Here is a 243,793-nt window from a genome sequence, read left to right as displayed (position 1 = left end):
TGATGATGTGATATGAATTTGGCCTTTTTGATTTGATTTCCCTTACAGTCTCAAAATGTTTTACCTTTAATTCCTTTTCTCTGGCTGATCATATTGCTCCATGATGATCACTTATTCTCTCCTTGTTTCATTTTGCAGCCATTTGGGAACACAGTGGCAACGTGCCATGAAGTTTGGGATTATTCCACTTTATTCCACTTACTCAACTGTTCCACTTCATTCTTTTGTCTCCTAAAGATTTATTAGAAAGTTTTATCTTATGTAGGGTCCAGTCCTTCTGCTAGATGTAGATGGAAGCTCTTAACACTCAAAGCGATCTGTCTGTCAGAGGAGTTGCCAATGACCTCTTTACAATGGTGTTGACCTGTTAATCTAGAGTTGTCACTCAGAATGCAGAGTTTATTGTGTTTCTGGTAAGAGATTCCCAAAAAGCAAAAGGTTTGACAAAAACAGCTAGAATTACCAAAACAAACAACTTTTAGGCTACCGTTAGAAATGACAGTATTTTATAAAACTAAACAATAAATTATGGCATTTATCAATTGCCTTTTATTTATTTATTTATTTATTTTCTGATGATGGACCTGATTCAGAAAACCATTAAGAAATTTTTATATTGCTATTTACATTAGTCTTCAGGGAAAATGAGTTTCACATCCTGCAGACAAATCAAGCCTCCAGATGATCATGCTATATTTTACAAAATTGTGCTCCTGGCTGGAAAATTCTGGATCCATAAACTTGTGAGAAGGCCATTTACAGTCAGCTGTGGGCAGCATGGCAACATCTGAGGATATTATCAGCAATGCGCAGTTCAGCTAGAAGTCTCCTGCCAGTTTGCATCCCTATCTGCTAACTATGGTCGGCAAATCAGGCCTTATATATGTATATATGACACTCTGCTTAGTTTGCATATGCACTTGAGTATTAATGAAATGCTTGCAATTGTATATAAAATGTTGGTTATGTTGCAGACTGAACATTTGCTCCTTTTTTTTTTTTTTTTTTTTTTTTTCCCCTCAGATAGTCAATTAAAATATACTGAACAGTTAGTTTTCATGCAAAGCTCATTCATTTGGAAGAAACTTAAAATTATAGGCCTGGCTAATAATTTCATATAAAATATTTTTCATTGTGTTTTGGACTAGATTAACACCATGAACTTCCAGAGAGTGCTCCACCTCTTAAGAAACTATCAGTATATTTCAGAATTATTAATTATTTCAGAATTAATCAGATTACAGTTAATCCTCAGAAATGAAAAGTGTAAGAAGGAGCAGGAGTGATGGGGCACCTTGTTTCCCGCTCTGAAACCGGCTTGCATCTGAAGGATGGGGAAAGAAGGAAAGACCTTTGACACGGTATAAATCATGAAAAGCAGCAGCACTTTCCACCTTTCAAATGCCATCTAACTCTCCGTGTCTGGTATGTACATTTGGGACCTGGAGAGAACCTCCACTCTCTGGTATAGGAGGAGGATGGTAAGCAGCAATATAACAGGAGGATCAATTCTTATTTATGAGGGTTCTTGTTTTTCTGCATTCATATGTGACTTATTCTGTGTCCAAGAATAGAGCTTTTTAGCATATATTTAGTTATATGTAGTTACATATATATAGATTGACATATTCACTTTACAATAACACGGTTATAGCCTTGCTGCAGTAGCAACTGTGCCTAGCTCTGTTTTTGTAACACTAATTCACTGAGGCAATACTTTTATGTGGTCTGCTCAGGTCTTCAAGTCAAATGCAATAACAGTATTATATCAGAGTTGAGTGGAATAATTCATTTAACCTATTCATGCATTTGTAAAGCTATTAGAATAATTCCGAATCAAGAGTACTTCCCAGAGGAATACTGTGGTCTTAGATTGGTATTTACTTTGAGATCTCTTCCTGAAAGGAGTTAAATAAACCTTAGCTGGGTATTAAGCATATCAGTCTTGGTTTGTTCATCTCTGCTATTTAAGGTAATTTAAGAAAAAGGGCCATAATCCATTTAAGGAATGAATTTCTTTCAAAAGATTTTTGGATTAAAACACTTCTCAGTTTTGACTGACACTAGTTAGTGGCCCTGGTGTTGTTCATATTACATTAAGAACGTAAGAACAGCTGCTCCAGGTCAGACCAAAGGCTTGTCATGTCCAGTATCCTGTCATGAGAGTGTCACCAGGGACACAGAAAAAAAGAACTTCAGGACAGAATAAGCATAAAAAACTCCTGGATGACAAATGCACTCCGACTTCACTGTAGCAAGTATTCAGTCTAATGTATACATCTCAACTGTATCTTTATTATGCTATGTGCCTCCTCTGAATGGTGTGATATAACAGCCTGTGCCATCCCTGCTGTTTTCTTTCCTGATGACCTCACTAGTGCATTAGCTAAAGTGCATGTATCTTAACATAATTGTTTTTCCTCTCTGTGGAAATAACTGCAGAATCACGAAGGGTCAGGCCTTGTCAACTGTAACTGATCAACAAACTCAGAGGAAGAAGGCTCAGAGGAGACCAGCACAGGCGACGTGCTCCTGAAGTCCATGGAAGAACATAGAGAGAGACCACAGCTGTTGCAAAGCAAGCTGAATTTAACCCAACACAGAGCAGACCCTTGCTTTAGATCGACAGCTCTATCAGCTGAACAGATCAACTGGCTGTGTAAATGGCCTTCACTGACTTAATCAAAAAGGTGCAAATGCCCTCCTGAGCCAGCCAGGCCAGCATGGGGGAAGTGTACACATGCCTCAGCCCAACTTGAGAGTGCAAGAACTGAGCAAGCAACAAAATGAACGTTGAAGAGAATGTCTAGCTTGAGCTGGATGGCCAGCACCATGATAGTGAGCATGTAAAGACAGGTTATGGGAATTATGCTCATATTCTGATTCAACTGTATACTGCAATTGCTAAATGAGCCTTCTGTTGTGATTTCAGTATATTGCAATAACACTCTGCTTAATCAAAATTCTTTTTAGCATCAAGTGTCTTAAAATAAACAAATTTCATATTAAAACATGAAAACCATCAATGTATGGAATGTTTAAAAGAACACAGCAGGCAGCTCAGCACTGCACAGCCATTCATTCACTCCTGCCACAAGTGGGATGGGCAAGAGAATAAAAAAAGGTAAAAGCACAAGAACTTTTTGGCTGAGGTATGGACAGTTTAATGAGAAAGCAAAATAAAAATAAGAATAATAAAAAAGTGATGCATAACACAGTTGCTCACCACCCGCCAAATTCTGCCCAGCCATTTCCTGAGCAATGGCAACCCTCCCAGTCAACTCCCCCCAATTTTATGGTTCAGCATGATGCCACATAGCGAGGGACATTCCTCTGGCCAGCCTGGGCCAGCTGTCCTGTCTGTGACCCCTCCCAGACCCTTGTGCACGCCCAGCCTCCTTGCTGGCAGGTCAGCACCCGGAGCTGAAAAGTCAGAACTAAAATGTCAATATGTTTTCAACATCATTTCCATCCTAAATCAAAAACACAGAACCATTGTTCTGAGAATACTGGACTCTGACATCAACCTAGTCCAGTAAGTCAGAGTCAAAACTAATTTTGATGTTCTTCATAGAATCACAGAATATCCTGAGTTGGAAGAGACCCAAAAGGACCATCAAGTCCCACTCCTGACTCCACACAGGACCACCCAAAAACCAAACCATCTGTCTGAAAGTGTCATCCGAATGCTTCTTAAACTCCACCAGGCTCAGTGCCATGACCATTGCTGTGGGGAGCCCGTTTCAGTGCCCGACCACCAGTGAAGAACTTCTTCCTAATATTCAGTCTGAATTTCCAATCTGAATTTTACTAATATCTAACCCAATTTTGTTTTGAAACTTCTTCTAATTAAATTCAGGCACATGCTTTGAAAGAGTATAAACCCCATGAAGGAAGAGCAATTCTTTATGGATAAAGATAGCAAGGATGGCATAATGTTAGTTACGAGGAAATGCGGTTTGAATGTCAAAATAAAAGTATTCATGATTAGATCTGCAGACTTATGGAATAACTTCTGAATAGAAGGTGAAGATTCAACACCTGGCATTTGAAACTCCACTGGCAAAATCACTAGGGACTACACCAGAGGAAGCTAGTCCATGTTCGTTTTCTACAATGTGTAATTTATTTAAAATCTACTGTATCTGCATATACTGCTTCTTTCTAACTCTAATAAGAGTCTGGTTTTCTTGTCTGGTTTTCAGGTTGGAAAATCAGGGTACAGATCTAACTAGAGTAGGATAAAGAGAACTGAAAAAAAAATGCAGTTTTTGTTCAGATGAGCATAAAGATACAGCATTGTTCGGATGAGCATAAAGATGGAGGTCCCAAAGGAACAGAGCAAGTGTTGTTAAGGACTGTTCTAGTCAGTTCGAGACAAAGCAAATGCGAGAAAGGAGCAGGGGAAAGAAACATGGGGAAGAAGTTCAGTAAAAGAAGTTCATGCAAGATGCAGTTATAGCCTGGGGATCACAGAAGTGTTAAGGCAAGTAAAATTACAAAAATATGAAGAGAGAGGAAGGCTACTGACTCATATCTTCAGTCTCCCTAAATATTCAACATGTATTTTTGGGATAGGGAAACATGTAGATTTTCACATACAGTTCCTGTGAATGAAGAGTCTGATGTTACTACATATGATGGACTAAATATAGAAAGCTGTTTATTTATGCCACTCTTATTTACTGCACAAACAATAGAATAGAGAAAAGAAAATGTTGGTCATTTTGGCAGACCAAAAGGCTAAAAGGATTCTTAAAAGCCACTGCTCCTCTCTTTGGCATGAATAATCAAGTATTTATGAGCCTCTTAATTTATTTGATTCAACTCTATTCATAGAGACAGTGCAATAGTTAGAAGTGTAGGCAGAGAAATAGGTAACAGTGAGCAAGATCTGTTACCTTTATGCGGCTTGTGGAATCCATTTACATCCAGCTCTAACATCTACACCAAAAAAAGGGTGAAAATTTGCAAATTGTTCTGTTGAGAATTACAGGAATGAAAAAAAAAAATCCAAGTCTGATTATTAGTGAGCTTGTAGAGTCACTCCAGTTGGTCCAATTTATCAAAGAGATGTTTCAGTCAGAGGGAAACATAAGCATCAACTAGAAGAGAAGATACAAGATGATAACAGAGTGCTTTGTCTAGCAGACAAAGGCTAGGTGAAATCAAAAGGGGTGAAAGCTGTAGCTCAGCAAATTCGATCCAGCTGTGTAACAACTAGCTTTATAGTATCACCAGGTTACAGCTGTCCAGGGAGATCAGATTGTCTATCCCTCAAACTTTTTTAACCCCAATACTAGACATAATTTTAAGAGAGAGACTCTTGAGGAATCACATAGGTCACATACACTGAATTTATAGGGACAATATTTACCGTGTGATCATGTGATATTGATGACCAGATGTATAACTGCGATAGTCCATTCCAGTGTTTAAAATTCTGAGTCTTACAGAAATTTATTTTATTTATTTATTTATTTTTCCAAGGGATTTTATGTGCTTAACAAACACTAATTAATTTATCCCCTCAACACCAGTGAAAACTAAGTAATTGTTACTACATCTACCATTCAGACACCTAAATGTGGTCAAATGATTTGTCAAACATTGCGCAACCAGCAAATACCAACCTTATAAAGGCTGGTTGTAAAGCACAGGTTACTTTCTCTAACTATGATAACCGCGTTATGTCCTGGACAGTACAACTTCCACCGTTTAATTTCCCAGTGTGTTATAACTAAGTCTTTACAAATTAAGGGAGGCCCCGCTCACCAGGCTGCCATAAGCCCCGGCTTGCATCGCTTCATGCCCTGTAGGCTCAGTTCCCTGCCACCACCAGCACAGCTCTCCCGGCATCCTAGTCTCGTGTCAGGCCAAACAAGTGTTTTCGCTGAGTTTGGCATTTTCTTTCTCCCCTGGTGCTTGCCTGGGGAGTAATCTCTCCCGCTTGTTTGCAGCATCCTATTAAATTGGCCCACAGAGAGACCCATGAAAATGGATTGAAAGCGCTAAGGCATGCCTTTCACAGTGTGCTCTGTGCAGCAGCACGCTTGCTGGGTTGAGGAGCTTGGTCCTCATACAGCTCCTATGAGGAGTGTTTTGGGCACTCCTGGAGAATGAAGGCAGTGCAGCAGTATTTCGCAGTTCTAGTTTCTTAATGGGATGGCTTCTACTGAAGCCATGACACCATTGGGCAAGTCTTCCTGTTCACTGCTCAACAGCAGCTGAGGAGAGCTCACAAAGAGGAAATGTAGGCTTTGACTTCAGAATCTACTATATCATAATGCTGTATTTGTGGGTAACAGCCTGCTGAGCTATCACAATCCGTCACCCACTGCTATCCCATTCCCCAGGGACCTATGGAAAAGTCATAGCTAGAGACCTGAAGCAGATGCCCGTAGGAAAACAACAAACTGAAATGACTCTAAACCCCTAGAAGAGAGACTGATACAGACAGACAGAGAGAGAGAGAGAAAAAAAAAAGACAGACAAACAGACAGACAGACAGAGAGAAAACTGTTCTTCCTCCTTTGTAAAATATACTTAAATTACTGAGTACTAAACATGGCATTTCATAACTTTTGTCTCTGCTCATACTTCAGGCAGAATACTAGAGTCCAGTGGTGATTCTTTGCATTCTGTCTACAGGAGAAAGTCTCTCCTAGGACTGAGGCCATGAAGTCAATGCCTTGCTACTGTAGGCAACCATGACATACAATCACCTTTATATACCTGCTTCACTTTATGGCTTGAATAACCATGGGCTAGTTCATCACTGCTAGACTGTTATGACTTCTGTGCCTGCTTGAATCACCTCCTGCTTGCATATAATGTCAAGTAAAATTGCTAATATAAGACTGAATATAATGCATTATTTCATTCCTACTCACATCCAGCTTTATACATTTTCCCTTGTTTACAACCAACTATATTTTCCGTATATTCTCCTGCATGCTTCTTGACTAACCAAGATCTATTTTTATACCTGCAGTACACAATAAATCAGAGAATTTTCTTCTTATACGGTGGTGTGGAAATTGCAAGCTTCTGAAATCCATTAAAATACATACTTTTTTTTTCCCTGTTACCTGCAAATAACAAACATTTACGTTAGGGAATCTGGCCAGTGTTCCAAGATTTAACACCATTTAGATGCATATTGCAGATATATTGTTAGGTTGCTTACTCACTCTGGGTGAAATCCAGATCTCTCTGAACTCCAGGAGGAATTTTGCCTCTATCTTTGTAAGCAGACCAAATAAAAAACTCCAACTGTAAAAAGGTCTAGGCCCATACACATGACTGAGAAGTTATTGGCAAGCAAGCCTGAATACTTTCAAACAATTGTTATGCATATGCAGTGCAAACAATAGCATATTGTGTATGTGGAAACTTTGTGCAAATCTGAGACCTTTACTGATTCTGCATCTTTTGATGTTAAACTGCCACTTCTTTTAAATGCATGCTACCAAATTACAGCCACCTCTTATAAATCAGTAACAAAGGCGAAGAGAAGCTAGAGAATATCAGCGTAATACAAGTGCAACTATAGCTGTCAAATGTAACCTGACTTGTTTTTTAAATAAGAAACACAGATAAATACAGGAGATGAGGAAAAGGGGAAAGGACAGTAGAAGTATCTTGGGAAACAATGCAACAAAGCATCTGTTTTTTTTTCAGTTCTCTGAAGGGTTGACATGCAGGGTACTATTCTTTTCCAACCTTTTTTCTTTTCAAATGCTTCCAAATAGTTTTAATATATTCCATCTCTGCTTAGAGAAAATAATGAGCCAACGAGTAGATGATACTTTGAAGGGATTAACTGACTGCTGTGGAACAAACTAGATCAACTGCAAACTAAACCAAAAACTTACTGAACTTATTATTTATAGGCCCTTTCCGACAGAAAAGCAATATAGTCAAAATTAAGTATTCTTTCTTTGAAAATTGTAGTTATTTTGATAAACAGTGCTGTCAAAGCAACAAACGTGAACGCCACAAACTCTAGATCATTCACTTTCATGTATGGTTTACAAGGTTTCTTGTGAGAATACTTCATAGTTAAAGTATGTCTTCCCTTGGGGATCACACAAGCATTTAATTTTTGTTTTGGCATTGGGCCCATTGTGTTTATGAGGTTCTTTGGAGAAGTGGAATTGATGACCACAAAGGAAAAATTGAGAGTTACTTATTTCAAACCACGATTATAACCTTTCAAGATTTTCAGGAGAAAAAAAAAAAAATAATAATAAAAAAACACTCTTTCTTCCATATATGTATGTATAAAAAGGGAACTTTATTACTAAAAGGCTTTGTAGTTTCATATTTAGCCTACCACTACAAACAGTCATATCAGGCTATATACCACAGGGTTATTTACTGTACCATAATGATATCCTTTGCTGTTTTGCTCAGGTTGTTTTGTACATCAAACAACCATGTAGTACATTATATACAACCCACAATATTTTTGTTGGCAAGCATAAGTATGCAGGTAAAACTTTAAGTCAATTGAATATTATTTGATTTCTCAAATAACCTTTCCAATTATCAATGACAATTTATAATAGATTTTATTAATCATGACTTCTTTTCCATCTCATATTTAAATTTACATACAGGTACAAGAATTCCTCAAGTTCTAATATGTATGCGGCACAGCACGATCTTACAGGTACAAGCCATGCACAAGAAACCCAGCTGTGGCAGGTCTGCACGATACTGGCAGGACTGTGCTAAGTGTGTTTTTGCAGCTTGTCTCATAAGTGACTTGCAATCCTCTTCTTATGATTTGTATGGATTCTGGCCTCAATCAGTGATGCTTTCTAATGATTATACATTCATTTTCCTTTACTGTAATTCATGGAAGTTAGGTGTGGTAGGCCTAATCCCACTGAATTTGGTCCGGTAAAACTTAACTGCTCTGAAGGTTAATGAGAAAAGAGTATGCTCAACATATGGCAGTCTCACTCAGTGCTTTCCAGGAGCAGGAAGTTTAACTGTGCACTGCTGTATAGCAGTTGCAATGCTACTTACGCACTGTGTTTTAATAAACAACATCTATTCTGCTGTTTATTAGGCCATGTAGCCAAATGCAGAGTTTAACCTCAAGGATTTGTTGAATGGGAAGATACAGTAATAACTTGCATACTGATTTTCTTCTGATACAATTCTGTTAGAAGTCATATTCTAATGTATGTAAAAAGAATGGCACACTGGTCAAGCATGGCTAACGAAAGAAACCCCTATATGATTGTTGACTGCAGAAGTCCAGTATTGCATTCTGGATCTATTTGTCAGTTATTTTCCTTTTCCTTTTTTCTTTTTGCTCTGAAGTGAGGTTTAACAGTTATACAAAACTAATTGTCATTCCTATTTCTTTGCTCAGAGAAGATGCAGCAATGTTTGCACAGCAGATAACATCAATTGTCACTCAAAATGAAAACCTTTTTACTGTGGTAAGTGATAGCAAGTTTGTTGATTTCATCATCAGCCTTTAAAGCAACATGATTTTCCTCTCTGTTCCTTCCATATGCCTGTCAACAAAGGATTTCAGAAATATTGAACAATTACAGTTTGTTTTCTTTTGTTTATACAAAAATGATGAATGCTCTAAGACAAAGAATGCACAGTGGATTTTATAAGATACTGATAATCCCTTCTCATTAAAAAATCTGCTTGTTAATACCTTTCATGATCATTTTTCTACCCTTTTATGATTTATTAGTTAGTACTCAGTTCTTGACTTTGGCATTTCCCCTTTACAATTATAAGATAGTCTTACATTTCAGAACTGTTCTTTAGTCATCTGTTAGCTGGATTCCAGTATCTTCTCTGATTTCTTCACTTTGAAATGGAAGTTTGATATAATTAGTTCTGAGAACACCTTTCCAATGTCAAATACAAGATGTATGTCTTTGAGGTGCATATGGCAAAGGTCCAAAATGAAGGACAGTAAAAGCAAATGATTGCCAAAAAGATGTGAAATTAATTTCTTAACTCTACAAGTCTTCTGTAACTTCAATTTCAAAAAGTAATATTTTCATGAACAATTTACATTAAGCAGTGCAAAGTCTGTGCAAAAGCTAAGTTGAGATGGAACATTTAAAAAAAATCATAATGAAACAAAGGATTATGAGTGCCAAAAGAAGTACTCTCTCCCTTTCTGAGTCAACTGTGTGGCCTCATATATTCTGACATTATGATCTAGGAAAATAAAATTCTCGTAGTTAATTTCTCCACTACTGGTGCAATGCTTTGAGAAGCTGTGGAATGACTGATGATAAGGAGAATAATATTCACTTAGAACTGGCACAAAGCAGACAATGTCATTCAAACTTTTGCAGTGTTTTCATAAATTCATTCTGTACTACATCTGCAGTAGTTTCACTGACGATGAGACTACAGTCGAAGTCTTGCGAAGCAGCCTTAAAAAATTTAAACCGTATTTTTTTTCTGCATCTGGCCACTGTCAGACTGGCATTTGTCAAGCTGATGACTGTTTTGTTGGCATAGATCATGCGGGGCAGCTAATCCTGCTATGTTCTTGTTTGTCTGAGTCTAACCTGTTGGAATTCAAGAGTCAGCCAAACTCAGTACGCTGTAGGCAAAGGAAAAAGCTGCCTAAGGAATATACAATAGAAATGTTATGCTAGTGGGCATAACTGATTCAAGAATAAAGAAAATGCTCTCCTCATTCCATCTCTCCTGCCCCTCTCCACTAAGTTGTAGCTTAGTTGTCTTTTAAATGTCTCTGATAACTCCCCCTCTTGCTATTACATGTAGGAAACGGCACAAACACTGGACTGCAAATGCCAGGTACCTGGTCCTGAATGTGCCATCTTATTTATTTGCCCTATTTAAAAAGTACTCAGGGTTCACTCTTCAAGCTCTACTCTGTAAGCTGTGTTGAAATGCATTTTTTAAATGAAAGGGTGGATTTTATCTTAGTTACCTGATTCTAAGAATTGGCCTGTCATGAAGAACTCTCTTGTAATACACAGAAAATAGCTGAATACTGCAGTTGTCATTCACATTGCCTGAAGTAAATGTGTGGCTGAACACAGGCTTTATACAGCCTGAAGTGTCTGTGTACATGTGGTTTTGCCACTGAACCTTTGAGATTTTTCTCACCTGGCTAAGACCCAGTTGCATAGCTGCACACAGACTTCTCCAGAAGTTGCTTGCTATATATATTATTTCCTTGCTTATATATTTTCATAATAATATATGTCAGTTCTGTTTCTATTTGTTCTCTTAACCAGATAAGGTTTTCTCCACTACACAAAGAACCTTGTTCCATTGCTACAGTACACACACACACACACACACACACACAGAATTTCTAGGTTGGAAGAGACCTCAAGATCATCGAGTCCAACCTCTAACCAGTGGAACTGTTTTATCTACAAAGCAAACAAGCACCGGTGAGAAGCTACAGCTAGTATCTACTTAGGTAACCTTCCTGCCAGGCTGACAGCCCTCTTGAAGACCACCACCTGCATTGACCATGAGCCATCTGTGACACATAACAACACAGAGTCAGGTCTACTGCCTCTGTTAAGAAAGCAGCTCTCCTGCACATGGCCACACACAAAGCTTGCATTAGCAAAGCAGCTCTTCCATTTCCTAAATGGAAGGACTAACTCATGCCATTTAGCCAGCTGTGCACGCTGTCTTTAAACTATAAAATCCTAGCTATGGCATGCACTACATAACAGGGCAAACGTCTCCAGAGCTGAGAGCAGAGTTGTAGCATAATCTGTAATAACCTACTTTGCAGCACTTTTTTTTTTTTTTACTTTTTTTTTTTTTTTCCTGTTGATTCATTTTCACTAATGTGAGTAATGTTAGTTGACAGGTGGTGCTATGTGAGGAGTGGTGTCAAAGCCTAAGACTTTGCTATGCAATGGAAGATATGCACAAGAAAGAACCAGGTTTTGCTACAGATAGGAGCTTTTTGATTTGACGGTTTGTGATTCATATGTGAAAGGAGCAACAAGAATAATCATTGCAGTTTCGCAAACTTAAATTGGATCCTGAACGTTGATTAAATTCTAAAAACTGTTAAAGGGTATCTTGGGATATATATTTTTTACTCTTGTAATGTATGTTATTAATAATCAAAATTAATAATCATGTTTACTGCATAGGGCTCAAAGGCAGTCAGGTACAGGGTTTCCAAATGATGACAGTAGTCCACCCCTGCTGTGAACTTCTAATACTTGTTTTTCTTCACTTATCTGAACATAGACAGAAAAAGAGACAGCTAGCTGTCCCTCCCATGCAACAAGCAACAAACAAAAGACAGCATGCCCTTAAGCAAGGTACCACTGATCAATTTATTACTGCAAGAAGAACCACATATACTGAAAACACCTATTTCTTGTCATATATTATTTTGAATTCAATATTTCAGTTTTACCTGCAGGTGTTTGTCTCGTTTTTCTGGTTGTCTTTGTTGTTGTTGTTTGGTTTGATTTGTTCTTAAACCTCCTTCTGTCTGTTTTGAAAAGGCTGCTTAAAAGCAGGGTTCCTAAGCAAACACTGGTGTTCTAGGCTACAACAGCTGCAGTTACTCAGTGTACAGAAAGTGTCCGCTAACTTCCATCATGTGGATTCTGGAAAAATGAAGCCTTGGCATGGGTGTTTGAACAGCAAGTATCACAAAATACCACATAAAAATATCACAAGGTCAAAAAGGGTTATTATTTACCTTAGCTGGTTTCAGTCCTGCCATGTCATCACAGGAGATGCACAGATGCTGAAATGAGAGCCTGCTCTTGTAACACAATCTGCATAATGACTATAGTGTTCAATATACAGCTTTTTGCAGGAGTGGACAGGAATCTCGGGGATAACTATATTCATACCGTCTGCTGAGTCCGTTTGCTTTTCTTGTCTCATACTTTAGCTTTACATAATCTACACAGTCTTTCTTGCACGTTGGTTTAAGTACTTGATTCTACGGCGGTAATACCACAATTGAAGTTTTTGTAAGGTACTGGCTATGTAATAATTTGTGATTGTGCAATAACTTCCAAAAGTCTTTTTAAAAGATCTCTTGGTTATTATCTTTAATTTGGAGAGTGTGGAAGAGCTTGAGTGAATGGCAAAAAGGGAAGCTATGCATTTTTTTCTAGACCCATGGATTATCTTGCTTTGGCATTATCGCTGGGATATTTCAGTTATTGTTATTGACTTGAGACTAATGATGAATCACTGTAATGGGCTGTAATTTTTTGTAAAGCCCAAAAATGTACAGAAGATCTCAACTGATAAGAAACAAATGCCATCATGTGGACTTTTAAAATGACAGTGTTCAAAATATTTTAACTTCATATAGACATGAATTTAGAGTTCTTAAAAGTATGTCAGCAACCAAGTTCCTTGCAATTATATATGCAGCAAACATGAAAAAAGGATTTGTACAGACAAACACAAACTTGAATGGTAACACATTGTAACTAAGTTATTAGCTATGTATACGGAGGGAACATTAGATTTGAACTTCAAAGTAGATTTTTCTATCATCTCTATTTTTCTAGCGTCCCTGCTTCCATTCATATTTTTGAAAATGTCTTCCCTCAAAATTCTTCTTATTCCATACTTAAAAAAAAAAAAATCATAAAATGCCAATATGACACCAGGAAACATTCTGCTTTTTTCCCAAAGTTTCCCTCAGTATATTGAACTTTTAAAGTGTTCAGATTAACATTCAAATTGATGTATGCTGAATAGGTCCTTCCTAATTTGTGAGCTGTAGCTCACAAAAAAAGACTGTTTGGGCAGACATGCAGATTTTAACTGACAACTTAGAATGGAAGGAAGGCTGGTAACTGTGGATAGTTTCTTTAAAAGCAATAATAATTTTTTAAGAACCATCTGCTAAAAGAAATACATATGGTTTCTGGATGAGATAACAAGCTTGAAAATGCCTCTGGACCATATCCCCCCCCAAAGTTGCCTATAATTTATTGTTGTATTTTGTGTTAGGTGGTTGGTTTTTGTTTGTTTGTTTTTAATAGACAAAGATCTTCATGTTACCCCTCTGAAAAACATCATGTTACCCCATCCGAAAACATTAAGTCATAAACCGTCACTACATCACAGTAAAGCAACATGTATGTTATCTCTGGTTGATAGAATGGAAAAAGCATATTAATGAAGTGAGTGTGTTGCTAGACAATTTAAGAAAATCAGGAATCTTCATTTAATCACAGAAGAAAATACTGACACACACAAGTAAATACTGAGTCAGGTTTATCTGCAGTCATTTCATTCTGTTCTCTTCCACTAGATGATTTATTCCTCTCAAAAAATGGATGAATAAATAAATAAATAAATAAATAAATAAATAAATAAATAAATAAATAAATAATAATAATAAACTGTACACAATACACACACTGTCTGTTATAGGTAAATAAATCTGAGAAGGAACAAATACTTTTAAGTCAGAGAGATCACATAACCAAAAACCTCATATCTGACTTAAGTATATTTGTCCACAGCAATCATATGATTAATACAGTTCTCTGCAAAGAATTAGTGATTCTCTTTAACAGTATCATTTATGCCTTTGAAACCTAGTCCTCTCATATGGAAATTAGTCTGAGATTTTGTTCTATATTACTTTTTGACAGCTTACAGTATCAGGAATTACAGTAAAAGATGAGAGAATTTATAACGATTAACCATTCTCTTCAGTTATTAATTTGTAAAACTTGAAGCTGAGATTGCTTCAGGGAATGATTTATGGGATCAGAAGGCAATTAAAAATATAAGGAAGCCTGATGTTTTCAGTTCCTGAAAAACACATATCACAGATAAACAGTAACAACAAAAAATATATAGTTTTGTTTAGTCCTTTTAATACAAAACATCAAGATGATCATTAAATACAGACAAACCATAGAGCTATATATTTTGTGTTCCGCAAACTTTTATCAAATTATACTGAAACAGAAATACACAATTTAAAATTACATCTGTACAAAATATAGACAAAAATTTGAAATGAAACTACACTCTTTGTTGATTTGTAGTATGCATCCATTTCTTCAAAAAGTTTTTTTCCTTTTTGTCTATTTTTTTTAACATAAGCAAACAATGTAGGATTTACTTGTTTACCTTAAAGTCAGTGGAATGAAATTCAGAGAAAGTAGGACTGGGCTCTATTACTTTTACTTCTGAAGCTCTACTTAAATTTATAAAAAATAAATCTATGGGGGAAATGTAGATATATCTACACTATTTTCTGTTTCACAGGTGCTGAAGTATCTCTGAATGGCTCTTGTGCAATAAGCAAAACAAATTACTTTAACAATACTACTTACATGAGTAATGAAGATGAGCTTCGCCTCCGGAGTCATTTGTATCTGTTTAAGACAGAAAGTATTGCTGAATAATGATAGAAATACTATGTTGTGTGTGTTTTTTTTTTCTTTCCTTTTCCTTTTTTTTTTTTCTCCTTTTTTTTTTTTTTTTTTCTCCTTTTTTTTTTTTTTCTTTTTTTTCAAGGAAATCAGTAGAGAAAGAAAATCTACAGATTTATCGCTTCTCCTTGAGACAATGCCTTAAGCTGTGCTTGGTTTAATTATTTTGAGGTACGTGATCAATCAGCGTAGTGGCTGCTGCACTGTATATCCAATACACTGAAAGCCTAAGCAACTATCAAGAAAGTACATGCTGTAAAGTGTATGTTAAATACTGATTAACACTGTAAAGCTAGAGATCTGGAAGCAACTACAGAAGCTTGTCAGAGGCAGCTGCAGACTCTGTGTGTATGCACTAGTTTTTCTAAATACTGCATTCAAAATAGTTCGATGTCAAATCACTTGTCAACAGTCTTTATGTTTCTATGAAATGAAGGCTAAGGCGGAGTCTATTGGCATACATAGGCAGTTCATAACTATGGAGATATCAGTAATCGTTTGATCATGTAATCTCAAAAATGAAGAGTGGACTAGAAGTTGGCATGCTTTTGAGCTCTGGGTGTTTGATGTGTCCCTATGAATCGGTTATGATGTAACAAAAAGGTCACTTTCTGTTCATTAAAGTATTATCTTTCTGTATGCAGAATTAATTTATTTCTTATTCTGATCCAAAGGATTTACGTGTTTGTATTGTCCCTAAACTAACAAGATACAGCCACCTACAGCTTGCTTGCTAAGTAAAGCAGGAAAAAAGAGATATCTTCCTGCTAAAGTCTTTTTTTTTTTTTCAAGTTATTGATAGGTTTTCACACCTTTGTAGGTGTTAAACAAAAACCCAAGTAGTACAGTCCTGGAGGGTATTTTGTATACTGGAATAAGCTCCGGCTCTGCTATTAAAAGGAGCTTTAAGTCAAACAAACCAATCCCTCACTCCTTCACTGTGACATTTCTCACAAGCCACAGACAAAGAGAAGAAAATCATTAACCTTTAACGAATGTAGCTGAGAATATATTTTTCTGAAAAAAGTTTGTGTTTTTTTTTTTTTTTTTTCCTGCAATGGAAGTGATTTCTGCATGTCTGCCTGTACCAGAGAAATAAGGCCAAGGAAATACTGTGTTTGCTCGTCGCTGTTTGGAGAGCTCAGCTCACAGACATGTAGAAGGGCTGGTTTGGGTTTTAATGGAAAAGTGAGCAAGAAGTTGGTGGGTTTCTGTCTGCTGAACCCAGGTCACTCAGCTGGTACACGTACTTGTGGATATACTTTATATATATATGTATGTTTATACGAGGACTTGTGTTGAAAACGAAGCTGGAGGAAACCAGAGCGAGGCAAAACCTACACAAATCGTTAGGCCTTTGGTAACAGAGATGTGAAAACTGCTGGTACCCTCGGCCGAAGGAATAAAGCTAAATACATAAATGTGCAACGAGGGACCCCAGTATTTCCTCCCAACTTTACCGTGTGCTCTTTCGCCCCGGCTACTTCTTGAGGGGGGAGCGAAGAAAAAAAAAAAAAAAAAAAAAAGTTAAAAACAGATGAAGGAAAACCAAAAAAAAAAAAAGAGGCGGGAGGGAGAGGAGGGGAGGGGAGGGGAGGGGAGGGGAGGACGCGCAGCCGGCCCCCCGCCCCGCCGTGAGGCGCCGCCGCCCGCCGCTGGGGGGCGTCAGGGCGCTTCCGAACGGCGCCGCGCTACGCCGCCGTCACCGCGGCAACGCCGGAGGCCACGCCCCCCGCCAGGAGACCACGCCCCCTCCGCGCCGCGAGGCCCCGCCCCCTGGCGAGGCCCCGCCCCCGGGAGCCGCTCACCTGCGGAGCCCCCGCGGGCGCGGAAAGGGGGGGGGAAGGGAAGGAGGCGGGGGGGGGGCGCGGAGTTTGGGGACGGGGTCTGGGGGTTTTGGGGGTGCTTCGGCGCCGAAATGGTTACCCGGGATTGCGCAGGAGCCGCCCCGGCGTGCCCGTAATTCAATTAGTCAGGTTTCGGGAGGGTGGGGCCGGGCGGCTTGGGTTTCTTTTATTTATTTATTTATTTTATTTTTTTTATTTTTTTTTTATTTTTTGGCACGGAGGAGGGAGGAGAAGCCTGCGACGCCTCCTCTCCCCCCCCCCCCCCCCTTCCTCCTCCTCCTCCTCCTGCTCTCCCGCTCCTCCTCCTTCTCCTCTCTCTCCCGTGCGGCAAGCCAATCGGGTCGAGGTGTAAAAAAAAAAAAAAAAAAAAAAAAATTAAAAAAAAAAAAAAAAAAAGATCGGTCCGTAAGCAAACAGCAGGCTGCTCGGTGAGTGGCTGCGGCGGCGGGTGCCCCCCTTCCCCGGCACGCCGCATGCAGAAGCCCCACATGATCGCGCCGCGAGCTGCCCGCCTGCGCCTCCTCCTCCTCCTCCTCCTCCTCCTCCTCCTCCTCTTCCTCGCCTTCATCCCCGGCGCCCGCCGCCACATCCCGCCTCGGACCCACGCGTGTGCATGTATGTACGTGTGCGGGTGCGGGTGTGTGTGTGTGTGTGTGCTCTGAGCGTGTGCTGCCTGCGTGCGCACCTCCGCGCCCCCCGCGCCCTGCGGCTGCCTCCGGCTCCGGCTCCGGCTCCGTCTCGCAGCGGCAGCGCCGGGTGCCCGCTCCCGCAGGCGGCTGGTGCCGGATCGGCACGCAGCGAAGGGACCGGTCATTGCACGAAGGGGGCGTGACTGTTTAAAGGTTTTTTTTTTTTTTTTTTTTTCTCTTCCCTCTCCTTTCCTCCCATAAAGCATTTTTTTTTTTTTTTCGCAAAACTGACTTTTGCCCCTCCAATCCTCGTCGCTCTTTACGATCCCTCCCTGCCTGCCGCTGCATTCAAGTTTATTTATTTGCCTGCTGGCGTGGTACGTCTTTCCTTGCTGCTCCTGCTGCTGCTTCAGAGGGAAAAGGGGAGCAGCTGTCGGGCAGGACCGAGAAAAACCGGGGTGGTGTTGTGTTGTTTTTTTTTATTTAATTTTTTTTTTTTTTTTTCCCGATCTCCTTATGTAGTCATCTGAGGGGTGGATTCTTTTCCTCCCACCCCCTCCCTGCTCGTTCAAACTGTTTTGTCCTTCCGCAGAAGTTGATGCTCCCGGGACTGGACCCTGCTTTATCACAGAGGCGCTCCGGGAGGCTGAAGCAGGAGATTTCCGCACCTCGCCGCACCGCTCCGTCCCTCCCCCGGGCTGGGGAGGCCAACCAGGACCGGCATCACCAGAGGAGTTTGCAGGCTTGATTTTCCACTTCTCCGAGGTTTTGCTTTTCTCCACGCCCTCCCATAAAACAATTTTTATTTCCATCTCCTTGGTTTCCACGCCGCAATATTTCTTGGATTGGCCGTTCTTTTTTTTTTTTTTTTTTTTTCTGTTCCCCTCCTTTTTTTTTTTTCCTTTTTTTTTTTTTTTTTTTTTTTTTTCCTTTTGCCTTTGCTGTTGTTCAGTCCTTGGTGCATCCACCGCCCAGGAACAGGAAGGACGAGAAAACCACTCCACAAAGTCTCCTTCAAGACACTCTGCGCTGCAGAACAGGCTCCCCAACTCCATCAGCGCAGCAAACAAACTCCTCAGGGCTCTTGCTGCCCCTCCACCACCACCACCACCACAAATCCTTTTATTTTATTTTATTTTATTAATTTATTTTTTTTAATTTTATTATTATTTTTTTTTTAATTTCCTCGTTGCTTTTTCATTCGCGGAGGGCCGGGAAGAAAGACACAAACTTTCCGCTCCGAGCTCCTCCGGCGCCCCTCGCCCCTCTCCCAGCCGGCGGCCTTTAATCCGCCGCCGGGACCCCTCGCGGGCTCCCCCAGCGAGCGGAGCCCGGCGCCCCCCGCCCGCTCTCCCCTCCCCGCGCCCCCCTCTCCCCGTCCCCTCGCTCCGCGGCCGCCCCCGAGCCGCGGGGCCGCTCGCAGGGGGCGGTGGGGCGCGGCGCCGGGGGCCCGGTGTATGTCGTGCCCCGGCCTCCCGGTGAATGAGCACCGCCCGCCGCCTGCCGCCGCCGCCCGCCTCGGCCCCCACCTCCCCCTGCCGGGGTGAGGCTGCCTGAGGGTCCCCGCGGGTCGCGCATCCCCGCCGGCTGCCGAGCGGAGCCCATCGCTTCTCCCTCCTCCCTCCCACCCACCAGCCTCCCCCATCTCTGCCCCCTTCGTTTTATTTTTTATTACTACACTTCCCACCCTCCCCCTTTTTTTTTTTTTCTTTCACCATCCTCCCCACGTTCCCCTGCCTTCCACCCCCCTTCCCCTAATTTTTTTTTCCGCCGGGCGCGATGCCGCACGTGGAGATGCTGCTGCTGGCGGCCGCGGCGCTGTGGGTGTGCGTGCGCGGGCAGGAGCCCGGCGCCAAGGCGGTGGCCGACCGCTACGCCGTCTACTGGAACAGCACCAACCCCAGGTACGCGGGGCGGCCGCGGGGGGACTCGGAAAAGACGCGCACGGGGGTCGGGGGGCGCCGGGCGGGGAGAGTGGTGAGCGCTGGCGGCGGCTGCTGCAGCCCGGAGCCTGCGGGAGATGCCCTGTCTGCGGGATGGGGCGGAAAACTTTTTAAAAAATCAGATATTTTGGGGAGGAAGGGGTGAGGTGAGGGGGAAGCTGGTGCCCCGCCGGGGGTCTCTCTCCCTTATCGGTCCGGAGCATCGCGGCTCCCCGCTGCCGCCCGTCGGGGGTCCAGGGCTGGCCGTGAGGAGGCGAGGTAGGTACCGGGCCGGGGCCGTCGGGGGCAGGAGTGCCTGGACGGCGTCCCCGCTCTTGACAGCCGCGTCTGCAAGGCGGCAGAGCGAGCGAGCTCTGGGAAGGGAAGCTCCCGTGATTTTCCTGGAGTTTCCCCCTCATGTTAAGAATCGGGAAATTTCAGCGCTGCTCCAAATGGTATCCGTGTGTTTGGGGGAAAAGTCACCCGGGTATTACTTTTTTTTTTTTTTTTTTTCCTTGTTAAAGTACGTGTGAGCAGACTTTTCTTTCTCTCTTTCTTTCTTTTCCTTCTTTTCTTTCTTTCTTTCTTTCTTTCTGTCTGTCTGTCTGTCTGTCTAAGTACATTTGGGGCTATTTTATCTTAGGTTATCTCTTTTTTTTATGCTTCCGATACTGCTGTTTGGTTTCAGATTAGCACATTGATTTTTGTCACAGGTCATGTTTTTTAATAGGTCTGTGTTGCCTGCAGAAAACTCCCCTACTCGGTATTCTGGAGTGGCTTCAGAATAGGTGATGCAGAAGTTACGGGCAGAATTTCCAAGTGCGGAGAGGTAGCTGCTCTGTCCCGCACTTGAATGCTTGGTTCCTGCTAACAATGCCTCATGCCTCAGCGTTACGTGGCTGGCACAAAAAGCTTAGGACAAAAAAGTATTTATCCAAAGTAGCAGTCATGCCTGGGAATGATGAGTATCTATAATTTTAAGTGCCCGTCTCTACATTTTCCTCTCTTGACATGCGTTGCTTGAAAAAAATTGCTCATTGTAAATGAGATAAAAAGTTGTATCGTACACCACAAGTCTGAAAAAAATTGCCTCTCTCTCAAAAACAGCTTTTTTTTTTTTTTTTTTTTCTGCTGTTGTTAGGCAAAATGAAATGTTACTCTTGGAAAAAAAATATATTCACAAATCCCACTGGGCAGAAGAGGGATTGTTGAAAGAAATAGGTTTGCCTAAATGATCTACACATGTTGCTGGTGTAGCAGTTAAACATAAAATACTTCAAAAATAACCTCACATTTGGGATTTTTAACTTCTGCAGTCTTATGTGTAATGAGCTCACACAACAACTGCACATGGGTAGAGGTAGTTGAAGATGCGATCAGCGCTTATCTAGTCAGTGGGCATTATGCACTGAGTGGATTTGTGAGAATTTTAATGAGTTTAATGGTATTTTACTGTTGTTAATGAAATCTTCCCTTAGTCCAACATTAAAAATCAGCAGACTGCAGAGAAAACTTAGTTCTGTTATTCTTCCAAACACCAGAGGAATACTTAATTGCAAGATACTTCCAAACCTTCCCCTTGAAAACAAATGTTTGTTTCTCTCTTAAACTATTCACTGCCCCCTCTCACAAAGAAAGTATCTATGTGGACGTGTGGTGTTTGTCCGTGAGTTAAAACTGTGAGGAAGAGCAGTGTAAAGCTATATTTCTCCTTTGTTTTATTCTCTGTGCATTTCAAGTTGCATGATCGTTACAGAGAAACAGGCAAACACCTCATTGGTTAGACTGGGGAGACCCAAAGAAAAGAAAACACTTCTGGTTTGAAGTCATTTTGTCAGGATGGAAGGTGAAGGCAAAATTCTCTTTGGTTACCAATATTTTCAGGTCAGTTAGAAGTGCTATAGGAATAACTCCACAGTGATTTATCTGCTTCTAGAGAGAGATTCAGGAGATGGACAGTCAGGTTTTTATACCCACAGAAGTGGGAATGCTTACTGTGAGATAACGATTTGAAATTAGAAGGCAAAATATGCTGCCATTCTTCAGCCACCAGTGCGGCCGCAGTTCTTTAGCTTACTTTCTTGTACTTATTCAAAAAAATTAACAAACCAGTGTAGAACTAATTAGCTCAGTTTGGAAATTAAATCTTCATCATTTTGATAGTGATTAAAGGCAAGATAAAGTAAGGTTTCCTGAAGACCCCATCTGAAGAATTTAATAACAATTCAATTTATCTCGGAAACCACGATGCTTAGTTTTGTAGTATTAAACTCCAGCAAATGAAATATACAGAAAGATCTCATCCTTATTAAAAGATACAATAGTAAGTTGATGAGTGGCCCAATTTGATAAGTGCTCCTTGTGTGAACAATATTTTGGTAACTAAAAAGACTCTGTGAGTCTATTAACAAGTTTATATTACATTTCTTGAATGGTTGCCAAAGTTCTGCTAGAATAATTAAAAAGTGTTCTAGAATCATTATTGTTACTATGTACAAGTAACAGAAAGTTGAATATTGTTACAGAGCGTAAGTCTTTTCTTAGAAATATTTTAAGCATTCCCATTCCTTTTTTTTCTGTTTCATATTTAATTATCAGCATACATGAAGTACTGTAACTGGTGTAGTCCAGAATCACAGAATCACAGAGTTGAAGGGGTTGGAAGGAACCTCGAAAGATCATTGGATCCAACCCCCCTGCCAAACCAGGTTCTAGATGGGATTATGTTAAAGTTTAAGTTTCAGACTTTTGAAGTATAATAAAATAAGGTTGTTTCATCTATTTTTATTTGTGTGTGTGTGTGTGTGGATTGAAAGTTATTCATGGAATATGCCTGCAAATGTGTCTAATATTTTTGTTATTCATGGGCTTAGAATTAAGTGCCTGTAAATTCTGATTACCCCTTTAATGTCTTTCAGTACTGTCTGCATATGTTTTCTTATAGAAGAGAGGAAAATGATCTTGTCACAGAATATTCCTCTGAATCCAATGGTTAAAATACTTTTGGAAGTTTCTTTGGTAATAGAGCATATACATTTAATCCTTATAGCTGGTGTCCTTGTAATGAAAATCCAGCCAAAATGTCATGTAACTGAGCCAAATATTGAAGCGGTCGACTTGCTTAGCACTTGCTACTGCTTTTAATTTTGTCAGGGTTCAACATGAACTATTTGTAGTAATTATTATTACATTTTTCTGCTTACAGGACTGTGCTTCAACGTTGTGGTTGGTATTTAGGTATTTTCCTGTAAGTTATTTCAGTGGCAGGTTTTGTAGCTTCATAAATTGTTACTGGTTTCAAGGTAGTTAAAAAGACTTACCATTCAAGTCTAGTTTCTGGTCACATATAGGCCAAACCTTGTAGTCTCAGGAAAGTGAGTATTTTTTATTAGGAGTCTTACTGGATTTGGTTATCTCTTACAGAAGAAAATTGTGTATAAAATTACATTCACAGGAGAATCATAAAGATGTAGGATGATGACATATTTTCTTTTTGTGTGTGTTTAGGTGGATAATAAAATCAAGAAATCAGCTGTTAATTAGAGAATTTAATAGATCAAAATCATGTCATGTTCAACTGATTAGTTCCCAGTATTAACCTGGGTACCATATTTTGATTAGCAGTGCTAGAGTTCTTGTTAAGTGAGATACTTGGGTATCAGAGAACAGGAAAATGAGTGGATGCTTCTGCAAATTCTGTGAATAGACCAGAATCTTGCTACCCGGATGCTTAAAATGTGGAGCATTTTGCAACTGAGTGTTCAAGCACTGATTCAGAAAAGCATCTGGCCCCACTGAACTGCATACTGCAATACTTAAGTTCTGTTGCAGCTGGTGGGTGAATAGATGTGTACTTAAGTGCTTCCCCGAACCCACCCAACACACAGACCCAGCGCTGAGAAGCTCTGGCCATGGATGCCCGTGCACGCCTGGCAGTTCTTGGGAATATGCTGGCTGGCTGGCTGGCTGGACAAACAGATGGACAAGCATCCTCCATATGCTGATATGCATTTGAAGATTTCACCATAGCATATTGATGTTATATGCTGAGGTCATTCGACTTTTTTTTTTTTCCTTCTTTCTTTTCCACCTTGAAATAGTTCTGCTTAAATACAGAGATTAGGGAAACTGTGCAGTTGGAATAGGAAGGAGGCAATTGTGTTTGGTAAGAACAACTAAGAAGTTGGGGATGAAAAGGGACAAAATCAAAACAATTGCTTTGGTTTTGGTATTCCATGTCATTTTATATCAAGAGAGGCATAATACCCCGTAAGTAAGTGGGCTGTACAAACAGTATGGCTTATGTTTTGAGAGCATTTTATCCAGCAGCTTGCTCCAAGAGCTGAAAGAATCTCTGACTGATTTCTTGTAATTAAAAGATCAGTAGCAGAGTCTTTGATTCTTTAACACCTACTTTCTTTGCTCTTAGTAGTTTTGCCAACACCTTATGTCTCCAAAAGAATATTGGTGTTTATTTTAAAAGTGCATTTTTGAGGTAGTTTGAAACATTCTGTGGAAGAAATGACACAAAGAATGGTAGTTTCATTGGCTTCCACCTTTGTGTGAAAGGCACCTTATTCAGTGGTAAATGATTTTCACGAAATACTCCTTATTAAATCTTTTGCAAATGCACATAGTGAGGACACCTCACTGCATTCGTTCTGCCAGCCCTGTTTCCTTACGGGGAGGGACAGATAAAGATGAGCCATCCTCTCCCTCCCCTCTTGCTGTGATCCCAGCAATCTACCAGCTTCATGCTGGGGTGAGAAAATGAATGCAATTAGTCCTTCCGGAGTCACGGTCTTTGCAGTATTAAGGTGAGAGGTATATAGTATGTATATGCATGAATATGTGTGGCTTTCAGTGGTTGTATATGTGCATATGTATGTGTGCAAGTATATATGTATGTATGCATTGAAATTAGAAGGAGGTGTGGTGTAGAGTAAATCATGATTGTTGTATGGGAAGAAAATCTCACAATTTTTTAATCAGCGAACTTAAACATTGAGAAAATGAATAGTTTGTTACAAACTCATTCCCAGCTCTCGTCTTCCAGCACAGATCTTTTTGGCTTAAAATAATAGTAGTAGTAAAATAAAAAATATATATTTATTTAAAAGAAGTGGGATCTGTGTTGTGGTTCTTGGCAGTCTTCCCATTGTGCTCTTCATTTGCATGCTGGCAGCCCCCAGGCCAGTAGGTAGGCAGGTGGGTGGATGCCCAAGCACACAGGCACACAGATGTAAAATGAAACGGAGAAGATTACAGGCATGTGCTTTGAGAACTCTCAGGGCTTATTAGAGTACCTTGTTACTGCTTCTTCCTGAAACAGCCAGTGTCACTGAGCAGTGTACTGCATGTAGAAATATTAGGCTTCAACAAAGCGCGTAAAGAAGGCTGGTCATTTTGATCTCCTTAGAGAAAATGCTAACAAAGACACAACCATTCCTAGGGAAAGCATGAGTAGTCAGTAGTTCTTCCATAGCTGTGAGATGCACCTGTCTTGCTCTTCTGGCTCACTGTTAGTTTTTCAGATTTTTTTTTAAGGCAAAGAGAAGTATTTTGGAACTGCATTCTTCTTCTTCAGCTATCCTGTTTTGAATTTATTTATTTATTTATATTTAATATGTCTTTATTCTCACAATTAATCTAATCTTCCAGTATTTCTGAATGGTGTAATTCACTGTTGATAATAAAGGGTCCTGTTTTGTTTAAGTTTTCTTTGCACTGCTGCTTAAAAAGTAGTCAGTCAGCAGCACGCCAATATAACGAAGTGGAAACATTTGGTTTAAAATAAACAGACACGTTATTGAAACTGCTTTCTGGTGATATTACAGTTATTGTGAGTAAACCCTACTGTAATGCACTTCAGCATTGCTGGATGGAAGAATAGAATCCTTCATCCATTGGAAGTCTTCCTTCCATTTTTGCATTCTCTCTATTCATTGTAGTTTCTACAAGCTAGATTATAGTTGAGCTCATTTAAAATGGTGGGTATTATTTTGAAGTATGCGAACATGGACAGATATCTGAAATCCTTTTCTAAGAAACTGAGCATAGGTTGTGACATTACAAAACCACAAATTCCTATTCCCACACATTTTTAAAAATTGTTTGTGTTAAAATCAAGTATTTGAAAATTAAAATAATAATAAAAATGATGCTAGCCTGTGAAGACTGAGATTTTATCTTGCTTCTATAGAGCACCATGATTTCAAATAACAGAAAAGTAAACCCCCTATATGTTTTTCATCTGGGGAAATGTCCATCATATTTTACTGTTGACAGGTTGATGAAAATCCATCGTTAGATCCTAGTTTTATGAAAAAATGAGTTTGTTTATTTTTGACTGCTGCAAAATGTAGAGAAAGAGTTTGATGCCCATTTTCTGTTATCTGGTATGATAGGAGTTTTATGCCCATTTTTCTGTTTAAATGCATGACCAGTAAAAATGCTGTCAAAAGAGAAATCAACTAACAAGAAGATACACAAGAGCCCTGTTAATTAGCAAGATCTGCTTGAATTGCTAACAGCAACTTCTTATAGTTAATTCTTCAGGTTTGGCGATTTTTACTGGAAAAGTCTTAAAGATTATGTTTCCTATTCTGTCACTTGCAGTATAATCTGGTAGACACCTTTACCTATCCAGGCTGGTATATAGTGTGGAAAAAAAGGGATTGTAGACTGACAAAACCTATAAGTATAGTATTAGTTATGTTTTCCTTCTTGTATTTTACTTTCCGTCATTAAATCAGTGTATTAATCTGATAAAGAACTGTTCAATAGTAATACCTGCAATTAAAAAAAATACACTTTCCTCATTGACTAACTTTCAATTTATTTATTTTATATCGGACTCTTTTTTTTTTGAAAGACCCCATTTTATTTTTCTTATGTGAGTAATAAAGTGGTGCTGGAGTGCAGAGAAGGAGTAATTTGCTTGTGAATCATCTGATGAAGTGAAAATCTGTAGATAAGTTTGCTTTGATCACTGTATGCTGAAATATCTTTTTGTACCATTTTCACTGATAAAATTCAGCCTCATAACAGTTAAGAAAGGTGTATTTTGATTATGTATTTTTTGTATTTTGATTATGTATTTTGTGATAATGTATTTTGTATCATTATTAGTATTTACAGAGTAGCATGGTTGTTGTTTGTTAGTTAAAATAACATTTTTTCCTCCCCTAATTTTTTTTTTGTTTTGTTTTGGTTTTTGCTTGCGGGTGGATGCTGGACAGTGGCAGGCATATGCATATTATGTGGTTTGCTCATCTGCTCATCAGTGTGGCCTTTCCCTTGTGTGTAGCAGTGAAGCTACCTTTTTGTTAACTTAAAAGTAGTATTTTTTGTGTTAATATTATGATTCAGAAGATTTTTTTTCCATTCTCTCTACACACATTCCGTAATCCCATTATCTAATCACATGGAATTGCTAAGAAATATATTTTATTTTTTATTGCAGTATTTGTACCCAACACAGGGTTTTTAATTTTGATTTTTTCTTTACATCTGTTTGAATTTTGTAAATAAATTTGAGTACCTTTTGTACGGTCTATGCCTTTGAAGTAGGAGCTAAATACATTCTAATTTTTTTCATCAAAACTAAACAAATAAATCGTCATCTGTGGCTAAGGCTTTGCTGTTTTTGTAGTGCTATGTAAATCAAGTGTTGAATTTTTTCTTTTTTCCTTTTTTTTTTTTTATGAGGAGGCAGAAAAAAAGTATTTCCCCTACTTGTAGATTTGATGATGATCTTTGTAGTACAGCTATCAGTTTGCTATGCTGGTTAATCAGTGTTAGGTAAGGACTGCTAACAGTTTTAATAATGTTGTCTTCAATGGAATTGTTAAAAGTTGCTTCAAAGAAATTTGCTAATTGATGTTGCTAATAAGAAGGAAAAAGAGCTTTTTTTTTTTTTTTTTTTTTTTTTTTTTGTGTGTGTGTGCGTGTTTTTCCCGCTTTAGTTGATGTCTAATCAAATTTTAAAAATACTTGTGTATTCATACAGGCAGGGCATTTGGTAAGCAGAAGTTAACAAAGTAGGATCTATCAATCCTGTTCTCTTTCCTATTGTTTCCAGAAAAGAAGGAAATAAAGAGGGACTCTGGAATTTGAAAGTATTGACCTTCTGACATGCACACACAGCATGGTCATTGCACTGGCACATAAAGTGCCTTAAGCCACCATAATGGCAAACTGCATTTTTGAAGTTACTGATATGAGAGCCAGCTGGATGGGGGATGGAGAGCCAACATTGACTCTACAGCTATTTGCAAGTTTCCACTTTAGAGCCAGACAGCTTCACTTTTATATTCCCAAACTTACCACTTAGGAATAATGTTGCTTTGTTCGGTTTAGCCAGGGATTTGTGACTGCTACATAGACTTAGTACCGTTTGGTCCAGAATTGTGTGGTCATTCTTCATAGAGATCTGCTTCACAGAGTAATTTCATTCATCTGGTGATGGGGGAGGGATGAGAAACAGTGAGGGGACATTCAGATATAGCATTCTTCAAGGAAAATGCACATCCACATTAGCTAGTCCCTTTCTTAAAGCTTTTTAAAGATGAAGGCAGAGATTTGGATCAAGTATTTAAAAGCCAATTCAGACCCCTGTCTTCAGAATACATGTGATCTCCTGGATAGGCTCTCCATGCGTGATCTGGAAAAGACCTCATACTTTACTTACTGCAACTGCTCTTCTCTCCCCTGCTCCCCCCCCCCCCTTTTTTTTTTTTGTATTTGTTTACAGTTATTGCTCCGGTACACTTATACATCTTTTTATAGTTCTCTTGGGGCTTAGTTTATTAAAAATTAGTGATCCATCACTAAGCGGGGTACAGTACAAATACTGGTGCTCCCAAAAGGGAGGTTTTGTGCCAAAACAGAAGAAATAATAGGGATACAAAAGCTGCCAAAAAGCGTGTCTCCCAATTGCTAATTAATCAGGCGAAAAAGCACCTCAGCAACTACAATTGAATGTGGGACAGTTTGTTGTAAATATTTAATAAAGATGTGTTAAGGGGACATAATATCTTCTTGTTTGTATCTACGTATATTAAAAAAAAAAAAAAGGCAAATAAAAATGTCATCTATGTGCCAGAGCTGTTGGGGATTTCTTTTGTGTTGATGGCATTGTCACTGGTAGAGCTCTTTCAGAAAACCTCTTGCTGCTTTTGAGCAAAAAAATTATAATTTTGTCTATTCATTTTTCCTGTCTGTTTTTAAGTTGGTGGTTGATGATAGTATCTATAACCAATAAGTGAAGCTTCAGAAAAGATACATTAAAAAAAAAAAAACACATCTTAAGCAATCTGGGTTACAAGGTATGGGGAAAAAATTGCTGTGAATATCTGGTATCCAAATCTGCCAATCACTTTTGGCACAGCTCCCATCATGGTTGCTGTGCCCATAATTAAATGCCTGTCATTAGTGTATTTTTCCATAACATTTACAATGGAAAAGGCAAGGGGTCCTTCCAGAGCTATGGCTGTCAGGGGAACAATAAAAACTAATTACACACTCTGCTGTCACCATTGTCAGCTCTGCTTTTGGGGGTAAAGAACATGGAAAGTGTGTGCCTAATAATTATATATATAAAATTATATATATACAATACCCAATTGGGGAAACTCAGTCATAGTGAAGTGACATTTACTTGGAAGTTTATTATTCCTGTATTCAAAAGACCTTAATTCTAGGGTTGCATTTTTCCCTTCACTCATGGCTAAGTTGCACGCACTTTTCCCTTTACATTCAGTCACTTTTGCCTTTCTCTATTCCTTTCTCTCTTGCACACTTTCTGGTGAACTGAACTTTCCAATAAAATTGCTCGGATCAAAGCTGGTATTTGCCTGCATTTATTAAGTGGGTGCAAATCATCTTATCCTTTGTATTCTTTTACTTGTGTCCTGGATAGTAAACTCGATAATAAATGCTGAAAGAAAGCATCTAGTGCTTTCAGATAAGTTTCCTTGTTCACCTTTTTTTCTGTTTTCAGTCCACGGCCTGCAGGTCATCCTCAGTGAAATCAGGAGGTTAAGATTTTGGAGTGCTGCAGCAGTGGCTCTGGTGAAGTATGTGCCAGTTCTGTTTGTCAGTGCACAGATATTTCCCAATGTAAGCATGAGGGCATAACCGGAGAGTGAATTATCTGTAGAATGCTGTACTTAAAGACATTGAAGGAGTAAAGTCATGCTGTCGCACTAATATTTACTGATGTTTTTCTTCTGTAGCCTGTAAAATGAATAATTTAAGCTTTTTTTTTTTTTTTTTTTTTTTTTTTAGCCCACAGATTTTAAAAAGAATAGATCCTCGGAGCTAGGATTTTGAATATATTTAGGTACCTAGAGTTGCAGAGAAGAGCTGTGTGGGATTTTTGAGACTGCTTGGTGCCTAGCTGCCTTAGATTTTATTTCTGCCTTCTTATACCTTTAGGTACTTAAATGCCCATCAGAAAATGATCCCTAAAGCTGCTTAAGGAAAACAGTGTAAATATATAATAAATATATATATGTGTGTGTGTATATATATTAAATAGGTGAAGTCTGTAGGATCTGATGTGTATAAGGAGGAATCATAGTCTATTTGCATTATATTATAATGGATACTAAGGATCTAAAGTTGGTCCTGTGGTCACAATGGTGTGGTACTGCTTGTGAGCGGGACTTTCAGACATTAGGCTTGCCTTCTTCCACAAGGCCTCACAAACCACACAAGGCAAACCTGCTGAGACCAAGCCACATATGTGGATATTTGTCTCAATAGATCAGAATAATATCTAGATGGAAGCCTCTTAAACTTTTTGCAGGGTTGAGACCCGCAGCTTTGGGGAGCTGAGGAGATAGAGATGAACCCAATAGATGAACAGTCATCATGCCGCCAGCGGCGTCAGCAGTGTGGGCTGGCTAGCCATAGGTGGTGAGCAGACAGTGAGGCACTGCTGTGCTGGGCACCTTACGTAGTCAGGGACAATTTGGGATGTGCTAAAGAATGATTAAGATCAAAACTAAAATAAGTAGTGCAAAATTAGGATACAGGTTATGTGTTTTCTGAAGCACTATGTGATACATGTTTCTTTCTTGGATAAGATATTTGTTAAAGACTAGATGGATTTTGTGAGTGTCCAAATATGATAGAGTTCATTCCTTAATGAAATAATTGAAACGCTGTATTCAGGAAATAATTCTCTATTTTCTACAAAATAGAACAATAATCTTCTACAAAATAAAAGTTACTGTTTTGCCAGAGGATCTTACTTCCCCTTTTTAATACAATAACAATGTATTTTGTTACCTGTTTACCAAGACGCAGACAGCTTTTTGTAGTGTTGTGTTGTTGGTTTTTTGTTGTTGTTGTTGTGGTGGTTTGTTGTTGTTGTTGTGTTTTGTTTTGTTTTGTTTTCCTATTGTATTTGGAGGCTGCTGGAAGAAAAGGAAAGCAATTTTTCTTGAAGCAATTTCATTTAAAGCAATATCAAATACTATGTTTTTCTTGATTTCCAGTGGACTTGCTGATGTCTAGTGGCTATGAGATACAACGTAATGAGACGAGGAAGCATCTTTCAGGAAATGTGACACATTTAATTTGAAAAGACATGCATTAATCAAATACACCTCCTTTTCTTAAAAATGACTCTCATTTAAAAAAAAAAATCAAGTCCTAATTCTTAAACTGAATCCATCATACATATATATGAAATTTCATCACGTTTTATAATTTCTGTTATAGGACAGTGGACCCAATTTAATGTTACTTGTAAGTGTTTGTAATGAGTTGTCTTTACGGTCCTAGAAATCTTTGAAAATTTTCTGTAAGGTTGATTTAAAAAAAAAAATCTTTTTGAAATAGTGTGAAAGTTTACTAAATATGTTAATTTCACAATCCTTTTTGAGGAACCTAAGTGTTAAACAGTCCCCAGACAAACTACATTTACAAAAAATACTAGGAACACTTCCTGCAGAGAACATGATCATTTTCTAACATGCTTAATAGCATAATTCTCATTTAAAAACATGAAATATAAATCTGTCTTTTAACACTCGGCACAAAAGTTGGATGCAGATATGTTATTTTCTTCACTAGCAGAAGTTCCGTACATTTGTTGAGGGTTTTGAGAGTATAGAGATTCATTAAAATAAAAATAAAATATAAAGAGTGTTGTTATTTGCAGTATCTTTAATCAAGGTGGTATGAAATTTCTCATTAAGGTTAAGATTCACATTATCATAACAAGTGACAACGTAGGTGAAGGGGGAAAATTAATTAGAGAGGTAGATCATACTTGTTTCTCATTATACCCTGGCTATTCACTGCATTCAAATTCTAAGCAAACCTTTACTCTATATCTCAATCATATAAAACTTACTTGCCAGGAACACATTATGAAGAGAATCTCCATATTCACTGTTTCTAGTACAAAGCATGATAGTTTGCTTTAAAAAAAAAAACAAAAAACAAAAAAAAAAAAAAACTTTTTTTTTGTGATTTACAGCATAGCTTTAATATTACTTTTTCAGACCCTGTCTCTGACTGAACTATATTTTATAGCTTACTGTAAAAAGAAATCTCCGTTTTCCATTTTTCATATTAGCTGTCTTGATTTAGTGCTGGTATAATGGCCTTCTTCAGAACAAAGTATTTGGAACAGTTTCATGGGTATTTGGGTAGGTGTAGAGTTTGGATCTAATATGTTATTACTGATGAAACCAGTTTTGCCTTCGTAACTTCTCTGAGTAAATCTGACCATTTCAGTGTCCAATTAGGAATTGTTTGTTTGTCTTGTTATGTCTGAAAGAGGAAATACTACATCTAGTTTGTGTGTTTTGTTTTGTTTTATTATTTTTTTATAAAACTATGTGAATGCCTACAAGACCTGATTTTTAGAAGATAATATTATGTAGGTTTAACCCAATCATTTTATGTTGTTTTCTTTCACATTGGAAAAGCTCTACTGTTAAGACAATATGTCTTCTGTTTTTTAGACTGTAACCAAAATGTTACACACAAAATAATTCATATTAGTGTCATAGTCCCCAGAGTGCAGTGAGGTACCTGGGTGAAAAAATTCTGTTGCTTTCAGTTAAATGTGCTAGAGATCAGTGCTGTTTCCTGTGATTGCTGCTGGGGATAGTTGTGGTCTGAGAAATATTTCTACCTTAGAGAAGAAAAAGAAATTTTAAAAATATTTATTTATTTTAAAGATAAATTCAATATTTGAGAGCATATCTTTCCTTCAATACTACTACTACTATGGATATTGGTCCATATCACTTCAAGAATACTGCTATTTAAATAATATATCAGAAGCAATAATAATGTTTACACAAATATGACCTGTCAGTTGAGAAAATACCTCAGCAATACAGAATATTCTGATTAGTGATAAAGCAGGGTTACTTACTACCTTTTTCTGCAGTTTTCCATAGTATGTGCTTGGAAATAGGCTGTAAGTAGTATTCTGTAGTATTTATTTAGTCTGTTAACATATTGTGACCAGATGCTGTGGTATATTTGCGTGGAGTTTCCATTGAGTTTACTGAATCATTGGGGATGTCATAATTTTTATTTCTGAGGTCTAGGCAGCAATAAAAGAGAACAAAGTAAGTATCAAAGTAAAGTTAAGTGGATAGTATGTTCCTTGTTCTTTTTCATTCCTCTCTAAATTTTAAAAACATTATTAGTAATGTTAAACAATTTTAAAAAATGAAATGTAGTTAAATCTCTATCTAGAGATGTTTCATTTATTTACATTTACCACTTCTGCAATGTCCATTTTAGTTTTTACTTCCTTAGTAAGTTACTCAATGTTTTTTTCCTCTTCAGAACTTTTGTTCCATCTTAGCTACCATTTCAGGCATAGTTTCATTTATTTTGTATATATTAGAGTTTGTTTATCAATGTATTGGTTAAAATTCTCACCCCTCAAATAAGGTTAGGAGAATATAGTATGTAGGGTGGTTAAGAGAAGTTTGCTGCAGACTGATTTTGGTATAAAGGGAGCATGTACTCATTTCCCTAGGACAGGGAAGCCTGTATTCTTTTGAACTCTATTTTGGAAACAAGCATTTTGAAGTTGCTCAGGAGTCTAACCTCTGCTGCAGATGTGTTTGCATCTTCCCTTAATTGTATTGGTTCTTTCTACCTACTTGTTCATAGTTATAAGCGTTCCTGCATTCTCTTAAAATGAAAAGGTGGATTGGAACGCAGTTGGGAACCCCATCTGTTGTTACCAAATGCCAAAAATCAAACAAATGCCATGACAATAATGCAACATTATCAAATAAAGAAACTCGAACAATCAAACCTCCATGCATTGAAAAAAGGAAGATGGGAGGTAGAAAGGTGCATCTGTTCTGCTGTTGCATGACCCCAAGGGCTGACATAAAGTGCTTTTCAGAAGCCACTGAAGCTGAAGGTGTAATTTTTCCTGTTGAAGTAGTGGATTGTCAGACTGACTCAAAACTTTGCGTGGAGTCTAACGTGAGAAAGTATGTTCAGGCGAGACTGCAGCCGTTCTAAAGGAAAAATCATATGGCTGCCTTTCAGCTTGAACAGGTAAATGGTGATTGTCAATCTGTTCTTCACTCTTAGAAACATCTTGTGTGTGTGTGCTTGTGTATTTAATGTGGATGATGCTGGGGGAAGAAGCAGAAGAAGGGGTGAGATTGTACTAATGACAACTTGTTTTCCACCAGGACATTTGTTTTTGTTGTTTTCGCTGCAGTTCTGCAAGCTTCTGGAAGAAGGTGAATATATTGACAGAAGAGACATTAAGAGGCGAGCCCTCACTCCCCTCCAAATAAAGAAATCCTGAGATTGTATTTAGAAACACTTGTTTAGAAACATTTAATTGTACTTCCACTATGTGTTAAGTTACCCCTTTTCTGGGCTGGTAATTACATCTTGCTTGTGACTTAGGTCCTATATGAAAAATGTCAATTCTTGTCCTTTTTTTCTCTTTCTTGGTAAGCGGAGAGTATGTTTTTTACCTGTTGTCTTTAAACATCAGCAAGTTGCATCCATCTGCGCAAAAAGGTGCATTGCTACAGTGTGTGTGGTCATGCTGTGACCTAGGTGTTGCAAAGAGAACAGGATCTTTCGATAGTTCATGAGTGTCCTTGCATACTTAGTTTGCTTGGGTTACCTTAAGTAGATTTGCATATAGCTGTCTGACATGTAATTTTCAAACTTTGCTAATCAGCTTTAAAAGAAAAATGACTTTCCTAATTATTAATGGCTAATTATTCTTCAAACCTAGGTTGTGGTATTGTTCAGTGTGCTCTATACCTCTTCTGTCCCCTTTCCTGTTTTTGTTTTTTGTTTTTGTTTTATTTTCTGTTTTGTTACAACAATTATTTCCATGAAAAAGTGGTTTTGATTGTCATCTGCTCACCTCCTTAATTTTTGCTTGTTAGAATAGATTGGGTAATGCCTTAGGGTTCCTGACTAGTGAGCTTTGCTTGGAAGGACCTGTAAAACAGTGGCTCCAAACTGCAGCAAATATTGACTGGGTCTCTGAGCTGAGCCTTGCTCTGAACACTTGAAAGACTGCTATTGTTCCTCCTCAGTCAGCACTCCATAGCCAAGGCTAAAGTATGCATGTGTTAGGAGAAGAAAGGCAGTGGGGGAAATTAAACAGTGAACACAACTGAACTCTTAACTGCTCCTTGCAGAGGAGAGGGAAACCTCCAACAAAAAAGGGGCAAGAACTTGCTACGGGTTGCAGAAAACTTTGCTGAAGAGGAGTGACTCACAGCATCAACCCTTTGTCTGTAAGGGGTGCTAGATGCACATAGCTGATAGCTTTGGCGTTATTTAGGTAGGATGTGGGAAAGTCTGTGGGAAGGAGTACCAGTGTTTTCCTTATGGGGATGGTTCTTGGTAAAGACTCTGCAATAGTTTATGAACAGTTACGTGATGAAGGTGGAGTCTTGGGCAGGTCTCTCTTCCCTGCTGTTCTAGGCTCTGATCAGAGCAGTGATGGGTGAAGTTTTTTGGAGAGTTTAACAGCTGCTATTGTTTTCCGTCTAGCTATTGTCTTGAGTGTGCAGAAGAAAGGCAAGATGCAGAGCATGCAGTTTAATCAGGCAACCACTGTCTATTCATTCATTTGGGAGCATAGTTTGGCAGTAAAGCATACACTGAGAATTGCTGTACTTCCCTTGGAAGTCCATCCTTGTTGGAGAAGCTTCTGCACTGGGTGGATGATGGACCCCTGGTGAAAGGCTGGGGAGCTGTCTGATCGTATTCTCCTCTCACCTTTCTGTTTTGCTTAGGAGTACTGTTTCATACATTTCTTTCACATTTTCATTTGCCTGGATATTTCACTTCGGTATAACATGAGTAGTTTTGTTGACTAGCTTGGTAATACAGCCTACTACATTGCATTCACCTGAACTGAATCTCTCTGACTTGCTGTGATGAAAGTGAAATTCATCTCACCAGGCTTCCTAGTTCCACCCTCCCCCCACTTTCCTGCCCAAGAAAAACCTTCAAAGCAATATATTATTAACATTGTACCTGCTGCCAGCCTTAAATATATATATATATATATATATATATATATATATATATATATGTATATGTTTCCTGCTGATTCATTTTTGCTTCTAGATAGGTGTTTCTTGAATGTGATGAAAGAGATATCTCACATATTTCACAATGGTCAGCTGTCCTCATCCCTGTCTGTTTTGTATCAGTTACTTCTCCATTCCCTCCTGTCCTTCAGTCTAGATGATGTAAGGAAACTTGAAAGGACCCATGACCTCCTTTTCTTCCTACTCACAAGACAAAGCTTTGCCCTCTGTGTTTAAGATTAGGAAAATGACAGTATATCTACATGTATCTCATTATTGTAGAGCATATTGTGATATTTTGAATATGAAAGGAGCTGTATAAAAGCAAATTCTGTTTACTCACCTCGGATGGGAATAGGATTGTCTTGTTGTAGCTCTAGCCCTTTATCTAGGTAGGAGAAGTGCTTGACACTGTGTTTAAGAATGAGATTGCACTGTGCTTTGCTTGTACCCTCCAGCAGCACTACAGCAGGAAGAAAACCCATCTTCAAGGATGAAGTCAGAGAAGTTAAAACATAGATGGGAATTGCTCAAAATATTAATATGCTAAGAAGATGCTAAGATGATAAGAAACTTCAAGTACAGTGCCTTACAGCTGGCAAAAGCATTGTTTTCTGAGCTTATAGAGAGCAGTACTATATCAAATCCAGAAAAATAGGCTTTTGAAAAGTAAGTAGGTAACATATAAATTGCTGTGGAGGAATGTGATTCAGTTTTATTTTAATTAACTAAGGTTGTCATTTCACTAGAGATCAGCCTATTTGGTATGCAGAATACACAGGAATATAAAATATATTAGATTTAGGTAGGAATTTCTTTCCCATATATTTTTTTTTTTCAATGTAAGAAGAATACTCCATGTAAATATTGTGTGTTGATTACCAGATCCTATTCAAATTCCTTTATGTATTCTGAAGATAGAAGTGTGTAGTTGAGGCATGGTAATTCTTATACAGAAGGAGGTTCGTGACTCTTTTTTTCTGCAGTAAATGTATTTTCCTTTGAACTGGTAGTTTACATATTGCTAGTTGTCTAATTTTACCCATTACAAAATATATTTCACTGAAAGCCACTGCATTATAGACAACAACCTGCAAAAATAAAAAATCATTAGAAATATTTTTGTGTGTGGCTCAAATGCAAAAGGATTTCCAATGAAGCCAGGATAAGGAAAGAAGTAACCAGGCTCTTGTATAGTCCAGTTTTCTTTTTTTTTTTTTTTTTATGACCTTCTCATTTCTGTGTATGCTTTTTTTCTGCCTTCCTCACCTAACACAGCAATTCTAATAATATGATTGATATTTTACAAACAGGAAAATTCAGAGTTACAGCTTCTGCAACAATTGGAACACTCCTATATGGCATAAACCTAAGATTTTTATGTTAATCGTAACTCATGTGTATATGTGATAACTTAAAATCCCTGCGCTTTGGGGTTATTGTTCAGATTGGAAAACAACATATGGTCACACAAATTATGTCATTGTTATACTTTATCCCTCCTCTACTTAAAGTCTACTTAAGGAGTTGTTTCTTTGTATATACCAAATTAACTGTTCTGAATGACATTCATTTGTGAATTGACTGGCCTTTATTAGAAAGAATGGCCAATCAAAATTGTAATGCATTTGTATGCTTTTTCTTCAGTCCCATACTAAAGAACCAGAAATTTTATTCCTTTCCTAATGTAGCTGATACTCTAGCTGTAACCATGAGGTTTTTAGAAAGCTTATCAGTCATGGTAGAAATACGGCCTTTTATATTTTGTCTCTGTTGATAATGCTATGTTTGCAAGACAGCTCAATAATGTAGCTTTATTTTGTACAGTAACATGCCAATCAGCTGTTTTCCTGTTTTAGCAGAAGCCAGTTCGGAAAACAGGTAGTTGGTGGTACTTACCACTGTGCTCTAAATCACATCTGTTTCTTCAAACTTTTCTGACTCTCTTGTTGGGTGAATGTTTATCAGAATTTCAGACTAGTATGATTACTACCATATTATTGCAATACACTCTCCTCCGTACCCAAGTGTCTTAGAAGTTCTACATTTATCTTTCCTGTTTTATTAATAACAGAATCTTACGATGAGCAGATATTGTCACCAAATCAAATGGGCTTATTCCAGTCATGTGATTTATTTATTTGTTTAAAATCTATTTCTAGCACTCTTTTCTTAAAAGATCATAAAGAATTAAAACAATATAAAGGCTGTGAGGAGTTGGATTTCTCCAAGAATAGTTTTATTTTTCAGTAGGAGTCCACAAAGAACAAAATAAAAGCATTCAAAGACCTGCTAGGCATGTCTCCATGAAGACTGAAGTAATGTATGCAGAGGCAGGCACCAACATAGAGTTACGTTGCCTAGTGCACTGCTAACCATTTACTTTGAAAGAGACCTGCTTGAGAACAAAGGGAAGAAAACCCCTCATCATGTGTGCAGGTACTGATTTTCAGCTCAGGTTCACTGTAATCAGTTCCCTGGTTTGATTGGTACAGCCCATTTTCTGTGGCAGTGTGGCCTTTTGACGAATTAACTCAAATCACAAAACATGGTAAAGAGCTGTTCCAGAGCCCAGGGTTTACGCCCAGCCAGTCTGATGCTTTAGTTGAATTAATCAGGGACATACCCAACCTTTTACGAACACTGTTCACGTGGGTTTGCTTTTGTGTTTTGAATTCAGAAAGGAGTTGAATTTTAAGTTATTTTATGTTTGCCTGTTAACCAGATTCTGCACTGACTTACTTTATTTTTTTATTTTTTTTCCATTTGTAGCTTAAGAGAAACATAAAAGCAGAGGTTTAGCAGAACTAAATCAACTTGGCTTGATTAGTCAGGAGCGTATGCAAAAACAATGGTACAGTAATTGGAAAACATAATTTCATTTTTTTGACAACCTGATATTGGTTTTTATTGCTATATTTTAATTATAAAGAGAGAGTAGGTTAGGACATGAAATTCAGGACGATATACATGTATATGGACTTACCATGGTATGCTTAAATTATTCGTGGAAAGGTTACTGAAACTGCAGCTTTTACATACACTGAAGACATACATATGTATCCTGTATGTGGATTTTATATTTCTATTAAAAAAAAAGAGTTGTGATTTAAAGCAATGAAATAAAAGCAGTTTTTACAAGAGTATTCTGTCTATACCACTTTTCTCCTATTTTTCCATATTTTATCACTTGTGTGTATGCCTCACTTCCTCATTGCTCATCTAACATATCTATTTAAATATTATAACTGATATTTTACAGTCGGGAAAATTCAGGATGCCTTCTTAATGGATTAAAATTTGCATCTTTATAATATCAAGTCCACATGCATGCATTAATGTTATCTTTATCATAGTTATGTCAGTGGATACTATTACTGTACTGAACAGGACATAACAAAGTATGAACCCAGCTTTGAAGATCTATTATAGTCTATAGTCTCTTATCTGAGCTAAAAGTTCAGAGCAACATAGTTTTCTGTCGTTTTTGTAAACAGAATATGAAAATACTCATTAAATCTGTGTGGATGTTACATGAGTCCAAATCATGCTTAAAAAGCAAACTCTCAGAGTAGAATAATCACTGGTTTGACACAAGGATCCGTCCTAAAAGCAGTAATAATTCTGTCTTGTTGAGTATCAAAATTGGCACGTCTGATGGTAAACTGCAAGTTTCAGCAGATAAAATTCATGATATCCAGTCTAGCATTCTGCCTTAACGGAGAATAAGAAAAATTATACAGACTCAATTGTTTATATTTGTGCATGAGAGTTGCTGCTATTGGTCACATTTTCTGGGGAAAAAAATAATAAAAAAAAAATAAAGTCCTGAAATTCTAGACTAATATTTGGAAAAATACTTTGAACATGTCATGTAAGTGCCTGTCTGCTCAGGCACTTTTCTGAAGTACAGAGACATTGTAGTGTTTTAGAAAAGTGTGAGATGGTGGAGGGCTGGTAAGAATTAAGGTATTGTGATGTTTGTGCTTTAAATAGCTTTAAAAACTTATAGCAGGTTCTGTCACAAATTGTCAGGAAACAGAGGTGTTCTGATTTTTCAACCTGGTCTTTTAGTTGAACAGTCAACTTCTGGCATATTGAAAAAAAAAAAATTAAAAATACATAATTATTTAAGAAACGGGTTTTGTAAATGCAGTTCCTGAAAATGCAAAACAAGTGATTCACAGTATTAAAAAAAAAAATGGCTTTTGAATTTATTAATGCAGAATTTTTAAATTGTTGCCTCTATAATGTTTTGAAAACCAATTGAAAAGTTTGTAAGTTTTTGCAGTTTCTGAAGGTACACAAATTGCACATTCAACTTCAGTTTTGAGTGTGTTTTTCTACAAAGATTCAGCAATTGACCAGCTTATATGCTTCATTTTTCACAGCCTCCTTTTTCACATAGGTGTTCAATAATGCCTTTTCAACAGCTTGTCTAAATAATTGCCAAAATGAGAGAAAGCTTTCACTTACTTGGTGAATTATAAAACACACACACACAAATCCCTGCACTTTGGAAGGGTTAAAGCTTTTCATGAAGGTTAATAGAAAATAAAGAAGTGTAGCAATGTAGTGTTTGTATGAAGAATTTGAGCAAAGGTGTCTATTTATCTCTAATGGAGGACAACGAAGGATTTAAGAAGTCATCTCATTTATTGTCTCCAACACAAAAACCTTCCCTCTGCATCTTTCAACTTGCTTCACCACTTCTGAAGAAGCAATGGGCAAACTGCTGAATTTTTATTAATCAGCTTAACCTAATGAGATGAAAAGACCTTTTCAGAATTACAGGGGGAGAGACATGCGTTTACAGAGAAAACTGGTTTTGAATGCTTTCACATTTCAGCATTTTCTTCATACCAGTTGGGATCAAGCAGACCTCTGTTCTGTCTCTGGTTCCCTCAGCTGCTGTCCTCCTTTTGCCTTCCCACTTAATTTTAGACATTCTGTAAATGAATGTTCATGAGGTGTGCCCACCCTGCCCCAGCCCTTCAGAGAGAAGTAAAAGGAAGAGATGAGATGGGGCTGGGATGGAGACACCTTTGGGAACCGAGGCAAGAAAGACTAGGCTGTTAAAACATGACTCTTCAGATGGGGGCCCTGTTTGGATAACTTGCCTCTTCTAAATTCTTCTTTTCCCTTCCCTCCCCCCAGCTCCTTCTCCTTTTCTCTCCCTTGTCAAGCCCACTTCATAAACGGTAGCAGCTGGAGATCTTTTTAGTGGCATTCAGGGATTACTGCCCTTCAGGATTTTAATAAGCCCCACTGCCTGAAATGCCTGTGAGGTTGCTCTCTGAGACAATTACCATTCAGGGCTGGGATTGAGGGCCCTTCATGGCCCAGATGGCCAAGGGGCTGCACACGGGCAGATAGCATTCCCCCAACAACAGATCACTGAAGCAAAGAGAGTTGCTTTTTTTTTTTCCCCCTTGTCTTTGGTTAGGATGAGGAGTGGGGAGAGGGAGAAAAGGAAGGGAATAAGGGTGTTCTGCCACTTTGCAGCTAATCAAAGCTAAGTTTGCTCATCCTCCTATACATAACTGGATTTAAACTGTGACCTCTTAAGAACAGCAATTTGAGGTTACATATCCCTCTCTGCTGTAAGGCAGCTGCACTTCGTAATTTAAAAACACAATACCCCTGATTATGAGGAGTATTTCTTAGCAGCCCCCACAGGAAGAAATAACCTGTAAAGGGCTAGAACGAGGCCTCTTACTTTAGTACTGGGAGCAGAGGACTAAAATTGCAGTCAGAACTGATTGGTAGCTGTGAATGCCTGGGAAATCTGGAAAATACAGCTGATTAATGCTGGGAAAACGTTTAGCCAGGAGGAATTGTGCATTTAGGTCTGCTTTTACCTGCAGTACAGCATGGTTTCTAAATGAAGCATATGGAAATAAAGTGATGGACTTCAGAAAAGACTTCTTCCATAGATGACGTTTTAGACACTGAAATAAAAAGTGTTGGGTTTAGGGGATAAAGTTTGGAGTTGTTTCTGAAGGAAGCACTCCTTAGTGACTTAAGCACTTGCAGAGCTCATTTCACTGGAGCCACAGCTTTTTGGTCTTGCAGTCCTGTACAAAGAGTGGGAAATGTGGCTTATTAGCCGAACAGCTGTTCTCTGTCTGGATGGACAGACATTAATTTTTTAATCCTTGGACCCCCTGATGGCAGAAAAACCCATTTGTGCCTCTTCAGATTAAAGTTAATATTTGTGATACAGAGCTCAGTTGCTGTCCATTTGCTTTTGACTTCAGCAATGAATAGTTCATTCTTTTAAATCATATTTAATAAGAAAATAAAATGCATCATGTCATAAAAGAGAGAAATTGCCTTAAATAAAAAGCATACATCTGGACTGTCTTATGGCTGAATAGTTCGGATGAATGGGACTAATTCTCTCGTTATTGATCGCAAGGTTTCTTCTCCCATAGCCTGCAAGCTATAGCAAGTTAATTTGTGGAATGGCTAAAAGTCCAAAGTTAGGAGAAAAAAAATTACTTGATTGCTCTCACAGAAAAAAAATAATAATGAGTTAATGGTAGAATTTTGCATGCTGATGTAACGCAAATGTAAACAGCTCTGCTTCTGAAATGGTAGATTTCAAAGAATTACACCAAAGGAAAACAAGATGATAATTTCTTACTCTTGAAGGTCTGAAGATGGCTAGGGCATGAAAGTAGGTCCTCCTACTTGTTTAAACATTACTGAGCTGTTTCTCTTTACTCTGAATAGTCGGACTTGTCATGTCTGTAGTTAGTTTTCTAAAGTACCTGACATATAATATTCCCATTATGAAACGGAATGGTCAGCTTTATTTCTCCTTGGCAGTCCCATCAGAGTATTCTCCCCCTTCCTCTCCCCTCTCCCCTCCCCGCACATAGATGTTACTAGGGTAACAAAATTATGAACAATAAAACTTTCATAAATCATAAAACTTTAGTATGGATGCAGATTGCTACCATGTTAACAACTCTGATATCAATGGCCAGGTGAGCCAAACAGGGCAAACCTTGCAGCACCTTCAAAGTGTATCAGGTATTGAAACAAACTCATTGAAATGATTGGAATAATGATTGAAGTTGTAAGGTGAGGGAAATTTGCCCAGTTTTAAGGAACAATATTATATTATGTATTATCTTTTGAGTCCTCAAATTCAGTTTCTACAAGATACAGCACCATAAAGGAGAAAAAAATATTTAACATTGAAGCTTGTGTTTCCTGTTCAATTTGGGCTGATAAGACTGAAAAACTTCAGCTGCTGATTACTTTGTATATATAAACAGTGCTTCAGACAGTCAGTTGTTTGGTATGACACTTTTAAGGACATCCAGCATACATACTGCTACATTTCAGCTGTGGGGTGCATTATGTGTAGTTTCATGCTGAAATATGGCTTTTAATTTGATAATAGATATATGCAAAATGATGTAATAGAAAAGTGACATAATAGAAATTGTGCTTTTCAGGTGCACCAGTGACAATCAGTGACTCACTGATTGTCCCAGAACTGGGTGAATTTAAGACTGGATTAGCAGTGTCACAACAAATCAGACTAAAACTTTGGATAGGATATACAAAAAATATTCAGAGTACATGTAACGGTGTTTGTATTGGTAAATGTAACATTAAAATTGCATGATGAGCTCTTGGTTTTGCTTATCATGTTGTATCATTTCAAGGTATGTCTGGTTTCTGATTAGTGTGACATGTCAGGAATGGTGCATTTTCAGAACCATTTCTGGTCTGTAAGTTAGTGCTATGTTCATTTCTTCATCTGTGAGCATTCCTACAGTGTCCAAATATTGATCAAAACCAATCTTTATTTATTTATTTATTTGTATGGGAAATACCTGTGTCGTACCTCAGACCCTGTTTGACATCTAAAATCTTTCTCGATGTTCAGTGTTTTGCCATTTTTTTAGCCTTTTTTTTTTCCCCCCAATGCTAATATAGGACAACTACCATTAGGAAACAAATTTCTCCTTTATTGTCTTTTATCAGGATTCTTTGTTGATAGCAAAGAATGCTAGAGATATATACAAAGACAGGACTTGAAAAACAGATGACATATTTGAAGACCTGTTTGTAACATATACAAACATATAAAGCTGGAATATTCTTACTCCTTTCCTCCATCTTCTAGCATGACGTGTCTGATTTTAGTCTTTTCACATTTTTTCATTCTAGTGTCAGCAGGCAGTGTATGTGCGCTAATTTACCTGACAGTGTCTAGTGCTGCCAGGTCTAGAAGCCTGATGGAGTCACGGAACAGCATTATAGTGCTTGTCATTCTAAATGTCATGGGCATTTAGCTAAGGGTTCCTGTAGCCTGGATGGATTCTCCCTAGTTTTTGTTTTAAAAGAGGTACAACCCTTAATTAAGATTTATGCATTTTGTCCTGGTTAGTAATATATGCCATAAAATAATTATTGGATCCAGATATCATAAAGGCAGATAAACAAACGAACAAACAAACAACAACAACAAAACAGTTTTCCTTGCATTTAAAAATAATGCTGACTATCCCTCCATGTGTTTTGTACTTTTGAATAGTTGCAGAAGTCACTGTGAAAATAATTCTGACATGATTACATCAGCTAGATAAAATAAAGACAGATAGAAGGTGTTTGATAGGCCATTACTGTAATCTGTATTTATAAATTTAAACAGCAGTTTTGAATCTCTTAGTGGAAGTAGGTAATGTTTTTGTTTGTTTGTTTTTAACATATATTTCCTTGAACTGTTCACTCACATTTTGTAGGTGATAAAATACTGCAGAATTTTACTTTGGAATTTCTAAAATTCTCACCTTCTACCCAAGGTCTTTAAAGTCTGTGTTTTTATGCTTCTGTTAGTGTAGAAGGGTGTTGCTATCTAAATGTCTGTGTGAGCACCTCCAGACCATGCTGTTCAAAGTGCTATACCACAACATAATCTGGTACACAGCAAATGACTGATACTTTCAGGACCACATGACCTTTAGTGAAACAAGATGATAGTGTTAATCTCAGTGTGTGAGAAAATTAAGGCAATTCTGAAAATTTAGTAAAATTCAGAAGTTAAAGCAACGGTCTTTTGCAAAGTGTTGTATGGATATAGTGCTCCATTTGTAGGTTGAGGTAGATTTGTTAGATTAGCAATGTTTCTCCCATTTTATGAATTAAATCCATTTCCTCATGGGAAAAAATAAAAAAGTAATGACCTGTATGAAGCTAGAGGGGGGAAATTTTTCAAAGAATTCATTAAAGTTCTCTGATAATTTGTCTGGGCCCTGAATGAACATTGGGCATGGTTTTATGCACTGGTGAAGAAAAGGCTCTTAATTGGTGTTTATTCACTCCAAGTGTCCCAAACAGTAAACAGGAATAAAAGTGTTCAGAAGTGTCTGCACGTCATTTCCTCACAACTTGCCATGACTCCCTGGTGCTTCTGGTTTTGTCGGATTATTAGTCTGTGAAGGAAGAGATAAAGCATTTCCTTGTATTGAATTTGAGCACGCTCTGTGCTTTGGGCTGAATGAAATATTAAAGGCTGTTTGCGATCTCACAGATGAGTAGGGCATGCAAACTTTCGCACGCACATGGAAGGGGGGGGGTGGATTGAGGCTGAGGCATCCATAGCTTCTTGAATTTTGGAGATTTGTTCATGGTTGCTAGTAGTGTTTCCCTCCTATATACAAAGACACTCCAGCCACATGGCTTTGAATGACAATTTTTAATGTTTTTTGTTAGCATCTCTGGACCAAATATATTTGTTAATCTTCCATTGACTGTGGCAACTTAAACTGTTTCATAGACACAGTAAACATCACTAATTATAATGAACTCTTTCAATCTAGCATTCCTGAAACTCTGAAGCCTGCAAGACACGCTCCCGTTAATGAGAGGGTGTGGCTGTAGCACTCTCATTTTCATCAATAGTACATCATAATTGCAGTTGGAAAAAAGGGCAATAAATGGCGGAATCCACTTGGGAAAACAAAATAGTTTGGGATACTAGGGGAGGTGGTTAAAATTTGAAGGGTCAAGAGTTTCATCCATCTTTAATTCTCTCTTCTTTTTTTAATTTTTTTCTAAATTTTCTTTCCTTTTAAATAAGTATACTTTGCTTACATAATAGCATACTGTCATTGCATACACAGAGATGGTCTGAGAAGGATTTCCATAGTGTTGACTAATGTTCTTAATAGTGTATAGTACTACGCAAATGGTAATTGTCCTATGGAGAGATGCTGTCTGTGGCAATCCTTCTTGATTAAAATTACCTTACACTTTGGCTCACTGCTGAGACTTTTCATTGCATGGATGGCTGGTTTTACAAGTTTGGCCTTATCTGTCAGTCTGACTGTGTGGAACTGAACTGAAATGTATCTATATTACTTAATGAGAAACTTTGTTTTAAATGTAGGGAAGTCTCTCACTATGAGGCTGTCAGCTATCTAAACCCTAAAATCCATGGTAATTACTGTGTCTCTAAAATGCCCCTCATTATGGCACATAAAATGCTTGGCTGCAAAGAACTGCTGTGTGAGGACTGTTTGCTGTGTACCAGTCAGCATAAAATAAAACTCTTGGGTAAAAAATAAATAAATAGGCATTATACTTGGTTTCATTTGCACATTTTTTTGATGAAGGAGATTTCCAAGTTGTCTGACTGTGGTGCAGCAACAATTTCATGCATGCAGTCTCTGCCACAGAGGAACTCAGTGGCGCTCTTGCAGTCTGGTGCTCCCTTGCAGTCTGTTATAAATAAATGTTCTGGCTCTCAGAGAAAACGATGCACAAGGAGTTAAGCAAGGCTATTCACAGTCGATCAATACTGGAAAAAAATATGCTGTAAGAACCTAGTAACCTTCCAAAGAAGTTGCTTTGAAATATTCATACAACAATAAAGGTGCAAATTCTCTTCGTTATTTGAAGGCAACTTAGCAAAGATGCATCTAACAGGAGGAAATATGAAAACACTTTTCCTCAATTACCAATGGTTAGCTCAAAGCAAGTAATGAAATTGTTTCAGAAAATAACTGCATGATTATTTATTGACTTTGGCCGCATTGATTTGCTAAATCATATGGATGCTATTAAGGTTTGCTGTTTTAAGCAACAACACCCAGTGCCCCCCTTCACCCTTTTCTTTCAATTGACATGGTCAAATCCCAATACAGCTTTGAAACCTCAGTTTGAAAGATTGTGTATTTCAGTTATACATGTACTGGTTTCTTATTTCTTAATTCTGTCCCCTTAGCCATCCCCACACTTTGTATTTTGGAGTACTTCTGTGTAGCGTGACCCCCATCTCAGACGTGAAACTATGAACTGTATTATTGTATGCGTGCTTTTTGTTCAAAACTCATTTAACTGGAGTGTGGACTATGTTTTTCAAGTGGAAACATTCCATGTATTCAGTATTACAATGTCAAATTACTAGTGGATTTTCAAAGCAAACAAAAAATGTAATTTAAAGCCATCTCTCTCAACTGCAGGTTATTTTAAAGGTCCCCTGGTTGTTTTAAAATAGCATGTGTTAGAGCTGTCCCACATCTTATTACTGTGAAGACTGATGACAGAAATGCTGAATCACACAAATTATATTATAGAGAAAGTGGAGCATACTTAAGCTAATCCAAATATTTCAGATTTGTTCCATTTCATTTAGTCTGAGCAAGGGCCAGGTTTGAGCTTTACCTATGCATTTTGGAGGAGGTATCAAGTCCTTGATCTTCACCTGCTTGTGAGGTTGTTCTGAGTTGCATCTAGGAAAATAGTGAAGCTCTATGGAACAGAAGCTAGAAAATCACATATCAGTGTCTAAGCGGCAGCACAAATGTACTGAATGGCATAGTAGAGGAAAATGCACTTTCTGTAGTTAATAGTACAAAATTGATTTTTCTGAGTGCTGTCCCTTAAATAGGCAAGTGTCTCTTCCATGCTTAGGTAGCCTAAGGTTGTTTCATAGTCGTTTATAACTTCAGCATTGCATTCCCTACCTGAAAACCCATCTTTACCCTTTCCTTTAAAAGAGTTAGAGGTGAGAGTCTGTGCACCCAAGATACCAACAGACTTTGAAACTTGCATCTTTTTGCATGTGTGGCTTGCAATGTTTCCTTTTTCCAGTTAAGTAACTCTTTTTAACCCTCTCCAGTGCTATGCCGACAGCAGCATTTTGGCGTGCCCTCTCTACCATCCAAACAGGGGAGTTGTCGGTACATTAAAAAGCCGAGCCTTCCCTGTGAGTGCACTGCATCTGCCAGCCATGTATCACTGCTAAAAGAAACATGGCACACAGGTGTTTAAATTATTTACACTCATAATCGGCCTTTATGTTACATTGCTGAGCCAGGCCTCTGTTATTCTAGTGCATAATTGATGGTGCTCAGTAGTGGAAAAGTTAGAAAAGCGGAAGTAATGCGATGCGAAAGTCGAGCGAGGCAGCCCCAGCTGGTGCAGCCGGCCCGGGCTGTGCTGTGCCGCCCAGGAGCAGGCAGGGGAGCAGGTCGAGACCCAGCAGTTGGGGGGAAAGGGTCCTCCAGCCCAGCCACAGGGCTAACAAGCACTGGAAGACTTGTGTAGTTTGCCACAGAACACTTTCACAAACCTTTCAGAAGAGTTAGGTGTTGGTATTCCCGGAAAAAGGGTGGATGGTGCAAATTCTGCATGGTTTTGGATGGCTAGTATCAGTGAGTGGCAAAAGGTTGTAGTGCCCTAGCAGTAATTCTGGTACAGAGAGTTTCTTAACCAGTGATAGGTAGTTTGGGATACGGAGCTCCAGGAATTCTCACCATTTCACCATACACAGGCATCTCCCCAGAAAAAAATAACTCGAAGTCTGACATTTTTTGAACTGAACTTTTGTAATATTCTGACCATCTTGGATGGGAATTAGTATGATACAGAATACAACCAATTATTTAAAAATATAACAATAATTCCAGAAGCTTCTGATAATATATAAAGCAATTTAATATCTCATTTCTGATATAAATATTGACATTTACTCTAAAGAAATTAATGTGACTTACGCATATGAGCTCATTACAAAAATTCAGTGCTGTCCTTCCCTCCCATTGCTGTTGGTGTTTTTCTGTTTGTTTGTTTGCTGGTGTTTTGTTTTGGTTTTTAAGCCAGCAGTTTTGTTTTTCTCTTTCCACATACTATATATATGTCTTGTACAGTAATGCACTGCACACCATGATATGACAGAGTAGGAGTGATTGCCTCTCCAATAGTAAAAGAAATAATATTTTCATTAAACAATAATGATTGTTGTTTTGGGCTTTGGTGTGTATCTAATAAAGTCTGTAAAAGTTTAGTACTAAATTATTTTGGAGCAGCAGCAATTCCTTTGTTGCTAGTTCTTCTAGATGAATGTCCTAATCACCAAAATATCCAGCATTTTGTGGTTGTTACTATCAGGATAAAGAGTGGAAATGTTTCTTTTTTTCTTTTCCTTTCCTATCTTTTCTTTTCTTTTCTTTTCTTTTCTTTTCTTTTCTTTTCTTTTCTTTTCTTTTCTTTTCTTTTCTTTTCTTTTCTTTTCTTTTCTTTTCTTTTCTTTTCTTTTCTTTTCTTTTCTTTTCTTTTCTTTTCTTTTCTTTTCTTTTCTTTTCTTTTCTTTTCTTTTCTTTTCTTTTCTTTTCTTTTCTTTTCTTTTCTTTTCTTTTCTTTTCTTTTCTTTTCTTTTCTTTTCTTTTCTTTTCTTTTCTTTTCTTTTCTTTTCTTTTCTTTTCTTTTCTTTTCTTTTCTTTTCTTTTCTTTTCTTTTCTTTTCTTTTCTTTTCTTTTCTTTTCTCTTCTCTTCTCTTCTCTTCTCTTCTTTTCTCTTCTTTTCTCTTCTTTTCTCTTCTTTTCTTTTCCTCTCCTCTCCTCTCCTCTCCTCTCCTCTCCTCTCCTCTCCTCTCCTCTCCTCTCCTCTCCTCTCCTCTCCTCTCCTCTCCTCTCCTCTCCTCTCCTCTCCTCTCCTCTCCTCTCCTCTCCTCTCCTCTCCTCTCCTCTCCTCTCCTCTCCTCTCCTCTCCTCTCCTCTCCTCTCCTCTCCTCTCCTCTCCTCTCCTCTCCTCTCCTCTCCTCTCCTCTCCTCTCCTCTCCTCTTCCTTTTTTTCTTTTTTTTTCTTTTTCCTTTTTTTTTTTTTCTTTCCTATTTCACTACAGAAACCAGGGAGAAGGTCAGAATAATAAACTAAAGGTTGCTCAGGAAGTTATTTTGATTTGTATTATTGGTCTCTAGATGCATTGGAATTTTTGGAGCATTATTTGTCTTTGAGGCAAACCAGTGTTCAGACGTGATGTACTTGCAAGTAGACCTCTTGTGTAACTGGCAATGAGTAGTGCTAATGAGCAAGACTTTCTCCACTCATGAAAACAAGGGCCGCAGCTTGTATAAACACTGCTGGTGTAACTGCAAAAGACATATTGTAACATGGGATATGTTGGGATATGTGGGGTACATGGCTGGAGTAACAAAACACTCGTGAACCACATTTTTATTTCAACAGAAATATATTCATGTCTGGAGACCATGACACAAATGTGGTGTTTTAATGCACTTGAACAAATAATGGGTTTTCATACTAAGTAACACACTTTTTTTTTTTTTTTTTTTTTTTTTTTTTTTTTTGTGTGTGTGTGTGCATGTTGTAAATGACCACACAGTGTTTAACTAAACCTCTGCTTATATTACCTTCATACACAGAGGTAGTGCTAATGCTGGCATTTGCATGCTAAACACTCCCTCTGTGACAATTCTTCAGGTGATAAAGTGGCTAATAACTTTTATTATTATTTCTAAGCTGAGAAAATGAATGTTTCATCCCCATTCATTGTTAAGAATGGTGCAGAGATCCCAAATCATTTCATCCCTATTCTTTAATAACCTTGTCTTATTAATATTTCCTATATTAGTTCTTCTAAAAAAAGCCAAACAAACAAACAAACAGTGAGAAACAAAAAATAAAGAAAGGAAATCTTATGAAGATTATTAGGACAATAAAAATGACAAAAAAGTACAAAATGATATTTCATATAAAAAAGGCAGCCTTATAACGTTTAATGAAGCAACACAAATCCTTACAGCTTCTTTGATGATAGCGCTATAAAATACCCTAATAAGCTATAAAGAAAGGATCCTATGTGCTGCTGAAAATAATGACTGTAGCAAAGTCCTGTGCCACAACATTAAAGAAGAAAAAACAGAGAGAAAACTAATTAGAGACTGACGAAGAAAATCCTCAAGCAACCTTTTTGCTTGATGCTGTGTTAAACAAGACCTGTAAGACTATGATAGTAAGAAGCACATTTTTTCAATTAGAAAACATTTCGAACAACTTGATTTTGTCAAATTTGCACATTTTAAACTTTTCTTGATGTCTCCTGTGATCCTGTGTTGGAGAATGAGAAAATCAGTTCTCAGAAAGATGCACACAGTATGTATGCTTATAGCTATCTGTATAGATAGGTGGTTGTGTGTTTCTATACATGTAATTGCTACAAAAACTCACATTTTTGTGGACACTCCCTGTACCCTAAGTACACGAATATTGGCGCCTAAATTAGACTCCACTCTTCCTTTGGCACTGGAAGAAAAGGAGGAAGAAAAACGTTTGTAGAATGAATCAGGATCTATTCTTCTTTGCTTTCTGTCTTTTAATTTGTTACTCAAAACATGTGAAATGCAACATGTTACTCAAAAGCATGTGAAATAAAAAGAACAGCAGTTCTACAGGTGAGTGAATGAGTGAAGGATTTAGCATTGACAATAATTCATATCCCAGCTGCAGAGGTGCAACAACAGTGGAAAGCAATGTGTGATAAGGCAGGCTGAATTTTAAAGGTAGTGTCAGGGAAGTTCTCATGTGCAGCATTTTGAAAATACAGATGTGTAGCCTGCTTTGATAACTTAAGGTGCAGTTACCGTCTGTTGTGTATTATACACGTTAGTGATTCAGCAATTTTGTGATTAAAGAAGTTAGGTATTCCATTAGATATTCTTAAAATAGGCCACACCAATCTATGAAACATCTTCAGCTATGGGCTACTAGTATGTATGGTTTTCTAAGCACATTGTTTATTTACATTACAGGACTTCAGCACTCCAAGGTTATTGTTTTTGAATTGCCTTCTATTTCTTGGACATTTTTAATAAGATATTCAAGAGTTGTAAATACGTAAGGATTTGAAATAAAAGAGTCTCCTTTCTAATTCTCAAGAGCTGGGAGTAGAGCTCTGTTTTCTCAAGTTTGTCTGGCTGTGTTTCTCATTACATTGTAAGGAGATGGCTCTGATCCTTCAATACTTCATTGTAACCGTTAATAAGCATCACATTACAGTGAATCTGTCTTGCAGAATTACATTTCTTATTGATCCAAAATTAAGCTGTTAATCATGTTTACTACTTGGTAAATAGTAGCCAATATTTACATGTGTGTTAATACTTGGGAATGTGGTGAAATCTGCAGCTTTTGGCATGGCTGGAGATGTGTGCTGTAGAGTGTCTGGTGATGGTCCAGCTGAGGAGATGGTGGTAGATGGCTAATGAGGTTTCCGTCAAGTGTATGGCAGTCAAATCACAGATCACAGGAACATTCAGGCCAGAAGGGACCTCAGGACTCTAGCGCAACACTTGCTTGCAGCAGGGTTAGCTCTGAGCTCAGACCAGGTTGAGACCTTTGTCTAGTCAGGGCTTAAAGCCCTCCAAGGATGGAGAGGGACTCCAAAGCCTCTCTGCCCAACCCCTGCCACTGACAGGCTGTCATTGTGGGTAAAATCATCTCCTTGTGTCCTGTCAGAACCTCTCCTGTTCCAATTCATCACCATCATCCCAGCTCCTTCTATGCACCTCATTAAAGACAAACTCCCCCCTGCTCTCAGGATGGTTGCTGGGCACCCCCAAACCTGTCTCAGCTCCCAGGGTGCAAGTCCTACTCCCTCAGCCTCTCTTTGCAAGCCCTGTGCTTCAGTCATGATGTGGCCTCCATCTCAACTCACTCCAGTCTATCTGGAGTGATAACACACAAGAAAATTACACATAATGTACAAAACAGTGCACAAAATACAAGGCCTTGTGGCTCTGTAGCCAGAGAGGCCTGCACAGGGTGCTGAAGCCACCCGTCTGCTGCTCTGAATGAGGAGGGTCTGAGGGTGTCCTCTAAAATGGTGTCTCCATCTCCTGACGGCCGTTTTGATGGCTCAGCTCACTCAAGCATCAAATCTTTCCGTGAGCACAGGGCTCACCCTCTGCACGCTATCACTGCAGGGAGTGCACTGCTGGCACTTGAGACAGGAGTTAACCCAGTATTGCCTGTCTCCCAGTTGGTCAAGTCAGCTCACGGTGCAGGAGGTGAAGGCCCCTAAGTAATGCTCTACTCTCTATTCACTAGTTGTGCAACGCACAATTATTTATTTTAATTCTTCAGGTTGCCCCAGGTCTCTTTTATGAATTTTTCACATAAGACCTCCCATACTCTTCTGTGAAATCTTTTATTGGCTGTAAATGTCAAAACATCTAGATATCAAAAGTTGTTCCGTTTATGTAGGTTTTGTTGTTGTTGTTGTTGTTTATTTGTTTTGATTTTTGGTGTGCTTCACAGGTCACAATAATTAAATCTAAGACATATTTTTAGGGGCAGGCTGAATTACAAAAACTTCCAGTTGCCCTCTTGGCTACTTTTAAAATTATACTAGATATCTCAGGAACTTGAATCTAAGACATACATTTGGATAGTTACTGTCTTTTGCATATAGTTTTCTGGTCTCTTCGTCCTTGTATGTTTTTTTATTTTGGGGTCCAACAACATCATTCTGTGCTTAAGTTTCTGTGAGAGAGAGGTGTCTTAAGAGGAAGGACATATTTAATAAAGTGAATAGACTGTTTCTAGGGAATTGCATATCTGGACGGTCTGTGTAGCTCCATGGCACTTACCTGAATTCTTGCTGGCCTTATTTATGACTTGTGCTGCTGGAGAGGAATATAAACAGCTGGAGAGAAAAATATGCAGGGAATACTATCCTGCAGATAAAGGGAGGTGGTGTATTTCTGTATTTAGCTTATCTTTTTTCCACTGGAGAGGGAAGAATTAGTGCATCCTTCAGGGACATAAAAGATTTTTCTGCCAGAGTAATTTATAGCATGGACTAAGTATTTTTTGTAGCTGCCAAGTATTCTTTTTTATGTTTTTGGAAGTAATAAGGCAGGATTACAAACTATAAATTATTATAGTGGTAGCTGCTCACAAGCTTGCCCACCCATTCAAGCTGCATAGTACTTTATGGAAAGTTATGTTTAATTTCACTTAATGAGTACTTAGGACTGTCCTCTCAAATGCTTTGATGGGCTGTTAAATTTACAAATGTTTGATAGCTATAAATTACCAATAAAGATCAGTAGAAAGAGTATGTTGTTGTATATTTTACATGATAAACTTAGTGACACAGTCTATTTTTATTTTTTTTCTTAAACTTGATGCCCACGTATGGTGGGACAGAATATGCCCACGATCTGTGATGTTTCTTACTTGTAAGTTAAGGGTTAACTACTTTTTGGTGTTTTAATTTTTTTTCTGTTTCTTTTTGTAATGAGGAAAAGGAGAAAGGTATATGAATGTTTATTTACCCATGGACAACAAAGACATATGTGCTAATTTTTGTAATTAATAACGTAGCATAATCATACAATTAGATAGGAATATCTTTTCACCCACAAAATGAGGTCCAGTAATACTTTTAAATTCTTAACTACTACTGAATGTTCCTCTAAAAATAGCATATACTAACCAAACCTAATTAGGGGCTTAGTCCAGAAAAATATCTCTGTAATCAAGTGGTCATATTTCTTTGACTTCACTGACACTTTTCAAAGTGAAAAAGGATTGTTTTTACTAGTCTAGAGATTTTAGATTTAGACACCAGAATCATTTGCTTTGTGTTTATAATTGAAGGGAAAATGTAATTTGTACCTGTTTGGAACAGATTTATTTCTCTCTTTTGTCTGTGAAAGGGACAACTTGGGCAGCAGATGAAACAATTCCATTTCTTTTATTCTCATTAATTTCCAAATTTGTATAAAATAGCGGTCGACCTCTAAAATGAATTGTTCTTACAGTCTTGGGTTTCAGTTGAGTTTTAGATAAAGAAATCTGGCTGCTTTGCTTACTTTTTATCTTGGACATGTCATACTGTCCTCCCTTCATCCCCTAAAAATAATCTTCTGTTGCACTTGTTTTAATAAATGTAAAAGTTGTGGGTAATAGATTACTATTGAAAATGGTACTGATTGATAACTGTGTGTGACCAGCTCACTTAAGGGGTAATAAATGTGCTTTTCTAGCAGTAATTCAATATAATTTTTCAATACTTATTTTGGTTATTATTTTTCTATAAACGTAAATCTAAAAACCTCTGGAAGCTCTGTAGGTTTATGTGATGGAGATTTTGTGGAGAGGGAAGATAGTTGTGGTTAAGTGCTTTTGGGGATAGCCCAATGCACCTGTGAGGACCTTTTAAAATTATTGCTAACCGTCCCTTTTGTACAATAGTAGGAATTTGTGGGAATACGTTATATGTTACAAAGCGTGAGAGCAGAAGAGCTACTAAAATAAATTGGTTTTGATTGGCTGAATATTTTAATTGTGGTGCTTGCATCAGGATAAAAGTTAAATTTACAGTCCTAGCTATACCTCCTGTGAAGACAATAAAAGTTACAGACAGAATGTAAACTACTGTGAGATAAATGTTTCACTGAACACAGATTATGTGTGGTCTTGCACAGCAATTAGGTTATTAATGTGTGCTAGCTATCTTTACGTGTATTCAAAATCATAATTAAATGTTTTAAAGCCATTTTATATTATAAACTAAACAAGAGCATAGGCTCCCTTATTATTTTTTGGGGGGAGAAAATCATGTTTCCTGTCTTGAGGAGATACTAAGAAAAACAAATTAAAAAAAAAAGACTCACTAAAAATATGCTGATTTGAAAGGTAATCCATATGTGCTTCTTCCTCCTTCACTTCAACTAGATTTTTTCAGTGCTGTTTACAATTTAAGAAACTGTTCTGGAAAGACGATAGGAAATTTTTCAGAGCAGTTGTGTGGCTGTTTTTTCACTTTATGTGGGAAATGCAGCAAAATGCTGGAGTCTTCTCTTTAAGTACTGTTTTTAATTAGGTGATAGGTAATAGGGAAACCTTCTTGTATCCAATGTTCTTTTTTCAAAAAGTGACATAAAGGTATATTTAGAAGTTTTTTAGAATTTAGAATTAGAATTTAGAATTAAATTTAGAAATCTCAAGATGAGATTTGCTTCTTTTCTTCTGATTGCTTGGGCATTTGACAGGGAGCAGGACCATGTGGCATGTCCTGTGAAACCTGTCTTTCCCTGGGAACTGTATAGGACCCTTAATATGTACCATACGAAAACTCAGAAATATTTATTGGTAGGTTCACATATGAGGATTGCTAACAAGCTAGTAAGGCTGTTAGACAGTGAGCATCTCCAGATGTTCTGATGATTAGCTTGCTGAGTAAACTAATGCAAGTCACTTGAACTTCATTCTGTCAGGAACCCCATCAGTAAAAATAGACAATATAGGTAGGGCTTTATACCCTTCTTGAGAGCTGGTACTAAATAATGATTTTAAAATCCTGTATTTGTGTTCTGTTATCAGCAAAAGTAGGAGAGAGATGGTAAGGAGATAGTAAGCCAGACACCCGTTAAGGCTAGTCTAAGCCTGGTAGGATACTCCGAAGATCAGTAATTCTTAGTAGGCTATTAAAATAAACAAGGTGGAGCATAGCTGAATGTTCTGAAATCTGCATACCAGATATTTGGTCCTTCACTTAGTTAAATAAAGCATTAAAAAACAAAACAAAACAAAACCTTTTTTGGCCTTTGATTTTGGAGGGAGAGAACCTGAGAAAAAGGCTAACTTCATTTTTTACTTCTTAAAGATGTCTTTTTTCTGTAGCTCTACTCTTTTATTTTTGATACCTATACTTTACAATGATCAGTCATTTCTAAAAGGGGGTAATTGGACATTAATTATGATATCATAAATGTTGTTAATGCACAGCTTTAATTTATAGATCTTGACTGGTAGGTTTTACTTGAAAAAAAATGATTTTCTGTCTCACGGCATTTAAGTATTTCACTTTTAAAAAATCTGAAGGCCTCTCCATAGTTTTAGTTTCTGGTCCTAGCTAATTCAACAACAGCAAGCTGCTGCTGTCAGTAGGATAGATCCATCCAAGGAAAAGCCACACCTGTATTGATTGCACCTTATGAAAGACAGAATTTAAATGTTGGGTGTTGTAAGTCACAAATGCAGTGTTTAAAGTCCAAGAATTGTGGTTATTGAGGTATTTTTTAGTGCCTTCTTTAGAAGTATGAGAGGAGATAGCAGTTTACCACACTTGCAGTTTGGCAAAGATCTAATCTTTCTGAATTCATTGCTTGTGAGTTATTATTTCTAATCACACGCTTGATTGATTCCAGCTAAATGACTCTGACTGAAAACGCAGGGAGTTAAATCTAAAACTGTAAGTATGTATTTTAACTGAAAATAGGGATCATCATGGAATGTGTTCTCAATCAGCACTTGACATTCATATGAATACACAGCTTAAAAAAAAAAGAAAAAAAGGTAAGCACCGCTCTATCCTTGGCGATAGAAGAAGATAGATAGAAGAAGAGTGTGAAAAACTGTGATTGAGCTCTAAGAATGAAAATGGAAACCCTGGAGGTTACATGGAAACAATAAACCTGAGCCCCTTGATGGCAATACGCTAAGTACGGTTAATATGTACTAACTGTACTACAAGAGTTAAAAATGAAGTGACCCTTTGGAATCCTTGCTGGGACTACCAAGTCATTCCAAAGCTTTATAGAGATACCTACATATATAAATGAGCTAACAAAAGAAATGCATTTTAGAATGAAATGGGACCATATGCAAATGCTACCAGTGTTTGGAAGATACACACTTCAGTCTTGCCAAATTGTTTCTGAGACAAAAAGATCTTAGACAGATGAGCCGTCTCATTTTTCACAATGAGAGAAACTCCTGAGGAGGAGTTTTTCAGTTGGTTGTACACTGAAAGGTGTTAGAGATCATGATACTGGAATAGTCAAGATGTAAATTATTTTCAGGGAAAGCATGAAGAAGGTTTTGTTTGTTTGTCTTGTTTTGTTTTGTTTTTAAAGGAAAAGTGATGCTTTTTGCAGATTCTCTTTTTACAGGTATTGCTGCTTTTTGTTTTTATCTCTCCTTCAGACCTTTGACTTTGAAGTTCCAGTTTTGTCACATCATGCTGATGGACAGTGAGGTTTTAAAGATACTGATGAAGCTACTTCTAAATTCTGTAGTTTGTTGTTCTATTATTTTATAATATGATAAGGAACAAAATCTTTTTGCCACTGCAAACCTGTGAGAGTATTTAAGATGACAGAAGGAAATTGTCTTTTACAAAACATTTGAACATACTTGAAATTCATAACCACCATTAAGAACAGAATTGGCAAAGTGAATCATTTACAAGGCCTGACAATAAAAAAGGTTGTTTGTTTTATTTTTAAGGGAAAAAATTGGCAGCAAGTGCGGATAATAAATAATGTGATATTTTGCAATTTTTATGTCCAACTCATGATCTCACTGAAGTCAGTGAAAAAAAATTGCTGTTGCTTTAAGTTAATTCAGGATGATGATCTTTCTGTAAACAAAACCTGATTTAATATCTAATAATTCCAGGCATGCTTTCTTGTCTTTCATTTTATTTTATTTTGTTTTGAAAGGCAAGTCACAGATGCTCCATTTTTGCATTGTCAATTACTGTTCCCGTGAATTTTAAAAATTAAAAATTGAGCTGAATTATAAAGAGACAACAGGTCTTTCAACCTGGTCAGAATATTTGGTTTTCATACCCTTAGAGGATGCTTACAGAATATTCAACTATAATGAAATTGTTTTACATCTGCAGATGAGAGTAAGATTTGCATTTGCTGGATGTCATAAATGAGAGTAAAATATGGATCATGTTAGTGCAAACAGTAGATGGTCCCGTATGCTGCCAAGAATATTTTGGTGAAGTTTGTCAGATAGTGACCACAGACAGGTGCTTGAGTGGTTGCAGGTTCCCCTGGGATCAGAAGGTTAGACAAACTGCCCCTAGGATTTAAACAGGGCAGTTGTTTCTTGTCAGTTTAATTATCCTTATGTGTTGTGAGGCAGTCACTCAAGTGGTCTGGAAATATTAGGAAACTGGAGGCTTTCACAGCTTTGAGGGCAAAGTTCTGATCGGGTTTGTTTGGTATTCATTCTCTTTGTGATAGTCTTAATGCAAGTGATGGGCTGTTACAACCACAAGGCATGCTTAGTGCCAGTACAAGATTTAATCGAGACACTATCATTCAGCGGGAAATGCCTTTCAGTCCAATTTTATTTATATGAATTTACTCTGCAACTCAGTAATCTCTGCTTGGGGTCATTACTTTGATTTTAACTTAGCAATTTAACTCCTGAAGTGCTTCTAGTAAAAATATCCTTGAAGGAGTAATAAGTTTAAATAGCTCTGAATCGGTTGAAAATAGTTTTTTAATTTAGTTCAGGCTGGGAGCACAAACTGGCAGGAAAACAAGTAGATGGAGGAGGGAAAAAAAGATTAAGCATAAATAGTCACACTATGCCATACTGTTAAAGAATTTAGAGGTGGGGGAAAAAAGGTTAAATATACCCCTTTCCTGCATCCTGGTATTAGTAAATATCTAGTGATAATAAATAAAAAGTAATAGCCCAAATAATATTTACTTTAATACTCATTTTGTTTGTTTGCTTGGCTTTGATTATTCTGATAGCATTACTAATACAGGAGATATAAAAATGTAACTACTGCTTCCTAAATTAACAATTTAGTTACTAAATGAGGAGAAAACATCTTAACATAAATAAAATAAAAATCTCTAGTCATTTCAGCCAACCCCATTGCTTTTATAAAGCACTTGAGATTTTATTTTCATTAGCACTGAGAGGCACTTTGAAATGAGTAACTAGCAAATAAACAAACTGAGATAATTCAAGTTTATATTGTTGAGTTAATAAAACTAATAAAATCTCTGCATTTCTCAAGGTTTTCCATTATTACTATTTAATTTTTTTTATTGCAGGAGAAAATTGTTAGGGCTATATAGTCTTAGGCATCACGGAAATTTTCGTTACCCGTTTTATGTTCTTTTATGACTTGTTGAGGAAAATGAGGCTTGTTTTGCAGCTTGTGAACAAGGAAAATGCGTCTTTTTAGTGGCTTCATCCGGGTGATTCTTTGCTTCCTCATTGTCTTGTGCCTGATGGTGCCTGTATGCTAGCAGGTTCATTTCTTCAAGCAGCTATTCCTCTATGAGGGTGCTGGCAGCACAGGATAAGCTTTGGAGGGTAGTAAACACAAACTTTCACAGGGGCTCCTTCCCTGTAGCAGTTGCTTCACTGCACTATCACAGGGACTGTGCTTCCACCTAAGGTGCCTTGTCCACCAGTTCTCTACAGCAGTGAGTTTTTGCTTTGCCATGTCATTGGCAGTTTTTCCCTGGTGCAGCTGCAGAATTTTTTAGCTTTTTATTCCCTTAATCATTGCTTCTCTGTCCCTATCTTCTTTTCCTCTACATTGTTTTTGAGGTCATGGTTGTTTGTTGTTCCCCTCCTCCCCCCCCCCCCCTCCCCTTTTTTCTCAAGAAGAGTTGTACAGAGTTGAAATACATTGAAAGGAAAGGTCTTATATCAGTTAGAGATACTGAAGCGTGACTTTGTGTACATTGCGTATGTGACAAAGTGACAAAGCGTACATTGAACATTTATCTAGCAAAAGTTGAAAAAGTTGTATTTTTTACATAACTGGGTACCTTTCTTATGCTTGTTTAGGTCATTACCCTGTAATATGCACTTTCTTAACAAGAAATCTCCTAAAAAAAATAGAAAAAATCCTGGGAATAGACCAAATAATTTGGAAAGATCATCCAAGGATTGTTCCGTAGTAGCTAGTGTGATACTGAAGATATATAGTCCTTTTATTTTATGAAAGGATATTTTGCATTATACTGGGTGAATTTTTCTCCCATTTTTTAGTTATTCTGTAATTTGCATTCATTATGTGACACATTCATTACCTATGTGACACTTAAATCACAGTAAATATTAGATGAGAAGAAAACAGGAATGTGAGCAGAGCAAAAATGCATACAGAATAGCATAGGGGAGTTTAAATAATCTAAAATATGATATGAAACAAAATATTTGAGTAGTTTTTGAAATCGTTTTATTATTTTTTTTTTTTTTTAAAGAAATGTACATCTATTTTATTGACCTCCAGGACCTCATGGTTAACTCCATACCTTTATGATCTGTACATTGTACATGTAAATATATATATATATATTCATCTGTCTGTGCATGTGCATATGTGCATGGATGTCTTTTGCTATGTGTGTATTTGTTCATTCAAAAAAAAAAAAAAAACAAAGAAATGGCTTTTTATAATGTGGCAATGACATTGAATTTAAATAAATGTCATTTGTGTATAAAAATACCAAATATGATGATTAATTTTTAATGCTTATATGGCAGCATTTCAGAGGGAGGAAGTGGAAGAGCTAAGCCACACTCTGTTTAATGCCCCTTATTTTGATTTTCCTCCACTTTTCATTGTACCAAAATCCAGAGAGAACATTTTGTGCAGAAGAGGGAGAATGGCACTTCTTGAATGCGCAGATGTTTTGGTTTTTGTCTTTGTCTCACTGGTAGGGAGGCGGTATCCTGAACAAAGGCTTGGGTTGGGATGAACGAGCCATCGAGTAGGGCTGTTTTCATCTATGTGTACAATTGAAGAAGACAGGTTTCCCCCCACCTTTTTCAGGCACAGGTCAATATGGATGTTTGCTGCTTCGCCCCATGCTGGGTTACAGGTCTGATTTACAGCTCGTGCCCCATCACCATCCCCCCGCCCCCCTTTCCTCCATCCTGCTTTGTCTGAGCACTACATACGTCAGTAAGGAGTTAATTTCCAGTGAATACCAGACAGGAGCTCCTCCGCAGTGTTTCATGTGAGGTTTCGTGTCTGTCACTGCCCCTCTTTCATGCTTCTGTGGGTATGGAAATGATTGCAGACAGAGTGGGGAGCGGGCACCGGGCACTGCTACATCACTCTTCTGCTGCTTGTGGCACGCGATGCTCCAGGGAGTGAGGCGGAGGCAGCCCAAATCCGACCTTCCAGAAATTTCTCTCCTAAGCCAAGCCTGCCCTGCTGGGGAGGGGAGGCACCCCGAGGTTGCAGCATGGGGGTCACCGTAAACGTGCCATGGTGATGAAGTGCGGGCAACGGCAGCGGCCAGTCATGTTGTTGTGTTTTATTATAGTCGGTTTTTAATGGTCATAGGGTTGATGCCCGAAACCTGCGTGCTGCCCTGAAAATGGCAGCTGGCTTTTTTTGTGACATTCTCACTAGGAGCACAGCTCTCCGGCAGCCATGCATGCTCAATCCCAGCTAAGCAAAACCTAAAAAAATGGGGAAGATGCACCCGTGAAGGAAAGGACGGAGGAAGGGGAGCAGTTCAGCATTTTGCGTGGTGGTCTTTGTTTTGTATTGTTTTGTTTTGGTGATAAGATGGAGAAGATAATAACTCAGCCATTTAAAGGATTGTTTTGTTTTAAACCTAGATTTGTTAGTGTGACTTCATTACAAAGAATATCTATTTTTTGATTATCTAAGTTGGTTTATATACTTTTTATGCTATGCTTTCAGAACCTCATTTATTGGAAAATACGAGAATGCCAATGATGCAGCATTTACTAGCCCGTCTGAAATGGGTACTGTAACTTCTGAACCTAAAAGAAAAAAGCAGGTCATACTTCCTAAAACTATCATGCTCAGCAGAAATTCACTGTATATTATATTGTCTTTGTATGCTTAGAAACAGGAGAATCTAATAACAGGATTGTAATGAAACAAAAAAAGCTCTGGAAATCTCCATAGCTGGCACAATGTGCTATATATATATATATATATATTTTTTTTTTTTTTTCCAAGTAAAAATTGCCTAAGCATGTTGTTTCCCTCCATAAAAAATTACAGTGCTGTGTGGTGTTTCCTACCCTTATCAATCTATCTATTTAAGCCTTGAAATAAAAGCTAGAATATACTTTAGGACTGTATTTTAAGCAGAAGTTTGTTTTTTTTTTGCTTTGTATTGACATCCTTTTGGACATTATCTATCCTTTTCTCTCACTGTTCTTACTGGTCCCCCTATTTTTTGTTTGTTTGTTTTTCTCTTATTTATGTTTCTTTTTTTTTTTTTTTTTTTTTTTTTTTTTGATTTGGAAATAATAAATTGGGTTTGCTAATGTAATCTTCTGTGTTCGATGTGGTCATCTTTTTTTTAATTAGCTGTTGGGTGTGTAAATGAGGGAAAAGAAGAATACGGGCTAGTTTCACACACAAGTATTATATTGTCTGGAACAAAGTTACAAAGTTGCAAAAGGAATAAATCAGAATACTTTTTTAAAATTACTTTTTAAAGTATGTTTCTTGTGATTGTTCAAGACTAGCACTGTTTGCCTGTGTGCTGACAGAAGAATGTTTTGCCCATGATTCAGCATGATGATGAATCTCCTAGACACACTTTTTGTTAAGATTATTTGGAGAATGACTAAAAAAATTGTCATTATTATTACTGTTATTTTTTCTGAACAGTTCAGGTTGTCATCTCGGCTGCTTGCCAGTTTTGGCTTCATTCCACTCAGGAATTATTTGCTTCATTCCTCCTTGAACCTGCCACTCCTGCAGCTCATGTTTATAACAAGGATGGACAGATCAAAGGAGTCAGAGCCTCGGGAAGTGGGAAATAGGGCAGTCCTCATCGGCACAAAACACAATTAGTATTAATTGCTAGGATTATTATTTCTTTAATTTATAGGAAAGCTTTAGTAATGGAAAACTTTAGTTATTGTGTGAATTAATAAGTATTCTCAAAGATAAATTATTATGGTTTGAAAATAATAGTTGCTTGTCTGCAGACTTGGAGTCACATCTCCAGCCTGAAAACAGCATGAGCAAGGCTGCTGGCACCCGACCCAGCGAGCAGGAGGAGGGAGGCTGGTAGATGTCGTGCTGAACACCAGGAGCCCTCGTCACAGGGATGAGGCCACAGAAGCTAAAACCATTGCACAAAAATTATCAATAACACTGTGACAGTGTTTTTTCCCTGCCCCTCTTTGAGTTTTAGTAACTGTTTTAGATTAACAGCCCTGCTCCCCACACTAAAGAAAAGTACTTGGTTTTGCAATGCTTTGTCCCAGCTGTTACTGTGCATAAGTTTGTGGTCTACATTATCAGTGGGGCAAATGTTTTGGCCTAAGCCGAACAGAAAGATGTGGATGGTAAAGAGGAAGAACTGCATCCTTCGGGAGAAGACGGGCGTCCTTGCCTTTAAGTAGATGCGAGGTTAGCAGGCCTTGTCTTCCCTCCTCCCCAGAAAGTGGCATGATCATTTCACTCTTTAAACTGTGTCTTCCTTACTTGGGTAGTGGTAAAACTCTAGTTTTAGTTTTTTAGTCGTCACCCTTCTTCAGTCATTCAGTGTCCCAAGGTGGGCTGCAGTTATGCTGCTTCTCTTTACTGCCACGCTGTGGAAAAAGAAGCCTGGCTTGGATGCTGTGCAGTGTTTTCCACAGCATGGCAGTAAAGCAAAACATTGCAGCTTTATTTCACTCATAAGCAAGGCTGGATTTTTTATTTATTTATTTATTTTTTTCCCCCACTCACAATATGCAGCCAGTAGACACATCCTTATGTTTTTTGTCTGGGTAGAGACTCATGTGCTATTCATCTCCCGTACTGCACCACTGATTGATGAGTGAAATCACTGTGGAAAGAAATCTATTTTGAATTAAATAATCTGTTTCCAAATTAACCAAGTAGATTCAGGAGCCCCATCTGGATAAGTGTGGCTTCAAGAGCCACGTTTTAGAGGCAGGGGCTGTGTGCAGGAGGAGAGCCCAGCACTCCTCAGTTGTGCTGGTGGGACGCCTCTGCCGCCAAAAGCAGTGTTTTCAGAAGGGAGGTAACGCGCTCGGACACCATCTACATGTAGCGAGCCGTTTTAAGTTCTCGAGTCTTGGGCTCTTGCCAAATTAGCTTTTGGTAAGCAGCCGGGCAGATTTGCTGAATGACACTTAGGTAATAAAAAGCGGAGTGTTTGCCGTTTAATTTTAAGCGTCTGGTTCACTGCTCCGTGCCTGTAAAACACACCGTAGATGTGACTCATCAGACAATGAGCAGTGTTTGCCTACAGCAGCAGCAAACAGGCTGGATACTTTGTTCAGAGGAGAGAGGTGCTGCTAACATCTGCTCTGTCAGATCTTCTGTTCTTTCCTGCTCCATTTTTGGGAATTATCTATTTAAACATTATTATCGTATTCCTGTCTGCCTATTATTTCCCATTCTTCCATTTCTGCCTTCCCTTCCAAGCAGCTGAGAGTCCGAGGAGTACAGGGGTAAGGGTCGCTGCAGCAGCCAGCTCCCTCAGCCACTCTGCTCCAGTCATTTTCAGGAGGGGAAGTAATGCAGGAGATGCTTGGTAGATCAAGCCTGCTGTATAGATTACTCCCATTTGAAAGCAATTCATATGCATAAGAAATATTTTTTTCTCTCACTCCCTTGCAACAACTTTTAGTGACACCGTCTGTTTTTCCTTTCCTTTTGATTAATCTCATGCAGACAAGGAATAATTGATACCTTTGATGTAACAAAAAATAGGCACAGCTGTCTAGAAAAATTAAAATTTCCTTTATCACAAGACTCGTTCTTTTCAGGTTTCAGCCACTACAGCCTCAGCATTTGGGCAAATAAAAATAGGTGACAGAAATGCTAAGACAATATTTTTTTGTTGTTGATTTTCTTTTTCCTTGAGGTGATCTGGGTGGGGTAGTTCTCATCCTTTTTTGCACTCTGTCCATCATGTCTTAATTAAATGTGTGGTAGAGTGCTTGTTGTGCACTGCACCCTATAATGGTGCATGGGTTCATGTAAGTACACGCAGTGAAAAGATTGAGGAGGCATAGGGTTTTCCTGTTTGAATGTGTGGAAGATGCTGTTCCCTTTTCCTAGAGGTTATTAGGCATGACCTTAGATTGGAATTCAAAAAAATTATTTTAGATCTTTTAGATCTTCTAAAAAATAACAATAGGAGTGGTAGTTACTATGGACTCGCAGGTAGCTTGCTATTGAGGTTACCAGATTTAGGATGTTTTGCCAGTGTTACTAAAGGAAAAAAACTCATCTTTTTTGATTTTATGATTTGTGGACACTTACAGCAAATTGGGAGCCTACTGTTAGGTGACTGCTAGAATGCAGGTAGGCATTTTGTTACAGCATTGTCTTTATTAGCATCACCTGTTGACACACTTAATGCAATAAAACACTTACGAACTAGGACTAAACCAAATAATTACACAGAAAAAATGGACTGTAAAAGGCACATGCCTGCTACTAAGCTATCTCTGATTCATTCACCCAGCAGGGAAAGTCAACCCATTTGAACGATTAAAGGAAAATCATTCTTGATTGCATCTGTCAGCTTTGGACAGGCAATTGTATTTTGTTTTTCTGTGATTGCACTTAAAACTTAGGCTCCTTTGCCTCAAAATATGTTGATCACCCATGGAGTCAGAATCAGCTTTTCATGCCTTCTCTGTGTTTCTTTCAAGAAGTCCAGACAGTGAAGGGCAACTTCTTTGGCTCTTCTGTGATTTGGTTTCAGTGCAATTTGTATTTGCCTGGACATTTAAAACCCAGATATCTGCCATTTCATTTATGCTTGCAGAGGAGGAATAAGAGTGAAGGGAAGAACATGAGGCAAAGGAAGTAATACAATGAGAAGGGACAGAACTAGCTTGGGAGGAATTGGCAGTTGTCAGATGCTCAGTGGTTTGGAACAAGCAGTTTGTGCTGCCACCCCTTCACTGTTTTTTTCATTCCCTCTCCTTTTCTATTACTTGTGATTTTGGTGTTCTTCCCACTTTAAAATGACCTGAGCTGATACTACACAAAGATGAAGGCTGTGACGGGGACTGGGGGTCTGATATCCCGAGAAGTACTGATTTTGAGAAGTACTGATTTGGCTATTAGTTAACAATTGCTATTGTTGTTGTCCTCCTTGAGAGTATTGTGTGGAATATTAAAGTACAGAGTGCATGAGAAGATATGAAAGGTGAAAATTCCTTCAGGGGCAGGAATTCTCTTAATCTTTGGTACTGTGCATATTATAAGTATTTAACATACTTACTCTATGTTAAAGTCAAAACTCAAAATACTGATCTTATTCATTTTTTTTCTTCTTCTTCTTATTTTTTTTTTTATAAATAACACTTCTATTGTGCATAGCAATGCATCTTATTAACAGTGGTGTTTTGGTGTCTAGAGAGGGCAGTGGATGAGAGAGTACCGGAATGTTTGATCCAGCAACAACAAAGTGGAACTTCCAAGTTCCAGACTGAAGCTCACCTAATAATTACATCTGATGTTTTAAAATTGTAATTTTACAGTGTGTTGTGATACGTAGATAAGAAAAAGAAGTGTTTTTTTTTTTTCCTTTTTTTTTTTTTTTCTTTCTTTTCTTAAATAAGTGGTTCTACCAGTTGTTTTTCTTTTTATGACCAGACTGTCTCTGTTGTATGGATTACATTATATTCTCATGCCTTCTATATGGAAGAGAGGTCTCAGTGTTACACACTTGCTCTCTCTTGTGCACATGCATATACTCATGCTTACTTTCTCTTATAATATCCATAAGGGGCTTAAGGGAGGGAAGGAGAGGAATATAAACAGAAAAACCACATCCTGACAGCTGCCTCCAGTTAGTCCTGTTTTTCCCCCGGCTTTTAAATCTGACAGTGGCTCCTAATTTGTCCCACATGAGTCTTCTCCCGATGGGGCTGTTTTCCGTTTCCTTTTTGCTTTCATTTGATCCAAAGCAAACAGTTAACAAAGAATAAACCAATTCAACCAGCTGTGAATGGACCATCAGCTTTCAGGTGTCTCGGACAGGAAGAAGAGGACATATTATTTTGAAGGTAAGAAGGGAAAATGGAATCTAAACTTGATGCCTGTGTGGAACAGAAGAGTATTTCCAGGTCAAGACTACTTAAGACAGTGTGGCCACAGTTTGTCCAGGAGATATATTTTAGGACTGCTAGTTTTCTTTTGTTAATACATGTGTAAATATTTTGATGTAAAAACCTTTTAGATTAAAAATATATAGGGTTCCTTATTCAAATGTTTCCATGTGTAACAGGGAAAAAAAATCACAGCACCTTACTAGTAATTCATGAGATCTCAATATCCTTTTCAAGGGGATCTGACAGACTGCAAACATTGTAGCTGCCAAATATGGTGATGCTGCATTTGTCTGCTGTTTTTTAAAATGAGGTTTCATGCAAAGTCTGAATGTATCTTGCCTTTTTGGGTAAAGGAGTGTCTAGGATCAGGGGGGATAACCCACCCTTCTCTTAGACATGTACAGAGAAGTTTTCTCCAGCCTGTCCAGTTAGGTTAATCTCTTCTAAGTACAAATTGCTTATTAAACCTTTAAAACCCTACAAAGCCATTTATCATGTCACTTGAAGACTTCTCTAGTCTATATTTAAGAAGGAGCTAAATGATTCTTGTGGCATTTCCTCAAAAAAAAAAAAAAAAAAAAAAAGGAAAAGGATTGATGAATTGATGCCAAAATAATGTACTTCATATTGAGGTCTCCAAATAAACAGCATTGCAGCTTCTAACCTGCAGGTCATTATTGGCCTTTATTACCTTACAATATTAGAGTAAAACGTATCTTGCCAGCTGTCGAGGTCTCTCTGAAAAAAACTCAGTGTATTATTAAAGCTCTGCTTCCACTGAAATTCAGAGGAATTTCTGCACAGACTGTCTTCCTGTCATTTCCCAGCTCCAGTGGCCTCTTTTCTTGGAGCAGGGAGGTTAAGGTGGGGCAGTGGGTAGGGGAAGGAGGACTAGTTAAGATTTCTTATGTCTTGGCTACAGTTTTTATGAGAAGGATTTTCAGAAATGTGGTTCCTGTTCTAATGCTATAGCCTGTGTTGAGTTGTGCAACGCAGTTTTCAGGGCTTAGTTCTACAGGTTCTCCCATTTCTGAGAAAGAGCAGTCCTTTAGAAGAACGTTAGCTGTCTTTCTTAATTTTGCTTTCATCTATTTCCAGAATGTTAACAATATACTGTCAACAGTGAGTAGCCTACAGGCCGAACACATACACTTTCCCCAGGTTGCCCCTCTTCACAGGTCTATAGAACCTCAGCTGCCTCCGTAACAGCACCCATCACCACATCACCAGCATTGATGTGTTTTTTTTTTTTTTCTGGCATTTCAGTAGGCAGCCCTTCGACTTCATGAAAAAACACATAGGAGGTTAATATTCAAGTCATTCTCTAATGATAAAAACTAATGCAGTTGGCTTTGAACACCTAATGCTTTCTCAAGCAGAGTCCAATGGTCAACACTATCAGAAGTGAGATCCAACAGAGACTCAAGCTCACAATGGGTTAAAACAAGCTCTGGTCCTTGCTTTAGGAGAGCACCCTGGAGGGAATTAGATGGAGCTGAGGAGTGCTTGTTGGAAAAAGTGGGCTCTGCTCGAATTGAGGAGGGAGGTGTTATAAGGCCTGCTGGAGGGGTCCTGGCCTAGAAGACCTCCAGGAATTCTACAGGGAGAGGTGGAGCTGGGCTGCAGCAGCCGAGTAGTGAGCAGATACATGGGGGCAAGCTGAAATGCACACTGAGTTTCAGAGAAAGAAAGCAACAGAGCCTGTAGGTGGCATAAGGTGTCTCATCTGTGGTTTTTCATAAAATTGCAGGGCTGCCTAGTGAAACATCAGAAGAACATTTGTGCCAGTGCCATGGTAATGGGTGTCAGATGGTATGGGGGCAGCTGAGGTCCTTTAGTCCTGTGAAGCTGTAGTCCTGTGAAGAGGGGCAGTCTGGGGACAGTGGGTGTTTTGCCTGTAGGTGGCTCACTGTTAGCGGTGCACAAGTTTTTATTTTACTCTTTTTTTTTTTTTTTTCCTAATAAGGATTTGGGGCTTTTTCTCTTTGGACTGACTGATAGAGCTAATGCCTTTCATAGCATTTTCTGTGCGTATTTCCCCTACCACACGTTTGTGACATGTATGTGTGTATGCTTTTCTCTAGGTAACAATACTCCAAATTTCTCCCTGCCCTCCTTACATTTTGCAACCATTTTGTGCTTGTTTTGTTGAAATACAACAGTGGTTAGGGTTCCTTATTTTTTTCTTCCTCAGAAATTACATAATTGAAAACACAGCCCTTGTGCATTTTCATACTGAAGAACACTAATATTCTGATTCTTATTTTTAAGATTCTGGTCAGGCATAAACTCTGTCCGCACTGTGTCAGAAACACAGGAATCTCTAGTTTTCTGTCCCTTTAGCAGTTGTAAAAATAGAATATCTATGTTTCTCCTTATCCTATTGAAAATCTTTCGTTTAACATTTGTTGAAATGAATCTTATTATTCCTGACGTGCATCTCTTGGACAAGCAACAAGGGAGCTTTAGGGCCAGAGTTGCTCTCCTTAAGGTTTTGTTTCTGTTTTATCACTTTTATTTAATGTAAGTGCGGGCTGTTTCTCCTTTTTGCCATTGTGTTGTCAAAACGGAGTATCTGCGTATGCTCTGATTCAGGTTTGTGCTTTGAAGAGAGAATATGGCATATTGTTTCAGTAAGTGTATCAAAACATACGCCAAGTAAAAAGTAAAAGTCAGTTCTGTAAAAACAACAATAATCAAACAACAACAACAAAAAACAACACAGCAAACCAGAATTAAAAAAAAAGTTCAGTAATCAGATTGCTGATGGTGTATTTCCACTGGAGGCTTATGTCCAACTTAAGAGGTTATTTTCCGAACTATACATTATTTTCCCTGGCTGTACTTTTTGGTAAAGAGCTAAAGGAAATGCCAGTGAGAGGGAGCAGGGCAGAAGTGGAGAGTGGACTAGGAAGGATGAGAGGTGTCTTTTACAGTATTTGGGAGCTGAAGAGGAAATAAAAAGGCAGCCGTGTATGAAGACTTGTTCCAGAGGGAAAGAAGTACATGTACCACATGAACACAAATTGCAAGTACACAAATGTGTATCTTTATGCTAACATGAAGGGGTGGTGTATATTTTTGCCACTGTGACAGGGGTAGGTGTTGATGAAATAAGTATCAATGATGCACAGTTTATAGGATTTTATCGCTGGCACCAGTTGTTGCCCAACTGGATATAGTAACACATGCTTGTCTCCTGAAAAACATTCCTTTCATCTCCAGCTAATGCTGGTTAATGGGCCTGGATAAGAACTGCGTAAACAGAAGCATAAGCTGCATGGTGTGTGTGTGTGTCTGTATTTAGCTCCACTGTTTTCAGTCACTCTCTCTCTCTCTCTTACTTGGTGAAACAGCAATTAGAAGAGTGTCGATGGAATGGATGACGGGCCTTGTGTGGCTGTTATCTCTCACCTGTTTTTACATGCTTTTACTTCAGCTGCATCATTACCTTCCCTTGAGTTGCTTTAGAGGTAAACCCAATACTGCTGGAATAAGAGGAATAAATCAGTTACATCTCTGCATATTTGCTGATTTCTGTGCTGATGTGTGGGAGAAGAGAATCATGTATGTGGACTGCTGGCTGATTTTGGAAAAGAGGAATGTGAGAGACCTTATTGGGAATGAGATCTTTTGTTCGTGATTTATTTTTTTCCCTTGAACTGTCTTAACATTTTGACAAATAACACATAGTCTGGGTCTATTCTTGACATGGCAGAAGCTTATGAAGAAAATAGTATTTGTTGAGATCTTTGCTTTGGATTTTCTCATTAGATTTCTTTAAGATAGTATTTATGCCTACCCACCCCACCCCCATCATCCCCAGTCCTTCCCTCAAGAAGGAAGGACAGATGTGCCCCCATGCCTGAGGTCTTTAAAAGTCTCTTCCTCCCTCTCCTCCTCCTCTGTCTTGTACCCTAAGCAGCATGAGGGGAAGCCAGTCAAAAGATGAAGCTATGTGTCTGCTGCCTCATGGTATTTGTTGGATGGACCACAGCAAAGTGAGTTCTTCAGGGACTTTGATGAAGTTCAAGTGAAGGCAACTCAAACAGATTGAAAAGTACAATTGCATGGTCATTTTGTCTACACTAAAACTGAGAATGCAGTCAGGCGGCAGCACTAATGTATTGTGAAAGAAACCACTACCAGTCCCTGTTACTCTTACCTCTTGTCTGCTCAGTGTCCTAAGCCACAAGTAACTGATCCTGGTCTCTTGTGTGAGGTGTATCTATTTCTTAATGAGTCCCTGGTCTAGTTAGTTGTTTCTGCATTTATTAAATGACACAGAGGGCCTCCCTTTGCAAAGAGTTGTTGCCTTTCCCACTCCTTATGAAGATGAATTAATAATTTTTCTCTCTTAATTAGGTTCCATCTGCTGTTCCTGTCTTGAATTCTAAAGGTTATAGTTATTACCATATTCATAAAATCACCCAACCGTGTAAGAGAACTTTAACAACAATTTTAAAGCCAAGTTCCTCTATTATGTCTCATTCAGAGTACATTTTGCAGTCAGTGATAGGGAAGCTGATCATGTGGGGCAAGTGCTGCAAATTCTTTTCTATCTTTAAGCAGAAACATGCCACTCTGCCAAGAGAAATATATCTGTATTTCAATAAACTCATAGTATCTAAACTAGAGTATCCAAATAAGAAGTGCCTAACTACCCATAGTTCTTGGATTAAAATCTCCTTAATATTCTGGCTTCCCCTAAATCTGTAGCACTCAGTTTCTTGCTTGCTTGTAGTGACAGTATGTTGTTATAAATGGAGTGCCTAAGAAAACATACAGGCTCTTCACTGAGAATGGATTTGGCATGAAAAGGCAGCCTTGTCCTTCTGTTTCAAGAGATCTGAATAAAATCCTGATAGATCAAGATGATCACAATGTGAAGGCTGGCGATGTGTGTTTGTCTGCAAGGGGAGGGTGGGCAGAGCACTGGGGATCTGGTCTTGGTGTGCATGTCATTTCAGGTATTAGAGCTGCAGCTACAAGATAATAATCACAGTCCAGCATTTGGCACAAGCTTGAATTTTCGTTCTCTCTCACCTTACGTGTACACACCTTTTCCTGCTGTTCTCTGTTTCCCCCCCCGTGTTCCCACTTAGTCCTTAGAGAGTACCTGAAGGTACGGCTTGCTTTCATCTGCTTCCCAGTCATCCATTCTTTCTGGTCTAGGTTTACGTTGGTTATCTTTTAAAATGACAGTGTGTTTACAAGAAGAAAGAAAATAAAGACATCTCTGGATTGCTTGCTTGACATAATCTCTTTCTTTAAGGAACACCTGATTGTTCCACTGATAGCTTAAATTGTGTGGTTGCTGAATGAAATCAGCTTTTAGAAACTGATTCCTCATCTTACCATGTGGGTGACTCCTTACCGCATCTGTTGGGCGGTTGTCTTTGCTTCTGCTCTGGCTTCTTGTTCTCCTCACAGCCTGCAGCACTGTGTTCCTACATTGAGCTGAATGAACATGCAAGGTGACCGATGACCTTTGGCATGAGTATCAGACAATTCCTGCAGATTGGAGATTTGGGTGTCTGAGAGTTGAGACCTAGCAATTTGCTGGTCTATTTTAATAACTTACTTCCCACAGCAACCTGCTTCACCCCTCTCGTCAAAATTACTGCTTGTCCAATGTGATGTACTCTCTCAACCCTCTGCCAGAGGTTACCAGCCTTGTACCTAAGTGGTAAAAGGAAACACGTGCCTGTATCTCAGACAGCCTGTTCACAGGTCAGTGCATTAGTCAGAGCTGCTGAGGAGAGCCTGGAAGGCCATGGATGAAGACGGCTGAGTGATGGAGGGGCAGGCAAGCAGCTGGTGTTAAGCGTCCCAGCATGGTTTGCCAGAGACATCTGTCAGTGCCCTCAGTCCTTTGTTGCAAAGGTGGTAATTTTTTGCCTGCCTGCAGTGGTGAATTACAGTGCTCTGCCCCCGCTAGCGTTCTTGTTTGGCTCTGCGTCAGAGGTTTTGTGCTTGCTATTGTTTGTTCTTTCAGCATGGCTGGGGAGCTCTGTAGTGAAGAGGGTTAAATGTTTGTTAATAACCGTTAATACTCTTTTTGCAGTTGAAAATAATGCACACTTGATTTCTCTCTACCTTACATCTCAGCTGGTTCCCTACCATGGTGCCTGCCATGTTCTTGACAGAGACAGGCAGCAATATACTCATCATTGCTGTCTGTGGACTGAAAACCAGTATGAACTGTCTGCACATAATATACAGACTGAGTCAGTCTGTGCACTAGAAGTGACAGTCCATTCAAGTATTAAGGTACTGGAGAAATAATCTTAGCTGAGTTGCCATTTAATTAACTCTTGATGTAGCTGGAAAAGGGTGAGCAACTGTGCAATTTGCATACTGACATCTATTTCAGAAAGCAGCAATATGTTATGGGAGCTAAAAATGAGACCACATTCAATTTCTGCTTTTGGTGATAGTTCTTTTGAGTCTGTTGCTAATGGTAAAGGAGCTGTGGGCATCTCTCCTCATTAGGTGTGTTTGTGTAGCATAAATTGTACTCACACTTGCAAAGAAAGCCCTTGGACATGGATGTTTGACACTGGTCTATAAATTTTCTTTACCTAACAGGCATTTGAGTGTATTTTTAAATGCTTAAGAATCCCATCCTTCTCAGTGCTGCCCTTAGAGCTTAGGATTTAGGAGGAGAAATGCATCCCAGGAGAAAGGTGAAATTCTGTTCGTATTTGTGAAGGTCAGGTGTATTTTGGGATTAGTAATGTTTTCCAGTTTGTATCTGATTAATTTTTAAAAGTTGGTGAAATATGCAGTTATTGCCATATACATTTTTCCCCCTAAGGCCTTTTGTGGGAGGCTAATATCTGCCCCTCCTGTCCTCAGGGGACAGAGCATATTTGGGTCCTGTTTACAGATTAGTCAAATGTCTATTGCTGACCTCTTGTCAGGTTGTTGCATTCATCCCTGTCTCTGTTTTCTCTTACTGTCTTTAAGGACCTCTTAAGAGGTCTAGATAATTTTGGGAGATATCTCATATTGTGAGTGGAGAAAATGAGAGGTACCTCAGCCTCCCCGTGCCACCTCAGATGCAGTTACTCTTCTCAGGATTTGTATTTTGCCATGTCTTACACTTCTTGCTTGTGGTTGTTATTCCATAATTTGATGAGGAGGTGCTTTAGCTTAGCCCATCTTACTGCACTGAGCTAGCATGCTTGTTAACTGCATGTGCATGTAGGCAGCTGATGGCCTTGTGTTTCTTTTAGAATGTAAAATGCTGTTATAGCAACTACAAATGTTTTGAATTTTTACATAGAATTATCAGCTCCATAGCTGAGGAGTCTGAAAAGCTGTTGAACACATAAAGGAATTAATATATTTTTAATTTGGGTACTTTTTATTTGGAATTGAAAATGTAAGCAATTTAGATTTTATGTAAAATATAATTTGCCTTGATTAACACTACCTCGTGTGGCTTACATGTATATCTTTCTGTTATTGCGTAAGATGAATGGACAAGAAGCAAACCATTATACTTTTTTTTTTTTTTTTCTTCCCTGGCATGGCTCATAGATCTAAAATTACGAATTAACAACTGAGAAAGACTAGCATCATTTTTGCATACTTATTGGAGAAGTTGTGGTGGGGGTGACCCAAAACAAATGTGACTGGTGGCATTCAGAACAAAATTTGGTTTTAGGATTAACAGCAGTAGCTGGGATGATGAGTAAACAAGGAGTTAAAGGCTGGTCGTTTTTGAACATTTGAGACCACTGATATGGAAATGGTAGCAAATGACATTTGCTCTCTTTGCCCCAAAAATGAAAGAAGCACCCCTCCTTCCTTCTGTTAGAGTTCTTGTAAAATGGGAAGGTGGTACCCAAAGCCTAGGTGAAAAAGTGTGTTTGCATTGCACTGAAGTGTGTTTATATAAAATTATCCATATGTTCTTTGCCATAAAATACGCTAGCAGGTTTAGATGTTGTTTATGGCTTAAGGCTTCACCTGAGACTGCTGATTGTAGAAGAAAATTCTTCCTCCTTTCCCCCAAACGAAGGGGAACCGTGATGCAGAGCAGGTCAATGAAATGCTACCAGTGCCATAAAAGCCCGAATGGTGTATGCATGTGTGCTTTGCAGTGGAGCCAAAGCACCTGCTCCGCAAGAGGGATCAGTGAAATTACGAGATGTAATTGATGTTTGTACAAAACGGGGAGCATTTGTTTTTTCCTTCTTGTGGTTAATGTTCAGTGTGATAATGTAAATGAGCCCTCCGTAGCCCTCCTGACTCTGTCCTGTCACTGTTACTTTTTATCTTTTCCTTTGTCTTGTGGGTACTAACGGTTGCTAAATGGCTTTTATGGAGGATAATATATTTAGGAAGCAATTTCCATTTGAGATTTTTAACTGCTACCTCTCCCTCTCTGCGACCTAGGGAGTGGAAGGCTGATATAATACAGTTATCTTTCCAAGCTGAGTTACTTTAAAGCATGTGCTTGTAATATACAGTTTTTAATAATCTCTCCTGCCACAGAGCAGAAACTGGTCTCTGAATGAGGACAACCAGATGAAACTTGCTTCTGTGTAAACATGGCTTGAGCAGAATCAGCCAATTTCAAGGTGGATTAGTGTCATTTCAGTGAAAACAGGATAAAGGAAGTATGAATATGGGGAGAATCTGAAAGCCACTTGTGGAAAAAGAAAAATCTGCATGGGATTGCTTCCCTTCCTCAGTTTTCCCATCTCCAGATCCATCTCACAGCCCTCTGTGCATTAGGGACGGGGACACATGGCTGCAGGGAGAGATGGCAGCCTGGCTCTCCCAGCCTGGCTGCAGTGTTGTGAGTCCATGTCAGCAGGTTTCTCTTTCTGATGCTGCTTCTGACTCCTGAACTGTTTTGTCCAGCCTGCTCTTTTGCTGTAAGTGTGTTGATGTCCAGGCTGAGGAGGAAATGCTGTGAAGAAAGGTTTTGTATGGTAACGTATTTTGAGAAGATTTGTACCAGCTGTGCCTGTGGAGAGCCTGGGGCTGCCTGGACACCTGCATGGACCTTGTTTTCTTAGCAGCCCATCCTGTGAGTGCACTCCTGCTGAGAATGCTTTCTCTGGGCTGCAGGAGGTGCACCTTATCAGCCCCTGGGAACTGCTGCACTGCTCCGCGCAGCAGGGGCTTAGGTACAAATGTATATACACGGCAAAGTTACCCCTGAGAGCCTAGTGGTGCGCCCACAGCTCCTGTTGTTGCTCTTGGTGATTAGGTGCTCTGCCAGAACTTTGGTCCTGCCTTCCTGCCTTTGTACAACATTACGATAGTCCTGGATGCTGTGTGGTTGTGCAGCTTTGTGGTGTGGGCTTGATGCTTTTTTTTTTTTTGTCAAGTAACTAGTACATCTGAGTATTCTCCTTCAAATTACTTTGATCCATGAAAACAGTAAAAAGTGCAATTTACCTTGGAAGTCTTCTTTTATGGGGTTTACAAACAGCTTACTCATTCTTAGTACTTCTCAGATGTGAATTTTTTTTTAAACGGCCTGCTAAAATTGTCTGAGCATGAAGCTATAAAAAGATGAGGGCTTGCACATCTGAAATGATGAAGGAAAAGAAACCCACAGAAATTTCATTGTGATTTCCATGTTGGGAGTGATAGCTGAGGTTTTGCCTTTAGGAACAAAAGATTAACAAGAGGCAAAGCTTTTTGTCAGGAGTTCTGAAGTAATGATGTGGTTGTCCCAACTTTGCAGCAGCTCATTGAAAAGCGTAAAATATATTGCTGGATCAGCTTGCTCCTAAAGTATGTAATTTAGGATAGCATAAATGTGTTTCGTATTAAGTGGGATCTTATGTTGATTTATTACCTGACTAATGTCATCCTTCCTATCCAGAGTGGTGTGTTTCCAGATTCCATTTCCTACCGATTGTTAGTGCATAGTTCTCCAGGGCTGTACTGTGCAGGGAGTTTCTCTTGGGATGAAACATTTCTGGAAAAAGGCTTCTTTTTGCTGGGGAGCTGCATGTTGATTGGCAATGTTTTCTAAGCAGGTTCAGCCAACGTCACCCACATATTTCAATCTGTATGGATTTATGTGGAAGATCAATTGTTTTTAACAGTTGCCTTCAGCCCTCAACTTTCATTTTGCCCCTCATCTTGAATGTAGATTGTACCCCAAAGTTGTGTTTTTTTTTTTTTTCTTTCCTTTCCTTTCCTTTTTTTTTTTTTTTATTTTTTTTTTTATTTTTTATTTTTCTCCTTCTATGAGAATGTATTCCAAGCAAGAAAAGAGGCCTTTCTACTGTAGTATTTTGAAAAAGCTTCCAGCTTTACTAACCCTATTTTATTTTAATCTTCTGTCACACATTGCAGATCTTGGCAAGCTGAAAAGTTGTGGTTCAGCTGTTGTTTCCATTTTATTTTCTAAAGATGTGATATGTTTACCCAAATAATGGAAAGCTGTGAAAAGAGCATGATAAATTCTTTTCTGCATCTCCTTTCCTCCGCTGAAATATGTAGGGGTATATAAAACATGAAGTAATTACTCCGCACCTCAGGAAGTACCCGACTGCTTTCTTACGGTGGTGTAGGTATAGCCTGGGGACCCTTCTTCTTTCAAACTGTTCAAGAAATCCTGATTGTAGTTGTTTAAGTGGTTTGTCCAAAAAGCCAAAAATTCTCCCTGTCGTTTTAAAATGCCAGGATGGCTGTTTGTGAGTTTGTTTTTTTGTTTATGTCTCTCATACTTTTTTAATACAGCAAACTGTGACTGTAAAGTAATTCTCTGTTGTAATATGGAAGCAAAGAAGCAGTGATTTTACAGGAATTATTTTTTTCAGAGCAGAATCTCTTGAGCAGTTAAGCTTGTTGTCGTTTTAGAATCAAGTGCATGCACCATAAGCAATAAAATTTCCAATTCAGTGGTAAACAGTCTCTTTGAACTGATCTGGGGAGCAACCTGTCTAATTTAAGTCCTGAGCAAGACTGTTGGTAGAGGTAGGAAAACATTGTGCTGGAAGGGTTATTTTCAAGTTGCCTGATATCACTGAGGTCTCTGAAAGGAGCTCAGAGGAGCCTAGTTCTGTTTTAGCTATTCCAGTGTTATGCAAAATTGGTAACAACAGCTTGTTTCTTCTGTTGCTAATTTTGGTCTGTACTTATGCACCTGGCAGTACTGCAATTGCTTTGTAAGTTTTATAAACTTGCAGGGAAGGAGTCATTAAGCATCTGTTTGTAACTATGGAAGAAACGCTGTCGATGCTTTCACAGAGAATCAATTATTTTTTTCTTCTTCTTTTTTTTTTTTTTTCTCTTCTTCTTTTTTTTTTTCCTTTTTTTTTCCTTTTTTTTTTTTTTTTTTGATTAACGTTAGGTGTTCATAGATTAGTCTGTATGATATGAACAGTAGTGTTGAATCATACAAAAATTTTGTCTTGCACAGAATCAGGTTAACAATTTTGGTAGTAACCAATTCTGAAAGCTTCTAAGAAAGTTTACAAAAGTGTTGCAAATATAAATCAATATCTTTCCTAGGTGCATTAGCTTGTTTGTTTTTATTTTTTGGCATCCTATGCCTTAGAATAAGGAAAAAAAAGTCTTATATGAAATGGAGATTCAGTTAAAATACTGGTATAAAAAATGGCAAAAAATAAATGAGAAAATTTTTTAACTAATTGTAGTTTTGAACAGACACCTGCTTTCTTTTCTGTGTTTGAATAGTGAATGATACTCCTATAAATATTTCTGAAGGCTCAGAATTGCACAAAACCTTTTTGTCTCTTAGTTGCGAGTAGGTTGCAAAAAGCTAAGAAAAAGAAAGAGAAAGAGAAAAAGAAAGAGAAAAGAGAAAAAAAAAAGAAAAAGGAAAAGAAAAAGAGGAAAAAGAAAAAGAGAAAAAGAGAAAGAAAAAAAGAAAAAGAAAAAACTATTTGTGTTCATATGTGCTTTAGCATGTCTGTACATAATTTTCTGTATAGAAATACATACCCCAATTTCTTTAGGGTCGGGAATAGGAATTGTTGTTCACCTTGCCAAAGCATCTTTTGATCTTGCTGAAAAATGATGCACTGCTTCACATTAGTGAATGTGACCAAATACCATGGCGCTAAAGCCTATTGGTAAAAAGATTCTGCTATTTGGTTGACAGTAAAATTTATGAAGCTGAAAAAGTTCTGAAGCTGAAGATCCTCACAGGATTGGAAAATTAGAGAAGAAGTAGTAGAAGCAGATTAAAGATTTAAAACATTTTTATGTCATTGTGAAACTAAAACAGCCAGGCAATAGGGTTTTTGTACAATCTTGACCCAGAGATGAATACTCTCGAAAGCTGATATCTTTCTGTGGGTAATTTTTATCTTTTTTGTTTGTTTGTTTGTTGTTGTTATTATTTATTTTTAATTAAATCTGTGGACCTCCAGCAGTAAGCAAGACTCTGGCTGCTCTGTGACTGTCAGAAGTTGTAGGGACATCTGATCTGCTAAAGGCGCTTTCGTGCAGCTTCAGGGCTGTGATTAGGCAGCTGACTAACACGTTTGTCTTTATGGTGGGACTGAGATATTGCTGTTCACCTTGTCCGGAGCACGTAAGATCAGTTTTTATGTTCCATGTAGCCAGTGATGCTAATAAATCTTTCACAAGTTTAAAGGACAAGGACTTTAAGAGGGAGTGTTTCTTAATTGGTGAGGCATTCTCTTCCTCACAAGTTACAATTCGTGTAAGCAGGGAAGGGTGAAAACAACCATCACATAAAATTATTGAACAAAGCAGCAACAGAATTACTGCTTAATTCAGTCTTAGATGCAATGTAAGAGATCACAGAGTACATCTTTTAAAACAGATAGGTAGAGTGCAGCTGGTGCTCAAGTAGCCTCCTGGGGCTTGCTGTTGCTCCTTTTCAATTTCCCCTCATCCTGAGTTTCCAGTTTTAGTCTGGTGAGGATTTGAAGGACTTTTGCTGCTCACTGCAGGGATCTTTCAAAGATATGCATGGGAGCAGCTGAGCCATTTGAGCCCAGAGAAAGCTTGAAAATGAGCTGACCTTGAACAAAACATTTTGCTTTGGTTATCGGTGAAGGTAGGAGGGCTGCCTGTTACTTTCTGCCAGACAGCTCGCCCATTGAAGTGAGAACCGTAGCTTCCCCTTGGATTAGCTGTGAAGCTAGGGCACTAAGCACTTTGCTCTAGTGTGTGTGTACAGGTTTGTGCTTGCTAGTGCAAAATCAGATTCCTTTCCCCTTCTCAATTTGAAGATTGTCTTTTGCCTGACCAAAGTTTTACAAAATGTTTAGCACAAATTTCTGGTAAGCTGGATGGAGTAGTGTAGCCCCCCTTTTCCTTTAAAAAAGTATGTATATATGTGTTTGTATGTATAAAGAGAAAAGCGCTTTTCCAATAAAAGATGTACCTAAAATCTGCAGTGTCCCCACCCTCCAGTCCAGCCAAATCCCAATTGACAGGCATAGCCCATGGGTTTGAAAAGGGGTCCTGAGCTTGCTTTAAGCTCCAGAGTGCTGAGGTTTTTCACAGTGTTTGGATCATAAGCAAGATCTGTGATTTCTGTCTATAATATAATTTAACTTTTGGCAGGGTGTGTGGCTTTGTTCAGAAAGGAGAGATGAGCTCTGTGGCTAAAGCTACTGAGGGACACATTTTACATTTAAAGTTCACCCACCTAATCTTTCTTTTTCAGTCTCTACAAAAGCAGCTTTTTATGGAGCTCGGCAATTTAAAATAAAATCATCTTTGCCGCTCCAAAACTTGGCAAAACACTGTGCCCAGATTTCTTCTAAACAGGGAGAGGCCAACCTGATCTCTCTTTATATTTCATAATGATATTCTTTCTTGTTCTGTGTTGGACAAGTGGATTTTGGATGCAGTCCATCTGGAATGTTAGGTGCATTGTAGAAACATCCCACTGTTGCGAAGAGCTGCTCTAATTTCCAAGTGCTACTAGACAAATTGCAACTCTGCTTCTGTCAACATTATCTCTTTGGGAGTTTAACAGATAGGGGTCACCATCCTTGAGACAAAGGCAGATGTGCTTTTTCCCCTGTATTGGAAACACTGCTGTATAAGCAGCATGTATGTTAAAATAAACAAACAAACCCTTTGCCAGAATCCCAGAGGTGTAGTGCACATATCTTTGAAATTCATTTGTTCAAGAGGACAATAACTGAGCATGAATGATGGCTTCAGATGAACTCTGAAGGACACAAGAAACAAGAATGCTGTTTGGTGCTTTGAAAGTGAGGATTTTGGCTTAGGTTTTGTGACCTGAAAAGAAGTGCTGGCAATGAAAGGTGGAAACCTGTTTGATTGGCCTGTGGTCTTTTTTGATCTGTGAACACAATTTAGCATACCATCTGGGGAAAATGTCTTCTACTGGCACAGAGTGGAAGTAGACAAACCAAGAACAGCATCCAAATGCACTTTAATTTCTGTTGCTCTTGAATCTGTTCAGTCTCATTTTGATTAAAGGACTAGAGTTGTGCATCTGCAAGGTAAAATGTACAGCTATGCCAGCCACTGAATACTAGATTACAAGGATATATTTCATCCTACCCCTATTACAATCTATTACCGGGGCTTTAAAGGTGACTCTTCCCCACACACCCTGCAACAACAACTGAAATTTGTTTTAGATATGTGGAAAACTGTTTTTAATAGGAGTGTCACAAGCTCATAAAGAAGCATTGGGGTTTGCTACTGTTAATATCACTTATTTTTAGTTATCAGTTATTGATAGTGTGTGCACTGCTGTCTAAATTGCGCAGGAATAGTATTTAACGTTTACAGAAAAGCCTGTATTATTTAACCAGACAAACTGATTTATTGCTAGACTGTACCATACTACCATTGTTTTTTGAAGAACTTCAGGTTCTTTTATTTATTTTTCTATTTTATTTATTTATTTTGGTAAATAAGTCCATAGCTCTTCCAGTTGAGAAAAGGACCTTCTAACTTAATACTAAAAGAGAGTGTATTTTTGGAACTGAAAAGCAAAATATGTCCAAGGCATTTTCCTCCTGCACCCTCAGTAGCAGTCAAATGCTGGATCTTTTCTCCCTAGAAGATTTCTTACAGACACAGAGGAATTTACTCTCCTTCTCTTCTGTTTTTGTACTTCTCTACTGAGTATGCCTGGAAAGCATGAGAAATCATGAAAATTATGAAGGAAAATCAGAGAGTGAGGTAGGAATGCAGCACATTCCTAACTAAAGGGAAAACTGAGCTGGATGCGTAGAAGCTGAGGGAAATATGAAGAAGGAAAGAAGAAGAGCTTAAAGCACAGAGGTGGAACCATCTTTGACAGGTTCAAGAGAAATGTATCTTGTCAAAGGGCACTCAGGAAAAAGGTGCAGGTGATGCACCTTTGATTGTTGAAAGCAGAAAAAGAAGCTGCAGATGTAAGTTGAACATTAAAAGCCGGTTAGATGCATACGGTTTTCTTCCATCCTCCAATGTACAAAATGAACCTTCTGCTGTATTTTCTGTATTTATTGAAGAAATCAAATCCTCTCTGAGTGTTTATTGAACATCAGAAACTTCATAGTGCTCCTCTGCACATGGGGTGGTGGAGAGAAGGATTGGGCAAGGAGTGTGGGAGAATTTACTGTCCCCACCTTCTGGATGTGATCTGTTTAGCCTGGAACTAGCTAAGAATGGGACTGAAAATAAATACCTTGTAGGACTGTGTTAAACTCCTCTCATTTTCTAATTTAATAATTATGGAAGGACACTCCAGAATTGGTGCAAAATGCTATAACACCCAGGGAAAAAGCTCCTGTCTTTTATAAGAGACCATGGCAAATGTTTTCACATCCCAAATTCCTAGTACTACTTCTAATATTTGACCATTCCCCAAATTATTTTGCAAACAAAACTGTAGGTTTTACTCCTTCCAAAGTATAAGTCTATAAAATAATTTCTTTGACTATTATTACTATTTTTTTCTTTCTCTTTCTATTTTTCTTTCTCTTTTCTTTTTCTTTTTTTTTTCTTTGGCAGTCAAAGAAAACATCATACTATGATCTAATGCTCTTAGCTCACTTCCTTAAATAACATTTCAAAGTTATATGATTGCAGAATTGCTCTAGTGTGTGTGTCTGAGTGACACAATTATTTTGTGGAAACTACTAAAAACTTATCTTTACCAGTTTATATGTTTGAAAATGAAAAACGATCACGTGTAAAACAACTTACTAAAGGCAGCAGGAGGGAGAGAGGGGACTAGTTAAGAAAACAATATCATGGTAATAGTTGCTCTGTTTCTCCACATGTTGGACTGAGCCAAAACGTTGATCACTTTAAAATCTGTTGTGTGTGGAGCACTTGGTAAGCTTACGTCTGAAGATGATCCTTTAATGGCTGAGGTCCGGTGTTCATTGAACGCTTGAATTTACTGCAAGTCTTCAGAGACAAGTCAATTTTTACGGCACTCCATATGAGGTGTTGAAGGCATGTGCTGGAGGGGGTGGTGGACCCCGGGGAATATTTCTTGCTCGGGAAAGGTTTCTATGGTGATGCCAGTAAAGCAAGAAATGAGGTAATACTTTGTGATGGCTGGAGAGAGAAATGAACAACTCTTGCAGATGACTTTTTGGATACCTTGGGCACTAAAGTATATGTTTTGATTTTTTTTTTTTTTCATGTTTAATCTGATTAATCGGTTACAAATTTCTGTCTGCAAGAGTTAGGTTTCACACGGTATATTTTCACCTTATGGTCCACTTTGATTAATCATCCATGTCTTCCCCTGGATGAGAAGCAATGAAAGACTCCAGTTTTCCTCTTTGCTGTATTTCAGGGATTAATGGGAAATAGTGTCATGCTTTGTCAAGGGACGATTTTTCATATTAACGTTTGCAAAGCAGAGACAGTGCCCTGTGCTGTGGCTCTTTACCATATTAAACAGGAATGTCCTTCAAAGTCTTTGTCAATGATGGGTATAAATCAAAGTGAGAAAAACGGTACATACTGAATATAACATTACTGCATTTTTTAATATGTAAGTAGGCTTAACTTTTTCCCAGTCTTAAGCCCATCAAGATCAAACTCAAGCAGGCGTTCACATTCACAATTGAAACTTGCCAACCTTTTCCTTTAAGTTAATGATGGTCCAAACACTCCCCACTGCTTTTGTCAATATATCTTTTAAAGGCAAGTATTAAACTTAGGTTTGCTTTAGTCTTTCTTTTCTTTTCTTTTTTTTTTCTTTTCTTTTCTTTTCCTTTTTTTTTTTTATTTTCTTTTCTTCACAGCTTCAGGCCCAAAGGCTTCTTTTAATAGACATTAGGTAAGGCCTGGAATTGAGTAGACATTTGTGAAGGAGACTTGAAGTTTGAAACAGAATTGTCCTTTATAGCTTTTTCATGGAGGGAAAAAAAATCTTCTTATGAGAATAAAGACTTTAGCCTAATCTCTTGCCATCTGGAAAATGTAGAAGCCAGAGGTTGTTGGCACTAGGTCACATCCCTTATGTAAACTGTCAAATTCTTTTCATATTAATGGCATATCAAGTTAAACCCATGAGATTTGTTGAGAGCTAATTTATTGATTTTTTTTTTTATTTTGATTCTCTTATATTAGTACTTGATAGCGCTGACTGATTTTTGATAAATGTTGGTTGTCCTGTTTTAGTACAGAATTTTCTGGTCTTTCCCAATTCCTCAGTTCTCGAATGGGTGATAATGTTTTTTAGAGGCCTTTATGTGAAATCCCCATGAAGGGGAGAATTTTCTCAAGTGACTTTTGCAGCTAATTAGCTTGAAATGAAGCTGGAGACAACTGTTAGGTGCAGTGAGATGGCCTGACACATGCCACCATATATAATTCTAGCGCATCAAATTTCTGGGTGTCTGCCAGCATCCTGTATGGTAGTTATCTGTGGATTACTCGCCACAGCCCTGAGCAAAGTCAATCAAATTAAGGTGTTTTTTCATCTCCCCTGGAGGATTTAGCATGGTGGTGGTTGTTGCGTTTTGTTTGCTAGTTTGGCTGTTTGTTTAGGAGGTGGCAGACTGGGAGCAGGTCTGCAGTCACATCGCTCTCTCCATCTTTGTGCTCACAACACGCACATCACAGCGATGGCTCACCTCCGTTGATTACCAGGGAAAAACAAAGACTGTGGGATGGGGCAGAAACAAAGAGAGAACGTTTATAATCATTATTTTGTTAGTCTAGAAGGTAACTCTCTCTGGAAATTGGCCCTTAAGCTCTTAGCTATATTGACAGCTTTATTCAAAGGAGGAACATTTGCCAACAGCTGCTGCTACCAAAGTTGATATGTATTGATTTTTTTTTTTTTCCTGTAATTTTTCATGGCTTTCCTTCCATCCCCAAACAAGAGAGAAACCATGAGCTCTGCTTTAGACCTTCTGATAGGCTAAAACACTGCTCCTGTGGAACCCTTGGAGGGTTGTTACTGCAGAAAAAAGGCTTCAACGTTGCACGCTGAGAACTGTGGCTAGCGGAAGGAGGCCATAACGCTTTGCCCCGTACCCTCAATGCTTTGCCAGAAGGCGAGCCATGTCGGGGTGAGGACAGCATCCCCGCATCCATTTGTCCTTGTTGCGGTCAGCACATCCATCCTCCCATTCCCATTTCCCATCAACACAGCACCTGGCACCCACTAGGACAAGGCCAGGGCAGGTAGAGGTGTGGGGGGCAGCCAGCCCAGCCTTGCCTATCTTTGGCCCCACTATGGGGGCTGCCGGTGGTGGGCAGCCTGCTGCTGGTTTCTGTCAGTGGTGCTGCTGTCGGGGCGGTCAGAGCGGAACACGTCGGCAGATGCTCTTAAGTAAGCGTTTCCAATTGATGACGGTGGGAATGTGCTCGCTGACAAGTGCACTGCCTGTGTTACACGGGATTTCCTGTCAAAACCCCGAGGTACTACAGGGGCATTGATAAAAGGGGACCCATTCCAGTGGTGCAGAAAACCGTGGCTACAAAATATCTTTGTGCTTCTGTCAAACCCCAGTTAAAAAACGATGTGCAAAGGGAGGGTTGGGTTAAGCACGATCGTGGGATGAAGAATAGGAGCAGGATGGAAGGGAGCGAGGAAGAAATACAAAGCTCTTATGTTTAGTTGCTATCAGAGGTCTTGGTTTGTGTTACAGTAACTTCAAATAATGCACCCTAGTGTTGATAGCAGGATGTAAAATTATTTTATCACCATGCCACATAAATTCTTTGTTGTGAAACTTTAGCATTTGCTTACTCCGTGGTCCTCAGCGAAGTACCGTATGTGCATCAGCATGCCAGGAGCAGATCCCAGGGTTTGCCAGCCACCCGCCGGTGCCTGTTCGGGTCGTACTGGCTGTGGAAGGGAACTGGGTCTGGGCAAGTATTGTTGCTTAAGGTGTGTTATTCTGCTGAGCTATCTGCTTCTCTGTGGTGCCTGGGTGAGATCTCACAGAGGCATGGGTGGTCAGGATGTAGCTGACCAGGTTAAGGATCTCCCTGGCAAGGCAGCATGCCCATGTGGAGGAAGGCAGCAGGAGGTGCCCTGGACGATTAGACAGATGTGGGCAGGGTACCGGATCGGCAGGGAGAGAAGAAGCTCACACAGTCCATTTAAATTTTTCACTTTTTACCGGAGTAGTCAGCACTGAAGCATTTTCAGTTCCTTCCCTATATTCCCCCCCACCCCACCCCCCATCCACCCACCAGACCAAAAAAAGATAGAGCGATACTGTTTTGCCTCTGACAGAAGCCAGGGAACTGTGCATTCTTTATAATACTTAATACCCTATGTCTCTTCAAAATGCATTTCGGGAGGCAAGTTCTCTATCGTACTGCTCTCACCGAGATTTTACTGGGCTGCAGGGAAATTGCTGAGTGTGAATAATAAACATCATCTTTAGAGAACAACCGTTACTTTTCAGACAGTAATATTCCCAAGTTACGGTATGTAGTTGCTAAAATATGTCAAGCCTTTCATCTCTCTGGAGCAAGGAGAACTTGTTCCTCTTCTGTGTATTCCTCCACATACAAGGGTGTATGTACACTCCCTTGTCAGTATGAGAACCACTCTCTGCCCTTGGATTTGAAACGTGCTAGAAATTCTAGCAGGTGAATATCCTGCTGAATGCTTCTCGTAGCCTGGAGGGGAATGTGGGCTATTAGTTGTGGTACTATTTTATGCAGAAAGAGAGATGTTGATGTAGGTTTGTTTTCTGTTACACTTTAATTGACAGGCGTAGATTTCTTTCATTGCAGTTCATAAGGTGAGTGACATTCCCCCAAAACATAACACTAAAAAAAAAAAAAAAAAGAGAAGAAAAGAAAAGAAATTTACTGGCTCTAGGTGCGTTAGGCTGCACCCAGACAGCAAGCCATCTGCACAGTGAAAAGTTCACTGGCTGTATGCTTTGAGCTTGTAACCACAATGTGCTGCTCTATCGCTGAGTGCTTTGGCTTGAATGACTGACCCAGTGGGTTCCCATGCACTATGCCCCATGTCGGATTATGCGCATCCCTGATGCTGGAGCGCTTCCCATTCTGGCTGAGGCAAACCAGAAGAACAGAAGCCACACAGCAGGTTGCACAGCTTTCGATGAAGCTTTGTGCACAGACCACTTTCTCTTAACCGGGAATGATCCCCAATAACAGCTGCTACCAGTTACTATTAGTCACTCAGTTTCACTTACAGACAAATGTAATCCAAAAAGGTAATGTTAACAAAATGTATGTGCTGGTGGAGCAGTTGAAATTACTGCTGCAGACTATTAGTTTCTCCTGCAGTGGATTTTTTTCCTTTTTTTCTTTTTTTTTCTTTCTTTTTTTTTTTCTTTTTTTTTTTTTCTTTTTTTTTTCCTTTCTTTCTTTTTTTCCCTTTCTTTCCTTCTTTCTTTCCTTCTTTCTTTCTCTCTCTCTCTCTTTCTCTCTCTCTCTTTCTCTCTTTCTTTCTCTCTTTCTTTCTTCAGCAATTTTTGTGGATTTTGTTGTTGCAAATTTAATTTTGTTTGATTTTATTTGTTTCCCTTCAGGAAATAGTCTTGTGAACAGTATTAAGTCTGGGTAAGGTTCACACCTATTGCTCCCTGATGTGCTCACAATTAATGAAAATGTGTGTACTCTATGTAAAGTCACCTGTTGAAATTCCCTACTACATGAGGTTTTATTGTTCACAAATTAATGTCATGAATCCATTTGGACACCAACCAGGAACTTGTTGTAATTGCTCACACATAAGTAAAAGCTTTCCCTGTGTTTTAATTAGTTGATGCAAGGGATTAAGATGATTATGTGGAAGGCAGTGCAGTTTCTCTCTTAATAAATCAGTCAGTGTGTGGGTGCCAAATCAGCCCTGGATCCCATTTGGGCAGAGTGCTTTGATAAAGGCACCAACCAGACCACTAAGACTTCCTGTGGCAGCAGCACTGTAGATCATTTGGGTTTGCTGATACTGTTGATGTGCAATGTGGGATATTAATCAGGACTAATTATACGCATTGGCTATGAAATAAATTCAAGGCCAGTGCAGGGCATGCTTCTGTATGTAATTACTGACTTTAAGGTACTGGGTTAATTGATAGAAATTAAGAGGACCTTCCATTTACTGACACTATGTTTCAGAACATCAGCTCACCACGCTGGCTGCTTCTCTGCAATTTGGTCTAGTTCGTTTTAAACACGTGCCAGTATATGGCTAAGTAGGCATCCATTACATTTTGCCTATTTTTTTGGTTTCCTGTTCTGTACTTTTTAATTTTCTCTTAAGCCCTACCACAGAGGCAGCAAACAATGAAATACTTCAAATAATGACAGGCAGCATGCTCTCAGACTGCTGTGTAGAATGTCATTAGCTTCTGTTAGACGTTCAGAAGAATTGCAAAAACCTGTTTTGTGAATAACTCTGAGGGCTCCTTTTTTGATGCAGATTAGAATGTATGCATGTTTACCACATGCATCTGATAATGCAGTTTACTGTTTTGTTTGGCCAGCAAATGTGTATATATAGCAGATAAAATCTCAGTCTAGCACACTCTCATATCTATGTATAAATTTGAGTCAGCATGTCTTTCTCAATGTATGGTACAAGTGAGCTTATTTGGGAGGGCTAAGAGATGGTCATCCACACTTGCCTGTACAGAAGGGAAACTGGAATAAAGAAAGTTTGAGTGTTCTCTAAGTGAGATGATTGCAGATCCTTTTGAATTTTTACTTTCTTAGTCCATCAAAGATAAGCTCAGATTGATTACAGAATTGGATAGGATTGTCATTCAGAGCTTTAGCCAGAATAATGTACCGAGAGAAGAGAATTCAATAAATATCCCTTTTGCTACTAACTTCGTACTTCTGCAACTGTAATTGTAAGTGGAAGAGAGGTCTGAGTTAAAGCAGGTATTTCTGTTAGGGTTTCATATCGCCATTTCCTTACTGCATGCTGATTGCTGGATGAATGAAAGAAAATGTAAGAATCAGTTTTTGCTTATTTTAATGTGTTTTGTTGTGATCTGTGCTGCTATGAAAAAAAATGTCCTTCTGTCTCCATAAGGTCTAGTTTAATAATAATTGGTGCTAACAGTAATAGCACTATCTTTTCACAGAAATATTTGATTGCAGTTCACTCACCGCCATCCGCAGCAAGCTTGCTACTGTCAAAGCTTTTTTTCTTTAAGTCTGAACTTCTTTGGCATAAATTGCTTGTAGATGGGGTGTGAGCCAGTCCATTCCCATTGTCTGTGCAGAACGAGACACGTGAATGCCACAAATTAATCACATCTAGCGTGAGAATAGAAAGCTCTCACCCACTAACACGTCTGTGAAAGCAGCTTTGAGTCCGAGGGAAAGAACCTCTCAAACGAACATGAAAAATGTTGGGCTTTTGAAGGCCAGGGAATTGTGCAGCCTGACCGGACCTGCCTGCTACCATGTGGGGGAAGTGAGGAATGGGAAGAGGACCAGCCTGGGAGGTTTTCTGCTAAATGATCGGCTTTCACTGACTGATGCTGGGGTCGTAAATGAGCTGCTGGCTGTGGCCGGGTTGGCGCTCAGAGCGCAGTGCCAGCTGTCTGCTGTGCTTAGGAACAATAGCAGAACCCTTCTGCGTGTGAGAAAGGGACACTCAGGCATAATGTTTTATTAGACTTCGGACTAACCTTTCCTTTTGCAAACCTTAGGATTCTTAGGTAGGAATTATACAGTGTCATTTATAATTAACCTTTTTTCTCCATACCCATTTGTGCATAACAGTTCCTAAAAGGGTATCTGTGAATGGCCTTCTTTACACATTCAAATATTTCTCTTGTGTGTTTCCTATCAGAAAATCTAAAAACCGAAAAACTGAGGTGATTTTGAATCATTATGTTCTTGCAATTTAGCGGGGGGGAAGGGGGAGGGGGGCGGGAGGAGGGCATGTGATTTGGGAGGTGGGGGGCAAAAAAATAAAAAATAAAAAAAAAAAAACACCCAAGTCAGAAGTACAGGCAAGAGTAATTACTGTATTTCTTTGGAACAGACTTGTAATGCTGAGCCAGAAGAGAAAGGTATTATTGCTGTCCTTTCCCTCCCTTCTGCTCAAGTCTCTTGGACATAAAGGGATGATCGATGGAGAACTTCTGAGCTCCTTTGTTTCATGGCATTCTTGGAGTACAAATTCTCTGGAACAGAAACAATTTCTATTTAGGTGCATGCATGAAAGCAGACACATACCAGCCACTGTCAGAACATACACGTAATTATTATATTTATAGTTTATGATAACAAGGCTGAACATGAACTGAAACTGTAGCCAAAGGACTTTTTAAATGGTGCATTAAAAGCACGGTGTTTGCCTCATGAAAAAAACTGCAATTGAATGCTGTTTTCCTTAGTCTTTTGTTTAAACATTTACCCTGAGATGCTGAAAAATCTTGTCTAACAGAGAAAGTGCACTTTTGACAAACACAAACTTCACTGTGGATGGCCAGAGAGCAGATTAGCAAAGAAAATAAAAGATACCATGGCATTTACATAAAGATTGTAATAAAGACAAAGCATTGTATGTTTTTTATTTGTTTTGTTTTTTTTTTTTTTTTTGTTTTTTTTTTTTTTTTTTTTTTTGATCACCTCCTGAACACCCTAGCTAAATTGAAAGCTGTTTCTAGTGTGCAGCCTTACTTCTTGAGCTGCAGGCTTTGCTCTATTTTCTTTCTTAAATATTCATAAGCCTTGTTTTCAGCATGATATTGACTTTTCTTCCTTCTTTCCTTTTCTGTGTGCCAAAAGCACACAGAGCTTGCAGAGGACTGCCAGGGACAGCACACACCTCCTGTGCAGCATCAGCTAGCCCCATCATGGGCTGTCTTTGTGGCTCTGCCTTGGAGCCATGCTCAGACCACAGCTGCCCTCCAGATCTGCTGCAGCATCTGTACTTTTCCAGCCTCAAGCCTCAAGTCATGCCGAGGGTCACGTTACAGCTAACCCCAGAGAGTAAAACACGAAGTAAAGGGTATACAGTTTCTCAAAGAGATGACCCTTCTGCACTTGGCCTCTGGGAAGTTCTGGTGTAATAACAGAGCTTAGCAGCTTGTGCAAGCACTGGTGGCTTGGGGTTAGCTCTGTTAAACCAGTGGCTGGCTCACATTACTTGCTCTCCCTACCGTATTCATATCTTGATACACAAGATGGACCCTTTAGGAAGTTGTGAATAAGGAGGAAACAGAACAATTGCAGAGATGCTGTGGTTTGTTACTCATAGGTGTTATTTAGAAAATTGTGTATCCTTTTGTCATCTCTGACTAAAAACTGCTTGTGGGAACTCCTGCATAACAAAGTGAGTGGCACTGTTGTCTGAAATAGGAGTAATGCTGAAAATGCTAGAAAAGCTTGCCTTGTGGGCATTCTAGAACTGACTGAAAGACGCAGATTTCTGTAGTCAGGTCAGCCCTGAAATGTTGCATGTGTAGGTACAGAACTTCCCCCCCAAATCCAAATACAATGTCATTTTAAGGAGGAATATACGAGTTAAAGAAGGGAAAGGCTGATTTTGTCACTGACTGAGATGGAGTTAGCAGTATGATTACAACTACTATTAGATACTGCTGTCACCAGAACAAGCTCTGCACTGCATGCATCTTCAGGGCTGTTGACAGCTGATGCTTACTTTCTATCCATAAATGATTTTGGACCACTCATATTATCACAAGCTCTTATTAGTCACCTTATCACTTCTTGCTGAGAAATCCTAGTATTCAGAAAACCATGTGGAAACGTTGATGGCGCTCTAAAGGCATGAAATAATATCTTGATCACTTACAAACTGTAATTCCTATCTCCTAAGTAGAGTAACAAACAAATCTGGAAACTGGTACTGATCCCATTTGCTGCAATTTGAAGGAACAGACAAGAAACATTGACAAGTCAAAATATTTTCAACATATGAGAGAAGTATCTAGTATCTGGACTTTTTGGATGAATTCTGAAGAAAAAAAATCTGGAAGGATTTCACTTAATAAATAGTTCATGCAGAATCTCATCAAGATTTTTAATGAGTGGTGGATTAGTTTTGTAGTGTAGCATTCACTAAAATGTGGCAATTACTGCAAAAGGCTATCTGGTCTTCCCAAATCTTTTCCATTCTCCTTTGTCAGTGCCTCTTCCTCTGTGTCAGCAGAAACATCTGTTTGCAGCAGCGTGGACCTATGCCAGTTCAAAGGGGTTGTGAACCTATCTTAAGTCAAGCTGTCTCTGCAGTAAAGGTGTAAATAGCTACTGAAACTGTGCAGCATGGTCTCAAAGGCAGGAGAAAAAGAATGTTTATTTTGTCAAAACTCCCATCGCTAAACTTCAGAGTTCGGTTCACCTACTGTGAAAGATTTGTTTAGGCTTTTTTTCTTGGATTTTTTGGTATTTGGTATTTTTTGGTATTGGATATTTAACCACTGCACAGCTGTCAGAGGACATTTTTATAGCCTGAGGGGTGATTTAATATTTTGTGTGGTTTGCTTGTTTTTAAATATATAGTTAAAACAGAAGTGCCTTTTTACGACTACCAGCATTTGTTTGGTTATATTTACTTATATTTTGGTTAACTGTCAATAATTCTAGCCCTTATAAATGTGTATTTACATCTTGTAGATTACCTAGATTGTGTGGTGGTACAGATCTTCACAGGTGGATTCTCAAGCTCAGCAGAATGCTGTTCAGCAGTAAGACTTTACCGTGGTGCTATATTAAAGCAGGCCTGTGTTATGGGGACTTACACAGTATGTGAGCTGACTACCAGATTCTCTCCTGTTGCCCATTATGCAAATATTTCTTATGTCAGTGCTGTACTATGAATAGATAGATTTGTACTGTAATTCGTTTCATAATGTTAAAAAAAAATCTGTTAAAAAATGTGAAGTGCAAGGAACTTAAACCTCAGTGGTAGGAATCTAAGGAATTTAAAGTAAATTTCATATAACATCTTTCAGGTTTTTATTATTATTATTCCAAAGTACTTCACAATAATTGGTTAGTGGCTAGAACAAAACTGAACACATTATATCAAAAGCCAGTCTATTTATCTTGTCAGTTTCAAAATGTATATTGAGCTAAGCCATATGTATATGTGCATTCCAGTCTAACGCATTCTGGATTTTTCTATTTCGAAGTTGAAAATCCAAATAAGTTTCTTTTCTAAAGGATAATGGGCTTTCCAGATGTATCAGCAACTATCTGTGCTGTTTATGTTTGAGTTATAATGCGACTGACATTCTCTCTCAGTAATTCCACTCATTATACTGCAGAGATCACTATGGAAGCCTTCCTCTTCTGCAAGGCAGAGAGTTGTTTTAAAAACTTCTTTTCAATAATTTATTTCCCCAGCTTTGAGAGAAAATATTCTTTCTGCTCTTTATGTTATTTAACTCAATGTACATGCTGATGGAATCCTTGAGAGACAGTCACTCTGCATTTAGTCTCAGATGGATCAGCAGCGCCACAGATTATTATTAGGTTCTGCACTAAGGAGTTGAAGAATTCACTGTATATGTGTTTTCTGAAAAGGACAGATGGTACTGGAACTGTGTTTCTACCTTTGTTTTTAAATATCCTTAAAGAAATTGTTTCATAGGTAAATAAGTACTTAGTCATATTTGATTTCATAAATCTGTGAAAAGAGGCACATTGATTCTCTTTATTAATACTCTGTGGAGCAGAACCCCCACGTCGCTACATTTGACTTTCTCATATCCTCTACATCCTGCCATCTCACCCCCTCACCTTTTCCCCATTTGAAAACAATCTTATTGTGTTATTTAATTTCCTTAATAAAAAAGGGAGGTGTTGGGGTGGGGGAGGTAATCACTAGCTAGAGCATATGTATTATGGCTTCCCAGATTCAAAATTATTTCTCATACATGGTATTTGTATGCGAGGTATGTGCATATTTGATGGATTAAGTGTTAGTTTGCCAGCTCTTGGAGGCCTTGTTTATCTCAGCAGATAAGACCTAACCCTTTTTTTTTGGCACAGAGCACGGGGTGGAGAGCTAGGTGGCTTTGAGGTTTCTCTCTGTAGCTGTTGTCTAAAATGCTCAGTATTAATATTAATATTAATGCTGTGTTTCTTCAAGAAACATGTAAATGCAAAACTCGGAGCTGAAGATCAGTAGAAATAAAAGGTGTTTGTCATTCTAGCCCCAGAATCTGTGGGAGTTTCTATTCTCCTGCCATCACTCCCCCACATCTTTCTGTGTTACTTGGCTGTCTGCTTACTGTCCTCAGCCCAGACTGAGGGCAGTAAGTAACAGGTAACCCTCTTGTAAGGTTCCTCACTGCCATGTGCACATGAAGCTGTGCAGAGCCTTTTTGGTGCTCTCATGGTGTATCCTCTGCCACAGTAACGCATACTGCAATGTCTGCTTTAGGCCACATCCCTTTTGGTAAGTGAAAAATGGATGTGATGATTTTACTTCAGCAATTCAAAGCATGTACCCCACAGAGCAAAAATGACAAAGCTATTCTGTTGTGATTCCTGCTGGAGGCAGAGGAATGTTCATATAGGAGTAATCGGTATATAACATATTTTGGTGTTAAAAAAAAAAAAAAAAAGAAAGAAAGAATGCGAGGGAATATGTTAACTTGATTAATGTCAAGGGCATGATCTTCATCTCTGCAGGTTACAGAATGACCATTAGTCTTAGCTGGGATCTAGTAGCATGTTGTCTGCAATATAAAGACCTGGGTGTCTTCATTTCTCATCTGTCAAAAGCAAACAAACAAACAACAATAAAAAACCCCATACATGTAATATTTGTAAGGAGAAAAAACAAAAACAAAACAAAACAAAACAAAAACAAACAAACAAACAACAAAAAAAGTGCAATATCTGTATGCGTTTGCATTTCACATCCAGTCTTCAGCTGGCAAATAAGACGGCCAGTTTTCCTTACCATTTATACAAGAGTTAGCAGCCAAAATATGTTAAGACGACTGATCCTGGTATGACGAGGGAGAGAGCCGTTAAGCTGTTGGCACTCGTTCTAAATATAATGTCAGAATAGTGCTGCCAGCAGCAACCTCGTCTTTGTGGCAGGGATGTCGACCTGTAATGCCTGAAAGCTGCCCTGGCTGAAGTTGAGTTTATTGTGGGTGGGAGAGACAAAGAGTAAGTCACAACAAAAGCAGTGAGGCAGCTAGGAGAGGATAGACCTGAGCTCGCTGCAGCTGGAGCTGCAGCGCAGCAGCAGTGAGGAAGGCTGCCTGGCAGTGAAGAAGGCTGCCTGGCAGTCCTGTGGGTGATGGTGGAGCTGCCTGCCTGGCAGACAGGCTGAATCGAGACTTCGAGCCCGTCTGCTGACTAATAAGTCAGTGGCTCACTAAGCCTTGTCATTACCTCGTATGTTTTCTGTCCACAACCTGAGGCCGTGCAGGAGAGCTCCATTTACGTTGTTGCCTCTCTCCCTGCTGTATTTTTTCCTCGTGCTCCAGACTCTGCTTGGTTCAGCAGCTAGCAGTGCGATGGCTCTCTGCAGGAGATGCCCTCGTGTTTCTGGTGTACAAAACACTGCTGGTGTTTGGCAGTGCTACTGCTTTAGGAGGTCTGAGCTGTTGGCACCGCACAAGTTAATTACCTATATAGAGAGTGGAAGCAATATTATGACCAGTATCACCACATTGAGACTTTATAATTACTAAGGCAATATAATTGCTTGATTTGTGTCACTGAACCAAATTGCTGTTGATTTCTATCAAGTAGGAGTTCTGTTACAGCCTTTTAAACAGAGATTTCTTTCTGGCTGAATCTGAAACTTTGATTTGGGCTTCTTGGTATGACATACTATGAATATGCATGCATAGTCCAATATTTTTCCAAATTGTATCTGCTTTTGTGGCTAAAGTTTTGCATTTACAAGCTGCTGCACAGTTTTTGATAGTGTTTTTGTGCTTTGATATGCCAGTACTGTGACATATAAGTACTTGTTTGCATGCTGAAGCCTGATGATGTTAGCAGTATGTGTCACTGATTCGTTACAGACTGAAAACTGTGAGAGCATTTATTTATGCTTGCAAAATTTAAGGCCTGGTCGAGTCCCAGTTGGAGTTCAGACATTAATTGCTTGTGTGCCAGCTCTCTTTGTAAATTCATTCTCTGTTGCTTAGGAATTAATTTTCTGTGTTCTATCAAAAAAATTAAAATAGCACTTCTTCCCAGTAAGACTTTTTTTCTTGTTCTGTGAAATGGCTGATGCCTTCCTACCAAAGAACAAGGTAGCCAACAGAGGGAGCACAAATTCTGTCATGTTTCCAGTCTTGCATGCTGGTGATAGCCTGTCTGCAAGGACAACGAGCAGCCAGCTCTCAGTACAGATGTGGCACTGAGAGCAGTGTTCCAATATTGCATCAATGCAGTGATATTTGAGCACATGATGTCGTTTTTCATAGGTAAAATCTATTTTTTTATATTGTTTTCTTTTTGTATGAGTCATCATAAGGATGCAAAATATTACTGAAAAAATAACACTTGAAAAAACATTAATGGAAGTAGAAAAAAGAGTGCATTGGTTTTATTTAATGTTGTTTTTGTCTTTGGGTGGATCTGACTGAATTGAATGCCACAAACATAACACATGCATATTTATTCAGTGTCAAGACTTGGAAGGACAGGAACAAACCAGTGGTACCTGTGCATAGTTTGAACACAGGATTAAGAAAACAGAACCTCCATTGATTTATCTGCCCAGAAAAGTTTGAAAAAATGAGACTCTATGACCATTTTTACTTTACATTCGGTTGAATGAAGTGTTTCTGCACTTTAATTTTAAATTGTTATTTTCACAGTCTGCTTCAAATTTGCTTATTTTAGCCTAATCATGCAAATGTCTAAGCACATGTATGACTGAACTCGTATGAGTGGTTTCACTGAAGTCAGTAGGACTACTTGCATGAGCAAAGGTTTGGGCATGCATAACTTACTTATGAAGCAGGACTGTGGTATGCTTTACAGAGACAGGGAAGACAGGTGTATTAACTTTAATTTAAAATGTGCATTTCCCTGTAGATAGTTTTCTAACCTCTGAATTTACAGGGTATTGTGATGAGCTTGTAATGCAGAACTGGAACAGAGGCTTGCCAAACTATCTCTCATGTATTTGGAAAGGGTGCTAAGTATAGAAAGAGCTGAATTGGGCTGGACTTAAACAGGGGAAGTCCACAGATGTTAAAGTCTTTGTAGCTCCCTAGCAGTGTTCCAAGACGCCCAGCCACCCAGCGAGTGCTAATGTTAAACCTTTGAGAACGGAGCCTGCTTTCTTGGCAGGGAATTTATTCAATCAAACATTGACCTTTTTAAAGCCAGTAAAGGTAAGAGTTTGCTCAGCCTGGATATACAAACAAAATATCCAGCATTGTTGTCTCACAGGCACTCTGCACAGCCTGCTGCCCCAGCCTTTTGTCAGAGAGGCGTGACACGCAGTGATGAACCAAATGGTGTCGACGTCCTGTAATCCAAATGGGCTCCTAAGGCCTTCCTGCCCCAAGTGTGCTATTAATTTGTACCGAAGGAGCAACTTATGGCTACACAATACAAAGAGGAAAACATTTCTAGTAGCAGTGTGGGCTCCTGTTAGTTACAGTGAAAAGTGACAGTAATACTGTCTGGCAGAAACCCTGGGCTCTGCGTGTGTGAACAGCATGGCTCAAGCTGCAGTTGTATGGCTCAGTTTGGCATGTTTGTTGTGAGAGGCAATGGGCATGGGTCTCAGTCTTGCTTTGCAAGAACATGGGGATCTTTTTTTTTCAGCTCTTATGGAAAGGAATTGATGCAATATATTAGTTTTCTTAATTGCAGAAGGAATGTCAGTTTCTTGCCTCAGGGTCTGCTGTGAAAATTTTGCCAGTGAAACAGGCAAAATTTTTGAGCTGCACAATGATTTTAACATTGCCTGGGAGAAGAGATGAATCCAGACATCCTGGGTTGCATAGCTGGCAAGGACTGCATTGTTAAGTGTGTGGACCTGAGGTGCAGGTGTTTTTACCTCTGTGATTTTGCCATTTCAATGTTTTCCTGTAGCTTGTTTGTTTGGAAGGTAAAGCTCTTTGCATTGCTGCAGCATGTGGAAAATAAATCCATTCTGTAATTCTAACTTCATTGGTTTCTTAAGGTCAGGTTTTACTCTTCTGACTTGCATGAGCAATGAAGCTAAACACAGGGAAACCATTGTGCTTAAATTTGAAACTTAGGATTGTATTTAAGTACTTTCTCTTACCTACGGGCATTGGAAAACAATGGAAATAATTAGTAACAAGTGCTGTGGATGTATAATGGACCATGGAAAACATAGCCTACAAGGGTAGCCAAGGCATAAAAACAAGTGGCAGCTTTATCTGTAAGTTTACAAGGAGAGCATTTTATATTTCATCACCTTTCAACACTTAGATCATTTATTCCAGCCTCCACCCCCCCAGGCAATATGGGGCTGTAATGTTAAAAGGTTCTGGCCCTTCTTCCCCATCCATATTAGTGATTAACAGAGTGAGTAATGACTTCAGGCACCTTTGTGGCACAGTGATCACAGGAACAGAATCCCACCATAGTGAAACAGGGTAACAAACATAGTGAAGTAGGAGGAAGGCAGGATAATGTCTGCTTTACTTTTTGTTTGTATTCCATGCACAGACAAAGTCCAAATAACTTCTCTGCTCTTTTGTTGTTCTTCACTAAAAAGAAAAATGGTTTCTTAAATCTGATTTTGAAAAAAACAAACCAAAACAACAACAAAGAACAGACAAAATCTTGAACTTTCTTGTTTTAGAAAAGGAAGAAAAGCAGCATAATATCAACCAGGGATTCTCAAACCTTTTTATTATTGTGTTGTTCAGTAAAAGTCCTGTTTTCTCTCCACAGTATTTTTTTTTAAATGTTGATAAATCTATTTAAATGGAAGAAATTCTCTGAAAAAAAAATCATATTAACCTTATGCAAAGGAAAAACAAAACAAAACTGAAAATGTCTTATTTGAGAACTAAGAATAGGTATGAGGTTCAGATGGGAAGAAAAACAAAGTAAAAATCCCATTTAGCAACGCATCACCTGTGTAATGGAAATTCTATTTGTAATTTGAGAGATATCTGTAACTGTGCAGCAGTACACACATCTGTTTTAATAAGTTTGAATTCACTTACTTCAGTAACTCATGTTAAAATTGCTGTGGAAGAACACTGAGCAGTGTTGCTGGCATTGATCAATGCTGAAATACACAGGCAGACTGTTAAGAATTTCATGGTTTCCTTGTGTGCTAAGCTATCCTATTAAATGCATCTAATTGCTCTGCCATCTAAACCCCATTTCTCAGCTAGGATTTGGGAACTCTAATATATAAAATTGTATGCCCAACTTGCATCCATGTCTTCTGTCAGATCATTATAGGAAAAACTGGTTTGCTATTTGCATGTCTGTGTAGGTTGTGTACATGACCAAGTTAGTTAAACGTTAAGAGGTGGCATGTCTCCATCTGGAGAGCAGCCCCACGGAGAGGAATCTGGGGTTTTTGGTTGATAGCAAGCTGAATATGAGCCAGCAGTGTGCCCTGGCATCCAGGAGGGCCAACTGTATCCTGGGATGCATCAAGCACGGCACTGCTAGTTGGTCAAGGGAAGTGATTGCCCCACTCTACCCTACGGTAGTACCTCGAGTACTGTGTGCAGTTCTGGGCACCACAGTACAAAAAGGACATTAAACTGTTGGAGAGTATCCAGAAGTGGGCGATGAAGATGGTGAAGGGCCTAGAGGGAAAGACATATGAGGAGTGGCTGAGGTCACTTGGCCTGTTCAGCCTGGAGAAAAGGAGGCTGTGAGGAGACCTCATCATGGTCTACAACTTCCTCACAAGGGAGAGTGGAGAGGAAGGTGACCTATTCTCCATAAACACCAGTGATAGGACCCGCAGGATTAAGCTGAGGCAGGGGAAGTTTAGGCTGGACATCAGGAAGAAGTTCTTCACCAAGAGGGTGGTTGCACAGGCTCCCCAGTGAAGTACTGCACCAAGCCTGTCTGAATTTAAGAAGCAATTGGAGTGTGCACTTAGTCACATGGTCCAAAATTTTGGGTAGACCCGTGCAGTGCCAGGAGTTGGACTTAATGATGCTTATGGGTCCCTTCCAACTCGGGATATGCTATGATTCTTTGATTCTATGATTCTGTTTCTGGAAGTCCATCTGAAGTATGCTGATAGTTTTTAGATGAAACTGCAAGAGACAGATTCTACCTTTTATCCACAGACTACATTCATCTCAAATACTGAAACAAAATGTTCAGATTACTGCACAGCTTTCCTATCTGGCTTTTAAAGCACTTATTTTAATGACAGAGGTGGGATATCAGTTTATTCATGTCTTGACTTTGCAGAAGACTATTAGCAATGCTAAGGACTATTTCAAATGTATTGGTAGCTTCCATGCATGGACACCTTCCTGTATGGATGAAGACCACCAATTTATTTCCTTTAGTTTCTAAATGCTTGTCAGCTGATAGGAGATCTTGTGTATGCTGCTTAAGGTAAGTCTTGAAGTAATTTTGTGTGGCTTCTGAGCACTTACAAGTTTCAAGAAATATTAAGGCCAAGAAAAATTTATTTAGGAAGAACGTATTTTACCATTCTCAGGCATTACTGCTATTGCTTCCTTTGCCCAAGAAGAACCTCCGGAAGAAAAGCTCATTCATTTAATTTACTTCATCTCTTTTGTGTACATTTACATGTGCATGCAGCAGACAAGTGTAATGCAGCTCCAGAGATGATGCCTGGCTCGTATCGGTGGTGACTCCCTGCACAGGCCTCTTGCTCCTGTCCACATCCTGGTGTTGCTGCTGTAGGACTCTCTCCCAGGCCCTCAGTGCAGCACAGAGTGCAGGGAGCACGAGTTGCTCAGCCAGCGAGGGAAGCTCATTCTGTTTTCCATCACCTGTCAAAACTGGCTTGCACGTAGACCAGTCAGCCCCATTGCTTGGCTAGTTTCTTTCCATACCACAAGTTCAGATTCCTGCTGGTGGGAATGATACTGAAACCAGGGGGTGAATTTTGTATAATTCAGTACCCTGTGTTTCTAGCCATGTTTCATTTGGTTAAGAGCAACCAGGACTGCACTGAGGCTGGGTGCCTGGAGGCGATTCCATCCCTGGGCCCTCCTGCCCCATTAGTTCTCACTCCATACCTTCTACCTCTTCTCAGGAATAGGGTGGATTTATGTCTCTGTCAAAAGAAAATTTTGGCTAGATATGTTTGGACTGGGCTGACTGCAAGTATCAGTGAATGCAGGAGCTGAAGGCAGTCATCAGATAATCACAGAAATTCCTGGGTGGCTCTGAGCGCTCCTCCAGGACCTCCCTCCTCCCTCAGGAAATGCTACTGATGCTGGCAGTGGCAATCATGGTATTGCCATGGGTGGCTTAGTAGTGGTCTCTCCTCTGTCCCATCTCTAAGCTTGGTTATAGAGGTAGTGTGTTTAGTGGACAGTGTGGCCCATCTCCTGGGGAATGCCTAATTGGATCTTATTAGATATTCATGTTAAATTCCTGAAAATGCACATATCTGAAAACTGCTTTCTGTTATCTACTGCCTGTGACTAAATATTACTATGGTGTGGAATATGTGTGGCATCAGCATTAGGTGGTAGGATATAAGACATTCAGCTACTCTAGGAAAGGTAAATACTACTTTGCACTTACAAACTGCTGAAACCATGTGTACCCAAGCCTTTTGCTGGCATTACAAGCAGGTCGCAATTCACAAGTCAGGGTTTATGTGAAGCTGCCTTTATTCAAAGAGTCTTTTTTGTATCTCAGCATGTGGGGGGTGACCATTTGTATTTTCAATGTGTTACAATTTTCAGACAGAAATGTCGCTCAGTATTTCCCATGCTCTGTGTTTGCAGTAAGAGAGCAAGACTAGAGGAATAACACAAAGAGCTACTTTTTCTTGCAGTTTGATTAAAACAATCTTACTTAGATCTGCTACATTGTCAGCTCAGTCTTGTCTCCAGCTCTTTTCCTGCCTCATTTTTCCATCCATCATTCCTGAGAACACAGAAGGAGGAATAGATACAGTGTTCTGTGCTTGCTTAGGCCTTGGCAAATAACAATTCATCAACATCCTAGCTTTAAAAAAGACCATTCTTTGGCTTGGTAGAGCATTACAATTTACCCAGTGTTCCCTGGTGTCAGAAAAATCACATGACCGGATCTAAAACAAAGGGAATCTTGCAATATATTCATATAGTTATTAATAAAAATTAATAACATGTCTTGAAGGGAAAGTGCATGAAAGCCTTTGCTGTGTGACCTTGATATTTCATGGATATTTCTTGGAGAAAAATGTCCAAAATACAAACACCACAACTTCCAAAAACAAGAAAACAAACAAACAAAAAAGTCCACAGCATGTTTCTTTCTGTAGAGGCTCTTTTATTATTATTGTTTCAGAGCTGTTGTTACATGGGGGAAGAATAACGTAAGCAAACCAGTTGGCTGCTGGAGATCTTTTTTAATGCACTGCTTTGGACACAGTACATATGCTCTGCAAATAAATACAGAATTAGTGTTCCTGTTGGAAGCATTTGGTGAGAATGAGCGATTTGTCTTCCTTATGAAAGGTGCATATATTTTCCTCTGTTAGCTGTTTATCAGACCGCTGTTTTTCTGCTTATGGATTCTGAGATGGGATTCATCATTTGTCAGCTTGTGAGCAGATGTTCTGGAGACAACCAAATTGATCACAAGGATGAACCGAACAGCCATATCAGTGTTGGAGGGCAGCCTTTACAAACTGTATCTCTCTCCTGTTCTGGCCCCTCCGTCCTGCTCTGATTTTCAGTCATAGTTGTTTGCCATTAACGGTCTTCCAGGAAATTACAGGAGGAAAGGAAAATCTATCCACTCTGTGCATTCATGTTTGCCTTCATTTGGAGAAAAACTCTGCAGTATAGGAGAAAAAGAACAGAGACCGAGTCTGCACTGAACTGTCTCAGGTGCAAACCAGGCTATAACGCCATTGGTGAAAGCAACATACAGTATTGATGGTCATTTTTTGAAAACAAACAAACAAACAAACAAAAAAACTAGAACAGGAAATGCAAAATTAGAATCCTCTAGAAGGTACTGCTTTGTAGTTTTTCAAGCTGTTGCTATGATGATTTACTTTAATTGTTGTTTGTCTCACATGCATATCAATGCTTCAGAGAAGTTGATGGGAAGTGAGAGATGAAGTTATGTGTCAAAATCGACTTTTAAAAGTTTGATTTGCTCTTAGCAGATACAGAAAAAAACTGCTGGAGCTGGGTTGATTACACAGCCATTAAGGGCCTTTCTTTAAAACAACTACAACAACAACAACAAAAACTTTTTTTGCATTTGTGTACTGTTGAAAATTGTGGTCTGATGCCAGAGGATTGAAGAGCTAAACACATGCTGCTTGAAGAGCTACATGTGCCTTTCAAACCACAGGTTTCTGACCCCAGCCTTAAGTAATTAGCAACAGTCTCTGGAATGATGCAGTGCACAGTAACAATTGCTGAAAATAAATACCTGTCCTTCTTCAAAAAAAACAGAAAGGTTTGGAAGCAGACATTCTTTTCTATTTAGAGTTGAGGGCAAAAATGTAGTTCTCTGTAAATATATCAGGAGAAGGGGAGAGGGGTTCTTGTGAAACATCCTGCTCAGAATGGTGCATGAGGCAACACATTGTGTTCAGTGCTCTACAAACAAGACTGATGAAAGAAACATGCTTAGAAAAGTTGAATTTTTTACATCAGAAACTGGAAACCCTATACACAGTGTTGCGTTTTACACAGGTTGAATGTTTTCTGCAGTGCAGGGTTTTATTTCAAAATGGCTTGCTTCATTTATGCCATAAAAAGGAGAACAAACTGCTTACTCCTTTGATACCAGTAATGGTTCGCATTTCACTGAAGATGTACAAATATAAGGCTTTTGGTATGGCAGCTGATGGAGTAAATGTATATGGCTAGCAGCTAAGATCAGAGACAGCATACACTGCTGTCATACTATGGCCTGATGTCTTGACGGATGGGTAGAGTTTGTGAAAGATGTGGCTTTGATGCCTTAAGAAACATGAGAGGTTCAGCACATAGTTATGATTTCCTCCTTTGGTGGGGAGCAAAGAAAGGCTTCAGAAGACAGGGAAGGATGCGAATTCCCAGCCTTTCATTTGGCTCAGGGTTGCTGCAGGTTGTCAGCCACATTTGTTACCATTGTATTGAAGTGCACATGTTGCAAATAGTAAATAGAATAGGTTGGCTTGCGTGAAGCCACAGTTTAAAGATTAAGAAAAGATTATCACTGTTTAGGTTTGACTTTCAAGCACTATGTCTGCCTGCAGGAGAGAATGGGTCCTCAAAAAGCTTTATATATGCTGTCTTGGTCCATGGTCTGATTTTGCGAATGTTGTGGTTTAACTGAAACCAGGACAGAGAAGATTAAAAAGAATCACTTCTGAAGTTCACAAAAATCCAATATTTGCTTTCTTTCAAGCACTTCTTGTCCTTAGTTTAAAACCTGAAGTTTTGCAAGCAATTGCAGGAGTCTCTGAGGAGCATCTTTTTCCTGTAGAGAGAGAGGTGGATGTGGTTTGGTACCCACGCAGGTTGCAGAGGAAGAAGCTCATCTGTGTTCAGACCAGCAGCTGGGGCTCTGGGAGGCTGCCACGGATGCCAAATTTCAGGAGCTGTGTACTGCTTATTGCTGTGCTCCTCAGAGATAGGAGGGCCTCTTCTATGTACAAGCACTGTGGTTTCTTTTCTCCCTTGCTTGCCTTTCTAACTCAAACAAACACCAGATTCAATCTTACACTGCCTGAACTGGCTGACAGTGACTTACTGCTCTGTGTTGTCTGTAGACCTGTTCCTCTGTTTCCCAAATTGTTATAGTTTTCTAGTACAGACGCTCATTCCAAGGTTTCTGAGCTAGCTGTCTCTCCTCAAATGAACAAATATTAAATCTAAGGTCTTGCATCTGCAGATCTGTGTTTTGACTCATGTCAGAGTTGGAGCTTGTGTCAACGTCTCCAGAAAACTTTGTAAATTGCAATATTTTTATGTTTCTATCTCAGTGCCAAATTTCACATATTTTTCTCAAACATCTTTTTTATGACTGATACTGTCTTTCTTAGAAGCTAACGGTACTCAGAATATCTTATGGCCTCTTTTTCAGTGTCTTGAGTTGAGCACTCCAGAATGATGCACGGAATTAATGGACACTTTGGAAATACAGCTTTTAATTTCTCTGTCCTAGTTTCTTCTCGGAAAATGCAGGTTTATAATACTTGACTTCATCAGATGGGAATATGGGGTTGTGAGGATTAATTAGTTAATTTTTAAAAGTAGTTTACACTTGTGAAGAGCCATATAAATGCTGATATGAGTTCTTGCTGTTGCCATTTTCTTTTCTTTTCTTTTCTTTTCTTTTCTTTTCTTTTCTTTTCTTTTCTTTTCTTTTCTTTTCTTTTCTTTTCTTTTCTTTTCTTTTCTTTTCTTTTCTTTTCTTTTCTTTTCTTTTCTTTTCTTTTCTTTTCTTTTCTTTTCTTTTCTTTTCTTTTCTTTTCTTTTCTTTTCTTTTCTTTTCTTTTCTTTTCTTTTCTTTTCTTTTCTTTTCTTTTCTTTTCTTTCTTCTCCAACGTTTCATTAGTTAGTTTGACATGGTTAAAGAAAAAGAAATTAGTCATCCAACCAAATCTCTCTGTGCATTTTTCCTTGTACGTATAACCTGTCGTAAGGCTTTTTTACTAATCTTTATTACCTTACTACTATAAAAGATGTTTTCATACAAGATTAATAGTCACAGCCAAGTGCTTGGGGTATCTGAAGAATATCTAGGTCCTTCTCTTTCAAAGGAAAAATGCTGATTTGGTTAGAAATTTTGATGTTGATTGGTTTATTATTTTATTGATTTTCTTTTTGAAGTAGAATTAGTTGCTGTGGCATCTTCTTGGACAGAAAGTAGTACAGTTTATTATATGGTAATAACCTATGTTATCCCTGGGGCCTAATTCTTATCTAGTGTTTGGAATCAACTGGGCACAGGAAGAATATGATTTATTTAGTTGAAGTAAACTTTTTAAAAAGAGTTTCTGTGCAGTTAAAGCAAATGGCTTAACCTAAACTTTTCACAGGTGATTACTAACTGCATGTTCCTCATTTTCTGGGTGACTGAGATGAAATTATGGGATCGGATCTGCAAAAGTGCTGAACTCTCACAGGTGCAAGTGTAGTCAGTGGGAACTATGCTTTGAACATAGAATGACAAAGTGCTAAGCACCCTGAACCATTGCCAATTGTGGACCCCAAATTGTTGGTTACTCTTGACATTAACCTTTTTCTGCCTCAATTCCATCTCTGTACAGTACAGTTAATAATATATTTCAGCTGACAGAAGTTTTAAAATGAAAGTTGCATCAGTATTTCCAACCTAAGTAAATAGTGGAACAGGTGGCAATAAGAAACTTCTTACGTTTCTGTTGCAAGACTGTTTTTTAAATCAAAATAACAACAACAACAACAACAACAATAATAATAATAAAGAAAACCTCAGTTAATTCAAGTGTTTTCTATTGAAAAGAATTAACTGTCCCTTGAATAGACACTTCTCACTCTGACTTTATGGGACTGTATTGTAATAGATGCAAAGTGGGACCAAGGTAAAATGCCAGTTTTTCAAGCATTTCGTAACTTCAAAAAGCCCAACTTTGCAATCTGACAAATGTTTTTAACATTTTTGTGAGGGTGCAAGTGCCTTTTTTTTTTTTTTTTTTTAGACAACAACTCTAACTGGGGGGGAACATGGGTAATGCTGGAATCTGTAATCCACTCCATAGTTCTCTGCTATTTGACCTAAGTGAATAAATAGTAACAGCAGCAGGTTGTCATCTTTTGCTGAGTAGCACTGTGCAGGGAGGGATTTGCTGATGGGCTTTGATATCCTCTAACAGCAGGGCAGTGGTGGGATTTGGGAATTTCCTTGCCAGGCTCTGTAGGGAAGCATTTTCTAATGGGCACGACTTCTGCTATCCTTCCTTCTGCCTTCTCATCTGTACTGTCCTATCTCAGTCTTCTTTTCCTGTTTTAAATACCCTGTAGAAATATTCCAATTATGTGAAGTTGGACAAAATGAGAAGGAAATGGAAAACTAGGTTTTATAAATGGAAAATACTGGACAATTTTTATGGATGTTGCCGAAGTGTTATATTCAATGTAAAAGTCTTTGCTGAAAGATCTGATACAGGTCCTGATTGCAGTTGGTTCTGTGTTTCATTCTTCAGTCCTGGTAACAGGATCGTAGTAATACAAATGAAAATGGATGGAAATCCCAGAAGTCATGCTCCCATCACCAGAATAGTAGCTGACTTGCCTTTATGGAAGCAGATGTATTACCTACGAGATTTAGCTATAGGCCTGAATTGCTGAGAAGACTATACATGGTCCTAAATCTAAGAGGAAAAAGAAAAAGGATCCATATCAATTAATCTGAAGAACATATACCTTTTCAAAACAAAATCCTTAACACAGCTGTTTAAAAAACTCACTCTTCCCCCACCCTTCTCTATATTTAGATGCAAAGATGTGGTGCAGAATAGAACTATATATTTAATAGAAAACGATCACAAATTAAAACTACAAAGTTGCTAGTACTATTTGCAAGAGCTTCAAGAGTAGCAGCATTTTTTTCTGTCTTCTAATTTTATATGTGCCAGGTAGCTTTGTATTCATGAAAGTGAGAGACAGCAAACACCTGTGTTGAAGAGACACCTTTGCCAGTGCACACACATTCTATTCTTCAGAGCTGCAGCTATTTTCATCCTGGACCTCTCTAGAGAAGAAACTGCCAGCTGTCAACTTGTTTTTTACTTGCATTTCCTCGCTCCCTTCCTCCCTTCCTCCCTTCCTCCCTTCCTCCCTTCCTCCCACCCTTCCTCCCACCCTTCCTCCCACCCTTCCCCCTCCCTCCCTCCCTTCCCCCTCCCTCTCTTCCCATCCCTCCCTCCCTCCGTTCCTTCTCTCCTTTTCTTCATTCTCTCTTTCTCTCCTTTTCTCCTCCCACACCCTCATTCCCTACTTTACTTCTCTCTTTTACATACATTTGAGTTTATCATTCTTGTCTTTCCTCAACCACATACTGGGATCTGCACCCTCCCTGTTTTCATCCTCTGGACATGGAGATTTCCAGACCTTTGCACAGTGGCCTCTTGATGTGCCTAAAGGACTACATGAAAAGGAATATTTATTATTTCCTATGTTGTCTTTGTCAGTGTCATGTTACCGCTGTGTCAAAGTATTTTTCACTTATTACTCAAAACCTTTTGTCTTTGTTTCCAACAAGCCTTTTCAAGGCATAACCCAAAAATATAGATGAAACTGTGATTTTAGAAATAAACTGTTAAGAAAATTAAGAAGAATTAAGATTTTGAATACACTTCCCTACCGTGTTTTTTGCTCCTCCAGTCACTTATGATTTATAGTCCAGAGCTTTGAACTAATAGCCAGTTGAGGCTTGTATCCTGTGAAGATACAGACAAAATGGTATGGGACAAGGAGGACTGTTAACAAAAGTGGAAAGTTTAATGTGTGTATGGTAAAGTAAAATTAACTCGGTCCTGACTTTCAGACATTATTTATGGCAGTCTTCACATGCCTGATCTTGTACTAAGATTTATATAATGAATACCTAAAAGAGAGTATCGCTCAGACTCAAACTGGGACATATAACATTGTTTTCTTCAGACTTAAAAAGATAATAGAAATAAATGAATGAAACTTCAAGAAGACCCTCAATCTTTCTTCTGTTTGAAGATGTGGCTTTAAAGGATTAATTATCTTCATATGCTTACAACGTCCATGAATTCAGGTGTTGTAATCGAAAGGAGCAGTTCATTGATAGTATGTGATCGTAGCTCTGCTTTTGTTCACATGCATAAGAACTGTATTTCAGAATAGGTTACACTTCATTCTGTAAGGAGTGGCTAGATTTTTTTCATTCTTTGAAATTCCCTCTTTTCTGCTGTTTGATCTCAGTCTGCCAGGCCATCTGTCTCACTGCACAGAATTTCCCAGCCTTCTTAAAATAGGCTGGAACAAATAGACATGGCCATAAGATAGCTAATGAGTTTTTAAGTGTGAAATGCTATGTAATAGCTGTGGCTGGTACCTGCTCTAAGTGTGGTAAGCGACTGAGCTACAGGCTAATTTTTTTTTTTTAGAGGTTATTTTGAGCACTCATGGCATGAAGCTGTTCAGATGGAAAAACAGCAGTAGCTTAGCCTTTGCCTGTGGTAATGTATCTATCTGTACATGGTACAGGTTTGTCTAATTATTTAGAGCGTAAACGGTCCAAATCTTTTCCAGTATCTTTGTAAAACCCAGGAGTTTTCTTAAATCCCTTTTCTGTATGGGAGTAATTTCTTTGCAAGACACTGATCCTGAATTAAGAACACTCCCAGGAAACTGAACCAATGTTCATTGCTGTCTCTTCTGGCTCTGCCATTAGCTCTTAAAAGACTGGTGTAATCCCTTGTGTATGCAGTGCAAACTAGAGCCCTTTGCATTTTCTCAGTTTAAGCTTCAGCTCCCCTAAAAACATAAATTAAATTAGCACGTGTTGCGCCCTTAAACAGTCCGGACATGTAAAGCACAGTTATCTTGCTGAGAAAATGATCACAACAACATTCAAAGAGCCCGGTGTCTCCCAGCAATCTCCCAAGGACATCTCAATGTGGCATGACCTTTTCAGGATAAATGGGATTTTAAATTCAGCCTTTTCATTAGTGTCCTCTCTGTGTATTATGTCTTGCAAGTTGGAGCGAGCTTTGAAGCTGTGAATGTTGTGACAGTGGCTATTGTTCCTGTACGTACATTGTTAATTGTAACAGCAGGAAATGTGCAAGCCATATCAAAACAAGTGAAAAGAGGGTGGAGAGGGGAGAAACCAGAAGGGAGAATACTTTAAAATGAATGTAAACAGAAAAGGTGCAAAAACTGCAATTACGTTATAGAGGAGTACAATTCTGTATAGACAAACCGAGTTTTGCTGCCCCTACCATGCTGTCCCTTTCGATAAGAGAATCACATGGAAGCATTAGAAGCCAAACTACCTCCATTTCTGAGACGCGTTTTGCTCTGAAGGGAGTATTTAATTCTCTCTGAAGAGGTGAAGAAGAGCAAGCCATTGATCTCAATAAGAGATGCAGTGCAATGGTTTGAATGCTGAAGAGATGCTATATATATATGTGTTTGTGTGCGTGTGTGAAAAAGCATGTTGCTCGTATGTTTGCACTTCATATGCCTGGTACCAGGAAGATTTTTGTAGCTAAAAAGGATGAGCAAAACAGGAATCATAACATGGGTAGCTGGAATAGGCCACTCAGCCTTTCTGCTGGCCATATTTTTTGGGATAAGGTAGTGATCTGAGAGTTATTTCACTGATTCAAATGAAGCAGACCAGAGAGTGAAAACACACTGAAAGAGCAAAGCATGGTAATGGAGAAATTATACCACTAAAGACAAAAATAATTCTATTGTTTGGATTGGAATAAAAGTAGATGCTTAACAAAAAGCTTATTTTTAGAAATTGACTTAAAATACCTGAAAACACTGTAAATCAACTATAGTAAATTGTAAAATTGTAACTCATATATGACATACATTTGCAAATAATGAAGTTGTAGTTACGGTAAGTTTTTGTTCGTTTTTCATGTATGTTTTGGTTTTTGTGTAACCAGTGACAGCATAAATAATGAAAGTTAAGTCATTGTGCTCCTCTAAGGTTGAAAGAAAGTTGCAAGAGGAGATGACTAGGACTTTGTGAATGATCTTTGAGCAGTATCATCAGCTTTAAAAAATATTCTCATTTGCATTTTTAAGGCCAGCTATAAAATGTTCAATCACTTCTCCTCCTCTTTCTGTTGTCTGAGTGAGTTGTGCTTACAGGACAAAAGAAAGGGAAGCAGAATATGAAGGGTACAGCAGATGTCCATGTGATTTGGCTTGAACAAACAAAATCTTCAGCTATATAAAAGAGATAAGGATTTTTCTGTTGTTTATTGTTGTTGCTTTTTTTTTTTTTTCCGTAGTAGTTTTGTTCTTTTTTTTTTAGATGTTTAGACCAAGTATTTGCAAAAGTGGGGAGAAAAAGTGCATAACTTCCTACTTTCTACTGTGAGTAAACTTCATCTGAGATTGACTTAAACAGTATGTAAAAGAATGTCTCCATAAAATCACTTCCTGTATTCACTTTGTGAGGTTTAAATAACATTAATGCTTAAATAACATCACAGCAATGCAGTATAAAGAAAGAGAATGGGGAAGAACCAGAAAGAAAAGGAAATGGAGTCAAGAATCTGTTACACTTTTAATTCTGGTATTGTTAATTTATTTTTTATATAAAGCTCTCACAGGTTAAATAGATATTACTAGCACTAAAAAGAAAGTTTTTTTTTTTTTTTTTTAACTGTTCAACTCATATTAACTGCTTTTTTAATGATTTCTCAATTATAAATGACAAACTGAATTTTGAGAGAAACTAGCATGGAAGAGAAGGTGTTTTAAGCAGCTCTATGTTGAGTGGTGCAGTTTTATTTAGCATTTTTTTGGTTCAAGTTGAAATTTTATTTCCTAAGTCCACAATTCATTTAACCAGATTCTCCTTATTAACACAAGTTCCCAGCAGTCAATTATGGTTTTTCCCTGTGGGATCCATTAGTTAGAGTTATTCTCAACCCTCCCATTTTGCTCTCTCCCTATGTCCCTGCCTTTTCCTGTCAAATGAACAAAAATTTATTTGCATACTAAGAAATTCTTATTCACTGTCTTCTTTATGTGCAACTTCACTGTATTCTTTAGTTGTTGAGTGTGTAAAAATTTAAAGCTTGCAGCTTCATCCGAGGGTTTTGGCAGCAACACTAAGAGATAAATCATGAAATAGATTAGGGTATGAACAATACCAAGCAGAGATACTAGTGGAACTGCATAAACTGGAAAACAGAAGTTGCTCAGATGTGATGCAAAACAAAAATATGTGCACTGCAGTTCTGTTGGAATATTTGTGCTGGTGGTTGAAGCTGTAAACATCTTCCTAAATTTAAAAAGATCCTATCTCTGCTGTTAGTATCAGCATTTGCAATCCCACAGTGTTTAGAAAAGTCATTAACAGCTGCTGTGTTCAGTCCTTAATATGAGGTATTTTCCTTCACTCACACTGTGCTGTTCCCTTAGCAATGCGTATGCCTTCTTCCAGTGACAGAAAAGAGCTAGGTCCTAGATGGTATTCTTGACATAACAGAGAGTGTATTATATCTTCCCACTTATGTGTGTTAAACTGTATTTATGGTGAAAGTCAGGGTCTTGATATGCTCAGCGCTCTCTGTTTTAATTGGGTTTATCTGCTGCTATCATAACAGTCTTATCTCTGCAGACAGTTGCGTGGATAATATTTGGAGATCAGAATTCAAGCCCAGCCACACAGTGTCATCCAGCAATTAAGTGTTATTTGATAGTTCTGTCTGTGGCTCAGGTGCTGGGGAGCTCCTGTCTCTGGTTGACAGTCTTTATAACATCATAAAGCATTTCTCAGGGGAAATCTGGATATGGAAGTCTTTCGGAATGGAAATGGGTAGAAAAGCCTGGACAAAGTACAGTTCAAGCTCTAGTGGCAGTTCAAGTCATTGACTGTTGGCTAATGACTACACAGTTCAGGTCTGAAAGATGTTTAATTATTTCTGTTATTGCGTTCAATGAAGGAATAAAAAAACCTCTGTCTCCATGACACAGCTGCTTATGTGTACTATGAAGGAGAATGTTAAATGTTTCAGTATTGCTTTTCTTGTGTCTAATTTAATCTTTCTTATCAGAACAATGTAAAAGCATACTATATGTAAGGGAATACTGTATACTGTGGTCTAACTGCATAAATCTAATTAATTTAGTTGCATCTCCCCAGGTGATCTACTTGTTAAGTAATCTTTTTGTTGTTTTGTTGGAGTTTTGGCTCTTTTTTCCCTACTATATGTTGAGAGAAACAAGAACATTTCGTATAGGAGCTGCGAAGATAGCGTGACCGTTGATGTAACTAGAGTTTGCAATGACTGTAGCATCTTTTTGGCTCCTTTATGATTCTGAGGTTGTTTCTCATTTCTCTCTGCATATCATAAGGAAAGATACAAATAAATTCAGTAGGTCCTATTTTGCGGTAGATATGCAAAGGTCGATATTCTGTGCCTTTGGTGTTTTAATTGCTCATTGTGCCTTATGGGGTGTGTGTCAACTATTGTGGCACCTGATTAATTTCCTTCTTTTTATTTAGTTCAGATGAGGGCAAAGACAAAAGGATGACAAATGAGACTGCTAAGTGGAGCACTGATCAATAGAGAGTGCTGTCCATTTGTGTAATGGACATGTCTGTCATATCAGCTGTTAAAGAATTCAGTTGAGATGGGTCCCCATAGATCCACAAACCATAAGCCATCCAATACGAGACCCATTACTCTACACCCCTAATATATAGAGGAAAATCTCAGGAGTTCTGTCTTTGAGATGCTAGAAGCACTCATTTGCTGAATTTATTAGTTTTTATTTATTTATTTTATTTTGAACCATCCTTTACTTGGAGACAACACTTCTTTTCTTGAAAGAGAAGATGTATTAGCATACATGTTATTAAGATCATCGTGCTTGTTTTATTTAATAGAAGCAATATGTCTTTAATTCCCCTGGAGCTGGAGAAAAGTAATAGTTTTCTTTGAGAAGACTGATAAATACTTTTATCCTCTCATAGCAGATGTGAATAAATTGTACAGCAGATTCTAGCAATCATTCAGGGGCCCTGTTGTGTCTTAAGATGGCTACATTCCTTACAAGTTTTGCCATTTGGGCTATCACTGTCACCTTTGTGAAATATGTAATCCAATGACATTGAGACTTGCTCTAGAATGAATCTTTTCTGATGATCATCACATTAATCCTTCTCTGTCCATCAGATGTCAGGTTTTCTGGAACTTCATTTGCCATGGCCCTTTTGAACTGTGCAAGCTCCAGGTAGAAGGCTGAATGACACAGTTCTGGCCTGATGCTTTCCATCTATTGAGATGTTCTAAAAGTACATGTTCCAGTATGGGTAGGTCAAGTCCTTAAGGAGAAGGATTTCCCTGACAAACAACTGATGGCTTCTGAGGTGAGACAACATCTCTGTGTCACTCAGTTCTGAATCACTGTTTTGGACTTCATTATCATGGGAGCATCTTATAGTCTGCTCCTTTTTAGTTGCTTATTAGTCTTTCACATATTCCTTTACTTCTTCAAGCTAGTAGGATCTCTTTTGCTTAGCAGAACCTCTCTGGCCATCCATTTCCCTTTAGCCCTCCATGGTGCAATACTTCTTTTGGTCCCTGGTCCTGTCCTCTGTTTCCATTTGACATGTTCCTGCTTCTCTCTTCTGCAATCAGTCATTTCTTAGGTCAATGTATTCCATCAATGGCTTTTCTATAATTACTCTCCAATGACAGGAAAGGCAAGACCCAGAAAAATTCTTCTTTCCAGATCTTCTTAAGAAGAGCAAGTAGAAGAATTCCCTCCCAGTTCTCCCCCTTTGGAAACTAGGATGCCTGGGTGTGGCTTTTTTTTTTTTTTTTTTTTTCTAAATTTGACAGCAAATCTACAGCAGTCCAAAAGGGTCTATATAAGAAGGAAAAAAATAACGAAAGTTTTCAGAAAACCCAAAAGCAAATGCGCTTACCCTGGAGGTATTTAAGAGATGTGTGAGTGTAATGCTTAGGAACATAGTTTAGTGATGGGATGTAGTAGGTCAGGTAGATGGTTGGATTTGATGATCTTAAAGATCTTTTCCAACCTAGATAATTCTATGACTCTATGTAGGTAATAGTTTAAACATACCTATATTTGAAAATGAAATAATTTTAATGTTTATTTCAATGGGAATTAATCTGGGTGTTACCACATGCTATCATACCATTTTTGAGAGGCTTCTTCTTGGGATTGGTAAATGTTTTCCTGGCTGATTATTCTCTCAAGTTCAAATCTTTCACTGAAATAAGTTTCAAGGCCAAAACCATATGGCTTTATTAAGAAGTTCTCATTTAGCTACTGGGATACCCCTTAAGTTTAGGATGATGTTAAATCCTCAGATGATAAATGGAGAGGTCAAAAAAAAAAGGGCTGTGTAGCAGTGAAGAAACAAAACTGCATTTTAGCTAGAACCTTTGTTGTCCCTTCTTCTCCTTTCCTCACTTCTCCTTTATTTCCTATTTCTTTTCATCTTTCATCCTTCACTGTTATCACCCCTCTTTGTCTTACATAGGCACTGTTAGTGTCAGACTGTGTTCGTGACCCCAGAGGCAGGGATGACACACTCGCAACATCACAAAAATGATGGTACAAATTAGGAAAAATGGGAGGGGAAAGTATCAAGAAAAAGGACTGGTATGTTCCTAATCCTTTTTTGAAGCTAGAGGCCAACCTATATCCCTGATTGAATTCGATGGGATAAAGTTTTAGTTTGAGAAAACAGTTGAAATATTAGATTATTTATATATATATATATATATATATATATATATATACACACCACTATCATATTTTCCCTTCCTTTAATCTTTCTGCATCAACTGATTCAATAGAAAATTTTTATTTGAGGATATTTCTACTGTTGAATTGCTTGAAAATTCAGGTTAGAGGGATCAGGTGAAGCAAAGGCAAGTTAGTAGGCTGAGTACACGCAGTATGTTTAGTGGAAAATAATTCTACAGTATTGTGTATCTTGGAATTGCACTTTATCAGAAGTAATTAACTTTGTCATTACATTACAATGTCTAGTTGTAGTTTAACAAAGAGCTTAATAAATATCCTTGAACCTTCATCAGGTTAAATTGTTTAGTGTCAGCACAGGAAAGGATGTGGTCAGTAGTTTTGTGTTTAATGGAAGATATTTTTCTAATTTCTCTGGTGCTTTCTGAAACATTTTAATGTAAAGCATACAGTTTTTTGTGTGTTCCACGCAAAGCTGCAAAGTCCTACATATTGTTGTTTAAACTGGTGTACATCACTTGTACATGTACAAGATGTTGAATGTTATATGTGTAGTTTTTTTTTGTGTGTTCTACACTGAGGAGTCCTGTCTGACAGCTTTCACGAGCTTTACACTTTCATCTCCATCCAAATGCTTACATCTTCTTGCCTTACAAATTCTGGAGTACACAGAATGTAATTTTTATTCCTTCTGCTTTAATGCTTTCTAGTTAAAATTATTTATCCTCAAGTAGTTTACAATAACTGCTACCTGCTAAATCCATTCTTAAATGTAAACATTGTTGTGAAGTGTAGACTTTCACTGGGCAGTCAGATGCAGGTCATTAATTTTCAGCAGTGCTGTTTGTCTGTTAATGAGGTCATGACCCAAATGGCAAGAGTGATTTTACCTATCAAATGTCCCACATATCCCAGCAGGCTGCTCACTTTCAGCCAGGGGTCTTCACCAGTAATTGTCCCATGTAATGTTCACACTCCATTGCTTCGTCTTTTAAGCTTACCTTCGAAATAGTAGAGACTTCCTTATCCTCCTCTCTACTATCATTCATCTTCCGCTGGGCCCATAAAATAAAGCTGTCCGCATACTCCATTAACCTCCATGTCCTGAGCCTAATTGATATACATACTTGTTTTGTCTAAGGACTACCTGTTTGCCATCAGAATATTTCTTAGCTGTCCCTTAGTTTGAGGAGCGTCACTCCCCCTTGTTACTCACGTTATACAAGTGTGCTATTTTTTTTGCTCATATTGTTGACATTTATTTATGTCTGGCATTACAGGAAATTATTTTTTTTTAAAAAAGGAACAAAGCGGGTAAGTAGGTTTTCTAGCATAACAAATGCAAAGTTACGTCTGGATTGTTGAGACCTTACAAAAACTCTGGGAGATCTTTCCTTTGGTATGCCCTTAAGTTCCGGGGATCACAACAGAGTACACTCTGAAAAGACAACCTTCTTGTGAGTTTCTCTTGCTGACCATATTTTCTGTCCCTTCTGCTGCTGCATGCAGTTTTGTACACTCGATGTGGTTGGTGCATATTACACTTCAATTTTAAAAACTGTTTATACTCCGAAGAGAACAGACGGATGGCGTTGTGTCTCCCATGGCTAGAACACTGCTAAAAATCATTCATTTTGCTTTACAATCTGCAGCAGTTGCGTAACCTTAGATAAGTCATTTGTTTCCCGTTCCTCAGTTTTCTATCTAGTAAAATAGATGTGAATTCACTTTGTTTCTCTCCTCCACCAATAGTGTGTGACAGCATATAGCTGTGTATGGTAATTGAAGATTAAAAATGACACTGGAGCTGTCTATATACTTAGATGATCCTAATACTGATGATCCTTATACTGAGATTTTGAAAAGACTGCAGTCTTTTCAAAATACTGGAAGGAAGGAAGGAAGGAAGGAAGGAAGGAAGGAAGGAAGGAAGGAAGGAAGGAAGGAAGGAAGGAAGGAAGGAAGGAAGGAAGAAGGAAGGAAAAAAAAAAAAAAACACCACCACCAAAAGAACGGATCTCAGAGACCTGGCTAGTAAAATCAAAAGACTTCTTCATATTAAAAAATAAATAAATGAATTGAGAGAATAAGTTATAGCCTAAATTTGCCTTGGAATTAGAGCCCTTGCCATGATTTTATAAAGAAAAGGATAGTGCTGAAGACACACTAGAATACTTATATTGAGATTCCTCATTAAAAGCAAGATATCCAGTAAAAACTGTCTGCCCTTACAGTTAAGCATGTGGACTCAGTGGAAAATAAAGAGTAATACAAATAAGGTATTTGTGTATGTGGATTTGGCTTATTTTTCAGCTGAACTACAGTATATTTTTCAGCTGAGTGCATTACTGTTTCCCTGTTAATACATACCTACTTCTGCAATACTGCACTTATAAATATGTCTGACAGAATTTGTACATTAAAAAAGGAGATCAACATGCACAGACATTATCTGGAAAATAAGAAAGCATACAAATATTAAATCCAAGTATATAACCACAATTTTATATGTCGTCAGTATATACATATGTTTAACTTACTTTGTGTAATACTGTGTCTTGAGTGCTATTTTAAGCTTAGAGGAAAGGTGTTTCTTACACTAATAATACTTATGGAAAATCTTAAACCATCTTACTTGTTTGAAATTATCATGGGAACTATTACTGATCCCTGTATATTTTACATATTTTATTTAAAATAAATAAATAAATAAATTCTACCCCACTTGTGTTGTTAGCATCCATTTATATAGCTAAAAACAAATTTATGGCAAAGGAAAAAATAAAAATATGACTAATAAAAACATAAATTCTCCATATTGGGAATTCAGACATAAGTTTTTATTGTGAATTTCCAAAGGAATCCTAAATATAAGCATTTAAAAATTCAATTTATATTTATATGCCTGCATTCCAGCTTTCCTTAGCTCAACTGCAAAATAAAACCATTATTATAGTTTTATTACAGCTAAGCATTTTGGAGACAAGCTTTCCTAGCATTTGTGTGATGATCTTCTCCAACTGCACTTAGAACAGGCTACAGATAAATTCACTTAATGATGACTGCAGTGCAAAATGAAAAAAAAAAAAAAGTTTTTTGTTTACCTTGCAGAGCACACTTGCTCCATGCAGCATATAGTACGAAAATTATGACATGTCAGTATTTTTGCCTTACCACAGTGCTCAATACTTTCTGTAATTTATGGAATGCTGCAGTTATCAATTTTTCTGTTTATCTCTAGCTTCCCATAGCAAGGAGAGACTCTACTTTCAATTCAGGACTGTCCTGTGAGGGACCACGTGTGTTATCCTTCTTCAAAGCAGTCACCCTATAGTGGTGATGTGACATTATATTGTGTGATAGCAGTAGTTGGGGTTAGCAAGCTTTGTTTGATTGTAAGAATATTTTCCAAAATAGAATAAAGTAGTAGCGCTGATCATGATCCCTGAAAATATTTATCTTTCACAGACTAACATCCCATTTAACTTAAGAAATCCCATTTTGATTCCAAAATTTTTATTCTGTTTATGCCTTTCCCATGCATTGTTGTTCCCCTGAGAAATCATGTTCTTCTGTTTACCTTCTCTGGTATTTTATTTGTGGTTTTTAGTCTTAAAAGAAACCGGTTGTAAAGGACAATTCAGACATATTTAGTATAATGTGCTGTTTAGTGGGGATCGAATTTTGATAGAGAATCAGTAAGACAAGTCTGTGAAATATAACCCAAAAAATATTCTGAAGGGGGCATCAGTTTCAGCATCAGTTAGATTTTGGGGAACTCAGCTGGACCTGTAACTATGAAGCCTAGGCTGTTCTGGTATCATGAGCATTCACTTGCTGGAGTAAAATATTTTTGCTGTTGTGGTGATACTTATACTGAAAAACAAAAACAATAGGAAATCTTTAACAGTAAGTGTGCTATGGCTGAAGGCAGTGCTGCAAAAAAGGAGGTGAAAAAAGCTCCGAAGCTCTGAGAGCATCTACAGGAAAAAAGAAAAATGTCCAAAGAATTTCAGATTTGCTGTTTGTATGGCATAGGATCATAAACTGAGTAAAAATGGGTCTGAAACTTTTAGATGTCTGCAAGTCTGTGAAAACAGAATCTGGCCATTGCCACCTGTGCCCACAGCATCAAGAGTGGATTAAATATTGATTTTGCCAGTACTTACTGAGTTGGTAGAATTTTCAGCCTTTTTATTTATTTATTTATTTATTTTTAATATATCTGCTAATATCTTCTTCTTAACTTCATGAGGTTTATTTTAGACTGGATTTAAGGCATAAGCATAGCAGATCTATTCTGAAGGTCTCAGCTTCTAGCATTCTGTGTTTACATTTGTTCCTCATGACTGCGAATAAAGGTTTGCCTGAGTATTAGTCTCAATGCAGTGATGTTTGCTAAAGTCTCTAGTTGAGAGCTGTGAACTGACCCATTCATCTCAGTGATGATACAATTAAATTGTAAGACCTGCTGTGCAAAGGGAGAAGAAGGCGCTCTGAGAGAGGCAAGCCTGTCGATTCAAAAGATTTTTTCTCCAGACTGCGATATGCACTACGAACCTTTGCCTTTTAAGATGAGAAAGAGGCTCCCAAACACTGCATCGGCTGCTTTCAGGAGGAGAAGGATGCTGGTGATATTAAGGGGGGGCAGAAGGAGTTCCTTTATTCACTGGGAGGCAAAAGCACCCCTGTGCCTTTCCACCACCTCTGCTGGGAGGCAGGGAGTCCAAGCTGTGCTGGCTGTATAGCTTCAGTCACATCCACCCACCCACCAGAAACTTTGCTCTACTGAGAAGCTTTATTAGAGTTCAGTTTTAAGGTACAGGCAAGCAATTTGTGCCACAGCTCAGTCTTCTCATATTCACAGTGAAAATGTATTATATAGCAACACAAGCTTGATTCTCATGTCAGAGCTTTTAAAAACTAAAATTCTGGGACAATCCCAAACAGTCTGTGAAATAACATCACTATCTGATGAGATCTTTCCAGACTAGAATCATATAATAGCTTTTTAAAATGCACTAATTAGCATAAAAGATGATATCTCTGTTATTTGTAGACTTATGGCTATAGGCCTAATTCACCTGTTATACAAACATATGATTTGATATAAACAACAGGAACAGTCTGAGTTTGATTGAAGACAATGAGTCCAATTCTCAGACATATTACTGGATCTGTCCATTAGAATACTGTAATTGAGACAATTCACAGTAACGTGCCTTTCATAGATAGATATCACCCTTCATACTGTGAGTACTGAACAGGTAAATGGTTTTATTTAAAAAAAAAAAAAAGTTAGGGAAAAAATGCAAAGCCTCAATTGCTGATTTGAGTAATAGTACTAAAATTAATTCCTGAAGCAGATTAACTTTATTTCAGCCTACAGTGTTCAGTTTATTTTTGGGAGATAAATGTTTTTGATATGGACTAGTAGTTCTGTTGAAGACAGTTAAGAATATTTTTGCAGCTATTGTGCATATATCAACCATTTAGTTCTAGAGAGAATGTTACTTTATGTTTCTTGAAAAATGAAAGGGGCATGTTGAATGCATGTATCAAAATGTTGATATTAAGGGCAATTGTGCATTACTTGCACACTCAACATCTTGGGATGATGTCAGAATATGACTAACATCTAGACCCTGGAATTTCTTTCCAATTATGATCTGTGAGCTAGGGAAAATGTTATAATTCTTTCAAAAGTATTTATGCTGTGCTATGTATTAGATAATTATGCACAGGAGTATTTTCATCAAATCATAATTTATGTTGATCACAGGGAGAAATGATCTCAAATGTAGTTCTCTAAACCCTTTCTAGATGTTCAGTATTAAAGCAGTCCAGTTGTGTCTGTAAGCATAAACTTCAAAACAGAGAATTCAAAATGTGATTTGACTGGAACTTTTTCAGGAATCACAGATGTACAGAAGGAAAGAAACATATTAATGCATTAAACTATAGATAGTGTATATGGGAGATAGGTTGGATGTGCTGTTCTAACTGCAGCTGATTGTTGTTAAAAGGTACTTATTTGTGCTGCTGACATTACAGAATGTGGGGCTATATTCCAGCCCAGTTCTGTCAATGTGTTTTTTAAAATGCTACAAAGTTTCTGATGTTTACAAAAATGGGACAATACAAACTACCCCAGATGATACTGCAATAAACAGCTGGCTAGACACTGGATTATGCTAGAGAACAGGAGGAGAAGGTCTCCACAGAAGAAAGCTGGGAGTCGGGACTCCCTGAATTACTGTCTTTGTTTGGCTCAGTTTATGCTTCTGATCATTCACATAGTCTGTTCATCACAACAAAATTATGCAAATAGTTATGAACCTTTGATTTCATCACATGAGATAGGTCCTGTACAGGCAGTATGGAAATTAACTGGCTGTCACAGTACTTCTTACTGTGAACCCTTTAAATAAGATACATAGATATGATGAAATGTGTAGAAATCTCTGGTGATTCAGTGACACATTTCTAATTCTTCTGCTTGTATATGTTCTGTTTTCCTTGAATAAAATTGAGGAAGGCTTCTAGTGTTTCTCAAAGCTTCGATATTTAGAGAGAGAAGTAAATGTTTTTATATAACTTGTTGGTAGTGCATCACATGCAGAAAAATTATGACTTTAGAGCACTGTTTAGAGCACAATTTGGGAACTTCTAAATTTGCAATCACTTTAATCGTTCTTCACTGGAGAGTCCCTAAAACTGCCTCAACAGTGTTATAGATGGCCAGGTAAATATAAAGGGATATATGCTGTCATTCTTGTTGTTAATGTGTCTCTTTGTGATGGTTAGGTTTGTAAATTGTGTTCATAAGACTTTATATGGTACTTAAACTGAGAGAAAATGTACAGACATTGTAGACTATTATTGAACCAGAATCCATCTTTTGTTTAAGAGTATCCCCATTAGGCTACCCAAAACCCAACTTGATTACATTGCACTTTACCAAATAAAAACAATATTAGGTTGATTTAAGAATTAAACTTAAATCATTTCCATGCTATGGTAGAATAAATGAATGAGGATCCTGAAGTTCGGTTACACTGCTTAACTTCTATGGATAGTTGGGTGCAGGTTTCAGTGATAAGGTGTATGCATGTTAAGAGGAACTGTAGTTTGCCACAGAAATTAGTCCTGTGTCCCGCATTTCCACTGGTCCATTTCTGTTCCCCAAAGACTGGACAGCACTTGATTGCAAAGTGTTTGCTTCAGTCTCTGCATTCACAACTCTGATTAATCAGCAGCCTTGCAAGTAGAATTAAAAACCTGAAATTACATAGAAGGTTAAATTCCTTCCTATCTTCTTTCAGAATTAGAAAAAACAACTTTAAAAGAAAAAATAAAACTGATATCTCCTTTGTTCCACTGGCAGCTGCACTGAAGGACAGATTAGGAAGTCTGCTAAACTAGACAACTAAACTCTAGTTTGTGGAGGATAAGCTAAAAATTTTAAGTTTTTATTTCACATAAATATGTTAAAAATAAGAATTATGTTATAGGAAAAGAAAAAAATGTAAAGAAGTTCCAAAACCGAAACTTGTGCTGAGAATCTGCATAAACACCTGATTTATTTTTAAATTATGTAAGCAAAGTATATCATATGAATAACATTAGGGTGTTAGAGTCAACATATGGGTGGGTTCTTTGTTTCTATTTTTAGAGAATTCCAAAGGTACTTTCCACTTAAGGTCTTTATCATACGTTTTATGATTTCTGTGTAAGGATTTATGTCTGAAATATGAAGTCTTTACATAAATACTTATTAAATGCATGAGAGAAGGAAGTTAAAGCCATGTTCTGCTATTCAGATTGTTTATTTTCTTCTTAGTTACTGTGCTTTTGAGGTTACTTAATTCTGAGCATGCATACACTGTATGCCGAGTGACTTACTAATTTTGAGTTGTTGCTGTGTAAAACATTAGGGCTTTTAAATTGCAGAGGAAACTTCTGCAATTTGTTTTATAATGGACAATTCAGCATTTTGGAAGTAATCCTTTGTCATCTTTACTCATGTGAATGTCCTCATTTTCTTCAAGCCCCACTTGATAGAAATCACAGATACAGTCGGGACCTCTGTGCCCTTGCAGAATGAAACCTCAGGCTTTAAAAGCTTTAAAAATACCTTAAAGTGGTTCTGGCAGTATTTTTGTAACTTTCTAATTTCTATGTTTACTGACAAATACATCATTTGTAAATTGCCATCCAAAGAATATGTAAATACATTCAGGAAATCACTTTTCTATAATCAGCTTTTGCCCTCCCCCCTTCCTCCCCCATCTTCCCACTTTTATTTGTAATAACTACAATGAACATCTGTATTCCTATTCACAGCCAATTTTTAAAAGCATTCCTAAGCTGGTGAACTGTAGGCTATCCTGAACTCTCTAGCTGATTTAGGCCTTTTGAAAGCCAGGACTGCAGAACTTGGCGCTGTGTAAATAATCTGAAACTACTCCTGTCTTCCCTTGTTCCTTCCCACTCTGGGTCCAGGAATGTGTTCTCAAAATAATTTAAATAAAGCTACAGTCACCAAAATGATGTAGAAAGCTGCAGCTGTAAATTACAGAGAACTAGAATTACTTTGTTGTAATGAGAAGGGTTAAAGGAAGTGGGGGAAGGGAGGAAGCAGGGAGATCCATTCAGTTAATTTTGTCTGTAATCCCTAAGTAGTTCACGCTACCTGTATGGATTGTCTTTTGCCAGCCATATGTAAAAGCAGCTCTGTCCTTCCTCATCTGCATACAAGCTAAGTAGGAACTCTCGTTTGTTATTACAAAAGGATTTATTTCAATGAAGAAATGAAGCAGGGGGTTGGCAGATAAGGGCACTTAAGCCCTTTGAGCATTACAGCAAGCTTGTAGAATATGGGCACCGAGCATGATAAGCTTTGCCTTCTTTGTTAGCGATAGAGCCTTGCTGAGAAAATACAGCGTGGCCTGGCCTGTGGTCTCTTTTCATGCTTCTCTGGAAGCATCGATCCTTGCAGAAAGCCTGGTCTGCAGGTGTGCTGCTGAGATTTCCTCCTGCTTACCTTTGACAACAAGGACATGCTGTTCCCTGTGACATAATCAACAGTGTGCATGCTTTACATTCACACATACATATTTAAGCACTTCCGCATTTTCCAGATCACGTCTCAGCTTGGGACTTGGAGATTTCTTCATGGCAGAGTTCTGTACAGGACAGGCAGATTTAAGTGACTGATCAAAACATCCAATGGCTTGATCCTTACAAAAAAAAAGGCATAGTCAAGCAGCTGCCTTTTGACTCTGTCTTACTCTCAGAAATGCAGTAGCTGAGCTGACATAATTCACTTCCTCTGCCTTGCCAAATCTAGACATGCTGCAATTGGCCTGTGCCAAGATCCTTTCCCTGTCACTCACTTGGTTGTGGTAGGATGAGCGTAGCTCCAAAATTTTCAGTTCCAGGCTCCAAGAAAAAAAAAATATTAAAATATAAAGCTTTCTTTCCTTTCTTAGCCCTCAGCACAGAGGGTAATTGTTTCTTTGAGACTGTGAAAGGAAAAAAACAAAACAAGCAATGCCACATTTCTGAAGGTGTGATATGGCTCTGACTGACTTTTGCATATGCAAAATGCATGAATGGATGGCATCTTCTGAGGGGATGTGCTTGGGTCACAGCAGTTTAGGAGCTGATATTGTGTGTGGGTACATAGTTAAAGGGGCTAAGAAAAGGCAAGACTCAGGGTTTTACAGAAAGATGTTCAACTGAAGTGCATCATGCCAGTTTAGAGCTATTTCAAAGTTAATTTAAACATTTACCATGTTCCCTAAAAATATTTGTATATATATGCTGTTGTGTTAAGACTATGCCTTCAGTCTGAGGATGATGACAAGCTGTTTGTTGGTTGCTGTTATTTTTAGGTTCTCAGACCAACATCTGTTAAGTGATATGAGCAGATTACCATAGCGGATTGTATGACTTTGCAGTTCTTAATTTTCAGAAAAGCAGTGATAAGTCATCTTCATAGATAAGTATGTTACTTCAGCTGGCCCACCTGCTTTATATACCTGATAAAATACAAGCACGTGTATGTAGGAATATGCCTGCACATTTGGCAAGAGGAGGTTGGTACCATCAGAAGAATGCAGAGCAATAATACCTAATTGACTTTGACCACCTCATTTGACCTTTAATATATCTTTCCTTGTTTCATTTTAAAGTGATATGCTTAACTCTATGTGTTTTCTGTAAATATTTTTGTCATATCTGCCAGCCCCACTGCTACCAGAATTAAATAATGTTGTATCTATGGGGGAACTTCAGGTAAAGAACAAAGTCATGGAGCTTTTAGTTACATAAAAGAAATTTTACATAATTGTAGGGGTTTTTGTGGTTTCTCAAGAGTTTACCATAATTGAATTTTTGATAACAGAAAATCCATACATTTTTATCTAAACCAGGTTCTCCACATAGGAAAAAATAAAAAATAAAATAAAATAAAATAAAATAAAATAAAATAAAATAAAATAAAATAAAATAAAATAAAATAAAAAGCCCGTATCTTTACAATGTTCAGGGACTAGAAAGTGATATTTTTTCCCATGCCACAGAAATTTCTAGCTGTGAAGGGTTACAAGAAATCAGACCTTTAAATCTGTCACTTGTCCAGGACCAAATTATGTTGGGCTCAACACTAGAGTAATGTGGAATGGATTTTTTATCATATTTGGAAATGAAAGAATTTCTCTGGCAGTTTGAAGCTACTCAAAGAAATTTAGGGAAAGACATAATGACTGGGATTCATTGGCAAGCCAAAAAAGAAGTATTCAAGAAGTGAATGATGAATCCAATTCACTGCATGGACACCATCCATGTGTGCATGTGAATAAATAAACAACCAAGACTTGGAAACAGTAGAAACATGGTAGAGAGAAAAAATAGACTTGAAGATGCTATTTCCAGAAGTTGGTAACGTTCTGTCTTTTCAAATACTTGCCCCAGGGTAGCTGTATCATTTGTTGCTGTAATGTAGGAATTATTTTTGAATTTATTTATTTATTTTTATTACCTTTGTTTCTTCTTTGTGCTCCCTCAGTATATGTTGAGGTAAAATTTCCTTCCAGACTGCCATCTTCTTACAGGTTTACCATTAATAGTTTTAATTGCATGCTATGCTGAGAGCCAGGGAGTTTGGAGGAGGGGAAACCATGGCCCCACTCCCAAGCCTTAAAGCATTGTGTGTGACAGTATAAACAGACTGTGTTAGTTGGTGGTTACTCATGCTGTGGAGCTGGAATAAAAGTGAATTTTCACAAGAAATATCATGAAGACCCCACCCATCCCTTTATCACTGTCAAGCTAGAGTAGATTAGATAAAATTAGGTGTACATAAATCACTTTAAAACACTTAGAAACACACAGACTTTCACTCTGGCATTGGTTGGGGCACAGCAGATCAGGTCCAGGACAGTTGTGATGGTGCTGGGGCTGTGGACACAACTAGCCTTTGTATCCTCCTTGAGGTCTTCTCATGAGGAAGACTTACTTCTGTCAAGATTTTATCTTGAACGTGGTAGTCTGGTCTGGTCTATGAAAGCTGTCTGTAAACAAAGAATAAAGCTTCAAAGAGCTGAGGAACAATCTCTTGGTTTATATTGTTTAGTGCCAAGCCAGCTGTGGCATTTGCAAACTGTATCAGCAAACCCACGCAGAGAAGGATAGCCTGGAGTATGTTGCAAGAGAGCAGTTATTGTAATACAGTGACATTGTGATTTATGGTACATCCGACAGAGGTGCCTCTGGAGAAGTCTGTTCTTTGCATCTGTCTTCGTACTTACTTGTGTTGTGCTGGTGTCACCCTCTCCCTCTGCGTTCTGAAATACTTCTGTGGCCCCATTGGAAATGAATGGGAGGCCTCTCTTGTTTTCTAAGTGGGAAGAGCCAAGTCATGAATGAGGAACTGGGAGGGAATGGGAAAATGAGTCACTGTACTTTGTCACAGTTACACTCATTTTATCACACCTGACACCAACTGAGCAGTACTTACAGTTAGTTCCAAAGAGAAAACCAGTCCTTACTCTGGGATTGTTTAGTTTCAGTTCTAGAGCTGCTGAAATACTAAAATGCCTCTCAAATGTGGGCATGGGATTTTGTTGTTGTCTGTTTTGCTTGTTTGTGTATCCAAATGAAGCTGTTTAAGCAAGACTATTGTTTTTTAACCCCAACCATTTTTAGCAAGTCAGTGAAGCTTAAGGTCTTAAGCTTATTTAATGTCTTAATTTCACTTTTAGGAGGTTCACCCATATTTTATTCTTTTGTTACGCACTTTTCTAGGAATGTGCAAGTTTTGCCAAAAATAATTACCCAGCCAAGCTTTCTAACAATATTTTTAAAAGGAAAAAAAAAAAAAAAAGAGAGAGAGAGAGAGAGAGAGAGAGAATAGTCTTTGCTGGCACTTTGGCATCAATTTTCTTGAAATGTAGAGTGACTTATTCTCCCCCTGGAACTTTGTTGCTGCACTTACCTTTGACTTATTTCCATAGTACACTTGAGTACTAGATTCCCACAATAGCAGGTGAAATTAAATAGATGCAGAGCCCAGGCTGACTCACACTGCACAACAGCAGTGCTCCCATTGTCTCCAATACTGGACCAAGCCCCAAACCCTGCTGGGACAGAAAAAGGTAAAGGCCAGCTGTCGGTGAACGGGAAAAAGAGGAGGGCCCAGCAGGCCTCTGGAAGATAGTGTGACAAGGCTCCATGATTTTTTTTCTATTGAAATTGTCAGAATAGGGCACAAAAAAGATGCATGAGAAAATAAATGAACAGCAGTTCTTTGTTCAGTAATGGTACCCCATATGCAAGTGGCAAAAAACTTCCTTTGTAAAACACCATTGAATTTCTCTAGTCAAAAGTGCTCAGTTCAAAGTATTATTCCTTCTGCAAGTGTGGTGCCTAAGGTGATTTCAGTAAAATAAAATGATACTGATTCTCTTTTCCTTGCCACCTGCCGTTATTGAAAACTTAATCACATTTATATTATTCGTATAGCCAATGCAGAGACTCAGTAAAGCTTGAAAAGCATAACCAGTATTGCCAGTCAGTAGTTCTGTTCATTGAAGGTATACATTTAAACACTGAATAGGGCTGGTTTTCCTTTGCTGAACAGATACAGCTGCCTTCAAAGAGCTAGCTGAAGTTGGATGCAACTTGAGGTATAACCTAATGAGTTACACCATGCCTTTGAAACAAGGCAAAGTAAAAACAGATGCAGAAGTTGAGCAGCACATGCCTGGGAGGACAGATCCCTCCATGGAGTTGCTTCATAAACTACGTTTATGAGCACACCTGTGGAATCAGCTTGCTGTCTTCAAGCATACATGGAATAACATATGAACTCCAACAAGACCTGGCTTACAGACAGACTGAAGAAGGGAGAATCATCATCTGCTTCCCTGGATATTCCTCCTCTTCTACAAGCTGAAGGGGAAGCCACGGAGAAGGGCTGGGCAGTGTGGTGGGAGGGCTGGGGAGAGCTTCACCTGTCTCAAGCCATGGTTTCCTGCCTCTGTCACACCTTATGAAACTGTGTCTTAGCACGTAGGTTATGGCAGGTTGTAGAAACTTGAGCCTGTGAGACTGTCTTCCCTCACTCAAATTGCTTTTTTAAACAACTTTACGGCTCTAGTAACACATACAGCAAATGGTCTCATGGGAACCTGGGCAAGAGCATGCAGCAGTAAGGTGCGTGCTGGGAAGTGGTAACAGAAGTAGCTTTATGAAAATGCCGTGGAGTGGGGGAGATCACCATTTGCATGGTATAGCATACTCTCCTGCTTTCTAATTGGTGCTAATTGATGAAGAATCTAATTTGCAATCTTTAAGCCACCTCTAGTTCATGACGGTTTGCTTGCTGCATTGTTCAGCCTACTGGCTGCCCTTTGCTTATTAGGCATGGTCAGTACTTGGAGCTTGCCTCTGAAGCGGTGCATATGCATTATTGGCCCTCCTACAGGCACCAAAGGCTTGTCAGTCACTGTGACCTCTGGAGCCCCTGAGCAAGCCCAGCAAACAAGGCATTGAGATCTGCAGTGTTTTTTTGTTTTGTTTTGTTTTTTTTTTAAATTTATTTATTTTTATTTATTTTTTGTTATTATTATTATTCACTCAGGCTTTTCAGAGTGGGCTTCTCTAACTATTTGAAAGTGTATGCAAACACTGAAGGAGAATTAGGAGCATCAAGTGGGGCCTCTGCTTTTATTAGGAGATTCTTTCTTTTCTAAATAGATGTCAAACATATTCTTTACTCTTTAGACAGTTAACCTTTCATCTCTCCTGTCGGAGAAATTCCACTCTGAGGTATGCTAATTTGCTATTTGCAGCATTCTAAAGTAGAGAGAAAATGTCATGTACAGTGCCTTCATTAAAAACTCCTTTATCCAGACTGTACACATTTTTTGCATTCTGGTTAGTTACATTCTATTAAATAAAAATACCATCTATTACCCTTATCCTGAAACAAAGCAAAACTACTGAAGACAAATCCTAGCCACAGATGATTCTTCCCGAGCCTTGAATTCAGCACAAAGTATTGACTGTCTCCTTTAGTAAGAGGTGGGATGCAAAAGACCCCCACCATCTCCAGTCTCCCTTACTCCAGCCTAAAGCTACAAAGATTTCCTCCACAGCTCTGTTGCTGCTATTAAATAAGTCTTTTATGCTTTTAAAACAAGATGCTGGAAGGGATAGAACTGGGAAGCAGAAGACACCACAGGATAAGGCTCATGTAAAGAAGTGAAGTTTCTCTTGCCTCTCTTTCTGAAGTGACCTACCCTCTTTTCTCTGTTCGGTTGTAAGGTGTAATGAAGGATTTTTAAATCAGCTCTGGCGGTAGAGGTGAAGAGATACCCATCCACCTGAACTGGTGTGCACATACGGCATTGCTTGAGCTGGCACAGGTTTCTCCACAGTGTGTTAGCGATGGTGGGCTTCTGGCTGCACCAGGAGCACCTGGTTTGCCTTCTTGTTTAAGTTTCAGTTGGCTTGGAAAAGAAAGATGGAAAGAAAATGGGAATGGACACTTGGGTCCTTCTTAAAATTGGCCAAATATACTGTGGTGCCCATTAAATTAGCTAGCGTGTTACCTGCACTACCCACCAGCAGGTGTGCACACATTTGCAGCTGCAGGAAGAGGTGAGCTGTTTGAAGAACTTCCCACCTGCAGGGTGTTGTAGCTGCAGGATTCTGGCGTGCAGGGGTGGAAGCTTGCTGTGGAGAGGGGCCCTTCATTGTGGTATGAAACGGATTGTGGAGATGTGCCTGTGAACAGTAGCTTCTGCTGCATCCTTGAAGTCATCCATCAAGAGATTAATTAATTAATTAATTAATTTTTGGTTTGGTTTGGTTTGTGCTCTTTACCTAGTGCTTTCTGTGCTCTTTATAAGGGAACTCGTGTTCAGGGACAGCTGTGAGCTATCGCAAGTTGTTTATCATAACTCCAGAGACCAGGATTTTGACTTACGGGGGTAAAGACACATGCTCACCAAACTGCTGGCCAATTTGAATGATTTTCCCTCACTTTCCTCCTGCAATATAGTTAATTCCTAATAGTTTTTTCTCAACCATTTTTTGTGTGATAGTGTTACACATTTGTCTAACAGTTTCTGTTGTAAAGCTAAGTCAGATTTGTGTTTTGAAAACTTGATTATGTGGGAATCCTTTTATTTTGTCAGACTTGAGCCTCTGGGTAGTTTTTTTTTTCTTAATATAATTTTGATAAATATTTATTCATGGATTTTGTGATGTTACCGGATAAAGTAAATCTTTTCATTTACAACAGACAGTTAAGTAAGGCAGTGAGAGGAAAAGTAATAAAAAGTCAATTTTTTAAACCCAAATAGCTTAAACAAATGTTCTGACCATTAAACAGCAGTCAGTCACTTGGAAAACATCAGGTTTATTAAGAAGGCTCTTTTATGTTTTTTGTTGTTGTTGTTGTTTTAAAGGCAAGGATTGTGTTTTCCTGTCAAGGTAAGAGAATCTCTCTTGTTTGGGTTGTTTCTATGAGTGCTGAGGGCACTCATGCTCTTGGGCAAATGAATTTAGTCCTTCACATGTGAGCGGTAATTCCACAGTACCTTTGCTTTGTATTCAGCTAAGTGAAAAATTAAAGCTTTGTAAATGAATTCAGTTTGGGGTGCTGGTATGCCGTTTTGTCTGCTTACCCTGGGAATAGGAAGGATGAAAGGGGGAGGAGAAATAATTATGGGCAAAACAGTAACCTTTTCTTCTTCTCCCAGACGTTCTCATAGGCAAAGAAAAACACACAAATGACTCCTTGCCTATCGTGTACTTAGACATTTTGTTTAGATGGATCTTTGTGGATTCCTAGGAGGAGACTCCAATTTGTATTTAGTCTGAAGTACTTGGCAGGAGGGGGAGTGGTGTGGGGGAACATGCCAGAAGCTCTGTGCAATGGTCCTCTTTTGTTTAGGCCTAGAAGACTGGCTCAGTTAAGGTCTCAACAGGGGGATGTTTCCAAACAGTTTCAGGGAAAGCAGAAGGATTATTATTTTCTTTAATGATGTGGCAAAACACGCAGCTTAAAGCAGGAAATTAGGAACAGAACGGCCAGTGAATGCAATAGTCACAGAAAAAGCTTTTTTTGGCTTTTGTGTTGTTTTGTTGGTTGGTTCACTCCATGCAATGTGAGATGTGTTATTTTTTCTCCCTCCTTGGTACTGGCAGTTGTTTTTTTTATATTTGCTGCAGATGTTCAGGAAACTAATTCCAAGGCTTGCACCTGTGTGACACTGACCTAGGTCTACCTTGCCACATCCTGCTTTTATTCTGCTGCACAGATCAATTTGCAGTTTATTCCTCATCCTTCTCCCTTTTGTCCACAAAACCATCCGTCAACCCCCTCCTCCCTCCCACAGGTCCTCACTAGGGGAGGGACTGCTCATTTTTCTGTCTCAAGGCTGCTGTGGCAGAGGAATGGAGGCCAAATTTCTGTCAGGTCAAGGTGCCATCTATTAAGGCAGTGCTCACATTTTCATTATGAGACCCTGTTTGAGGGATTTATAACTTGGCTGTACAAATTTGCTGCAGGCTGAACTCGTCATACATAGTTTCATCTGGGGAAGTTGGTACTGGTCTCTCTTAGATTCACAGCCAAAACCCATGCATAGGCTCTGCTTCTCCCCCCGCCAGGAGATGGAGGCAGTAGCATTGCTAGAGAGCATTTTTGGTTTGTTTTCGCTTTGTTTTTAGGCATCCATGGGGTCTCAGATGTGTTAATGCTTTCAGCTAAGACAGTTTTGGCAGGCTCTCAGAGACTCTGAAGCCTGAAGTCAGACTGCTGCTGCCAGCTTCCTCCTCCTGTTTTTATATTGCTTATTACCTGAGTCTAAATTACCTTTACTTTAAATTAACATGGGGATAATAAAGAACAAAAAGAAAAGCCTCCACTCGTGGTTTGCTGCATGATGCTGGAAGCATGCTGAAGCAAGATGGCTGCCGCAGCTGGCAGGCTTGGAAACCTCCTCAGGAGTGAGGTGGCCGTGGTGGGGAGCTCCCACTGGCTCCTTCTTACCTTGCCACGTCTCCTCCCACCTGGCAGCCTTCCTTTTGCTACCTCTGCAAAGCACAGCTGGCATGGCCTCTACAGCCCCACAATAGTGCCTCACATACTGCGTTTTTTAGAAATGGCCTGGTTTTGTGATACGCCAAAGAAAGGAGCCAAGCTAGGGGACTGGGGCAAGATATAGAGTGATAGAAAGAAACACCTCCACTGTGCTCCTGCATGCCTTTTTGTCGATCCAGTTATGGTGTGAGACCTCTGGGACTACAAGCAAGTATAAGTCAGCATCATGAGAAAATTTTTGACTGATCCCACAGCTAAGGAAATGAAGATAGGAGTCTCATTAGGGAGCCCCTTATCTTCTTAAATGCCAGCTACAGGGGACTTAAGAATGGGCAGAAGAAAACCTCTGCAAAGTTAATGCAGGAATTGTCCTTTTGAACTTGCCAGAGGCTGTATATGTTGCTGGCAGATCTACCTATCAGCAATATAATAACACTGGTGATAATTCTTCTTTACTTAAGATGGGGAGATTTTCTGTGATCAGCAGTGAAGAGCCTGTAGCGGAAGCATCTCAAGCTGAGGAGTCTCCATATTCAAGACTTACTAAGCCAAGCTGTACTTCCCAGACAAGAAGCGTGCCTCTTTAATAACTTTCTCCAATAGAAGGCTTTTGAATACTTTGTGTGATTTCTTTCTCTCTCTCTCTTTTTTTTTTTTTCTTTTTCTTTTTTTTTTTTTTTTTTTTTTGGTTTCTATATATTGGCATACATTTTTGTCAAATATTCAAAACTTGTTAATACTTATACAGGCTTGCTAACCTTACAGATTTATGAAGTTAAAAGAGAGGAAATTATTCAAAGCTAAATTTAGTAAATACCCAAGGACACTTTAATTTCCCTTTTTAAGCAAGGAGCAGAAAAACTGCACAAGTTACAGAAAAATCCACCATGGACTCAGTTATAAAATAGCTTTATCATCTAGAATTTGTAATCAGATAGATGGATGGTAGGTTTTGCATTTACAAATTACACATTCCTTAGGTGGATTTTGCACATGATCTGCGATTTACATACAATACATCTTAGGCTGATATATGCAAGCTTGAAGACATTGCTTTGCCGTTTTACTTTTTTTTTGCATGTGTAGAAACCTTGCTTTTATGCAGAGGCATATATTACTTCAAGCTGCAACTGAATTTGGCCATGTGTTCTATGTAGTGGTTGACTGGTTTGCAGCTCTTGCATAGTTCAAGTGTGGCTTCCATTGCAGAGTAACATCTCATTACCCAGCTTTAACTCTTGAGGAAGCTATGTGGTGACTGGAGATAGTAGTCGCTGTGCATCTGAGAGCTACTGGAAGCATGTTCTTTTCCATAGCTTACTAGGAGGTACAAGGTGTGCCTATAGTATTCGTAGAGGACCATGGACTATGTGAGGGACTTGCCATGCAGCTCACCTTTTCTGTCACAATATTTCAGAATTTGCCAGACTTCATATTATAAACTGATAAATATTTATAATCTTAGCGCTTAGATCTTAACTTTTATTTAAAGGATAAATATCTATTGCTACATTTAAAAGTAAGAACTTATGAAAGAAAAAGTAGTCTCACACTACGTATCTCTTTTGATTTGATTTTTAGATTATTTCTGAATATTGACAAATATTTAGATCAAAGCCAGTATTTGCAATATGGATAGATTTAAGAATAATGTAGCTCTGATATTAGCAAAAGCTAAAAATCATCTTGTAGGTTGATTTTTTTTTTTCTAAATCCATAGTTGTAACCATTTGCAACACAGAATCAAAATGTGTATATATGTGTACCAACTGAATGTAGTCAATTATTGTCTGCAGATTGTACTTTGAAGAAGAGTAGTAGTAAGTGTGAAGTTTTACATGATAGAAATGGTAACAGTGAAGGAGCTCTTGAAGCATTCAGTGTTAAAGGGTGATGCTGTGATATACCACTACCCTGAAAGTTCTTTTCTAAGCTGCAGCTCCATGGTGTGAAGGGTTTTGGCAGATCAGATGGTTTTAGGTCTAGTTTCTTAGTCCTTGGCTGACTGCTGAGATCTCCCTGTTGTTTGTTATTCTCAGTTGTGCTGACGGCTTGCACGCTATCAAATTTATCAAGGAATTGATCAAGACAAAAAAATAACTCTGCTGTTGGCCATCTATTGTTATTTCAACCAGATCACTTCACTTATCTGTGTCCGCCTGATGGCCCCAGATGCAGTGTTTCATACACTTTGTGGGGCAGTACGCTGCCCTGAAACAGAAGTTTAGGAATTCCTTTAGTTGACAACAGCGCTGGAAACCTTGTGTTGTTGAAGATCTGCAACCTCTGGAGATTGTTTTCATAAATTGTGTAAGTTCCTTAAATTTTGAAAGGTAAATAAAGATACTTAGTCATTTCAAAGCTGGTTTGAAGAAATTAGCTTTTACTATGTTTTTACTGTTAAGTCAGGCTTTGCCATTTGAAGGCAGTAGGATAGCATGTAATGGAACAATGCTATATTTCATATGTGTATTTCTTAATAACAGAGCAGCAATGACACTCATGACTTTGGTATTCCATATTGTTACCATATTTTTTATTCTAAACTTATACATAACAAGGTGTTCCGTTTTGCCTTTTTTGTGCATGAAATTTATCCGGTCAGAGACGCACAAAATGCATATTATTTTGCATGCAACAAACTATAGTTTGGGGTTCATTAAACGCAGCATCACCATCTGGTCAAGAGAGATGATGCTCCCACTATTTTTAGTGTTGGTGCAGCCTCATCTAGTATATTGTGTGCAGATCCAGGTTCCACAAATAAAAAGGGTGTTAAGGTACTTGAAAGCATCCAAAGGAGGGCAACAAAGCTGGTACAAAGGCAGGAAGGCATGTCCCGTAAGGAGAAGACGAGTACACATGGGTTGTCTGATCTGGAGGCCAAGAGGCAACCTAATGGCTCTGCAACTCCATGAGGAGGGGATGGGGAGATGGAGGTGCCAGTCTCTGCTCCCTGGTCACCAATGGAGGACACACAGGAATGGCACAAAGCTGCACCAGGGGAGGTTCAGATTGGACATAGGTAAAATTTATTTTACCATGAGTGTGGTCAAACGCTGGAGCAGGTTTCCTAGAGAGGTGGTTGATGCCCCATGCCTGTCAGTGTTCAAAAGGCATTAGGACAATGCCCTCTTTGATACGCATTAACTTTTGGTTAGCCCTCAAGTGGTGAGGCAATTGGGCTCTGAAGGTTCCTCCCAACTGGACTAAAGTAAACCTATTTTGTTCTGTTCTAAAATCCATTGGCCAGTTTAGATCCACAGTTAGACTGGTACTACCTACTTGTATGCTATACTGGGGCAATCCCAGACATGAAACCAGACTGGGAAAACTCATTGAGAACAGCTCTGCAGAGAGAAACTTGGGGGACAAAAAAGAGAAACTTGGGTGGACAAAAGGCTCAACATAAGCCAGCAGTGTGTGCTTGCAGCCCAGAAGGCCAACTACATCCTTGTCTGTATCAACAGAGGGGTGGCCAGCAGGGGAGGGTGGTGATTGTCCCCCTCTGCTCTGCCCTTGTGAGGTCTTACTTGGAGTGCTGCATCCAGGTCTGGAGCTCCCAGTACAAGAAGGACATGGGCCTGTAAGAGAAGGTCCAGAGGAGGTCCACAAAGACGATCAGAGGGCTGGAGCACCTCTCCTATGAAGTAGGGCTGAGAGAGCTGGGGATGTTCAGCCTGGAGAAGAGTATGCTTCAGGGAATACTTCACTGGAACATTTTAGTACTTAAATAGGTTGATAAAAAGGATGGAGAAGGACTCTTTACTTGGGTAAATAATGATATGACAAGGGGGGATGGTCTTAAACTAAAAGTGGGTTGATCTGGATTAGACATTTGGAAGAAATTCTTCGCTGAACAGGTTGCCCAGAGAAGCTGTGGATGCCCCATCCCTGGAGGTGTTCAAGGCCAGGCCAAATGGGGCCTTGGGCAACCTGATCTATGGGGTGGCATCCCTGCCTATGGCAGGCGGATTGGAACTAGGTGTTTTTTAAGGTTCCTTCCAACCCAAGCCATTCTATGATTCTGTTAATATATTCTCTAATATGTGTGTGCCAGTACATAGAAGGGGTCTTATTTTCTGTTGGTAAAATTTACCTGAGGATCCTCTGTTGGCACATGAGGCTGTTCTTGTTTTTAAACAAAACAACAACAACAACAAAAACACAACCTTTTATATGCAGTGAGACTACAAGAAGTTGGCATATTTAAAATCTTGTCATTAGAGTCAGCAGATAGGTCTTAACATCTCTAGCACGAAGATAGGTTGTCTAATAAGGTGATGTTGTATAAACTCATTTTAATCATGTTTAAAAAGAAAACATTTGTTTTCTGCACAGTGAATGTAAATTCAAATATTAAATCTCGCTACAGAAGTTGCATTTGAAATTAATCTTTTTTTCCCCCTTTTGCTTCTACTTGGAATTGCTATAACTAAATTGTAACAGGGCATGATTCCAAACTTAAATGTTGCATTCAGCAAAACAGCAAATAACTTGAAGGTAATGATGCTTTCAAGGCATATACACATCCAATCCCATGTTATAACATAGTTTTCTGTCTTGGTAAAGGCTTTTTGAATTTTACTAGTAGATTTTATTTTCTGAACAGAGCAGGAAGTCAACACACTAAAATACGAGTTGAAGGTGTTGGAAGTGTAGATTCCATTTAAACACTGCATTTAAACATTTTTAGCAGAGTATATCCTAAGGGGAAAAGAGGACTGTAGGAGGTAAATGACTTAATTAGGATGCAGCTAAAAATTCACCCCAAATAAGCATCTATTATATAAGCTAAGACAATAAGCAGCATGAGTATAAATATGCAACTTCAGGGCAGAGTTGATTTTCTCTGACAACTTCAGATCATTGTTTTGGGATACACTCTGTGTGTTAACACTGTCTGTACCACCCAAGTTCCCAATTCAGCTTCGTTTTCAGGAAAAGCCTGTAATTCTATTTGTTTTGGGTAAATTTAGCAAGCTGCTCCTGATAACACCTTAGCCTGCGACCATCTGTTGATGGTGAGTCTCTCAATAGAGTCATTCCTGCAGGCTATGAATGGGAAAAGGAGTGGAGCACCAATGCTATTAGTAAGCAGATGCATGCTATCAGTGAACGTCCTTCCCGCCTTTCAAGCTGCCAGCTCTCAGTATTGATGGAGTGTCGTATGCCTGCAAGCCATTGCAGCCGAAGGCAAGGAGAAGTGCTCTCTCAAGGCCCATTCATCAAGTATTTCTGCTGGGGCTTGATGGAGAGGAATTCTGAAGGCACAGTTTTGTATGCAAAGAGAAGAAAAGCTCTGATTCTTCTGTGCTGTTGCCCAACTTGCACATGACCATATGTGTGCTTTCCAGCAGCAGCTGTCAAAAGAATGCCATCCCAAATAACAGGATACAGCTGTTATTCATAACAAAATGAGTAAACCCCAAACTGTCAGGGTTAGGTTATTTTAATTCCATTTCCACTACTGGGGTTTCTGCTAGTTAATTTAGTTCCAATAAAAAAGATGCCATATGAAATATACCATTTGAGGGCATCACATTTAGGGCATCACATTTAGAAAATCTGTTCTTGACATGCTGGAGTTTATAACTGCTTGTTGATATTTAGTACTGTTAAAGGTGCTGTGAGTGAGTCCACTGCTGGGGGGCAGGGTTGTTTGTTTCACTTTTTTTTTTCTTTTTCCTTGCTTGTTTGTTCATCTTTTCCCCTTCAGCCTACTGCAAGCAGCAGCTTTCTTTTGCAGGGAGACTGGAAAGGCAGCATGAGCTGCTTTATGCTCTGTCTTAAGACAGTTGGTGTAGAGAGGTAGACAGACAACGTGATGGAGTGGATAATGAGTTGTCTGTTTAACTCTGGGAAGCCTGAACACAATCAGTGAAGTGAAATGACTGGTTTACAGTTTGGTGGTAAGTGGTATATAGCTCACTTCAGACAACCAGCAGTGTGCTGCTCATTAGAGTTAGCAGCTTCATTTAAATCTCCTTTCTGAGTCAGCACAGGTGGAAATAGAATTTACCAGTCCAGATAACAGGGTTTGTTTTGGAGGCTTGACTTGATCTACAGTTTCTGTTGATGTACCATACAATGTGGGTGTTTCCATTACCTGTCAGATTTTGTGAATCAGGAAAGGCAGGGGTACAAGTATGAAATCATGCATCCATCAAAATCTTCTTGTATTATACCCACTACATACATTCAAAATCCAGATATCCTGCTTCAAGGAAATGGAAAGTAGTGAGAGTTACTGAATCTTATGCTGCTGCCAGAAGTTCTTGGAATCCTGAATTAACAATTTAATGAATGTGTATTTGATTTAGTTTTATGACAAAATGTTATGACTGCATGTTCAATATGAAATGGGCTGCTAAGTTAAGATTGCTGATCTGTATTCAGTATTACCTGTCAGTAGTTGAGTATTGAGCATTTACTTTTCTTGAAGGGGAAGAAGAAATGAAAGTACTAGGAGTTTCTGAATAGCCTGAGATGGTCCTTTTTATGTTGTTGGAGTTTAACTAATGCCAGGTTTAATCTTCAGTGATGATTATAGTGATTGTGTAAATGGGTGCAATTTCTGACACTGCACCATAGTACAAGGTGTATTTTGTGCAGAAGCACAGAGTGCACAAGAGAAGTGAGGTCAAAGTTAAATATGGATTGGAGCTGATTCTTTGGTAGGCTTTACATGGCTTTACATTTTTTCTAAATGAAGTCAAATTTTGGGTTTAGTTATGGTAGTCAGTGATTCCAAAAACAAAAGTCAGACTTGGACTATTGCAATAAATTACAGAAAATATTTGTATGAACAATATATTTTGGAATTGAGAACATCAACACTGGATTCATTTGTGCCAAGTGTTTTGCATGGAAGTAAGGAAGTAAGGGCATGGTATGCAGGATAGGCACTCAAGACATGTGTGGGAACAGAGGCACAAAGCAGCACGTTATCCAGGATCATACTACATGCTACTGATCAGACTGGAGTATTGAAGATAGATCGGTACTCAGTACACTGAGTCTAGTGACCTGTTTTCTAGATTATCTTGCAAAGTGGTTATCTGTCTATTTATTGTCTTCCCTATCAGGCTATACCTCAAGCAAATAGAGATATAATCAAAATCTCATTAATTGGGCTTTTTGTCTTACTCATTTTGAATACTAGACTTTGGCTGTAGACATGCTCACTGACTCCAAACCAAAGCATTTGTAGGTGTGCATGTTACTGGGGTTCATACTCTGCTTCTTTTGAAGTCAACATGAAAAAAACATCTGTTGATTGGAGTTAGGCTTGAACTCTTCATAAATTTGAATGTGGCATTCAGGTCAGTTCTAGCTAATGATCCTCATGATATGGTGCTCACAATCTTCCTCAAAGAATTTCGTAGGCAATACCCAAAATCACGGAACCATCTAAATTAATTTGTTCACCAGGCTATGCTTGAAGCATTGAAAGAAATTCTGTTTGTTTGTTTGTTTTCTCAGGTCATGATAGCTGGACTGTTCATGAGAGTTTCAGTAGCACTCTGTTCTTCTGCTGCATTTAGTTTGCTGATGCATGAGGAACAATTTGGTCTTCATTTCTGTATGATAATGTCAAGGTTGCATGCTAGAACATGGCCCTTACCTTGACATATGTAAAGATCACGTCTGTAACATGGGACTGTTTCTCAAATTCTTGAGTATTCATCATAGTGAAAAACATTAAACAAGTAATGCATGCATCATTGACCTTCAGAAGGGGTGAAGGTCTAGCAGATTTGAATTCAACTTTTATGCCTGGCAATATGATAGAAAAGAGAAAAGAGAGACACATTTGAAAATGTAACTAAACAACTGTAGCACAAGCCCATTGTTCTGGTGTATTTCTTAAGATGATCTGTTGAATGAAATGGAACAAAAGAACATTAGGGCACTTGGTCAGATAGGAAAATATAGATGAATGACATCGTGCAATTTTCATCATAATGGAAAAACATGACAAAAGTGCCAACATGCATTTGGTACAAACTTATAAATGATAATCTTTCTTTCCCCTGTCTATTCCCCTATGTGGCTGTTTTTCAAAGAACTCAAACCAAAACAGGGCTCAAAAAGCAGAGTACTTGTTTATGATGAGCTGTTACAATCAGGAGATAATGTCAACATCTGCTGATGGGACCCTGCAGCCTGGGTCAGGCTGAAAAAGTATGACATTTGGATTAAGGAAAAAAAGGCTCTAGTCAATGGACTGTCACAGAGCCAAGTCACAGCTGCCTTGGAGCTATTGATCAGTATGAGTTCACCAGGCAAATTAGCTCTACCAGAATGGCTGTAGAGCACCACAGAACTGAGTCACTGATCTGTTTTTGTTTATTTGGCTTTGTCCTGATACTGTTAGGTTTACCTGCCTTGTGATCTGTGTGTCCTTCCGTGTTTGGAAGATTGATCCATCTGTGTTGGTAATAGTTCTACCTTAGGGCACTCATACCTTCTCTTGCTGGCTGCAATAAAGCATTACAATAAAATGTCTTACACTGACAGAGAAAGAGGGAGTTTGGAAGAAATGAACTCCCTGTTATGACAGCTTTAATTAAAAACAGAAAAAAAATATTCTGGTGTAGTCATCAGTTGATACCTCTATATTTAGCATACATCTGGGTTAAAACTTTTGCCAGGCATGTGCTTCGAGTGTTGGGGTTTATGGGCTTTTTCATCATTGTCTGTGCCTGTTAGTTTCAAAAGATGATGATCACAGCTTTAGGGTGAAAATATGTCAGGATTTTTATGTCACAAAAAAAAAAAAAAAAAAGCAAGGGTGATATGAACATGTGGAGAAATGCCTCCAAATAAAAGGAGTGCAAATGAGTATCGACAGGAGAGAAAAAAAAAAAAAAAGATTATGCTGATTGCAGATGTAGTATATTTTTCAAAATATGAATTAACATGGATACTGTTGATACCTAATGACACCCTCTTTGACTCATTAATTGTCTCTCACAGTTTAGAGACAAAACTCTTTAACATCAATGGCGTGTGATTTTTGTCCTGGGATTTAGAGGACTGACTGCATACTAGTTCAGATGAGCATGTATTCTAAAGTACAGCCTGTATGATTATTCATTTAAAGTATATCCAGGCATTAAACTGTTGTTCTAGAGTTCACAGGCTTAAGTCATGACCTGGAGAAAACATTACAAAACTGGAAGGTTTGTTGACATATTTTCTGTGGAGCTACTGACAAACCTGACTACAAGGTCTGTAATGCATGACTTTTACAGTGGTAGCATAATTTAAATATGCTGGCAGAAGGGAAGAAAAGAAAAAAGAAAAAAAAAAAAAAAAAAAAAACACTCTCTTCCCTGGTTGTCCAAACAGAGTACACTGAAGAACAGGGGCAAACAATAAGCCATTAGAAAATTGCCATATTTCTATCGTAATTGTCAGTGTTTCTTAGTCTGCTCTGTGACAGTGAAGCTAGAAATGGTATTTTAGTACCCATGCTGTCTTATGGCATAAATGTGGAAGTAACTTCTGTTGCAAGGGCTACTTAACAGTACACTTGATTACGGCAGTCTAGCTGAGTAGCTGTGGACTTCAGAGAAGAAACATTTTAACACTCCTTATCTTGAGAAAGCTTCTCACTGGGAGCCCTCAGAAATGGACGTGAATTATCCTTGCAGCATAAAGTCTTTTTGAATGCAACTTTTTTTTTTTTTTTTTTTTTTCCAAAAAGCTCCCCCACTTGAATGCTCTTAGACTGCGATAACTATGTCCTATAGGTGGCTATTTTGGAACAGCTATAGCACTTCAAATTTATAGACTGTCTCATATTTGTGAATAATTTTTCTATGTAGGCAAGACCCAAGGAGACAGAAGCAGCTGCTCAGGTTACCCATGCGATTAGAAAGATATTTTGTTGATTGCAAGGATTTTTCATGCAGGACAAACATTTTTCAAGTATTGATCTGGGGCAGACAAGAGAAGAACTCATAAGCTCTAAATATAATCATCTGGAACAGAGCTTTCTATGAGCCGGGGGGGGGTCCTTTTTCCCCCCTTGATATCTCCTTCATTGAACAAGCTGGGATAGGTAAGTTGTACTCAGTTCTTCAGTTGTTCTATAGCAAAATTCAGGGAGAATTTATCTACAGATTATGAATTGGGTTTCAGGAGTTCTGATTTGTATTGGTAGAGAAATGTTGTGGAAAGTCATTTTGAATTGCTTAAAACCTTTATATCTAAAATCAGTAACCTGCTAAACAAGAACAGTTGTAGTTGGTCAATTTTGCATTTTTTTTATAGGCTCTTAGGCATCTGATACAGAGTTTTAACAAAAGAAATCTTGTGGAGAATTCTGAGTATTAGTGAGATAAGCCCCTCTTTTTTATTGTAAACATCAGTTTGACATACAGGATTTATAAAAAGAGCAAGTTACATTGCTAAAGTGTGAGAAATGTTACTGATATTCCTGTCCCCCTCCAGATTTAGACCATTCAAGAAAACTTAGCTGACTTTGCAGGAGGAGGCCTCATACTTTCTAGTCTCTTGGCTCAGCTGTGAGAGTGACTGTAGTGTCTAGGATCACCAGTGTGCACGCTTACTACAAAATACATGAATTTCACTGCTCTTTTAGTTTATGTTTTGAAGCCAGTATAAGACATATCAGAAATACAACCCCCAAAATACTAATGCACTTCTATTCTGAAACTTTTTGTATAGGAATTGATACAGTCATAGTACTGTGATTATGCTGGAGTACTATTATCATTTAATTTCCTCAAATTGATAAAGCTGAGTGTCATAGTCTTTCATAGCAGTATGCTGTCTTTCCAGAAAGATGCTCATTTAGAAGTTCTCATTAGATGCTTACCTCTAATTTTGTGCATGGAAAATTTGGTCTTTTAGAGAAATTTCTATAAAACAGAAATAAAATAGAAATATAAATATATATATAAATATATGTATTTTTATATAAAAATATAAAATAGAAATTTCTATAGAAATTGACAGAATTTCTATATTAAATTCTGTCTATATTCTAAATTCTGTCAATTTCTATAGAAATTTCTATTTTAATAAAACTACAAAAGAAAGAACCAGTGTTTGAAATCAGTTTTGAAATTAGACCCTTGCAAATGTTTTTTTTGTTTGTTTGTTTATTTTGTTTGTTTGTTTGTTTTCCCTATTATTATTGTTATTATTATTGTCTTAAGCATGGTTTCCAACTTCAACTGTGATAGATCCTCAGAGTGGATTGGTTTAGTAGACAGACAAAAAAGAGGTTTACTAGAGAGACAAAGAGGTGTGGGAAATGGGGTCCAATTGCCCAACACATTCTGCTGCTGAGCCCTTTAATTGTTCTTGTCAGTCACTTAACAACTCTGCAGATAAAGTAGATCTTCAAGGAGACGAGAGAGGAAGGAAACTGATTTATTTTTTGTTGGCCTTTATCACTTTATTCTAAAGAACACTTTTACTGTAAAAGATAAGAATATACAGTATTCTGTCCATAATAATAATAATAATAATAAAAAGAATGGTAGTAACAGTTGCAAGTGAGGTCAAATAACTGACCAAAGTGTGTTTGCCTTTCTATGGTCTCTGCCCACAGCCTTTCTTTGCTCCTTGTCCCCATGGTTTTCTTCATTTTTAGCAGTCCAATGAACAGCTACTTAAGGTTAACCTCCCCTTATTATTTTTTTTTGCTCGGGGACACTAGGACCTGCCCTGCTCTTGCTCTCATTTGTATTCGCCTCATTTTGTTCCCAACTCTCCTCTCAGATCAGAGCCTTGTCTTAGGAGAAGAGCATATGAGAGAATCATTAAACAAGGCCAAGAGGTTCCTGTTTTGGACCTGCGATTATGATGATACTTAAGTAGTTGAGGAGAAATTGCAGAGCTACGTGGAGATTAATTATGATTCTCTGCACATTGATGGCTTCAAATAAGAGTACTTACCTAGCTTTTTTGTTACTGTTGTTGGAAAATAATGATTATAGTGATCATGTAATCTTCCTTTTTCACACGATGAGATGATGCTTGTGATAGTATAGGGGTACTTGGGATGATGAGTGGTGGAAGGATGTAATTAACAAGCAGTTAGGTAATTTATTAATTTACCACATAGAGAACTCTGTACTTCTGTTGGAGAGTTGAGATACTTTTTCTTTTGTGAGGCTGTTTTAGGTAGGTTCTGGAAATGCACTACAGATTCGTAAGAGTAAGCCAGCCAGCTGGCCCTTTTCACCCACTGTTTTACATGTGGTGGTTGCTTCTTTACCATTTTGTTGCCTCTTTGCATAGTTGTATAAGTTGTGCTTATTTAAGAAGTGCAGCTGCAGTTAGAAAGAAAAGCACATCTTTGGTGCTATTGCAGTTCACTTAAGTTTATCAGCTCTTCCAGCCTTTAGTTTTGTGAGCACCACCCAAGACCAGGGAAGAGCTGAATTTATCTGTCATTTATCAGAGACAGCAAAGTTTTTGCTTTTATTTCACAGGCAGTTGTTTGTTGTTGTTTTTGATGGTGTTTTTTTCTGTGCAGTGCACCTGTGTGTTGACAGTAAAAATGCACCAGTGTTTCTATGGCTAAATTTTCATTTGCCAAGCTATTTCTTGCTGCTGATGATGGCAGAGATGTCAGAATCACTCTTGCCCTTCTAAATACAGGACTGGGTTTGGAGAAGAAATACCTTTTCATTACACAAGCTGCTCAGATTTTCTCTGAAAGACATTGAAAAACACAAAAAATACAAAAATTGGATTTTTTTTCAAAGCTATCATAAAGCTGACTAACACGCTAAGCCCAAATATTTTTTTTCCGTATCATTAGCATGTCTCTGAGGGAGATGGTCCAGATAGTAAGAAAGGTAACTGGAAAAGAAATTGGGTTGAGTGTTCTGACTTTTAGAATATGCTTATTAGGTACTTTCAAAAGATGACTTTCTTTGTCGTCTTTCAATCATATGTATGAGATGCAGTTCAGATTCAGCCATGTGAAATGCCAAGAGAGAGAGTCAGAATATTGGAATTAAGCCAAATCCCTCCAGTTCGTGTTGTGACGTAGAGAAGCTGAAAGATTAGAATATCCTACAAAATCAAAAAGATCAGTAATAACAAGGAAGGAGCAGGTTTGTACCAAGATGCTTTTTTTTTTTTTTTTTTTTTTTTTTCCTTCTATTTCATTTGTGCTTAAATTTGAAGGGGAAAAACTAGAGAAAAGTCTACTTTTGATATTGCATATTACAAAATAAATTTGCCCAATTATTCTTTCAGAAATGTTCTGATCAAATACTTCTACACTGAATTGGCAACTCATGGGATGCCTGCTGTTATATGCCAGTTCACCATATCCTAGCCCAATTTACAAAATACATCTGCCTTTTTTTTTAATATGAGAAAAAGAGAGGTTTTAGTAAAAGAAAATACTACATGTGTATAAATATATACCTAAATACACGTTGGATTATTATAACTTTTCCCTCATTGCTTATTAAGGTAGAAATACTATTTTTGATCATTGGTATCATTGACCAAAGCCATAGATAACTGTTAATAGGCATATAGGTGCTCTTGTGACTTATACAGTAGCATAATAAGGAATTATCTTTCAGTATTATTTATCAAATTTATGCTCATGGGCATTTCAGTTAAAGAAAATGCCTATTTATTCTCTAATTCCATTCATATGGATTTTAATATCTTAACTGTACTTACTCAGGGATTATATTTTTTGACATGTAATTGCCTAGTGGTTTTGTTTTAGTTAAGCCTTCTTTGTGTGTCTTAATGTTTCTTGCTTAGGTTCCTTTTTTTTTTTTTTTTTTTTTTTTTTTTTTTTTTTTACTGAGAGCCATAATATCATTGTAGCTACAGTAATTCCTACATATGCTGGTAAAAGTGATCACAGTCATGCATTAAATCTTACATTAGCCAACACAAAGGTTGTGACCTACCATATTTTCCATATTTTGTTTTACTGGGATAGGAAGAGTATCAGCCATCACTTATTTGGAGTAGTTTGAAAATCTCAGAGCGTCTACTCAGACAGAAATACATTTCCCAGCAGCAACTTCAGTCTAATTTATTATCTCTTTGTCTCTCAGCTTTGGAGGAAACTTACACCTCTGTATAAAATCCTACACTTTTTCTTTACAGTAATGGTTTTCAACAAAGGGACTTTCTGGAAAAGAGAAGTAATGACAATGCAGGTGGTATGGATTTGGTAATGTTTTTAAAGATGAAAATACATCTTTGAAGAAGCAGGTCTTATTGTTGTTCTGCTATTGGTAAAAAGCAAATAATTTTAAAATATGAAGTGGAAAGCTGAAATGAGACTGTACAGGTAGATGAAAAAAACAGTGGACAGGAGGTTTGAGCTGAGCATTCAAATTAAGTTCATTTAAAAATCTTGTGATGCTTTTTATTTACATAGTAATTTGGAGAAAGTGTATTGCAACTCTTTTTTTCTTTTATTTATTTATTTATTTATTTATTTTTTATTTTATTTTTTCCCCCACAGGTAAAATGCAATAAGCCAAAGACAATTATGTGTGTGAGATTCATATTAGTGTTCAACAAGCAACTCTGACTAATACTTGTTGTGAACCAGCTCGATTAGTAATTAACAATCTGATGCCTATAAACACAGAGTGCAAACACCAAGTGGTGTTCTTTAGTGATAAAACTGTAGCAGGAGAGGACAAGTAACAGTTCCTTGCAGTCTTTCTCAATTATTTCTCAAATATCTCTACCTACCTACCTATTTAATGATGTACCTGAGGAAGCAGGTTTAGTTGCCTATGCAACTAGTGACTAGGGATTTACTGATGTGCACATAAAACCAGGGTTGTGTAGGAAATCAGTCAGAGCTGAAATGGGTGGCGGGAGCCTCTTCTGCTTCTGTGTGCAGTGCAGTGTTCCTGCAGTATCAGGTGGAGATCTTCCCCAGCCAAGGGCAGGCAGAGCTTGTTTCACTTGCCCTTTGAGGCAGAGGTGTGTGAATGCCTGTGTGTGTGACAAGAAGGTGAGAATTCCTTTGGGAAAGAACAGCTATAACACATCATCTGTAACATGGAGTTGTGAAAAGATATTTTAGGGAGAAACTGTTTTGCTTTGTTTTGTTTTTCAAGTGTAAACAAGGCTGAAATCATTGGCACCCTACATCATTTAATTTATGTTGTATTTCCAACTTTGTGTGCTGTATGAGAGTGGATACAACAGCTGCAGCTGGAAATATCTTGTATAAATAACTCATCTCTTTGAAACGAAATTTCTGAGCTTATTCTGTATTATTATGTCTCTCTTGGCAATCCTTGCTGGAGTCATAGTCATGAGGCAGACCACTGTCCAACAAGTGAGGAGGTGTTAGCAGTGTCTGCTTTCTCAAAAAGATGCTGCCTGGGAGAATTCCAGGTGACATGCATTCACTATACTTTATAAAGCATGATAGCACATTCAGTAGTAAGCAGTCATTGTGTCTACAATTTGTACTTTGGAAAAAAACAGAAGGCAGAAAAAAAAATCAAGACAAGAAGCTAGTGGGGACATCACACCCGTGGAATCTAGCCAGGTTTTGGCTAGTGATTTAAACAAACAAACAAACAAAAAATCATTCAAGTGAGCCAGATATTGATTGAGTGGTATTTTTGGATAATCACAAAGTACGTAGGTTGAGGGATTGCATTTAGAATGAACAGTGTTTAATGGATTTCAGTCACATGGCAATTCAGTGAGAATTCTTTCTCGTAGACTTCGACTGAAGAGAAGGAAGAACATGAGAGTTTTCTAGCCATTGTAAATCACATAGTGATTTACTTCTGAATAATAATAAAGAAAATTTTACCAGGACTGTGACAGGATGAAGATGAGAAATAAAACAAAACATGAAATATTGCATAAGAAAATTTCATCCACTTGCATGCATTTGATGTGGCACTTCATAACATTTTGTCAATCACACTAATAGGTTCAGGGAAAAAAGAAGTTAAAAGAGTCATCTGTGACGATGAGCCTATGGAGACCTGACTTTTCTGCTGTAGAATGAATTCTCATGCTGACCAGAAAAAAACTCTTGGCAAACTAGTCTTATCCAGTGTTAGCTGATGCAGTTAATTCTCTTAAGAAGTATTGCAAACGTCAAAAATTTGTGTGTTTCATGAGCTCCCGTGGGTCACAAACACTGTTGTTTCTAGGAAAAAAACACTTTTCTCTTTCCTTGAGGACTAGCAATTACAACTTTCCTTAGCATGTTGGGATACATTGATGGATTATAGTAAGAATAATAATAGTTCTGCTTCATATATTGCTAACTATTAGAATTAAGTTGGAAAAATATATACCTTGTGCTGTAAACGAGAGAAAGGAAATGGGAACAGACGTCCTTCATCCTCCTCCAAACTTCATTAGACTAATACTAAACCACAAAATGAGGAGAGAAATTGAAAGGCTTGCAATTTTTTTCCCATGAATAAAGGGTTAAAGATTTACATGTATGTGGGTTTCTCATTTCTTGTCTTCCATTTCTCCCAGCCTGCTTACTGGTGTAAGTCTGGGTTGAATAGAAAAGCATGCATATGTTTAACATCAGACAGTCTGGGACTGCAAGTATTCTTTAAGAGCAATTTTTTTTGTTGTTTGTTTTCATCAAAACTTCAATTTATAAAGCTTTAGTCCAATGTAAACTGAAGGTTAATTGAAGGTTAATGAAAACTTTTTTTTTTTTTTTCCACTTTTCACTCATTTACAAAGCTTGTTCTTGTAACTTTTCAGAAACAATGTAAGCTTTCTGCAGTCACTACTAAATCCCTGAGTAGCTGGGAGATTTGAGGTATCTTCAGTAAAGCAGCCTACATAGCTGCTAGCTCCCAGAGGAGTTACAGGCATTAACCTTGGGGGAGAACAGAGAAGTCCCCTGAGCTCTGCAGGACAGAGCTCTCGATGGTGTTCTGCTACTGTGAAGCTGCAGCAGTGTCACCTCTTCTGTACTAATTAACAGTTGCTGTGGATCTGACAACTAAGGACAGCATGAACTTTTATGTAGATAAGCATGGGGAGACAGCAAACTAAAGCAAGCAAAGGATCAGAGAGGAAAATAATGTTGACAGTGTGGACTTCAACAGTCTGCATGAAATAAATGTCTGAGTAGAGTACCTGGTCACTGTTCGCAGCTGACGCCTCCTCACAAGACAGCGATTATCGAGGAAATGGTTTAAGTACTTACCAGTTAAACACTCAGAAATGTGACATCTTTCTTAGGGATAACAGTAATGGGAAAGTTCAAGAGAATTTACTTTCTTGTCAGTATCACCTTGTGGCTGGAATACTAGTTTCCTATCTCCAGCATTGTTTGTGCATTTTATGTCAAACAGCCTTTGTATAAAACCAGAAATAATACAGAAGGAAGGGATTATATTGGTAATATATGTACTGCTGTGTTAGAGTATACCACTAGAGTTCTGTTTAAAAGCTATGTACTACAATTTCCCCTTCCATACTCAAGAAAGTGGCTGTGACTGTGCTGGGCAAAAAGTCCAACCTTGTCTGTATGCATTGGTTATAAAAGTCTTACAGTGACCCTAGGTGGAGTCCCTTAAAATGCTGCTGCCCCCAGCTGTCCATTAATACACTTGAGCACGTTTTGACTTGAAAACCTATCTGTCTGGGCAAACCTTCAATACAGGTTTACTTAACCTACCTTCAGTGTTGGTTGAAGTTAGCCTGGCTGCTTTGACATGGACCCAACTCAGTATGTGACTCTCTTGCTGATTTTGGCCATCAGTGGTGATAACGAAAGGCAGAATGACCAGGTGAGGACGGTCATGTCTTGGTTCCCCACAGGTTTTGAACTGAGTACTTGTTGAATCAAGCCTTCTGATACTGTTTTTGGTTCCCCCTGTGAAACAAGAAAAACAACGAGCACTCTGCTGCTGTGGCTGAGCCAGTTCCAGACATGCTTACAGTCCTGAGCCATCACTAAAGTCACTTCTAAGGGAATTAAAAAATCAACACAACATCCAGGCTTCTGCACAGGGGTTGTCTGGTTTGTTTGTTTATATAATTGCTTCTCATTCAAGCCAATCATTGCTGATGAAAGTAAGAAGATGAGCCTATACCAGACTGAAAGATTTGTTTGGTTTACTTTTAATGAGTTATCATGGCTTTTCTGCTACACTTTTAAACAAGTTGGACAACACTTGTAAGCTTAGGGATGTCCTTTGATTTTTAGGACCTGTGAGGGAGAAGAGCAGATGTTTCATTTTTGGAGGAAGGCAAACACAATTGCTTCATAAGGGGTAGTTACAACTGAGAAATTAAATGATTGGGTTAAGGTATTGAATGAAAAACAACATAAGAAGAAGAAAAAAATATATAGCTTAAGCTTGAAAAATCTTTGAAAAGCAAATGAATCTGTGCTGTTTATATTGTTCTCCCTGAGAAGAAAAAATAAGGGGGTAGTGTAGTTTGATGTCTAAATGAAGTAATCTCCAGGAAAAAAATGATTATATTTGTTAAACTGTATAAGAAAAAAAAATAGAAGATAACATGGCTTTGTTTGCAGTATTACATAAAGAAGATTAAAGAGGGGAAACAAGCTGCTTAAACACTGTAAACTAATTAGTTCGACGAATTGTTTTCCCGAGGTTCATGAGATATGAAACATTGGCACCAGTGCGTGAAATACACTCTGCCTCAGTGCTCTTTTCAATTTATTTTTCTGTTAGTGTCATATGTGTGTATAAAAAAAGAGCAGCCAAAAAGAAAGAGGTTACAGAGGGAGACCAAAGCCTGTCAGGTGATTGAAGCTGACATTTTTGTCATCTTAAGCATGGTACAGGAGGGCCCTCTTCTAATACCCATGTCTAAATACCAGCTTCATTTTCTGCTATCACAGGCTGCACTGCCCAAACGATGTCATGACAGGGCCCAAAGGGATTCCTGTGGCTGCTGCTGCTGTGCACCCAGTCGCACGCAAAGCTGTGCACAAGCGAGCTGACATCTCGCTAATTAGCTCGCCCGGCACCGGGGTGCTGGTGTGGGTGGCCAGATGGGGGCATCGGGTGCTAATTGGGGGAACGGCAGTGGCAGGTGTTAGGCAGGGCAAGTGTTTCAGCATCTTCGGGTTTTTGTCTTTTTCTGTGGGTCGGCAAACAAATTGGGTGACGTGCCAGATCATGCAAGCATTCAAGGTACTACACAGAGTGATCAGTTGTTCATGTACCGGAGGCACTTTCCTGTAGGAAGCCAGTACCTTTGATAAGTCTTTATGATTTGATGAATGTGATAAATTATATTTAGTTTGATAAGTTATTTTTGTCCTGTGACATACCTAAACACTTGATCATATGTGTCCAGTATTGTCATATGTGTAAGGTGGTATTCCTGTCTCATGATGTTGGACAAAATAATCAGGATTTTACCACTGTATATAAACATGGCAATATAGACTCCTCTTTTTTGGTTATTTTTTTTTTCAAATGCAGGTAGCAGTATGTGGGATATGACTATATGGAATCCTACATATACTTTGAAATAATATAAGAAGTTCAGAGAGTAGTGCTTGGGGGGGTGCCTCTACAAGTATAAGAATAGTTTTGCTTAGAGAAAATGAGGAAGGAAAAATCCCATTATGACTTCAGGTTGTATTTTTAATAGTGTTGAAATACTGTGGATAGTGAACATTTCAATTTAGACAATAGCCCAAGGGGTTTTAAGTAATATCTGAGGGGCGCTGAATATATAGCTGAGATAACATAATAAGGACATAGTAGATACATCATTTAGCTGAGGCTTCATCAGTTGCTTCCTGGAGGTGAGAAGAGATTTGATTTTTCCTCTGGGTTTCCTAATGATTCTTGCTTTCTTTGGGACACACATGACATTCTGGTTTATGTATCCAGCGTAGAACTTGGGAGTTGCTGATATTTACATTACTGCTTATGAAAAGATGTCTGTTTAGTTTATTTTGTTTTGTTATGTTTTTAATGAATATAAATCTTTCACAAATGTTATGTCTTAGGTGGTAATCATCTGCACTATTTCAGTTTGAATTTCTTAAGTATGAGACTATGGAATATAGATAGCTAAAAAAAAATATTAAAAAAAAAAATAGCAATGGATTTGGAAAGGGTAAAAAGGAACCAGGGAAAGGAAAGCAGGAGAAGACGTGCTCAAAAATCGATTACTGTGTCATGTCCTGCTTTCTAAAGCTCTCAGGTGGTGTCCTGTTAGCCAGCAGTGGTACCCACCTAGCATTCTGCAGTAGCACCCTCAGCGTCAAAGCACCTTCCCTGCGCACAAATCACTGCTTGACCAAAGTAACAGAGATCAGGGGTTCATTTATAGACCTCTTACTCCCACTTGCTTGCTCATTCCCTCCTTGCTTCCCATCTTTCTTTCTTTCTGCTATCGAGGTCAGCGCACTAGTTCCTAAAAAGGGAATCCAGCCTCAAAATCTTGGTAGCATGGGTTCTGCTCAATTACGGCTTTTAAGTAGGCAAATCAGATTCTAATTAGCACCACAGTCAGAACAAAGTGCTATTTTTATTACCCATTACAATGCATTTGCTTACATACGTACCCTGCAGTTTCAGATGTGTTATTTGTTATTTCTTCTTGTTGGTCATAAAGGTAACATTTGTTACTTACGATTTTTGAAGTTACCAACTTGAGCAGTCCTATAAAATCATTGTTCACACAGACATGAACAAGCAGCACTTGTCAATTTTATGTCAGGCCCAATGAACTAAAAATCTGCCTAGTGAGGAGGATGATTGCCTCCTTGTAAAGGTGACAGTATAACCCCATCTTCCCCTGGCAAAGTGATAGAAAAGACGTTTTTGTAGTTTGCAGTAAAGTAGAAATTTAGAAGTAAGAGCTGTTGATTTTAATCCGACATTTTCTTCAAAATCCAGAGCTACTATATGGTCCAATGCCATGACTGATCTTTGTTATATACTTCTCTGAAGAAACAAGCTTCGTGTTACTTCCATTAGGATGTAGTGCTTAATACCGCTTAGCAATACTCCCTTGGAATAACATATGGTGCATAGTATTCTATCATGTCAATAAGAAACAAACTTTAGCTTCTTAAAAAGAGTGTGTTTCAGTTTAAAGTGGTGTCTGATGAAGAATGAGCTAATCTGTTGAGGAATAGAAGGGAATAAAACCTCAGACTTTTTTCAGAAATAATTAGATACTTAGGGACCTTTATGGGTTCCAGAAGTAAACCCGCGTGACCCTGTCCTATTTATTAAGACTGATGAACTCTTGTTAGTGTGTTTACTATTTCCCTCTTGTATTGCCACTTTTTTACAAGCTGCCTAGAAGTTTTCAACTTTTGTGCTATATATTATTTTTTAACCATCTGACTTTCATGACTTTTTCCATAAAATTTATTGGTTGCGGGAGTCTTACAAATTCTAAACTACTTAATGATTCTGGCTGTATTTGTTATATAGCCTTTATTTTTATTTTATTTTATTTTATTTTATTTTCAGACATCTGTGTAGATATCTTCTGAAATTTACAAAACCTTTGTCTCTAATCCCATAGGCTGACCTACACACTGAAATCCTACCAATGTTTGTTGCTGCTAATTATTCTGGGTAAACCTGTGGGAATCAGGCCTTTTCTTAATGAGTTTGGGAAAGCAACTAAAAATTTCATTCCTTCTCAAGGAGATTACTTGCCTCATCTTTGTGACTTCTGTTTAGGGTAAATCTTGTGTTCTGCGTAGAGCTGGTGTCCACAAAGGTGCTAGTTTAATTTTGTTCTTTCTTAATATGGAGTAAGCAAGCAGGAAAGAGAGAGGGGACTGTATCTGGCACTGCAGTATAACTAAAACAGCTGTGTGATATGGCACAAGTTGGCTATTAGATAAGGCATAAAGTGTAGTATTTCTATCATGGCATTATATATCTGTCAGAGCTTTTGTCAGGCCTTTTTTTTTTTTTTTTTAAGCTTGAAATACTTCTCATGTATTTTCAGTGAGTATCAGTTAAAATGTCCAGAAATCCCTCTGCAACCAATCAATTTTGTTTCCTCTAAATATCTGCCTTTAATTGATGGGCTTGTTAAACTGAGTTAAGAAGCCATGGGGAGCTCAGCTGCTCAGCCTACACTGTGTGGACACAGCCATAACTTGTCACAAAGAGTATGGTTTTGGAAAAGTTTGTGGCAGCACAGCTACATGTAGATATTTTTTATTTTTTAGTAGAAATCTATATAATTGAATTCTTGATACATTTTTAATTCTTCGTTTGATCAGGAAAGCATTCTGTACCTGTGTGCAAATGTTATACATGCATCTTTTCTAATGACTGCTAAAGAAGAACAACACCAGCAACAGTGGTGGTTTTGTTGTTGTTGTTGTTTTGTTTTTGTTTTGTTTTGCTTGTTTGGTAATTGCACAGAGACTTGGTTTTGAAAGCAGTTGAAACAGCCAGCAGTCTGTGGTGGTGTGAAAGAAAAGAGATTTTCATTTTGTAGGGAACACTTTTTCGTTGTTTGTTTTTCCCATATGAGGTACCAAAAAAAAGAAAAAGCTGAAAAATCTGTTCCTACTTTTTCATATCTTTGCTTTAAGAAGTTTGTGTGTTAGCAAGTGTGTTACCTTATTAAGTCATGCACCAACATCCTTGGTGGTGTAAGTATTTCTGCAGTGCTGTATGATGCAGACATTTCAGATCAGCAAAAGTAATCTGAAAAAAGAAAGTGTTATTCCATTTCAGCACAGGTTATTGGATTTCTTCCAGGACATAGCTTATACGTAACAGAATATTAAAGGAGTGCCCAAATACCAAGATTATTCTTGACTTCCTGCCAGGAATTTTAGGGCCACACACTCCAAATTTGCATGAACTGACCAGATTTTTTTCCATACGAAACTGCTGATGGCATTTTTTAGATGAAAATGAAACATTGCAACTCATAATCTTTGCATTCTGCTCAACCGCTCTGCAGTTTTGTGTTGCTGCAGGCTGTGCTGCAAAATTCAGTAACATTCACAGTTAAAGTTATCAGTACCCAAAGTGGGTAAATCTTAGCAGTCTTGAGTTATTAACTCCCCAGGTTTACCAAGCACAAAAGTGGTTACTTCCAGCCACTATTTCATGCAGTTTGTTATATTGCTGTTAAATGCTAAGAGTTTTTCTTTCATTTAAAAAAATAAAATTTAAGAAATCTATTTTAGTAAGTGTGTGTATCTGTCTGTCTGTCTGTCTGTCTATCTATCTATCTATCTATATGTCAAAGTCTGGTAATTAGTTAAGTACCATGACTATAAATTGTTCCTTGACAATGTAGTAATACAAACCTTCTAAATTTCCAAGTGTTTGAGCAGAAAACATTGGAAATGAAAGGGGAAAAAAATAAAATAAGAGCAGCGTGAGTAGTAAGCACTAATGGACTAAAGATGATGTGGAACTTCCCTGAGCTTTGAAAGACCAGACTTTTTGGAGTGGGACTCCTGGGACTTCATAGGGAAGAAGGAGGACCACAGTCAGTAAATGGGTGTTCCCCCCAAATGATTGGGAGTAATCTCCTGAAAATCCTCACGGAAATTAATATTTCTATCAGAGAACCTGCAGCAAATATAGGTTTGATGACTTGAGGCCTTCATGCCCACAGCAAGGTGGAGAGTGGAGCTGGCAAAAGGGGATGTGTACCTGTGATCTGGGCCTCTGCTGTACCTCGTTAGGCAGCCCGTGAAGTCTGTGGCACTAAGATTAGGGGCAGAAGCGTGGGCCTCCCATTGCAGGGGCAGGTGTTCCCCTGCAGGCATACCATGCCACTGCTCACAGGGTAGCAGGCAGCCTCTGGGGGCTGTGGCGTGCTGTGCAACAGGCACGTAAACAGCTGTGTCTGTTTGCTTGGGGGATATGTGCGAGGGGCCCAGAGGTTAGCAATGCATCGAATTAAAATTAAGTAGAGAATGAAGGCTTTGGAAAATGCTTGCCACAAATTGGTTACAGATTTACGTGTTGATTGTGAGATTTGCTTATGCAATTCTGCATGCTCACTTAGGGGACTCTGCATCCTGTACTTCTTTAATCGTGTATTTTACAGATTAGACCAAAAAAAAGTATTATTTTTTTTTCATTTTGTTTCTTTTCTCTGATGAGTTTTGATGTGCCCAGACATAGAAGCACTCCATATGGTTGTTTTTTGAGGAGGGATCAGCCTAAAGGTCTGCAGCTATCATGTATGAATTTATTGAAAGTTCATGGTTTCTTGTGAGGGTGTAGGAGGACAGAGTGGTAGGAGTGCAAAGTTCTCTGAATAGTTCAGTGTTGTATTTGTGCACGTGCACTCCTCTACCAAGTTCTTTTCCAACCATGAACTTACTTTACCTTTTGAATTTCATAAGTTTTGTTTGTATAGTATTCAATATGCAGTCCCAAATTGTAGCACACTGTCTTGAGTAAATTGAAAGATCTGTGCCCCAGGAATGGAAGAAAAGAAATTCTATTTCCACCTGTAACAGGTTTTTCCACAAAATATATATGGTTTTGGGAAGGAGGTGGTGTTGGGGATTCACATTGAAAGGATTTGCTTTCTGCAAAATGCAGCAATGTGAACTGTGATTAAACAAATTAGCATTTTTAGTTTGTGCTAAGATTGTTGTTATTATTATTTTACTGATAAGGTGAAGGCAACGTAGTTTGATTTTCAGGGGCATTTGTGGAAAGCCTAAACCATAATGTCTGAACAGATGAATGGCATTTTTGTACATTGTTCAAGACTTGTTGCAGTAAAGACTTCAGTAAGTCAGTTTGCCAGTGTTACAGTTAAAGTTTTTCATCAGCCTTGCATTTGCGTTACACAGGTAGTTTTATTTCAGAAGTGCATATAGCTCAGATAACTGATCAGGTTCATGTAACTGATCTGTATCTGTTTGTGATTCTACCTTCTTTACCTCCCACATGAGTTGTACCTTTCTTGTGCAAATAAGCTGCTGCTACTGCCTCTGCTTGATCTCTATGCTACAGATGTTTCTAATTAACTCTACTGTGACAGGCCAGGAGGATATAGTTACAGAGGTTGACAGGTCCCAGAGTCCTTGGAGGCACTGTTCTGTCACCTGATGCATTCCTTGTGCTAACATCTTTTTGGCAAGCTTTCTTAATTATTACAGCCAACCAGTACCTCTGTGTTTAATATGGAGAGTGTGGAGTGATAGCTTTTAGAAGTCAACAAAGAATGAAGTCTTCGAAGGGCCGAAGGATTTCACTATCTGTTTTGTTGTAACAGAAATAATTGTTGTAATTCACCAAAGCTTAGTAAACCACATGGAGGACTGTAATATTCACACTTTCTTGAATGATTTAGATTGCAAAGATCAGTGGCAGCTAAGCATTGACATGCAAGTTGCTGTGGGCCATCTTCTTTGTATTGCAGATTTTCAGTGTTGTTTATACTATGTGTTGCTACAGGTATCCCATTTTTTTCTCAGTCTGGGTCAGAGACCCAGCAATTGGAGAGCTTTCTCATTACACCTGAAGAATCTCTTCAGGTGTACCTTGGTTCTGGATGAACTTTGCATTTAGAGGCCTCTGGAAGATGTGAACAGTGTTTATGAGGAGGATATTGCACCTACACCTCAAGATAGATTAAAATCTTCAAAATGCTGTCTTTAGCTCACTGCTTGATATTATCAGACAGAAGTGAAGGGGGTTGCACACCTCAGTAATGAAAGATAGGAGATACTGTACCAATAAAGAAAAACTGATTCTTTCATAGACTAGGACACCAGAGCTGCCCATCTAATGAATTTAAGATTGGGAATCTCATTCTCTTAGAACTATCACTTGAGAATAAGAGTAATTATTTCCTATTGCTCTTCATGGAATACAGTTATAATTGCCTTACTGTAACAGTGTTCACATTAACACTTAATTGTTAATGTCCTCCTAATTTGAGGAAATCATCACCTCTTCATATTTCATCACCAGAGAACATTCTTACATTGAAGAGCATTTGAAACCACTGAATAAGGGAAGACTACATATGAGAGAGATATCTTTAGATAGGAAGGTGTAATTCGTGTATATATCTTTATTCTCTTTAAATTTGTTTCTGTTGTCTTTTGGAAAGTCTAACTTCTTTTAGAGGCTAAATTGCAGTGACAGAATTGTTGGTCAATTGAACTTCCTGCTCATGAATGGGGTAGAAAGATTACAGTGGTGGGCATTTGCAGAGAAGGGCTGTGGCTTTCTCTATCTCGTTTGCACGTTCTGTGTTGTATATTGGAAGACATGTCAGTAAGGGTAGAAAGATAACACTGTGGCAAGGTCAGGCTGACAGTGGTGGTCTGCAGTTTTCCCCTTCCAGGTGACTGCAGCTCATTCCTTTGTGTCAAACTCACAGTCATTATGAAAACAACCCTTTAGGCGTGGATTTGACTGTCCACTCAGCAGAATGTTTATGCATTCAGGTGTACTGTAGAAACAAGGGATAATCACAATGACTTTTCACTTTATCAAAACAACCAGATATTTGCCTGGAAAGTATTGAAGGCTTGCTATCTTCAGTCATTAAAGCAGTTAAAAATAGTAAAACGGTTTCATCGACCTGAGCCATAGCCACATGGTTTGAGTGCCTGGTGAGACAAAGTTTTTTTAAGTGTAAAAGTGTGTAAATGTTAAGAAAGTGTGAAACAAAGCAATGCACATTCAACATAGTGCACTTTCTACATACAGAGAATAAAGATGGAAGTGGAGAAGCATATTCCTTTTTTTCTTTTTGGTCAGTCTGTAGGTTTCAGTACATTGTTGTCATTTGGACCAACTAGGCTGGAAGATTTGTGTTGAACTATCAGCACCCAGTACAAACAGGTGACAGCTTACCAGGTGTTCCGTCTTCTATGAAATGTTTAAAAGGAAAATCTGTCGAAAATAAAGTTTAGATCTTTCTCTCTAGCATGACAGAGGGCCATAGGAGTCTGGAAAGGTAAGTGGAAGGAAAGATTGATAGGATGTTTCTTGACTGGAAACACTCCTTCATACCCCTCCTAGTTGCCATGCCTTCTGGCTGGCACAGTTCCCTGGTGGGGGTACCATTCTTTCGTGCAACTTCGTCAGGCTCCTTTTAAGGGGAGATTCTCCTATAGCTGCCCAAGGTGAGAAAACTGCAAATGGATCAGAGCTTTGCAGGACAGAGAAGAATGGAGAAAGAAAGAGAGAAACTATTCTTTATCTTAAGCTATTCTTGCTTCTATTCACTTCCTCCCTTTGTCAACCAGAGATTAGCAGACATTTCATTATGAGTATACTGATTCATACAAAAAAAAAAAAAATTGTCCACCAGATGTCTAGAGCCAATGATATGCATAGTAGCATTCAACTGTATTTCAACAATTCCCTTTAGATCTGTTTTCACCAAAGCACATTACAGTGGTGCTCTTTTGTTGGAGTACAAATGGTTAATCTTCAGTCATGTTGGTTTTAACTTTAAATTTGAGGTCTTAGATTTGTCAGAGCTGCTGATTCAAAGTTGGTTCCTAAAAACAAAATATGTGTGTGTGTAAAAGGGAGGAGGAGGAGAGGTTTTATTGTAGGACCCCAGGGAACTCTCTGTATTGTAGGAGTGTGATAGCTGAATACTGGAGTATTTCAAAAACACCTTTAGAAAGTGAGCCCACTCCTCTGAATAACATTGATTGGCACAATTATGATTCAGGAATGTCTGTGAAAAGATTGCTTCTAGCATAAGCTGATTCCTTCTCAAGTTGTTTTCTGACAAGTTAGAAGCTATAAAATTCATTTTCTTCTGCTCTCATAATCATAAAATCATTAATTTGTTAAACACCTTCTACACCCCCAACACACCTTTTCTTGAGAGTATTTGCTCAAAATATTGTCATTAAAAGCAAATTCTGTCTTCTTTGCGTAAGGAAGACTGCTTAAATTTATTTATTTATTTATTTATGGTGGTATGGGTCTTGCCTGTTTAAATCTGTAATGTAATCCCATTTTCATTTGGAGATAAACTTGTTTTCAACTTTAAGACTTTGGGAGAAAAAATGATCTCAAGAGTTTTCTTGCTTAAATAAATAAGCATCTATGATTTAAAGTTTCTTTAAGTATCATTCAAGACAGATATTATGTAGATATATTTGTTCTATCTAGTTTGTACTAGCTGTGCACTTGATGTGCATATTAGTTTTCTGTTTCAAGCTAAACACAACTGGAATTCTGCAGAGACCAAAAGAGAAATAGTGAAATGCATCCCTCTCATCAAAAAAGACAAGCAGGGGAAATAATCCCAAAACAACAACCCAGCAAAATTATTTCTTCCAAAATAAGTGTAAAAGAAGCTAAGTAGTAAATGTTAACCATGTGAGATATGAAATGAGAATTTAACTAACCAGCACTGTAGATTTTTCCAGATACAATTCTCTAGTAATAGGTGATTTTCTACTCCAGTACATGCAGTCTCAAAAAAAAATTAAAAAATCTGTTACTATACAAGTGTTTATTTCTTTTCCTCCCAATTCTCAATGATTTGTGCTGTACTGTTGTATCTTCTGAACACTCCCTTCTAAAATCCATGCAAATTATGATTTGTGCTGGCTTCACAATTGTGCAGATGATTTCACAGCAAGTGCTAGATGAATATGCTGTTAGTCTATGTATACGCAGTATATCTTAACTGACATAAAAGAGAAGTAATCCCCACTAAGAAATATTCAGAAGTAAAGATCAACATGTGCATGTTGTGGCTTTCCACATTTGAATTAGCAGATCTAAATGAGATGTTGATTTTTTATCTTTGTCTGTGCTTGGTTTGTTAACAGCCACTGACAAGATGTGTATGAACAGCTACATTCCAACCTGAGATTTCCAGCTGTAGCATACATGTGTACATGCATACACACATTCATGCAGTCTCACCACCTTTTTCTTGGTCCCAGATGCAGTTTCACAAGTGTTATTACAGCCAGGAGGCACACGGTGCAATGTGTGTGACTTTCTCCTGCGGATGGTGTAGGAGGCAAGGGCTGTAAAGAGCCCTGCTATGCATTCCCACCCTGGGAATCTGGGAGGACTGTTCTGCTGTGACCTTAGTCTGGTTTTCCTCCACATTCCTTGCTGTCCCCAAGCTGTGAGGCTGATCTATTTGGACAAACTCATTTTGTTAAGTGAAAATCTCCTTAGAAAACTGGGAATAGAAATTGATGGGAACTCTACATGATTAAGTGTTCAGTGATTATTATTATTTTATTTTATTTTTTTCTGCAACCTATGATTAATTTACTTAGCAGTAAAGCTTCGTAAGTATTTTGACTATCTACTTTATGTGCTTTCAACTGGAGTGGTCTGAATTCTTTTTATAGTTGGTATATGACATGACAGTTAACAGTTTGGCTTGCCCAAAGTGTTAAGCTGTGTTTGCAAAAAGAATGTATCAGTAATTCTCCTTTACCAGAGATTTTATTTTCAATTTAAATGTATCTCATAAGAGAACCTTAAATATGTTGCAATTTCTCTCTCTCTTTTCAAAGAGGAGAAAGAAGCTGTAGATGTTTTCCAGGGAATGGGGAGAAGGATAGAGAGTTCATCATAATACTTAAGTTCGTTCATAATACTTAAGTTCTGGAAAAACTTTGTGAGCCTGTAGAAGCAACACAGTAAATAGAAGAAGGAGCTGTGTTTTTGAAAAACAGAAGACTCTGCAATATTCCTGTATTTCAGGACACATGTGGTGACCACCTTGTCTTGTGAAAATGCCATCCTGGCAGAAATCAAAAACGTGTATTATTATAAAAGGTCACTGAAGAAAGCACAGGATGCTTTTGTTTGGGCCACAGGTACAAACCTTTAGGTGCTGCTGAACCCACAGCTCCATGAATGACAACAAGGACAAAACAAAAGTTTTGCATTCTCAACAGATACCACCCCTCAGTCAGGGGGGCACAGGCCACCATGAAATGCCATACCACCTGTTAAACAAAAGAGCTCGGAATGAGAAGCAGTAAACTGTTCTCCAGATGTTTATCACTTGGGTTTACATTCCTTCTTTTGTGTGTGAGATAATTACCTGCCATACTCAATATTTGATTTAATCCCAACTTGTGCAGTAATGGCTAATAGTTGAGTAACTGAAAAAAGAAGTTTATTTCAGCTGAAGTTTTTTTCAGTTTGGATCAGAAGATGCTATCTGCAGCAGCTTTCTCTCCAACACACCTGAGTTTGTGGTGGAAGCCTGTGTTGTGTTGTCTTGATCTAATGTCTCAGTCAAGAAAATGCATTATGTGCCAGGCGTGGAATGGAAAGCTGGAACACTTTAGGGGTTCAATCAAGGGCCAAAATACTCTGCAGTAACTTGCTCCAGTGGAAGAGTGGCTCTTACTTGTCTCTCAGTGAAATTGCCTGTAATAAATTTCCTACTGATGCTGTATCAGCAAGTAATTGCTTTTACTGCATCTTAAAAGCTTTTCATACTAAGTTCTTCAACGCTCTTTAAATTTTATGTATTGCTTTGAATAACTTTCCTTCACACTTAAAACCCCTTCTACTTCCAGTCTTACTGAAAGTGGACCCTGTATAAAAAATAGTGCTGAGCGTAGAAGTTTACCAGTTAAGCACGTAATTCCCAAAAATATAGCTCAATAACTGCAGCCTTATACCTTTAAAGAAGACAATGAGTCATGTACAATTATAGCTATTTTAGATATCTATTTAGATAGATATTTAGATCTGTCACTCTCTCTCCTCTTCATGTTCCTTCCCTCCCCATGCCTCAAAAGAAGAGAGGAAGTAGGATATGGAGAGGTTTGTGGATTTATTTAAAACATATAAAACATAATTTTCAGCTGTTGTGTGGGGAAACATATCCAGCTATATTGTTCATAGATTTTGGCAAGAGTTTTCTCAACCATGTACTCTAGATCTACACTTCCCATTGGTTACAGGTCAATGTTGTATCAGTATTTTATTCTTGCAATGTCTGCCATGTTAAGACCAAATGATTTTATTACTGAATGATTTTTTAGAGGATGTGTTTTTAGCTCAATCTGTTTCCTTGTTCATAGTTACTTAAAAGCTATTCAATCCATTTATCTAATTTTTGTCTAGGAAGAGGTTTTTGGGGTTATTCAAAGAAAGGTTAAAGGCACAGTCTTAGAGATACGGAAAGAGGATCACTTCTTAAGGGAAGCAATACAACGTGAATACTTCCTTATATTTGTTTAAAAACAAAACAACACTTTTTTTTTCTTTTTTCTTTTTGTAGTCCTAGTGTTAATGTCCAGCTGTTTTGAATGATCTTGTTGGGTTTTGTTGGTTTTCTGTTTTCTTTTTGTTCAAGCTGCCTTAGAAGAACAAGAAAACTTTTTCCATTTTGCAAAGTGACCAGAGGCTACTCTGAACGTGCAAGAAAGCTATAAGGCACATGTGAGACTCATCAGGAAAACACAAGCAGAATTCTAACCACCCAGGTGCTGATTTTATTTCTTTTTGTTTGTTTGTTTTTTCATCCACAGCCAAAACACAGAGGAATTTTGTGGAATCTTATTTAAGATAGTTGTAGAATTCCCAGTGACATTAATGGGACCTTCTGCATTAAATTGTAATTTCTTATTCAGCATTGTGGGTGGCTTATTTGGAACAAAGTTTGCAATTGAATTTAAAGTACTAACACCAACTCAGCAGTGGAACAGATGTTTTATTTTCTGTTTATTTCCTACATTCTTCAACGCAAGCCATGGTGCTTTAGCCAAAAGCTTATTACACACATCTAAAATGCTTGTGTCTTAGTCTCTCAAATAACTGTATGCAGTTAAGGTCTTCAGCACGAAGTACAATTACTGTACATTTTGAAAAGTTGCAGGAAATAATTGATCAAGAGGTTACACTATGTAGGACACAATGGAACTGGTATAGCCTGGAGCAGAAAGTTTCTTCTTCCTTATCCGGTGCAGTAATGTAGGCTGTGCCAAGCTGTGCTGGGCTGCACTCTGGGGAAGTTGATCAGGATCTCTGCTACTGTGGGGCAGTGTTGTGCCACCAGAATGGGGATTTCCTTCAGGAGTAGGGCCGGGGAGAGGCTAGGCAGTACTTCCAAATACAAACTATGAAGGGAGTGCTATTTCTGGTGTCAGAAACCTTAGCATAAAGACACTTGTCCTGCACTCAAGTCTATCTAACGTGTTGAAGATCTCAGAGATAGATAAAACGTCTGCTGAGTGTCTCTGGCCCCCGCGTAGAGTTGACTAAGCTGAGCTAATGCATAGCTGGTAGAACTTGACGAACTCAAGTGAATATATTGAAGCAAAATATCCTGTGCTATGTTACCCATTTTTTCACTTTCCTTTTACCTTAAGTAATTCCCAGATGATTGCAGAGTTTACCCAGTTATACCAAATAGCTAGAACGGTTAGTTGGAGGAAAAGACTGTCCCTGAGTGTATGTAAAAGCACTTCACCCTGAGAATGAATTGGTGTCCAGTGTGCATAGTATATGAATTGGTCAGAAGGAGATAAAGTTGCGTCCATTCTTGGAAGCAAAACCATTCTTGGTTTTGAGTGATGACCTTGTCACCTTTAGAAAGAGTGAAACATCTAGTTAACTGGAAATCAAAGACTGAAGACTTTTAGATGGAATTACTGCTTCTTCTGGAGTATTTCACACCAATGAACAAGCTCTTTCAGAAGAATTTGAAGTGAGCAAGCAACGAAGATTACCTGGACAAGATGGTCCTAGTTTTTCATTACAAGGGTTAATTATAAGTGGAATATAACCCAGGGCAGCTTTAAATGCAAAGGAAGGTTATATCAAGAGTTGATGCTGTTTTTTATTTCTTCTTTGATAAATATGTGTTACTCAGTCAACTTTTCAAAACATCAGTTACACTGATACTCTTTCTGTGTGACAGGCTGCAACCGAACCTTATTATTTGTACAACGTGTCTGCGCAATGTTACCAAATCAATTTGTGCTGTATCTGTTTTGCACTTGTGGGTAGTTCACAGTCCTGTATGAGCAGAAATGGTTAGTTGGCATAGCAAAAGACAGAGCAGAAAATGGATGGAGTCCACAACCTTTTTCTTTGTGGCAGCAGCTCCTTCTTTCATCCACTTTCATTTTTTTTCCTTGCCTCATCAATATGTACAAAGCAGATGTTAAGTCAAAAAGCAGATACGCTCTTAGCTCTTTACAAATCAATCCTTTTACATTCTAACAGGCAGAAAGTTAAATGAGGGTAGGGAAAGGTCTCTATCTTGTCTGACTGGCAGAAAAGGGCCATGCCTGGCTGTAATTGCTTATTGGATGTAATTCTGTTCAAAGACATTGACTTGGCAGCCCGGCCTTGCCAGCGCTAGGCTAGTTTAAACCAAAGTACAGGGTATTTCTTATGTTGCTGAGATGTGATTCATAATATGAATGATGAAGCAACACGTGAACTTAGTAAATAAGGAAAAAATGAAACTTAGAAGGTGTTACATGTTGATGTGTTGTACACATTTGGGAATCAAGGAATGCTTGCACAGTGATAATGGCCTGATTTATCTCAGAAATATTTTTCATGAATTGAAAGTAAGATGGCAACTTGAAAGGACAGGATGTGAAATCGATCAGAAAAGGAAGTTGGTAGGGCTTCTGCAGTTATATGAGTGCAGTTAGTGCAGTGCAATTACTGTTCCTCTCTGGCTTGTCTCTTGGTTCCTTTCATTGTAAAGTACACTGGCTCACTCTCATCGACCTTGGGCAGCTGATGCTATAAATGTGTCTGCTAAGTGCAAATTCCAGGATAGTCCTGCACTGCCAGTTGTCACCTGCCTCTCTCCTTCCCTCTGGTGCTTGGAGCTAATGCATTCTTCCTTTGGAGTGGGTTTCACTGACCCTTATTAAACAGACAAAAAGTTTTTTCATTTCTTCCCTCACTGCCTGATGAAACTTGCTCTCTGAAGCTTAGTTTTATTTTATTATTCTTGGCTCGGATGCACTGGGAGTTAAATTACAAAGCCGATGTCACCTCACACTCCTCAAACTAACTCCCAGAGGCGTTTCATCATGGTGTTCACATGAGACCTTGCAGTGCTGCAGCAAGGCTGCAAAGTGCCTAAGCAAAACATTATGCTATTATAAGTAATCATAATAATAATTAAGAGACAAACAAAAACCACAACAGAACAGGTTAAAAAGGAGGTGAGCTGATGGCCTCAGCAGAGCTGCCAAGAGCTGTGTGTCCCTTGTGAGCCTGGAGCCCAGGGCAGTGGTAGGTAGGCCACAGGGATTCGCCCCACGCTGTGCTAGGCTGGGCTATGGCAAGGGGGCTGTGGAGAAGGAGGCCCCATGGAGGAGCAAGAGGAAGCCGAAGCAGGGATTAGCCCCAGGCAGTGCTGTAGGGTAGAAGGCAGTGCAGGAGAAGGCCTGGAGGAAGAGGGAGAGGTTGCTTCGGACTCCTTGTCACCACTGAGCCCTTGCCCAGCTGAAACTCTGATCTCTGCCACAGTAAGTTGTATGAAAATAATTGTATCTCATTGCCCAGCTTCTCACTGCTTCTTTTATGGGGTACACTCATCCACTAACCTGAATATTTTTTTATTCTGGTATTAAATTCTCTCCTGCATTCCCAGGATGAGGGGAGTTCTGCCTGTTCTGAAAGTAGCTGACTTCTGTTATGTTAGGTGCCTGAAGCATTGGATTTTTTTTTGAGAGAAGGAAGAAAAACAAATTGTGTGTTTCATTAAGTTCTGTTTTTCAGCTGTTTCTTTTTCTTTGCATGAAAATAATAGTTAAAAATGCAGATTCAGGTGGAATAAAGCTATTTGTAAATTCACATTTAGTTCATGGAGCAGTTTAATGGAAAACAGTTGCAAAAGATGAAGCAATCATTTCAGCAATTAAAAAGAAAGTTTAATTAAACAAATTGCTAACTGTGTTGTAAGAAGAGTTAAGCTTTCCCCTGTCCCCAAATCAAAACTTACATGCACAGCACTAATGCTTATATGGTTATTCATTCTGAACACTGCAGCTAGTTGCTTCCAGCTAATTCCTGCAGTCACTGCTTCAGCAAGGAAACAGACTTGTGTAAACCGTTGTATCTTCTGCCTATGAAGGGATTTGGGTGAAATTCAGGTGGCAGAAGCTACTCCTTGCTTTGGCAGGTCTCTTGTCTGAGCAGCTGCTCAGGGTTCACTGCCGAAAACAAAACTGGGTGTTGGAATAGCAGGAGTAGCAGATAAATATGAAAGTTGGCTGTACTGCTCATCTCATCTTCCTAATTAGATATTTATGTGTCTTCCAAGTGACTCAGTCATCAGTGGTTATTTTTCTACATTGGTGAAATAGTGCTGTTTCTGCCATGGAAAATAGAAAAAAAAAAAAAAAAAAACGAGGCAGGGCAGCATACAGGAATTCAGTTATTAGGCCAACAACGGACCACCTTGCTGAGGTTCTGATCCTACTGCTTAGTGCCTTGTTCTGTTGCATGGAAGCTATTTAGTCACCACTTCACTGCAGGCCAGAACAGATAAGAACCACTAATATGAAGGAAATAATGGGATAGTCACAGGGGGGTCTAACTTCATGCATTTATGCATCCAACTGTTCCAGTGTCTCAAAATGCCTTGATGAGCTTCTCCTTCTGTGTATTAACATTGTGAAGAAATTTTCTTCTTTGTGGAGACAAGAAAACAGGGTAACGGGGTAATCCTGCAGTAATAATCTCATCATAGTGATCATTGGCTGATGGATCTCACCATAATGTGTAGTCAGATGCAAGTGGCTGAGAGATGCAGTTCTCAGTGCATTTCAGGCTCCTGATAAAAAGTCTGTAGATGTATGGAAAGTCTTCCTTGCCCTGGTGAGATGGTAAGTTAGAGGGGCTGAGCCTTTAAAGCTTTCTTCTGTCATTTGTCCTGACAGGAGTTTTGTTTAAGTCAAATGATCTCTGCTCTGGAAAATGCCAGCTGGATGAAAAATAACAGAGACTTGAGTTATCAAAGCCTGAGACCGAAACAGAGGAGAGTGTAGAACTATTGTCTCCATCCAAAGGTTAAGACACAGCATTTCACAGCCCCATCTGCAAACAGCAAAAGTGTAGGTATTCTGCTGATTGAGTGTCAACAGCGATGTTTGATGCTGACCTGTAATATCCATTGGAGTAGGCTGGAAACAATAATGTGAGAAGTTTTGTAGATGTTGAATGTAACCCTACCTGCCCAATCCAAACCATCTCTGCGGAACATTTGTCAGTGATGTAAATCCCAAGGTTACTGACAAAGGGGATTTACAGAGTAAAAACCTAAAGTTATTTCCTGAAGTCATAATAAGTCAGTGATGAAAGCAGCTCTTCTCCACTGACCCTTGTGTGAAACTGCTTTTGGGTCATCAGTGGTTTGGTTAAGCTCACATGAATATTTGTTTACACTGAGATTTTTATTATTTGTTCTAAGAGGATGTTTAAATTTTCTGCAGTCTTGATGGGTACTGAAAGGTCTGGTACATGTCTTTTAACTAAAGCAGACACTGATTGCATACTGCTTCTGTTATGAACCTTGAAAGTGGCACAACTTCATTTTCTGTGTGTTCAGGCAAGCCTTTCTTGGAAACTTGGCATTTCAGAGATCAGCTGGTTGTAGTATTGCTGTGTACTTTGTAGAATCAAAGAATGGCTTGGGGTGGAAGGGACCCTAAAGATCCTACTTTCACCCCCTTCTCCCCTCCCTCCCCCATAGACAGGGATGTCACCCACTAGATCAGGTTGCTCAGGGCCTCATCCAACCTGGCCTTAAACACCTCCAGGGATGGGACATCCACAACTCCTCTGGGCAATCTGTTCCAGTGCCTCACTACCCTCTGAGTAAAGAATTTCCCCCTACTACTGTACTCTGCATTTGGGATGCAGGGGGAGCCTTTTGCCTGAGGACAGATTTTGGGGTTTGATAAGAGGTGTACAAAAACTTGTGTGGGAGCAGTCTACCAGTACCTCTGTGGAGGCTAGGAACCAGGTGATAGACAGAAACACATATCTCTGGAGCTGACTCAGATTCTGTCTGTGGCCGGGCTTTGTCAGAAGGGACACAGTGTCTTTGACTACTTCTGTCAATCACACCAATGTCAAACAGCAGGCTGGTTGACAAAGTTCATAAGTGGAAAAAGCAGTGCAATCAAAAATTGATTTAATTAGTTATTTGTTCTAATTACAGCTTGTTGAGTGCCATACTGGCTTTCATATCAAAAGAGCAGGTGGTACAGTATATATGTTTACCAAGGTTGGCATAGGAGCTGCATGTATATATATATGCATAAAAAAATGGATTAGAAATCCTGCAAACAAACAAAATGATGCAGGTGAAATTTACATGTTGAAGTCTTAAAATCAGAGGTTCTGCTTCAGTAAGTCAGTATGGTCATCTGTTATGGGAGTTGGGATGCTGATGTTATGTGAACCAAAATGTTGGTTTTACAGTTCATTAGCAGTGTTGGTGAAACGAGCAGCTCATGCTGCGCCATCTAAAAAAGTTTCTGTTTCTAAAATACTCTGAGCTCCAACTATGAAGCTGAGGGGAGACAGATGATTTCTGTTTTCAGTCCACATTTGTCTGAATAAAGGCAGTTGGGGTTGAAAAAGGAATTTTTTCTTTAAGTACTTGCACAGCATTCTGAGGGAAAGAGACAGTTATTGTTTCAAGAAAATTTCTATTTGGGAAAGACGTGTGGTCTCCTGACATGTAGAGGATCTATAAAATAGGTCTGCAGTAAGCGCTTTCACACATTTACTCATTCCGTCTTTGATTAAATGATTTCCGGCAAAGCACTTGACAGCTGTGAATGTACGGGTCCTGCAGATCTCTCCCTGGACGAGACCCATTAGCAGCATGAGCGGGTCTGGGCACAGATATGCACAGCGAGCTGATTCTTGCTTATCCTGACAGGAGGAATTTAAAAAATGTGCCAGCTTTCAAGGGTCAGAGGCTAAAATATGGATGTGCTTGTTGCATATTTTGCTTGTCCCTTTAATAGACAGTTTGACACATTCTTTCAGTGAACTTTCTGGAAGACAAATAGCTCAAACTGGACAAAAGAGAAATTGCTCTCGTCAGGATTCCTGTACATGTAATTACCTTCAGGTGTCAAGTGTACATAGTGACTGCTGATTTTATTTTATTTTATTTTATTTTATTTTATTTTATTTTATTTTATTTTATTTTATTTTATTTTATTTTATTTTATTTTATTTTATTTTATTTTATTTTATTATTTTATTTTATTTTATTTTATTTTTCTGTTCAGACATTTATACGTTGTTGTGTAGCATTTAATTTTATTAACGTGGACGTTCTTAAAGGGAGGACATAGAAGATCAGTTGTTTCAGACTTTGCTTTCCCTTATGAAATAGCTGATTTCACATTGTAGATAATTCTTTTGGAGACATGCTTTTGGTCTGCTTTTTTCAATCAGCCACGTGGAAGGATTCATAGATCTCCTTGCATGGCTTAAGCACTGAAAACTGCTCTTAAGCCTTTCCTCTTCTTATGCATGTGGATAGCTGGATCGTTATGAAAAGAATAACTGTTTTGAGCTCCTTTGTTCCTTTGCTTTTAAGTTTTTTGTGCGTGATATGCTTAGCAGTTTTGGAAGATGTTAAATCAGCTAATGTACCATGGTGCAAAAACGTTGACAAGATGTGCTTCTTAAAATTACTAGCCTGGGAATGTAATTGTCAATACATATTACTCTGCATTCAAAGGAATACTCAATTTTTTATTTATTTATTTATTTTATTTTATTTTTTTTACAGCAGTAAGCAACTAATGGAAGGATGACATTACTGTATTCAGGAAATGAAAAGTCTCAGAGTACAGAACAGTACCTAGAAAACATAATATGAAACCTGTTTTGAATATGTCTTGAAGTTTCCTGATGATTGAGTATATAAATCCTATTCTGAAAAAAATGGGAGAGATGGTAGTCAGTTACATAAAAGAAAAAGGAAGTTTTATTGTGAAAGGCTGTATTTAAATAAAAATCAGTCAAAATACTGCTTCAAAAGATTGCAAAGCAACTGGTGTCATATGAAGCAGTTCTTGATAATTTAATTTAACATTAGATAACCTTTTGTTCATCTGGGGACTGCTATTTTTTTTTTTTGTGTGTGATAAATTGGTTCTCCATTTCCAAGAAAATAGAATGCTGTAGATCAGCATTTATTTTTTTTTTTAGTCTATATATGAAAGCAATCTCAAAATGACAGAAGTAGAATGTTTAAGCTAATTATGAAGGGAATTATTCACTTTGTTCATATAGGAACCCCTTTAATATTAGGAAGAGTGGGTTAATGATATGATCTGGCTTTCAGTCTGCTGTGCATCTTCATCAAATAAACAACAACAAAAAGCCCTCGTTTGGCATTTTTGCCTAAAGGCTGCTGAGAGCTGATTATTCTTCTAATCAGAACCATCACAATCAGGGGAGGCAATTAGCTAGGTTAGGTCTCTGCTGATTTCTCTTGTGGCCCTAAGCATCAGATGGCCTTGAGCACTCTTGAATCCCATCAACAAGTATTTGAGTAATACCTGTTTTGCTCCACCTGTTGTCATTAAGACCTCTTTTCTTCTATTGAAGTGCTTGGTAGTGTGCATGCTTATTTAAATTACACTGTCATAAGAAGACATTAGCTATCCTTCAAAACATAAAACTTTCTAGGCTAGATGATAAAGAAAGAGTTTAAGCTTCTAGCGTGTAGTATAAAATAATAGATATTTTTATACACCATGTGCACCATGTTTCTGAGAGTGTATCTATTTCTGTATTTTTATCAATAATATTTATTTTCATATATAAAGCAAATATACTTAAACAGTCAGATATGTAATCAGATATTCAGCTTGGGCATGTCATGTGGTGAACCTTTGTGTTTGTAAATGGTAACATGCTCCTTCTCCCTGCAGTCTGCTCCAGTCATTAATTCTGTTTTTCCCATAATTCTTGCACACAGACGATGCTGTTCTGCTTAGCTGGAGTTTATCTACCCGAGTGGTATACTTGATATCTGAATGAACTAAATATTATCATTTGTAGGCCTGAGTTTGTCGTATTCATCCCATGTATTTATGTGCTGAAACCAGGGAGTTGCTCCCTCGTTTGCACTAGTTCAACAGAAGGGGAAACTTAATCCAGTAGGTCTTGGGCGGGTGGGGGATGGGTGAACGTTTTTGTCTACAGATCATGTATAACACAAGTAACTTTCAAGCTGTCACATAACCCTTCTCTACGGTGTTCTTAAGAACCCTTAGTGACTCAATAATGTTTTTCTTTCTTCAGTTTCTAGTCTCCTTTTGTACAATGTGTGGTTTACTTATAATAAAAAATGAAACAAGCCCAATGTACATAAAATAGAAAAGGCACATTTAGCTTAAACCTACTACAGGCAAAGAAAACGTAGAGCACAGGTGATTGAGAGAGCAAGTCCCGCAAACCATCATTGCCATCATTGAAGCACGCTAGTACTACTTGTATAAAGTTCATACTATTTCTCCAGCATAAAAGTTGGTATGCAGTTAAGAGTTTGTTTTTTGTTTTTATTTTTATTATATTTTTTTTTTTATTTGTCTTAATTGAATAGGAATTTTTGGATTTTACCTGCTTTGAAGAATTTAAATAATAATGTCAGTATTCAGTTCAGCAGACACAAAATCTAATTTTAAGGATATAAAAATAAGTGAAATAATGTTTACCCAATCAACCTCAACATAATAAGAAGTCATCTTCTCTGTTGTGCTGCACTGGAAATCATCTCCAAATTTCGGGTTGAAAAGTTTAAAATAACTGATTTCATGAAAGGAAGAACAGATTTCAATTAGCCTTAATGTAAGTTTTGTCATTTACAGTGTGCTAAAGTGAACAGATATTCCATACCCCGTGTGCATACCCCATGTGTTCCGAGTATGCACGCTTAAGCAGGCTGTACATTTCTATGCAACACACATACATAACTGATACTAACCAGTGGAGCCGATTTAGTCCCTTGCTGTCTGGGTAGTTAATCAAGAGCATCATCTCAGCACATAAAAGTGAGAAAATTACATGGGTGAAGGGAATTAAGCTTTAATGTTTGAACACATAGGAATTAACGTGCTGCCATCTACGTTCAGATTACTGGTAAAATCAATGGTAGTGTATCGATAAAGTCTCAGGTCATTTTTTATCTCACTTAGTGAGGGGATAGTAGCGGTGATGTCATGACCTTCTAATGGACCAAAGAACCATATTTAAAATGTTAATCTTTTAAGACTTTTTTTCTTTTGTGCTATAAAAGGTGCTCACTCATTAAAGTAAAAGCTTTTTAACCCTTTCTCCTTGTGGATTAAGAGTCAAGTATTGAGCGTTAAGATATCTGTAGTTCAGTTTCCCGGAGACAGAATAATTAAATGAAAGTCATAAGAGGAATTACTGTAATAATATTGATAATGAATGATTCTCAGTATAAAGTTATTCGTTATCGTGGTTCATATCATAAAATGCTGTGTTCACACATTCTTCTTTGGCTGAGGTAGTTTTCCTCTTACTTCAGCACAATAATGAATAATTTTAGACCACTATATAGTCCATGCAGATTCACTGCTTTGTTGAATGCTTTTCTGCACAGTTAGGCCCCAATTCAGGAAAACATTTAACTGTTTACCTGAATCCTTTGGCTTAGTCTGTGCTTAATGATAAAGAATCTGCTTAACTGTTGCCTTGAACAGAGTTGTTGATTAGAACAGAGAACCTTAATAGTCACGTATCTGTAACCTTTTTGGAACTTTAGATGTCAGAATGTATTTTTTACAAGTTATAACTATGATTTAAATAGAGAATTAATACTCATGTGCTGTTACCCAGACCATTCTTGAATATAACAGAAGACCTCTTAACATATATTTAATGTATTCAAATAATCTGAGTCACCATACGTGCAGGTTATGGGTAGGGGGTAATACACACTGAAAGCAGAAGATGCTTGATCTAGAAAATGCTTGACAGAACTAGTTCATAAAGAAAAGCAAAACAACTGATAAAAAAAAAAAAAACACACAACAAAACAAAACAGTAGAATGGCTTGATTCAGCAACTCATGAAAAGCAATCTGATAGCTTAGCTAGAGGCAATAATTTTGTGCTTTTTTGCAGTCTTACTGTAACCCAAGGCATTGTTAACCTTTTTTAAAGGAAAAACCTTTGTTTCTTCAGTGTAAAAGCTAAAGTAAAGACCACTATATTTACACTACTGTCTTAATAAATCCTAACTTTACTGCTAATATGTTTAAAGAATATAATTCATCTTCTGGTGAACATATTTCATGTGCATAATAATTAACATTTTTTTTTTTCACTTAATTGATAAAGGGAAAAGTTACAAAAACAACAAAAAAATGACCCCCAGACATTCAGCATGTTTTTTCCAAGTTTGGTGAAGACCATAGCCTTAATTTAATTTTGCTCCTGGGACCTCAGACGGCATAATTTAGGAGATTTTTTGTTTGAAGGAAGGAAATGGAGGGCTCTACGGAGGTTTCTTGCCATGTGATAGGAAAAGCAGGTTTAAAACAAATTAGATTATGTTTGCTTCACTGTAAGAATTCTTGCAAAATATTTTCAGGGCATGATAACCTCTCAAGAACTGTAGAGAACTGGTTTGAGCATTAGAAGAGCATTCCTAAAGAAATGACCAGCTGATTATGAAGTGTGTGTCCCTAAGACTGCAAGACAAGATGAACAATATAAAACTCTAAGCTATCTTTGAAGTGCAATAAAAGTCTTTTCAGGTGCGTAATTTTTGTTTGGAGTCAAAGCATACAAAATGAAAGGACAAATCTTGAGGTTTGTATTCTGTTTTAATCAATTGGGAAGCCTTCATTTATCTAGTCGTATGTGTCAGCCTTTTTGCAGAACTGGTGATGTCCATTTAAATCCAATTTTTAATATATTAATTTACAGAAGTGTTTTGATTAAAATCACAAACTGGTATTACAGAAATCAAAATATATTTTTTTTTGAGGTGTTAATTTGTCTCTAAAAAAAGTCTTGTCACTGAGACGCTGACAGGATGTACCCTTTCCTGACTGCAACAGGTAGCAAAGAAGAAAATAGTCAGTTGTTTAACATTTAAGCACTACTGTGCTTGGTTAGACACATTTTTAATCAGCTGTATCAGTTCTTGTAACTCTTACTCTAAACAATTCAACATCACAGATCATAAATCCTTTCCTACGTATGAAATTCAAGGTGTAAATTATATCTCTGGCAGAGACTGCCAGGTGTCAGGCTCCAAAAAGAAGAGGAGCAAGTACTAAGCTGTACAACTTAGTGCTGCAGAGTGTATTATGGAGAATTCCCAGAGTTCCCACAGGTTTGAAAGATGCTCAGACTGAAGAAGAAAAATGTATCATTCTCTGTTGAGTGTGCAGAGCCTGAACCTCTGACTATGCAGAGGATCCGGGGCAGTTGTAAGGATGTGCTGGGAAGGCATGACGATTTCTGGCATCCTCCACTGGCCAGTGCTGAGATCTGTTTGTTGGATTTGGTGGGCCTTTTGCTCAGGGACAGCAATGACTCCTGTCATTGCCGTCACATTGCGGGGGGCCAAAGCGGGCAGCAGAGTACAGTGTGAGAGTTAGCTGTGATACATGCTTAAAGACATGTATACATGCCTAAAGACATGCACCTAGATCAGGTGCAAGTGGAAGGATGAAATACTGCGTGGGAGGGCAGCACGGTGCCCACTGGGACAAAGCCAGAAGAGTTGAGGATTAAATTGGTTTGGGCTTGCGTACATGTACATCTGGTATATCTGTATGTACCAGAAGAACAGAGTAGAAAACAGGCATATGGCAATGGAAGGAAATACTTCAGATAGGCCATGCCTATTTTGTAAACAATTTTATATTCATTTGTTTTACTTTATTGTAATGTACTTTGTTTCTTTATTCCTGAGCTAATACTTCAGCATAATTTTGACACGAAGAATTAGTTCATATGTTCAATAACTCATTTTAACACCTCTGGAACAATGCTAACGCTTTCCAATAGAAAATAATAGCTCTTGTCAGACCTGTGCAGTCTCTTCATCACACGTGCTTTGTGGTGTCTGTATAATAAGTAGGAATAACAAGAGAGGGCAAGGAAATAAACCTTTGGTTAAGTTTGTCTGTGATACACTCTGCTTCTTATCTTAAGCTTTAGTGTCTGTACCTCTAAAATAGTACTATGTTTTATGCAGACAAGGTCATCAGTCAGTTGTGAATGAAGCAATTTCACTACAGGTGGAAGATTGGAATTAGTTTAAGATTAATTTGGAATCACTTTTAGAAAAATGCAATAGGGAAATTAAGAGAATAGCTTAAGTTTTACCTCTCAGATTTTTTTGATTTATCTGAGAGCAATACATTTTATTCTCCCTCCCTATTTTTCTCTTACATGAATATTTAACCCATGAATATAAAAGTAAATGAACAGATTTTGCACCTTTTATCTAATTGAGATGTATATATACATATTGAAAATTAATCTTGAAGAAATAAGAATTCTTGAATGCTGTAATGAGAGCTCCATAATTGAAAAAGAAAAAAAAAAGACTGTATTGATCACTGTTTTCATTAATCTCATTAAGTTAAAAAAATATAATTGTTCCCCATAAGATTGTAATCTTTGTAATGTGTTAGATGCTTTACAGACTAATTGCCAGTTTATAGTTCAAAGCTTTTTGAATTGTATTTGTAAACATAGAAACCCATTTGGATCAGGAACTATCTTGTTCATACGACATAGATAGCTTAAGATAAATTTGTCTGGGGAAGTGTGGGGGGTGCTAGGGAGGACATTTATAAGTCCTTTTGCTCATAGACTGTGTATAACAAGATTAAACTCAATGGAAATTTGGTAGTCTGTGCGGTAAGTCTTTAGAAAAAAATACAGGATTGAAAAGAAAAAAACCCTAACAGTAATAACTGCTACTGGGTGCTGATGCAATCTGTAATCTAAAACTCCAGATGTTTATTCTTCTTTTAAAGTACAGTTTGTATAGTGTAAGAGAGAGACTAATGTGTAACAGTAACAGGAAGAAGGCTAAATTATTAGATTTCTCCATAAAACTTTCTGTAAAGAAAATATTTCGCCACTGGATCTGTTAAATAAACACAAGGCAATTGTGTAGCAAGAAATAAATTAATGGACTGAAGCCCACTTTCCTGATAGCAAATTGTTTGCAAATGTATTTATGTACTTGTTAGCCATTCTAATGTTTTGTTGTTGTTCTTTTTGAATGTCATTCATGGTTATTCATCTAGGTTATCTAGGTTAATCACCTAGATGTTATTCATCTAGGTTATTCGTGTTTGTGGCAAGTTGTGCTTTAATACCGGAATTTCTTGTTCTGTTTCTGGATCTGTTTGTTCTGTTATGTGATTTTCTTCACATTTTGCTCAGGCTATTTTATATTTCATCTGGATCCATTCCTTCTTTCTGTAGGATGTGGAATTATGACCATAGTATATTAACACATACAGAGTGTATTAAACATACGAATACTGTGAAACATTTGGGGTTTAAGTTTCTTCTCATATACCAAGATACTGTGGAATGAAGGGCTAAATGTTAGCAGTTACAAGTTATTAGGGTGTCTTGAGACTTCAAATTCTAAGCTGATCACACAACATTTGAAATTAACTTTGTTGAGGTATTGAGAGACTAATAATAAACAGGTATATCTTAACATTGGAGGAAAGCACTTCTAATACAAAAGCAACTGTAGGTGTATATGCAATGGATATGCACTTTTATGAAAATATGTGTTCTCAAATACCACCCATTTATTTACTAGTGCAAATGGATAGAGCTTTTTTTTTTTTTTTTTTTTTTTGCCTTGGAGTACTGAAGAGGTGGAGAGGTAATTTTATATGAGTTAGACATCACTCTGCGATCTGCTTTTAATGTATTAGTAGGAAAATAAATCTGCAAGGCTGAGTTGTGTTACGCACCTTTCCTCATAGAAACAGACAGCAGTTACTTTCTATCATTTAGTGTGCTGGTCAACGTGCATGTTGTGCAAGTGTTCTTTTCTTTCATTTTGTGAGTGTGAGAAGCAAGACCTTTCTGCAGATAGAGCATTGTTCTCCATACCCATTAATAGATGTCAGCATATGCCTCAGGCAGGGTTAGTGAATACCAGTCACAGAATCACATTCCATCAAGGCTGATAGGCTGTGTCTTCTGGGTGAGACACATGGTCAACATATGTTAGAAAGCTCCAGTCCGGACTCTTTAGTTGTACGCATACCTATTTTTTTTTTAATAATTTAAACTATGAAAAGGTTATTTTCTCACAAATCTGGCTGCGCAAAAAGTGGGTGTTAGTGCCTCAGACATAATGGAAGATTTTCTTGCTTATTTTAGAAAGGTGGATTTCCTAACAAATTAGCAACCTACAGTTTGTCTGGCATTGGACAGAGATAGTTGAGATGGGTTTTGTATTTTCAAGCATGAATATGGCATAAAAGATGAAGCTGATACCTTGGAAGTTGTTAGTGTCTGAAGTAGACAAACGTAGGGTCATGTGTGGATGGTATTGATGACTACATCTAAAGAATATGTGGGTAGTAGTTACCAGATCTCCTCAGTGCACCTCAGATAAAGTTGGATAAATGTTTCTGTTGGACTCCAGAATAGTATTACTGGGTAGAAATAATGTGAACCCAAATAATGAGCTTGTGCCCATAATTAAACAGAAGGAGACTTTTATTCATTGTGGACAGAGGCTCCACACATTCAGGCTGACTTCAGGTGCTTGGGTGTGGTACCCTTCAGATTATGTTACTTGGGGCTTCAACACTGAAGCTTATCCTGTGAGTCTAAGTGATGCCTTTGACAGAGTAATAACTCTTCCTTTACCCACCTCTCCCTCCTTCTCTCTTCATCCATCTCAGCAAGTTAAATGCCCTCAGCAATGGAAAATCAATAGCCAGGTACAGTCTGTAGTCATGGGGATTAAAGCTATCAAAGCTGGGACAGCTGAGAATGAGAGCCTGACCTCCTTGGGATCAATGCTGTGACATGCTGTACCCCTTGCCACCCTTATCATCCATGGCACGACTGTGCCACTGAAGCCTCCAGGCTTCTCTTCAGAAGTTACAGAAAAACAGAAATTCTGAGGGATCAGGCAAAGGTTGTGTATGCAAGCTTTGAACCAAAGTCCTTTTACAAATGCAGAGTCTGAGGAAAGTTTTAATAAACGGAATGAAAAATGTCCAGCTTATCGATTAGGAGGTTCAGAATGATGGGAAGTTAAGTGGGTGAGGGTGTTGCAGTAGTTGAGAATCTCTGGAGTACTCTCAGATTTATAGGTGGGAAATAAATGTTGATTTGTTTATTTCCCCCCTCCTTCATATCCACTCAGGGAAGAGCAATTAGTTTCTATTTTTTAATGTTTGCATTATCACTGAACATATATCTTTCTGCAGTGCCAGCTATAAAAAGTCAATATAGGACCCAGCTGTACAAATAAACACAGTTATGAGTGTAAGGAGGAAATTATTAACAGTAAGTGAAGTAAACACATTTTTGAACAATTTATTCCTTAAAGAGCTTTTAAAGAATAAAAATAAATAAAAGTGGGTCTGTACTTATACATTTGATGCCATTGGTAACTTAGGACACAACTGAAATTTGAAAACAAGGTATTTCAAGTGTTTCATGTTAATAGAATTAACACAATATATGTCACTGAGAAAACTCTTACATTTAAAATAAAATATATCCATTTCCCATTCAAACCTCCTCCTTTCCTCCTGCGTTTTACAGTCTTTTTGCCACGATTCTGCTTATAGAAACCTCCTCCTTTCAGATGCAGACCTTCTTCTTTTTGCCTTTTTTCTTCTATTTTAGTCAAGTCATGTTAGTTTCAACAGTCAGGTTTTATTTTTTTAAGAAAGTGGAGATGGTATATTATATAATAGTATATATTATATATGTATAATAATATATGGATATGTATGTATATATAAACTTTTTCCAGAAAGTTAAAGACTTTTAGTAGACTGGTTTTGATGAGATTTCTTAGTTCTGGAAGTTAATAGGATTGAAAGGTTCTAAATGGTCAGCTACAGGCTAGCCTTCCACAGGGGAAATGAAGTTCCAGACAGTGAAGCTCCAGCACTCACCTTACCTTACCAATGTTATAAACTTTGGCCTGTCATACCCAAGGAGAATTTCCAGATCAATTGGCTATGAAGGGGCTGGTGCTTCTGACATTTCAAAAGGTCTAGTCTTTGCATCAGCACAGAATAAGAATAATTGCCATGAGGTTGGTATTTTTTGGTGATTTTTTTTTCTGGTTTGGCCAAACATTTTTGTATCCTTCATAGCTGTGTGGTGCTTAACAAGTTCTTTTCTTTAAAAGCCTCAATGCCAGTTGAAGATGATTTGTTTCATATTTCTTCCCATGTCTGTTCCCTACAGGGGAAGTAACGTGTCTCATTTAAAAAGGCAGTAGAAATTACCAGATAGGATGGCAACTGATCAGAATCCTGTTATTCAGCAAGAAGGAAAACCATCCCTCTCAATAAGAAAACACAATGTCTCTCTTGTACCACTGGCTGATAAGAAGGGACAAGGGCATGAGATCCCGTGGGGAAGCAAGTCATGTGATGACGGTGCTTTTCTCATGAAGCCCAGCTTAACACAATTCTGTTCTTTCTAATTTGCGTTTGTTTAGGATATTTGGTTTTCGGTTCAATCCAAGCAGTGTGAAAATCTGCCAGGCAGGGAATGGACATAGCAGGAACAAAAGGGGAAGTTAGATCTCCAACAGATAGTTATGGGGTGAATCTCATAGCAATCACTCAGCTCTTTTGCGAAATGTGATAGGCTCTTGCAACTGTCTGTGAGACAGTAATTGGGAGTCTGATGAAGTCTGTCAAGTGCAGGAGCCTGATTCTGCTCAGCTGTGTAATTGTGATGGAAGGGAGCCAGCCAAAGGCAGAGACCTGGGTGCAACCTTTTGGGAGACTTGTTCCGGCACAGTGGGTGGGAAAGTAAAACGAAGGTTGCAAATAATAAGTTTCTCTGCCTGATTGATAATGAACTAGTAATAAGTGGCCTTATTATAGTAATAAGTTTCCCATGGAAGCCCAATGATTGCAGAGAAGCTTTAGCTGAATGCGTGTGACCACATCTTATTTTGATCAGCTGTAGCACAGCAAAGCTGGGTAATTATCATAATCTAACAATTAGCCTGGCATCCTTTCCCAGTGTTTAATTACTCCAATAAATGGTAATTGAATAGAGAACTTAATGACAAGAGAATAAGTTTCTTTCTACATTGTGTACTTAACTTGCAGTCTTGTCTAGGCATAATTTTTGAATGCTGTTTTTTTTTTTTAAACAGCCTTGATTAGTTATTTCTCTGTCATTTTGTCAGTGTTTCACTTCCTACAGAGGCTCTTTTCATGGTATTTTGAGCTTGTCTTAACTTGTGAAACTGTAACCTAAGGACCAAAAGGTCACAGACAGCTCCTTCGCAATAGCTGTTGGGTTTTTGTTGTTGTTGTTGTTGTTTTTTTTCTTTTCTTTTTTTTTTTTTTTTCCTGTTTGCTTGCTCAGGGTGGTAATATCCTGCTAGAGATCTAAAATGTCACTGGTTAGTAAACCCATTTCTCTTAGCATCTGGGAGATGTTGAATTTTCTTTTGGTTAGAATAGAGCTGAAATTAAAATCACTCTTTGATTACTTCATTGTTTGTGCATCAGAATCATTGTTGATGTCAGCAGAGCTATGGGAACAGAGTTTATTAAATGTTGTGACAAAGCCAGTGAAAAGAACAGAAGAGCATTAAAGAGGTTATTTTTGCATACCACAGAAATAGCATCTTTAAAATTATCTGCAGTAAAATGGTGCACTTAATCCCACAACCCCTCAGATAATTAACAGCCACAAGATTTCCCCCATCACACACAGCAGCTTTAACTTAGTTGAAATGAGAGGGCTTGGGCTGTCTAAAAGAAGAAAGAATAACAAGGCACAAGTTACCCTGCTGTGTTACAGTCACAGCACGTGAGTAGAGTTTGCGATGGAGTAATGCACTATGCGTGCCACCTAAACAGACTCAAAAAATGTGAGTGAAATGTGTAGATAGTAAATAAGTGACATTATCAAATTCCAAGAGCAATAAAATGTTGTTTTAAATGACATTAAAGTTTTGCAGAAAATGTTTGTGTTTTGTGTATTATTGCATATACAAATACCTACTTTGTACTAGTCTCTGCATTGTATATACATGATACCTACTTTATACTCCCAACTCCAATACTAATAAATTACCCAAGTGGTTTCATAACTAGCTAACAAAAATAAACTGAATTTTCAACCTATTTCAATATTTTTCTGGTTGAAGCTTTTTCTGTGGTTATAGTAGCACTTGTGGAAAATGTTTCTGTCATGTAGCATTTAATGGCAGTTCAGCCTTTTTTGGGACACTTACAGGATATCTCCTAGCTTCTTTTTGCATGATACATATAGGAATATACTTTTCTCTGAGAACTGTCTGCTTAAATTTATTTAAAATTTGCTGAGTGGCCAAAAAAATAAAAATAAGGATCTAAGTGACCAGCAGTTGCAGGGGTGTGCATGTGTGCTGCTCAGAGAAGCCTTCTTTCCTTTGGAAAAGAACAAGTATCTTTTTGCTGTGTTCTGAAAACTATGGCTAATTATGGTTTGCAAAGAATAATTCTATTTATTGAATTTTGTTGATGTTGCTTTGCATTTTAGATTATCATTTGAGAGCAGGGCAACTGGTATAAGACATTCAGCTGTAGCAGTGTCCTTTGTTTGTTGGTGTTCCAGGCAGCAGAATCTGGGCCATTTGCATCTGATCATTTCTGATGCCAGACTCGAAGACCAGAATTTCATAATTCATAGTTAAAGCAGTATTTTATTTTATTTTATTTTATTTTATTTCAGTTTCACAATGAAGCCTTACTGCATGCATTTGATAGAACAGGCTCAAAATAAAGAAAGGTTGATAAAGTAAAAAGAAAATTTTCCAGTACACTTATCTTGAAGTAGAGCATCTGGCATGTCGATTTTACAGGAAGGATGATAGAATATAACTAATAAGATTTTTATGGGAAGCAAAAAGCAGGAGCTATTGCAATTTTTTATCTATCTAAATGATAATGGGCAATTAGTGTTATTTGTGCTGTTTTTAAACTGGATTTTTTATAGTGTTTATTGGAAAAAGAAAGGAAGAAAGGAACAAAACCCAACAAACAAAACTGTTGTTGCATTCTAAATATCTATTTAAATAAATCGTCACTTGTTTCAGTGACCAGCAAAGCTATTAAATTCAAAATGAGTCACATATGCTTCAGAACTTCAAATTATGAAGAGAAGTGTGCATACAGATTGTGTATTCACTTCCATTAATGGATAAACAGAATATAGAAGATAAAATTACTTTGAAAATGTTTTGCTAGTCTTACAGTTCTCCAATTAAAATTACGGTGAATTTCTTTCTTTGCATTGTGAATACCTGGGTAGTTGTGCAGTGGCATTTGAGCCCAGAAACATTCACAGGGACGGTCTTTGCTAGAAGCTGTGTGCAAGTTTTGCATAGCAAGCTGATGGTTTGTTGGTTATGGTAATGTTTAGGTTTATAAACTACTTAACTATCTGTCTCTGTCTTGAAAATAGCTTTCATAGCCCTACTGCTTAATAGATAGCCTTGTACTATGCAAGTTTCAAAGACACTGTTTGAATGCCACCTGGCACAAAACAAAGGTTAATTATGTTTGAAGAATAACTGTGTTTTTCTGTGTGTAAGGCAGAGTCCAGGGAGACAAATGGCAGTATTTGTGAGAAGATCTGCAGACCCTGAGTTTTGGGGAAGCTTTTTTGGTTGGTTTCCACCACACCATTGTATTTTGTTATGCAAAATCTAGATAAGATTTTTTTTTTTTTTTTAATAATATTATTATTATTCACAGTAGAAGCTATAAAGTTCACTTTGTAGTGAACTTTACTATAGTTCACTTGGTTCCAGAAGTGCACAGGGGTCCAGAATGAATCTCCCAGGACATGATGAAAACCTAACTGAGGAAAAGAAAAGGAAAGTCAGTAGTATTGCTAGAGACATGTTGAAAAATAAGCTTTGCATTGTATGTTGAAAGAGATTTGAAAAAAGGAAGGAATTCATTATTATTATATACAGTCAGTAGGAAGTCTTGTTCCTGTCATCTCTCCAAATATATCTGTAAACAGATCCCACCTTCCCTTTACGTGTTGTGCTCTTTGATACATGTGTGTGGCTAAACACTGATAAATACTTTCATTTGAAGTGGAACTTTGGTTTCACTCCCATACCTGACTTTACACTACTACTAAGATGCATTCCATTATAAACAGTAAGTGTTTTCCTTCTGGATTTGGTTTAAAATTCTTGCAAAAGTGTTTCTGGAATGTTTTCCCTTTAAGGGCTTTGAGGAGTATGAGCTTATGAGTTCTAGTGTGAGTTACCCATGGCCACCCTTGTGCCTTCCTGTTCATGTCAGAAGCCTTTTTGGTTTCTCTTCAGGAAGATAACGCTTTGTAATTGTAGAAGCAGGAACTCTCTCAGTGTTCACTCCAACACGCACAATGCAGATTTTGTAGCCTCTTTAGGAAAAACAAAATTTGTTCTACATCTGTTAAGTACTCATGCTGAGTCTTTGATTACTGAGTTCTTTAAGACATTACAAGAGAAGAAATAAATAAATACCTGCTTTCTGCTTCTTGGTTGGCTAATAACCTCTTCTCAGTATTGCTGTTGCTCTACAGAGTGAAGAGACTTTGCTCAGAGACGCTTAATAAAATACCTTGGTACATGTTTTCCCTGGAGCACATTCACTGCTGTGCCAGCAATATCAGCTAAGATCAGCCAGTTCAGATCACTTAAAATACACACAGTCTTCCTCTGTTTTTAGAGGCATGAATACAAATACATGCAGGCTGCCTCTGATGTCTGTGGGTTGAAAGTAGTGGCAGAACAGGGGAGAGAGAGTGATGAGGGAGGGAAGGGTATGAAGGATGAAAGGTATGTAGCTGAGTACTTGGGCCTCAGGCTGGCTCTGCAGCCAATGCTTGCTTCTTGCTCCTGTGTCCACCTGTGCTTGGCTGGCCAAGGGCATCCTGGGACGCTCAGCTGGTTCAGCACTTGGGTAAGCAGAAATCAGAATGAACCTGTGGCCAAAGGGGATGGTTGTGTTGTGGTTTTGTTTGTTGAACAGGAATACAAGAGGGGACCTTGCCCAAAGGGTGTCAGGTGAGCTCCTTGTGTGCAGTGCTTGGAGCACAGGTCACTGTTGCAGATTTCAGGTTTGATTTCCTTGCAAACTTGGATTTAAGGTGAGATCACAAATTCAGTCTCTGTGTGTTTATAATATCCAATTGCGTGGTCAGATTCACCCTTTCAAACTCAGCCATTCACAGTATAGAGTCCGTCTGCCTGTAGTCTCGTAGTTAAAGGAGAGGAATAGCTGCTCCTGGAGTGAGATCTGTCTCACCCCAGTGCAAGTTGGGCCGAAACAGGTCAGATGAATTGGACTCGAAGTCCCTATTCTCTCCATTGACTTAAAGGGAGTCTGGAAAAGCAATTTGCATGAGGTTATTTTTATTGTTAAACTCCAGTGTTAAGGAAACCAGTCTGATCCTGAATGTCTACAGTTACTTACATCTAGTTCTTAGTCTTAGTTCGGAATGCTTATGGTTTCTGTCAAAAAAACATGATTAAGCATTATTGTGAAGGCAGAAGCTGGTCTGAGAGGTGGGATTGAGAATAAGAAACCTGCAAATTTAAAATAAATGTACATATGCACATATTTATTAATTACCAGTTTAGTTACTAGTTACAAAATCAAATTAAAAATGTAATTAAAAAATGCAACCAAAACAAAAACAGTTATCATTGCTAGAATAAAGCCTTCTAGTTTTTAAAATAGATATTTGTTTTTGTTACTAGTAAGAAATGGTGTACTGTTAACTGATACAGAGAACAGGCACCAGTTTCAAAACAGTACATTTTTGCAAGTGTGTTAAGACAGTATCTGTTTGTGTGACAGCTTTTGAAAGCAGTGGAGTACAAAATACATTTTTAACTAATGATTTAGATAAATGTGAATTTTCCTGAAAAAAATGTGTTTAAGAAAAGAAAGACTTCTTGTTTCAGAATGGAACTCTTGAGTCTGTGCACTGGCTGAAATTATACAGATATATCATGCCTTGATGCGTGTTCAATTTTTTTCTGTTAAAAAGCTATTTTATTGAAGCTAAATTATTGTAGGGATATGAAAAGGTATAGTATGCTCTGAATTTATCCTTGGAGGGCCAGCAGATCATTGCTTTTTCTCTGAAATTAGATAGAAGGCTCCAGATGGCAGATTTCAAGCCCATCAGGTGTTTAAAATATGCCCCTCAGCTAAAAAGAAGTATTATAGTTAAATCTGTCATGGCCTTTTTATTGCTGTGTGGTACACTTGACAACTGCAGCCGCGAAAGAGAGGAACTACAAGTAGCCCAGTTGCCTGATGTGGAGCAGGTCAGTGGTTGGTTTCTTTTGCAGCCCCAGGGAGTTTGATAGACGTACAGACCTGCTTTATGGAATCATTAAATCCATCACAGTATAAGCTCCCATGGAAGCAGTGAATTTGTTCCCATAGTTTCTTCCAGATTCTACGTCAGGCATTAGAAAAGTAATGTACGGGAAACATGGAGGGAGGGAAAAAGAACACATACACATCCCCAACAAAACAAAAATCCCACGCCTCTGAGGACTCCTCAGTAATAGTAATAATAATAAAGTGCATCTGGGCTGGGGCCTTGTGCTGCATTTCTCAGCTGGCATTTATTCAGACCTGTCACCTTAGGCTGAGAGCTGATAATTCGTATCCCAGAATCCTTTTATCTGAGCAGAGCAATGTCTCCAGTATGTACTTCTGGCAAAGGAGTTGTAGTGCTTTTCAAATATCTTTAAAAAGCGATACAGGGTTTTCTTTGCGTCTTGACAAACTGCTGCTAATCATGAAGAAAGTAAACCTGTTTGTGCTCTTGCAGTAACTATAAGTTCTTATAGTCAAGTCGGCTTTTAATACAGGGGTGACTACTGCCTGATTTACAGAAAAGGGCATGTCTGGGTTGCTTATTTTTCTGCACATGTAGATGTTTATATAGGCACTGGTATGGGGAGGCTAATACAGTTTTGGCTTCTTTGTTTCTTCTTGCTTCTCCCTCCAATTTAATAAATATAAATAAATAAACAAAAAGCAGAGACTTTGTTTATTCAATAAAGACATAGAGAGAGATAGTCTATGACTTGGTGTGAGTTAGCAAGAGACAACTCATTTTGTCAGAAAAAAAGAACAAACCTTTATCCAGAAAGTCACATAACTGTAGTCCTGCACAAGCAGTCTCTGATAGCTCTGGTGAATATTAAGGGTTAGTTTCGAGAGTGAATGTGCATGGCTAGAGTGAAATGAAATGACATTACTGATGCCCCCTTTACGAGAACATTATCCTGCAACAAGGTCATCCTGCATTAACTGCGCTTATGTCTCAACTCTTTCTTTGATTTCAGATTCCAGCAGGGTGACTATCACATCGACGTGTGCATCAATGACTACCTGGATGTGTTCTGCCCTCACTATGAAGATTCAGTGCCAGAAGATAAGACCGAACGCTATGTTCTGTACATGGTGAACTTTGACGGCTACAGCTCCTGTGATCACACCTCCAAAGGGTTCAAGAGGTGGGAGTGTAATCGGCCACACTCCCCGAATGGACCGCTGAAGTTCTCAGAAAAATTCCAGCTCTTCACGCCCTTCTCACTAGGATTTGAGTTCAGGCCAGGCCGGGAGTATTTCTACATCTGTGAGTATATGGAGATTTACCGTTGTTGCCTAGCAAGTGCAAGAAACCTAGCTAATTTTTCACCTATGCTCTGTGGAAATGCATAGGGCCAATGCAGATGTTTTACAGTGAACATAGGCTTAACTATCCCCAGATACATTAGCTAGGAATCTAGCTAGTGGAAATGAGATTAAATCACAGCTTCTTTTCTCACATGAAATAGCATGTCAGCCTGTTCGCTGAACCGTGGCTGACTTTTAAAGCAAAACGGACTGCTACGTTTATTGCAACACACTGAAGTGGAGGAGGCGAGAAAGGAAGGGTGGAAGCTCTCCCCAGATATGGGGAAAAATAGCTTGTGTGTGAAATTCCAGGATATTTTTATTTGCCCAGTTTCAGTATTCTTATCTCTGTTTTTCTTAATTGCTCACTCTAAGTATTCTTGTCTTTGTTTATCATCCAGGGAAAGTCAGGTCTCTGATTTCTGAGCAGTATACCTGCCCATGTCCAGCAGTATTCAAAACTGTAACTCCTCGTGGCAAGCACTCCTGGTATCAAGCCACATGTTGCCTTTTGCTTCCTTCCTTCTCATTCTGCTGTATTCTCGTAGCAGCGGTTTCAGGCAGCGTGGAGCATGTGGGGTGCCGTGGGACAGGGGGGGATGACGCCGATGCCCCTCGCCCTGTGCTGTACTGCAGCAGTGCCTTGCGCTGCCAGCCTGCGCCTGCACCTGCACCGGGGGGAGCTCAGAGCCCGCTGGGGTTTTGCTTTGTTTGGTTGATCCCCCAACAAAGATCTCATCTCATCATTTTGTTTTGGACCTGAATCTTCTGCTTCCTAACAGGTTGTGACGGTTTCAGTAGCTTTTTTTTTTTTTTGGTAGTTTTTAGTGTTCAGCTAGAGAGCTGAAAGCTTTAGGCAGACTGTAGGTCCCAATAAATATTGCCTTTATATGTGTGGTTGGCCTTTTTGCTGTGAAACAGACCTTCCACCTCATTTCACCAGAGAAACTCAGTATGTATGATCCCTGTTTTTCAGCCTCATTTGTTCAGCATTGAGGTTTTTCCTTTTACTTTCTAAATCTACAGGGAAATGCGTTCCTAGTGGACTGTTTTTAATTCGTTCCTTTTTCTTCCCGCAAATAAAATCTTTTAATGGGTGGCATTTGAGTGGCAGAAGAACAGTGCCTTGTTCTTGTGCTGAAGCATAATAATAATAATAATAATAATAAAAATAAATGGCTGACAGTAATACTGCTTACAATTTTAAATATGGTGATGTTTTGTAATATGATGATATGAAGTCATGTAAAGTCTTGATGCCATTTCAGATTTTGCAGCTAACTAAGAAATTAGGATTATGGAGATAATGTTCTAAGATAAATAAATCTATACTGTGTGTGCCTATTCTTACTCACATAACTTCCTCTTAACTTAAACAGGGGTTTTGTATTGTTCAAAATTCTAATATTGGACCTCATGTAAACACTGGATTTTGTGGTTTTGTGTGTTTGCTTGTTTTATTTTTAATTCAGTTTCTCATTATTATCATTAAAACAAGCAGACATACTCAATATAAGGAATGAAATCTCTTTACCATCATGTGTTTGCAATAAAATGTAGAAGAGTTGTGACAGCAGTACCTGCAAGCATAAAAAAAAAAGAAATCCATATTGATTTTCTAAAATAAAAAAAAAAGGATGCAGAAATGTTTTATAAAGGTTAAAATCAAACAAGAAGGTAAAGAAAAGAAAAAAAGAAAAGAGAGAGAAATCTCAGCTTGGTCTATCTAGCTAACAGCTTCATTGTTAGAATATACAAAATCCATTGAACTCTCAAGCAAGACATTATTATTCAAATACACCAAGGTGCTTATGCCTGGTTTTCCTCGTTTCTGGTTAAATTCAATATTTCGCTAAAAATCATTATGTATCTCCTATAACATTCATTTAACTGACTCATTTAACTGTCAAGGGCTCCCTTCAAAATAATTGCTCCAAAGTGCTTTAAAATATGAAGAGCTTTATGATATTCAACTGAGTTTAGATGGAATTATTTTTTTAATGAAAGGTAAAATAGCAAAAAATTAGCAGTAAAGAGGTGTTCATTTACTTGTAGCTTATTGGCCTGGTATTCACTGAAATTAACTTTTTAGCCATGTTTCAGAGACACAAAGGCATTTTTCCTCCTTTTCTCTATTGTAAGTATTTTCCCCTTTTAGCCTTTGGTCTGCTGGGGACAGTAACAAGGTCAGTAATACTGCAGTTACAGGCATCACAGCAACAATTAAAGGCAAAAAGCTTCTCTGGGGAGTGTTGTCCATCCTGGTATGTTTTTCTACTGGGCTGTGCTGAAGAGATGAGATGGTGAAACAGTGTTCCTTATTTCCTCATCAAAATTGTTAGCAGGCTCTAGTGCAGGCTAAGGAGACTGCCTCTGCTACCTCTCTGTAGCAGACATGCTACATGGTGAGGAAATCAGTGCTCTGGCAGGGAAGGTTGTCTTTCCTCATCAGATCTTAAACCTTTGCCCCCTCTGCATGACAGAGGAGGCTGACAATGTAGCCTGTTGTATTAAGGATATATAAGGACACAAAATATGTCATGTATTGTAGACGTCTGGAAGACAAAAAGATTAAGTGGTTGGTTAGGTATTTAACTTAATTATTGTGTGTATGTGTTTTTGTTTTTGTTTCGTTTTTTTTTTGTTTTAGTGTTTTTGGAATGTCTTCTCCCTTTACCTTTTAAGAAGGTGACTTGTATCTCTTGCTTCTATTATTTCCAGGAAGTGCAGTAATTTGAAAACAATCACTATCTTTTTTCTGAACTGTTGATTTCTGAAAATGCCACTTTTTTTTTTATTATGCAGTGCCTTTGTATATTGCTCAGATGAACTTAGACCTCCCTTCTTCGCATAGTCATGCCAGAAAAATACAATGGAAGAAAAAAAATCTAGCTTGCTGATGTCAAATTCATATGAAAGAACAGAATTCATCATTGCAGATGTGATCAACAAGTACTGTTTGAGCTTCCTTTTAAATGAAAAAAATGTTATTAGATATTTAGAGAGAAATTAATTTTCAGTTAGGGAGTGCATAGTCAGGAAAGTAAATAATAAATCATGACACGAAGTCTCAGTTTCTACATAGTTCTTAGCAGACGGTCATCTAAAGTTATTGTATATTAATCTGATATCAGACAAAATGGTATTTTTTTCTGAAACAGCAGTAACTGAAAGTAAGTTAGTGAAAGCAGAAGTTAACCACTTAGTGGTATAACTGTGATTTTAATGCCATTTGGAAGGTAAAAGAACTTTGGGTTTGCAGGTTAAGATGGAGGAGGTACTGTGGAATGGAAGATGAACCCAAAAGCAAGGAAGGGGAAAAAAGGTCATGAAATGTATAATGTCATCAAATTCAAAATGAGGGTATCATTTTCATTACTTTAACTTAATTATGGATGTTTTATTTTTATTAATGTATTACATATGGAATAAAGTATCAGTAATGGTTTGGCAAAACGCAGAGCTGATGAAATCAAAAGATGAAGACACAGTTAGAACTAGACTAGTACTGATTAATGAAGAATTCTGACAGCAATTTCCAAACCAAGCTCCTCTCCTGATTTAAGCTAGTCCACATTGCTCTTTTCTTGAGAGTAACGTATTATAGACATAGTGTCAGAAGTTGTACTAATATTAAGCTGTAGCATTTGCTTTCCTCTTTGCCATCAGTCTAGTTATTCCATCAAATAATTCAGCATTTGACATTATTTATTCTTAACAAATCCATGCTATTTTTATCATCTTATCCTGCAAGATTTTACATATGTTATTTATTTAGTCATTTGATCGCTGACTACTGTTACTTGTATATACCTATACCCTTTTCCTACAGAAACCCAGATGGGTTTTTTGGTCTTCACAATCTTGCTATTGTTCAGTTCCCTGCAAGATCTTGAAGGATTTTACTATCTGTTTGCAGGTTTACCTTTAACTTATGCTGAATATATGTTAAGTGGTTCTCTCTCCTGAGATGTTTCTGGCAGAATCTGTACTGAAACACTTTTCTAGGTGTCCTCACCTCTGAATTACTGGAGATGGAGGAGGACATGAACAATCGCTGTTTGGTGGTAGTGGTGGTTGTGATAGGGTTTTTGGTTAGTAATGAAGAATTATAGGCAAAGTTTAGAAATCAAAGCAAGGAACTATACATATCACTGTGCAAATCAGGAGTTGGCGTAGGAAAGGCAGTGGCCACTTATGAAAGTTAACACAGACTTTAGAAAGACTTTCTGTGGCTAAGAACTTGGAAGAGCTTCTCAGATTGCCAGCTTGGCTGTACTTTTTTTTTTTTTTTTTTAGGATTAGTTTGAGTATAGCAAGAATTTAGAGATTTTGTAGAGACAAGGTTAAATTGCCTGTAATGCTGTCTGGGAGAACACTACAGAGAAATCTGTAAACTCTCATATGCTAACAGGCTTTTTTGATATTTTTCATGTGCTCAAAGAGTGATATTAAACAGGTTCATAGAGCTAACTGCTCTTCCTCAAGCACTAGCGTAGCATTAGTGGATGTCAGTGTTCTGCACAAACAGTCACAACTCACTGCAAAGTGATTATTTAATTTATGGGATGTCCACATACTCCACCAGAGGTAAGATGGGATGGAATTGGTGTAATAGGAACACAAAGCAGAAGGACCATGACCCATAATACTGTCCTATGAGAAAAGATAAATGTAAGTTGTCTTCTCCCTAACTTCCTCTTCCTCCCCCAAACACTTCCCTCATTTTTTTTTTCATCTTGATATACACCAGGAAATACTGCTTTTTTCAGAACTGGCTTATACTGCTGGCTGTATGTCTGCTGATAGGATATGCTGTCTGAGAGTGTAAGTGTAGTTTTTCTCAATTTTTGAGTCTGATTTATGTGAGGAAGTTCCTTCTGGAAAAATGAGATAATGTAAAGAAACCAGTGTTGCAGTCTGGAGAATATTAGAATCAATCTAACAGATGCCATAGGTGACTAGGCATGATGGTTAAGATACTTTTTTTTTTTGAGGAAGTTAACATCTACTTTCATTACTGTATCCCAGCAGGGGTAGTACAGCAATAATAAACTAATAATGTTCTTTAAACGCTTTTTTTTTTTTTCCTTTTTGCATCCAGCACTTTGAATATATGATTTCACTGTAAGCTATCCAGTAAAGTCAAATCTCTTAACCAACCAGTTGACCTTGGCTTAAATGGCAATCTATACCAGTTTGGAAATTCAAAGAAAGATATTTTATCTGTGCATTTACCAACATAAATGTGAAGACACTGTCAGCCTGGCTTTAAAGCTGCTTTTATGTAAAGAAGCTATTGCTCCTTCATGTTCGTTGATGCAGCTAGTACTGATTGTTCTTCAGAGAATCTTTTCAGTTGTGGGCGAGAAAATAGTTTCCATTTTATTAGCAATACTTTCTTACTGGGGTTTTCTTTTCTTCTGCTTGTAGTTATGATAAATGTTGTACATCTCTTGCAAATACCCATTTGTTTAACTTATGTATAGGATTGTTAGGGCAGGTAGTCATTTGTAGATTTCCAGTGCTAGTTGTCTTACAAAGTATCTGGCTAAATCTTTATTTGGGTTCTTGACTAATATGCATGGACAAAACTAGGCTATGCATACATGAAAACAGATTATTTTTCATCTTCAACTGAGTGCAGTCTGGAATTGTATGAAAAGTAGCCCCTAATTGTAATAAAAAGACCATAATTTTTGTGTGTGGGTGGGTTGTTTTGTTGTTGTTGTTTTTGTTTGTTTTGTCTTTGTATTTTTTATTGTTGTTGTATTTCCTCACATCAATAAAATATAGGCTGTAAGAAGCCTGGTTTGGGATATTTTTTACCCCTTGACTCTGCCAGTCCTGGGACTCAAAGTCTAAGATTTGTCTTGGGACAAAGTTTGGGCTTTAGCTTTAGAAAGCCTTGGCATACTGTACTCAGCATATATTAGAGGCAGCAGAGTCACTGTAGTTACTCCTTAGGCTAAACTTTTATTAAAAATTATTTCTACTGATGACAATGGTTGACTTAAGTAGTAAATATTTTGCTTTCAACGTGAAGACTTGTCTTTCAGTGTATTAAAAAAAGGCTGTCTGTCTTCATTTCCACACGTATTAGTTAATGCAGGTACTGCTGGTGTTTGCATTTTTTCATTTCTTTTTGAAGACATGAGGTCAGAAGTTCCCATTTGGCACTCTCTCTCCAAACATCCCAGTTTATACCAAAAGCTAAAAAAAATGAAGGTTAACTAAAGAACACTATTAAGGGATGCTGAAGGATTCACAAATATTTTTAATGTGTTAATTGCACTTTTATTTGGGGGAAATGTTGTTTATTGTAAGGTCCCACATTAACCTTTCAATCAAGATCTGATCAGCATAAACAGTGATGCTACTTTGACAGCAGTGGCTTAGACATGCCACTCTTCTATGAATCCTGCTTTGACAGCTGGTTTACCAGAATCACTCGAGATGTTCTGAATGAAATCAAAGCAATTGAAAGGGTTTGATAAATGTGTACTTTAAAAAATATTTCTGTGTGATAACATTAGACAGACAAGGAAGGTGACCTTTAAAAGGGAATTCATGCTTATCCTAGTGTGTAGATTAAAGGACTAGTTTCTGTTAGAAAGCATCAGAAGAATTAAGTGCTGGTCCTGCTAAAAAGAAAGCAGAAACAGTCACTGGAGTCTAATAGATTTTGACGTTGGTAGTGTTGTTAAAATCCTCAAAGGGAGCGTTAAAAGCTGTTGAATAATTTGGGACTCAGGAGAAATACATATAAGAAAATGAAGAGAGAACCCATGGAGGTGCTGGTCTCTATTGTTTCAGTTTTTCAAAGGGAATGAATGTCTTTCAGATAACAAGTTGAAAGAATACGATTTGGATCCGTGTGCTTCAAAAATTCAAGTGCCATTAAGATTCTGATAACAGCACAAATGTAAAAGAGGGGAGGATATACCATACATTTGTAGCTTTGAAAGCTGTCTCATGAGTGTATTGTATCTTAACTCTTGTAGGAAGACCAGTGGCTTGTGTTGCTTTCTACAGAAATGCTGGTATTGGACAACAGGAGAATGAGAGACTGCCCACAGATAGAAGGGTTGAGGGACAGCTTTTTTTTTTTTTTTCATCCACCCTTGTTTCCTTCTCATCTAATGTGCTGGAAGAAAAACAGTTAATTCTGTAGGAAAATAAAGCAGATATTGAGCATTGTTATGTGATTATTTAATCACAAAGGTTAAGAAGGCAGATTGATTAGACCTTTGGTAAAAGACCACCAAGAAGGATTAGGAATTTGGTAAGGCTGTGTGTGACCTCCTTGCCTTAGAGGAGTGTTTACTACATGTTCCATACTGGTGTCTATGGATTACAGTAATTTTTAACATTTGCAGATCTTGTAAAAATCCCATTGCAACTTCCTCTCAGTATGCAAATCCAGTATTCTGCTGGAAGTACAATTGAATGAATTGAATGCAGCCCTTTCAATCCTTTGTGCAGATGGACCATTCATCATTCCTTGCTTTAAATCAGTTTTGATGTTCAACAGCTACAACTTCACATCTCAGAGGTGGCTGCACTTCAGTGGTGGGTAAGGCTCTTTTTCAGTGGTACTTCACTGTGATGTTATGAGATTAATAAGGTGAAGCATGTAGATTCCTTGGATGAAAGAACTCATAGAAGTGGAGAGTATTATTAATAATTATCTGAGGACTTATAACTCTGTAACTGTTCTAATTTGATTTCTGAGCAAACTGAAACCTGTTTAATGAGCTGTTGTATTGGAAGTATGCGTTTTGTAACATGGAGCAGATGCCAACAGAAATGGAAATAACGTACCAGTGACATTTGGAATAACAGTGTTGTACTTCATTGCCTCCATGTCATCAGCATGTTAGTCTTCCTGTTCCTCAGACTAACTCACCAAGGCAGCACTTCCTCTGCTCACACTGTCTGTCTGTCATGATACAAATTGAGTACATGCCTGCCTGCTACTGATAGACCAAAGCCAAGCTCCCTCAGTGAACAAATGCTTGGAACATTCTGAACAATTGCTGATCGTCTTTGTTTCATAAGGTGATACTCAGCATTGAACTCCATGTTTTCATAATTATTCATATTGAAGAGAAGTAAATTTTTTTCTAAACTAGCTATTTCTCTGATATTAGAGGAAGCTGTAAAACAGGAGAATATTTTGTAATTCACATTTTTTTTCTTTTTATTAAAAAGAAATAAAAACTTTTCAAACAAGGTGGATGAGTGAGACCCTAGGCTCAAAATGGTGGCCACATGCAGTTGATACTATTATGTCCCAAGATTCTTAGCAAGTCAATATAAAATACATAGCATCACAGAATTAGGTATCTTAGTGTTTTTTTTTTTTTTTTACAGAGTGTTATGAAGTGCATAGAATTGCTTTATTCTAAGAGAAAAAAAAATCAGAAAAATCTTTTCAGACTTCCAAATGTTTTCACTTTCCCTCAGGACAATAGTAGGTCATCCTGAGATCTACATAATTGGCCAAATGAGATTTTTACTGCCTCTGAAATCTCCCTGGCTTCCCCTTTACATCATGGATATTTAATATTTAAAGAATCAAGTGGTATAGCCAGCTAGATACAGCACTGCTTTGGGGAATTAAGAATGGCTTGAAGGTGTATCAGAATCTCACTTGTGCCATGCCTCTGTGCACAAAAGTAACCAGGCTCCTGATAATGGGTATGTGGAATAGCGTTACTGTCGCTGATCTTCTGGGGGTGAAATGATCTTAATTATTTGAAGGGTAATCAGAATGGCAGTATATTAATCAATTTAAAGAGCCCTGACAATTCAGTCCTAGTGGTATTCAAACCGTGTTCAGGGAAAAATACACCAGAATGGCTTAACTTACTACGTTTTAAAAGTTGTAGGTGGAAATACTGTGAAGATACAAGCTTGGATTTCTTCTTACCTGTTTTTTGACATATGTGTCTTCAGTAATACTGGGTGTTCTTCCTGTATTGTGATGTCTGTAGCATTTAAAACTGCATGTGGACTTCTCCTCTCAAATATTTTAGCATTATGCAGAAGACGTTCAACTATGAGCTATGCAGCTATGGTATTCTATAACATACAGCCCTGAACAGGGACTAAGTCAGGATCCCTAGCAGGAGCTGCAGCAGGGCTTGTCTGTACAAATGTGCATGTATTTCAGCTGGAGAAAACTTGAGCAGAAATACAGTAGCCTCAGGCTGAAAAAGACATTGTGTCTTTCTCTGGCATCCTGGGGACTGTAAAAGAACGCAGCCTCTTCTGTTGAAGAGGGCTTAGAATTAACATCTCTCAGCTTCTGGCTGGTGATGCGCAGAGAAGTCATGAACTCGTTTTTCCTCAGATGTCTCTGAGATATAAGGTTCATGGAGTTATGTATACAGTTCTTATTGGTGCTTCATGGAGGTGGGATCTGATTAGGTCCTTTCTGCAAGCAGCATCATCAAGAGGGTGAAGGGGGCAGTAACACAGTACAAGCTCCATCGTTGCCTCAGCAGGGTAGAAAATACATTTGTTTCTCAGAGAGAAATGCAGAAACAAAGCATATGCTTATTCAGGAGTAAATATATGTTCCAGTGAGGGTCATGACAATGTTATTTAGTTCAAATGTGAGCGGAGTAGGTTATTGTTTAACAATATCTTTTCTTATATTTTCTTGTATTTTGCAAGACCTCTTAAATTGTTATGTTAGCATTTGAATATAAGTGGGCAAATTATAGTGTTACTGGAGTTTCAAATGAACAATCATGTGAGAACATGTCTAAAATACATTTACAAGAAAAAGATATTAAGACTAGTTGTCTGAAGCCTCTAAATATGGATATTATTTGATATGGATATTGCAGCGCCATTGCTGGTGCTGTAGTCATGTCAGGGTCTCACTGGAGAAATCCGTGCAATCACAAGATTTCCTTTTAGGAACCAAGCATCTGTGTGACAGTCACATAAGTGCCCACCTTCCAACCTGCACTCTGCCACAGTACTGAGTTTCAAACTTAAATTGGAAGCATTTTAGATACTTCCTGTTGCACCATTAAAAAATAGCTGACAACTAGGTAGCAGAAGCAACAGCTGCCTCGTAGCCATGAAGTTTACTGTAGCCAGCTCCCATATCTGTACAAATCGTGCCACTTCCAACTTATAATGAGAAGGTGTTAGATAGCTTTCACTCATGACCCTTTTCCCCCAGCCCAAGCAGAGCTATCAGCCAGCATGGTTAGAAATGATTGCCAGAAATAAGGTTCCTCATCTGCAGTGCTGCACCTGTGGTAGCTGTGCTGAGAAACATACACCAATCCAACAGCATTCTGTTCACAGTCCCACTTGAAATACTCAGTGGCAGCTCAAGCGAAACTGTGTAAATTAGTCACTGTCACGTTTAGGCATTAAAAGTGGAATTAGTAATTTATATTAATCACAAATGTTTCTCCAGGTTTTATTAACAAGCAGATTGGCTGCCAAAGTGCTCTCTGGAAGACATTTTTTTCTCCCAACTGCCATGCAGAACAAAACAGTTATTATGGGCATTTAGATAAAGATTAACGGTTTCAACAATTCATTTGAGGAAAAACGTATTTTACTATACATTCCACTTCAGCGCAGACTGTCACTGCCAGCATGATTTGTCACCTACTTGATAAAATTATACAGTGGAGACACAAGATGGTGTAATTCATTTTAAGAATAGAAACAGGTTAATCAACAAAGCTGAATGAGATTAAAATCCTAACCAGACCCACGTTTCATAATTTTTGGGCAAGTCCAAATATCCAATAAAATAATTAAGAGTACAACCATTCTAGTACTTTTTATTTCATTTTGAATCTGTTTTTCCTTCTTTTCTTCTCCACACCACCATGCCTTTAATTTCCTCAAGATGGTTTAATGTGCCCTGTTTACTTCTCCTGGAAAAAACAGTCTAAGTGACCATTTAATATTCTGTGCATCTGCAAGTAGTCCTCTGGAATACTGTGGGAGCTGTCCATGAACTCAGTGCAGGGTGTGAAGAAATGACTAGAATGATAAGAAAGAGGTCAAAATGAATATTGGAGGTTTTAAAAGAAATGCAGAGCAAACTGCCAGTATGACCTTCACACTTTCACGTGTTTTGTACAGACAAAATCCATTTCCTAGTATACTACCTTTTGAGCTTATCATGTTCCAACAAATTAAAGAACAGACATGCTATATTTTATTCTGTTATAGCTAGTTCCTTTTTTTTCTTCCACTTTTGCATTTTAAGATGTTAGAAAATGAAGCAAATCAAAACACAAGTTTGCTACAAAGGAGACAAACAAGGGTTGAAGGAGAAAAAAGCTCATTACAGAGAGATTAGAAAATTAATTGATTGGTGGCTCTGACAGCTCCCATTGGATGTCTGAGGATCCTGTGGAAAAAAAAAAAAAAAGTATAGTCTCAAACATAACATTTCTTCCTATTATTTTTTCACTTGCATAGAAAGTCCTCTGAAGCATCATTAGCTTCCAATTATTTTCAGTGAAATATTTCACAAGAAAAGGGCATGATAAAATCAGTAGAGGTAGTTTTATTCCCCTGAGAAACTTACTATGTCTAATATTCAAACAGTAATAAAGAACTAAAGAATTAAGAATACTCTGTTGAGCATCAGACTTAAACTGATTTCAGCAGGGGTGATTCTGTCTCACTGAAGTTTTGGAACTCCTGTGACACAGTGCTTAATTTGTTCCCTCCTTCCCCCAAAAATTAGTATGGGGCAACTGATGTATTCAGCAGGGTCTGAAGACTTGATTGGATCCATGGCTTGCTATAAGCATTTGTGAAACTTGCAGTGAATCTATTCAGTGAAGGATCTATTGCTAATTTTCTTTTCCTAAGGGCACGTGTTTGTTCAGAAGTACTGTTCTTTCAAGAAAAACAAAATGCTTGCAGCAGTGCTTAATTCTCCACTTATTGACCTCTCTTCTTGTATTTTTCATATATTTTTTTAGCAACCATGTGTATACAGATTGTATGGTCTTATATATGCATATGTGTATAGATTATATATGTAACAGTAATGTGAAAAAGTCACATACTGTTTAAACTTTTGATTAAAAATAATCTCTTTGCATTAAAGGCTTTAGCTATTGTGGTTATATATATACATATATATAAAAAAAAAAGCTAACTTTGTCAAATTAAAAACATAAATAATTTTGAGTCCATTGAAAAAATCAAATGTTTGTAGTATAAGTACCTCCTGAGCATTTAATTGTTCTCTCAGTAGATTATCACTCTCCTCCCTGAGCTGAACTGCCCAATTGTTTTTTCTTGTCCTCGGCACAGCGTAACCACAGTACTAACACTACATGTCGCTGACTCTTTACTAAATGAGAATGATGTTGAAGATAAATTCAGTCTTAGCTGAGAGATGGGACTGCTTGCCATGCTGCTCAGGATAGACATGCAACTATTGTCCCTTTAGCTTTCGTTCCCTGCTGTGCATAGTTCCCTTCCTCTTCTTCCTGGTAAATGGATGTGCATTAGAGGAGACACATTCCCACTGAAATCTTTGCTATTGAAGGAGCAGAAGGAGCCATTCTCTACAAATGTGCTCCAACACATTTCCATAAGGAAATATGTGAGCTTTTTAGAAAAGAAACATTTTGGTTTGCAACCAAAATTCTCTGAATGCAAAATATAATGTATTCATTTTTACTGGACTTTCCCAAATTATATAATATTCCATATTATTGCTGCCTCCTTAACAGAGGGAGGATAGTTCCCTTTCAGTTAGTCTTGCAGTTATCTGGCACCTAATTCTGTGGAATGGATGACATTTGCGGTAAGGGGTGATCTGAGGGTCCTGTGCACTCACAGACCCTTGAACTGCTCTCTGCCCAGCCACATCAGCTGCTGCATTTCATCAGAAAAAAATACTCATTACTGAATACTCATAATTACTCAATACTCAATACTCATAATCCAAATTACTGAATGTCTTCTATGTTTTGCACAGGTCTAATGGATGTACATCAAGAGTTAGTTTGGGAAAAGGCCTTATAAATGGCTATCTGGGGATAATATTTTTAATATCATAGTCTATCTGAGAAGAGATATTTCTGCCCAGACCTTTCGTATTTTAGTAAGGTAGAGAATATCTTGAGTGAAAAATAAAAATAAGGTTCTGGGGAATTTGATCTCAGACTTACATGGCAGGCAGAAAAGGAAGAGAAAACTTTGGAAATTGTATCAGCTCTGAGGATGAGGACCAATGTGCTTTAGAAATGTGAATTAAAATTATGTTTTTGGTACCTGTGCGAGTATGGCTGGATTTTCACAAGGAGGCACGCCATTCTATGAAGTGCTTGTGAACAGCATATGGTATTCCAAGTGCAAAATCTATGTGCTAATCTATACTACACCCTTATAAACACGAGTTGAAATTACAAACACATGCGTTCAGTGAAGTCAGCACTGAAAACCATGCATAAATAAAACAGCTAACAGAAAGTCCTATGAAATTGCCCTAACTCTTCAGTAACTGTACATCAGGCTGAAGAAGGAAGACCCTGAAATGGTAGCTTTCTGTGAGGAATGAAAAAAGATTGTAAAAGTAACTTATTTTCTTGCGCCATTTCATACCAAAATGGTTTTGTTTTTAATTTACAGGCACAAATAACCCACTGATAGTTTTGTTTCAGATTTGAAATGTAAATTGAGACTATGTACATTGAATGCTAAAAATGATTTATCTGAGTCACTTTAACTGGACTTCTGAGAAACAAAACAAAAAACTTGTTTCCAGTGTAGCTGCATTTGAATGGCGTCATTATTTATGCTTTATGGGACTGATCTGAAATATACCTGACCATACACATTTTCAAAAATGAAAAACAAAACACCTAAAAACAGGGTAAATACAACATGCACAAGTTACTGTATGAAAATTGCACATATGCTTCTTCAGTCCTGTTCTGGCTTGATCCCAGTCCAAAAGGAGGTAAAATAAACAGGTTGAGTATTACAGGCCATATGTCAGAAGTGCTTAGCATTCCCAATTAGAGTCATAATTTTAGAAGTATTTAGCTGTCACTTAGGTATCCAAATAGTTGGCTAGATTTCTAAAATGCTTTGCACACGAAGCACTGAGTTCTTCTGAATATGTGATCTCTGTTGCACATTGTAAACATCTTGAAATACTGTCAGTAAGTTCTTCTGCATGTAATGTTTGTGTTTTACCTTTTTTTTAAAAAAAAAAATGCAAACACACAATTCTTGTGAACTCAGGAACTTTCTGCTCACCCATAATCACAAGCAAAGATTGTCTGGTATTGTTAGCTGTTCCTTCCTTTTAACACAAAGTGCAACTGTTAGCTTAGAAACTCATAAAAGAGTGATTGTAGTGTTGATGTCGATGGAAACTGACTTGAAAGTACCAGGTTTCTTTTACATTTAACTGGTGTTTTAAACAGCTATGTCTCAAGAGCAAGAGTGTGTCTCTATAGACGTGTAATGCTTTAATCGGATGGAAGCAGCCTAGATGGGGAGACGAATAACAGGGGCAACTGGAGCACTGGGTTGGCTTACCCTCTGGTCAGGTGCCACCAGTCATGCCATGCCCTCAGAGGTGGTGGGAGCAGGGCCTGTGGGCTGCCCTCCCTTGGTACCAAGGTGCTCAACGGTGGGCTTTCCTGTCAGGCTTTTGTCATATGTTGTGCAGCAGACCCCTCACATTAAGCTGACCTACAGGGTTTTGTTTTGTTTTATTTTACATTTTTTGTGAACTCATGGTTTGGTACTTTATCAGCAGTCATGTTTGAGGTGTGAAAATTTTAAAGAAAAATCATTAAAAAAACATCTTCATTGTGAGCTGCTAATGAATGTGACCTGTGGGTACAGCCCTATGAACCTCCTTTTCTCCCAGGCGAATGCACAGAATTCCTGTAATTTGAGCTGGTGGAGACTTGTCTTTACAAACACCATCACCTTTCATTGGCAGTGGCTCCCACATGTCACTGTTCAGTCTTGGGCTGAAAGGCAGACCTAATGAAGGAGCTTTCCAGCCCTTGGTGCAGCTGTGGCACTTGTTCTCCCTGCTGTGCTGCACAGCGCACCGGCCATTTGTTGGGAAGTTCATATTTCACGCTGCAGGGAATTGAAATGATTGAACAGACAGGAGAAGAGTTTTATTTGCAGTAGCCTGTGTATCCCTAGACTCTGATTTGGCATAAAACATCTGCTTCATGATCTGTTTCAAGGCCAGTTCCCTTCCGCCAACAAAGGTTACGACTTCAGGCAAGCTGTGCCTTTGCTGGCAGGGGGAGATTTGCCTGAAGACTTGATTTAGTCAGAATCAAAGCATCCTGCCACAGAAATCCTTTTTTCAATTACTTCTAAAAAGGCAGCCAGACGGTAAATGTATTAACATATTAAATAGTAAGTAAAGGAGTCTGATGACTTCTGCTGTATGGGTTTTTGTGAGAAGTTGATACAAACAATGTCTGTGTATATGTGTGCATGCGTGGCTAGGAATAAACATTCACTATTATTCTGATAGTAAGAGATGTGACAGATACTCTACATGTTCCTGCTTCTCTCTGCTGCAAATGAGCAGAGTCAATAAGTACATCTATTGGTTTCAACTACAGTTTATGCATATTTTTAATTTGCAAAGTTAATTGGTGTAATATTGATGCAGCTTGTGTTAAAGTCCTAGGAAATAGGCCCTGCAAGATGCAATATTTGTGAATAAATGAATGCATTACATCTTCTTTGTATTCCTGGGGAGGACCTAATTTCTTTCTTTCTTTTTTGTTTGTCTCCTGCCAAAAGTCAATTTTTGAAAGACTGATACAGACTTTTTATAGAAGTGTCATCTTGATCCATGCAGCCATAATTTGAAAACAAATCTATGTTCCTTCTTGCAATAACATAGTCAGCTTCAACCTTCATTAGAGTGAGCAGCATATTATCATCTACGTGCTTCACTGCCATTGATGCACAGTCTTTGCAACATATGGCTATTTTTCCTCCTCCTCCAAAAAAATCCTTTCTCCAGCTTAAAAAAAAAAAAAAAAAAGTAATTGAATATTTGCATATCTCCAAGGAGCCATGCGGGTTAAACTCTGCATTCATCTTCTGTAGTTCTTAGGCCTCTTTTTGTTTAAGAGTAAGAACTATTGCTTTTATGAAGTGCCTTTTTCTATAAAGTCAAAACCTCACAGCAGTGCACAGAAAGCCAGTGGTATAAAGGAGCTAAGTAGAGTCTTTAATAGAGAGAGCTAGGTTGTAAGTGTTTTTGTTCCTACAGAGCAGATAGATTTGGTTCCATCTGTTCCATATTCATAACAAAGGAGCTCACTTGCAGGAGGACTGACTTCCCGGGAGTAGCATGGTAATGATCTTTTCACCACAGATTGAAAGGATCTGAAAATGGTCACTTCAGCTCAGCAGAAAGCAGCCAGCACCGATAGTGCTTCAGACCTGATATTTGTCTGCAGCTCTGTTTCAAGATGCATGTTTTTCTGAATAAAGCGAAACAAAAATGTAAACCTTGATCTCCCTCCCCTGCTCCCCATGTTTGTCGTCCTCCTGAGAAGTTGGGGATGTTGTCTCAAACAATAATGGAGTGACATGTTACAAATAGAGTCAATTTATCTTTATTTATTTATTTACTTATTTTTATCTTGTTATTAAAAGGCCGAAGTGAAAAATTATTTAAAGCCATTCTGAGTTCTGTTTCCTGTTTTTTTTTTTTTTTTTTTTTTTTTTTTTTTTTTTTTTTGTGATCCCATCTTTCCTAGCAAGACAGGTCTGTGAATGGGAAACCTGAAGCCCACAAAATGTGTGCTGAAGTTCCTTGCTGGGTTTCATAATTAGGATGCTCCAGTGCCAGCTTTCAAAAAAAATATCCAGCTTGATCCAAAAAAAAAAAATCTTGTCTCTGCAGGATATTCATACAGGGAGAACAGAAAAATGCAGAAGTGTACCACAAACACTCTTACTTGGCTGAAGAACAGATTAACCAGTGACCCCTAGAAGTTGAACAGGAAGTTGTATATTAACTAGGAACATGGAACAGGAAGGATCCTTCTGTGTCAGTGGCTCTTGCTGCACAGCCTCAGCCAGAGAGCATGGAACGAACGGATGCAGGTTTTGTGTTGTCCTGGCTGGAAATCCTGCAGGGGTGTGCAGGACCCGGTGATGTGCCCCCTGCTCTGGGAGGATGGTGCCTGAGGCAGCTCAGAGACTGGGGAAAGATGGATAGACACACACTGCAGATTTGGTGGTTCCCCACACCCCTGAGTGAGGTATTTGGACTCAGACTTTTTTTTGTTGTCCTTTTCCTAAGTTTGGCTGGGAGTTCGTCTGAACTCTGCATGTTTTGCTACTCTAACTCAAGGAGAAAATATATGCATTTTCAGTGGCTCTTTTCCAATGGGACTGTATGCAGGCTTCTGCAGAGAAACTCAGTACGCTTTTGAACATGAGGAAAGGATGCATCTGACGCACAGTGGCACGCAGCTCTGCACAGGTACCAGAACTAGATCCAGTGCATATGTTTCTGGTATGGATTAGCCATGGGCTGGGATACAAATGTAAGCAGATCCTCCTGGTTACCGAAAGCGGGACGGAGGATGTGTACTTCACTGACAGGATTGCTCTGGTGTGACCAGGTTTGAGGTATTTCCCAGCAGAGATGTGGAAACACAACATTAGGTTAGAGGCATTGAAATGGAGCAGTGATGGATACTGTGTGGCTGAAAGAAGTTAATTAGGTGGAGGTTTTGTCCATCTTTTGAAGTGAAGTATGTGTCAGCAAGGAGGTGTAAAGTAAGTGGTCTTGTGTTATCCCATACTTTTCTGTATGTATGATCTTAGATACACATGGGAGGCACAATTAGAAGCTGCTCACAACTTGATATGCAAGTTCATGGCTGGTTAACAGGCACAGAACATAGGAACAAGCTTGCGGTGGGGAGATGCTTGCTGTGATCAGAAAGTATTTGGTGAAAAATAGAGATGAAAGCATTCCTGGGAAAATTATTGGTGTCAAATGGGGACTTTTCCAAAAGAGCGACAGAGAAACACAACTGTTCTGAGAGAGCACTTGTTACAGCATTTGGGAAAGTAAAATCTCAAGGAGGTACCTGTATGGCTCAACAGTCTGATGAAGTACTCACTGCATTCAGAAACCGGTTTCCAAACCATCTGGGCTTTTGAGTCCCAGTTATGAAAGAATGTACACATATATATCTAATTTTGAGTTCAGCTGGGAATGATCACTGGGAATAGGGCTAAACATGCTGTGGTATACGTTAATTAAAAAAAAAAAAAAAAAGCACAGAAGGAAATAATTTGTGTCAGAGAAATAAAAGGTTAACTGTCCCATGGGTGTTTCAAACTTTCCCACAGTCATAGTTATGACAGTCTGCAGTTCTTTTGTGGCATAGGTGAGACATGTCAACTTCCTGATGAGGAAGCAGCTCTCCCTGGTGAGGCTGCAGCAATGCTTATGTAGGTTGGCCTTTTTCAAATATGGATTTAAAAGTATGAGTGTGACCTGTGGCAATAAACACAAACTGGGCAAGTGAAAGAAACAAGCAGAAAGCTAGAAGCTCAAATATAACTGCCATAGCCTGATACACTGGCCAAATTTCAGTTAATGATAAAACTTCAGTTTAATGTGTTCCAAAATTTTTCATGGTAAAGGTGACGTGTTGAAGGGCTAAAGAAATCTTTCTAAAGACTGGGAGAAAAATTTCTGGCACATATGGCAGAGTGATTGAAGGTCCAATAGTCCCTCTGCAGGACTTGAGCAAACTTGGAATTCACCTGATAAAGATATACTGTTATTAAAACAGTGCTGGCTTCTGTTATTTTATATGTACTCTACTAAGTCAAAACCTGGGACCCTGTCACAGTAGGCGTGATGAATCAGAAGATCTCTGCCCTAAGAATTTGCCAGAAACAGGCTTGAGTTGCAGTGGATTATTATGTATTTTACAAATTTCACCTTTTCTGCTTCATGCCTGTTTTTCATCCAGCTCAAATTTGGATTTGTCTGTGTAAAACCTAACTGTGTGCATAAAGACATTTTTTTGTAAAAGCTGAGCTAAGCTGATGTTAAACTTTTACCAGTGGGAAAGGACCTTCAGAAATATGTTGAACAATGGTATTCTCACTAAGTAGTGTATTTGCATACTTTCGGACATGCATGTACGTTCAAACATGTTCAAACCTGCATTATTCTCACTGTTTGCCTTCATTTTAAATAACAATAAAGTACGGCCCACAGTCTATGTTTTTTTTCCACATTTCTCTTGGGCCTAAAGCAGCTTGTTGCAGATGTCTTCCTGCCTTTACATCTCCCTCTGCCTCTCCCTTCACAAAAAGGACATAAACATAGATTTTTTTTGCTTTGGTTAGGTGAGTCAGCAGAAGTTACTTCTCATGTCTGTGTACTTGTCATACTCCTAGCACAATACAACATCCATAATTATTTCTTTATTTTTATGAACTGACAGAATTTACAAGCACAGCATGGGAAGCTAGAAGGTTTCTATTTTTTTTAAGATAGTGGGAAGCCCATGAAAATGGAGTAGAATGGAATGCTCCTCTCAGCTTTAATTACAGTGTCAGCAGTGGTAAAGCTAGACAGGGGTAATATGAAGACCATTAAAGTATATGAGGTTTAGAAACATGATACACTACCCACAAATTCCATGTGAGTGAACATGTTGCTTTAAAGATCAAAAAGAGAAGGTCATTACTAACAAGACTATAATGTCTCTTCAAAGGATTTACTCATGTCTAGTTCTTAGAGATGGAAATTAGCAAAATGGATAGCCTGCTTGAAGAAAAACATTTTATTTCTAGTGATACCAAGGGAAAATCAAAGTGCAAAAGTGCTTATGAAAAGTATGAGGAGGATATACTTTTCTCTAAGTGCTCTATTTGATAGTATTAACTTGTTTTATTAGCAATTTACTCTAATATAGTCTTAATGTTGTACAATAACTGTATTTGTTTTTGTTAATGCCATTGAAAACGGTAATGAGATCTTAAGTTTTTATTTCATTCTAGTTAATAATAGTGTTGGTTTGTTGCAATAGAAATGTATGACATCAGTCATTTATATTGTGCTAGTGTGGAAATTTTAGCCCTTATTTTATGGTATGTAATAGAGTTTGCATTTATAAAAGGGAAACTTTCTTATATGAGAGAAAGACCTGAAAATATTTAATGTGGGACTAACCATATGATCTATTCTTCATCTATAGCTCCTTATATTTCACAGAAGCTATGTGCAACTAAAGTCCATTCAAAATAGGATACGCCTTTCATTTATCTCCAGCTGAGCTTTGTTTGTTTTTTAATGAGAAGAAACACCTCAGTGGCAACACAGGTTCTCTGGGAAGCTCAGGCTGCAGTTAGATGACAGCTTTGCCCCACTTCATAAACAAATGTAACTGCTCTTACTTTCATGACATAAATAAATAAATAAATAAATAAAAGTCTTCACAAAGCACAACTGAGCTAGGGTCTTGTGTTTTTTCAGGGTTTGGTTCAGAGGAACAGCTCAGATAGGTGCTTTTTTTTTTTTTTTTTTTTTTTTTTTTTCCATCTGAAATGTCTGTTTTTCTTCTGATTTTAAAGGATACAGGCATTGAGGTGATTTTGCATTTTCCTGAACTCATCTGGACTTGGCAACCTGGTAGGACAGATAATATATCGTGACTTTGGACTGAATCCAAAGTGGTGTTCTCTGCCTCATCTGAGCTTCTGCTCACCTCTGCAGGTGCCCAGTACCATGAAGGGCTGAGCTTTGGGGTGTTTTGAAGTTTTGCACTAAAAATATCTGGCACTAGCCAGGCCAGTGACAGGGATGTCTTGTCTAGGGTCCTTCTTGAGGCACATAAAGGGTTAAACAAGTTATGTCCACTAAAAGAGGAAATACCGGTCAAATGGGCCAATTTATACTAGAATGTTAATACTGGCTTAGTTAAACTGGAAATCCATGGTTTATACCTCTCTTAATGCTAGAATAGGATTCCCTTCTATGTCTTTGATATGAAATCTACTTTCATTCTGTGTAGCCTACAACAAGATATATAAACTGAAGTGGATTATGAACTTCAAGAAAAGCTTATATATTCTTCTTGGCCAGCCAGCTACAGTGGGACGGTTGATTCAGCATTAAGTGCAGAAATACTGACTACATATTACTTTCTTCCAACAACTCACTAAAATAGCATTGGTATGACAAGTCATTTATCTGGTTATTTTCAGGGCATCTGAAAGATACAGTCGCTTATGACATAATCCGTAATAATCCACCATTTTTGCACTAGTGAAAAGATAGGACAAATTAATTATACTACATGAGAAAATAAAGGTAATATTTCATGATGTTTGTTGTGCACACAGCTTTTAACAGGTCTTTTTCTCCATTGCTGTGTACTCTGTGATTTATAAATATATCCCTCTGTGTATGCATACATGGATACACAGAAACATTTCATGATTGCTTTTAGCTTTACCTCGTACAGATGTACTTGAGCATGCAGGAATAAAGCAAAATGTGCATTTGTATTATGTACCCTTGTAATACTTTGAAACTTGTAATATTTCAAAACTTAATTTGTAAAGACTAATATCCATAGTACTTTTGCATATATTAAGCCATAGGCAGTATTAGCTGTGACCTTGTATCTGTTTATGTATTTATTTACTTATTTATTTTCCTCAGTAGGTGATTTTTCTTAGTTTTCAAGGGTTGTTGGCAATACTAGATGAGGTTTATTTCCAGGTGAGATTCTCTCTCTGTCTGGTAGCTTGAGATTTCTGAATATTTAACATGCTCTGTAATTTTTGTTTGCAACCTCATCCTAGAGATGACTAAATATAGACAAAGTATTAGTGGTAGACAAGATCGTTGGCAATAGTAAAGGCACAAACAAATTTAGTCACAATTTACTCAGGATATGTGTCTGATCACTAGATCTGAAAAATGAGTAAGTCATGGATGTTCAATATTTAAATTTGCCCACGCTGAAGTCATGTTTATACAGTCAGAACAAAACTCTTGTTAGTACTAGGAATGAAAGAACAGACAGGCAAAGACCCTTTTCTTAAGTCAAACTCAAAGGTTGGTGAAGGCAGGGATTTCATTGGGACCACTATTTATCTGTTTTTAATTTTAGATTTTAACACTCACACGGAGAAAGTCATCTGTAAATCCTTTCGGGTAGCCTCTCTTTTAATTAATAAGTTTAAAGGCCCCTTCACTGTCCTTAGGTATGGGTCTTACTTTATATATGCACACAAAGGAGATTTTTATTGATTCATTAAATTCTAGCTGACTTTTTCAGTTGTACCGTTTATGCAAATTTGTGACTTTTTTTTTTCAATCTACACTGTGAGAAGAATATTAATAACTAATTCTGCATTTACCTGGCTAATTTGCATACATTTGTGTTGTATGGTAAATCACATGAAAACCTACAGGGGAAAGGCTCAGCTCTTCTAACAACTAATAGGCTACTTTTTCTTTTCACTTGCACAAATTGAGAAATATTGCCTGTGGCAAACATAATGGAAAACTGCATTTTTAATGCGCTCACACATACTCAGTTCCTTACAAAAAACAGCAGATGACTGTTCTTCAAAATAAAACTTTCTAAAGCTCCATAGCTGACACAGGATATTGAATGCTAAAACACTTCTAGTTGGTGGAATTATGATTTGCAGGTTATATAAGGTTACCTGGATATTGGATTTGACTAATGGGAGTGGTATTGTGCCTGAAAGGGGCTGGAGGCAAGTCACAGCTGTAAATGTTTTCTCCTGAGGAGACTGTCTGTAGCCTACAGCACAAAACATGTGGAAGGCCTGAGTAAACACGAGTACCTGCTTGACAAAGACAGCGTCCTGTGTATGGGGTTGCTCTGTGGGTTTTCTTTGTGGTGTTTCCCCAGGTGATTACAAAAGTTCCAAGTGCAGTCCTTCTGACAGGGCTCTCAGTGTTGAGTGTTCGGTCCAGTTGCAGGCAACCTGGCATCTCAATTTGGTGTGCTGGGGAGAAATTCAAATTAATACTCTGTTGGCTTCCCAGCTTGGACAAATACGCCTGTTCAGTGCTTGTGGTTTGGAAGCACTTATCAGTGCCAGGAATTTGAATAGCACACAGAGGATGTGGGTAGTAGTCCATCTGCAAGGAACTGGAGAGATCTTGGTGAGATCTCTTGGATCTTCTCTACAAGGAAACCCTGTTTATTAGCCATCTGAAGAGAGAGCAGAAGAAAACATTCACTTAAAGGGCAACTGAGAGAAATCAGAGCTCTCAAAAATACAGAGCGAAATGAACAGGTTTATCTCCACATTTTTTTCACACAGTGGTTTATAATCCTTCAAAGAATATTACAAGTGAACTGGTAATTGAAATGTGAAAAACAAAATAATAAGAGAAATTATATTCCTTTGCCAGTGTACCCCCAGTTCTAAAATGAAGGTGCCATCTGAGTGACTTAGATAAATGAAGCATTATTTGTACACTGAATGGTTCCAGTTTTGCTGTCTAATAGGGCCCATAGCGGATTGTGGCTTGAATATTAAGTATATTTGTAATGCTAAATGAGGATTTGAATTGCATTCATGAATTAATTTTTTATATCAGGACTTACATTTCAGTAAAAAGTGCAATGTTATAATTAGAAAGCTAAGAATGAATGAGGAGACAAGCAGAGAAAAGCATTGATTACATGTGAGTATCAGTAAATAGGATGGATGGTTGAGACACTCTTTATATGCAACATCCAAATAATTTTCTCTTCAGTTAGAAACTGAGGCTCAAATAGGTGCCAGCCAAACTACTGCCTGTCTCAGGAAATAAAATGCTTATTTGTGGCTTTTGTCACATGACTAGCAGGTACTGATAACCACATTATTATTGAAATTTTCATATCTTGTCTTTTTTTACATTTACTTTTTAGTTAACCCACTTTTTAGCTTGATTGAGCCATATCTGGATGACTCTTTTAAGGAGATTTTTGCAATTTATAATTTAACTGAAAATCTGTTGTGAGAAAAAAACACCACTGTTTTCTGTGTATGCCACTTTTTGTTCTCTGATTGTGGCTCTCCAGTAGTTACTGAATAACTCTGCTAATTCTTATCAGGCTGAGAAAGGATGTACCTGTTACTTATATCTAATATATTAATAATATACCATGTATTTTCTAGCAGAAAACTGCTTTGGCATAGGCTGAAGGGAGATGGATATGTATATATAATTTCCATATTTAAATATAGCTAGCAAATACTGAAATATTTATGGTTTGGCTCTAGATGAGGAGAAAATAATTTTCTTCACTCACTTTCCTTACAGGGTATAAAAATGGTAGCCAGAAGTGGTTCAGAGTTAAGAAATTTTCTATTCTAATCTATCTTTAGTGCCATTTTTGGATCCAGCTTGGCTCTAGTCCTATGAGCAGTAGTTCACTGTATGTTTGTTTTTTTTTTTTTTCATCTGATGGATACAGAATTTTCACCTGAAGAATACAGAGATTATGACTTAAATTTCTTTTGAATTATGAATTTTTCCTTTTTTTAAAAAAAAAAAAAAGAGAGAGTGAAACAGTTATTTTTTTTTATGATCATTAAGGTGTTTTAATATATCTGGTAATTTCAGAGAGATTTTAATGCATGTTTGCTCCTAATCTCAAGACTTTGAGTAATTGTAAAGTATAAAATGTGATCTTCAAAAGACAGACCCAGGAGATTCTTGTGAAGTTGCTGGTAGGGGCAGAGTGGGTAGAACAAAATATCACAGGAATTATAATGAAATCATAGGAACTAGCAACACTGCAGATTTCTCATTCTGTGTTTCTTTGTCATTCTTTGTGACACAAACTAAACCAGTCAGACATTTTCTATTCTAATATCATTCATGGAAAAAAAGAGGATATAACCTCTTCTGTTCCTTATAAGGAATCTTTCTTTTTGTTGTGCAGCTAAGTTTCAATTGCTTTTTTTTTTTTTTTTTTTTCCTTGGGAATTTCAGCATTTGAAATGGAAACTGTTGCATGGGACAGTTTCCATTAGCTTCAGAGTCTTCCTGCTCTCAGAACTGGCCTCTATTTTGTAGCTAATATCACCTTTAAAGGGGGCAAATAGAAAAGCCTTATACCAAAGCCTTAGAGGCTAACGTGGTTTTGTGCAGACAGGAGAATGAAATTTCTCTTTGTACAGGCCAAGAAAGGACATCTTTTCTTATAGTATAGCTAATGCCAGTAGAATATAACAACAGCAGAAATAAGTTTAGCTGGGAAGGGAAATTTAACAGACCCCAGCTGGCAGAGAGCAGTTCTTTTTCTCCTTTCCAGAGTTCAGCAGTGTTGCTCTCTTGCAAGCATGCAGGAGTCTCAGGGAATCTGCAAGAAAAACTACTGCATTGGAAACCCACCTTTCTTGGAAAGTAAAACACCTTGAAACCAGTGTCCTTTCCTAACCTTAGATCCTGAAGTCAAGACACTAGTTGCAGTCAGTTTGGTAGGAAATGCTTAGTTTGAACTGATCCCAGAATTTTTCATTTAAGCATCAGATTTTGTTAAATCCTAGCCACAGGATAAATCCTAGCCACTTCTGCTTCAGAAAAAGAAAAAAAAAAAAAAAAAAAAGTATTTAGGGTATTTAGCATCTATTCTTAGTAATATGCTAATATGTGCAGCTTATCCTGTCCTTTGTTTTGTTTTGGTCATTTGGTGTTCCTTTGTAGTTGTTACTCAAAACATTGGCTGGTAGGTCACCATGGTTGGGAATTCTGTGTTCTTTAGCAAAAGTTTGTCATTAAAGCTACTTTCATGTGGAAGAATAGGACTTCAGACTTCAACTTGAGTTAAAGCTTCAAGGTATTAACTTAAGAAAAAAAAAAAATATTGAACACCCCTGGCTTTCCTTAGTGGACAACAAGTATGATGTGCCTAAAATTTAGCGATAAAAGATCCTGAGCTTGTTGCTGAAAAAGGAAAAATAATTCCTAGCTGTTGGCATCATAATCCAAGAGTCAGGGTTTTCATAATATAGTGCTGAAAATATTGCAGAATAAAGAAGACAGGGAATAGAAGGGAACAGAACAATACTGACAAACTGCAATAATGTATGAGAGAGCAGGATGGATGACATTAGCCAACCTGACTCTGCCCTGTGAGTGATACATCTGGACATACGGGAAATACTACAAATTGTCAATGTTTTTGTTTTAAGATGAAAAGGAGAAGAAGGGAGGAAAATAGATTGCAGCCACCCAGCTTGACAAACAGCTCTTAATTTCTCAGGAAGGCCAAAGAGGTTGCACTGTATCACTTCGTCACCTTGTTCTTAGTCATTGAGACACATGTGAGAGCAGAACAAAATGTCACTTGATTATTTTTTCCTAATTATTATTATTCCCTCTGAAGGAGTAAAACACTGTGGTTAAAAAGGAGTCTTCCTAGTTCTACTGCAAGCATTGAGGGTACATAATTTCCTTGGAGAAGGAAAAAGCACTTTTTCATACTTATCGCTAAAACCGTATTAGTTTCAAGGATGATGAATTAAATGTAACTGCTATGATTGCAAAAGGACTGCAGCTCATGATACAGCACATTATATGCAACCCTATGTAAGGAATGGTGACAGAAGAAGATTTAAGCAGAGGGCAGATTTCAAAATTTTCTCCCAGAGAACATTGCTAATCACTAGCTGTTGTTTGCTCTTAAGAGTGTGCAAATATTATATGCACATATAAACTTTATATGTACAGAACATTCATTTTCTGATTTTCCAGATGGAATATTATTTGATCCTAGCTATTGTAGTTAGTCAGTGCTAGTGCTAAAAGGGTGTGCTAATAAACACCAATGAGCCCAAACATGCTTGTTTTGTGGACATAAACAGCAGCATGTAAATGTCAAAGATAAAATGTGCCTTTGAATAAATGTGTATCATGATGTACTTCTGAAATAATTTCTGAGCAGGAAAAAATCTGTTGGTGATATAACTACTGTATGTTCTCTATTTTGGTTAATATTGGAAATGTCATTTCCACCTTTATGTTAGCAATACGGTAATAATAGAATTCTTATCTTTTGAGAAATCCACAACTGCCTGTTTAGTCTGAGCAAAGCTGTTTGCATATACTCAGAGAGGGCCACAGAAAGGACACAATTTCCTGAATATAACCACAGAGTGCAAATATTGTGCCCTAAATAACACATCAGTTACTGTAAATGTCGGTAGAGGGAGTTTTTCTGACTTTGATTTAGTAAGAGCCTACAGCAAAGCCAGCTGTTAGCACTTCTTAACTGCTTGTCAGTGTGAAGGGGGGAGCATCATTTCTACACACTTTTGTTTTGTGATTAAAAGAGGGAAATGATTTTTCAAGCACTTCCCAACAGGTGCAGAACCACAGCTTTAGTTCTGTTTGACTTTCACTTTGCTTCTTTTTTGTGTTCCTACTAAATCTGCTAGTTCTTCCGTGTAGGAAAAAGCTGATGCCTGCTTTGGAAATGTATCATCAAAGGCTACCAGAATTAATTTCAAGTTAGCTGAGGAGCTCTTCAAGTGTGAGCTTGGCACATAGACAAAGAGTGTGTGTTGATACGTCTGTAACATACATATGTATGTAAATATTTTTAGCTATTTGTCATGAACAGGAACATAATGGAAAAACATGGATGAAACTGTGGTAATCAGGACAAATTAATTTTTGGATTGCCAGTCCAATCATCTTTTGTAAATCCAGACAGTTTTCAATAGTTTTCTGCAAAAGTCAACTTGTTCTGCCCTAGTGCATAGCTTTTTGGATGACAGAGAAGGCTATGCAATGAAATAAAAATGATTTTAGGTGCTTCAGGCAGCATTTCAGGCATTTGAGGGTTTTTACAAGGGCAAAAAAAAATGTGTGTGCAAATGGTCTTCCCACGTGAATATTTGCATGCCCAAGTCAGGTAGCTTGGCATGTTTGCCTGTGATCGTGTATTTTGAGACAAGCATAGTTCCCAAAAGGAAGTTTTCAAAGCAGCAGTTGTTTTTCAGAAATAAGTACATGCTGATGCTAGACTTATATGTATGATCTTTTGTACAGTGCCAGACATCGTTTACTCTTTTTTGTCTCCTCATACTCTTCCAAAGAAATAGTTTGAATGGCAAATGATGGAGGAGGGCAGAAAGAAGGAATAAGCTGGTTGTTTGTTATGTAACATAGGGAATCATATTTTGACTAAAGCTAAATAAGAATTTTCTCAACAAAGCGGAGAATACAGAGGCTGATTTTGCAGTAGAATGTAGTGCATGTATTTAACAGGGTGTATTTTTACTTTCATGGAGGTAAGTATGTATTTATATTTTTAGCATTGTCACCTTCAGTGTCATTTTGTCTTTTTTTTTTTTTTTTTTTCATTCCTTTATGGGTCACTGAAGCCTATGGCCTACCATTTCAAGACAAGCTTTCCTATAAATAATCTTAATTATTATAAAGTGTAATTTTTCAAGGTAGACACATGCACTACAGCAGAAACCTTATTAAGCTCTCCCTTGAAAAAAACATGTGGAAAGGTGAGAGGAGATAATGAAACATTATGAATATCATGTGCTTCACTTCTCCTATGAAAAAAAAAAATCAAAAAAGAGATTATAGTAAAATCTGCAGTTGCTTCCCTGCTTTTGCATTATCAACCCACTTTGCACACTTGAAGTCCTTAGATGCAGAGGCTGAAATGTGTCCAACCTTTCAGATGAAGGGAAGATAAAGGGTGTTTGATTTTAGGACAAAGGATCATATGCATTTTCTCTCTCTTACTCTTTCACTTCTCTCTTATTCTTCTCCATTTACAGCTTCTGCGATTCCAGATAATGGAAGGAGATCCTGTCTAAAGCTTAAAGTCTTTGTGCGACCAGCAAGTAAGTTCTTTAGATTAAGCTTTTGAGGGTGGCTTTGTAGCGCATGCTTTACTGTGTGGTCTAGTTAACAGCAGTAATTTTTTTTTTCAATTTTTTTTTTTACTGTTAAATCTTGTGTATCTGTTCTGTACAGCAACATTTGTGTTATGGTTTTCATCATATTTTCTTATCATTTTTCATAAGGCTTTATTTTAATTACATGGCAATTGCTAACTTGTTGTTTCTTAAACTGTTGTACCAATGGAAGACTACACTGGCATATGGATATGTGCCACAGACTTTAAAATATAAATATGCTTAATTATATACAGTCAATAGAGAGAAAAAAAGAGAGAAAAAAAAACAGAAAGTGGGGAGTTTAAGGGTGTCTCACTAACATATTTGGCTGTTATCTCTATTTTTGTTATAGACAGCTGTATGAAAACTATAGGTGTTCATGATCGTGTTTTCGATGTTAACGACAAAGTAGAAAATTCATTAGAACCAGCAGGTTAGTATGCTTAGAGAATCTCTTTTAAAAAATGCGTGTATCCCTCTGGTGCTTGAGTACTTTTTTCCTCTTCTCTCTGCATGCTTTGCATGGTATAACTGCTCTGCTTTTGCTCGTTTCTAGCAGTGCTAATATCACTTGTGATATATTTCCTGTCTCCTTACTTAATGCAGGGGAGGAAAAATGTTGCTTTTTCATTTATGCAGTTTAATAAAATATGGTGTGTGCCAGCATAAAATTTGATTGGTGTCATGAACTTGCTGGTCCATCCAAGCCAAACATTCAGCATGTTTACAGACCATTCTAGTTTTTGACTGGGACCGAAGTCTTAGAAAGTAAGTCAATGGGCACACTTCATGTGTTTTGTGATGTCAAAAGACTTTGAAAGAAATAGAACCACTGCTTGTTTAATGCTAGCGCATGACACAGGCGTGCAGCTGATAGAGTTAGTGTTTAAGTAAGAAATTAGTCCTTTAGAATAACATACATATATGCATATTTTGTTAGACAAAGTATTGTTTTTACATGTGCAAAGAAACACACACACCGATAAATGTGAATTTCTATCCTGTTCTAGAAAACTTAAGATATATATATATATTTTTAATCTGTGGTTGACTTTTTTTGTTTGGTTTAACTTTTTTTTTTTTTTTTTAATTTATTTTAATAGTTTGGTTTGTCATTTTTTCATTTGTTCCCCAAAATGCTGCCTTTAAAAATAAGAATAATACTTTCTTTTATACAAGAAAGAAATCCTTATCTACACAGGGAAAAGTTGTATTATCCTCCACCATCAAGCTGTGTGGGTCTGTGTGGGAAGTGCATGTGTATGTTTGTATGACTCAGGTCTATGACAGATAGGAGCATGTTTAACTCTAGGGGTGTGAGTAATCCCATCCACCTCAATGGGATGTCTCATGACATTAAAATTAGGTGGGTATGTAGGGCAAGTATGAGCAATAGTATTTATCTGTTTGTTTTATTTGTAACACGCTGTTCACACATTGCTATGTTCAAACCTCAATAATTAAAAAGCACAGTTAAATAAACAAATGATACCATAAACATTACAAGTGTTTAAAATTTAGTATTTACCCTGAAGAACAGATTACCAAGATCTTTTTTTTTTTTCTTTTGTCTTATGTTATGTTATTTGAAAGAGACTGTTCCCTTGGTTTTGTTTATTGTTGCCTTTTATTTATTTATTTACTTATTTATTTATTGTTTTGTTATTTTCTGATTCTTTAACTAAAAGCCATTATTTAGGCAGAAGTATTAATAAGATTTCCACAGTTTGAATGATCTACCGATAAATACACAGTATAATTTTATATTTTTCTTTGAGAGGGTTTTCAGAACTCACCTAAAAATTTTGATTTTGAGAATCAGGGATGTTCTCTAAGCAAATATATATGCAAGATGAGTGCATTTACAGCAGAGATGCATTTGCACTTTCATTAATATTATTCACCTTCTACAGGAGGCATTAGGATGATCATTTCCCATCTCTAGGTAACCTATGAATCTAGAAACTCAGTGCACTCTTTTACACTTTTTGAATTGGTGCATGGGCTAATTGAAGTGTATTCCTCCTGGTACTCATTTGCAAAAAAGATCACGTGAGTAATAAGCATTTGATAGTAGTGACCTCACTGTATATTCTTTTCAGCAGTACTGCTCGCTTCCCATTGAATGGCTATACCTAGCTAGCACCGTCACAAAAGCATGTTGTTAGAAAGCAGCAGGTGAAACAGAGAACCCAAATCATACAAAGAGTATCCTGCAGTCTGAGATGAAATGCTGTTTTTGTTACCAGGGGGAGATAATACCCTTAAAGAGAAGGTTTTCATTCTGAACCTTTCAGGTATCAAAATGTTGACACTCCCAAGATCAGTGTTTATTTGCATTATTATTTGGACCAGTCACCATCAGATAATCAGTCATTCTGAGATCTACTAACTGCTATCATGCTTTCCCGTTATGAGGTTGTTAGGCTTGCTGCTGCCGCAGTGGAGGATCTTGTATGTAATCTGTAATATGTACTCACCTACCTGCCTCTTGCGCTCATATTCTGCTTGTGTGCTCTCCCATGCCTGCCACCATCTTCTCCTGCAGTACACAGGAGAACGAGGAGGCAGGAAGATCACATTCAGCAGATTACTTACTGTGACCGCTCTTCTGAAAAAAAAAAAAAAAAAAAAGTGATTTTTGAAGCTTTATGATTTCACTTGTTTTGCTCAGAAAGTTGGAGGAAACTGATTTGTAGAGATCACTCTTCTTTCAGAATTTATTGAAGTAATCATCCCTATTCTTGTCCACCCCTTCTGTCCCTAAAACAAAAATTGCATCTGTGGAATAATTACACCTGATGCATATAATGTAAAGCTATGTGATCTGGAAAATTCATGGTTGTCAAAATAATTTTTTCTAATTACCGCTAGTATTCCCAGTCCTTAGCAGTGACCTTCCAGATCTTATTAATGAATTTTGTCATATTTGTCACTTGCCTTCATTGTCTAAAACAAACTCAAACCTTCAGCCTAAGCATTAAAGATTTTATAAACCTGCACCTCTAAGGAAAATCGTATTTGTAAAGTGATTTTGAGAACTGCAGATGAAATGTGTGCTGTAATATATGAGCACAGACACCTTGGGACTGCATTGACAGAAAGCTCTGATGATTTCTTGTAAGGAGACCCTTAAATGAATTCCCCTGTGAAGAGTTTTATTTTATTTATTTATTTTTTTTTATGGCATCATAGAAGATTTCCACGTTTTTAATTTAAGAATTAATCTTTTTAGTTTAGGACCTTTTTGGTTGAGATTTGTTAGCAGTACTCAGTGTTCCAGTCGTGAGAGCTGAGAGTCATAGAGAATTAGGATTTATTGCTGCTTCACACTAGTTCTGCCCTATTGTGTTTTAGTCCTGACTCATGGATATAATTAGTAAAAAATGTTAACATTCAGTCTGCAAATTAGGACTTACTTGCAATTCTGTTGATGCAAGAGGAATGATGATAGTTCACATCATTCTCCCCTGTACTTTTAGTTCATCAGTGGTGAGTACATGTCTCCAAATTGGGCAGAGCCAACTCTATGTATATCAAAGGAGATAGAGCTGACAGGTAGGACAGGGATATCTTCTCCCCACACCTTCCTAGGGTATGATTTAATGGGGAAGTTGCTCCTGTGAAGTACTGTGTTCTCATTGCAGTGCCACTGAAGCACAATAGTGTAAGTAACTTACAAGTGAAATACGGAACAGCTCTTGGTTCTGAAAACCATCAGAACTAGCAGCTTTAAATAGCCCTTTCCAGCCCTTTAATTGTCCCTTTCTTGCAAATGTGAACATGTTCACAACTGATCAGTGCTTGCTTTTCACACTTTTGCTTTGAATAGCACCAAGGACATGCTGATAGACCTGACACAACTGCAGCATCAGTGCTGAACAAAATGTGACGTTGCTAATCCAGTTTACTGTGCATCTCCCAGTGAAACTGGACTGGAGTCAAAGAGCCTGTTAACCCAAATAACGCTAAGTGCTCTACCTGCTTCTGTGCTAGGTGTCAAGGGTGTGAAGGGGATCTTTTGATCTAACTGAAGCTAAGTAATGTGGAAGGCTCCACACCAGTGTTGCCTGGTGATCCTGGTGCTGTACCTTCCACTTCCCATAGTGTCTTTAATTGTGATCACACAGTTCTCATCCTCTGTAATCCTGGAAGCGCAATTTGTTGAAATGGGAGCTCTGAAACAAATATATCACAGGTATTTAAACAACTTTATTAAAATGGGGAAGCTTATTACACTAAGTTGTGAGATACTGTTAATTTTCCTGGAAACTTAGGCATCCTAAAATAGCTTATGAATTCATTCTGAGGCCACTTCACACTTCCTTAAAAGGTTTAGCTCATTTTGTTCATTTAATACTAAGAAAATTCAAACACAGTGCTGACTTTTTATGGCAAGCCTCAGATTGCTCTTAAATTAGTTAAACTAGATAGCTGTGGATATAGGGGATTTTGCAAAGAAAAACACCATACTTATAACAACACTAAAGTTGAATCTGAATTTACCTATATATATATATATATATCTTTTTTTTTTACAAGTTTTAGCTCTAAGGCTGATTTTTAATTTAAAAAAATAAATAAATAAACAGATCTTTATTCAGTGTAATAAAATTATCAGAGTGTTTTTGACTGTATTCTCCTCTGGTGCCTATACATAAGCATGTTTTCACAACCCAGGTAGTTATTTTTTCATTAGTTTTATCAGTACATATGTAAATCTGTATTTTGTGTACCATAAAAAGTAGTCTGCTATGTATGAGATTTTGGGATTGTGCCTGTATTGTATACAATCAGAGACTGTCTTAGCCTTCAAAATTCTGTTTTGAGAAAGGAAGACTAGTCTTATATCCCCTGCACATCCCAAAATGAAGTGTACTTTAGTGGAAATTCGGTGTGTAGAAGTGGAATAAATGCTTGCACTTATGGGCTATTCTTTGTAATTCAGGAGCCAAAATCTGTAACTCAGGAATGGGATTAACTTTGAAATTAATTCTAAGCACATGAAACTCTTCCTCGAGCCCTTTTGAAAATCAGGTGTTTTTATTTAGCTGCCTCACTATTGACATTGCTTTCTAATAAACCATCCAAATCTGGAGCTACAGTATTTTCTTAGAGTAGGAATCTTTCATTCCTTAGTCTGCTGCAGTCAGGCTTAACTTTCTGCTCCTCTGGTCTTCAGTGGGAGTTTTGCCAGTAAGAAATGCAGGACTTGGCCCCAAGTTGGCTACATAATGAGGTATTACATGGTTGTGAAAGTCAATGACAGCACAAGGTTCATTGCCCTATTTCATAAAGGCACTGAAATCTACTTGCAGTTGTCAGCTCAGTGAGAGTTTATTAAGGATGCAAAATCTCATTGGAATGTATGCTTTCTGTTTGAACAGATGATACAGTACATGAGTCAGCCGAGCCATCCCGTGGTGAGAATGCGGCACAGACACCGAGGATACCCAGCCGGCTTTTGGCAACTCTATTGTTCCTCCTGGCAATGCTTTTGATATTATAGCACAGTATGCTCCAGCAACCTGTCGCAGAAAATATCAGGGTCTTGGAACATCAAAGATCCACCTAACTGCTCATCCCAAGAAAGGGACTTTATTGTTTTTGCAGATGTCAAATTGTTATTTTTCCCTTTTCCCTGTTCTTCTCCCTTTTAGCCTGAACTCAGCAAAAATTTGAAGGGGATAACTAGCTTCAGCACCTGTCCCTACCTACCCTGTGACTTTCTTAACCCCTCCATACAAATAAAAGGACTCCAAATGAAAATGCCAAACTATAATAGTGACACTAGTGATTCTTATTTTCCTCTGCATTCTCCTTTAAGAAGTCACCTCTGTTAGTTCACTGTGTCATCCGTGTGTAGACAAGGAAGAGTAGTGGCAGATGCAGTCAGTGAAGGATAAAGAAACTGAGTGAAAGCCTGGGAGAGTTTTCTCTCCAATACAATATTTATGCCTTCTAGTTCAGCACTGTAAGATGATCATGCAAGGCATCGTGTCACGATGTCAGGACTGGAGGGGAAATATTAAGAACAGATATAATATAACACCATTTCCTCCAGGAGTTTCTAAATGAACAGGCTTCTGAAAGGGGAAGATATTGTTTCTTACAAACTGTCCTGAAACATCTTTGACAGTAAAATTCATGCTCACAAGTAGAAACGCTGTCTTTGGTGAGAGAAAGGGGTTAGTATTTAAAAATGTTAGCACACAGCAGGCAAGGTCAGATTTAGGAAACTTCACTGGGGGTGTGAGTGCCTCTGTTATTTCGTTTTAAGGGGATAATGCACACCGGATTATTTTATTTTAAAAGAAATCACCGTGGTGCTACAATTTTTTTCTTGAAATGCAGAGGCACCTTTCAGAATAAAGTGACCTTCCCCAGCGCTGACTTAGTAGCTGATAGCCTTGGATGCTGCTCTGGGTGTTAATACATGCTATGAGAGGACATCAGTGGCCAGAGGAATCATGTTTGGGACACAGGATCTCCAGTGTGCTCGATTTGTCTCTCCTGCAAGTTCCTCAGTCATGGGAATAAACCACAAGTAAAAGAAGCCAGAACAGTTTAGTAGCATTGTTTGGTGGGGGGAAAGAAAAGAAGTGTGGAATATGAATTCAAGTGTTGATTTTTTTATCTTTTCCCCTTCCAGCACAGCTTGAAGAGTAGAGGAAACGTGTTTATCAGCCAGAGATAAACTAGATGGGCTCCCAAAGACTTAACAAAATATTTTTTTAAAAATCCACTAGAATAGAAAATACATTATTTAGATATACTTTATGCTGAGAGTGAGTATATATGCTTGTCCTATTTAAACATGTGAGAAAAGTGGTACGCCTTGATGCAAGTAGGAAATGGGACTGTCTTGTTTGATGGAATTGGGAGTGACCCTGTTTAGGGAATCTGAGCCTTGGCTATGGTAGAGCTTGAAAAAGTCATTTGCCAGGAAGTGCAAGCCTTGGGGTATTTTTCGTCTAGGCTGCCATGAAATTCGAACTGCTAAGCATAATCAGGGAAATATCAAACCAAGACTGAAACAAAGCTTTTCTAAACAAAAACTGTGATAATTGTTAAATGCGAAACAAAACATGGAGCGCATTCAAACAAAACAAGGGTTTTCTATATTCTGAAGAAAAACTCTGGCATAACAAAATTGAGTGATACCAACAGCAGACAGCACTTGGTTGGCTGTTTTTTGTTGTTGTTGTTGTTGTTTTTTTCTTTTCTTTTTTTCTTTTTAAAGAGGAAAAGCTTTCCTAAAGTTGTAAGCAGCTCACTATTCAATAAAGGAGGAAAAGGGGAAATCAATTTAAGATATACAGGGAGGCTTTATGCATGCTAAACCACAATCTGAGCTTGCCTGATACCATACAACAAGGTTCTTGTTGCAGGGCCTGTGCTTACAGCAGGAATGTAGGAAATTTCCTCTAGTGTGAAGTGCACACAAAAAAGATATGTAGTCTAAACAGTGAGGGAAGTCAGCCAGCATCCCATTACAATCTAGCTGGTACTTTCCACTCTTTAGCATGAATGTGCTTGGTACACATGCTAATACTTCATTCAAGTAGGAATTAAAGAGCTGTGGATGAAGTGAGTTTAGTCAAAATGAACCTCAACAAATGGATTATTAACTGATAATATTGCATGATAGGTAACCCTATTAAATGATTCATAACAATTACAAACAGTTGTACCAGCAGTGTAAATTTCATGTGGAAGTGGTGGCTTCATTTTCCATCCTTTGTCTCTAAGTGACGTCAGAGTTTGGGATGTACACTTATCCACAGCAGACACTTTTCAGCGGTGTTGCTTCAGGTACAGTTCAGCCCTTCAGTTTATTACAGAGCCTTGATGGGTAGGTGAGGGACAACACGAGTGGTGCAGCTGCAAGGCAGGTCTCTGTGCTGCCCGGGGTGGCCAGAAGACTACAAGACACTGCCATTTCAGTACTTGATGGCATCAGGCAATCCCAGTCATAGAAGTACTGATGGGTTTTGTGTTGCAAAGCAAATCTCTGATGCTCTGAATGCAGATGTTGACACCAACTACAAGGAGATTTCTGCTCCCCTCCACTCTGCCTGCCCCTTCTCAGGCTTGAGGAACTGATTCTCCCTCAGCCTCGGTGGCTTGCTTACCCCCATGGCTTGCACTCCTGGCTGCCAAGGCCACTGCAATGCAAAGCAGGGAAAATAGGGATCGGTGGGTTTAGTGGATACCGTGTATCCTTTAATAGACAAGGTAACATTTCGTGTTAGTTTAGAATATTGTTTTGTACTGTACTTACTTGGATGGCAAAGGAAAGACAAGTAAATCTTAAAGCTATGTTCTTTAAATTCTGTATTATTAGCAACCTCTGTTGTATATAGTGTTTGATAATAAAGTATTAATTTGATTCTTATGTCTTTTGTAAGTGAGAACAATAGAATTTCAGGATATTAAAATCACGCGTTGATTACAAGACAGAGCTTTGAAGCATCAAGTGTGATCATGGCTGAGAACTGAGAGACAAGTGGCCATGACACTGCAGCATACAGGACTCATCTTTGGAAATTGTTCATCTATTGCAAGACTTCACATTGTCGAGACCTGGAACAACATGACTTTTGATGATCAATGTTTTGTCTTCAGTGTTTAAAGGTCTGATATTGGAGCCCTGTGGTTTCTGTGTTAGTTTTTGTTCTTTTGTATCATGTTTGTTTCTAAAAACACTTTGGGGATATAACAACTCTTTTTCTCTCTTTTTTTTTTTTTTTTCTAAGCCTTTTTTTTTTCCTCTTGTTTTCCCTCTGATTTTGTTTCCATTAATAGTCTTTTATTTTTTTATTTTTTTTTATTTTTTTTCCAGAAAGGATCTTGCCAGTGTCATGTGCGCTATACGTATGTACTTGGTTCCAAAACAACTAGAAACAAATTTGGGAGGTATAGAGAGTAGACGAGTAGATTGTTTCCTTTCCTATATAATTGTGGAAGGAAAATGGTTGTATTTGTACCTGTTGATTCCCACCCCTAGTTGTCAAAACTGAACTTAATCCATTGCCTAGTGAGAGCAATGGTTCAGTCACTTTCAGAGACTTAGAAAAATGTGTTAACTCTTCCCCTCCATTCATTACACTTGGATTTTGTAATCGCCAGTTTTACTGTACAACCCTCCACACTTCTCTCCCCTTTTCCTGCCCTTCCTCCTCTCCCACCCCTGTCCTTTTTTTAATTTGGAGCTGTGAAAGGGCAGATCTGTTTCTGGCCTGGCATCACTGAGTTTTTCCCATGCATTCGCCCTCGAGCTTCTCGGATGTGAGACAAATCTCCCTACAATAGGCTTGCTGCCATTGTCTGTACAGTTTAATAGATGCTGGCATGTTGGAGGTTACCCATGAGTCTGCGAAATCCGCTTTCCATGCTTACTCTTGACACCCCCATTGAAGCCACTCATTGTGTATGCATCTGGGTATGAAAGTCCAGCTCAGTGTGGTCCTGTGCTTGTACTGCCCTGCTTTGCAGTTTCTTTGCACTTATTCATTGAGTGCTGTTTTTGAAATGCTTACATTATATGAACTTAAAAGAAAATGTAAAAAAAAACAAAAAAAAAACACAACAACAAAAAACAAATGAACAAAAAAAAACCCTGCCCCATAAGATCTGTATTTGTATATACACGTGTCCGTACAATTATACTTAAATAAAATTAAAGATTTTCATCATTTTAATTGGTTCTCTTAGGCTATATTTTTGTTCATTTAATTACGTCTTTATTTTAGGGGCTATTTGTACCTACCTTCCATATTTGTGGTCAATGTAAAGCCATGTGGAGTATGAGTGGGAAAGTGTGAAGAATGCAGTGGGCACAATGACTGACTACCTAGAGCTGTAATGACCTACATCCTGGCTGATCTAAACTCTGGCTGCTCTGCTCTTCACTTTTTTCTTTTTGTTTAAAATTATTATTATTTATTATTATTATTATTATTATTTATGTGTTCATAGTTCTTCCAAATACTTAGGAGAAGAAGGAACTATGCCAAAAAAGTGCTGGAGCATTACATGGTTTCCATCATCTCTTTTGACCTGCTCTGGGCCTCCAGAGCAGTATTCCTTACTCCTCTGGGTAGCACATATTTGTGTGGCATTGCTCTTGCTCTCTGAGGAATAGAGACAGCCCCACAGGTATGCAAGCAGGGCAGCTGCACACCCATCTACCCTGGGTGCTCCTCTGACTGACAAAGAGATGGGGTTGGAAGTGGTTTGAAATCTCAGCCGTCATTTTAGTCACAAAAGTGTGGAAAAGGGCTGAGGGTGGTGGGAGTTTCATGGATGGGAGAATATGAGCAATGGTACCTCCTGCAAGGAAGAAGAGGAATGGAAGCAAGCAACTGTGCCAGCTCTTTCTTCTGCATCTGTGCCCCCTGTGGCTGATGCAGTGCCTCAAAAAATGCAGAGGACTGGATCAGGCATGACTTGTATGTAAGGTGTATTTGGCAGTGCTTGTTGTCTAATCACATAATAGGTACAGTGGTGTAGCAGGAGAATTTAGGTCATGGAAGGCGGGGACACATACCGAAACCTATAATACATGTACCCTGCATTCAGAACCCGTCTGTAATTACCACGTTAGCATTAAACTCACTGAAAGCTTTTTATTACATTTAATTAGTTGACAGGGCAGTAAGTACTAATTATAACTTACTCTAGCCTTCTTTACAAATGAGAAGTGACAGCTTGGTGAGAGTAGAAGTGTGTGTAAGTATTTGATACAAAGAATTGATGCACCAGACTTTTTCCTCTGGAGCTGTAATGTTACAACCAGGGCAGGGTTATAAGTGACATGTGTTCAGTATGTCTTAACATAATAGCCATGTCCAGAAAATATCCTGCAGCCTGACACGCTTAATAGCCTTTGCTCAGAAGACACTCTGCTTTTGCTGAGAATGGTATATGATTTCATTTTTCTGCATTAGTGTGCACAATGGGCCTTTGTGCTCCCTCATCTTTCCTTCCACAGAATAATTCTGGTCACAGAGTACCTCTAAGGACATTCTTAGGAATATTTCGGCATGCATCATACCACTACAATACGGTTGTGTGCCAAGGTGTTTTTATTCACTGAAAACAATGCTCTGATTTATATAGGCTAGAGATGTGATAACCAACTGGGATGGTTAAAATTTTACGAGCTTTAAAAGTGAAAGACTGAAAAGTGTGTCCTTTTAGTATTTCCCCTTAGAAGAAAGTTTCATAGAATCATAGAATCATAGAATATCCTGAGTTGGAAGGGACCCTTAAGGATCATCAAGTCCAACTCTTGACACCGCACAGGTCTACCCAGAAGTTCAGACCATGTGACTAAGCGCACAGTCCAATCTCTTCTTAAATTCAGTCAGGCTCGGTGCAGTGACCACTTCCCTGGGGAGCCTGTTCCAGTGTGCAACCACTCTCTCTGTGAAGAACTTCCTCCTGATGTCAAGCCTAAACTTCCCCTGCCTCAGCTTAACCCCGTTCCCGCGGGTCCTGTCGCTGGTGTTAATGGAGAAAAGGTCTCCTGCCTCTCGACACCCCCTTACGAGGAAGTTGTAGACTGCGATGAGGTCTCCCCTCAGCCTCCTCTTCTCCAGGCTGAACAGGCCCAGTGCCCTCAGCCGTTCCTCGTACGTCTTCCCCTCCAGGCCTTTCACCATCTTCGTAGCCCTCCTCTGGACACTCTCCAACAGTTTCATGTCCTTTTTATACTGTGGTGCCCAGAACTGCACACAGTACTCGAGGTGAGGTCGCACCAGCGCAGAGTAGAGCGGGACAATCACCTCCCTCGACCTACTAGCGATGCCGTGCTTGATGCACCCCAGGACACGGTTGGCCCTCCTGGCTGCCAGGGCACACTGCCGGCTCATATTCAACTTGTTGTCTACCACGACCCCCAGATCCCTCTCTTCTAGGCTGCTCTCCAGTGTCTCATCGCCCAGTCTGTACGTGCAGCCAGGGTTTCCCCGTCCCAGGTGCAGGACCCGGCACTTGCTCTTCTTGAACTTCATGCGGTTGGCGATCGCCCAGCTCTCCAACCTATCCAGATCCCTCTGCAAGGCCTTTCCACCCTCATTCGAATCCACAACTCCTCCAAGTTTGGTGTCATCAGCAAACTTGCTCAAAATACCTTGTATTCCTACATCCAGATCGTTTATAAAAATATTGAAAAGTACCGGCCCTAAAATGGAGCCTTGAGGGACCCCACTGGTGACCGCCCGCCAGCCTGACGCAGCCCCATTCACCATAACCCTTTGGGCCCTGCCCGTTAGCCAATTGCTCACCCATCGTATGATGTTTTTATTTAGCTGTATGGTGGAGATTTTGTCCAGTAGGATCCTATGGGAAACCGTGTCAAAAGCCTTGCTGAAGTCCAAAAAAATCACATCAGCTGGTTTCCCTTGGTCCACCATACGGGTGATCTTATCATAAAAGGAAATCAGGTTAGTTAGGCAGGACCTACCCTTCACAAACCCATGCTGGCTGGGACCAATGACTGCTTTGTCCCCCAGGTGCGCCTCAATAAGTTCGAGAACCATCTTCTGCATGATTTTACCAGGCACTGACGTGAGACTGACAGGCCTGTAATTGCTAGGGTCTTCTTTCTGACCCTTCTTGAAAATCGGCACAACATTTGCCAGCTTCCAGTCTACCGGGACCTCTCCAGACTCCCAGGATCGTTGAAAAATAATTGAGAGAGGTTCCGCGATGACGTCCGCCAGCTCCTTCAGCACCCGGGGATGAATCCCATCTGGACCCATGGACTTGTAGGGATCCAGGTGGAGTAGCAAATCCCGCACACGTTCAGGGTCGGTTGGGAGTTTGTCATCCCCACCGTCCCGGTCCTCCAGCTCAGGGCACCCTGGGTCCCAAAGCCCATCATCGTCATTGAAGACAGAGGCAAAGAAGGCGTTAAGCGTCTCTGCTTTGCCTATGTCATCGTCTGTGAGAAGACCTTCCCTATCAAGGAGCAGCCCTATGTATTCTTTAGTTCTCCTTTTTCCATTCACATATCTAAAAAAACCCTTTTTATTTTCTCTCACAGACACAGCCAGCTTCAACTCTAGGTGTGCTTTAGCCACACGAATTTTCTTCCTACAAACACGAACAGCATCCCTGTATTCTTTCCATGTCACCTGGCCCTCCTTCCAGTAGCGAAACACTCTCTGTTTCCGCCTAATCTCCATAAGAATGTTCCTGGTCAGCCACGCCGGCCTCCTGCCGCGCCTGCCTGACTTGCGGTATTTAGGAATTGCCTGATCTTGTGCTTCCAGGAGGCATCGCTTAAAGAATGAGCAGCACTGGTGGACATCAAGGCCTTCAAGAGCAGCTTCCCAGGGGACCTTGCTGACTAGTTCCCCGAGCAGCCTGAAGTCCGCTTTCCCCATATCTAGGGATGAGGTTTTGGTGGCACTTTTCCTTCTGTCACCGTAAATTTTGAACTCAACCACTTCATGGTCGCTATGACCGAGGCGGCCACCAATCACCACATCTCCCACCAGACCCTCTCTGTTTTCTAGCAACAGGTCTAGGAGGGCACCTTTCCTAGTTGGCTCCGTTAGCACCTGCACCAAGAAGTTATCATCTAGGTGCTTCATGAACCTCCTGGACTTGTTCGTGTCAGCTGTGTGGCACTCCCAGTTAACGTTTGGCAAGTTGAAGTCCCCCATAAGGACAAGGGGAGTTAATCTCGAGGCCTCTCTTAGTTCTGTAAAGAATTATTAAATTATTATTTAATAATTTATTAAATAATTTAATAATTTATTAAAGAATAATTTATTTTAGTGTTTAGTTTAAAACACTTTGTATTACAGGTGTGTGCCTAACAGCCCAGATCAAGACTCATTCATTGTAAAGGCTGTGATACAGACTACTCTTGTATAAGCCAGTTATTCATGTTTGTTTTTAGCATCACTTCCATTTGATGCTACAGGTGAATGCAAGCTATGCAAGCTGAAGTTGTGCCAAGTTATTTATTTTTTTACTTGAAAATTTATCCTAGACCAGATAGAAGATTTTTAAAGCTTTTTTTTTTTCTTTTTATTAGATTTCTTAGATGCAAAAATATCCTTTAAAGAAAAATCAAAGTAGAAGTGTGATAGCAGTTGCAGAAATGTAGAAAACCTAAGCAGTTTTTGCTTTTGTCCCCCTCAGATAAAACTATTAGGTGAGTGATGTCAGTCATATTTAATACAGAAGAATTCAAAACAGAGTAACTCCTGCAGCCACCCGCACATCTTCAAACACTCATTTTTCCTGTGATGGTTCTTCAAGCAAATTCTCCTGTCATCTGCTTACACAAGGATGATTATAAATACAAGAAAAAATTGCAGGGAGGCAAGCTAGATATCTACTTTGAGGAAAAGAAGCATTTTCTCTTTTGCCTAGAACTTTAACCAAGTGTACACTGTATTTGAGATCAGGCTTACAGAGTGATTTCTGTAGGCTTATTCACCTTGTAATACAGCTCTGAAGTGAGGGATGGAAGCGTTCTCCTGTATATACATTCTTAAGTGCATTCTTCTTTCAGTTACCCTGCAGTTCTCATGTTCAAAGCATGCTCTAAGTGCTATTTTGTGGGACACAGTTGCCCACTTAGCTGTATTTATTTTCTGGTACTAATTTTAACATTTAAACATTTTTTTTTTTTTTATCCACAGATAAAAATGCTGTTGGCAAAATTGAAGTTTTTGTTTGGATGGTATTTGTAAAAGGAGAGGTCAAGTAAATCAATAGGGTACTGTAGATATAAGTATCCCTCTATTCCTTCTACTGCCGAGAACCAATTTTATCTTATGTTCTTCCGGATTATAACTTTCTGTATCTTCACTAAAGGTTCACCTAAACACTGACTACCCAGCCCAAGAAGTTTAGGAGGGATTCATTTAATTATTATTATTATTTTTAATTATTTTTTTTAACCTTTACCAAAATGATTAAGAAGTCTAGAAACTGAATGCATCAAAAGCAAAGCATCTTCCTAAAGAAGCATCTCTGATGCAATATTTATGTTCTGCTCCTTTTTGGATAGTGGGAATGACAGAATCACAGAATCATCTGGGTTGGAAGAAACCTCCAGGATTACCTATTCCAACCTCTGATCTAACACTAACAAGTCCTCCACTAAACCATATCACTAAGCTCTACATCTAAATGTCTTTTAAGGACCTCCAGGGATGTTGACTCAACCACATCCCTGGGCAGACAATGCCTAACAACCCTTTCAGTCATGAAGTTCTTCCTAATCCAACCTAAACCACCCCTGCAACTTTAGCCCATTCCCTAAATGGAGGGCTATTTACTGGACGTAGCTAGCTGTGTCCTGCAATGCCAGTCATTGTCTGAGGAGGGTCAGAAGAATCAGGCCCTTGGCTAGGTGTGCGTACCCCATTGCTTCTCTTTGCTGTGACAGGCATGGAGAACAGGTAGGTGGGGAAGAAAGACAGAGCTCATCCAGTCTCAGAGAGCTATGCACCATCCACTGCAGAAAGTAGACAGCAGACTTTAAGCTGAAGAAAATGGCTAGTGGTGTAAACTGTTCATGAGTAAAAGTCATACTTGTTTGTTGAATTAATAAAAACATTAAACAGAAAGCTTGCGAGGTACCAGGCTGTGTTCTCTAGAAGCAGTCCTCTGGTCAAGCACTGTTTTTGGGGAAAGATTTACCTCTCAATTGGGCCAATTGATTTTGAAAAGCCACTAGCATTTAAAAACATTGAGTTCACCTAACCATTCCTAAACAGGAAAGGCTTGAAGTCTTGCATTCTCCAAGGCTCCTCTTGGCTGCACCTCGAGCTGGTACATCTGGAGCAGCTGGCAGCTCTGGATTTTGAAGTACCATACCCTTGTGTGAGGTCTTCCCCAGCTACTGAGCATGCTGTGTGGCGAATGCTTTAATGGACATTTTAAAACTTGGTTTGGGGCGTAGTTTTTTCTTAGTTTTATCTTTTCTGTCAAAAAGATCCTGAAGCTGAATCTGGGCTGCAGAGTATAAAATGACTTTCAGGAGACAGGATACAGCCACAGTTTGATTTAGGAACACTGCAAAGAGAAGGAAGGCTCTTCTTCCTTAATAATGAAAGAACAAAAGCATGGATCATGCATGATGTTAATAGTTAGACATCAAATGTAAAGCAAAGCCCAATGAACCCTTGTAGTGATGCTTATCAGGCTTTCTACATTGCTTTTACAATATCCTGGCTCTTGCACATACTTGCATTACAAAAGGCCTTGTGTTCCCCTTGACACAGAAGCCAAAACAAGTGCGCATATCATCTTTGCTGGTGAATAAGTGCCCCTTTTGTTGTTGCTTATTTAATTATTCTACATTTATTTGCAGGTAAAAGAAAGAAAAAAAAAACTGCACACGCTTCCTGTGCTCTGGTCTCATTAGCCAGATTTCCTCAAAACTCTTGTGCTCCAGAGAAGTTTTGCCAAGTGGCTAAATGAAATGCACACAGTATGAATATTTATGATGTTTTAATGATAGGATTTTTGCATCCATGAATAATAAAGATTTTAACAAGAACAGATAACGAGATTGTACAAAACAGTGGAGTGGTTAATATAGCAACCTCTTGGTGCAGGGACTCCATTGACAACAGCAGGCAGTGTGTACCTCCCTCCCCTTTCCCCTTGCTCTTTCTCTAGCACCAAAATTAGTCTGGTGGGACATGCAGATCTCCCAGATAGGTTTGCAGAAAGCAGGCATTTTATGTATGCTTTTTGCCATAGCCACCTCCTACATGCTTAGTTTGAAGAAGCTCAAGATTTTTGAATAAAAATGGACCTTCAAATTTTGAACATAATACTTTATTTCAGATTCTCTCCAGCAGTTTGCATCTGAGTCTGAAACTGCCACTTTGCTTTGACTCTTTAGGAGCAACTAATCAACAAGTGTTTACAAGAGACTTATGAACCCCACGAGGACTGGGATCCCTAAATCAAAGCAACATGGTCTGAGGCAGGGAAGGGTGATCTTTCCTCCCCGCTTCAGCCAGATGGCACTGAAGGGAAATCACTGTTAGGCCATGTCTTCATTGAAGTACAGGGAAGACTGCAAAGTCCTGGGGACTGCAGCCCTCCCAGCGCTTGTCTGTAGTCACAGGTGCTAAAGCCTGACCTCTTTACGGTCAAACTGAGGTCTGTAAGGCTGTGGTAATGGCATGCTTGAAAATAAAAATGAACATTTTACCTTCTTATACATTTTATAGCAAGGGTTTATTATATGTTTACTGTACCTGGGAGTGCTGGACCTGTGGGAGCAGGTGTCAGGCAATGTGCAGGTAGATAAGTGATGTCAACCAACCAATACCCATTTAAAAGACCTGTTTGTTCGCACTTTCTATCTTTGCCAGCTCCTCCCTGCCCTATCCTGTTGTTAGAGTCAGACTGCTTCACTGCCATCCCTGCTGCCACTCTTCTACTAAAACCCCTCAATTCAATGCTTTATTTGGATCTTGTGTATAACTGCCATCCGTTCCATAATTTTTCCACCTGGAGATATCAAAAAACATTTGCCTGTATTTTAACCTTTGGTCAAACTTCCTCCCAGGCAAATAATCAGGGCTGTGCCCCACTGCCTGTCACAGTCCAGTACCTGTGTGGTGCAGATCAGGCCTCAAACTGATCCACTTGCTCTCAAAGCAGCAGCTAGAAGATGCTTCAGGTAAGAGTTGAGCTGGAAATCTGCCTAGTTGGGTGCTTGTGTCTATGTCACACAGTAGAGGACATTGGAAGGATTTATTATAATAAAGTTGTTTTTCTTGAAAGGAAGAAAGAGAGAGAGAGAAGGAGAGAGAGAGAGAGAGAGAGAGAAAGAGAGAAAGAAAAAAAAAAGAGAGAAAGAGAAAGAAAGAGAGAAACGGAGAAAGAAAGAAAGAGAGAGAGAGAAAGAGAGAAAGATAAAGGGAGAAATAAAGAGAGAAAGAGAGAGAGAAAGAGAGAAAGGAAGAGAGAAAGGAAGAAAGGAAGGAAGGAAGGAAGGAAGGAAGGAAGGAAGGAAGGAAGGAAGGAAGGAAGGAAGGAAGGAAGAAGAAGAAGAAGAAGAAGAAGAAGAAGAAGAAGAAGAAGAAAAAGAAAAAGAAAAAGAAAAAGAAAAAGAAAAAGAAAAAGAAAAAGAAAAAGAAAAAGAAAAAGAAAAAGAAAAAGAAAAAGAAAAAGAAAGAGAAAAAGAAAAAGAAAAGGTTTAAAATAAAATAGTGTTTTGAAAGAAGTCACAGCTGAGCACTTTTATAAAGATTTATTTTATTTGCATTTATGGTCAGCCAGGGAAATAAAAGAAGAAAGACTTTTGATCTTCAGTGCAGACTAAAATAAATCAACATAGATCTTACATTACTTTCTTGCCATCTTCTCCATATGGAAGGTTATTTAGTGTTATATCTAACCCTGTTAAAGAGAAGAGAAGAAAAATCCTTTCAGAGCTTAAACAACTATTTAAGCTAGTTTTTAAACTTTCATTAATGGGCAAACAAACTCACTATGAAACAAGTAGATCCTTCCCTGTTTGTGTTGGCACACAAAACACTACAACAATCATCATGAAGTAACTTATCTCTGATGGTATTATCTGGGTGTCTTGTCACAGCTATTTTCAAATATTTGCTCCGTTTGTATGCTTTCAGTGAGTACTTGTCCCAGAAGCCACCATGAAATCTACTTACATTGTTTCAAAAAAAAAAAAAAATCACAAAGAAGGAAATTAAAGGACACTTCCACTGCCCTAGTTTCATCTCTCTCTGGCAACAGACAAATGTTTTAAATGTCTGGTTTAATACACTGCAGAGTAGTAACACTCTTTTGTGATGTAATGCAGTGTGCTGGCTGCCTGGGCTTTAGGAGGCTGGTGACAGGAACCCTGCATTTCCCTCTTTCTCTGCTGAGTAAATCAGGAAGTCTGAAGAAGTTGCTGCTGAAGACACCACAAAGAGCACACACACACCTATGCCATGTGTAGTGCCTGTAGCAAGTGCAGAAGCATTAATAGATGTAATCTGGGCTCAGTTCTCAGAATATGTAGCCCCAACACTAAAACAGGGCTTGAGGAAATGGAAAAGATCGTATACTCAGAAATGGAAAAAAGAAAATACATGCAGTCTTGCACAGATTTTTTATTTTATTTTATTGAGAAAAACAAAGCATAAGAATATTCTAATTGGGCACCCTATGGAGAAATGAAAAAAGGAAAGCCATTCTTGTGGTAGAGCAGCAGGGTGTGGAGACTCCTGAGGAGAATTTTCTTAAGGAGAGAGAAAACACACAGTGACTCACTGGGCAAGCAGTTTCCATTTGGAAAAATTAGGCAAGAAATATTAGCACACCAGATTCAGGAGCTGTTTACATCAACACAGTGCACTGCTTATTGCACATACAGAGTGAGTGATATTACGCCTGGAAACCATCTTGTCTTGTCTAAGCTCAGAGTATGAGTTAGAATGGACAAAGGAGAAACAATGTGAGTCCTTGAAATCTAGCAATAAACAGAGGAACTTTATGAACTGGGCACCTGGTGCTGTGCTGTGATCCCTGGTTTTTAATTTCTGATCTGTCTCCAACTAAATTAGAAGAGAAGGCAGGATATCTAATAGTTATACTGTCTGGCAGGGCAGAAAGAGCAGAATTTAAACACTGCCTTATCACACAGTGTGTCCTGTAGACAAGCCTTCTACTCCAACCACCAAGAAAATACTCTCACACACTACTGTGCTGCATGTATTCAGTTGTGTCTATGTATGCTCAGGGAATCATTTACACTGCCTTTAGGAATTAAAATGAAAACCTAGGGGCAGAAGATAAATCTTTTGAAACATGGCTGTTGAATGAACTGGGAGCAAGAATGAATACAAAACTACTGTAGTATCAAGGAAATACATTGGCCTTCATTGTGAGCCAGTGTGCTCTCCCTTTTGCCCAAACCCAGCACGCTGTCATTTTTAGCAATAAAACTTGAAAGCATTCCCTTCATTACCAAGCACTGTAGATAGGATAGGTGGCCAGGAGAAACACTGTAACAAACTTGTTTGGGCAGAGTACTAGGTGTAGAAACACCTATATGGTTGAAAAGCTTCTGCACTGGCAAAAGCTCATATGATACGTTCTTTTTAATGAGTGAAATGTGACCATGACTATGACAAACTACATATTCATGGGTAAGAGTGCCCTGGGTGCTAAGGAATACTATAAACAGATTGTCAGACTGTGCTGAGCCTGGCTAACAAACATAGGGAATGGAGCTCCGTTTTTCCCCAAAGCCTAAACTCTCACGGACCATGGGTCCGTAGCAGGGTGAAGATAAAGGCAGAAGGCACTTCAGGGGCTGCGAAGTTTCCTGGTCATCCCTTCCTGAGATTTTCCCCTACGAACCTCATCTGGGCCTCCACACTGAAAGATGGAGATAGGAAAGCCCCCTAAAACAAACATATTTTAGCTTTAATATTGGGTTGGCATTGCTCCCTGGCTGCTTCCCAGTAAGTTTTTAAATATACTTTTTTTTTTTTTTTTTCCTGCTCTTTTCTCTCAGACACCCAGCCCTGCCTCTTTGAAATTCTAACACAGTAATTAACTCTGCCTTGACCAGACTTTCGTGAGGATGAACGGCAGGGATGAAGTCCTTTATTGGACAAGTGGGTATTCCCAATCTAGGAAGCCAGGAAGCTCTTTTTGTAAGACACATGTTACACAGAGTAGAGGACAGACACAGCTAGAAAAGGTCAGTGACAAGTAGTGTGATCTCTTTTAAATAGCTTCTACTCTCTTGCCAGCCCAAAGATTTTGTTGTTGTTGTTGTTGTGTTTTTTTTTTTTGTTGTTTGTTTGTTTTTTCTTAACTAGAATTCATTGACCTCTCACTAAATATGTTTACCCAGTGTGATTTCCATCAGATGGATAGAGACCTTGTTTTCTTCTTCAAACCTTTTCCTTAAGTGTTGTTTCAAACTTAATTCTGTGCTGTCACATCACATGCAGCTTTTGCCAGGCCCATCTGCTGAGAAACACAGCTGGGAGGCTAAAACCACTTGTGATGCCTCACACTCAAGAAACACTCATCTTAAAACAAATCTCTAAAATATTCTGCCAAATGGCATCTTTATAAATCTCTCTAACATCATAGAAAAGGAGCAGAAACCAGAAGCTCTGTGTGCACAAGGAGAAGCAATCACTAGCTACCCATCTGAAACAAATAAGAAATGCTAATTAGAAAAATTCTGTAACTCAGAGTGTTTTACAGATCTGCCCACTGCTATTTTTTATGTGTCAATATAAATCCTTTTTCAATGGCTGTTAAAACTGAAAACTTGGAGTAATAGGAATGGTTTGAAGGGGTAAAAAATGAGCTAGGAGTTCGAACAACGCAATATAATTCTTCACTCACACTGTAGGCAGTCAGATTAGGCTATTTTAAAATTAGCTGTAATTTGCATAACATATTTTACTGTTATAATACACTGTCTGTATTTATAGCCATGTTATAACAATCTAGTGTTTTCTTTTTATTTTTCCCTTTGGCTGGGGTTTATGAAGTGTATGAAAACTGAGTGAAAGTCATGCACTGTTTGTTCCAAAAGCACAAGCCAGATGAAGAGGCATTGGGTTGTCACAAGTTTAGAGTGCTGTTTGATATGATAATTCCAGCCTCCAAGAATTAGCCTCCAACTCTGTTTTTTTGCTTCTTAACTAAGCAAAGTAAACCTTTTGCAGTGGCTGATAGTTTGAAACAGCCAACTATGTGCACACACTCCAGTTCTAAATTAAGACTGGCCAGAAATCTGTTCAAACAACATGACACTTTTGTTTTTACATATTCATCAAGAAACAAAGAAGGCACTGAATGCCAATGTCCTGCAGAAATAGTCAGCTACAGGGCCTGAAAATAACTACACAAACACACTGCTGCAATAGAACAAACAGAAGAAAAGGTCATTTAATTGCATGTTGTATTTAGGGGGATTTAAGCTTAACAGCACAGATACGTCTTTGCTTTCCAGTAGAATTGCCACTTAGCAACAGTTTTGAAGCTCATATCAGCAAAGATTGCTGGACAGGAATTGCCAGAAAATTCTCAGAGGCTGTGTGTGGAGGTTTCCGGCTCCAAAAGCTGTATCAGGGAGACATCTCAGCCTGTCAGGACATGAAGCATAAGCATGTTTTGATGAGACAGATTAAAAAAAAAAAATGATTGGTTTGATTTGAGTGAAACTTTCACTTTTCTGTGTGATCAGCATAAGCGTAGCTTTTCATACGCGTTTCAGACAAACGTATTTACTAGTATCCTCGTGGCTTGCAGGTTTTCAGCAGTTATTCAACATTCTTCTGCCTGTATAATGTGTTCGTTAGAGAAGGTCAACAGAAGAAGCTGTTCAAAAATTTTCAAGAAATACTTGGTATATCCTTTCTTCATATTTTCTGGTGAAGTTGAGAAAACGTTAATGACACAAGCTGGAAGGTTGATCTGCCCAATGGCAAGTGTATGCATCAGGGTTGCTTTCAACAGAAAGAAACATTCAGGAAGAGGTGAGTCTTTCAGACTGTATCTGATAAACACAGACCTTGACTCCTTCAGCCACTGTTCACTCAAGATACAGAAATACAATATGACGTAAAAGCAGGCAGAAAAACAAACTAAGATAAATAGGATGATAATATTTTGTCAGGTCTGAATTTCAGTATCTAACCAATTAACACTGGTCCTTTGGATATATTTATGTGGTATGATACTGGGCTTTGTGCCATCTGGCTGACTGGGATTATGACAAGGGCATAGCTACACTAGGGTAGCTAAAAAATTCACCTGAGCAAACTTTCTGGGTGTCTCAGGAGCCAAGTCAGAGAGGCTGCTGTGCTAATACTAGTATCTAAGACTGTCCTGGTCTCTGTTTCTTTGGACATTTATGCATTTTACTGTATTCCTGTGAAGGCATGCTCTTTGTTCCTTGCAGTTCACTGCTCTTGGAATTCAGTTAATTTTTATTTTTATTTATTTATTTATTTTTTTATTTATTTTTTTTCTGGGAGAAAAGTCCTTGGAAACCAGATGAACAAAGTTGCCTGCAGGTCATCATTCTACTGTGTGAGGCGATCATTTACATATACTAAGGTATGTACATTTTTGTGGAAGTAGTCAAGCAGAGGAGGAGATGATACCCATCTCCAAGACCTGTTTCAGTTCTGTTTCCTTAGCTAATGAGGTATGTGGGGAGAGACATTAACTAATATTTTCAATGTGCAATTCAAATATTGTGCCAATGTCCTTCCTTCCTTCTTGGCTGAAACCCAAACAAATAACATAAACAGAACAAAAGAAGCTACAGACCCTTCCATACCAACAAATTATTGGTCAAAAACAAACAAACAAAAACACCAAAACAAACCAGCAACAACAACAACAAAAAAACTATGAAGCACCCTGTCAAGTCTGAAGAAGCTCAGCCGGGGATTAACCAGTGCAACAGGCACCAGACATTTCTAAGAACTTGGTGTCCCTGCTGATCTCAATCTCTTGCAAAAAACTTCATCAGGATGATGATTTGGGGACTGTTAGCGTTAGGTCAGAGGTTGGACGTGATGATCTTGAGGCCTCTTCCAACCTAGAAATTCTGTGATTCTGTGATTATTAGTAGTTAATATTGCAATGGAAATGTATGGTGCTTACTTCAGGACAGAAGGTCTTGAGAGCTGTTTGTTGTCCACAGATTCAGCCGAAAGCTCCTAAGACACCCTCCTGTCTGATCACTGGGAATATGACATTACATATGACAAA

The 243,793-nt window shown here is 38.3% G+C and overlaps 1 protein-coding gene and 1 long non-coding RNA gene across 7 annotated transcripts; one reads left to right on the top strand and one right to left on the bottom strand.

Moving 5' to 3' along the window:
* Window positions 1-8,607: 8,607 nt before the first annotated feature.
* On the bottom strand, window positions 8,608-16,972 carry LOC140000812 (uncharacterized). The gene is made up of 5 exons (XR_011806042.1): window positions 16,901-16,972; window positions 15,342-15,383; window positions 12,719-12,766; window positions 12,428-12,638; window positions 8,608-9,539 (listed from the first exon to the last, which is right to left on the bottom strand). It is a non-coding gene; the product is annotated as an uncharacterized lncRNA (long non-coding RNA).
* Window positions 16,973-17,678: 706 nt separating this feature from the next.
* Window positions 17,679-229,731, top strand: EFNA5 (ephrin A5). 6 transcript variants are annotated; one of them, XM_027446188.3, is made up of 6 exons: window positions 17,746-17,902; window positions 18,509-19,820; window positions 190,717-191,009; window positions 219,905-219,970; window positions 220,380-220,460; window positions 225,415-229,731. In XM_027446188.3, exons 2-6 carry the CDS (start codon window positions 19,696-19,698, stop codon window positions 225,534-225,536), a joined length of 687 nt encoding a protein of 228 aa, XP_027301989.1. In that variant the 5' UTR covers window positions 17,746-17,902; window positions 18,509-19,695; the 3' UTR covers window positions 225,537-229,731. The 6 variants fall into 6 exon arrangements, with proteins under 6 accessions (XP_027301986.1, XP_027301984.1, XP_027301990.1 ...); XM_027446189.3 differs by lacking the exon at window positions 220,380-220,460 and having other exon boundaries at window positions 17,738-17,902; XM_027446185.3 differs by lacking the exons at window positions 17,746-17,902; window positions 219,905-219,970; window positions 220,380-220,460; window positions 225,415-229,731 and adding exons at window positions 17,679-17,715; window positions 191,452-196,898.
* The last annotated feature ends 14,062 nt before the right edge of the window (window positions 229,732-243,793 follow it).

Source organism: Anas platyrhynchos, chromosome Z, assembly GCF_047663525.1.
Source record: "Anas platyrhynchos isolate ZD024472 breed Pekin duck chromosome Z, IASCAAS_PekinDuck_T2T, whole genome shotgun sequence".
Taxonomy (NCBI): domain Eukaryota; kingdom Metazoa; phylum Chordata; class Aves; order Anseriformes; family Anatidae; genus Anas; species Anas platyrhynchos.
Note: the sequence above shows the minus strand (reverse complement) of the source record. Positions and strands in the feature narration are given on the sequence as shown.

What these genes read in the sequence shown, in the direction of transcription:
- EFNA5 (XM_027446185.3), top strand. Translation starts at nt 19,696, where the DNA reads ATGCCGCACGTGGAGATGCTGCTGCTGGCGGCCGCGGCGCTGTGGGTG. An exon ending in TGGAACAGCACCAACCCCAG is followed by an intron (nt 19,821 to 190,716) that starts GTACGCGGGGCG and finishes CTTTGATTTCAG; the next exon opens with ATTCCAGCAGGGTGACTATC. An exon ending in CCGGGAGTATTTCTACATCT is followed by an intron (nt 191,010 to 191,451) that starts GTGAGTATATGG and finishes TTTATCATCCAG; the next exon opens with GGAAAGTCAGGTCTCTGATT.